The sequence below is a fragment of the Homo sapiens genome, chromosome 13 (genome assembly GCF_000001405.40).
Source record: "Homo sapiens chromosome 13, GRCh38.p14 Primary Assembly".
NCBI classification, from domain to species: Eukaryota; Metazoa; Chordata; class Mammalia; order Primates; family Hominidae; genus Homo; species Homo sapiens.
This window is the reverse complement of record NC_000013.11, coordinates 39,644,466-39,932,823: the sequence shown is the minus strand read 5'-3', so window position 1 is coordinate 39,932,823 and position 288,358 is coordinate 39,644,466. Positions and strand designations below refer to the sequence as shown.

At 37.2% G+C, this 288,358-nt stretch overlaps 1 protein-coding gene, 2 non-coding genes and 3 pseudogenes across 6 annotated transcripts, besides 5 other annotated features; 5 read left to right on the top strand and 1 right to left on the bottom strand.

Moving 5' to 3' along the window:
* Window positions 39,658-39,952: an enhancer, noted in NCBI's record as "tiled region #6237; HepG2 Activating non-DNase unmatched - State 24:Quies, and K562 Activating non-DNase unmatched - State 24:Quies". NCBI's record gives its function as "activates a minimal TATA promoter and a strong SV40 promoter by Sharpr-MPRA in HepG2 and K562 cells {active_cell/tissue: HepG2 | K562}" and the evidence as "EXISTENCE:reporter gene assay evidence [ECO:0000049][PMID:27701403]".
* Window positions 75,597-75,689, top strand: LOC124903255 (small nucleolar RNA SNORD116). Its single transcript, XR_007063950.1, has one exon. It is a non-coding gene; the product is annotated as a small nucleolar RNA SNORD116 (small nucleolar RNA).
* On the top strand, window positions 75,730-76,114 carry AZU1P1 (azurocidin 1 pseudogene 1; annotated as a pseudogene).
* Window positions 114,774-115,071, top strand: CDKN2AIPNLP3 (CDKN2A interacting protein N-terminal like pseudogene 3; annotated as a pseudogene).
* Window positions 128,541-129,157: an enhancer, noted in NCBI's record as "OCT4-NANOG hESC enhancer chr13:40377804-40378420 (GRCh37/hg19 assembly coordinates)". NCBI's record gives its function as "activates a minimal SCP1, AML or CMV promoter by ChIP-STARR-seq in primed H9 embryonic stem cells {active_cell/tissue: H9 hESC(primed)}" and the evidence as "EXISTENCE:reporter gene assay evidence [ECO:0000049][PMID:30033119]".
* On the bottom strand, window positions 141,158-277,197 carry COG6 (component of oligomeric golgi complex 6). 4 transcript variants are annotated; one of them, NR_026745.1, is made up of 20 exons: window positions 276,945-277,197; window positions 275,934-275,998; window positions 273,317-273,460; window positions 271,943-272,014; window positions 267,670-267,728; window positions 255,245-255,356; window positions 253,204-253,286; window positions 252,779-252,849; window positions 250,560-250,653; window positions 245,193-245,321; window positions 245,025-245,116; window positions 243,000-243,064; window positions 238,099-238,190; window positions 233,206-233,323; window positions 213,457-213,588; window positions 212,997-213,164; window positions 209,384-209,491; window positions 208,263-208,316; window positions 205,276-205,355; window positions 180,196-181,878 (listed from the first exon to the last, which is right to left on the bottom strand). NR_026745.1 is itself a non-coding variant. In XM_011535168.2 (20 exons), exons 1-20 carry the CDS (start codon window positions 277,095-277,097, stop codon window positions 181,731-181,733), a joined length of 2,109 nt encoding a protein of 702 aa, XP_011533470.1. In that variant the 5' UTR covers window positions 277,098-277,162; the 3' UTR covers window positions 180,196-181,730. The 4 variants fall into 4 exon arrangements, 3 of the variants coding, with proteins under 3 accessions (NP_001138551.1, XP_011533470.1, NP_065802.1); XM_011535168.2 differs by lacking the exon at window positions 275,934-275,998 and adding an exon at window positions 200,646-200,780 and having other exon boundaries at window positions 276,945-277,162; NM_001145079.2 differs by lacking the exons at window positions 180,196-181,878; window positions 275,934-275,998 and adding an exon at window positions 141,158-144,489 and having other exon boundaries at window positions 276,945-277,162.
* On the top strand, window positions 147,314-147,405 carry RNY4P14 (RNY4 pseudogene 14; annotated as a pseudogene).
* Window positions 163,996-164,496: an enhancer, noted in NCBI's record as "H3K4me1 hESC enhancer chr13:40342465-40342965 (GRCh37/hg19 assembly coordinates)". NCBI's record gives its function as "activates a minimal SCP1, AML or CMV promoter by ChIP-STARR-seq in naive H9 embryonic stem cells {active_cell/tissue: H9 hESC(naive)}" and the evidence as "EXISTENCE:reporter gene assay evidence [ECO:0000049][PMID:30033119]".
* Window positions 164,497-164,997: an enhancer, noted in NCBI's record as "H3K4me1 hESC enhancer chr13:40341964-40342464 (GRCh37/hg19 assembly coordinates)". NCBI's record gives its function as "activates a minimal SCP1, AML or CMV promoter by ChIP-STARR-seq in naive H9 embryonic stem cells {active_cell/tissue: H9 hESC(naive)}" and the evidence as "EXISTENCE:reporter gene assay evidence [ECO:0000049][PMID:30033119]".
* Window positions 268,689-268,790, top strand: MIR4305 (microRNA 4305). The gene has a single exon (NR_036190.1). It is a non-coding gene; the product is annotated as a microRNA 4305 (primary transcript).
* Window positions 276,849-276,898: a silencer, noted in NCBI's record as "silent region_5278". NCBI's record gives its function as "represses an Ori minimal core promoter by ATAC-STARR-seq in GM12878 lymphoblastoid cells {active_cell/tissue: GM12878}" and the evidence as "EXISTENCE:reporter gene assay evidence [ECO:0000049][PMID:35858748]".

Genomic DNA, 288,358 nt, shown 5'->3' with positions numbered 1-288,358 from the left:
CACCTATGAGTGAGAACATGTGGTGTTTGGTTTTCTGTTCCTATGTCAGTCTGCTTAGGATGATGGTTTCCAGCTTCATCCATGTCCCTGCAAAGGACATGAACTCATCTTTTTTATGGCTGCATAGTATTCCATGGTGTATATGTGCCACATTTTCTTAATCCAGTCTACTGTTAGTGGACATTTGGGTTGGTTCCAAGTCTTTGCTATTGTGAATAATGCTGCAATAAACATACGTGTGCATGTGTCTTTATAGTAGCATGATTTATAATCCTTTGGGTATATACCCAGTAATGGGATTACTGGATCAAATGGTAATTCTAATTCAAAATCCTTGAGGACTCGCCACACTGTCTTCCACAATGGTTGAACTAATTTACACTCCCACCAACAGTGTAAAAGCGTTCCTATTTCTCCACATCCTCTCCAGCATCTGTTGTTTCCTGACTTTTTAATGATCGCCATTCTAACTGGTGTGAGATCATATCTCACTGTGGTTTTGATTTGCATTTCTCTGATGACCAGTGATGACGAGCATTTTTTCATGTGTCTGTTGGCTGTATAAATGTCTTCTTTTGAGAAGTGTCTGTTCATATCCTTTGCCCCCTTTTTGATGGGGTTGTTTGTTTTTTTCTTGTAAATTTGTTGTTATAACAATGTATGTGCAACTTGAAATCATTATACCAACTTTACCAAAGTCTTGTATATCATCTTGAGATATTTCAAGAGACTCCGTCTCCATTTTATTATTCTATGACATTTTTTATACTCCATGTGTTGTTGCTATTTTTCCTATTTACTTATTTTCGAAAAATAATTTCAACTTTCATTTTAGATTCGGGGGTACATGTGCAAGCGTGTTACATGAGTATATAGTACGATGCTGAGGTTTGGGGTATTGATCTCATTAATCAATTACCCCAGGTTTGAGGATTTATCTCATTACCCAAGTAGTGAGCACAATACCACATGGATAGTTTTTCAACCCTTTCCCCTCTCCCTCCTTCCCTCCTTTTGGAGTCCCCAGTGCCTATTGTTGCCATCTGGAAAATCAACATGAAGAAACTATTTACTTAACTTTGAACAAAAAGAGATTGATCAAGACTTCCTGTTTGCTAGCAGACAAAGTCTGTGATTTGCCTTTGGCCTTGTCTCCTGTTCATTTAGATGTGGTTACAAAATCCCTTTTGACTGACAATTGAGGGGAAATTGAGGTGCATAATTTTCGGCCTAATTCCCAGCGGGTGGCCTATATCCATGTACTTAGACATTCTCTTACACTCAGTGCTGGTTCTTTGTCCTGAAAAATTAACCATGGCATGCCCTTCCTAAATCCACTCTCACCTCCGACCCTTTATTGCTGGGATTTAAGCTCCCAGAATGCAACATGCCGCTGCCAGGCCTCCCTTCCTTCTTCTCTTCTCACTTCCTTCCATACACGCTTCCTACTGTGTGTTTTCTTAGAGGTTCAAATATCCAAATAAATGAAAAAGGGAAATTACCGATGGGGGAATGGGTTATATGGAGAGATGTCTTGTGAACCACAAAGAAGTCTCTAAACAACCGCAGGGTGGCCACATTGGTTTTTGCTTGGAATAGACCTTGTATCTCTGAACTAAGGTACAGCATTGAGAAGGGTACCACAAATCTCTCTACCTCATCTAAAACAATCTGTTAAATTCTATTTCAGTGAGAAAAGGATGTGCAGGTCAACAATTATGATTTTATTTCCACCCTATATACTCTATAATTGATGGAATTTCTTCCAAGTTTCTGGCAATATGTTGGCTGTCAGTTTTCATTTTGTTCAAACATGCATTCTTTTTGCTGTCTTTATGGTTGTTTGAATAGGAAGATAATAGATGGTTGCATCAGAATCTGTTCACCAAATGACTTTAAACCAGAAATCTACCACTGATTTTATCTTTAAATACAATTTTGTCTGCAACTATTACCGACTAGTAAGATCCCATTTCACCATGTTGACAAGAAAAATTTTGATTATTTCTGTTACAGTAGACATTCTAAAACTATCCAATTATGCAAAGGCCACCTGTTGAAACTCCTTATTTGCTTGGCACTATGAAACTCTGTTTAGTTATTTTTGGAAATCAGTCTGGTCCAACTTAAACTGTGAGACTCAGAAACATCTTTGCAATCAGAAGTCTTAGTTCATATCCCTTGTTCAGAACTGCTATTTATGGCTTCTTCACGTATATTTAGAAAAAAGTTATCTTTTCATCAAGAAACTTTACTTCTCTCTGCTAAACAATTGCTATATTACCCCGATTTTTGTTGAACAAGCCACTTTACCATCATTTTCCAGAGTTTGTCAAAATATAGAAATGTATAATACTTATGATGGAAATGGTTTCTCTTAGAGTTGTGCGCTACACACCTACACAACCACAAATGACAACCCTGCTCTTGTGTTCTTGAGAAAACTACTTTTAGAGATCATAAGAAGACTTATGGTCAAAGAGAGTACATTAAACACAATTCACTCTCCTGAAACCTGATTGAAATGAAAGTAAAACTTTTAAGTCATTTGTCTACAAGGACAAAGAGCAGGAGAGGAAGATATGGCAATATAACAGTGGAACCTGGAAAGCAAAAGGATGAATGGTCAATGACATAGCATAAATCAAAAATTCCAATACTACACTGCCAGTGGAAAATGCTGAGGATAACATGATTTGCACTGTGGAACTCCCCTAAACTTTAGAGATTGGCAACGTTGGGTAACTATAAATTTGGAAATGACAGGGGAGCTGAAAACAGGATGGTTATTTGAGAGTCTGTGTAAGAAACATTTAGGCTCTCAGATTCCACACTGAGTTTCCACTCAGTGAAGTGTGACCTCAGCATCTCCCCACCTTGGTGGAAGGATGGAGGCTTATGCTTAGGACTGGGTGGAAAAGGGGGATCTCTGAGATAGGGGAAACCAGGCACAGTTAAGGATGGGAATGCCAATTGAAAACAGATGGTTGAAGTCAAAGTCTATCTACTATTGAATGTTGGGACCATAAATCACTATTATCACTCAGATCCCAGAACACAGACAGCCAGGCCAATACCCTACAGGGGACAAGAAGTTCTTCATTTGAAATCTGAGCATCCCAAGAAAAAAAATCCGTAGATATTGACATTGTGAATTCCCAGATCACCCTCTTGTGTGTCTCAAAGGTGAAAAGTTCCAGCCCTGTACAGAACTGCCTTTCAACTTTTGAGGGCCTCTTTCTTAAATACAAGCAGACAGCCGAGGATCATCTGGTCTCTGATGAAACATGAAAAATAGAGACCAACGCTCAGAAACAGCAAAATTCAATGTGGAGAAACAGAAGCTATGCAGTGAATTAAAGAAGAAAACTATCAATATCCTCTGAGAGATTAGAGAGATATTTGCTCCTTAAAACACACTAAAAGGATAATTTTCTTTAAAAATAAACATTCTAGGAAAAAATCCTATAGATTAAAAATATTGTAGGAGAAATTAAAAACTTGATAGAGACGTTGGACTGCAATGCTGAGAAAATCTGAAAAAGAGACAGATAAAAGAAAACCGAACTAGAAAAGAAATTTAGAGGATCAGTCTATGATGACCAATATTTAAAAGGCAGAAGTTCCAGAACAAAGAATAGAGAAACTAAGGAAAACATGGGGGTGAATAGTAATAAGGACACAGAAGACAAAGGAAATAAAAACCAAGGCAATTATTAATTCCAAGGAGAAAAAACATTGCACCAAAAAAGTTATATTTTTATGTGACTCAGTTTTAAACAGCATTTACATGGTAATGGTTATGTAATCACTGATTGTATAGGACACGCATAGGGGTTGGTAGCTAGCCAGGGTAGAAGGTAGTAAATTCTTACTTAATTGTGGGGGGGCGCAAAAAATGCCTAAATAGAAAAATCAAAAAGTATGTTATCTGGAGGGAAAATGGTAACCTCTCAGAAATGAGAACAGTGGAGGTTGTAGAGGATGCAGTTGTTTTTTGTTTGTTTGTTTTGTTTTGTCAACCAGCCTTGAAAAACTATTTGATGATTTGAATTATGTAAAAGCATCATCTTAATTTTTAACAAAAACATTTTTTTAAATCTATGTAAATAGAATCATGAAAGGGAAATCATGGATAGAAATCTAAGAGGCAGATAAATTAGAAGATATGAAGGAAAGAAAGATGATTGCATAAAGGAAAACATAAACAAACAACTCTTATCCTACACCCTAAAATTATGCTAAATTTGTAGAAGCAGTGTAAATGGAGCACATTGAAAACCGAAATGCAGGAAGATGCTGCCCAATGCCATCTGGATGTCTAGTCCTGTTAAGGGTGAAGCCTCCAATAATGCATGATGTGAACTATTTTTAATGAGCTGGGGAAGGAGGAAGGGCAGACATCATTTAGAGATAGGCTGCACTCGAAGATTAAAGAAAGTTCTCATGCCCCCAGCTGCATCTGCCTAAGTTAATTCTGGCTTTCCCACTTTCTTTTTTCCACCATCCCCACCACCAGTGTGATTCTACTGGCTCTCCTCCCATTCTGGAGCTGATGGTACCTGCTATCACCTATCATCTGACAATAAATTATATAACTATTCTGACAGAGTGTGGGAGAATCTTTTTTTCTCGTAGTTTCGATATGGTCAAGGTTAGTGTTTCAAGAGTCTATATTGAGAAAGCAAATTAAAAATAACAAAACAAACTTGCAAAAGTATAAAGACATCTTTTTTTTCCCCAAGACCCAAGACCCAGACACCTTTTTCAACTATGTGGTCACGGACTGACATTTATTATTTTTTATTTTTTTTAAATAATTTGTGTGTGTGTGTGTGTGTGACGGAGTCTCGCTCTGTCGCCCAGGCTGGATGAAGTGCAGTGGCGTGATCTCCACTCACTGCAAGCTCCGCCTCCCGGGTTCACGCCATTCTTCCGCCTTCATGCCATTCTCCCGCCTCAGCCTCCCAAATAGCTGGGACAACAGGCGCCCGCCACCACGCTGGGCTAATTTTATTTCTGTATTTTTAGTAGAGACAGGGTTTCACCAGTTAGCAAGGTTGGTGTCTATCTCCTGACCTCGTGATCCACCCGCCTCAGCCTCCCAAAGTGCTGGGATTACAGGCGTGAGCCACCGCACACGGCCCCTACAGATTGACATTTATAAAGCACAATCTTCAATTCTCTTCTCTAGCTTTGTCCCTATCTTGGAATATTTGCCCAGATCACACATTTACTGAGATGAAGAGAAAGACTATTGTGGAATTATACACTAGAAAGGGAGTTACTGGAAACCAAATTAAAATGAAAAAGAGAAGCACAATACAAAAATAAATAATTTTTAAAAATAGATTTGAATTGTTCAAGGCAAACTATATTAATTACTTTGAAAAGATCTGATATTTTTTATCTTAAAGGACAAGAAGGGTATTTATTCTATCCACTTTGTTCTTTAATTCCAGTAGAAGATTAGTTCATGTAAAAAAAATCAGACATTTAGTAAATCACCTCTTGTTGGCAAAAGAAGGTGGTCATAGTCAGGAAATGTATACCTTCTCACAGCAACATTATGGGCAGAAAGACCACCTTGTTAAATACCCTCTTTCCAATGATGCATTCTGGATTATTTTCCCGTAACAGAGTCTGTTGAGTCCCACAACAGTAGATGTGACTCAAATCTTCATTATACCAAGAAAAAGAATTGAGTAATTTTCACTTGACTATGTAAACACAATAAATTATGTGTGCTATTTATAAAGATACAAGGCCTGCTGTTTCAATTACCTGATAGAACACAGACTTTTAAAGATAAGTTCAAGATAAGATGGAATTGTGCTGAATGTAATAAGAAACAATGTGAGTTTATAACAGTAAACCTTATTAAATGTGAATTTCTGAAAAAATTCAGGAGAATATCAGCATTTTATTTACCTTTATTTGGATTATTTATACCTATTCTTTCTATCAGCATGGAAACATTTTATGTTAATTATATTTGTCTAAAAATCAGGGACATCATCAAGACAGCTGATTATAGGTGTCCAATGCTTGCCTCCTCCAAGAACAAAACAAAAAGTAAACAACTGCACTTTGAGTAGAGTTTCTAAGGCGAGAACACTGGAATTCAGTAGGAATTGACAAAACTCTCTGAAGAATGTCAACTTGGGGTGAGAAAAAAGCAAAGGGCCTGGAAGGGATTGGCCTGGAGTCAGAAGTGACTCTCCATTGTGGGGAAAAGATTCCCAGGATATCCCCAGCAGTGTCCATTACTACCATGGATGCCTGCAGTCCTAGCTACAGGAGAGTGTCATAACTCTCACAAGCTCTGAGCCTATAAAGAGCTGCCTGGAGTCACATGGCTGCATTAATCCAGAGAAGAAACTAATGCTATGTCATCCCCCAACTCCCTGGGACCCAAGCTGCTAGAGCATGGTATTACTTTGAGAACAAAGTCACTGCTACAGTGCATCCTTCCCTGGGACCCAAGAGCCTCTGCATCTCCACTTCTCTGGAGCACTTCCCTCTTCCCATCACACTCATACAATAGGCAGCAATGCCACATCCACAACTGGACCCAGTGGTACAGCTGTAACCCCAGCACCTGAGCCCACACAGTGCTCTATACCTCAAGGAACAAGCAGTACAGCACAGCAGGGAGGCCTCCCCAAGAGCAGGGAAGCCAGCAGGCACACTCCCAGGACCTGAGAACAAACTGCCCAGGTGCCTCAACAGGCAGAGCTGCTGCATGTCATGCATGCCTCCCAGGGTCAGAGAACTAGCCTACCCAGCACCTACCGCTGGCAGTGCCACTCTCACAACCAGCAGAACTGCCGTTCCTGGCATGCACCCCTCCAAGGACTGATAACTGCCCTACCTGGTGGCCTCTATCCCCACTAAAGCTGCACCACTGCCTCCACAAACACCCAAAGTCTAGACCACTAAGGGACTCACAGACATTGCTGAGATTAATTATGGCTGAAGAAACCACATAAAGATTATACAACTGCACCCACCCAGAACCAAAGCCAAAGCATCCTACCTCACTGATTTCATAGGACACATCAAGAGGAAGAAGTCTTTTCTGACAAATACTACTCCATAAAATTGGGAGGGGTGACTGTTCTACCAGATGTGCAGATATCAATGTAGGGACACACAAAAACCATGAAAATGTAAGGAAACATGAAACCTCCAAAAAAAACACACAATAATTCTCCAGTAACAGACCCCAAAGAGAAGGAAATCTACAAAATGCTTGAAAAGGAATTCAAAATAATGATCTTAAGAAAACTCAGCAAGATTCAAGAGAATACGGATAGATAATTTAATGAAATTAGATAAATCATTCATGACACATTAGAGTAAAAAGTCAGACAGAGATAATTCTCAAAACAGCAAAAGAGAAGCATCAAGTTACATATAAAAGAGAATCCCTGATAGACTAACAGCAGATTTCTGAGTAGAAACCTTACAGACAAGAAGAGAATGGGATAATATACTCAAAGTGCTGAAAGAGAAAACTGCCAGTCAAGAATTCTCTACCCAGCAAAATTATCCTTCAGAAATGAAGTAGAAATAGTCCTTCCCAGACAAGTAGAACCTAAGGAACTTTATCACCACTAGGCCAGCCTTAGAAGAAATGCTTAAGGGAGTCCTATATCTGGAAGCAAAAGGACAGTAACTACCATCATGAAAACATATGAAAGAGTAAAACTTCCTGGTAGAGCATATATACAAATGAGAAAGAGAAAGGAATCAAACATTATCACTTCAGAAAATCACTAAACTGCAAACATAAACAACAAGAGAGGAAGAACGGAACAAAGAATATACAAATATACAAGGGAAAACAATTAACAAAGTGATGGGCTTGAGTCTTCAGCTATCAGTAATAACCTTGAGTGTAAGTGGATTACATTATCCAATTAAAAGATACAGGCTGGCTGAATGAATAAAAATACAAGACTCAACTATATGTGTGCCTACAAGGAACTCACTTCACCTGTAAAGAAACACATAGACTCAAAGTGGATGAAAAAACATATTCCATGCAAACAGAAACTAAAAGCAAGTAACTATGTTTATATCAGATAAAACAGACTTTAAATCAAAAGCTGTTAAAAAAAAGATGCGTAAGGTCACAATATAATGTTTATCAACATAAGGTCACAATATAATTGTTTATCAACAATATAAGTTTATAAAGGGATCAACTTAGCAAGAGGATATAACAATTCTAAATATATATGTGCCCAACACTGGAGCACCCAGACATATACAGCAAGTATTATTAGATCTAAAAGGAGGGAGATAGACCCTAATACAGTAATAGCTGGGAATTTCAACACCCCGCCTTCGGTATTAGACAGATCATCTAGACAGGAAAAGTCAACAAAAAAATTGGATTTAAACTACACAGTAGACCAAATGGACCTAACAGATATTTATAGAACATTTTATCCAACAACCACAAAAAACACATTCTTCTCATCAGCACATGGAAAATTCTCCAAAATAGACCACATGTTAGCCACAAAACAAGTCTCAACAAATTTTTAAAAATCAACAGAATATCAAGTATCTTTCCTGATCACAATGGAATATAACTAGAGATCAATAATAAGATGAACTTTGGAAACTGTACAAATACATAAAAATTAAATAACATGCTGCTGAATGACCAATGGGTCAATGAAAAAATTAAGGAAACTTAAAAATGTCTTGAAACAAATGAAAATAGAAACACAACATCCAAAACCCATGTGATACAGCAAAAGCAATACTAAGAACAAAGTTTATAGCAGTTAGCATCTACATTGAAAAGTGGAAAGACTTCAAATAAAAACTTAATGATGCATCTCAAAAAACTAAAAAAATAAGAAACAAACCCAAAATTAGTAGAAGAAAAGAAATAGTAGGCCAGATACAATGGTTCATGCCTGTAATCCCAGTTATTTTGGTGGCTGGGACAGGAGAATTGCTTGAGGCCAGGAGTTCAAGACCAATCTGGGCAACACAGCAAGACCCCATATCTACAAAAAATAAAAAGAATTAGCCTGGCATGGTGGGGCACACCTGTACTCAGGAGGCTGAGGCAGGAGGATGACTTGAACTGAGGCATTCCAGGTTACAGTGAGTTATGATCACACCACTGCACTCCAGACTGGGTGATAGAATGAGAATAAGTAAATAAAAAAAGAAATAATAGTGATCAGAACAGAAATAAATAAAATAGAGACTTTAAAAGTATAAAAGATCAACAAAATCAAAAGCTAGTTTTTTGAAAGGATAACTAAAATCAACAAATTATTAGCTAGAATAATTATGAAAAAGAGAGAAGACTCAAATAAAATCAGAAACAACAAAAGAGACATTACAACTGAGAGCATAGAAATATAAAACACCACTAGTATGAACAACTATATACCAACAAATTGGAGAAACTGAAGAAAACTGATAAATTTCTGGACCCATAAAATCTACCAAGATTGAACCAAGAAAAAACAGAAAACCTGAACAGACCAATAAAAGGTACTGAAAATGAATCAGCAATAAAAATTCTCCCAAAAAAGAAAAACTCAGGACTGGAAGGTTTTACCGCTGAATTCTACCAAACTTTTGAGGAAGAACTAACACCAGTCCCCTCAAAATATTCCAAAAAAAAAAAAAAAAAATTGAAGGGAAGAGAATTCTTCCACATCAATCCTACTGATACTAAAACCAGATAAGGACACAATAACAACAGAAAAACATTAGGCCAATATTCCTGATGTAGAGTAATTCAAAAATCCTCAATAAAATACTAGCAAACCAAATCCAACAGCATAGCAAAAAGATTATACACCATGATCAAGTGGGATTTATCCCAGGGATTCAAATATGACTCAATATATGCAAATCAATAATTGTGATACATCACATCAACAGAATAGAGAACAAAAGTCATATGATTACCTCAATAGACACAAATAAAATTCAATATCCCTTTATGATAAAAATTCTCAACAAATTAGGTATAGAAAGAAAAATCCTCAACATAATAAAGCCCGTATATGACAAACCACAACTGGCATCTTACTGAACAGGGGAAAAAATAAAGCTTTTGGTTTTTCCTCTAAGAACTGAAACAAGACAAGGATTCCCACTTTTATTCAACATAGTGGTGGCAATCCTATTCGGAGCAATTAGGAAAGAGAAAGAAAGAAAGAGCATCCAAACTGGAAAGGAAGAAGTCAAGTTGTCCCTGTTTGCAGATGATGTGATCTCATATGTGGAAAAACTTAGAGACTCTACAAAAGACTCTTAGAACTGATAAATGAATTTAATAAAGTTGCAGAATACAAAATCAATGTACAAAAATCAGTAGTGTTTCTATATACCAATAATGAAGTAACTAAAAAAAATGCTAAGAAAGCAATGCTATTTACAATAGCTACCAAAGGAAAAAAATATCTAGGAATAAATTTATTCAAAGAAGTGAAAGATCTCTACAATGGAAACTATGAAACACTGATGAAAGAAATTGAAGGGGACACACAAAAATGGAAATATATCCCAAGCTGATGAATTGGAAGAATTAGTATTGTGAAAATGTCCATACTATTTAAAGTGATCTACAAATTAGATGTAATCGCTGTCAAAATACCAGTGACATTTTTTACAGAAATTGAAAAAAAAATCCTAAAATTCATATAGAACCACTAAAGATCTGGAATCACCAAGTAAATCCTGAGCAAAAAGAACAAAGCAAAAAGTCATCACACTACCTGACTTCAAATATACTACAGAGCTATAGTAACCAAAACAGCATGGCACTGGCATAAAAACAGACACATAGAAGAATGGAAAAGAATAGAAAATCCAGAAATAAATCTATGCATTTATAATGAACTGATTTTCTTTTACAAAGGCACCACGAATACATAATGTGGGAAGTATAGCTTCTTTAATAAATGATGCTGGGAAAATTGGATATCCATATGCAGAAGAATGAAATGAATACCTGTCTCTCATCATATACAAAAATCAACTCAAAATGGATTAAATGTTTGAATGTAAGACCTGAAACTATGAAACTACTAGAAGAAAATATAGGGAAAGTGTTTCAAGATATTGGTCTGGGTAAAGATTTTTTGGATAAGACCTCAAAAGCACAGACAGCAAAAGCAAAAAGAAACAACAGCAATTTTATCAAACTAAAAGTCTTCTGCACAACAAAGAAAGCAATCAACAGAGCGAAGGGACAACCTGCAGAATGGGGGAAAGCATTTGCGTACTATTCATCCAACAAGGAATTAATGTCCAAAATACACAAGCTCAAACAGCAGCAGCAGCAACAACAACAACAATTTCCATTTAAAAATGGGCAAGTGATCTGAATAGATATTTCTCAATAGAAGACACACAAATGAAATGGTCAAGGAGCATATGGGAAAAAATGCTCAGCACTACTAATCATCAGGAAAACGCAAATCAAAATCACAATGAGATATCATCTCACCCCAGTTAGAATGGGTATTATCAAAAAGACAGAAAATAACAAATGTTGGTGATGATTTAGAGAAAAGAGAACTTTTATACACTGTTAGTGGAAATGTATCTTATACACTGCTAGTGGAAATTACTACAGGTATTATGGAAAGCAGTCTCAAAAAACTAAAACTAGAACTACCATATGATCCAGGAATCCCACTATTGAAATATAGCCAAAGGGAAGGAAACCACTATGTTGAAGAGATATCTGCACTCTTATGTTTATTGCAGCACTAGTAACAATAGCTAAGATATGGAATCAACTCATGTGTCCATCAACAGATGAGTGGATAAAGAAAATGTGATATATACATGAGGGAATACTACTCAGCCATAATAGAGAATGAAATTCTGCCATTTGTGGCAACATGGATGAGCCTGGAGGACATTATGTTAAATGAAATAAACCATGCACATAATTATAAATACCACATGGTTTCACTCATATGGGGAAGCTAAAAATTTTGGTCTCGTAGAAGTAGAGAGTAGAATAGCGGTTACCAGAGGTGGTGACAGTTAGGAGGGTGGGGGAGATGGCCAGAGGATGATTAATTCATGTTAATATAAATGTGCAGCTAGACAGGAGGAATAAATTCTAATGTTTTATAGCACTTTAGGATGGCTATAATTAATTTATTGTATATTTTTAAATAGCTAGAAGAGATGATTTTGAATATTCTCAACACAAAAAATGATAAATGTTTGAAGTAATGGATATGATAATTATTCTGATTTGATTATTACACAATTGTATATGCATATCAAAATATCACACTGTATTCCATAAATGCATACAATTACTATGTGTCAATTAAAGATCATAATGAATAATAAAAATGATGAGATACAAACAAATGTAAATAATGGGCTGGCACTCACATTTTATTCCCCTTGTCTAATAATATATTGTGTATCAAATTTTGCTAAGGGAGGATCCAAGGTGCACAGTTAAGCAGGCATACTACAGTACAACAGATTTCCAGACATTTTTTTAGAATCAGTTTAAAGATAGGAACCTTCATCTCAGAAAAATGCAGAGGAGGTTATGCTTAAAGTTCAGGGGTTTATGTTTTCCCATGTGTCTATTTTTGCTTTTGTTACCTGTGCTTTCAGTGTCATAACCATAAAATCACTGCCAGGACCAATGTCATGGAGAATTTTCCCTATGCTTTCTTCTGGGAGTTTCATAGCTTTAGGTCTTACATTAAGTGTAATCCATTTTGAGTTGATTTTTGCTTATGGTGTAAGATAAGGGTCCACTATAATTCTTTTGTATGAGGATATCTGGCTTTTCTAATACCATTTGTTGAAGAGACTATCCTTTCTCCATTGTGTATTTTTGAAACCCTTGTCAAAGATCAGTTGTTCATACACATGTGGGTTGATTTCTGGGCTCTTTCCTCTGTTGCATTGGTGTGTATGTCTGCCTTTATGCCCATACCACACTATTTTCATTGCCATCATTTGGAATATATTTTGAAATTAGAAAGTGTGATGCTTCCAGCTTTGTTCTTCTTTCAAAGATTGATTTGGTTTTTTGGGGTCCTTTGTGACTCCATATAAAATTTGGGATTTTTTTTCTATTTCTGTGAAAAAAAAGTCATAGAGAGTTTGATAGGAATCCACTGAATCTGTAGATCACTTTGGGTAGTATAGACATCTTAACAATATTATATCTTCCAATCCATGGCCATGGATGTCTTTCCATTTATTTGTGTCTAATTTCTTTCATCAATGTTTTGTAGTCTTCAGTGTACAATCATGATTCTACTTACATGAAGTATCTAAAATAGTCAAACTCACAATCTGGGAGTAGAATGGGTGGTTGCCAGGGGGTAGAGGGGAAGAGAAATAGGAAGCTGCTAATCCATGGACATAAAATCTCAATTATGCAAGATGAATAAGTTCTCGAGATCTTCATTGTTCCTTTGGATAATAAGACATTATTGTACACTTAAAATTTAAGAGGGTGATCATATGTTAGGTGTTCTTACCACAATAAAATGAAAGTTTAAAAATTCTTCAGGGGTTTATGGACTCCCCAAAAGCCATTCATGGTCCTGTAATCATCAGATACACATTTTTTTAATTTTCAGAATAAAGAGTGGGCAACTTTGAATTGTTGCTAACGTAATTCTCAAGCTCATATATGACTTGAAGAAATTTTAGTGGCTAGCTACTATCTGCTCCTGGGTACGCTCTGGTTAAGGAGGAGCATGACATTTGCAATGGGGCCTCAAGGTTTCCTTGTAGCAGCCATTGCTCAATACCGAGACCTGACTCATTTACTCAGAAAATCCCTATGCCTCAAAGGGTTGCTTCAGAAGATTGTAAAATCAGGACAATGGGCAAAGAAAAGCTGTTCCAAAAAAATAGGGAGGAAGTCCATTAAATAGAAGAGTGTGGCTGTCACCTGATTTACAATTTACAGCAGTTTGTGACAACAAAAAGGATGTCAGGTTGTGTCCCCCTCAGAGGATGTATAAATCAAGGGAATTGTGCTATTGTTCCACTAAACAACACCAGAGAGGCCAGCTTCCAACACAATTCGCTGGACTAGATGGCTACTATCCATGAGGCCTAGAACTGGCAAGACGATGTTCACCAAGGCCCAGAGGATTTGAATTCTTTATCCAGTGACCAACATCAGGCAGTAACAGATGGTGGTCCTGGATGAGTTGCGACAGTTGACCATTTTTCCCAAACCTTCTCACTCTTTGATATATCCCTTGGCTTAGTTCTATGTGCAATATAATTTGACCTGAGCATTTCCCATGCTTTTAGAATTCAAATTAGTTGTCTCCTCTTAATGTTATCATTATCTGATTGGGATTCCTGCATCTCCATTCTCTGGTATGTGATGGTCTTGAATCCAATTTTATAAGCACTTTTAGTCTAGGAGGTAAGAAGACAGTCCCAGATAGCTGATGTTTATTAAGGAAGCCAGGATGCCTCAGTGTCACTGCTTTTGTGCTGATTTGGAATAGTGTATTTTAAAAGGCAAAAAGGCCTTTTCTAAACCAAGGACATCATCTGATAATAAGTTTAAGAAATGAGTAATTAGCATTAAATGTTTTGTGCATCATACCACAGGAGAATAATCCCAGAAAAGGGCAGGCATTATCAGCTTTACACTTGTGCAGAAATCTGGTCTTCTGTGCCTTAGAAGAAAATTGTTTCTAAAAATCATATCAGGCAAATTCAACCTTAATTATTAGTTAGCCAGAGGCAATACATTTGAAATATAAAGTCTCTGTCTTCTAATCACTGTCCGGCAAGTTGTTTGTGCTGTGACTTTAGGCAAGTCATTTGACCTCTTAATTGTTCACATTTTCTCATCTGCAAAATGTGCGCATTAGTGCTAGAAATCATGAAAAGAAGCACTTGCAAAGTATTGATGTAAAGTAATGCTGTCTTCATTTTCTAAGACATGATTACTGATCTGAAGTTTGGCACACACTAAGCAACTTCATAAATGCTTATTATATTTATGAGTGAATGAATGGGTGAACAGATTATTCAAATGTGCTTTGCCATATTTTTCATGCAGGCAGCCCTGGAATTTCATATTTTTATATATAAAAAAGTTTAATTTAAACAATTTATATATATACACACAATTTATACAATATAAACAATTTATGTGTGTATATATACGTATGTGTATATATACACACATATATATATGTGTGTGTGTGTGTGTATATATATGTGTTTAAACAATATATATGTTTATACACACACACACACCCAGGGGCTTAAACCTCAGGTCACACACACATACAGACACGTATATATATACACACACTCTTACAATATTATGCGATCATCCCAGCCCAATAGCCATTGGATTAATCTTCCCTCTTGACTCCTTCGAATTTCCTTCTGCTCTTCTCTTTCATTCCCATTTCTTTCTCCAAGACACCTATTTCTCATTCCATAAACTAGCCTTGCCTACCAGTCTTCACTAATTTCAGTACAGATCCAAACTACTTCAGGGATGGTCTAAAATGGCAAGACAGATAACAATGGATGCTCATGTATCCAAAGGGCACAAAGAGAGAATACCAGATTAAAGCGGTGATTTTCCAACTGTCTACCTGTCTTAATAATACCTCAGTTACCAACAACCGAGTCAGTGAAAAAGAGGGGATAACATACATGTTCAAAACATACAGCATTCATGACCTTGGGGATGCTTCTGGAGTAGATGATCACATGGACAATATAAAAAGTTCTCCTGGCTCCAGGGGACCAGTAATTTGCTACATCATAAAGCTTAGCAAATATCCTGTCCATTCACAGAGCAGATTAGTCTATGGCAGTGTGTGGGCTCAGCCTCTGATTTTACATAGGTTATGTAAGGTTTCCTTGAACCTCAAGTTTCCAAATCAAAATAATAGAATTATTGTTATCTTAAAATAATCAAAAATGTATTTTTTTTGGACTAACTGGTTAATTCGTAACTGCAAGTTCAAATATTCTCCGAGCCTCCTGGATGCAGTTACAGCTTCTAATCATTTTAGCTTAAATTTCAAACTTCTATAAACTTGGAAGAAAGGATAAAAATACTAGGACAACAAAGGCCAAACAGAGGTGGCTTTATTGACAATATAATGTAATTAAGATTTTAAAGCAACCATCAGACAGTTAAGTTTAAAAGCTACAGAGGCCCAAGCACTTTGCTCTATGACTCCAATTCAAAGTCATGACTCAAATATCTCACAGCTTCATAACCTTATCATTGCAAAAGTTTCAACAGGGTGACTAGATGATGGAGTCAGGAAGCTTGAAGAAAATCTCCTGTATGATGAAACCAAGGCCCTGAGAATTCAATTGACCAAGATCGAGTTGACTTTGTCAATGAGCAACAGCTCCCAGATCCGGCAAGTGAAGTTTTGATGCTTGGTATTCAGGTAATAGGTACATGGTTTGATAGGTCATTTAATTGTTAACACCATTAACCAGATTTGATTAGTTCTTTTAATTCTTTGAATTTAAGACCACGGGAGTCCTCTGAGTCCAGCCAACAAGAGGGCAAGGAAGGGTTGAGAAGGCACATTCATTCCTTCAGCTCTAAAGGGACTTCATTCCCACCATCATTTCATTTGCAAAAGCAAACCACATGTCTCCATATGGATGCCAGAGGCTGGGAAATCTAGTCTCTAATGAACAATCACTGCCACCCAGTGACAACTCTATACCATGGAAGGGGAACATTAATTTTTGAAGAGCATCTAGCCATCTCTGTGGCATTCCACTCTGTCTTTCACATTACCCTGATTCTTTCATAGTTTGTATCATGATCTAAGGATAGGGATAGCTCAAGATCAGGTTGAGGTACAGTCATTCCTTGATCCAGTGGATTAAACAACATCAGCAAGATTTTTTTTCTCTCTCCCCATTTCCTGGCTTGTTTTTTTCTTCGTTGGCTTTCTTCTCAGGCAGCTCTCCCCATATGCTGGCCATGATGGCCAAAAGCAGTTTAGATTGTGTCATCTTTAGAGCAAGTAATCTCAGAAGAAAAAGAAAATAATAAAAGCACCTCTCTGTCATGATACCCATAGGAATCTCTGAAAATAAATCTGATTGATCTTACTTGAAACATGTGCTCACCATTGAACTAATTATGTCCAGGAGCAAGAGTGCTCTGTTCAGCCTCCCCTGTGGCTGAAGAGGTAGAGTCATGGGATTGATTGCTCAACAGGTCTTTTGGGAGGAGAAGTTTCTGAAGGGAAAGATGCTGGACATAAAATAAAGGACCAAGTAATGATAGTGAGTAAGAATGGGATGTAAAAGGGCTGCAACTTGTGAATTTGCTTATTATTATTCCTATCATTGTTAGTTCTCCTCTAGTTTTGAACAGCACATATCTGCTCATATATTTCTGATTGTACGTCTATAAGAAAAGAAAAACTATTGTTCTCATTTTCTCTCATTATACTATAAACTTTTCTAGGTGAAAGACCATGTCACTCCTGTTTAACAACTTTAAACAATAAGGTGTTACATAAAAAATAAATGCCGACCAATGTTCTGATAAGAAGACCAGTTAGAATACATGCAAAACTAGATTACACTGTATTTCTTTCCACTTTGGAGGATGGTGTTGATTTGGTGGGGGGTCAGCTTTTCACGTATCTTCCTATATATGTTCATTCTGTCTACTATGAAGACTGCAAGTTTCTTAAAGACACTAGGAAGGTCAGAACTATGTACTCTTCACAGGTGCCAGACCTCTGATTCTTTTTTCATATCTGTACCATTTGGATAGTACCTAAACTGAAACATTGATTGAATAATTACTTAGTTATTTTAGTTATTCAAGAAAAATTATCATTACCATTGTCAGTATTAAATATTAGCACCTATGATATGCCATAGGCACTGGGTTAATCCTTGCGGATGCAGCCAGTAACAAGGCATGTCCTGCCTTCCCAGCACTCATAGCTGCTGGGTCAGACCAAATCCCAAACAACAGAGAGTGATGACTCTTAGGAAAGAGGACTCACAGGGGCCTATGGACACATACAACCAGAGACGACACCTGGTATAAGAACACAAGCTCTGCCAGTTTCCTAGGGCTGCCATAACAAATTACTACAAGTTTGGTGGCTTAACCAACAGAAATTTATTCTCTCATGGTTCTGGAGGCTTGAAATCAAGGAATTGGTAAGATTATACTGTCTCCAGAGGCTCTGGGGAGAATCTGGATTCCTTATGTCTTCTAGCCTCTGGCGGTTGCTGGTTTCTTTGTCTGTGGCCACATCACTCCAATCTCTTCCTCTGTCTTCATGTGGCCTTCTCCTCTGTAGGCCTTCTCCTTTATGTACCTCTTATGAGGACATTTGTCATTGGATTTAAGGTCCACTTGGATAATCCAGGAGAATTTCTTCATTCAAGATCCTTAGCTTAATTACATTTGCAGAGAACTTTTTTCCCAAATAAGGTAACATTTACAAGTTCCAGAGGTAAAGATGTGGATATATCTTTTTTGGGGGTACCAGTCAGCCCACTGTAGAGGGCTGGCCTTCCAGAAGCTAGTCAACATGAAAGTTGAGACCTAAAATATGAGTAAGCGTCTGGGGAATCAAGTTTGGAGGAGTGTTCCAGACTGAGAACAGCGTGTTCAAAGCCTAGAGGCAACAGCATGGTGTAATCAAGGAACTGAAAGAAGTTCCTGTTTGGACTTAGCTCAGAGCTCTAGAGAAATAAAATAGAGACAAGGCTGGAGAGGGAGGCAGGAGCCAAATTGTGTGTAAGCCACATAAAGGAGTTTTGTGTTTATCCTTAGGCAATGGGAAGTCATTGAATTTTGTAAGAAGAGGAGAGATATAATCAAATATGCACTTTTGGAAGATCTCTGGCTTGCATATGGAAAATGGATTAAGAGAAACCTAAAGTGGAGGCAGGGGACCAGTGAGGAAGTTACTACCTTAGTTCGGGAGAAAGAATGAAAATGGTCAGGGGAAGAATAGCGAGAAATACCAAGATCCAACGTGTATTTAAGGTAAAGTTGGCAGAATACGCTGATCGATTAGAAGTGGAGAGGAGAGAAAGATGGGGAAGTATCAGGAATGATACTCGACTTTCTGAGTGTCACGGGTTGACTTGTGTCCCCCCCACAAAATGCATATGTTGAAATCCTAACCCATGGTGCCTCAGAAGTGACCTTATTTAGAGACAGGGTTTTTACAGAGGTAATCAAGTTAAAATGAGGTCATTGTGGTGGGCTCTATTGCAATATGACTGTGTCCTTATAGAAAGGGAAAATCTGAAGACAGACGTGCACACAAGGAGAACACCATGTGAAGATGTGGGCAGACATCAGGGTGACGCTCAACATGCCAGGTAGCCCCAAAGATTCTAGCAAACCACCAGAAGCTATGGCAGAGGCATGAAACAGGCCCTCCCTTCCATTCCTCAGAAGGAATCAACCCCACTGAACCCTTCATCTCTGGCTTCTAGTCTCCGGGACTGTGAGACAATACATTTCTATCATTCAAGCCAGTTAGTTTGTGGTACTTAGTTATGGCAGCCCTAGCAAAGTAAGAACCTGGGGACACTGGGTGATACCATCTGTGGAGTTAGGGAGCACTGGAGAAAGTGCCACCTGGGGAAGACTGATGCCGTCACTTACCAACTGAGTAATTTTCCAGCTGCACATTTAAAAATTGTTTTTCTTCATCTGAAATTGAGGTAATATATAACTTAAAGCAAAATCAGTTCCCAAATGATCAAGCAGCTATATCATTTGAACTAAATCAAGGTTATGTTGTTACTTGAATACAAATTAGAGGGAAAGTTTTAAAGAGAAAAACCATAATGTTTTCATTACTTTTTACCTCAAAGCAAAGAAGACATTCTTGTCCCCCAGGTCATTATTTGGAGAAGTAGGCTGAAGGAATATTCTGATGTCTGCTCTTCAAGTAGGATACTAATTAGTCGGAATCACTTGAATTTATTTAATCTATGTAGTGTTTCAAATAAGTGAGATATGTGATTACAATAAAATATCTGTCAATACAAAGCAACATTTTTATTAAATCTGTTTATACCAAGTAAAAGAACATCAGTGCCTAGCCCAGTACTTGCCATAGAGTAGAAGAAACTCAATAACTCTTTGTTGAATGAATAAGTAAATTATATAGTCATCAAACATTAACATTGGAAATGTAAGTGCAAGATTATCTTCACTAGTAGTTTTCAGATAATTTTTAGCTTCAGAACTTCTTGTTCAAAGACTTCTTGCATGAAGCTCATTACACAAAACTGATGAAACAAAACTATGCTGGTTAAAGCATTGTTAGAGATTCATTGTACTGAAACTCCACAATCTCCCTCCTCATCAATCTTCTATTGAAGTAGAAATTTTAGGGCCCTAATAGAGAACATTTTTGAAAAGTACTGATTAGAGTTCCAGCTATACATGGCAAACTGTCTCTTATTTTCGAAATCCCTCCTGAACCCCACTAACAGAATAACAAAGAACTTTGATTTTTTAAAGTTATATTTCACAAGGACCAAGAGAAAGGTAGAGTGCATGAAAGATTTCAGCAATTTTTTGAAACACAGAAAGTCAGTGAAGGAGCAGAAGGGAGGAAACTACCAGCTAAGTACTGGCAAAAGATGTACTAATTTGACGGCAGAGCCCTGAAAGGCTCAGGACTGGAGGCCCCTGGTGCCACAGAAGGTGGGAGTGAAGTACAGGGCTGGAAATAGCATTAGTCAAAATCAGTGAACAGAGCCATAGAACTTCCAGAATGTGCTGTACACCTGCACCCAGGTGACCATAACTCTTCAGGATACCAGAGGAGTTTCCCCAGAAAATGTTAATAAGGCTCTGAGATGGAGACTTGAGGGCTCCAGGTACCGCTATAGAGAAAAAAAGAGAATGAGAAGGAGGTAAATGAAAATCTGTAATCTGAATGGTGAAGCCCTTAATCTTTTTCTTTCCCTTCTCTGGTCTCAGAATATCAGCAGCCAGCCTGAACACTGAAGCCTTCCAGGTAAGAGATTAAATAATTTGTCTCTTGAGAAACTGCGTGACCCAGAACAAAGACCTCCACTGCATGCTGACATTTAGGAGCCCCTCAAATAAAGAGCAAGGTCCATATCCACTCACCTTAAGGTGAATTTCATTAAAAGTTATGCAAGAAAGTAATTATACAAGAAAATTTCTCAAACTTAAAAATTCAAGTCTCCAGTTTGAAAAGCCTCTTCAAATGCTTAGCAAAAAAAAAAAAAAAAAAACTTTTTAATTTTTTTGAATAAAGACCCACATCAAGACTCACCAGTTAGAAATTTCAGAGCACTAACGATAAAGAAAAATATCTAAAAGCTTCTAGAAATGTTTTTTAAACATGCACAAATTTAAACAAATACAACAAAGGGATATAGAAGCCAATGGAAAATGCCTTCAAAATTGGGTGAAAAAAAAAAAGATTTTTAGTTTAAATTCTAATACCAAGCCAAATAATAAGACAAATGTAAAGGTGGAACACAAATGGTCTCAAAAGACTAAGGAGATCTTTTTAAATTTAATAATGAGATTAGCCTTTAAAACAATAGTGTAGGCATCCTGGCTTCCCCTCCAGCCCTGCTTTTCTCCTCAGCTCTGGGCTTGGCCACATCCCTTCTCCTTCCTGGGCTGTGCTGTTTCTTCCCTTCAACACCACAGGCCAAGTGGCTGCACAAAACTTGATTGCCCCAGAGAACCTCCACTGGAGGCCAAAAGCCAGCAGGATAATAAAAGTTGGCAAGAAGAAAAGAGGGAGATCTTGAAAAGATACTTTTAATTAGGTGATTCAAAACAGCTAGATCATTTATTGACTCAATTCCAGGGTGTTGTGGTTTCCAGTTTTGACTTTCAGATAGGCATGGTTTTACTGTATTTGGTTAGGAAACTTAAAATAATTCAACATCAAACTTCATGAGACAATGATGGCAATTTATAGATTTTAAAAAGAAGGAAAGTAAATGAAAAGCAATGCTTATACAATAGTAAGTCCAGATCTTCCAGAGCAGCTGATGAAAATACCAAGTACCTTGTCATTAGACTATGATTGATGCTTAGGTTGTTTTACACACACAGACACACACACACACACACACACAGAGTTTTTAGTAAGACCTTCAAAAAAAGGACATAACTCCTTGGACAAATGTCTGTTCACAACAAAAGCATAAATTAGGAATCCTATACAATAATCAGAAGCACTGAGTCTATTTCTCTTCAAATCAAAGTTACCCTGTCCTGGAATATGTAAACCTTGTGCAAAGACAAAACCATGGTGGAAATGTCAAAATTAAAAATTGTATTCCTTCAATGTGAGACTGTGATCCTTGGTAAAATGCAATTACACCAAGAAATAGGAGTGCATTAAACTGTGAGAGGAGCCATCAAAGGTTTGCTGTGACCAAGTTTGAGAACCTTTGAAAAAGCAGGTTTGTACATAGGGGGAAACATGGGCACAGACCAGGAAATGAGCACAGCAATGAAGCATATCAGAGACAAATGTCTCAAGGTCTCAGGTGTCACAGCTGGCCTCACAGTTATCTGCATGGTGTTTGCTTATTCACTTAAGAGATATTAATTCCACGCTTAAAATATGCCAGGTATTGTTTGAGGTTCTTAGGACATCAGTGAATCAAACAGATAAAGACCTCAGCCCTCATAGGGCTTACTTTTTAGCAGGAAGAGACAGAAAATGAACAATAAGCAAAACATAAAATTAAATTCTATGGTATTTTAGAAGGTGATAAATTGCTATAGGAAAAAAGGAAGAAGAAAAGCAGAGCACAGTCTGGAGATTAGGGATACCAGGGTAGTAGGAGCGGTTTCTAATTTTAAATAAGGTGGGTGGTTGGGATTTTCAAATAGGTAATTCAGTTAAGAGTCCGCTGAGTGTGTAATCAGATGCCAAGTTTAAAAACCATAAAGTGCATCTGTGACAACTGCCAGACACTGAAAATTCACATAACACATGGGCTAAGAGGTAGTGAAGGCATTTATTATCCTCTCTGGATATTTATAGATGTTCAAATAACATCACATTATCTCCTTTATTGTTTCGTGAATGCAAGGGACATGCTGAGTTTCATAATCAAAAGCAAAGGAAAATGTGTCTGTTTGAGCAATGACACACCTTCACCTCCTCTTCATCTGTAGACCTGCATGTGTACAAATCATGCTTAGTTTATTGGGTGTTTCCTTCATCAACATACAAGGATGTTTAAATATTTGAATTAAATATTCTTTTTAAAGATGACTATTATTATAAGTGTTGAGAGTGTTGTGATCTGCCTCACACTGAAAGAATAAAAGACCAGAGAAAGCATTGTTTCAGTATGTTCTTCCTTTCTAATAGAAGGTAGGCCCTTAATCACCAGGTTCTGTTCTCTGTCATTAGCATTCAGGGAGTTGAAACAGCATTACTTGGTAATTGAAGCTCATTGAAAATTACAAGGGAGAAATAGTCATGAAAATCACACATAAGAGCAAGAATTCAAGTCAAGATTATTTTATCCTGGATTAATCAAACTATATCTTGAGATTTGCTTTGTGTTGACTTTAACCTTCAAATCACACATTCATTAATCATGTCTGAACAAAACCTATGTGCTGGGACTGGAAAAGAAGAGAAAGAAGTCATCAAAACGTTAATTATCTGCCCAATGTAATTACTGAATAAGTTGAACAACTACTGCTAAAGTAAAACCTTGTTAAGCAAGATTATGTATCCTGAGTACACGCAGCAGATGTTATAGACACAAGTTTTCTGAGTAACAGATGGCATTTTGCTTTAAATGTCTTGAGTTTGAGGTAGCTTTGAGACACCTGCAGTAAACATTTCATATTGGGAGGGAGGATTTGCTATGCAACAGTCAATTCCCATCCCATCGGTGGAAATCCCTTTGTATGTTGGGGTCATCTAGATCCTCTCTCCGCTGGCTTGTAGGGCACAGGCACATGATCCAGGATCAGCCATTTGGATAGTCCAACTGGAGACTCTGAATCTTGCATGTGATGCTAGGATGGTGGCCAGGGGGAGTCCGTTCCTGACACCCAAGACACAATCGTAGTGCTGGAGGCAGCAGTGGTGGCAGCACAACCCGTGGTTGTGGCAGGAGTGACTGCAGGTGCAGTGTGTCCGCAGAGCCTAACTTTCCCTTTAGTGAGAGTTGTCTGTGATTCTAGCTTTGTAAACTCCTGGGGATGTTCTGTTCCCGTCCTTCAATCCGTCTCCCCTGTCTCACTCACAATCCTAAAACTGCCAGATATCTTATGACAGATTCACTTTCTGTTAAGCTACCCAGGGTTGTTTCCGTCTTCAACCAAAAACCTTAACTGATGACATTCATGTGAAATCTGAATGAGTATCTAACCCCTTCATCTCACTAAAGAGGAGAGGGGCTCTCAGAGTGGTTGTGATTTTCCCTGGGTTACTCAACAACAGGTGTTATCAACACCATGAACACCATGACTCAAATACCAAAGAGTTTATTGAAAATGTATACATAGAACTCGGGAATTAAGATAAAGATAAATTTGTTGCTTAAGCCTTGAGAATGAATAACATCACCATTTGAGACTGTGCAATGGGACCAAAAGGGAGAGCTGAGAACTGAACCTTAGGGATAATTCACTTTTCAGAACTGAATTTAACAAAAGAGCATGCAAACTAAGGCAAACTAGGAAGAGGTTGATAAAATATCAAGAAAAGGAATAGGAATGTAGGGCCATTGAAACCAAAGGATAAGGGAATGATTCAACGAGAATAATTGATTAGCAGGTGATGACATAGACAGTAAGCTAAGAATTGAGAAGAGAATTAATTATGTGATTATGAATTCATTTGTAAGTTAAGGTATATTTAAGATAGAAGTCCTTAGAGAGGCACTGAAGCCAAAGCCAGTTTGCAAAGTGTGCAGAGTGAGTTAGGATATGAGGACAGGGAACGTTAACTTTCGTTTTAGAAAGTTTAGTGTAAGAAGAAAAGAAGAAATGAGATTGTGTGTCAAGCAATGCAGGAGTGAGGGAGAGACTTTTGTGTAGGATGGCTGATTTAAACACGAAAAAGAAGGAACTAATGAAAAAGGACATGAGCAGTAAGGATAAGGACTGAGACACTTTCTGTTGAATATTTGGGTTCACACCTGCTTTCTCTTCAGTCAGTTGATGGCTGGCTGAATATTGTTCTTGCTTGGTTTCATGTAGTTCTGATCATAGCCCGTTGTGTGGTTAATCACATTTTCTATATTTGGTTCAATTGCTGTCTTTTTTTATTTTGTACTACTGCACAATAAGAACTAGATGTTATTCATCTAATAGGCACAGACATATTCATCAACAGTAGGCCTGCACTACCCTCAGAAGGCAATTATCTCAATAAGTCAAGGCAGGAACGGTTAGTTGCCTGGAATACCTAACTGTTCCATGACCACGTATGGAGTTAGAATGGATTTTGAGGGAGTAGCACTATTGGTTCCACATTGCATCTGTTATACAGGAGTTTCCCACGGTGAAAACCTAGCTGCCTCACCTGCCGTTCCCAGATAACATCACTGGAGGAACTGTGGTGTCACTGAGTGTCTGGAAGGAAAGATCGTTTTGAGAAACTCACAGATCTCAGAAAAGACATTCTTGCTGCTGCCATCTGCTTGAATGGAGATGAAGCCTCCAATTCCAAGTTACTCTATCATAACTGTTGTGGTAGAGGTATTGGGTGGTAGTGGGTACAGGTATTGATAAAACTCCTCTCCTATCTACACTCTAGCTGTATCTTGCATAAAACAGACTTTGGAGACTGATGAGGTTGAATTCTCAACCAGTCTCCAGATTATTAGCTCAAAGTATTTGTCTCAAAAAGATTCACCATCTGTTAGCTCTGGGATCTTGGACAAGTTACTTAACCTCTCAGAGGCCCAGTCTCCCCCTCTTCAAAATGATTGTGTAGACTTCTGGGGCGTCTGAGGTGATAAAATAAGACATGCGAAGCACTGAGCCAAAGGCCTCAATAAATGGTGGTGCTTTTGTTCACTCTCCTTGAACTTTGAGATGTATTTTTTTCATAATTAACAATTCCAGAACATTTGTGTGCATGATGGGTAACGGGAAATAGCAGCCAAGCTAGTGAACCTTGAGTTGATTCATAACCTTAGCTTTCTTATACTAGAACATGATGTGGGCCTGTTAGTATTAAAATGAAAGTTTTTAATATAAAATAAACATTTGGATATTAGCTCTAATATGTTGGTTAAAAAATAAATCAAACTAATGTGAGAGTCGTAGACATTCAAACCATGTTAGGTTATGATTGTTTAGGATGTGTTATATTTGCACATGACATTTATCTCTTGCTTCTCATAAGATCTCATAAAGCCTCAATGATCTCCACTATGTATATATGTGTGTATACACACACACACACACACAGACACGTATATGACCAAGCATAAACTTGTGGGAGCCATGTCGATGCAAAGACTGCCTTATATCTTCTAGTGAATCTGTCACGCAAATGCAGTATGTTACTGAAATATGCAGAAATATATAATATTTACGCATTTAGAAGCTTTAGAAACTTTTATGGGCCAATCTTCTTTTATTTCCCTGTGGCATGTAAAGAACACTTTTAGTATAATAGAAAAAGAATCTTGGACTCATCCTTGACTCCTCTCTTTCTTTCACTCTCAACAACCTATCTGGCAGCAAACATTGTGGGCTCCTCCTTCAAACTATATTCAGGATTCAATAATAATTATCTTCTTACTAGGTCACCTCCATTCACCCTTGTCTCTCTACAGCCTCTTCTCCTCACAGCAGCCAGAGTAATACAGTAAAAACTTAAGTCACCAGTCTGTTCAAAAGTCTCAAATGACTTCAACTCTGGGTATACACTCAAAAGACGTGAAAGCAGGGACTCAGGCAGATGTTTGTATACTAGTGATCATAGCATCATTATGAGCAATAGCCAGAAGATGGAAATAACCCGAGCATCCATGGATGGATGAATAAACAAACTCTATATATATAACATATATTCCATTGTGTGTGTGTATATATATATACATATATATAGTATGTATATATATACTATATATACTATATATATGTATATATATATACACACACACAATGGAATATTATGCAGCAATAAAAAGTAATCAAATTCTGATATACACTACGACATGGATGAATCTGGAGGACATTATGCTAACTGAAATAAGCCAATCACAAAAGTAAAAACATTGTTTGATTCCACTTATATCATGTACCTGAAATAGGCAGACAGATAGAGGCAGAAAGCAGAATAGTAGTTGCCAGAGTCTGGGGATAGTGGACAATGGGGAGTTATTGTTTAAAGAGTACAGAGTTTTAGTTGGAGAAGATAAAAAAGTTCTGGAGATGGATGGTGGTGATGGTTGCCCAACAATGTGAGTTTACTTAATGGCAATGAACTGTACATTTAAAAACAGTTAAAATGGTAAATTTTATGTCATGTCTATGTTACCACATTGTGATGGTTAACAATGAGTGTCAACTTGATTGGATTGAAGGATGCAAAGTGTTGTATCTGCATATGTCTTAAGGGTGTTGCCAAAGGGGATTAACATTTGAGTCAGTGGACTGGAAGAGGCAGCCCCACCCTCAATCTGGTGAGCACCACCTAATCAGCTGCCAGAGCATCTAGAGTAAAGCAGGCAGAAGAAGGTGGAAAGAGCACACTTTCTGAGTCCTCTGGCCTTCATCTTTCTTCCACGTTCCCCTCGAACATCAGACTCCAAGTTCTTCAGCTTTTGGACTCTTGGACTTACACCAGTGGTTTGCCAGGGGCTCTCGGGCCTTCGGCCCCAGACTGAAGGCTGCCTTGTCAGCTTCCCTACTTTTGAGGTTTTGGGACTTGGACTGGCTTCCTTGATCCTCAGCTTACAGATGTCCTATCGTGGGACTTTACCTTGTGATCATGTGAGTCAATTCTCCTTAATAAACTCCCCTTCATATATACAAATATCCTATTAGTTTTGTCCCTTTAGAGAACCCTGACTAACACACACACACACACACACACACAAACACACACACACACACACACAAATACCTACAAAACTGGAATGGCCACCCATTTCAGATTAAAAGCTCAAATTCTGATATTGACCTAAAGATCCCATGCAGTTGGATTCCATATTATCCTCTGCTCTAAGTTCTTTTGCCCTCATCCCTGTTCACTCCACTCCAGCCCATGGCAACTTCTTTGTAATCCTCAAACACCCAGAGCATGGAGCCTCTTCAGGTGCTGCCGTTCACTCTACCTGGAAGGCTGGGGTGCGAGACCCCCAGATACTCCGAGGGCTTACATTCCTCCCTGCCCCCACCCTTCATCTCCATGGAATGTGTTAATTCATTACTTGTAGTAGAATTTTAATAGAGTGAATATTAAATTTAGGCATCAAATTTCAAAGCAACAAAAAAGGAGAGAAAATAGAGTTGATTTGTGACTGCTCTGAAATAAATTAACAAAAAGACAAATGGCAAAGTCAAGACATTGTTCTGTTAATAACAGTTACTACTCAGATGTGTCTTCTCAGGGAGGCTTCCCTGACCACTGCTTCTAATGAAAACACATTCCCCCTTCCCTGTTTTACCTTTCTCTAATATAACTTATTAGCATTTGACAGTCTATATAACACATATATGTTTACTTGTTTCTACCACTCTAACATAAGTTCCATGAGGATAGAATTTTACTTCTGTTTTGTTCACTTCTGCTTCCTTGATGCTTAGAATAGTGCCTAACACCTAGTAGTCACTCGATAAATATTTGCTGATAAATATCTAATATGTATGAACTAATAACACAAGCTAAAAGGCAAGAAAATACATTCAAAACATCATTTTAAAATCCAAAATCTTAGCCTGGGCAACATAGCGAAATCTTGTTTCTACAAAAAATACAAAAATTAGCTGGGTATGACGGTGCATACCTGTAGTTCCAGCTACTCGGGAGGCTGAGGTGGGAGCATGGCTTGAGCCCAGGAGGTGGAGGTTGCAGTGAGCTGAGATTACACCACTGCACTCCAGCCTGGGCGACAAAGTCAGACTCTGTCTCAAATAAATAAATAAATAAAATCCAAAGTCTTTATATTAATTAATTAAATATTTCTCAGAAAATCTAATGAGATGAATCATTGATTAGGAATCTAATCATGTAAGATTTAGATTTTTAGTTTTTCCTGAATAATACTAGGTTCTTATATTTTGATATCTAATATTTCATGGTTTTTTATTTCCAAAATACCTTGCAATCATTCATATTCAGATTTAATTCAACAAACATTTACCAAGGGCCTTCTATGTACTGGATAATATTTGTCCAATTTGATTTGGCTTCATTATTGTCACAGCTCTGTAATCATCCAGTAAATGTTTTTGGTTTTTAAAAATATGTACCCTTTCAAATTTGAATAGAAGCAAATTTTTATCAGCTGGGATGATAAATTGGAGATTGAGATTGTTTTTTCCCCCATAACCATGATTCCTTCTCTTTATGCCCCTCAATGCCACTCAAAACTAGTGACATTACCAGATCCGGGGCAATCATAGACTTACAAAATCATAGAGATGCGTGCACCATGAGAATCCATCTCACCCACTGCCTGCTCCAGGCTGGAAGTGATTTTATCCCATTTTACTAAATAGGGATATATCTTCTTTGGAGGTTAGTCTTTCAGAAGCACTTACTTCTACCATAATTACATATAAAAATTAATCGTGTGTTATATGATGATCCTCATTTTATAGATGAAGAAATTAAGGTAGATAATTTAAGTTTCCTACCTTATCAAATCAAGTTTGTGATAGGATTAAAATTCACACAAACCTCAAATGATCAACTTCTGAGTGGCTTTCTGAAGCTTATTAATTTTTTTTTTTTTTTTTTTTTTGAGACGGAGTCTCACTCTGTCTCCCAGGCTGGAGTGCAGTGGCGCAATCTCGGCTCACTGCAACCTCCACCTCCCAGGTTCCAGTGATTCTCCCACCTCAGCCTCCTGAGTAGCTGGGATTACAGGCATGTGCCACCATGCCCAGCTAATTTTTTGTATTTTTAGTAGAGATGGGGTTTCACCATGTTTGCCAGTCTGGTCTCGAACTCCTGACCTCAAGTGATCCGCTTGCCTCGGCCTCCCAAAGTGCTGGGATTACAGGCATGCGCCACTGCACCCGGCCTTGAAGCTTATTGATTTTTATTAGCACACAATATCTTTTCTTCGACAAGTAACATCTTCCACAAACCAATGTCTTTGGAGTAAAAGCATACAATTTTTGACTCTATAAATGACTCAATTTTGAAACTCTCTCAAATCAGGTTTTTAACTTATAAATGGCAACATATAATTTTCAGGGATGCAGTTAAAATTCTATCACATCCACCTCCCTGGGATGTGTCAATTAATTACTTGTAGTAGAATTTTGGTAGAGTGAATATTAAATTCAGCCATTAAATTCCAAAGCAGCAAAAATGGGAGAGAAAATAGAGCTGATATGTGAGTGCTCTGAAATAAATCGACAGACAGACAAGTGACAAAGTCAAGATGTCGCTCTGTTAGTAACAGTTACCACTTACTGATGACAAAGATTCTCTCCTTGACCAAAGTTTAGTCAGGCCTCTCCGAGCCCTCTCTGGACTGGACTTCAGCCTCAGCTCCTGTTCTTGCCAAACCTGCAGAAGGCCAGTCTTAGCAAGAATCCTGCTAAGTCACTTTAGAGAAAATTTCTTACCCTTGATGTCTGATTACCCTTGATATCTGATCAAGTTCCTCTTCCCCTACTTCTGATATATAAGCCCTTGACCTGCCTTCAGCAAGAATCCTGTTAAGTCAGTTTAGCAAGAATCCCTCCTACCGTTGATGTCTCCCCTTAGTAGTGTTCCATCCACTGAAGCCCTCACTCTGCTCATTGGCTACAAAGCCCCAGCTGTCTCTGCTCTATCTGGAGTTGAGCTCAGTCTCTCTCCTCTGTTGCAATTGTCTTAACACCTATTGCAAGAGTCCTGAACAAAGTCTTCCAGTCTTTCTTACCATTTTAACAAGTGTCAGAATAACTTTTTCTTTACCACTGAGCATCTTTCCATTTATTTATTCTGTCTGTATTCTCTTTCAAGGTCTTGCAATTTATTTATTAACTGATGGGAAATTCACACTTTGGGGTGGTTTGGGTGAGTAATAAGGGAATTAAACTGTTTGGATTGATGCATTGTTTTGAAGTTAGTGATGAGAACAAAGAAGAGAAGGAAAAGATGGTAAGTTTCAGTTTATCACCTGGAAGATTGATTAAAAGGTCCTATTCTGCCATCTGGTTCCTAGATATCTCTAAACACATTTTTAATAGTTTTGGTAAATTGAGACACTGTCTTCAGAGGCTGCTGCTCACAATTTAACAAGATTATAAGTTGAGAGGGACAAATAGTCCTTACCTGGACATTTGAATATTGGAAGTGAGCCAGCTCACTCTCCAGGGAGTATTTTTCTGCAATTCTGTAGCTAGTATAGGAAAGGATCATGTAAAAAGGAGAATAACCTGGGCTAAGAACTAATCTCTCCAAACCTTACTGACGGAATCTTATTTTATTTTATAAGATGGAAATGCTTGTTAAGTTTTTGTGTAAGATTTTTGTGAAGCAATGCAATTCATTTCTGTTATGGTGCATTTTACTTCATACTTTCATATTTTTGTTACAATTTCCAATTGAACTGCAAGACCACTTGTACCTATTTTATGATAATTAACTTATGTGGCCTTGCAAACAAATTTTTAAAAACTCACTAACCCACAGGGACACTCATAATCTTATCCCATCAAAAGCAATTTTGTTGGCTTTTTAACCTACAAGGCTGCATTCATGATTCAAAGCCTTAATAGACTAGCATCACAACCAGAAAGAATAATCACACCAGTTGTGAATTAAATCTAAGACAATGATAAGGAGAAAATGGTCACAGTAATCATGTATTAAGAGATTAAAAATAACTCCCCCAAATAGGCTGCTGAAATTCACATCACAGAATATGATGTTGAGCATTTTAAAGCTCTCACTACCTAGTACTCAACAAACAAAGGCACGGAAACTCAGCTGAATGAGAGGAAAATTCTCTTATCTTGCATGGAATGATAATGAGAAACTTGATCTGTTATGTTATGCTGCCAACTCCAAGGTTGCTGTAAGTCAGTTATTTCATGAGGTCTTGCCAATAGTATGTTTATATTTAAGTGCAAATCAAGCTATGTCAAGGTTACAATGTTTAGTTGGAGAGAACATTTCAAACACCAAAGAACTAAATATTTTTAACCACAGGATCAAAAGGAGATGCCTTTTGCTCCTTATTGTGTACAAATCAGGACCTGAAACATTTGGGGCAGGAGAACCTGACAGGGAGAAAAATTCCTTTTAAAGGACAACACTGTTCTCCAGGCCAAGTGTAAAGTTAGAGAATTTCAGAATAGGAAAGAACCCCAGGAGTCATCAGATTCAGGCCTCTCGTGTTCCAAAAGAGGAAACAGCAGCGAGGGAGAAGAAGTTGGACTGGAATCCAGGTCTCCTGACTTACCAGTGTTTCTTTCTGCCAGAAAGATGCCTTCCCTTGTGTCGGAGGGGGCAGGATTCCCTTCTTCAGGTGGAACACAAGGCTAGCCCAATGCCATACCATGTACAAATTGTGTGCAAGTGGTGTAGACCACCTCTGTCTATGTGGGGTGTCATCCTTGTGTGGCGCTACAAATCCCACGGCCCACTAAGGAATAGCAGCTGAATAAAGCCTACTTCTTTATTTCCATCTCTTTATTCTGTCTGTATTCTCTTTCAATGGAATAAAGGCTTTGTAGGCTTTGTTTCCGCATCAATTCATTAATAACTCAAGTACTTACTGTTTCCATATTTAATTGTTTCTCTTTTTAGTGCCATTCCAACTAAAGATTTGAATTCAAAAATTAGTACATACAGGCCAGATATGGTGGCTCCTGCCTGTAATCCGAGAACTTTTGGAGGCTGAGGTGGGCAGATCACTAAGGCCCAGAAGTTCAAGATCAGCCTGGGCAACATGGTGAGACCCCGTCTCTATACAGGGAAAAAAAAAGTATATATAGAGCCCTTCATATTTAAGCAATAACCCTTTTCTTTTACTGTATTAGTTCTTTTCATTCTACTGAAGTTTCCAGAAGCATTGGAAAGTGTCTTCTTACACCAATATTTTCATAACTAGGCAATGTATGGGACTCTTCCCTAAGGCTCTGCCTATAGTTAGTCGAGTTTTATAAAGAAAGTCACAAAAACATGGAACCAGTTATTTAGATTTAAGATAGCTAAAATATGTATTTCAAATATTATTTGAAACTTTCTTCAACAACACTGCCATTTTCTGTCACCATTTCTCAATACCCAAAGCATTAATTTTTATCCTTCAATCTAGGCTCAGAAGTAAGCTTCTAGGCAGGTAAACACAACACTTTGTATAAGTGAATTTTAAAATCTTGTAGATATTGACTGATGAAATTCATCCCAGCTCCCCCATTCACTCAGTGTCAAAGGAGATATAAAAAAGAGCTTTCTTCTTCCCATCACTCTTTGTCCTTCTTTCCTTTCCTTCCTTGAAAAATAAGTCTCAGTCACCTACTATCAAGTAGGCAGTCAATTACTGTCTGTGGAACCAAAATAATTCATGGTTTCTGTCCTCAAGAGGGGGAAAACATGTTAATAGATAAACTCTTTTTTTTTTAAGTATTCTTTTAACATTTTTGTTGCTGCGGTGAGGAGGGGAACAAATCACATACCAAAAAAGACATTTGAGTCAAAGGATCCCCATGGAAATACCCTAAGATCCTTAAGTGTTGATATTTTAATCTACAATTTTCCAAATGTAGGAATTTTCTTAAGCCATGTGATCAATTTCTTTTTTTCCTGGAGTTTGAGTATCAGTCCCCATGCATTCTGGAGTCAGGCCATGAATACTGATAGACAAGAATTTCAGGAAACCTAACCAGTGAATGGGTTTTTGTAACAATCCAAGAAGCTGATAATACCAAAGGCTCCATCCTGGATTTAATTAAACTCCAAGTGTAGAGACTCTAAAGCCACAAATTAAGCAGAAAAAATTTAAGAAAAATTACCTAAGAAATCCTCTGAAAGAAGCCATTGCTTAGCTGTGAACTAACTACCTGTCACTCTGCCAAAGCATTGTACTAATTAAATACCCCGCATGAGAAATATCCTAGGGAAAACTAAGCCTAATTCAATTGATCATCTTACTCAATGTATTAGTTTCCTAATGCTGCTGTAACAAATTACCACAAACTTAGCAGCTTAAAACAACACAGAGGTATTCCCTCTCAGTTCAGAAGGTCAGAAGCCTAAAATCAGATTCACTGGGCTGAAGTCAAGTTGTTCTCAGAGCTGGTTCCTTCTGGAGGATCTAGGAGAGAGTCTATTCCTTTACCTTTTCTAGCTTCTGGAGGCAGTGTACTTTCCCTGGTCCCTGATCTGTTCCCCAGATCACTCTAAGTTCTGTGATTGCCACATCTCCTACTTCCTCCTTTGACCTTCTTGCCCCACTCTTACAAGGACCACTGTGATTACACTGGGCCCCCTGAACCTTTCCATCTCAAAAGCCTTAACTTAATTACATCTGCAAAGTCTCTTTTGCCTTATAGGATCGTATGCACAGGTTTTGAGGCCTACAATGTAGATATTTTTGTGGGGCCATTATTCAACCTAACACAGTCAGCCGGAAGTCAACTGGACTGAGGGAAAACCTCTAATTCACTCACCAATGTGGGTTAGAAACAAGGCTGAAATGTGGATGTTTAGATGACCTATTGCTCATCCTTCTGCACTATTTCTTTTCACGTTCAGTGTGGGAGGTTTTGTTACTGGCTAGACAGAGACACAGATTCTGGTTATTTTTTTTACCATTGCTTGCTAAGTCATGTTCCCATCTCTAACGTAATTTGCTTTACACTCTAACCCCAACATTGCTTTTGGCACTTGGTCCTGACCAATTCCCTCCCACTCATGGTGTTTGTAATTGACTCCCAGTGATACTGACGTTCAACTTGAGAGATTCCCCCTATTTCCTCCCCTCTCCCGTTTTTAAACTTTCTAGGGTTTTCACAAAATGTTGTGTTTTTGAGCCAAATGCAAATTTAATGGTTGTACATTACTTCTTTGAAAATTTAATGAATCTGTTTAAGAAGGTGACATCTAATTTTGATCTCCATCCAATGATTTCTATAAAATAGAGGACCCTTGGTTTATAATCTATACAAATTTCAGTCAATACAATAATTTTTCAACATTTCAAAATATGTTTAGGGGAAGAGAGAATCAAAATCATACTCTAAGACACCATAAGGTCATACTATTTCACTCCTACTGTCACTTATATAGACATAAAATTGAACAACGTAGTTTCGTGTGCTATTTATATTTGTTAGTCTTCCCTTCTCAGTTAGATTAGTTGTTCTTAATAGAAAAAAAAACCCTTTGCTTCTTTTATATGCTCAATGATAAATAGTATTGAATTGGCCACACAATTAGCAATCAAATTATTTTTGGCTGATTGAATAGTCTTTTCTTATAAGTCACATATGGCTATATTATTTTATTCCTTTCTACATATTTGGAAACATTTCAATTTAAACAAATTATATCTTTGAAAACTTGGGTTGTAAAAAAGAAAAATTATAATATGATGATTTACTTTCAATTAGGATATAAATTCCTATCCATGAGAAATATCCACTGGAAAAATATATATATATAATTTGTACAAGAATATATTAATTGACAAGGTAGGATATGGTTGTACCCTGATTTATTGCTTTGTTTTTGATCTTCAGCTTTCTAGCAATTTTTTTTAATCTAGCAATTTTTAAAATATCTTTGTGCTGCTTTATAATTCCATTATTCTATTCTTTTTAGAGAGAGAAAAACAGAGTGTTGCTCTGTCACCCAGGCTGGAGTGCAGTGGCACAATCATAGCTCACTGCAGCCTCAAACTTCTGGGCTCAAGTGATCCTCCCACCTCAGCCCCCCAGAGCACTGGGATTACATATGTGAGCCACTCACCATATTATTACTTATTCTTAATACCCCACGTTTGATTCTGGTTTATATATCATGATAGTTTCCATATTTACCATTTTTTAAACTTTCATTGTATTTTGTTTTGATTTTTACTTTTTACTAATGTGTAGCACATCTAAGAAAGCATATGGGTCACAGTATCCAGCCCAACGTATCTTCATCAAGTACCACCCCTCTCATAACCCCACAAGGGTGTGGAAACAACATTGCCAGTGTCCCAGAAGTCCCGGTCCTTCCTCCCCAAGCTAACCTTCCCTCAACTTCTAATACCATAGATAAATTTTGCTTGCTTTGGAACTCATTTTATTGTAAAATTTGCTTGTTTACTTGTGTCCAATTGTAAAAAGGTTCAGATTCTGCTCCCTCCAACCCCCCCAAAAAGAAAAGATTCCAGGGGATTCTGGGGATATATTTTCTTTCTTCTTTTTAATAGAGAAATTTATTGATGCGGTTAATTATCTCAATAATGTTATTTTCATCATTAAATCCATCTTTCTTCTTACTAATGGACCTCCTGTTTCTTTTCTCTCTATTCCTTTTACAAAAGCCTTGGAAGTCCCTCTAATCCTTACACCTTCACATTCCTTCCAGGGACTGCTGTCCTTTCTTGTCACTTGTAGTTCTCAGGATTCCTCTGGTCAGAGCCCACCTTCTTTCTCACTCTCAGAGGGACATGCATTTTATATCTTTCAAGGTGAACTCTCCTATTTTCCTTTGTGTGTTCTCAGTACAATTGTACTTTTCTTGTCTTAAAAGAAAAAAAATCCCATATGTATTAATTATAGAGTGTGGTTTAAATTTCTGAAGATTCCTGGGGGTACTTATAAGCATTTAATAATTATCATTTCACTTGTCTGGGTTATTTTATTCTTAAAATTTTAAACCTAGGAATCGTGCCTTATACTGCTTTGGGCTATATGTTCATCAGTTTTTATCATGCCAAATTCAAATGGCCACTGTGTCTTCTTTTCTGTGACTCTCATCCTCATTGACTTCCCTCTCCTGTGTTCAGAGGCAGATTGAAGTTTTGGCTGAGGCTCTATCCTCTGCTTCTAATATCAATGCTTCTCTCTCTGACTAATGAACCATTTGGATGATGGATATACTATGTGCTTGTTTTCCAGAAGATGCTTCGAATAATTCTTTCCAAGGAAATATTTTGAGCACTCTAAAGAATTTGAAGAATTGAAAACTCTTAAGTACATCTCACATTCTTGATACACTTGAACTGTAGGGACACAGAATATTATAGACGATAAAGCTCTTGACTGGAAGACAGGAAACATGTGTTCTTATCTTGGGCAGCCAGCTAACCAGCTATAGGATTTGAGGCAGGCCATCTGTAGGCATTTTTCTTCATCTGCTACAGGGATTGTGCTACAGAGATTTCCACGGATGTGGAGAAGAAAAGTACCTTGTACCTCTAGGGACACAGAAGAATCTATAAGGGTGCATATTTTTATGTCCCAAACTATAAGAAGTGAAATTACTGAAAATTATCTCGGGTTGTAGAGATGCATAGAAGCTTCATTGAAAAAGTGTTGTGTGAGAAAATCAGTTTTAAAATGTTGAAAATACTGGGCAAGAATATCTTTAGGATCTTTGATTTCTGATATTTATGAAGATCTTTAGGTTGCTTTCATTTCTGGAATTTTTGATCGCATCAGTCATTCTCTTTTCCTGTGCCCTGCCCCCCATGGAGTTTGTTATAAATTATACAATCCCCACCGATGCTTTCTAGGCCTTTTACTCCTCCAGATTTCCTAATGAAAATAAATAATTCTTTCTACTCAGTAAGAAATATAATCAAAAACCAAAGGACCAAGTCCTCCGAACAGGAAGCTCGCCCAGCCCAGCTCTCCCATTTGTGTTCCCTGCCGCTCGGTGCTGCCAGAACTGGGATGCTGGAAAGAACAGTGGGTTGAATTTCAGATCTGAGTCTTTTTGGTCCTGTGTTTCCCACTGTTGATGGGGTTCAGGACACACTACCCCAGAATATTTTAAGCTGAAAGAATTTTAGAAAACTGCAGAAGCAGGAAGGTCACTCTGATCTTCCCCCCACCTTTCTCACCTGCAGCAGGTCATAAAACCTAAAAAGCATTTTCTGACCTTCCCCGGATGCAGGGCATGAGACCCTCATTCATGAGGTGCCCTCCCTATACCCAGAGAAAAGGCATAGCCTTATCTCTGAAGATACAGGGTCACAGAGAAGAATCTAAACAAACGAGTCTTGCTAAGTTCCCCCCAGTTATTAGATCCAAGCATATTCTTCCACAACTGTCTACTCTTCATCAAACTTAGCATAAAAATACACAAGTTTACTATTTCTTTGTGTCTCTATTTCCTTATGAAGGCTTTCGTGCCACATAAAACTTATACTAAATACATTTGTATGCTTTTCTCTCGTTATCAGCCTTTTGTTATAGAGGCCTCAGCCACAAACCTAGCTTTGGTGAGAAAATGGTGCTTTTCTTCTCCTATACTAACTATGCAGATGACAGGAGCACTCTTTCACCTCCTGGGGCTCAATCCCTGAATGAAAAATTTCCATTTTTCTTCCTGTACTCTTAGAATTGGCCTAGAATCAGCTCTGGGGAGAGCTCCCTTATTGCAAGGAGACCAAAAGACTCTGAGGGCACTCAGTCTGCCAAAAGAGCCTTCCAACTAGAGCTCTGTTTTTCACAAGAGTCTATTTGGGTTGGGGTGAGGGACAAGAGCCCTCAGAGAAAATCCTTCAAGAAAAGCCCCAGCAGAATGGCAGCTCCAGGGACAGGGATTTTAAATCAGGGGAGCCAGCTGCTCCTTCTCCCCATTCCCATCTCAGACCCGCAGAGACACCAAGAGGAAGACGGGTGACAGAAATCCTTAGCAGTTGTTTGGTGACGGTGGCACCTAGGAAACAAACTATGAGATATAGAACCAGTAGAATAGGGATGACCAGTGTGAGAGGGATGCAGGAGAAGTAAGGACTCCTGCGAAAACATCTGGAGATGATCATAAACTAAACCTTTTTAAATACTATTTTAGAGTAAATTAAATGACACCATATTATTTATCTGTCTTTGCCACTTGGCCTCAGGAGAAGCTGGTTTCGGAATGAGACTCCAAAGAGTGGATCTCAATGGGCAGCCTCCCAATGATTTTTTCCTCTCCTAGGATGATGTATTGGAAAGAAACACTGTGAGTCTCTGCATCCCAGAATGCGAAGTAGAGCCCCTCTGAAGAGGGACTCTGGTAGCAGTGAAGAGGTGGGGTGAAAGTTGGTTCCGGTGGGTAGAAGACCTTTCCCTGCACCTGAAGACCTACATTGTCGTGGGACAAGGGAAGAGATCATTACAACTGTAAAGAATTAACTTGCATGAATAGTGAGGCACTGGAGTGCAGTGAGCCCAAAAAAGGTTAAGCTTTCTTATTCACACACACACACACACGCACACACACACAGAGTGGGAAAAGATACCTGAGAAATGGACACTATTTTCCTAATGACTGCCAAGAGTTGACTGTGGACTCCTTCCATCAAATGGCCAGATAAGCAATGGGGCCCTTCCTAGCTAGGACTTGGAAGCATTTTGGTCAAAGGAATGGAAGGGCTGAGCCTGTTTTGCTGACTCCCACAGGAAGTGGTGGGCCGAGAGCACAGCTACAGGCTTTCCTGTGCAGCGTAAATTGGCCCAATGTGTGCAAAACATTCTTATCTGATAAAGAATGGAAGTGCGAGCGTGTGCTAAAATGTTGGAAATAATATGGGGTCTCTGCTTCACTCTTCCCTCATTTTTCTTTCTCTGTTGTCTCTTCTTCATCTTTGGCAGTCATACTGGGCTCTGGGTTCTTTTCTAGCTTCTCATATGGTTTTGATTAGGAGAGACAAATATAACACAGAACAGAGCTGATCTGAGTTCTTCCCTCTTCTTCTGGATGAATATGCTTAATTGTTAATCTTCTTGTATGTTTACATCAGGAATACACACACATACGCACAGACACACAGACAAACACACACACACACGTATATTCAACATAAAAGCATCCCTTTTTAGCCTATCCCTTTTTAAAAGATGTCAAGGAAAAAAAAGTATTAATATAAAACCAACTACACTTTGCTAAAAACTATTTCTTTTCCAGGAGGAATAAACTAAACCTGTAATCAGACATTTGATTTCCAGTCCTGGCTCAGCGTCTAACTAGCTGTGTGCCTTTAGACAATTTTCTTGAAGCTTTTGGTGTTAATTTTCTTATCTCTAAAGATGAAAAATTTGGATTAGGTAAACTCCCAAGTACCTCCCAGGAGGTGTTATGATTATCTTTGTGAGGTATATTGGTACCACATTTATGATAAAAGCTAAAATGGGTCTCTACATGCACACGAAAATGAAGGCAAAAATAGCAAAACAAAACAGGCATTTGTATGTATTTCTCTAATGAAATTTTTTAAATGGCCAAAAAGTAAAGTGTTTTGCAGTTTATTAGCACCATTTTACTAAGCACATAGGAGCAGCAGGAACACAGATTTCAGAGCCATGTACAATATCTGACACTTAGAATGCACATAGTAAATGTCTGCTGGAGGGTGTACTGCTCTAGCTGCAGACAGGGTAGCATAGCCTAGTGACAAGAGCACAGAATTTCTAATAGTAAGACTCAAGTCTCAGCCCCACTACTTACAGCTCTGTAATTAAGAACTAGCCTTTCTGAGCCTCAGTTTCCTCAACTGCACAATGGGATGAATTCCTGCACTTCAAATCTTGGGGTAAAATCAAATGACAAAATACGTATGAAAATGTTTCACAAAATGTTGAGTACTTGCAAATGTTCAATTTGTTCTGTCACTGTCCTAAAGATACATGTCTGTTTCCTTAAACTCAGTATTCATTGGGCACCTTTGCACACTGTGATAAACCGATAATTTTACCCCAAATTATAGCTGACTCATTCAACTTTAAACTGCAGGAAGTATACCTGGCCACTAAGATGAATGAACAAGAGAAATGAACACACCCATATAATTTTTTTAAATTACCCAGTAAATCCATCTCACCAGATGAGCTGAGAAGTCTTTGCTTTCCAAATTCTACAGCCTCTAGTAGGGTGCTAGAAGTCTTTCCATCCTAAACACGGCCAACTCAAGGCAGAGGCCTGAGGAGTTTGCCTCTTTTATCATCCTAAAATAGCTTTTGTCTGTGTGGCAAATTTTAAAAACTGTTTATTTGGAAATAATTTGAAACTTACAGACAGCTTGCTTAAAAATAAAATGTATAAACACAATTGAAATCCTCTACCCAGATTTACCTGACATTTTACCCATCTGCTTTATCATTTGCTATTCCATCTATCTATCTATCTATCTATCTATCTATCTATCTATCTATCTATGATTTATCATCAAATTTCTTTTCTGAGCCATTTGAAGTAAGTTACATATGTCATGGTCTTTTACCCTTAAATATTTCAGGGTTTATTTCCTAAGAATAGGGGCATTTTTATACATTACCAGAATACAGTTATCAACTTCTATAAATTTAATATTGATACATCTTAAGATATCTTTTGCAGGAACTACGGCTTCCATGAAAGACAGTGGGATAGCTGGGTGTCAGAATTCTGTTTCCGTTCTTGTCCTTGCTCTCCCACTCCAGAGTACTAAACATTGAACATTCGAGCCTTAGAATGTACATCAAGGAAGTTGGCCTCTGCGACCTGTAAAGTGACTTCTGGCTTTGAGCATTATTTGCTCTAAGACCAGGCTGCAGTTCTGTCCCTAGGCAAGTTCCCAGTTCCAGGCAACTTGGAGCAATATTTATTCGGTCTGCAGGTTTGGAGAGAGTGGCTAGGAGATTCATATAACCTCACTGTTGGCCCTACATTGCATCATGTGGGCCCTTCTGCAAAGACATTTATGGGCATAGTGAACTCATCTTGTTCACCGTTATCTGCTAAGACATTCCACCCCAGGGCTCAGTGTGCTGTTATCATCAAAAACACTGTAGTCCTGGCCAGGCAAGGTGGCTCCCACCTGTAATCCCAGCACTTTGGGAGGCTGAGGCTGGTGGATCACCTGAGGTCGGGAGTTTGAGACCAGCCTGACCAACATGGAGAAACCCCGTCTCTACTAAATATACAAAAAATTAGCCGGGTGTGGTGGCGCATGCCTGTAATCCCAGCTACTCGGGAGGATGAGGCAGGAGAATCGCTTGAACCTGGGAGGCAGAGGTTGCAGTGAGCCAAGATCGTGCCATTGCACTCCAGCCTGGGCAACAAGAGTGAAACTCCATCTCAAACAAAACAAAACAGAGCAACAACAACAAAAAAACACTGTGGTCCCAAAATATAAGACTTTTTTTTTCTAATATCAGTGTGTATGCATGCAATCTAGTGGAGAAGGGGGACAAACATTTGGTAGTAAGTAGCAAAAGATTTCAAGTTATGCATCTCATGTTTCACTCCAGTTGAGTGTCCCTTACTTTTATTTTACCATTTATTGAAAATAAGCAAATTGCTGGTAAAGTATCCTAAATTTGCAATGGAAAAATGACTGTTTACAGAGTCACCTGCAAATCTACATTACACAACGTGAAAGTTGGTTTATTATTGGAAAGTGTAGGGGAAGTGTCTTTACCTAAAGGATGTAAGGTCACAAGTGTTCTATCTTCTGATGCCTCGAATGTACCAATGCACATCTTCCCCGGCCAGCCTGGCAGTCAGACCTCTCAAAGAGAATGCAGGGAGTGTGAGTGCCCCTGACATGGAGGAGGTGCCCTGTCCACACTCTGGTAAATAAAAGGTTGTGAATGAGGGCAACTGCTTTGGCTTATAAAAATAAAAAAATTAAAAGGGCAGAGGAATTGAGCAAGGAACAAAAACTCCAGCTTACAATGAAAATATCTTTTGAAATTTGTGATATTCATTTTTATAATTTAGGATCAGTTTTTACCCATTGTTCTCTATTGCTTACCCCCAAAATGACTGTCAATATGATTATTCATCTCCCATGAGTCTGTGTGTCACCAGTACGGTAAGGGGTGTCTCTTCTATTTTTAGACACAAAGATTATCCAAGCAAAAGGGCACATTCCACTTCCATTCTGCTGAGGGCAGGCTACACCCTGGCACAGTTTTACTCCTAACCACACAAAGGCTTGTTTTGAGAGGGGAGTGAGCAGTGGGTTGAGGAAGGTTTCAGCGAATAAGAAGAAAAATATTTCTAGATTTAAACTTGAACAAAGTTAACGCTGATAGCAGAGTTAAATGACCTGCAAAATTCAAAAGTGCAGACAGGGCATTGCAATCCACACCCAGTGTTCCCTGAAGGCAAAGACTATGTCTCCCATGACCCACAAGGGTGAGATTGATTAGGAAAAACCCCAGAGGGCAGAATTGATCTTTGAGGATTAGCCAGTCTTTTGTTTAAGGGTTTAGTCAATATTTTAGTAGGGAAGTGGATGGTATCACAGGCGCTGATTAGCCTGAGTGGCATGTTTCCTCCCTGAGTTGCTCCTGATCAGGGATACCTGACCTCCAGGTAGACCATACCTGCTAACTTGCTGTCCCCACTCCTGTCCCCACTCCCCAGGTTTTCTTAAAAACCAAAACTACCTCCACCTGGAAAGGCAGGGCCATAAAGAGGCCATCAATGCCTTTGCCTGAGACCTACCTGTACCCTCTACCTTCAGAGATGAAAGGCTGAAATGCCACCCACACCCAGTGGCATGAAATTCACAAGTCTGTCATTTTGGCTGCAAGGTAGGACATCTTCTGGCAAATTTAATAAGCAGATTCTCTCAGTGATAGGAAATTATTGCTTAATGCAACTCTATTTCGCGTGTTTAAAGCATTTTGATAGCAGTAGTCACCTGACCTGGTGTGAAGTACAAATAGAAGTTTTCTTTCCTTTTTTTCAATCTTTTCTCTTTTAAACTTCCATTTTTTTAAGGGGGATGGGGAGGTCAGGCTTTATCTTTAATAGGCCCGGTTCATATAAAACAACTTGGGTTTGAATTGTGAAGCTGGTATGATATTAAATCTGATTTACAGAGTGGCCAGCACTTGCTTAACGTTAAGTGCTCCTCTTGTCATTGGCAGGTCTATGATCCCTATGCATGTGGCTAGTGATGGAGAGAGGCTGTTGCAAAGCTATGAAAGAGCAGAGGGTGGCTGGGCATGGTGGCTCACGCCTGTAATCCCAGCACTTTGGGAGGCTGAGGTGGGTGGATCATGAGGTCAGGAGTTCAAGACCATCCTGGCCAACATGGCGAAACCCCGTCTCTACTAAAAACACAAAAAATTAGCCAGGCGTGGTGGCACGCGCCTGTAGTCCCAGCTACTCAGGAGGCCGAGGCAGGAGAATTGCTTGAACCTGGGAGGCAGAGGCTGCAGTAAGCCAAGATGGCGCCACTGCACTCCAGTCCAGCCTGGCAACTCTGTCTCAAACCAAAGAAGAAAGAAAGAAAGAGAGAAAGAGAGAGAGAGAGAGAGAGAGAGCAAGAGCGAGCAGAGGGCAATAAATGGAACCTAAACCAAAGTGTGGAGTTACTTATTGTAGATAATGCAGGTTAAAAGCCAGTTCACATGCCAGGTACTTCTCAGAAATCGCAAGTCTCTACAGCTGATAGAAACCCAGACTTTCAGACCGAATTAATGTCCCTTCACCTCGGGTTGCATCACAAAAATTGAATCCTCATCTGCTCTTCCACTTCCTAGCCTGAAAAGATCACCTGTAAAGTGGGAACACGTGGCCCAACAGGTAAACCACCTCCCCAGCTGCTGTGCTAAGGCACAGTAATAGATTTGAGAGTGGTTTTAAAAGTTTAACATGTACAAATTCAGAAGTCTGCAGAAGCACAATTTTGAGTTTCACTACAAAAAGGGTATAACCTCAAAAGATCTCTTTTATTCTAATAGTCCAAGTAAACAAATGCCACAGGCATTTATGTGACTTCGCAGGTCTGCATTTCATCAGTTTGTCAGGAAGCTAAACAATGTACCTATTAAAAACCCATAAAAAAATTGGACGCTGTAATTCTGATTTTTATTTATAACTTAATTCCAGTGAGCTGGCACCAACCTTTTAAAGAGATTTTTTTTTTTTTTTTCAAAACAGAGTATGACTCTGAGTCAAAACCAAATTGATTCCAGCTTTCTCAGTTTATTCATTTCCTTTTGATTTTCTGCATCTTTTAGTGGCCCTGCTGTTGCTGCTCAATTATTATGCTGCTGATTCCCTACACACCCTTTTTTCCCTGAAGAGACTGTAAAAAGTGAAGGGACAACATCCAGTAGTTCAAAGTCAGTACTGGAGTGAGATGGACAGGACCCACATTTCAGCAAAAGAAGTTAATATATAATCAAAATAATAGTACTCTATTACCAGTGGGGAGGGGAGGGGGATAAAGATACCAAAGACTGTTTTATGAAGCCAGTCAGCTTTTATAAAATTTGTCAAATTTATGAAAATTGACTTTCTCAATTAGGGACCTTCCTTTTGACTCTCCTTGGATGCCAGAGCAAAAGGCCCTACATAGGAGAAACAGCCTAGGCTTTGTAATCTCAAACCTGAAATATCTGACTGACTTTACTCCTTACTTATATGTATGATTTTGATAAATTACTTCAATACTCTGAATATCAGTTTCTTTATATGTAAGAGGAAGACATTAGTATAATATATGTTTTAGGGTATTGCCCTAAAACATGTAATAGAATTCAAAAGATTCTACATTAAACACCTATCGTAGTGCTTGGCACATAGGACATTCCAAATAAAGATAAGTCACAATTGTTACTTTGTCAAATGCTTTTTTTTTGCATCAATTGAGATGATTATGTTTTGGGTTTGTTTTCCTTGGTTCTGTTAATGTGGTATATTTCTCTGATTTTCATTTATCAAACCATCTCCGCATTCTGAGAGTAAGTCCCACTTGGTCATGGTATATAAACCTTTTAATAACCAAATTTGGGTGCCAGTACTTTGTGGATAATTTTTGTATCAATATGCATAAGGGATATTTATCTGCAGTGGTTTTTTGTTTGTTGTAGTATCTGCTGGTTTTGCTGTCAGGATAATGCTGGCTTCATAAAATGAGTTGGGAAATGTTCCCTCCTCTGCAATTTTTTGGAAACATTGAGGATTGTTGTTAATTCCTTAAATGTTTGTAATTTACCAGTGAAGCCATCTGGCTCAGGACTTTTCTTTATTGGAAGGTTTTTGATTACTCATTTAATCTACTTGCTAGCTATAGGTCTACTCATATTTTCTAGTTCTTCATAATTTAATTTTTGTAGTTGTGTATTTCTAGAAATTTGTGTATTTTATTAAGGTTAGACAATTTTTTGTCTTACTAATGTTCATAGCATTGTCTTAATTTTTTATTTCTACAACATCAATAGTAATATCTCACTTTGCTTTCTCATTTTTGAGTCACTTTTTTTTTATTAGTTTATTAGTCAGTCTGGTTACAGGTTTGTCAATTTTGTTAATCTGTTCAAAGAACCAACTTTTAGTTTCACTGGTTTTTCTCTACTGTTTTTCTATTCCCTATTTTGTTTATCTCTCCACTGATCTATTATTTCCTTCATTTTTCAAACTTTAGGTTTAGTTTGTTTCTCTTTTTCTAGTTCTGTAAGAGGAAATTTAGGTTTTTTTTTTTTTAGATCTTTCTTCTTTTTTTAATATAAGCATTTATAGTTAGAAATTTCCCTCTTAATACTGCTTTTGCTGCATCCCATTTCTCTAGTTAATTTCTAATTTCCCTTGTGATTTCTTCTTTGATCCATTGATTGTTTAAGAGTATGTTATTTAATTTCCAAATATTTGTGTATTTTTCAGGTATTCTGTTATTGAGTACTAGCTTTATTGTAATCAGAAAAGTACTTTATATAATTTCAATCTTTGAAATTTATGAAGATTTGTTTTGCGGCCTACTATATTGTCTATTCTGGGTAATGTTCCATGTGCAATTGAGAACAATGTATTCTGCTGTTGTTAGGTGGAGTGTTATCTACATGTCTGTCAGGTGTATTTAGTCTATAATGTTCTTCAAGTCCACCATTTCCTTATTCATCTTCTCTCTTGTTGTTCTATCCATTATTGAAATTGGAGCATTGAAGTCTCTTAGTGTTATCTTTGAGCTGTCTATTTAATCCCTCTAATTTTATCAATGTTTGCCTGAAATATTTTGGATCATTGATGTTTGGTGCATACACATTTATAATTTTTACAACTTATTCATAAATTGACCCTTTAATCAACACATAGTATCCTTCTTTGTCTTTATAACAGCTTTTTACCTAAAGTCTATTTTGTCTGATATTATTACCTCAGTTCTCTTTTGGTTGGTTACTTTTAGCTGGAATATCTTTTCATATCCTTTTACTTTTGATCTATCTTTATATCTGAAGTGAATCTCTTGTCAACAGCGTATAGTTCTAATATTTTAAAATTCATTCTGCCAATCTATGCCTTTTTATTGAAGAGTTTAATCCATTAATATCTAACATAATTACTGATAAGAATGGACTTGCTTTTGCATTTTATTGTGTTTTCTACATGTCTTGAAGCTTTTTTGTTACTTATTTCCTCTATTACTGTGTCTACTGTGTTGAGTTTTTGTAGTGACACCCTTCTCATTTATTTTTGTATATACTTACATATATTTTCCTTGTTGTTACTATTGAAATTACATATAACATCCTAAAGTTATAACCATATAATTTAAATGGATATCAACTTGACTTCAATCATATTTAAAAACTACTCACATAAAGCTCCACCCCACCTCATGTTATTAATGTTATAATATTAATCTTCATACATTGTATATCCACTAAAAGATTTATGATTACATATTATGCATTCATCTTATAAATCATGTAAAAACTAAAGAATGGAGTTAAAACCAAAATTACAACACTAGTGGTGTTTATATTTGCTCACATATTTACCTTTAACAGAGATCTTTATATCTTCATCTGACATTGAGTTACTGTCTAGCGTCATTTCCTTTTCATTTGAACAACTCCCTTTAGCATTTCTCATAAGACAAGTCTAGTGGTAGTGAGCTCCCTCAGTTTTTATTTGTCCAGGAATATCTTAATTTCTCCCTCATTTTTAAAGGACAGTTTGGCTGGGTTGAGAATTCTCAGGGACAGTTTTGTGTGTGTTTTGGGCTGGGGGTGTCATTCAGTACATTAAATGTATCATCTCACAGCCTTGTGATCTCCATGGCTTCTGTTGAGAAATTGGGAAATAATCTTATTAAGGGTCCCCTATATGTGATAAGTTGCTTCTCTCTTAATGCTTTTAAGATTGTCTCCAGCTTTGCCTTTCAACAGTTTGACTATAATGTGTCTTCTTATAAGTCTCTTTTGGTTTATCCTACTTGGAATTCATTGATCTTGGATTTTTAGGCTTGCATATTTGATAAAATTAGGGATGTTTTGGTCATTATTTTAACAAATAAAGTCTTTGCCATTTTCTTTCTCTTTCTGTGACGTCCATAATGCACATATTGGTCCTCTTGATGGCATCCCATAAGCCCTTTAGTCTCTGTTCACTTTTCGTCCTTTTTCTTTCTGCTCTTCAGAGTCAATAACTTCAAATAACCTATCTTCAAATTCTCTGATTATTTTTTGGGCTAGCTGAGATTTGCTTTTGAGCCCCACTAGTGAATTTTTCATTTCAGTTATTGTATTTTTTAGCTCCAGAATTTCTGTTTGGTTCTCTTTTATAATTCTAATCTCTTTGTTGATATTCTCATTTTTATATATCATTTTCAAGATTTTCTTTACTTCTTTTTTCATGTTTTCCCTTGGCATTTTGAGCATACAGAAGAGAGTTGTTTTAAAGTAAGTCCAATGTCCGAGCTTTCTCAGGGATAGTTTTTGTCATTTCATTTTATCCATTTAAATGAGTCATATTTTTCTGTATGGATTTTTTTTGTAAACTTAGTGATTTTATGTTGTTGAATATTGGGCATTTGATAATAATAATGTGGTCTTTCTGGAAATCAGATTATCCCCCTCCCCAGAGTTTGCTGTTTTGATTTTGATTGCTGAAGGCTATAGCAGTCCATTTGTTCTGAGATTTTTTTTTCAAACATTTTTTGCAAAGGCTATTTCTTGTCATGTGTGCTCAGTGAAGCATGTGTTCCTCTAGCTTATGTTCAGCTATGTTTTGATAGATTTCCTTGAGTCCCAGGAGCTAAAACAAAATTTTAAAAGTACCAGAGAGACGGGGTGGGGGTGGGGAGGACAAAGCACCTCTCAGGCTTTTCAGACCCAGCTGTATGCTTGGGGAATCCTTTAGCACTCAGGCTTGTTCTGAGCCTGGATATCAGTCTTGGGTGAACATCTAAGGTCTCCTTAGAATTTTTTTAAGCATGTATCTTACCTAGCCATGTACATGGCTTCCTAGATTCCCCCATATAAACAGCTGCTTTTGAATGTCCTAATTTCCCAAAAAGTCTCACCCCAGCTTCTCTTTCAAGCCTTAGTTGGACTATCATATGTCTTCAGCAAGACTCTCTTGACTCAGCCAATCAGTGGGTTTGTAGCCCCCTTGTACCTTTTCTGAACAGTACTCATTGCTTCTCTTGCATGTTTTCTGAGTTATGTAAGACAGAGAAGAGCAAGTCAGTTTTTCAGGTATCCCCAGGCAGGTTGGAACAGACACACATAATAATCTGCAAAGGAGGTCTACTCTCTCCTTCTGGTTCAAAGAAAGGAACTGGGAACTGGGTTGCTGCTGCTCAAGACCAAGACTGTTTCCACCAGGAGAAAGGAGTGGGGCAAAGGAGGGTAAAACACCACACAACTTCACTGACATTTAGAAGATGACCTTTTCTTGATTGGCTGTTTGCTTGGTTGCTGTAAACCTTTGATTGTTTTCTAAAACTTCCATAAATTTGGTTCACACAGCCTCTGGTTGATTTGGGGTTTGTTTGTTTTAAATACTTTTTTGAGAGAACACACGAGTTTGGAGCTTCCTAGTCCACAATTTTGCTAATGTCCCATCATTATTATTTTAAGTGGATTTACCACATACCAAAAACTGTACAGAGCTTAGTATTTCCCCTTTGCCCTGCAGACCCACTCTCACCCTCTATGTCCTACTGTGTCCCTTGTAGGCTGATCTGTACAGGCTGTACCAGTGGGCTCCCTGCTCCAGTGAAAGGAAAGGGCGTCTGTGCATTCCCTTCCTGCAGTGTGCACAGATTGGCTATGTTTTCCATCAAATGCCACAGCCTCTCTCCAGTAACATTCTACCTATGGTTACCCTCTCTGAGATCTGGAACTGGCACACTTCTCTTCAGATTCAAGAGCAATAAAGAGCTCATGCATCATTATCAGTTTCTGCCATTTTAGCCCAGGGTCTTTCAACATCCCTCTTACATGCCCTTACATCTTCCCATCCTGTTTTAAATCGCTCTTTTATTAACATTTATCCCTGAGTAACAGTTTGAGAATGCCATCTGTTTCCTGCTGGAACTCTGATGGACACACTGCACCATTGGCTGCTATTGCTCTTTCAGAGAAATGCATCTGATTCTGGAGAAATGTGCTTGGATACTAGCAGATTCTGGAGACTACTTTATGTCAAGAGATAGGAATTCATTTCCCTGAATGAATTTATAGCATTCATCAGGGTTGGTAGTCAGCTTGGGGCTCAGAAAATGTCTGTTAGTGAACACATAGCCTTGGTCATACCCTGTAATCTGAAACATGAACCAATTTATGGCTTAAATACTACAGGGCAAGATTGTTCTCCCTTCATGTGCGGGCAGTGCAGAGCAGCAATTTCTCATCACAGTGGCCTGTCCCAGCAGTGGCCTGTCCTGCCTTCCCCCAAATTGAGAAAGCTAGTGCGTCCTGTGTCCAGACGAGCTGTCCATAAGGTAAGATCAAACACTAATTGTTCTCTCTTGAATTCATCCTTCTCACTATTGACATCCTTTTTTAAGCACAAACGAAGCCACTCCTTTGCCAGAAAGCACCAGTGGCTGACTTTGACAAGACCAGGATGACAAATACTCAACATGTGAGCTGTCACTCCTGCTCTCACCTCCATGGCATGCTCACCCTCTAAAGCTGCTTTCAGTCTTGGACACCTTCACCTTCCAGCTCTCCAGATAGCCACTATTTATAGTGTTCTCCACTCAATATAAATGTCTTTTACCACCTTGCTCTTCAAAATATGATGTGCTTCAAATTCAAAAGCATAGCATTATACAATGTGGTCCCAAATCATCTAGGCAAGCATCTTAGCACTTCTCTCCTATTCTTTTGTGCCATATCTTTAACACTTTGCACTAGTCATAGCACATATTGGGTATTCTAAATATATGTTAGACCAACATTTATACAGTCCTATGAATTAAAGTTCTCTGTGTTACACCCATGAACATGCAACATTTAAATCTGGAGCTAACCATAGTTTGAGTCAAATATGTTTGATGTATTGCAATAACACCAGATAATATTTGTAAATTAGCTTAGAACATTTGTTCATACATTTATTTGTACAATTTAAAGAGTAGAAAAGTTCTATTAGATGAAAGTTCAGAAATATTTTCCTTACAGAGTAAAAGCTACGAATTCAGCTTGATGTGCCTTCAACTGGTCTTTTCAAGCAAAGGGCCTGATGACATTGGTTTTCTCACAAGTGAGGGGACATAACTTTCACATGTGAGATTGACTGTTGTTTTCACTGTAGCTCAACTATCTGGACTGTAGCTTATTGTGTCTGAGACAAGGCCCAAAGCAAATCACAAATTATTGTCATTCTCCCAATTTTACCTCTCCTTGGAAAAACCAATTACATCATTTATCTGCTGACTCTTTTTTGGTGTAAGCTTATTAACACTAATTTACTGAATTTGCATTAGAATTTCAAATTTAGTTGCTTTAACAGAAGAGTAAAACAAAACCACTATTTTTTAAAATAGCGCTAAAATTTTTAAGTGTGTTTCGAGAAAAGAAATTGAATTCCAAATATAGACAACTCCTACTTATTAATGCCAATAGGGAGCATGGCAAGTTGATAGTCAGATGAATTTCTGTCCAGCAATATTTACTGAGAGACTGCTGTGTCAGAAGAGGCTGAAGACTGGAGAAGGTTGAAGGTCAAGGGAGGCCACTGCCCATCCTCCCACAGCATGCAGGCTCCTGGGGATAGAAGATGTACACAAATTGTTGTAAATGTCGTAACTCAATTATTAATTTTAAACTGAACTCTTTAGATAATATTTTCACGCACTGTTTATGGAGCATTTGTTGTGTGATGAGCAATCATTATTTTTCATGTCTTATGTCATTTAGTTCTCATGATAATTTTACGAAGTAGATTTTATTACTTATTCCACTTTAAAGATGGGGAAACTGAAGTTCAGAAAGTATGGATAATGCAAAGTTTAATTCACTAGTAAGCCAATGCTCACAAAGAGCCAGAATTTTGGAGTTATATTTTTAGACGGACACACTTTGAAAACATTAAAACTTAAGAGTACAAATCATTCAAACACTTAACTATCAGTTCCTGGATAACTCAAGATATTCCAAATACATAGTAGTTGGTAGCTGACAACCTAAAAGCTAGTTTTGTTCTGAGTAATTTATTTACCAAAATCTTTTTTACACAAATAAACTCCCTGGAAAATATTTTCAAAATCATTTCTAAAGCCGCAAAAACAAATTTAGACCTAGAAAAAATAGATTGTAGATTTTGATCTCAGCACAGGATTTATCTTTATAAATAACCCAGGGTGGTATGTGGATGTGTGGCTGAAAGTGATAAGATTATAGAATATCAACTAGAAACACAGTCACAATAGTGGAGTCTGGGGGAATTTGGCACAATTGAAATAGCTTTATTATTGTTGTTGTTTTAACATATTTTGAAAGTGGAAACAGTGGGCTAAGACGGAAAAATACTTTTCTTATGAGAGACTTTGATTTCTCTGTAACTTCCAAAATAGGAAGCAAACTGTGGAATCCAATTACTTCCACTAAGAAATTACAATTGCTAAAATTTGAGGAAACATACCTCTCTTTCAGTGCAGTGTTTCTAGGTGCCATAGAATGTGACCCTGAAAGCAGCTTTCACAATTTGAGACTCTGGGTTTAGCTACAGAAGGGTTCCAGGACTTGAGTCTCATATCTACTCTTATTTGCAGAGAGTCCAGAAATGTGTCGACAGACACAGCTGAACAAAATCTGAATGTCCTTCCAAGAGCTCCCTGCACAAATGTCCTGCACAAATACAAAAAAGCAGAGGGAACTTCTCTAAGAAGATGGCTCAAGAATCCCACAACCACAATTTCCTTGGTCAGGGAAACTGCTCTTTTGTACGAAGCAGTGGGCCAGAAGGTATTTCAGAATCTTTGGAAAGAAAGAAAATCGAGGAACTTGAGTTGCGTATATAAAGTCTTGGGTTTTTAGTCCAGGGTTCTAGAACACCCCGGCAGTTTGTGCTTGTGCTTTGTGCATTAGGGGGAGAAATGAGAGAGTCAGAGATTGCTTTAGTTTGGCAGGTGACATAGCTTGGTGTTGAAGCAAACCCACTTGAGAACTAGGCAATGCAAGTTCAAGTAGTGAAAACTCTTAAACCTAGAAAAAAGGCAATTGTGAATTTTAATCTTGGAACAGGATTTATTTAATAGGATTTACTCAGTTTGTGTACGTGTGTGTGTGTGTCCCAAAGTACAAAGATAATAGAATACTAACCAGAAACACAAATTCAAAAGTTCAAGTTCTGCCATTTACCAGCTACATACCCTTGAAATTTTACTTCATTTTTGCCAGCCTTAGTTTCTTCATCTGTAAATCCAAGATGATGAAAGTACTTACTTCACAGGCTTCTTGTGAGGAGTAAGTGAAGTTAGTGTTTAACACTGTGCCTGGCACTTAGTAAGCATTTCATCTCATTAGATATTACTATTATCGGCTGGGCATGGTGGCTCACGCCTGTAATCCCAGCACTTTGAGAGGCCGAGGTGGGTGGATCACCTGAGGTCCAGAGTTCAAAACCAGCCTGGGCAACATGGTGAAACCCTGTCTCTAACTAAAATACAAAAATTAGCCAGGTATGATAGCTAGCGCATGCTTGTAATCCCAGCTGCTCGTGGCTAAGGCAGGAGAATCACTGGAACCCAGGAGGGTTGCAGTGAGCCAATATCACACCACTGCACTCCAGCCCGGGCAACAGAGCAAGACTCCATCTGAAAAAAAAAAAAAAGAAAGAAAGAAAAAAGAAAAAAAAATATATTGCCATTATCAGCACAGAGCTGCTTCGAATAGTCATACAAATCTAACCTTTAACCAGCCATGACTTGCTGAGTCTTTAAAAAATTAGTCCGTCTTTCCCTCCTTCTCCTCTCTAGCTATTTCCTTTTCTTCTTTTTGCTTTTTCTTTCTTTTTTTTTTTTTTTTGAGATAGAGTTTTGCTCTCGTCACCCAGGCTGGAATGCAATGGCACGATCTCGGCTCACTGCAACCTCTGCCTCCCGGGTTCAAGTGATTCCCCTGCCTCAGCCTCCCAAGTAGCTGGGATTACAAGCACGTGCCACCATGCCCAGCTAATTTTTGTATTTTTAGTAGAGACGGGGTTTCACCATGTTGGCCAGGCTGGTCTTGAACTCCTGGCCTCCAGCTATCCACCCGCCTTGGCATCCCAAAATGCTGGGATTACGGGCATGAGCCACCGCTCCCAGCCCCTAGCTATTTTCTAACATTGAAGAGCTCACCTGGGAGGTCAATAAAGTCTCATTTCAGAGAACAAAAATAAGCGTGTCCCCTCTACTAGGTTCCTTCTTGTGCATTCTCAAAAGACCCTCCCCTACAATCCCACTTGACTTCTCCAGGGATGACCCAAACCCAGCTTGTCAGTTGGTACTACAGGTTCCAATCAAAGAAAAATGTAAAACCTCCTGGGGCAGTTTCCAGAGGGCAGGCAAATCTCTTTGTGTGATTCCCAGCTTTTGTGGTGAGGGGCAGTGAAGACGGCCATCGGGCATGGCAAAGAGGGGAAGGTGGGGAGAAACTCCAAAAGCAGGGTCAGAGACTGGCTTGATGCTGGGCCTGGAACGATGTAATCTGTTCCCGATGTGAGAGAGGCAGGCTGGGTAAGCAAGAGAAAGTGTAAGGTACCATCTGTTCTAGACTTCTGAAGATTTTCATTACATTCAGATCAACTTGATAAGACACCCCAATCTACACCAGCATTTTTCAAATAGGGTTTTCAAGAGCTTTCTGAGGACTGCAGAAAGCAGAGCTGTGGAACTTGGCAGGAGATTTAGCACGACTTCCTGCTGGAGCCAGGTCAGCATCTTCAGCGCCGTTCCCCTGGCGCCTCAGCCCTATACACTATCTGACCTTTCTGCACTTTCTTTCCTCCACGCCCTTCTGTCATCTTATCTCCACTGCACCTCCTTATTGGAAAAGGATTCTTACCTAGGTTGTTACAGGGGCCTATCCTTTAATCAGGATGTTCACAAGGGGTTTCAAAATCACCCTGATGGAACTGAACTATACACCAGGGTGGTTCCTCCCCGACTTCTTTCTTCTCTACCTTTCTTTCTTCCTCCCTTCTTTCTTCCTTCTTTTCTTCCTTTTTCCTCCCTCCTCCCCTTCCTCTTTCCTTCTTTTCCTCCCTCCCTCCCTCCTTCCCTCCCTCCATCCCTTCCTTCCCTCCTTGTGTATTTACTGACTGTCTGCTATATCCCTGGCACTAAGCCTCTGTTAATTACATACACTTAGGCCAGGCTCTTGAATTTGCAGACAACAGCAAATCCCGTTAAGTTGCCAACACTTGAAAGAGAAGAACATTTATAGATGTGTTGAATAAATGCACTCCAACTAATGAGAAAGCTTATAAAATTATTTGGATTCATGTAAGTTTAGATTTAAGGTAGCACAAGAGCAAACAGCAAACCACTGGGAGAGGTGAAATGAGATTGATAGGGAAAAATAGATCAGCAAACCAAATCAGATATATTTGTTAAGCACCTTCCATTCATCCTGACCTGTGCCAGGGACTATGGGAGATGGGAGGAAAGTAGAAAAGATGCTTTGAGGAGGTGTCTTGAGACAGATGTCATTAGGAACCACTGACCAATAACACTATGCGTGGATTCCCCAGGGAATCCATAGGCCTGTGGCTATGAAATGGCCACAACCACAGCAGAAGTTTAGCAGTTGCTTAGGAAGACGTAAATTCCCAGCTGTGACTCACCGTGTGTCAAGGAGGATTTTTCTGACATCAGTTTCCAAGCAGCTCACCCAGACTTTCTTACCCAAGAGGGTACCAGACCATGATGCCACTGGAGTTGCATTTTTTTAATTTATTTATTTTATTTTCCAAAGGGCCATTTGAACCAAGAGTGACCTGTGGCCCCTGGAAACTCTAAGCAGTGGTTTGGCATCTTGAGAATCTGTCATGCTTTGTGGAAGGGTCTAGTCCTGTCTGGAAAACAAAACTGGTGATATTTAATGTGAAAGTGTAATCCTACTGTCTCTCTCCTGATAAATGCTCAAAACTCAAGTATAAAAGCAATGAATTCCCCTTGGATATCTAAATGTAGCACTTAAAATCAATTTGATTTTATCTGAATTCTGTTAACATTGGATTATAGATGCACGGTTGCAGGCTTTGAGTGTTTTCAAGTTCTCGATATTTTAATTTTTTCCATACCCACATTGTTTTAAATGTGAGGCCTAATGTCTTCCAGCCCTAGGCTTGCAAATCCATGTTCATCTCTGTGACTGACCCCATAATATTTACTTATAACGTTCATAAAAATACCCTGCATGCCAAAAGCTGTTAGCTGCAGGAAGATGATAAAATATAAAAATATTTAATCAGCCAGTGGGAATTCCCTTACATGTTAAATCAAAGGCTCTCTCAGAGGACCCACGGTGACCTCGGAAGGCCAGAGGGTTCAGCCGCACTGTGCGGCAGCAGGAGGGAATGCCTGCAGAAAACCCACCCTGTTCAGGGCCCCTTCATGTCCTCCAGAAAACACAGCCCTAAGGAGATGCTCGGCTTCACTGCCAAGGGACTCAGGGGCCGGCATGTGCAGGCTCTGTACGGCTTTTCCACTGAGGTTTGTGTAGCTTGTCCCATCTCTCTCAGGGCTATCTCACCATGTAACATGTGCTCTGTTCCTCTTCCTCCCAACCCCCAGGACTCAGTGTTTCTCAAAAAGGAGCACCACAGAGGCTTTCTAAGGAAGAAGTGCTAGAGAAATCATACAGGGAGTGATGGGGAGGGAAAAATATCCCAGGGAAAGGAGTGCTGGATCCAGCCCTGTCTTTGCTGCCACATGTGTTGAGCAAGTCATTGCACATCTCTGGAAGTTGGATGGATCTGTGGTTTTCAGCCCTAATGGTTCCAAGAGGTATCCCTAGGTTACAGAGAGGATGACAAGGGGCCGCTGGGTTTTTATACTCCTTCCCCCTTGCCCCACTCCTTATGTCAGTCAGCTCAGCAGTAATCAGTTTTTTGTTCTGGATTACACATAACATTTAACTCACAAAAAGTGTCTGCTGTTAAAAAGAAAAGTTTAAAAACCAGTGGAACAACGAAAAAGTCCTATTTAATATAAACATAATTTGAGGCTCAATAATATCCCGGACTCCAATTTCCTGCTCATTGGCAGTCCCTACTAAAAGCTAGTTGAAACTAGTTCTTTACATCCCAGTGCCCACTAAGGAGCCATCAGAGCATAAGCTAGGCCTAGCTGAGGGGTGGGGTTGAGTGGCATAGTTCAAGGATGCTACTCTGCTTTTGCAGAAGAGTATAAAATTACAAAGGCTGCAACTTGAGCCAACTGGCAGAATGCTATTCACCCCTTTTGCATTACTTTCTACTTGAATGGCACCAAAGCAGTGTGCTTGTGTTCCTACTTTCTGGTAACATTTTTAAAAACTAAATCCGGTCTTTGAATTTTGATATAACCATTTCCTTTCCCAGGACTCAGGAAATTCACCAGCATTGTATTGGGACCCATGTGAGTGACAAACACGATGATAACTCAGAACCACTGAGCCTCTCACTGTGGTGCTTTGCTCTTAGGCCAAGTTTGTCCTGAGATGATCCTTCCCAGATGGCTGCTCAGAACTTTATGCAAACTGACTCTTGAAATGTCCACCAAAGGAACTCATCCAAACCCCAGTACTGGATGCCACCAGCCCAGCTACATTAATCATACCTTCCTCTTTTGTGCCAAAGTCCTCATTTTAAGCCAGATGATTTAAAATCATTCCATCACCCCCAAATCATTTTGTCATTCAATTTCCATCTATCATGCTAGATGTCCTAAGTTTTGTCCTTGATTCAATTTTGTGTCAACTCAGTAATATTGAATCAAAATTCTATTACTAATTCAAACCAAAAGTGACAAAAACAGAAAGTTTTACAGGGTAAAGCATAAGAACTTTTCCATTCAGCTGCTTAATATTACCTGTACTCCTAACATCAAAAGACAGTTTTCACTAGCATTTTGTTGTATAGTCTTTCATATCTTCTTGATATATACACAATATTTTTAATAGCAATAAGATCACCAATATATGCAGTTTTGCGCTCTGCTCTTTTGACTTTAAACAAGAGCCTAAATTTATCCAATGTTAACTAATATTCTTCTACAATATAATTTTTAAAGAATAAAAATTAATTCTACAATATAATTCACTACAAAATTAAAACTTTCAATGACTATGTAAGATGCATAATTTATTTAACTCTGTTCTCTACTGTTGCAATGCTTGCTTTTTCAATTTTTTAATATTAAAAATCCCGAGATGAATATACTTATACCATCATTGTAATTTTTATAGTTGAAATTCCAGTATCAAAAGGAATGCTTTTAATAAACATTAAGGAACTTTAATAAATATTGACAAGTTTTCCTGTGGAAAGATGAATACTTCTGCCATCATTTTTGGCTTGTTACTTAGCCAACACTAGGTATTATCATTTTTAACCTTTATATAACTGACAGAGGAGAAATGGTATCTTATTATCGCTTTTAATTTGAACTTCTTTGCATTATATTAAGAATGAATATTGGCCAGGCATGGTGGCTTGTGCCTGTAATTCCAGCACTATGGGAGGCCGAGGTGGGTGGATCACATGAGGTCAGGAGTTTGAGACCAGCCTGGCCAACCTGGTGAAATGCTGTTTCTACTAAAAATACAAAAATTAGCTGGGCGTGGTGGTGGGCAGCTGTAATCCCAGCTACTCAGGAGGCTGAGGCAGGAGAATCACTTGAACCGGGGAGGCAGAGTTTGCAGTGAGCCGAGATCACGCCATTGTACTCCAGCCTGGACAACAGAGTGAGACTCTGTCTCAAAAAAAAAAAAAAAAAAAAAGGAATGAATATGATGTCAAATGTGTATTGGCCATCCATATTTCTTTTTTGAGCGAGCCTATTCATGTCCTTTGCCATTTTCCTTTTGGTATATTCAGCTATCGTTGATTTCCAAGAGCTCATTATATATTAAAGATCTTAACCTTTTATCTGATATGTATGTATACAACAAATATTTTTTTGAATGTTTTAAACCTAAAAATATTGTTTAGGCTATTTATGTTCAAAATGATAAAAACAATTGATTTTAGTGTCATGATTAGAAAATGCTTCCTTATTTCTAGAATCATGTAAATATTGCTTTTCCCCCCTTTGTTTCCATTCCACATTGAAATTATTAATTAATTTGGAATTGATATTGTAATAAGGTATGAGATAGGCTTCTTTCCTCTAATCCAAATATACAGTCTATTGGCAAATCTTTTCGGTTCCTCTTTCACAGCTCCTGCTGTATCTAGTTTTCTCTGCATAAAGTGACTTTAATACAGATATTGGTCTGCTCTCTAAAACTGGGCTCAATGGTAATCTGGCAAAACTTCAGAAACTCAGGGCAATTAGAAAAGTTGAGCCTTCTTATGCTCTTGCAATTAAAAAGTAAATAAATTTTTATTTATTTGACCCATTGTAACATAATAATAGTTCATAGTGTCTAAACTAAATTTTGATTCACTAAGTCCAAAATGTTGGTTCACAGTTGGTTATTAGGAGACAACAATCCTTTGTGAGCGCTCTCTTTTTAGGTCTACAAGTCATTTCTTCATAAACTCTGCAGAGCCTCCACTGTCCAGGCACCTCACTGCTACCTGTGAGCCTCCCTGTGGCTCACACCACGTGGCTACAACTTCCTCCCTAACCAACCATGTCAGTTCCATTGTTCAAACTGCTATAAAATCCTGCTTTTCACCAGAAAGTGTTAAAAGATTGCTTATCTGAAAGCCCAAGGGCATTTCTGACTTCTTCATGAAGTTCTGTATTATTCACCATTGCCACCTCCACCAAATTTCAATCACCTCCAACATATATGGAACCTAAAGGTTTTATCAAAAAAAAACTTAATTTTTATAAAAGTTTTGGGTTAACAGAAAAATTAAGAAGATAGTCCAGAGAACTTCCATTAAAACTTTGTTTTTTTAAGTGAGAATTTCCATAACCCTCTATGTGTTTTACTTTACCATTTTCCTAAAGTAGACATCAGTATGGTTTTCACTTGCGTAGACATTTCAGGGTGGCCTTCTTATACAATATTAGCTCCTAGAAAAGTATAAAATTCTCTTTTTACCGTGCCACATTTTTATTAACATACAAAGCTCTTAATGGTTTTGATGATGATGAGGTTGAGGATGAGGATGACAGCTACAATATTTGTGGTCCTGAAAATACTTTTTATGTAATGATATGAAATTGTATTTACTCCTTATTTTGATGTCTTTTTTTCTGTAATTCTATTCTTCCTTTAATATTAAGACACACTTGGCCCATTTATTTTTCTGTAAAATATCGATTTTTTAGATATTGTGTTTAAAAATGATTTCCTGGTGCTGGAACTGCACATATATTATCAATTTCCATAGTGGCATATTTTTCTAAGTAATGCTGTCCTCTTAACATAAGCTGGCATTTCATTTGAAAAACAAATGATTTATGAGTACCCTTTGCGTGGAAACATTCATTTACATGTCCACCACGATGCCTACATATGTTCCCAAGTTTGAAAGGAATTCAGAAACAATCAGCATGTTTGGGTAGCGTAAACTGTTTATTCAAAGAAGCGTAATTTGAAAATTCTGAGATGTATATTGAATTTAATTTTGCACCAGAATGTCTAACTTCCCTTATTTTGTTAGTTTTTTCCCTAGAATCTTTATTTTCTCTTCCAGGTTACATTTTATTATTCTTTTTAATTTTGTTTTTAGAGACAGGGCTTTACTTTGTCACCCAGGCTGGAGTGCAGTGGTGCTATCACAGCTCACCGCAGCCTTGAACTCCTGGGCTTAAGCAATTCTTCCACCTCATCCTCCGGGACTACAGGTGTATCCCATTTCACCTGGCTAATTTTTTATTTTTATTTTTGTAAAGATGGGGTCTTGCTATGATGCCCATGTTGGTCTCAAACTCCTAGTTTCAAGGGATCCTTCTGCCTCAGTCTGCCAAAGTGCTGGGATTACAGACGTGAACTATCATACCCAGACCCAGGTTACATGTTAAAGAAAAATACGTAGAAGCTGTTTCACCACTTCTCTAGCCTCATAGCTTTTTGGATTAGTTAGAAAACGAATGATTTTAATAGTGATGCCAAAATAGCAGAACATGATAAAGAAGTAGCTCTCTTTTACTTTGGTGAATTTTTGTTAGTTATTGTTATTGCAGAAGTATGATTAAAAAAAAAAAGAAAAACTCTACTAGCACTACAGCTGAAGCACTTGGGCAGCATACTTCCTTCCAGAATAAGATGTGACCAAAGGGATCACAGGTCATTCAAGAACCCAGGGAAGCAAGGAAGGAAATAACCTGGATTGAGGAGCATTTGATTTCTCATTGAGATCAAGAGCTTCTCATCGCCCTCATTCTGCAAGGATGTGAGAACTGGAGAGACACTTCTGACAGGAAATAGTAATTTTGTGCATCCCAAAATGTATTCACTTACTTGGAAATGTGAAGCTATGATGAATCTGTGGCTGGTCATTGGATGAATTGATGTAATGTGGCCAGGTTCCAAGGAACAACAGCACTTGTCATCAAAGCCATATGGCTAGACACTGACTATTATAAGTAAAAGAATCCAGCTTTGCCTGCCAGCCATAAGTCCCATTAAATTAAAGTTCCATGAGCTCAGGGATCAAGTGCATGTCCATGACTGCTTGTTCACTGCCATGTTATTCATTCATCCAGTCAATCAATATTCATTAAGTATCTGCTGTGTGCCAGGGACTGTTCTAGGCACTGGATTGTGATAGTGAACATAATAGAAAAAGCCCTTGCTTCATGAAGCATAGATTCTAGTGACACGATAGACAATATACCTGGCAGATAAGAGCTCAGTAAAATACAGAATGGTTTAACTGATTAGATAATGAGCCTTACTCAGACAGAAAATATTTACAAGAAAACTAAACAAGATGGAATAAAAGACCAGGAAAGAGCTTTGAGGCTCACAGAGTCACATGACGGGTAAAAGAATACATCTGTAAGGGTCATCCATAAAGACAATTATCTAAAGCTGGTTGCAGTGGCTCATGTCTGTTATCCCAGCACTTTGGGCAGCTGAGGCAGGAAGCTCACTTAAGCCTAGGAGTTCAAGACCAGCTTAGGCAAGATAGTAAGACCCCATGTCTACAAAAAATTAAAAATTAAAAAAACTAGCCAGGTGTGCTGGCACACCCCTGTAGATGCAGCTACTTGGAAGGCTGAGCTGGAAATATCGTGCTTGAGCCTGGGAGGTCAAAGCTGCAATGAGTTGTGATCACACCACTGCACTCCAGCTGGGTGACAGAGCAAGATTCTGATTCAAAAAAAAAAAAGAAAAAAAAGACAATTATCTGAGGTAAGTGGGAAGTATATTGTTACTCTAGGAAGCCAGGAACTCTCTCTCTCTCTCTCTCTCTTTCTCAGTATATACACATTTTGGTAGGCTGAATAATGCCTCCTCAAAAGATATTTACATCCTAATCCCTAGAACTTGTTAATGTAACCTGGTATGACAAAAGACAAGACTTTGCAGGTATGATTAAGGATTTTGAAATGGAGCAATTTGACTCGGTGGACCCTAAATGCAATCACAAGTTTCCTTATAGGAAGGAGGTGGAGGAAGATGATACCACAGAAGAGGAGAAGGCAATGTGACCACAACTGCAGAGATTGATGTGCTTTCCACAGAGTAGTCAGTGGGAACCTTAAAAATATATAAATCAGATTAAATAACTCCCTGCTTAAACCTTGCAATGGCTTCCCACAGCCCTGTTGTTAAATCATTATTTTCCCACAGTCACAGGCCATCATGATCTACCCCTGTATACCTTGTTGGTCCTTCCCTCACTATATCCAAGCCCTACTGGCTTTCTTTCTGCCACTCCAATAAGCCCAGCTCATTCTGACTTCAGAACCCCTGCACTGTGCTTTCTCTGCCTGCATCAGCCTTCCCTGGCTTTGCATAGCTGGCTCCTTCTCATCCTCTATATGTGAGCTCCAAAGTCCTCTTAGAAAACCCTGATGTGACCACTCTACCTAAAGTAGCCCCTCACTCCTTCCACATCATCTTTTGCCGTGCCACCTTGTTTATTTCCTTCAGAAATTACCTTGGTTGTTTGTTTCCTTTTATTGTTTGTAACCTTACCCCCACACCCTTCCTGCTAGAATGTACACTCCTTGAAAGCAGGGGCACCTTCTGTCATGTTCAACACTGTTTCCTTCTTAACTAGAGCAAAGGCTTGCTTGTAGGTGCTCAACAAATATTTATTGAATAAGTGAGCAAATAAATGACTCAAGAACACAAGGTTGCTTTAAAAGAAAAACTTATTCTGACGAAGGCTGAAAGAGATGAAAGATTGATTCACTATGTTGGAGTGTCACAGTCAAAAGCTGTCCTTGGTTGGAAGTTGTTTAGCATCTCTTTTCCATTCCACAGAGAGCGTTAGTAAGGAAAACACACTGAAATGAGTGCCCAAAATCTGTACCAGTCTCATGTGTGCTCTTAAATTAACAATGACGATGAAAGAAAAAGAATAAGGAGAAGTAGGAGAAAGAGAAGGACAGGAAGGAAGATAAGGAGGAGGAGGAAAAGGAGGAGGAGGAGGAAGAGGAAGAGTAGGAGGGGGGAAGGAAGAGGAAAATTCCTATTTTTTTTTAACATTCTTATTCTATAAAATTTCTTTGGAAAAATTCCAATCTTGCCTTTCAGCTGAATGGAGAAAGAGGATGTTCAATGCAATGGGCATTCAACTGGGGAAATCAGCAGGTAATCTAACAGTCAATTGTTCAGTGGCAGCTGAGATAAAAAGAACAGGTGAGCAGAACAAAAAATGAGTAGAGAATCTGTGACCTTGACTATTCCAGTTAAACCTGAATAAGTATATTCAGATTTACCTCCCTGAAAACTTCCACACTATTGTTAGTTTTAATGGTTAAGCTTCAAGTAACAAAAACATCCCAACTCAACTGGATTAAACAATAAGGGAAATTTGTATCCTCAGAACAGGAAGTTTAGCTGTAGAGCAGCTCCTGAGTTAGCTATTTCAAAGGCTCCTGATATCACCAGGCACTTGTTCTCCTCCTATCATTCCTCTTGGCTGTCCTCAGCATGGGGCTTGTCCTCAGGCTAGCACTCACTGCATTGCTGGCTGGCTGTAATAGCTCCAGGCGTCTCATCCAGAGCCCTCAACGTCCATCAAAAGAAAGTTGTCCATCTTTTTCTGTGCCTCTCTTTTTGTCAGTGAGGAAGCCTTTCTCAGAATCCTTCTATCAGATTTTTCTTCAATTCTTATTAGACAGAAATGACGTCTCCTATAACAAATGATTAGCATAAGTACCACTTCATTGCTTAAGATTATACAAGATTTACCCTTGAGGCAGGTGATATACTTTGGGTATTTGTCCCCTACAAATCTCATCTTGAAATTTGATCCCCAGTGTTGAATGTGGGGCCTGATGGTAGGTGCTTGGGTCATGGGGGTAGATCCCTCATGAATGGCTTTGTGGCATCCTCATGTTCCCTCTCTTGCCATGTGAAACGTCTACTCCCCTTTGCCTTCCACCATGATGGGAAGCTTCCTGAGTTACTTACCAAAAGTGGATGATGGCAACATGCTTCTTGTACAGCCTGCAGAACGATGAGCCAAATAAACCTCTTTTCATTATAAATTATGCAACCTCAGGTATTCCTTTATACAACACAAATGGACTAAGATAGTAGGTATGTGATTTCTCTCCTGAAATATGGATATGTGAACAAAATCAGAGTACTTCTTCCAAGAAACAGGTTGGGGAATGAATTTTGAGTTGGCAACTAACAGGGTCTGACACGGATCCTTCCTGTGCTCTTTTTCAATTCTTACCTTTCCTCATTTTTGCCTAACACAGATGAAGCTGATATTCCTGTTCCTTGAGTAGGTACTTGATATATGAGTCTAATTCAGAAGAGTAGTAGGGGTTGGACCCATAGATCTTGGAGCTATCTGTATGAAGATGGAATTTAAAGTGAAGAGACTGAATTAGATGACCTGTAGGTGTGAAAGAGAAGAGGTCCAAGGGTTGAGCCTTAAGATATTCCAATGTTTAGAGATCAGATGTTTAAATGAAACATCAAAGGAGACTGAGAAAGAGAAACCAAAGAGATAGGAAACTAAGAGTGTGGTATCTTAGAAGTCAAATGAAGAAATAGTTTCCAGAAGGCAAGAGCAGTCAATTATGTCAATTATAGTTTAAATAGTATGACTAAATTTTAACTACTGGATTTAGCAATATTGAGGTCATTAAGTGGAGAGGCAAAAACAAAAGCATGACAAGAGTGAGCTTGAGAGAGAATGGACAGAGAGAATTCGGGGACATCAAGTGTAACCAACTGTATTAAAGAGTTTTGCTGTAAACGGTAGGAGAGAAATGGCACAGTACATGGGACAAATAACACCTGATGGGAATCATTCAAAAGGTGGAGTTGGGGAGCTGACTCTTCAGGAAAGACAAGAGAGAATTTCTGGGCAATATCTTTAAGTAGAATCCAGGGAATGAAATTCCATTTTCATGTGCAAATACAGGGGTTGACGTTGTTGAGAAGACAGGATAGTACATCCACATTTAAAAGGAGAGAAAGTAGAATGTACAGTCTCATATGCAGTCAGTCACACATGATAGGTGCACTTATGGAACCCTCCTTCTGATTGCTTTAATTTTCTCAATTAAATAGTAAGCAAGTTATTAGGTGAGAGGAAGGATGGAAGGGATAATGAACATTTGAGGAAAGTAACAAAATACAAAATAATTTTCAAGAAATGTAGAAAGTAGAATGGGCTAAGGAAATATACAGTATGGTTAACTCGTTTACTTGGATGTTACTATATATAGAATTCCAAGCTACAGATAAAGAGTCTAAAATAAGCTCATCTGGGCTTATAATGTACAATGGTAATTAATCTGAGTTTATGAGTTTCCAGAAAAACAAGTTATACTATATCAGAAGTAGTTGGAAAACCCTCTATGTAAGAGAGAGAAACTGCTGCAACCTTCATCCAAAGTAGCTTTCCAGCCCCAACGTTTATTTCAGTCTTAGACAATTGAAGATTTATGCTAACCAGATAGGTCATGTTAGCATGATCTCTTCCAAACTCACTTCCCAGGGAGCTCTGGGCATTAGCATTGAAAGACACATGTTAGACCTCTCTAGTGAAGAGAGAGCTCTGACCACAGCTCTGTATGAATTGGTTACCTGGATACATATCAGAATGATTAAAACCATGGGCTCCAATGCCACCTACACTAGAATCCTGACTCCCCTTCTTTCACTGTGTGGCTTGAGTTAGCCACCTAACTTCACTGTGCCTCTTTCTTCATCTATAAGTAGGGATAAAAATAAGGTCGTTGTGAGTGTTGTTGAATGAAGTAATCAAGTAAAGCATTCAGAACAGTGCCAGCACACAATAAGCGCTCATAAATATTAACTGCTTTTATGATTGTCAGCATTGTTCAAAACTAAGAGGTACCTGGAATTGGGAACCTGGGAGAATAAATCAAGGACTGACCCTGCCTAGCTATGAAGATCGTGACTGGGGTGGAGGTCACATGGGCTCTGGTGCTTAAAGTCCGAAAGAAATTATTTTGCATGGGGTTTTCAACACAAAGCTGTTAATTTAAAAATAACAATAGCACTGGGTTAATTATACATAAGTATACATAATAGTTTTATGTAGCTATATTTACACATATTGATGTTATTTAATCTTCACGTGAGAGAATTTCCCCGGATAGGAATTGGCATAATCTTGCTACTCCAGATGAGAAGCAACATCTCATCCAGGGGAGCTCTGTGTGCCTTGTTCCTTGGTTTCTCCAAGGTGCTAGCTGGACTGGCTAACTTCCCTTACTTGTCACACTGTCCCCAGAAGCTTGCTGGCTGCGGGGACTGCTAAGACTTCCTCTCCACTTCCCATATTCAAGGCGTTTTGTCTTTATTGCTTCTAGTCTGCAACTATTTGTCTTTTATCTTTCATGTATCTCTCTCTCTTTTTGCATTTCTGTAGATGTCCAGTGCATTTTGTCTTTTTCTAAGTGGAAAACACCTCTCCTCTCTGTCTAGGTTCAGTCAGGAAAACACAATTCTCATTTAAACTCTTACTCCTAGTTCTGCAACTTCAAGAGTAAAAGGCAATGTGACTGGGGCACCTGGAGCCTCAGTATCTGCTTGCTCTGTATTTAACATACATCAATTTTATCAAAGGTATATGTTCTAAACTATTTTATCCTAAAATAAACAGATATATTATGCTAAATGCTCATAATGTTTTTGAATATGAAACCGAAGATACCAAGAAATTCCACTTCATAAAGTTAAATATGTCAAACAATGTTCCAGGTAACTGTTCACTAGCTTCTGCCATTAAGCATACCTAGGTGAAAATCTGGGGGAAGGACTTTGTTATATTTAGTACCTGGAGTACTTCCCTGTCCAAAATTATTAAATGGCTACCATTGCCTTAAGATAAGGCCCAAACATCTTGACACAGCTCAGAGAGCCCTCCATCATCCGTCCCCGTCTACTTCTCTAATCCCATTTCTTCCCACTTGCCAACCTCCTTTTCACACGCTACTCTCCAGCTCTATTGAATTCCTCCTTCCAAGTGCCCTGTAAATTTCCTGTGTCCTGGATCATGACTTCCTCACATTTCATGTGGTTAATTTCTTCTGGCCTTTAACTTACTCATCTCCTTCTCGGGAAGTGTGTCTAGTTTAGTTCCCCTGCCTAGATGTTCTCTGAGCAACTTGCCCCTTCCTCTGCCATACCACCTCCCATACTTTATTTGGTTTCATACACATTTATCTGTCTTCCACTTAACAGTCTTTTCTTCCGCTTGTTCAATACTGTATCTCTAGCTTACCACTGTATCCTTAGCTTCTTACACAATGCTTGATACAGAAAACTAAATACCTGTGTATGGGTGAGCTCCTTTTTGCTGGACTCATTTTCCTTCTTGTCACACTATCTGCTTGCTTTTCTTTCTTATGGAATTTCTCTCAGCATTCACTTCACAAGTCAAATGTTTTTTAGGATCACCTAACTCTAAGAACAATTCCATCCATTTCAGTTTTCTAAAGAACTCCTCCTTAATCACTGGATTGTATGGTCAGGTGATTACCATCTCTATTAATTCTTTGCATTCTGTCACGACTGTCTCTTGAATTCAACTCTCTCTGCAGTCCCTTAGGAGTCTACAGGTCAAAAGGAACCCTCAGGCCTCTTGTATCAACACACTGGGAGAGGTTATTCTCTCTGGAGTTGTTCAGATGGGAAGAGGCCACTTGAAAAGTTCTGCTCATGGGAAATAAGGAGCCCTTTTTTCATTTTAATTTTTACGAACTTAGCTGTAAGGAATCCTGAGCGAACTTTTCAAAATGTCCTGCCTTCACTCTTCCAAGCTCAGGTTCTGAAGCAAATACTTGCTGATTCAGACCTGGTTGGTTGTTCTCACTCTAATCAAATCCTTTAGGATCCTCATTTTTAAGAGTAGAGATGGTCTGAAGTTAGTTTTGATCTCCCTGAGCAGAGTGTTCCTGGGACACACATACTAACGTACGTTAATGGTGGGTCATGCGGAGTAGCAAAGTATGTATAACAAAGAGGAATTGACAATGGTAACACTGTAATGCAGGTGGTCCCTAGACAATTTAGAGTGGTGAAGGAGAGTAGTGAACTTGGATCCAGTCTGGACTGATAATGAATTCAATAAACAAAATCTGGTGAATGCAAACTTAGAAATAGAATATTCTGGGAAGCGATGAGCCTCAAAGTCAAATGGATAGCAAGCAGTTTTATTTTTCCAGAATGGAATGACATAGGTTGAAACAAGACCCCAACCAATTACTTAGGTGTAGGAAAATGGCCCATCTTTTCCAGATTGTGGGATAGCTAGAATTAGATAGACTATTAAAGAACTAGCAAGTCAGGCTGGGATTCAGGGAAGACCTCTCATTCCAGTAATATATTGTAATATGAGCCAGGATGTATTATTCAGAGCCTAGTCAGAACCTTCAGGAAATTGGTTCCACTGATATGAAAATGCTGAAAAAGCGAAAAGCAACCAGTAGGTACTGGGGGTGGGGGTGGGGGTTGATGGGGACAGTAAGAAGCAATTTCCATCCCTTGAGGAACGAAGGGGGAAGGAGAAGTAGCCAGAACTAGGATCTCCTAGAATGGACCGCCAGGAGCTATTCCCAGGGTTTCTGGTCACAAGATTGGACAGATATGGTAGAAAATGGTGTGAATGCATTCGGTAAGTATACCCTAGACATAATAGGAATGGTTAAGCACAGATTAAAAGTAAATCTAGGCTTCACTTGCTCCTGAAATGAGGATCTCAAGAGATTTTGTCAGTATTAGAACCAATGTACAGTCCTGAACCAGTGGAAGATGAAGCACCTTCAGAACCTCATCTTAGAAGAGTTGAGGCAGGGAATATCTTGAAAATTTGGCATTGGATGATGAAGAACATTATATGTTCATCTAAGATACATGAGATGACAAAAAGGCAGAACATAAAAAAGGGGCTAGGCAAGGTACCTGGAAAATGCTTTTATGCAGGCATTTAGAGCAATCAGAAAAAGAGAGAAAATATGGTCAGAAAGGTAACAATTGGTCCAAAAAACACAGGTTCTAGGAAGACAAAGGAGAAAAGAATTTAAGCAGTGGGGCAAGGTTAATAAGTTCCCTAGAAAAGTTAGAGGAGAATTGAGAAAATGCCATTGCATTTGGTATCCTTGTTTTGATTGTCAACCTTTGGAAAGAAAGTTTCCATGGAGTAATGAGGACAAAATCTATTTCCCTGGTTTGACAAAGGATTATGGTGTAGAAAATGTAAGCAGTTTATGTCGACTTCTCTTCTGAGGAACTAACTGTGATAGAAAGGAGAGAAGAGGGTGAGAATTTGAAAACAAGCAGTGTCAATGAAAGCCATGAGAAAGATTGATCACATGTGTAATCTGAGAAAAAGGATATATTTGAAATAAAGAATATAAGCATTCCAAAAAAAAAAAAAAAGAAAGGAATTAAGTATAGGATAGAAAGATGCCAAAAAATAACAATCCATCAATGGCTCAAACCTAAATTTATTCTCCCAAGAAACTGTGGAGCTATGCCTTTGGTGGAGGTAGTTAGGGATCCTTATTAAATATCCCAGCAAATCACTCTCTTTTTACCTGGAAAGAGCAGAAAGTTGACCTACCTTCAAGGGAGATCCCCAGGTGTTATCATGGAGGGAAACTCTTTCTCCCCACCTGGTCAAAAAATTAAAATACATGCAGACAGAATAAATATAATCATCTCATTCTTGAGCAACTTTTGTTAGCTGTTTTCTTCTCAAGTCATTCAAATCCAGCAACTGTCCTGACCAGCCCAGCGAAACTACTCTTGCAAAGTCATCAGTGATTTTCATGTTACGAAAGTCAATAGAGGGTTTTCTGTCTTCAGCTCATCAGAAGCATTGGCTTACCACTCTCTCCTAGCTTCTATGACAACACTCTTCTGGTTCTCCTTCTACCTAGAGCTTTCCCTCCCCTCCCTTCCCTTTCCCTCCTCTCCACTACCTGGTCTCATTCTTTGTCTTTTTAATAACTCATCACTTTCTACCCAAATCTTAAATGTTGAAATTCGTTGGTACGTTGTCCTAGGCTCTATTCTAAGACGTGGCTTTAAATACTGTTATAAACCAATAAAGATTATAAATACCTTTAGATGCCATTTATATATAACAACTCCAACCCAGGTCTTTCCTCTGAGTTCCAGCTATAAGACTTACTTAACATCTCCAGCTAGGTGTTCACATTAGCACCCTAACTTCCCATCCCCTCAAAACTGTTTCTTTCCAGCTTTTCCTATCTCAGTAAAGGGCATCATTATTCACCAGGTTGTTTAAGCCAGACACCTAGATGTCATGCTGGATTCTTCCTTAACAACTCCCAGATCCAATTCAATAGCAAATATTAATTTCTCCTCCAAAATGCAGTCAAATAAAAATGTCTGACTTCTATTCTTTTTCTTTCCACTGCCATCACCATCTCACACTGTGACTATTGCAATGATGATCTAACTAGTCTAACTGTGTCAGGTGGATTTTGGCTTCAACTTATAGGACACTCAATTCAAAAGGTTTAAATAATGAGGATATTTATTATCTTGCATTACAAAATATTCATAGATTGAGCATTCCCTAGGTTTTCAAATTAGTAGCTCAAATATGCCATTAAAGAGTGGATCTCCTTCTCTTTTACTGCTTTGTTCCCATGAGGCTTAGGGAATCAAGGGGAACCAATGCAAACCTGAAATTCATGCTGCTTGCTGTGTCATAAGAAAGTACTTTGTCTCTGACCCAGGATTCTTATGTCTTCTGCCAGCCTCCAAGAAACTGGCAGTCTGACTTGTGAGCTTGCAAGAAGGGCAAGATCTCAGATCCCTTCACAGGTTATGACCCCTAGAGTCCCTGTTACCATGCACTTGTAGTTATACTTCTGTTATTCCTTGTGGAATTATTCTCTGATGCTGGCAACTTGCTTGAACTACCTCTGCAACCATGCCCTGTCCACACCTGCTAAACAGGACTTTCTCCAGGTCCTGAATCTCATGACCAACTTCCAACACCTGCCCAAAATTTTCAGGCAGGCAAAATTCCGGACAAGTCCTGCCCCATCTGCTCCACAATATCATTTTATTAACCAAATTACATCATAACTAAGTTATTAACATATTACTAATGAGGATACCCTAGCATCCAAATATAATCATTAAGTGGTCCAATGTCCACATTTGAAACTTCATTGCTGTGGGTGGTCTTGTTAAAGAAAAACAGAAATCCAGTTACCTGCTCTGACCCACAGTCCTCTGGTTTTGTTAAACATTCATGAATTGTGATTGGACTACAAGATGGATGTAAAGCCTCTGAGGCCACACAGACAGCTTGGAAAACGCAACACAACCGTGTTAATTGAATTAAGGGGAGAGAATGTTGCCATCACCACTTTGTCATACATATTCCAGACACAGCGCAGAGCTTCCCAGATGTCCAGAACAGATGTCACACAAGCAATGGTGTCATAATCATGTGAAATCATTTGTGTGCAAACTGCTTAACAATTAACACTAGGGCAGTGATAGCTTGTGTAGTCATTAAGGTTACAGGTCTAAATGAAATTGTCATCTTCTTAGAGTTTGCTTCGTATCTAATAGCAATACTCATCAAAGAGATGAGAATATTAATTACAATTAGAAAAATGGCACCTCACATTTACCTTACTTTATAAGTTACAAATCTCTTTTCACATTGGCTGTTATACGTTAGCCTCACAACTCTTTGAGATGAGTGCTCTTAACTCCATTTTATAACAAAAAAAAGGAGGAGGCTCAACTCTGGAACTTAGCAATTTGACAAAGCTCAGCAAAAACACACTTAAGATCTATGCATTTTAAATATGCACATTTTCCATCAAAATAAAAAATGGTAAGCAAATATTCAACTCTAGTTAATGCTATATATGCTGAAGTATTTAGGGGAAGTATACTAATATCTGCAAATTTACTTTGAAATCCATCAAAAATGTAAGTGGATCAGTGGATGGATAGAGTGATAGATACATGAATAGATATGTGATAAAGAAAATGTTAATGATTAAGTTTAAATGGTGGGATTATGGGTGTTCACTGTAAAAGTCTTTAAGCTTTGCCGTTTGTTTGAATATTTTCATAAAATGTTTTGGAGAAAACTGGAGGCTTAAAGAAATTAAATGACTGTCTTCATGTTACAACCTGAGGCTGGACTGAGACCCAAATCCAGTTCATCTGATCCTAATTGCCATGCCTAACATGAGCATTTTAGAAAAGTTATTATTGTTCAGTGTTTAAGGGAAAGCAGTAGCGCAGATAAGCACTAAATTCTGGTTAACTAAGAGCTCTGCAAAACCAGGGTGATCTGCCATAAAAGGGATGATATGTAAGTAAGGAGAATTCATTTTTAAATCCCGTACTGATTCATCTCAGAGAGTTTTGTCCCCTTTATAGTAGTCCCTTTGGGGTGTTTGACATTTATGGTAATGATGCTGTCTTGCTCAGAGCATTGTTGCCCCTCTTAAGGGGGCACATTCATAACTTAAGATACCTCATGTATTCTCAGTGATGACAAACCTTTGTCCAAAGGTTTAAAAAGGTTAAAGGTTTAAAGATTAAAAGATCCAAATGTCAGCAGAAGCCCAGTCAGGTGAATGAAACTCAAGGTTTACAATGTCATTTCTGTGCAAAGCTAACAAGTAACTACAGGGCATTGGATACTTTTTTGGTTGGCTCGTTGGTTAATTTTGTATTTTAAAATGAGGTAGCCCTCTAAACTAACAAAACTATTTTTCTTGTATGACACAAAAATTATCTCTGAAACCTAGTCTGTGCCAGGACAGGTCAATGGCAGCATCCTTCCTGTGCCTCCCCCATCCTAGCACTTACCAGCCCTCATGTCAGCCACATGTTTAACAGCTGGCTCCTCCAATAGACTGGACATTTCAAAAGCATGGAGACCCTAGAAGCTGTCTCACCATACCCCCCAATGCAGTGCCTTTGTTTTTATTTATGAACAATCATTAAAGAGTGAGTCAATGAATGAGTAAGTCAACCAATGGACTGATCATGTCGACTGATTTGAAAACTGACCTGACCATATCTTGAGTATATCTGGCCTAGTATTTCCACTACAGTTTAATTTGTTTGGTATGATGGCCCATACATGGAATTCTGTGCAGTAACTGAAAAGTAGCAACACCATATGTAGAGGTAACAGGTTTTCTGTGGATTTTTTTTTTCTGCCTTTTAATTACCATTAATACTTCTTGGCTACCATTCTTGAGTTCTCTAAGTAGACAGTTTCATCTATCATAAAAAGAAATCTTACTTTTCTATATTTGCCTCTTTTATTTTTTCCTTTCTCTATACTTTCTCTATTTCTGCTACACATCCCACTAAGATAAGTAACAAGGTAGCCTGGACCCCTCAGTCTTGTCACTTTCAACTTTTCTACTAAATGTAATGGTAACTCTTGGGCTAAGTATATAGTGTTTATGGTGGCCATTAATAAATTTGTCTTTAATACACTTTTAGAGTTTTACTGATGAATGGATTCTGAGTGTTATTGGATTTCTTCTCATTATCTTTTAAGCTAGTGATATGCACTGTTTTATGTTACTGGCTACTGTGAGGAAGTAGCCAAGATCTACTATGTATTTTGCTGCAATGAAAATAATAGTATGTACTCTCCAGATTACTGTGAAGTTGGGAGAAAACTGACAAGCAGATCACCTGAAAGTGCTGGTTACGTGGTAGATGCCGGTGAAAGATTCCCATTGCCTTTCTTGGATTTCGCTTAGCTCTAGAGAACTGTGTCAGCTCCTCCCCATGCATCTGGGCACATTCTGTCCCCAGGTCCTGCCCCTGCTTAGGTATTGTCTTTGCATTTCCATTTCCTGGTTTGGCATATCTCTGGGTCCTGGGGTTCCTCATCTTCCTTCATCCCTGGCTCAGAGTTGGCTTCTTTTCAGACTGTGGCTCTGGCTCTGGCTCTGGCTCTGGCCGTGCTGGGACTTAGCTCCTCCTCTGCTTACATACAGGCCCTTCCCCCAACCCCACTCCCACACTACCTTCCTGCCCCCAGCCATGGATCTCCCTAGAACTCTCCACCGCCACACCTCTGTGCTGCTGCCACTTGACATCAGACACCAAGAGTGGCTTCTTGCCAGACATGCCTACTGGGTTTAAACCCTCGGGTTTGACAATAAAAAAGAGAGAGGAATTGTTTACAACAAGAAGTTAGGCCAAAAAATGAATTTTAGAAATTAATTTGAGATTGATGATGGCACCCCCATAAAACCATTCCTTAGGAAATCTGAACAAAATGAGTGAAAACTCACTAGTTGTTCTCATTGAGGCTGGGCCCCAGGATTCTGACCTTGATTCAGGATCAGGGGATCGTGATCTTGATTCAGGATCAGGAAATTCACTTCTGTGGGGGTGCCCTGGTCCGTCCTGACTTCCAGCTGACTGTGGGCCAGCTGCTTCCACAGCAGGAGAAATGTCCTCCGTGATGCTGGGGGCCCACGACCTGAGGTGGGGGGAGAGATTCCAGCAGATGTGTTCCATACGGACCATCCGTGAGAATGGCTGACCCCCACCTGGATGACTTGCTGCTGCAGCTGGACTGTGAAGCTGACCTCCCCAGCGGTGTGGTGCTGGGGTCGCTGCACCTGCAGAATGCCACAGTGGGAGCATGCACCAGCTGCCAGGTGGCTGCTAGGGGGACCCAACAGAGAGGGAGGCACCTCTCATGCTTCCCAGGGGTTGTCAATGTGAGGGTGACCCCCGAGGTGGAAAAATTCATTAAAAATGAATGATTTCTCAAAACCACTACAGGCAACTCCCAGGTACAAAGCCTAATTGAATGCCACTTTTTAAGAACCAATTTAGCCCTGAGTTAGAGGTGGTGGAAATCTTCATTCTACTTGCAAATCAGCTGCGGTGCTTTAGCCAACTTCTGCAGTGTTCTACGTTCTATTAAAGCTTACACTGAAAATGCTTAGTTAACAAACGCACTTTATCAATACAATAAAGTGTTCACCTACTATTTTTAGGCAACAGCTAGGCAACCCACTGTGTTTCCTTCATCATTTTAGCTACTGAGCTGTTAGAAGTCTGTATTATAGTAAAAAAACAAACAAAACAAAACAAAAAAACTTATTTTTTACTCAGGTTTCTGATATAACCATTTTATATCCCTCCTCTTTTACCTTCTTGGTCTTGTCATTTTATTCTTGCATTATTATGTAAAAACAAACAATCTTGTCATTTTATTCTTGCATTATTATGTAAAAACAAACAATGACTTGGGGTCTTCATTGTGTTGCTTTTGTAGATACTGTTTTTAAAAAGAAGGAAAAAAGTAATTTTCCCTTTTTCTTTCCTTATAGAAAGGCTAGCAAAGCCTTAGGATTTGAGTTCCAAAGTTTACTGTCTTTAGGGGAGTTTGCAATTATTTTTGTATTTCAAGGACTAAAGCTCTAAATAACCCACCCACCCCACTGCTGTGCTGCCCCAAAGCTGTGTTTGGAAATGCTCAGCACTTTTGAAAAAGGCAAAAAAGTAGATGAGCATCTGGACTGGAGACTTGTGCTTTGACCGATAAGGAGAAAAGACAGAGTAAGTGGTATTGCATTTCCAAGCCCTCAGAACTGGGAGACAAGAGAGGGGACTATGGGTAGTAGACACCGGTAAACACCTGTAGACTCCAGTAACCCCTCCTGCATAGCACCCCAAAGGTGGTAGGTCCTCAGATAAAGGTGACTGTATGCATACCAAGTGCCTTGGTCCTGTCAACTGAAGAATGACCAGGCTCATAGATTTGGAAAGGAGAGCTTTATTACTCATAAAGGGTTGCAGCCTGACAGGTGGCCATTCTAACAGGCTGGGAAAGCGTAGCTTCTGGCAGAAGCCAGAAACAGACAGACATCTGGAAGGCGGGGGCAAAGGGAACAGGAACAGAGTGGCTAAAACATGCACATGTGCAATTGAGCTTCACGCCCCTTCATGAGTCACATGTGCAAAAAATGGCAGCATTAGCATGATCTAAGGGTGGAGTTTCTGGCCATTTGACATTAAAAAGTGAAGCAGAGAACACGATAATCATCACTGTGCCTCCTCCATAGACTAGACAGAACTAATCTGGGGTTGGAGATCACTTATCAGGAAGGAATGCTGGCTGGTTGTTGTGTTGTCAAAACCACAAAGTGGAGGGGCAGCATTAGGCAGCTGGTGGGTATCAGCTTGAGTCTTCCCAAAGGGCTGGTTTCTGTTAAACCCTTAGGGAAGGAAGTCTAATAGTGGTTAGCCAACGAGGGAGTTTAAGGAGGCATGTTCAACCTCCCATCCCACCGTGGCTGGGAACTCAGCTTCCAAGGTTTCCCTGGGGTCTTCTTGGCCAAGAGGGGGTCTGTTCAGTCTGTAGGGGGACTGAGAATTTTTTTTGTTCTCATCCTGAAAAATAGCAGTGTCTACATGGTAAAGCCTGGCATGAAAGAACAAGCTGTTGTAGGGGTATCTCTGCAATCCTCATTAAACATCAGAGCCCACGAGACAGGTTGGATTATTTCTGAAGCTAATCATAGAGTAACACAGTCCATCAACTGGGAACCAGACTCTTTCCTGTGTTGCTGGAACAGAGTTCTATAAGCTAACAGAGGTAAGGAAAATACACAAATTAATATTTGATTTTGTATGTCTTACAAAATCTTGCTCAAAGACAGATTTTACTTGCTATTTGGAAAAAGAAAAACTAAGATTTCTTTCATTCAAGTGGTTCAGCAATTCACACTTATATAACTGGATTTATCTTTTATTTTATGCACACTATATGATATTGTAAATTACCATACAATCCTTTTAGGACATACATAAACTGTAAATAAGTAGAAGATAAGCAAGTTTGAATGCTTTACTTGTATCTCCCCAGAATTTCTAAGGCATTCAGTTTATCAGGCTTTGACTTGCAAATATAATGCATGGTTCAACTTCTTGATCTGAGGGACAAAACTTCACTCAGGCAGAGGGATAACAAAGCTTCAGCTTTCCATTTCTATCATTGCCTCTTTACTCAATATTTTCTCAAAAAGGGGAGGTCCCAAGATGGCCGAATAAGAACAGCTCCAGTCTACAGCTCCCAGCATGAGCAATGCAGAAGACAGGTGATTTATGCATTTCCAGCTGAGGTACTGGGTTCATCTCACTGGGGCTTCTCAGACAGTGGGTGCAGCCCACGGAGTGTGAGCCGAAGCAGAGCGGGGCATTGCCTCACCCGGGAAGCTCAAGGGGTCGGGGAATTCCCTTTCCTAGCCAAGGGAAGCCGTGACAGATGGTATCTGGAAAATTGGGACATTCCCAGCCTAATACTGCATTTTTCCAATGGTCTCAGCAAACACCACACCAGGAGATTATATCCCATGCCTGGCTCAGATGGTCCCATGCCCACAGAGCCTCACTCACTGCTAGCACAGCAGTCTGAGATTGAACTGCAAGGCAGCAGCGAGGCTTGGGGAGGCGGGTCCGCCATTGCTGAGTCTTGAGTAGGTAAACAAAGTGGCCAGGAAGCTTGAACAGGGTGGAGACCACCCCAGCTCAAGGAGGCCTGCTTGCCTCTGTAGACTCCACCTCTGTGGGCAGGGCATAGCTGAACAAAAGGCAGCAGAAACTTCTGCAGACTTAAACGTCCCTGTCTGACAGCTTTGAAGAGAGTAGTGGTGCTCCCAGCACAGAGTTTGAGTTCTAAGAATGGACAGACTGCCTCCTAAAGTGAGTCCCTGACCCCCGAGTAGCCTAACTGGGAGACACCTCCCTACTGGACACCTCATACATCCAGGTGCCCCTCAGAGACGAAGCTTCCAAAGGAAGGATCAGACAGCAACATTTGCCATTCTGCAATATTTGCTGCTCTGCAGACTCGGCTGGTGATACCCAGGCAAACAGGGTCTGGAGTGGACTCCAGCAAACTCCAACAGACCTGCAGCTGAGGGTCCTGACTGTTAGAAGAAAAACTAACAAACAGAAAGGACATCCACACCAAAACCCCATCTGTACATCAGCATCATCAAAGACCAAAGGTAGATAAAACCACAAAGATGGGGAGAAACCAGAGCAGAAAAGCTGAAAATTATAAAAATCAGAGTGCCTCTTCTCCTCCAAAGGAACGCAGCTCCTTGCCAGCAATGGAACAAAGCTGGACAGAGAATGACTTTGACGAGTTGAGAGAAGACGGCTTCACACAATCGGTAATAACAAACTTCTCCAAGCTAAAGGAGGATGTTCAAACCCATTGCAAGGAAGCTAAAAACCTTGGAAAAAGATTAGACCAATGGCTAACTAGAATAAACAGCATAGAGAGGACCTTAAATGACCTGATGGATCTGAAAACCATGGCACAAGAACTACGTGACGCATGCACAAGCTTCAGTAGCCGATTCCATCAAGTGGCAGAAAGGGTATCAGTGATTGAAGATCAAATGAATGAAATGAAGCCAGAAGAGAAGTTTAGAGAAAAAAGAGTAAAAAGAAATGAACAAAGCCTCCAAGAAATATGGGACTATGTGAAAAGACCAAATCTACATCTGATTAGTGTACCTGAAAGTGATGGGGAGAATGGAACCAAGTTGGAAAACATTCTTCAGGATAGTATCCAGGAGAATTTCCCCAACCTAGCAAGGCAGGCCAACATTCAAATTCAGGAAATACAGAGAACGCCCCAAAGATACTCCTCGAGAAGAGCAACTCCAAGACACATAATTGTCAGATTCACCAAAGTTGAAATGAAGGAAAAACTGTTAAGGGCAGCCAGAGAGAAAGGTCTGGTGACCCACAAAGGGAAGCCCATCAGACTAACAGTGGATCTCTCGGGAGAAACTCTACAAGCCAGAAGAGAGTGGGGGCCAATATTCGACATTCTTAAAGAAAAGAATTTTCAACCCAGAATTTCATACCCAGCCAAACTAAGCTTCATAAGTGAAGGAGAAATAAAATCCTTTACAGACAAACAAATGCTGAGAGATTTTGTCACCACCAGGCCTGCCTTACAAGAGCTCCTGAAGGAAGCACTAAACATGGAAAGGAACAACCAGTACCAGCCACTGCAAAAACATGCCAAATTGTAAAGAACATCAATGCTAGGAAGAAACTACATGAACTAACGAGCAAAATAAACAGCTAACATCATAATGACAGGATCAAATTCACACATAACAATATTAACCTTAAATGTAAATGGATTAAATGCTGCAATTAAAAGACACAGACTGGCAAATTGAATAAAGAGTCAAGACCCATCAGTGTGCTGTATTCAGGAAACCCATCTCACGTGCAGAGACACACAGAGGCTCAAAATAAAGGGATGGAGGAAGATCTACCAAGCAAATGGAAAACAAAAAAAGCAGGGGTTGCAATCCTAGTCTCTGATAAAACAGACTTTAAACCAACAAAGATCAAAAGAGACAAAGAAGGCCATTACCTAATGCTAAAGGGATCAATTCAACAAGAAGAGCTAACTATCCTAAATATATATGCAGCCAATACAGAAGCACACAGATTCATAAAGCAAGTCCTTAGAGACCTACAAAGAGACTTAGACTCCCACACAATAATAATGGGAGATTTTAACACCCCACTGTCAACATTAGACAGATCAACGAGACAGAAAGTTAACAAGGATATCCAGGAATTGAATTCAGCTCTGCAGCAAGCAGACTTAATAGACATCTACAGAACTCTCCACCCCAAATCAACAGAATATACATTCTTCTCAGGACCACATTGCATTTATTCCAAAATTGACCACATAGTTGGAAGTTGGAAGTAAAGCACTCCTCAGCAAATGTAAAAGAACAGAAATCACAACAAACGGTCTCTCAGACCACAGTGCAATCAAACTAGAATTCAGGATTAAGAAACTCACTCAAAACCACTCAACTACATGGAAACTAAACAACCTGCTCATGATTGACTACTGGGTACATAACAAAATGAAGGCAGAAATAAAGATGTTCTTTGAAACCAATGAGAACAAAGACACAAATATACTAGAATCTCTGGGACACATTTAAAGCAGTGTGTAGAGGGAAATTTATAGCACTAAATGCCCACAAGAGAAAGCAGGAAAGATCTAAAATTGACACCCTAACATCACAATTAAAAGAACTAGAGAAGCAAGAGCAAACAAATTGAAAAGCTAGCAGAAGGCAAGAAATAACTAAGATCAGAGCAGAACTGAAGGAGATAGAGACACAAAAAACCCTTCAAAAAATCAGTGAATCCAGGAGCTGGTTTTTTGAAAAGATCAACAAAATTGATAGACCGCTAGCAAGACTAATAAAGAAGAAAAGAGAGAAGAATCAAATAGACACAATAAAAAATGATAATGGGGATATCACCACCGATCCCACAGAAATACAAACTACCATCAGAGAATACCATAAAAACCTCTATGCAAATAAACTAGAAAATCTAGAAGAAATGGATAAATTCCTGGACACATACACCCTCCCAAGGCTAAACCAGGAAGAAGTTGAATCCCTGAATAGACCAATAACAGGCTCTAAAATTGAGGCAATAATTAATAGCCTACCAACCAAAAAAAGTCCAGGACCAGATGCATTCACAGCTGAATTCTACCAGAGGTACAAAGAGGAGCTGGTACCATTCCTTCTGAAATTATTCCAATCAATAGAAAAAGAGGGAATCCTCCCTAACTCATGTTATGAGGCCAGCATCATCCTGATACCAAAGCCTGGCAGAGATACAACAAAAAAAGAGAATTTTAGACCAATATCCCTGATGAACATCGATGCAAAATTCCTCAATAAAATACTGGCAAACCGAATCCAGCAGCACATCAAAAAGCTTATCCACCATGATCAAGTTGGCTTCATCCCTGGGATGCAAGGCTGGTTCAACATACACAAATAAATAAATGTAATCCATGATATAAACAGAACCAAAGACAAAAACTACATGATTATCTTAATAGATGCAGAAAAGGCCTTCGACAAAATTCAACAGCCCTTCATGCTAAGAACTCTCAATAAATTAGGTATTGATGGGACGTATCTCAAAATAATAAGAGCTATTTATGCCAAACCCATAGCCAATATCATACTGAATGGGCAAAAAACTGGAAGCATTCCCGTTGAAAACTGGCACAAGACAAGGATGCCCTCTGTCACCACTCCTATTTAACGTAGTGTTGGAAGTTCTGGCCAGGGCAATCAGGCAGGAGAAAGAAATAAAGGGTATTCAATTAGGAAAAGAGGAAGTCAAATTGTCCCTGTTTTTAGATGATGTGACTGTATATTTAGAAAACCCCATTGTCTCAGCCTAAAATCTCCTTAAGCTGATAGGCAACTTCAGCAAATTCTCAGGATACAAAATCAGTGTGCAAAAATCACAAGCATTCCTATACACCAATAATAGACTGAGAGCCAAATCATGAGTGAACTCCCATTCACAACTGCTTCAAAGAGAATAAAATACCTAGGAATCCAACTTACAAGGGATGTGAAGGACCTCTTCAAGGAGAACTACAAACCACTACTCAACGAAATAAAAGGACACAAACAAATGGAAGAACATTCCATGCTCATGGATAGGAAGAATCAATATTGTGAAAATGGCCACACTGCCCAAGGTAATTTATAGATTCAATGCCATCCCCATCAAGCTACCAATGACTCTCTTCACAGAATTGGAAAAAACTGCTTTAAAGTTCATATGGAACCAAAAAAGAGCCCACATTGCCAAGACAATCCTAAGCCAGAAGAACAAAGCTGGAGGCATCATACTACCTGACTTCAAACTTTACTACAAGGCTACTGTCACCAAAACAGCATGGTACCGGTACCAAAACAGAGATATAGACCAATGGAACAGAACAGAGCCCCCAGAAATAATACCACACATCTACAACCATCTGATCTTTGACAAACCTGACAAAAACGAGAAATGGGGAAAGGATCCCCTATTTAATAAATGGTACTGGGAAAACTGGCTAGCCATATGTAGAAAGCTGAAACTGGATTCCTTCCTTACACCTTATACAAAAATTAATTCAAGATGGATTAAAGATTTAAATGGTAGACCTAAAACCATAAAAACCCTAGAAGAAAACCTAGGCAATACTATTCAGGACATAGGCATGGGCAAGGACTTCATGACGAAAACACCAAAAGCAATGGCAACAAAAGCCAAAGTAGGAAAATGGGATCTAATTAAACTAAAGAGCTTCTGCACAGCAAAAGAAACTACCATCAGAGTGAACAGGCAACCTACAGAATGGGAAAAAATTTTTGCAATCTATCCATCTGACAAAGGGCTAATATCCAGAATCTAAAAAGAACTTAAAACACATTTACAAGAAAAAAAAAACCCATCAAAAATTGGGAAAGGATATGAACAGACACTTCTCAAAAGAAGACATTTATGCAGCCAACAGACACATGAAAAAATGCTCATCATCACTCACTGGCCATCAGAGAAATGCAAATCAAATCCACAATGAGATACCATCTCACACCAGTTAAAATGGCAATCATTAAAAAGTCAGGAAACAACAGGTGCTGGAGAGGATGTGGAGAAATAGGAACATTTTTACACTGTTGGTGGGACTGTAAACTAGTTCAACCATTGTGGAAGACAGTGCAGCAAGTCCTCAAGGATCTAGAACTAGAAATACCATTTAACCCAGCGATCCCATTACTGGGTATATACCCAAAGAATTATAAATCGTGCTGCTATAAAGACACATGCATATGTATGTTTATTGCGGCACTATTCACAATAGCAAAGACTTGGAACCAACCCAAATGTCCATCAACGATAGACTGGATTAAGCAAATGTGGCACATATACACCATGGAATACTATGCAGCCATAAAAAAGGATGAGTTCATGTCCTTTGTAGGGACATGGATGAAGATGGAAACCATCATTCTCAGCAAACTATCGCAAGGACAGAAAACCAAACACCGCATGTTCTCACTCATAGGTGGGAATTGAACAATGAGAATACTTGGACACGGGGTGGGGAACATCACACACCGGGGCCTGTTGTGGGGTGGGTGGAGTGGGAAGGGATAGCATTAGGAGATATACCTAATGTAAATGATGAGTTAATGGGTGCAGCACACCAACATGGCACATGTATACATATGTAACAAACCTGCACGTTGTGCACATGTACCCTAGAACTTAAAGTATAATTTTAAAAAAACTGGGAAAAATATATATATATATTTTCTCATTATCCTAGTGTTTTCCAGAATTCACTCTTCTACTTTTACTTTTGTATTTGGGTTAAGACATATGTAATTTCTTATAGTATCAACTTTGCCCAAAAAGAAAACAAAAGGGAAGACTTTATCCTTTTCAAATTTGGTCCTTGTTCTTTCAGTTAATTGATTTGTAAGACAGTTTTATGATGGGCAATATCTGAAACAGGACAGTTTCCAGAATTTATGGTGGATCAAGACACAGGTAAGTCAGTCAGTTTAATTGTACCAAGTATATCAATAATGTACCCAAAAGATTATTGTGTGTAAAAGTTAGTCTTATCAGACTTCCTGTTACGCTTTGAGAGAAAAACCAAACGTAGCAAAGAATACCAAGTGATGTCCCCTATGAACTCATCACTATTCGAGGTCTAGTCCAGAGCCCTGCAACCCAATCAATCAGAACATGAGGAGCAGACGCTTCTCTCCTTGGAGAACTCATGTTAATTGGACCCTCAATTATTGATGCATAATAACCAGGATGGCAATGTATTTGTTTACAATGAAAGATGTAGAAAACAGCAGACTGAATCCTCTTGTTTGTTCGTTTGCTACCCTGTAGACAAATCTACAAGGAAAGCCAAATTATTATCAGAAAGAAGTTTGAGGAGATGAAAGTCAAGCAAGGAGAGCAAGTTGGGCAATCTTAACAGCTGCTGCCATCAAGCCAGACTTGGGAACTCCAGTCGAGTCCCCAGGGCTGTGCTGGAAGCATTAGCCAGTGTTTATTTAAGTGGCATTCTTTGCTATGCACTCACAGATCCTAATGAGTACATCATACTTCCTAATGTATGACGTGAAAGTATTATTTCACTTATTTTATTTTACATTATTTTATTATTTTACATTACAATAAGTATTTCAATTATTTTATATTAGAAAGTAAAACAAATTTTACTTCTGAGATATAACTGAAAGCATTGTGAATACCTGACAATTTTTTTTTTAATATGCCACAACATATATTAGGGCATCCTGCTGCCACAGGATCCCAGTACCATGACAGGGCCAGAAGTCCTCTCACCTACTAGAGCCCACATGAGACAAAATTAGCATTACAACTTTGATAACTGGCTGGCCATCAGGTGTGTGGCATGTCCTTCTGACCCTGCTCTGGCTTCTGGGAATCTATGCCTTCCGATGTACTCATTGTCAGCTTGGACAAAATTTATTCTAATCTTTGTTTCCCATGGGCACAAAAAGACTTTTTCTTGTCCGGCTCCCCAGTGGCCCTGCTTCCTGTGGATATCCATTCGACTTCTGTTCCTTCTCCATTCATTTGACCAGCTGTGTCCTTGATGTATCTTTTACATTCAGGTTTCATCTCCATATCACCTGCCCTCTGAATGCCACCACCTTTTTTCTGCTTTGTCCATCTGAAGTTGTAGAATTTTACATAAACCTGATGACAGCAATATTTTTTGTTGAGCATCTTTATGTTTTCTGTTACTAAAGTAGTAAAATTTATAGTTGACCATACAATGAAATTTTTAATTAAATTACTAAAAGAATAGTTTTGGCTTGTTTTAACCTTAGCAATTTCTACTACAATGTTTCGCAGGCTTAACACTTACAGTAAATGATAAACACAATAACAGAATATTTATGAAATACGACCTTTCCTGAAAGTGTATGGTTTTACATTTCTTATTTGTTAAAACCTACAGGATATAGGTTTTAATTACTATATAATTATTATATGGTAATTAATAATTACTACATGGGATATAATTACTAGTGAAACATAAGATAAAAGAGGCTGATCATTACTGTCCAAAGGCATACACATGTAGAACAATATATCTTTAATTACTTTAACAATAATTTTACTACAGAGGCAAAATAAAGGCAGAATCTATATCATCCCCTCTGAAAAATATTAAATGTTAGCCATGTTCATTTATATGATATACTTAAAATGATTGTTATTAAGCAACCAAATATCCATTAGATTGTTTATATTCCTAATGAACTATATTTTTCAAAATGATATGTGACCATAATAATATTATCATAAAATGACTAAAAATCCCATAATTCTTAAGTGAAACTAAGTATACTCTAATCCACCAATGTTGGTATTTGGAATGGGTCATTTGTCTGATACTTGTTGTGATTCACAGCTAAGTAAGAATGGAGATTCAACGGGAATTTGGAAAGAAAATCATTAATTTAATTAGCATGTAGTAGCTTCAACAGCTTCTTTCTGACCCACATCCTTGTTCTTTGGGTATATGAACATCTTAAATAATGCTACCTTCAGAGTAACTTTCACCTGACAGGCATCTATCTCAGAAAAGTATGATGTTAAATGGGATCCCTGCTTACATAATTTAAACTCTTTAGGAGCAATCCTATTTCTCTATGCCAGTTTTATGGGATAAGAAGAAGGGGAGAGGGCCAGGCGCAGTGACTGACGCCTGTAATCCCAGCACTTTTGGGAGGCCAAGGCGGGCGGATCACTTGAGGTCAGGAGTTTGAGACCATCCTGGCCAACATGGTGAAACCCTGTCTCTACTAAAAATACACAAATTAGCTGGGCGTGGTGGTGCGCGCCTGTAGTCCCAGCTATTCGGCAGGCTGAGGCAGGAGAATCGCGTGAACCTGGGAGGCAGAGGTTGCAGTGAGCCAAGATCACGCCATTGCACTCCAGCCTGGGCGACAGAGCGAGACTCCGTCTCAAAAAAAAAAAGAAAGGGAGAAAAGGAACACTTTTATCATTAGTCACATGTTTACTGCCGGTAACCTGTACTAGTTTTTGTTTTTATTTTGTTCTCCCCCCACACTCCTCCCCCACCATTTTCCCTACAGATCCACACACCACGCTTTTTTATGTGCAATCAACACCGGAAAGTTGGATAGGAAGTGAAAGATACCAACAGGCCCCATGACCCCTGGCTTCTGGTTGGGTTCGGCCGGGGACAGTAAAGTTCTGGTGGTTATTCCCCCAGCTCCCTCCCTACAGGGTCACCACAGGCAGGCTGCCCTTCAGTGCTGTGAGGCAGCGCTCTCTGCAGTTACCCTCTCTGTCTCCAGGATCATAACCGCTGGCTCCCTTCAGGTGTGTGTGGTAAAAGCTCAGGATGGTGCTAGCTCCGGGGTACCATTGGTAGACTACTTCCTGGCACCTTCGTCTGTACTGTGGTCCCAGTATGTCTGCTCAAATTACCCAGTAGGAGTGTCCCATCCATTTCTTCCTGGGACCCTGCCACAAAGATTATCTTCACCATCAGACAAATTATCTTCATAGGACCCCTTCCAAAGCAATGAAATGAGGATTCCATTACAAGACTCTGCTGAACCTGTGTGTGCTACAATAGTGAGGTTAACACTTCAGTTTTTAAAGTGTAGGAATTTAGAAAGAAATTCCAATTCCAAAAGACAATCACTCAACTTCTTCATCCAAACTGTAATTAAACTTTGAAATAATTCTCCTCTTTGACATATATAATCATACCTTTCTAACAGAAAAGTCAGATTAAGTGTTTTAGACCTAATATCCTAACTAAAAGTGAAAAAGTTTCTAAATTAAGACATGAAGGCTTTAAAATAGACAAGAACACCCTGAATTGCCTTTCTCTTATCAATGTTTTGCATTATCACTCCTAATAATAATAATATTAAAAATAATAACAGGTAACAATTATTGAATGCTTAGTATGTGTGAGGACTGTTTCAGGTGCTTTTTGCATATTATGTCATTCAATGCCCTCAATAAATCTATGATGTAAGGACTGGTATTACCCTTGTTTTACAAATGAAGAAATAAAGTATGAAAGATTAAATAACTTGCCCAAAGTAGTTTTCTTTATGCTGCTGCCTTCATGGGTTTTAGAATATAATAAACAGTTATTTCTGTCCAGAAAAATCACATGTACAAATACTTATCTTTAATTAAAGACCATTTTTATTACCACCTCCACATTGCTAACAGATTTCATCCATAGACCTAGATGATATAATCATTGAGTTTTCTATTTTTTCAACTTGAAAATTTGTTCTGAATTATAAATTTGTAATTCTGAGAACTTCGGCAACGATGTTTATAATCCTGAACATTTCTTTCAAGAAATGTCCACATGTATTTGCATGTTGGAGCTATTGCTGGCAAAATAGGAAAATCATTGTGTTTAAGTATTATGTTCTTAAACATCATTTCAAAGTTAAACTAATGAAAAGATTAGTATTATCTTAACTGATGTAAAAAATCATCTTGCTTAAAACTAATTTGGGCAACCAATGTACAAAAAGGCTTGACAGTGGCATCTGGTCAAGTATGTTACAGGAGTACCAAAAAGGAATATACTGAGGGTATGAATCTTTAAAAAACTGAACTGTGAATACATGTCTCTTTAATACATTTCTGTATTTTAACCTAGTCTGTCATATTGCAGTCAGAGGTCCAAGGAGCATTTCTACTTCTATGTAACTGTAGAAACACAATAAACCTGCTTTTCTGGCCCATTTCAGGGAAGCTGTGAGCCACAGATTGCAACTTGGAAGCCAGATCATGACCAATAGCTCAGCTGCCTGGTGATGAGATTAAAGGTGTACAATCATATTTTATGTTTCTATGTTGTGTCTGTCACTGAAACGAAATCTTTCTGCCAAAAAGTTCTTGCTACGAAAAGAAAAAGAGTTAACTCTATATTCTAAGTTGCAATTAAGTCTCAAATAGCATAAATAATAGTTTTTAAATCTCTTCTATGTCATCAAAATATTAAATAAAGGCAACAAATTTGTTTTCAATCCAACATTTGGTCACAATGTAAGTCTGATGACACTGTTTTGAACAAATACATTTATCATGACCATAGATGCAAAGGAATAACTTGCTCAGAAAGAAGAAAGCTAGAGTACCAGAAAGGATCTTAAGGATTATCTACTTTAGAAAGGTGAGGTCAATAAAGATGAAACAATTTGAACATTCATTAATGGAGTGATGTTGTTTCTCATATTGATAACTACAATCACTTCTTGTTTTCATTCAGCCTTCAAAATCTTCTGGCTCTTAGGGCATTTCACTAAACTGAGACACTAAAACCCCAGTGCTTAAAAACCCAAACCTACATTAGCATGTATATGTGGCCTTTTCAGTCTCTCTCAATATTTTACCTAATATATATTGGTTACAATTAATATGTAAAGCCTCATTTAAACTAATGAATGATTATCCTCCCCAATTTTCAACACACAAGTTCCCCAATTAATAATATGTTCTTTGTTCATCTCTATTTAACAACAATAGTCTCTATTCCATCTTTAGCCTGGAATATAATGAGCTTTCATTCAGAGGTTTCAAGGACGTGAACTTATTTATACTAATAATGCCTCTGTGTGAAGAAAATGTTTTATTGCCTCCATATTTCACCAATGATAGCTGTAGAGCCAGTGCTGCTGACTTCTTCGAGGCCATGCCAAGGATCATCAGCCAAATCTAGGGAGCCAGAATTCTCAGTCCCAGCTCTCAATTAATCTATGATTTGGATAATAATATCAAAACTGTGTTAGTATTAGATGAATCAGAGTTGCTCAACCCATCACCCGTTCTTTACCACTCATTATTGAAAAACTGTGAACTAGCACTTTATGGGTATTTGGTAAATCTGTTGAATGTACAATTAATTAATCTCTTAGTCACTAATCTCGTTTCTGTGCTTTTGTTCTGTTCCTTAAATACCTTTCACATTTGTATCCAAAATAGATAGATGAACAGTAGGCGTTTAATCCGTTTTTGCAGTGAAAAAAAGTGAATGCTTGATACAACTTAATGAAATGCCACCATAGAAAAAAAGTCTATGAAGCCACAAAGTGAATTCAACAAGTTAGCAGCTACATCTAAAGTGGGAAGAAGAGAGAAAGGAAGCCTGCAGAGTGGCTTTAATTACATACGTAAGTTTTGTATTCCATTAAAAAATTGGAGATCAGAAACAATACAGTAAATCCTCCCAATTTGATTGATGGGCTCTCTTGATATCTGTTGCATTATTTTCTGAGATTTGAAATATTTCATATTTTAAGATTTTAGTAAAGCAATGTTTCTAAATGTGAGTAATTGGGGAACAACTTTTAAAGAAAAAAAATCACAAAGCTTCAAAATATATCTGCAGACCCAATTTGAGAAAAACTGAAATAAAGTGTTTACTGGAGGAAGAAAATTAAAACAGAATTTTTTCTTCTCTATGTTTTGCTAATTTTGCCATGTGCTTGGAGTTCAGAAGAACAGAAAGTACGTCCCCATTGAATATCTGTACTTTGAGGGCTTGACTAGTACCTTATTTTCACTTACTCTGTTCTTTCACTTACTCTTTTCAGGTCTTCCAGTCCTTTTGTGAGCTCATTACTAATCTGAATTTGTTCAATGTCTTTAAAAAATTATAAGTATAAACAAGAATAGGCCAGGCATGGTGACTCACGCCTGTAATCCCAGCACTTTGGGAGGCGGAGGCGGGCGGATCACGAGGTCAGGAGATCAAGACCATCCTGGCTAACATGGTGAAACCCTGTCTCCACTAAAAATAAAAAAAAAAAAAAAGTAGCTGGGCGTGGTGGCAGGTGCCTGTAGTCCCAGCTACTCGGGAGGCTGAGGCAGGAGAACGGCGTGAACCGGGAGGCGAGCTTGCAGTGAACCGAGACCGCGCCACTGCACTCCACCCTGGGTGACAGAGCAAGACTCCGTCTCAAAAAAAAAAAAAAAAAAACAACAAAAAAACAAGAATAGGACATGCAGGAACAATGAACCTAAGGTTTTATTGTGTTTAACATTTTAGTTGTGGTATTTTGGGATTTCTAATATATACCCAAAATGAAAAGAAAGAGAAAAACATACAGTGAGTGAGTTATGGTGAATTATATTGAAGGTTGAAAACTTTCATTTACTTGAATGCTGAAAATGGTTTTATAAACAAGTGAACTCAGTGTACTCACAATAACCCTCAAACAATACTCTCACTGGTTAGACCTTAGTTTTAGAATAATTCACATAGCTGTAGTTGGCATCATTCTCAAGATGAGGAAAATAAAGCCTAAGGAGGTTAAGTTCTGCACCTGGGAGGCCAGGAAATAGCATGAATACTACAATTCGTCTTTCTGATCCTGGGGCAGACATCAGTAATCAATCATCAGATTCTTTGACATATGAAATAAACCTAGTTAGTGGCCGGGTGCAGTGGCTCACACCTGTAATCCCAGCACATTGGGAGACTGAGGTGGGCAGATCACTCGAGGTCAGGAGTTCGAGACCAGCCTGGCCAACATGTTGAAACCCTGTCTCTACTAAAAATACGAAAACTAGCTAGGCGTGGTGGCCAGTGCCTGTAATCCCAGCTACTCATGAGCTGAGGCAGGGGAATCGCTTGAACCTGGGAGGTGGAGGGGGCAGTGAGCCGAGATCATGCCACTGCACTCCAGCCTGGGCAACAGAGCGAGACTCCAGCCTGGGTGACAGAGTGAGACTCCATCTCAAAAAAAAAAAATCAATTTAATTGAATTTAATTTAAAAAATAAATAAATAAACCTAGTTAGTAAGCCAATTCTAGACCAAGAACACATAATGGTCAGGAGATAACAAGGAAGCCAGATTACCAGCCCATCACCACTTGCACCCAGCCAGATCTATCACTACTGCTTCTTATTTTGACATCCTTTTCCACATGACTTCATTCTCATAAATGCTCTTCTTCAAGAAAAATAAGCCATTTATCCAGTGGATGACTAAAGCCACTCTCTTTTCCTAGTGACACTTTGCGGTTGATGATGACTGAGAATCCTGTCTTCATACTTGATTCTCCCCATGACCTCAAATGGTTGATGCAAACGTCTCTGCTTACTCTCCTGGGGCCTGGTGCTCCAGGCAGGCTCTTGCTTTCTCTGGCTTGCCCTACTGCCTAAAGCCATCTGTCTAAACATGGAATCCCTCAGCCCACATTCCCTCATTGCTCATGTTCTGCCCCTCTCATCTGTCTGCGGCTTTGGGCTTGGCAAACAACAGGGAAACTCCTTGTGTCTTTACCTGTATTCTGAATAGCATTTAACCATGGAAAACTAGAAGTTTCATAACAAATCGTGTTTTAATCTTCTTTGGGGAGGCTTCTCTTTCATCACCTGCTCTTAGAGCAACAGGCAAAAAAGACACAGAGAAAGAAATAGGTTATTTTGAAGGGGAGAACTAATGAAATAACAATGACTGATGTGTAAGTTTGTCTTTTAGCTTAAAAAATGCTTACGGAAAGCACTTGGTATTACAACATGGTGGATGGGGAGTGGAGATTCATCTTTCTCCAGCCTCCTTGAAGGTTTCTACAGCACAGAGCCAAGAGTTCGCCACCAGTGGGCTAGCTGGGGACACTTTCTGGAATGCTGTAAGCTTTTCTTTATACCTGTCAGCAATAATTTTGAGAAATACATTTTCCCCCATTTTAGTGGATTTAGGCTTAACATACAAAACAGTGGTTTCTAACTAACTCAGTTGACTAATTAACCAACTCAAAAGTAGGCACTGGATGGTCAAAAGCCACTGCCATTTCATTCCAGTCCACCTGCCCACATGCTAACACTATATAAGCACTGGAAAGTATTAGGAATTTGAGTGAGGAATGCTGGCTGGGGGAAAAAGAAGAAAATATCTTCCAGGCAAACTCCTTCAAAGCAAAACCTGATGACTCCTTCTTCACCCTCTATTCATCAGTTTATTCGTTCAACATACATTTATTACACTCCTTACTTAGGGCAGATAGAGACTGAAGCATAAAAGATAAATAACACTAAAAATTAGGTGTAAACATTCTCATTTCCAGAGCACCTAACATATAGCAGGTAAGTTCATGTCCATTCCATATTCAATCCTGTGATATAGGGAGGTATTATTAATCTATCTTTTTCTAAGCAAGTGATAAAATGGAGATTTGGGGAGGTTATATAGCTTAACCTCAATCTCAAAACTAAACCATAGCCTAGATTGGATTTAAACCCAACCCTGACATTCTACCATATTGCCCCCAACCCTCACAATTAAGTGAAAGAAACAAACATATAAGAATGCACTTCCCAGACCAAAGTCTTGGAGTGTTTCCCCACTGTTTTGTTCATATAGTTTCATGTCTTAGATTTAAGTCTTTAATCTATTTTGATTTGATTTATGAGTATGATGAGAGATAGGGGTTTAGTTTCATTCTTCTGCATATGGATATCCAGTTTTCCCAGCACCATTTATTGAAGACTATGTTTTCACCATTGTATGTTTGTGGCGACTTTGTTGAAGATGAGTTGGCTGTAAATACCTGTTTTCATATCTGGATTCTCTATTCTGTTCCATTGTTCCGATGCCTGTTTTTATGCCAGTACCATACTATTTTGGTTACTATGGCTTTATAATGAATTTTGAACTCAGGTAGTGTGATGCTTCCAACTTTGTTCTTTTTGCTCAGGATTGCTTTGGCTATTTATCAAATAAATTCCATATAAATTTTTGGATTTTTTTCTATTTCTTTGAGGAAAGTCAGTGGTATTTTGATAAGGATTGCAATGAATCTGTAAATTACTTTGGATAGTATTGTCTTAACAATATTAATTTTTCTAGTCCATGAGCATGAACTTTCTTTCCACTTATTGTGTCCTCTTCAATATTCCTCTCAGAAGGATTGTTTTATAGTTTTTCTTGTCTAGATCTTTCACTTCTTTGATTAGACTGATTCCTAGGTATTTTATATTTTTGTAGCTATAATAAGTGGAATTGCTTTATTGGTTTCTTTTTCAGATTGTTTGCTGTTGGTGTAAACTCCAGGCAATCAAAGCAAAAATAGACAATTAAGATTACATCAAGCCAAAAAACTTCTGCACAACAAAGGAAACAATCAACAAAGTAAAGAGACAACCCACCCAATGGGAGAAAATATTTACAAACCATCCGTTTGACAAGGGATTAATAATGAGAATATATAAGGAGCTCAAGCAACTGAATGGGAAAAAATCAAAAAATCTGATTTAAAAATGGGCAAAAGATTTGAACAGACATTTCTCAAAAGAATACATACAAATGGCCAACAGGTATATGAAAAAATGCTCAACATTACTAATCATCAGAGAAATGCAAACCAAAACCACAATGAGATATCATCTCACCCTGTTAAAATGGCTTATATCAAGAAGACAGACAATAACAGACGCTGACAAGGATATGGAGAAAGAGAACCCTCATTCACTACTGGTTGGAATGTAAATTTGTACAATCACTATGGAGAACAGTTTGGAGGTTCCTCAGAAAACTAAAAATAAAACTACTATATGATCCAGCAATCCCATTACTGGATATATATCCAAAAGAAAGGAAATCACTATATCAAAGAGGTATCTACACTCACATGTTTATTACAGTGCTATTCACAATAGCCAAGGTATGGAATCAACCTAAATACCCATCAACAGATGAATGGATTAAGAAATTGGAGTACATATATACAATGGAATATAATTCAGCCATAAAAATGAATGAAATCCTGTTATTTGCAGCAACTTGGATGGAACTGGAGGCCATTATGTTAAGTGGAATAAACCAGGCACAGAAAGACAAATATCATACGTTCACCCTCATATGTGGGAGCTACAAAAAGTGCATCTCATGAAGGTAGAGAGGAGAATGGTGGTTACCAAAGGCCAGGAAGGGAGGGGGGAGGGGAGAAGGCAAGTGGGGGAAAAAGAACATAAATATATTTATTGCTATTGAACTGTACATTTAAACATGGTAAAGAGTAAATTTTATATGCATATTTTACCTCACTAAAATCTATTTTGTAGAGAATGCATTTCCCTTGAAAGGGATTAATGCTGTCGTGAAGATGTGTCCATGATGCTATAGGAGCACGTGGTGGAGAGCAACATTCTTTTCAGGGACTTCCAACCCTCACTGTTATGAGGGCTAACATGTGAGAGACCCCAACATGGGAAGAGGGAGTGCAAGCATTACTTTTATTCATTTTAAACTTTCAATCAATTTTATAAATATATTTTTAGGAGAAATGCATGTGTGGCATAGTTTGTAAGTCCTTACATATATAAAATGTCTTGTTGCTAATAGAAGTTAACTGAAACATATGATTTAGGGAGAAAAGAAGCAAATTAATACAATTTCCATAGAGAACACTGCAGATTCCCTTTTGTTGTGGAGTATGAAACCACAATTTAGGAGGCTATGTTCCCTAAAAACGTATAGATGTTGCTTCATGATCTATTCCTGACCTGTAAAGAATGTATGCATGTAGGCCGGGCGCGGTGGCTCACGCCTACAATCCCAGCACGTTGGCAGGCCGAGGCGGGCAGGTCATAAGGTCAGGAGATCAAGACCATCCTGGCTAACACGGTGAAACCTCGTCTCTACTAAAAATACAAAAAATTAGCCGGGAGTGGTGGTGGGCGCCTGTAGTCCCAGCTACTCCAGGAGGCTGAGGCAGGAGAACGGCGTGAACCCGGGAGGCAGAGCTCGCAGTGAGCCGAGATCGCACCACTGCACTCCAGCCTGGGCGACAGACCGAGACTCCATCTCAAAAAAAAAAAAAAAAAGAAAGAAAGAAAAAGAATGTATGCATGTAGATAAAAGTCTTCACTATGTGGCAGGTACCATAAATAACGAATATAACTTGCCCTTGTGATGTTATCAAAACTATAGTTCAAAGAAACAACTGAGAGTAATCTAGACAGATAAAATCCAATATATCTAAAGAAAAAACATCAGATTGGCTTAACTTCCACCTCCACATTAAATACTCTAATATCATGGAATAGCATTTTAAAGCTATTAAAAAGAAGCATTGTTTTCTTATTTTATAAAGGCGCACAATTTCCAAAGCAGCCATACCTGCCCAGGCTATAAGTTTTCAGTCTTGCACTACTTCTGACCAAATACCACTTTGATTCCATGGCTTTTGTGAGAAATGTGAAAGGAATGTCAATTTGGGAAACCCACCTGGGCAGGAGAGTAACAGTTACTCAAACAGAAGCCCAGTCTGAGTCATCATCACACTCTCACCTTATGCAGAGGCCCTGGGGGAAGGCAAAAACATTTTCTTTTGAAACTGAAAATATATAGGTGATCAACATTTGGTTATTTTGTCAGGACAAACGTTATTTTTTAAAGCCTTTAAATTGAATAAAAAACTAATTATAGTGATACATTTTCTTGGTAGTGTTGGCTTTAAAAAAATTGCATCAACACTATAAGGAAAGGAACTCCACAAATAAATTGGTAAAAAAATTTTACTATTGTAATTGAGTGTTATTGTTATAAAACTCGTAACTCAGTAGGGTCTTCCTGAACACTTTGTTTTCTGTCCAAAATGGGAAGGGAAATAGCCGGTGTGCATGGCACTAGGGACGAGGTTGGACCTGTAGGCTGAGCACAGAACTGAATAAAGCGGTGTATTTCTGGGAGAAGGGGAGCAGGATTAACTAGTATCATTGAAAAATGAAAGCACCTACATCCAAAATTTTGTTTTTCCAGGCTGTCATCGCTAGGCAATGATTCCTTGTTTGTTCCCCATTCCACATTCTCAATTGATACCTTTCGCCGGGCAATATTTATTTTCACTTTAGTATTTGAAAAGTGAAGGAGAGTATGCCTGTCCTGTGGGTGACCTGAACAAGGGCAGCACAGCGCAGTCACTGTCAATGGTTAGGCATTCGCCACTGCTGGATGAGTGGCAGAGACGACACTATGTCTCAACTGTGTGGCTTACTCAAAGAGCTATGCCACAGCTAATTGGGTTCACAGAATTTTTTAGTCCGTTGATTCAGCTGCAGTGGTTTAGACACAGTCTTTCCTCACAGCAGGGGCCAGGCTGGAGCACTTTCTGAATGGCTGAAATGACCAGCAGTAAAACCTATCATTCAGATCGCTCCTTCGGTGCAGACACAACCTGTGAGCACAGGCTGAAATTATGGGTTGAATTGATGCAGTGTTTCTTTTTTTCCAACGTGGAAAAGCTGAGCAAACTGTGTTTGTTGTTTTGCTATTTTAGGTACAGCAGAATGTTTAACTACTAAGTTAATTTCACAACTTTTTGGACAATTGTATAATAGGAGCATTTATATAAAGACTGTCTTTTTCTTAATAAAAGATTTTCTCCCGAATGTTGATGAGTGGCTTTCTTACATCTCTCCGGCTAAGTGTCTCATCTCAACTCCATCACCATGTTAGATGTGGTTCTTCTGAACCTTTCTGCTCAAACATCTCCAGAGCCAGGACTCATCTGTGTGTTACTTAACTCAGAATACGCCCTAGCTGAGCCATTTACAAGTCCACCTATCATCTTTGGGCTCTCAGACCTCCATTATTGGTTAAGAAACCCATGAGTGTACATCTGACCTGAGATCTTCAGCTAAGTGATCTAAACCACAGATTTTTAGAGAACAGGCTTCCTCAGTTTCCTCCTTTAGCAGCTTACCTATCCCTTCCTTAACCTTCAACATTCAATAAGCAAGCTCAGATTCTTTTGTTTCTCTCACTGGCTGTGCAAATGAGCCTGACTGAAAACATTTGATCTGCTCAGGGTCCTCCTGCCAATTTGGCCATTCACTCTAGACATCCAACCCCAGCTTAGCCTCAGCATTTCCCACCAATGCAAATCTGTCATTTACCCTCATGTCCACAATCACGAGTAAGGGTCGTGACTGACGTCTGCCTTGAACCTTTGGAAATGCACCCAACATTAATATTACCCTAGACTATGAGCACATAACTAGTCAGGAATAGAATATTAGATGAAATTAAAATTGTAAAGAGGAATTCTAATTGGTGCTTTCTTTTTGCCATTATGATCTAACTATCACAGAAAGAAACTGTTGTCCTCAAAAAGCTATGTGGGCTGTTTCCTAGAATGGCAAATTGTATACTTTTAGTGTTTGTTGTTGATACATTCCAGTATCTTTAATTTGAAAAACAGTGGAAGATATGTCACATGATAGTATGTGAGTTACCGCCAAACAAGTGTTATATGGAATGCGCTGCTAAGTCTTCAAAGAAAACAGAAAGGGAACAGACATGTTTTGATCTCTTATTGGGTGCCTTGCATGAGGCTGGGAAGAGGCAAGTAGAGGCTTTCAATTGGTTGAGAAGGCTTCATCCCCAACTTTCAAGACTGAAACCTGGGAATGATCCATCTTTGGCCCCTCCTTGTCCCTCACCCTTTATGTCCAATCCAACATCATCACTTCCCTTGATTTTCACTGCCACCATTCTCATCCATCCATCAATTCCTTCTGGACTACTTCCATAGCCCCCTGGTGGTGTCCACACTTCAATTCCTGTCTTCCTCCCATATGCACTCATCACATGCAGCCAGACCAAGTTTTTAAAGCTTGCATCAAATCACATCACATGCTGTCCCTTCTGCCAGGTGCCCTGTCTCTATTCTCACTTGCAAAGAACACCTGACTTCTTATTTTTCAGGACTTAGCTTAAATCTCACCACCCTCTCTAAGTACATTCTCCCTATTATTCTCTCTTTGCTTATTCTTTCTTACTTACTTGTTTGCTCCCAGCTTATTTTCTGCCTCCCTCAATAGACTGTAAAGCTCCACAAAGTAGAGAGCATGGTTGCCTATTCACCGATGGGTACCCTGAACCTAGCACGTCAATTGGTAAGTACTAGGTACTCAATAAATGTTTGTTGGATGAATAAGGAAGAACAACTTGACTCTAGTGTTAATGTTGAAGAAGCTGGCATTCAGAGGCTAAACCATGGTAACTCACATTGCTAAATGGGCAAAGGGAAAGATGAAATAATATAAGAGAAAGAGAGAAGTGGGAAAGCGCTGGGTGTAGGAGGGTGTTGGGAGCAGAAGAGTCTGGGTGGACGTACAGAGATGTGGGCAAAGAGCACTGTAAGGTAGTCTGGGAAAAGTGGGCCAGGTTTGATGGGACCTCATGCTGCCGAGGTGCCCACCCTCTGGTCTGGTACTGCACGTCTAACATGGCTGACATCAACTTAGACCTCAGCATGCAAACTAGACTGAAAAGTCCCAGAGAAAATGCCATAATCAGTTTTCAAAAGCATGAGTCCCCAGGTGCATAATATTACACACGTTGAGACATTTCACCACCATAGGATGATATTCCATACATTCCAAGGGAGTGTTCCTTATACCCCTCACAGGACTGTTCCATATCAAATAAGTAATTTGAAAGAGGAGCTGAAAGAAACATTGGTAAAGCTCTTTTGAATGTAAGAGTGTACCTACGATCAGGAAACAACATGAAAAGAATAGTTCCTGGCAATGGTGGTGATACATAACCCAGCCATCTACTAGAAGTATGACATTGGAGATGAGAACTAGCTAAAGACTTGAGGTGTCACTGAGCACACATTTAATTCTCTACCTCCATTATTGACATGGAATTAAACATCAAAGCAACAGAATACCCAGTCTATTAAAAATTTCCATAATAAATATAGTGTTTATAGGAAATCTGATCTGAGTCACAGGGTCTTCGGTCTTTTCAACACATTAATCCTGTAGTGAAAAGGCCAGGTGGATGGGGCATGATTCTTGCATTGACTAGTATTTCAGGTCACAGCCAAGTTTCTACTGATTTGATTAAACTTTATCTCACACCCAAAGGACACGGTGCAGATGTTGTTCAGGAAAGTGAGACTGGGGTGATGGTATTGAGTTGAGCTTCTTATGCCCAAAGAAAGCTCTTGACCTAGGAAAAGAAAAGGTAACAATAAACTATGGAGGAGCAATCTTGGCCTTTATCCCTTTGATATGAAAGGGCAGGTATGGGAGAATAATGTTGGCTTAGTTCCTAAAATGTTTAGTAAGCTCCTGAGAAGAATGGTATTGGAATTTTAAGTACAGTATTGTATGGATTGCTCACCTGCAGGAAACTGTAGGCATATTCAGCAATATCTAAATTCTTTACCTTTTTCAGCTAGCTGATTAATGGTTCACCATTCCACTCTAGTATGTTCTGACATGGGTGTGCCAAGGTGCCATACACAATAAGGTTTATGCCCCCAAGATCTGGAGGATCTGATCGGAGAGTTATCTAAAGAGACACTAAAAAGCTGACATCCATTAAGGATTGAACTTCAGAGTTTGAGAAGCTGAGAGCTTGTAGTCTTTTAGGACCAGACTAGTGATTTGGTTTAAGTGAGGTTGTTAAGGGAAGGGCTTGGAATAGCACGAGGGCAGAGAATGAGATGTTCCTGGGCTGAATCAGCCCCATCTCTGTTCCTGCAGTTTGGATTCACTAACAGGGACTAGAACCAGGAGCTATTGGACTATTCTCCACACCGTTGCTCTCTACAATGTCCAGTTTCCAAGCCCAGTATCCTCTAAGAGAAGCCCATTTTCCTGTGGGGAAAGTGACTCCTCCCTGACCTCTGAGGGCCAGGAAACAGAACTGAGACACCTCTCAGTCATCTGTGACCATTAAGTGAAATAGGATCTCCTCATAGGCTCTTGGTTGCTCACCTCCATCTACAAAACTCCCATTCCCTTAGATACGCACAACGGGCTTAAGGTTAGCTTTCCAAAAGCATGCACTTCTACTGGCTCCCCCAGATATCTTCATAATTTTCCTCCCTGATAGCCCAAGAAACTAGCAACAGCTCCCTTCTCAAGAACTCTAGCTACAACATTTTAAAAGCAAATTTTATTAATATAAAGAACATTAATAAGTATTAGATACCCTGAGGATGCACATTATGGTAGATAAAGGACCCATTAATTTCCACAATAAGTATTATCTAGTATCACTTAATTGCCTGGGAGAACTCTTCATTCCTCTCTCTATATGGCCAGTGATTGCCCCTCTATTCCAGAGGCCACAGCTCTAAGAAAATGGTCCCGGTCCTGGGGGTGCCTTCACTACATGATGAGCATCGGACAGGCAGAGGAGAGCATCTTTTCTCTGCTCATGGAGGATTTGGGCAGGGATAGGTTGCTGTAGCAAGACTTATTCCTTCCACGCTGGGAAAACATTAGCAAATGCTACCCAAAATGAGTAACAGGATTATAACCTCACCACATAGATTTTTCTGATGAAGTTTCAAATATTGGCTGTCTTACCTTCAATGTTAAACCTTTCTGTTGCTAAGAGGAATGGGAAAACAAACAGCAACCAGGAAAGCAGCGATTGGTGTATGGGCTGGTTCTTAGTGAATACGCAGGCTTTTTGCATAGGAACCTGTTGCACTATTTCTTTCCATGACATATAATTTTAATTGCTTGTATATCTTAAATTATCCCAGTCAGGTTTTTTTCTTAATTAACTTTGTGGGATGGGACATAGGCTCTGCTTTTCGGGAACAGTTTCCAAATTAAAATTGTCCAATTAATTAAATTGAGCTAGTGTCGGCCCATAGATTGTGAGTTTCTTACCTTTATTCATCCAACACCTATTTATGTCCAAGATGCATAATAGACATATGTTATCTTTTAAGAGACATATGTTTCTACTGCCTCCCAAGTGTCTTCATATAAAACTCCACTCAGGAGAGTTTTTAAATTACCTTCGCCCTTTGCATCACCATTTAATCTATTCTCCAGTCTCTGTGTCTGGATATTTTGTTTTTCCCACCTATTTGGCAACTTAAAATGAAAGCTCTCATCACACCAACTCTCAAAGCTATAATCAAAGCCTTTAAACCATCATGTACCGTGGCAGAAGGGTTATCAATTTTTAAAGTAAATTTCACTTCCAAAGCAGCACATTGAGCATCTTCAATCTGTGTGGCCTCTCTTCATGTCCACATCTGTCAGCCTTCCCTGCTAGGATCTCCTCCAAACAACAGCCTCCTCTCCTATTAGGGGGAACCTCAAAACAACAATCTTCTCTGTAGGTTAATTCAGACATGAATTGTCAACCCAATGTATTGTTTTAACTCAGTGTCCCAAGTTTCTCCTATAATTACTCAAATTTTCTTAATCAGAATTCCACCTAAAGAGTATACATGGAGGAATTATCTATTCCTTTATGATCAGCTTGGTAAGATGGAGCCATGTGCTTCTTGACATTTTATGTAAACAGAAAGTACTATGTGCAAAGCTGTTTGCAGAAAAACGGTGCATAATAGAATATTGTGGTTTCCAAACCTAACTGATAATAAGTAACTTGGGAAGTTTTTAAAGATGGAGATCCCTGGTCTCTATCTCATACAATTTTAATCAAATAGGTCTAAGATGGAGTCAGGAGTCTGTATTCTTAGAATCATTCCCCCAAATAATTCTGACTACCAGCTGGAGTTGGGCTCCAACAATGCAATGTATTATTACATTTCTATAATAATAACTATGGCTTTTTGTTTTGTTTGATTTTTAAACATTCTGTTTTGAGATAACTGTAGATTAACTTGCAGTTTTGAGAAATAATACAAAGAGATCCCATGCATCCTTTACCTAGTTTTCCCTCTATAATAACATCTATGGCTATACTCCATCTTGCAAAACCATACAGTATCACAATCAGGATATTAACATGGACTCAATGCACCCATCTTATTCAAATTTCTCACATCATATTTATACCAATTTGTGTTTGTGCAAGTGTGTGTATTTAGTTCTATGCAATTTTATCTACTTGTAGGTTCATGTATGCACCACCACAATCAAGACACAGAACAGTTTCAACATCACGAGGATTCTTTCTGTCACCCTTCCATAACCACACCTACCCTCCTTCTCCCTGCACCCTGGCAACTTCTCATCTGTTCCCCATTTCTGGGATTTTTTCATTATAATAATGCTACATAAGTGGAATCCAGCAGCATCATGATAGCTGAATAATGGCCTGTCCATGTCTTAATCCCCAGAACCTGTGAATACATTATTCTATATGGTAAAAGATACTCTGTAGATGTGATTAAGTGAAGGACGTTAAGAGGTGGAGAGTATCCTGGGTTATCTTGGTGGGTCCAATATAATCACAAATATCCTGACAAAAAGGAGGCAGGAAGCTCAGAGATATAATAGTAGGAGATGTGGTGATGAAAGCAGAGGCTGGAGGGATACTAGGAAGGGGCCACAAGCCAAGGAATATAGGCATCCTCTAGAACCTCAGCAGGCAAGGAAATGGATTCTCCCCTAGAGCCTCCATAAAGAACCATCCCTACCAACATCTTGATTTTTCAAGACTTTAGAGACTGATTTTGGATTCCCGATTTTCAGAACTATAAGATAATAAATTTGCATTAGTTCAGCCATTAAGTTTGTGGTAATTTGGTACAGCAGCAACAAGAAACACATTTAGTATGTAATCTTTTGGAATACTGGGTTTTTTTCTCTCCATATAATTCTCTTGAGATTCATCCATGTCGTGTGAATCAATAGTTCATTTCTTTTTATTGTTGAATAGTATTCCAAGTCTTTGATGTACCACACTTTGTTTAAATATTCACCTATCAAAGAACACCTGGGTTGTTTCCATTTTGGGGCTATTATGAATAAAGATGCTATAAACATTCATATATGGGGTTTGGTGTGAGCATGAATTTCCATTTCTCTGGGATAAATGTCAAGGACTGAAATTGCTGGATCACATGATAATTGAATGCTTCATTTTATAAGAAACTGCCAAACTGTTTTCCAGGGTGACTGTACATTCCCACTAGCAATGTATAAGTGATCCAATCTCACCTCCTTCATTTTGTATTGTCTCTATTTTTTTAAACATTCTGGTAAGTGTGTAGTAATATCTCATTTGGGTTTTAGTTTTCACTTCCCTAGCTAATCATGCTGAGCATCTTTTTATATTTACCTGTAAGCCCTCTTTAGTGAAATGTCTGTTTATGTCTTTTGCCTATTCTATAGTTGGGATATCTGGATTTGTTGTTATTGTTGTTGTTGTTGTTGTTTGAGACAGAGTCTCACTCAGTCACCCCGGCTAGAGTGCAGTGTCATGATCATAGCTCACTGCGGTCTCCACCACCTGGGCTCAAGCAATCCTCCCACCTCAGACTCCCAGGTGGCTGGAACAACAGCCATGCGCCAGCACACCCAGCTAATTTTTGTACTTTTTGTAGAGACAGGGTTTCACTATGTTGCCCAGCCTGGTCTTGAGCTCCTGGGCTCAAGCTATCTGCCTGCCTTGGCCTCCAAAAGTGCTAGGATTACAGGTGTGAGCCACCGTACCCGGCCATGTTTTCTTCGCTTTAGAGTTTAGAGAGTATTCTATCTAGTCTAGATACAAGTCATTTGTCAAATATGCGGTTTGCAAATATTTTTTTCCTAGCCTGTAGCTTGTCTTTTTATCCTGTTAATAAGGTATTTTGCAGAGCAAAAGGTTTTTTTTATTTTCATGAAGTCTGATTTATCAGTTTTCCTTTTATGGATCATACTTTTGGCATCAAGTCTAAGAACTCTTTGCCTAATTTTAGATTCTGAAGATTTCTCTGAAGTTTTTTTTCTAAAAGTTTTGTAATTTTACATTCTATTTTTAAGTCAGTGTTTCACTTGAGTTAATTTTTGTATAAGGTGTTAGGTTTAGGTTGAGGTCCACTTTTATAACTATAGGTATTCAGTTGCTCCAGCATCATTTGTTGAAAAGCTATCTTTCATCAAATCGCTTTTGCAGGCTGGGCGCAGTGGCTCACTCCTATAATCCTAGCACTTTGGGAGGCCAAGGTGGGCAGTTCACTTGAAGTCAGGAGTTCGAGATCAGCCTGGTCAATATGGCAAAACCCCGTCTCCACCAACAATATAAAAATTAACCGGGCATGGTGGCAGGTGCCTGTAGTCCCGGATACTCAGGAGGCTGAGGTAGGAGAATCGCTTGAACCTGGGAGGTAGAGGTTGCAGTGAGCCAAGATTGGGCCACTGCCCTCCAGCCTGGGTGACAGAGTGAGAATTCGTCTCAAAAAGAAACAAACAAACAAAAAAGTTGCTTTTGCACTTTTCTCAAAAATCATAGGAGGATATTTGTGTGGATATATTTCTGGGTTCTCTATCTGTGCCACTGATACATATGTCCATCCCTATGCCAATATCACACTGTTTTAACCACTACAGCTCCATAGTTAGCCTTAATATTGGGTAGAGTGATTCTTCCTCTTTATTCTTCTTTGTCAGGATTATTTTAGTTATTTCAGGGTTTGTATCTTTAAATACAACTTTCAGAATAAGGTTGTGTATGCCTACAAAAAAACACTTTGCTAGAATTTTGATAGGAATTGCATTAAATGTAATGATCAATTTAGGGAGAATTAACATCTTTACTATATTAAATTTCCGATCTATGAACAGAATATGTCTCTCCATTTATTTAGATATTCTTTGATTTTATTTATCAGCATTTTATAACTTTCATCAAAAAGATCCTCTACATGTTTTGTTGATTTTTATCTGAACGTTTCATTTCTGGGGGGCTTTTCTATGTGATCATGTCATCTGTAAATAAGAGCTTCCCTGATTTTTTTTAACCAATGAGAAAATCCTAAAGTTTTCCTAAATAGAGGAGTCTGGACTACAGAGCACTGCCACATCATAGTTGCAGAAGACGGGGGATTGTTCTATAAAAGCAGAAGGAAAGAATTCAAAAGAAGGGTGCTAATCTCCATTCAAATACACAGAAAAAAAATGTCAGCCCCGCAATATTTTTCCTCTGCATTGCTTTCCTCCATGTTGAGTTTTCTGGTAACTTTTCTCTGTGTTGAGCTGGTAACCACATCACAAGATGAAAGGTAGGTTGATTTTTATTTTCATAATTGAAATTGGCCCCAAAAAGCATGACTTCTGCACTGTCCTCTGTTTTGCAGACAGGGAAGTATGGGCCAACTGTGAAATTCGCTTTGGCTCTGCATGGGATTATGAGTTTTCCATTTTAAGGACATCCAGTACTATCAGAGAGGTCCCAGGGTATCAAAAGTGATGCTCCTTTGAGTAAGAGACAGATCTAGTCTCTTGAGCTCTAGAAATGGCAGCAGAGAGCCACGGAGCAAGTGAGTCCCCAGAGTCAGCGACCATGTCAAAAACAGAAACAGAACTCCTGACATTGAGTCTGCCAATCTAACCACCAGACCGTATTTCCGCCTTTTAATTTTCACTCTGCCCTCCACATAATTACATCAATGCTTCACTGTGTTTATGACACACGGCATGGATTAAAGAGCTGAATGTAAAATTCTATGCCTGAGAAGGCAATTACTTTGAACAATTGTTTCAGTTGGATAGAAAGGTAACCGTAAGCACGTTGAACCTATGATCCTACATTAATTAGTAAGACTTCAAGCTGTGTCCTGGAACCCAAGGGCAAAGATACCCCAAGTCCCCAGGAGGGCACTGGAGCCAGGATTTGGAAATCTGTAGGATTCCTGCTGGCTCTTCTCCCAAAGCTCTACTTCAGAACTTCAGATCTCTTTCTCTCTCTCTCTCCCTCTGGTCACAGTCTTATTTCTATAGTTTCTGTGCTTTACAATCAGACTTTTTTTTTTTTTACCTACTTGCCTCAGGAAGTACAAATTGTGTGATCTGATATAACTAGCACCTAAGAGAAGTGAAAGACTATTGACGATTATCATAAATCACAGACTTTAAACCCCTCTCTCGGGATTGCACGACGTAAAATAAATCCTGTAACCATTTTTGGTCCTTCCTTTCATTATTTATGAAAAAAAAAAATCTACCTGGTTTATTTTCTAGAAATTTTGTAAATATTGTGTTAACATATGCAAAAAATGCTGTATAAACCCTAGGACACTACAAAAATAGAAAATACTGCAACCATGCTTGTCTTGGGATTCATGTTATTGGAAATAAAAATAATCCTATATAGGATCTTGTATTTATTTTCACACAAGATAAGACACTTGAGGTTATTTGGGGCAAAAAATATTTTTTATAAGACTCTTTTGAGGTTATAAGACTCCTTTGAGGTTATTTGGGGCAAAAAATATTGTCATCATTTTGTTGGAGGCAAAAATGAGGACCAAATAAAATAACTTACCAAATGTCACATAAACAGTCATGGAATAAGATCTTTTGGCTAGGATGTGATATTAAAGAAACAAGTTTCAAAACCTGAGCCCAGATCGTCATCCTATTTACACCGAAAAAGGAAGGTGTTTCTTAGTATATAAAATTCCCAGGAAATGACCGCCAAGCCAGCGCTTCTGGAAGACGGAAACATGAAGTTCAAGACTAGCTCCCTAAATTTCATTGATGACCATGTCCTGTTTTCTCCTCATAAATGGAAAACACCACTATACCTAAAATTTGAGCCCTCCCTTTACGGATTCCAAGACCACCTACTGCTCTCCAGCCCCCTGGGAACTATGCACAAGATTCTGCAGCTCCTGGGATGCAAGCGAGTACTCCGAAGTCAACAGATTCTCTTTGGTGCATTCTATGTTGCTCCCAATTGCCTCGGATATTCCTAAGAGACAGAAAACAACAATGCCTAAATTTTATGGAGTGAGGAATTTTATTTCTGAGAGGACAAGAAGCCATTAAGTAAGAACATGTTTTTGCCCTTATTCACTTTAAAAAGATAAGCAGAATCATACAACAATTTTACAAATATTCTCAAGGGGAATCAGAATTGTGCTATTCTAACACACCTAAAAAGTGAGAGTAGCTTCAACTCCATGCTCTGGAAGCACAGGTGAAACTGAAGGATTTTCTGAACGTTGGCTCCTTCATATTTGTCCTCAATCATAGTGAGCAGCCCTTGTTTTTTCTTCTCTTTATTAAGTGAAACAGCTCTGAGAAGGTCTGAAACTGGAAAAAGCAAGCCATGTGATGGCAATGTCATCATTAAAAGCATCTGTTGTTATTTGTTTATTAGGTCACATCCTACAGTGAAAATGCTCAAAGAATCAGCCTATGTCCATTTATTATCAACACAGATATCCCAGATTTATTCTGCTGTATTAGTTTAATTGGAACATTATTGAGAAATACAGGTTTCCAGTGAAAAAGGAATAAAAGTCTAGATAAATTACGCAAATAACATATGGCCTTTTCCTATGATGATCATAAGCAATTTGTATGCCATTTGTTTTCCAAGGGCAAGGTTTTTTGTGTGTTAAATTGAAATCTAAAGTAAGGTACATTGATTTACAGGAAATTGTACCTTTACCCAAAAATTCATCACTCACAAATACTATTTCGGGGGCTAGATTGAAAGAAGGCTTATTTTTTGAGCCAAGAATGTCATCAACTGTGTCCATATCTGTTTATAAGCAGTTTTTTCCTAATTCAAAGATTGAAGGCTCACAAAAATATTTTTTTAAATCATGTGAAATAAGCAGCACAAAATTTAGTCTTAGGATTCACTTCCAGGGAAAACTGTATTCACTCATATTTCATAGAAAAAGAGTAGGGCAGGTGTGGGAGGGGCACCTGGGGAATAAAGGGTGTAGCCAATTGAAAGGTTAGTGCCATTTTTCTAGGAAATGTCATTGGTTCTTTTTCAAACTAAAAAAGAATGGTTGTGTGGCCCCATCTCCTTTAATATGAGGATTTTTTTAAATCCCCCAGGGTTTTCCATTTGCCACTCTGAGCTTACAGGCAGTCTTTTTATTGCCCAGCATATTTATTTGCAGATCTTAAAATGTCCATATGTCATGGAAGATATGAGGCTTTGGTGACAGGTACCAAGACGTGTCCAAAAACCAGTTTTCCAGGGCCCAGTGTCTGAGTCCTTTATTTAAGGGTTTGCATCCCGTAAGGAGAATTAAACAGTGAGCACTACCGTAGGTTTAGACAGGGCTCTCTCCTCCTCCACCTACCCGGCTTCCTCCACTTTCTTTCAGTTTCAACTGCGATCACATTGCAATCAAGCCAGAATATTTTTCCATTTCTAATGCTTGTAATCCAAGGTCTTATTGCTAGGAAAATTTTCTTCTTTCTGGAAAAGGGCTCAAAGAAGAAAAATGTGTTGAGAATACAAAGATGTGGGCGTATTTACCCATCTGCACAGGATGTGCCTACCTGCTGTGCTCACATGGGAATGTAGAATTATCAGTGGTGAAATGGCAAAGTGGCAGGAAGTGGGGGTAAACCTATTTGACTCTCTGCTGTGTCTTACCTCTTGAGTTTCAAATAAAAATATTCAATAACCAATGTGTGTGTAGTTTAAACACATCTGATGCTTTCCTGGAGGCCATACACTATTCAAATGTGACCAAGAAGCACCACAGTTTTGAAATCCCATGGACAATGATTGTGGTGGGAAAGGCATTTTCTGATATATTACCTGGATGCTGGTGACTTAGGTATCATTTGCTTTTGCCTTGACTACATAATCATTTGCTAAAATGAAAAGAACGAAAGCATCAATCATTGGCCTCAATTCTGAAAGCTTATTTTTCATTCATATTGCCTTGAAAATAAGGTTTGATCTTGGTTGGTTTCCAAATCAGTAATTTATTATGTTTTGCTCCCCCGTGCCATCTCTTGGCATTGAGGAATTAAGGTACTATCACAGGCAAAGGAAGGCAGTACTGGTCCCTTTGTTTAGAATACAAAGAACACTGCCAACTCTACCACAGAGAGGCAAGAACGAGGAAGGCATCTGCCACCCACCCACTCTGCTTACTTTCCCAAATACAACCATCATGACTTTATACCAGTTGTTTCAAGCAACCGAGAGAAAATACCTGCTTTATCCTGCTTTCCACTGCAGACAAGTTGCATGGTTCTGACCTATGACTCATTTTGTTTTACTTGGTCCTCCCCAGAATCTCATCCTATGTATTCGAAGATCAAGTTAAAAACTGCTAATTAAGATTGTGTGTGCAAGAAGCAACCAGATAACCATTTTGGCTTAACTGTCTGTGTGATTTAAACAATCTATTTGCTTAGGAAAGAAAGGGGGAGTTCTTTTTTTTGTTTTAGGTTAACTTTCATTTTCTTACTCTAACTGGGTAGGGTTTTTTAAATGCATTTGCATATATTCCATAAATTCCACTTTTTTTATTCCTTATTTGCTTCCCCTTTCCTTTTCTGTTTGTGTTGCCTTCTGTTGCAAACCTACTGCCACCCCTTAATGTCTCAGTGTGTATCTGATATTGACCTACAGAGATACTTTCAGATGCCTCTCCTTGACCATACCATGCTCCTGAGGCATATCATGCCCCTTGGACTCTTCTTTCAGTTTCCAGTTTTCTTTCTTTCATTTTCATTTCTTCTTTTGGGGTGGGGTATATAGGTTTGGGATTTCGCATTCTTTCATTTCAAGCCTCATGTACTTTAATTCTCCACTGAACTGGCCTTAACTCTGGCCCAGAACATCCTCACTTTGCTCCATTTGCTCCTTCCAAGCCTGCTTTTATACATTATGCCCTGAAGACACCCTAGGAGGTAAATTAGTTTCTATCTCTTTCGTTTCACAGATGGGGAATCTGAAAGCAGAAAGGGACTGTAGAGCACCAAGCTAGAGGTGAGCTGTGATTCAAACTCCAAGTCCTCGCTTCTAGCTGTGTCCCAGTGCAGGCAGTCCACTGTTCAGCTGTTCCAAGATCTCCCTTCAGCCTCCACGAATAACAATTGAATAATGCTGCTAATGAGGTCTGACTTGTATTCCTGAAGGGAACATTCTCTTCATATATCAGATTCTTATAATTTCCTCACCTGAAGATTTCCATATTCCAAAGCCCTGGGCACCCACAGCCTCTCCTTCAATGCACACTGTTATTCGGGGACCCCATTTGGTTGAGATAAACCTGTTATTTAATTGGTCTTAGGTGGTTACTATTTCATAATCCCTAGCCTCCTTCTTTCCATCCCAGATCCCCAAGAGTCAAGAAAGAACACGATCACTTCTGTATGATATTTCTTTATTTAACCTTCCTGCCAATCAAACACATAGAATCCATTTCAGGTAATGACAGAGAATTTTAACTGTGGCGATTAGCCACAGCTCATCAACAGCACAAGAACCTGCTGAAATTTCTCTCAGAAATCATTGCACTCAACTGTGATGTGCTGATTGAGATAATGAGCTGTAAGATGAAAATTGAGAATGAATATCTTTTTTCTTTTCCTCTCACTAAGAAGAGGAAGAAAAGCAAAAGAAAAAAAGGGAGAGGAAGCTAGGAGCTAAAGTTTATTTTCTAACACATTCCTTACTTAATTTTTCCCACCTAAATCTGATTAAGTCTACCGCTTTCCAAGGCTTTTGTAGGTTTCCACCAGTTGTGGCTTTCGGGCTGAAGAATGTCTCTGCAAGAATGTAAGTTGGATTTGTCCTTGGTTATTTGAGTCTTAAAAGCCACAGTGCCAACAGCTTTTCTCTGAATCCCTTTTCCTTTTACCCCTCCTCTTCCAAAGGATGGATTTTAATATTGACTTTTGTTTAGCACCAGTGCCTTGTATTGGATGTCTGAGTTTTAGTTGTTAGCAGGCAGACGCAAACCACAGTGTGCCTTTGCCATTGTTCGCCCTGGAATTCCAGAGGCATCTAGGCCACTTGGCTCTGCTGCCCTCATCAGGGGCAGCCCCTCTCTCCATACAGGGCATCCAGTGGATAGAAGCAAATTCCCACAGCTCTGCATCCCAGCCCTGCCCTCCCCTCCTCCTCCCAGAGCAGGATGGAGATGGGATGGAGAGATAAAGACTGCCCTGGAGATTTCATCCTCTGAGGTAACAGCCCATTAGGGAGAGCAACATAAGTGCAAATCTTAATCTTTTTACTTTTCCGGTCACACAATGAACTTTAATTATGAGATTATAAGATTGAAAAGGAGGCTTAGGAAGGCGGTATGTGTGCATAGTGTGTGTGTTGTGCACCGTGTGTGTGTGTTGGTGAGGTGGATGAAATAATTTCTGGTATATATCCCAAAAAAAGTTCTTTTGCAATTCCATCTTGCAAACTTACCTACTCTAACAGTTACCAACACTTACCTACTCTTGATTGACCCTGTGGCTTATTCACTGACTTGCCTTTCATCTTCATAGGCAACTTTATGTATAAGTCTATGTTAAACTTTTATGGTGTTTATTGCACAGAAATAACTATATCACTCACCCCCAAAATATAAAATGCATGTATATATGCACACATAAATCTGCGGTAAATATATGAGATATATGTATTATCAACAGCTTGACACCAATGAGGTATAAATTGGTTAAATTTCATATGAAAGATATTGCTTCCCAAGTGTCATTTAAAATACACATACATGCTCTCAATGTACATATACTTAGATACATACACACATATATATCTGTGTGTATATATACATATACATTGAGTGAGAGACAAACAGTAAAAGAAAACATTAACATTTGTGTGTACATTTTCCTTTTTCTCATTGAATGTTCATTTTCTCTTTCTTTACAATGGATCTTCTCTTTCCCAGTGAAAGACCCTGCTAAAGGGACAAGCTGCTTTGTAAGAGAAAAGAACCAGGCTCAGCGCCAGGGGTCCTGAGTTCAAATCCCACCACTCTACTTCCAACAGGACATGAGATCTTAGCGCATTTCTTTAACCCTCTCTGCCTCATTTCTATTAACAGAATAGCCTCTATAAAATTGTGTGGGAAGGAGATCGTGGTAGTTAGCTCACAGTATTGTAAGACCTCTTGATTGAAATCCACAACAACATCAATTCTAAGATCTTTAACATTTTTCACATTTTAACGTCTCTGAATTTGCATTTCACCTTACGATGGATGATGCATTATATTTAATTGGCATATTTTCTTTCCTAATGGCACATGAAGCAATGATATTTCTTACAATTGATGATATGTACATTTAATAAAACACTATTTGAGTTAAAAATTGTCTTGCCAGTTTATGGTATTATTCAAAAGTCATGTTGTCTTGTTGCTAAATAATGAACCACGAAATCGATCTCCCTGGCCTGTTCTGAACAACCAAAGACATTCACTGAGTTACAAAGTACCCGGCTGAAGCAAAAGATGAATTAGGTAAGAAGGAAAAAATGTCTGTCTTGAAAAACATTACACATAAGAGCCGCTCACTTGGTTTAATGATCTGGTGTTATTGTCCTGAAATTCTTTATAATTTTTGCACAAGAGGCCTTGAATGTTTACTTTACACTGTTCTAGAAAAATGACGTAGCACATCCTGATGAGAAACTTACTTGGTTAAAAAATTAAAGTCTGTTGACTTTTCTTGCGTTCACCTTCTGGCCCCTGGCATGCAAGACTGTGAGTGTCTCAAAAAGAGTCATGAACTTTGTAGTACTCAAATCAGCCTTTTCAAGCACGCTTTGTTCTGTTTTCAGCCTTCGTATCCTCAGCCCACATAGGACAGCAGTTACAAACAGACCTTGGAATTCTGAAGGTTAGAAATAGATAACATATTTCAAAACCTTTAGCTTTTAAAATAAAGACCCTTAAGGAAAGCACATGTACTTTTTTTTTTTTTTTTTTTATAATTTGAGGGAGAAACCCCTGAAACTTCAAAGCATCGTTTCATACTTTTATACAACTCGCATTTTACATAACTCATGTTCTGTAAAGCAGATCATAAAGTTACTTTTTAAAAGAACGTTACTAAAATAAAGTTACAATAAGCATCTTTTCTGGTTATATTTTCTATCACCACCTTATATCTCCACTTTCTGTTTTGTTGGGGATGAATATGGTGCAAGCAATTTTCTCTGCTAAAACCAAAGTATGCAAGGAAATTAAAACCTCTCCTTTGAAATGTATCACCGAGAGTCAGATTCTATCCAGAAATAAATTGTGAACATGATTCTATAAAACACGTACTCTAGACTTAGAATTTCTGAGAGACTTAAGTGAAGAAAGTGAGGATGTTGATGGGATGAAATGAATAGGCTCACTTAAAATGACACATTGAGCTCGTGAAATTTTCTTAAGCAGATTTTGCCCAAGTAGAAGACTAAAAGTTGTCTCTTTTCAAACATGCTTCAAAATCTAACATTTCTAAAGGCTTCGCAGTTGTGATTGGCCTGTCTACAAGCTTTAGGAAGTCTTTGCTGCTACCTAAGCAACAAAGATTCAACAAGACAAAGGCAACAGTGTTGAAAGGAAAAATAATAGGTGAAATTTAAAAGGGATCACTGCAGAGGACCAAGAACACCCAAACCTAGACACTCGTTTTTCTCCTGGCCCTAGGGAAATATATGCATGGAGGATAACAGCCAAAGGACATTCACTGTTACTATTAACTTTGGGGCCCAAACCGCAATGTAAAACTGGAATGACCTGTCCTTGAAGGCGGCGAGCGCAGGCACCATGGTGGATGGCAAGGAGGCTGCTCCCGGGGAGGTGCTTGTTTCAGGAATACACAGGCAGCTGACTTCGCAGAGCAGCCTAGCCCCTGAGGTCTTCTTGGAGTTCATCCTTCACCATCTACCCATTGACCACAACCGGCTGCCTGAATGAGCTGCTGTCCCTCTCTGTGGTCTGTGCCCACCATCTCCTCCTGGGCTTCAGTTACAATAAAGGCCTTTCAGACAAAGTGATGGAACTGGCTGGTGGGGTTGAAGTGGAAGGCCTGCCACAGTTTACTACCAGAAGTGATTCAATGAATGAGTAGAGCTAAGGCAGAAGACCAATCACACTGTCTTCATCAGCTACAGGGGCTTAGAAAGGAGGCTGGGATGAATGGGATGCCAACCCCAGCAGCTCTCTTAAAAACTCCTGCTACCACCAACAAAGAAAGAGGCAGGTGGAATGAAAAGGAATCTGTCTAGATTGGCTTTTTTTTTTTTTAAGTTCTCATTCTTCCAGTAGCTATCACTGTAAAAGTCTGCATGAATATTTATGTATTCATAAATCATGCACTCTAAGATGAGTTCATCAACATTGTAAAAGCTCTTCTTTTTTTATTTTAGTTTTTAAATGTCAAACTTTGTGTTTAAAATGCGCTTTTTTGTTGATGTAATAATAGCAAGTAATGAAATTTGTTGTTTGGATTTTTTAGCAGTGGAGGGAAAAAAAGTGTGGGGGCAAAAACTGAAATGACTTAGGCTGGAGTACTCCTTTTGAAGATTTCTGAAAACAGATTCAATAACATCTATCTAATCCCCCAAAACCTGGGCACAATCTGTATTATATCAAGAGCTTAAATACAGTGTTTTCGATGAATCATATAAACAGCACAAAAGGTTAAGGATTATGTTGTCTGTTAAAGAGGAATTTAAAATCAGAGCTCTTGGGTTCCCATTCTTCGCAATTTCACGCTCATTCTTTGGATGCCTCCTCTCTTATTCCTCACTGGGAGTCATCTCACGATGATGTAGATGTACTTGAATACCTGGAGAGAGGGAACTCTCTCCAAACCCGCATTTCTTATGGGGGCCACGCTGTATAACTACATCTATCTCTAAAATTGTAGATGACTGCTTAAGTAGTCCAAAGTCCAGGGTATATATCTAAGTTATTGATATGGTTTGGCTGTGTCCCCACCCAAATCTTACCTTGAATTGTAATAATCCCCACATGTCAAAGGTGAGGCCAGGTGAAGATAATTGAATCATGGGGACAGTTTCCCCCACACTGTTCTCATGGTTGTGAATATGTCTCATGAGATCTGATGGTTTTATAAATGGGAGTTCCCCTGCACAAGCTCTCTTGCCTGCTACCATGTCAGACATGCCTTTGTTCCTCATCTGCCTTCCATCATGATTGCAAGGCCTCCCCAGCCATGTGGAACTGTTGAGTCAATTAAACCTCTTTCCTTTATAAATTACCTAATCTCAGGTATGTCTTTATTAGCAGCATGAGAACAGACTGTTCTATAATGCCTTCTTCTCCAAAACAAATATAAAGAGGACTTGGCCACCTTCTTCTAAAATGTCTAATATTACTATATCACCAGCCTCCTTTTTCTGAGTTAGAATTTAGTCTAGCATCATAAATTCTCATATTGCTTTCTCTACTTTCTTTTATATCTAGCAAACTCACCAAAATGCAGTATCACATTTTTGACCCTATAGAGGCAATAGGCACTTCCATTCTTTTTACTTTTTATGTAGGTTCTAGATAATTTGGGGGTCAAAGAGGAAGGAAGGTCAAGAGAAAAATAATGGCACAAGAATACTGCAATAATTTGCAAACAGTTCTTTTAAATGAATTATCTTTATAATGTGGGCACTATTGTTATATAAAAACAATTCAACAGTTTTAAAATGTGTGATAAATATTAGGGAACATATAATTGTAAAACTTTATCACTTCCCTTTTAAAGATAAGAGGAAAAACAGTGGTTGGAAGAAGTAATTTAGAAAAATTTGTCTTAGTGAATAAGCGTATCTAACATTTTCTTTCAGTGGTTCTCTGCCAAGAGTGATCTTGCCCTCCACCCCTACACCAGTGGATATTTGGCCATGTCTGGAGATATTTTTGATTTTCACAACTCCGGGGGGTGGGAGGGCATTTCTACTGACGTCAAGTGGGTAGAGGCCAGGGATGTGAAACACCCTCCAATGCACAGGGCAGGCCCTGCTGCAGAGAATGTTTTGGCCCCAAATATCTATAGTATCATAGCTGAGAAACCCTGCTCTATTTTATTAATGGAAGAACAACAAAAAGAGGGTAGACTGAGTTCTTTAGGAAATACTTTCACAATCCCTAAATGGGTCACCTCAACTCCAGGGCACTCATCTGCTCAGGTGTTAGTATTATGGAGACAGATACCAAGAGTCCAGTGTTCCCAATCAATCCTGTCTTCATCCATTCTTTATATTTTTAACTCCACCAGCTCCAAATCGTTCAGTCTCCTCTAGTAATTGGACCAACTCTGCCCCCTGCCTATGATTTAAACAGCTGGAAGCTTGACTTTCACATGCAGAAATCAGAAGTCTTGAAGCTCAAGGAAGCAAAAAATCTGTGCAGATGCTTAAAAATAGCCTGGCTCAAAGAGCGTCAAGAGGTAGACACTCTAATCATAAACATTAGGGTGCATGTTCTAAAAATGTTCTGAGTAGAATCTGAAAATCTAGCAGAAAGTCCTTTGTCAGTTTGATTTTACATGAAAATCAGGCTCTGAAGCATTCAAGGTTATACTCCTAATTTGTAGGAACTCTCAGAGAACACTATCTTACGCAGCTTAACTTTCAGCTGCCACCCTCATGGTGTTTTGCTTCTTATACCGATTTACTATTATCATACTTCTGTTTCTTTTTTTTTCTTCAGTATAATGTGGGAAAATGACTTTTGTGGACATTCCTACTGTGAATATTTGCATTTTTGAACATTATCTGAATGGCATCACGAATTCACACCATCTGAAATCACAGAGCCTTGCAGGTAGCAATCAGAATAATTTTACACAGATAGAAATTTTATGCTGAGCAGAAAACCATGGCAGTCACAGTCTGAAACACAAAAGAAAGCAGCCATAGAAGTGCAGTAAAAAGTAAACATTTGCCTAAAACAGTAAAAATAAAAAAGCTTCGGTTTAGAATCATATCATTCTATTGGAGTCATTTGTATTTTTTGCATGCAAATGTATGTTTTAAAATAAATGCATGAATATATGTATACACAGGTATAAATATACATCTACACACATGCATATGTATTTCTCCAGAAAATTTTTATTAGTCGATATTTATATTCTTATCATCAACAATAACTTTAAAATATATGTGTAATAGTGGGCATTATAGAAATGAGTGCCAAATGCCTAGTCTGAGGGGGTGTCAGAACGGAACAATCAACTCCAGATATGTGCTCACGTCAATCTGAAAAGGAACAAGCCCCTTTTCAGTGTATATTATATTTTCACACTAAAGCCTTGTTCTTTAAGGAATACATTTTTTTCTGTCATCCCAAAACCAAAAAAAGATAATATAAGTAATTGATTCTTAAATTACTGCTAAGTCTTCCATAATCAACATCAATACAAAATGAGGGAACTCTGCCCAAAAGAAAGAGAAAATATGTAAGGTGAAAAGAAAAGAAATAGCTGTTAAGGGAGTAATGTCCAATGGGACCTGATATTAAAGAGAAGGCCACAATGTCATAGAGGATAGTTTTTAATATAGAGTTTAAAATATCTGCATTCTACTTCAGCCCCATTTTTTTGAAGGGGGAAGAGTGCAGTTACTTCTTTAAGCCACAATTTCATCACCTGTAAAACAGGATAAGCAAATATATGCAAAAGTACAATGAAAACGTCAAAGAGCCGCACACATATAATTTAAGATTTAATAGTACAGTTGCTAAAAGGAAATTCTTCCAGCAGTGACAACCTCATGTTTAAAGGACGACAGAACATACCTGTGATGAAGAGTGGCCACTTGACTCCATTACTAAAACTATGGTCAGGTCCCCAAGACTTTGTGGCATGGAATCGTTTACCCTCCTCTTCCCTCATGATTCCGAATCAATCAATCATCAGCTAAGAAAAAAGAAAGCCACCCAAGCCAATGAGTTCTACCATCTGAGCAGCTGCTCCAGCTTGTATAAAGTACCATGCACACTGCCATGAACTGTGGAATGGGAACTATTGACATTATCTCATCTATGGACAAATAAAATGATGAGGATGGCAATTCACAATATTTCTAATACACTAACAATAGCTAATACTTATTGGCTGTTTGCCAAGTCAATAAATGTTATTTATCAAGAATGAGGCACTGGGTACGGTGGCTCACGCCTATAATCCAGCATTTTGGGAGGCCGAGGAGGGTGGATCACTTGAGGTCAGGAGTTTGAGACCAGCCTGACCAACATGGTGAAACCCCATCTCTACTAAAAACATGAAAATTAGCTGGGCATGGTGGCGGGCACCTGTAATCCCAGCTACTTGGAATGCTGAGGTGGGAGAATCACTTGAACCTGGGAGGCAGAGGTTGCAGTGAGCTGAGATCACTCCATTGCACTCCAGCCTGGGCAACAAGAGCAAAACTCCATCTCAAAAAAAAAAAAAAATTAAAAGAGGCTAAGTTCCTCACATTGATTTTCGAATTTATAAGAAAACATCCATTCCTTCCATCTTACATATGAAAAACTGACATGACAAAATTAAGTAACTTGCTAAAGGTCATACAGTGCATAAGCTCTAGATTATGCAGTGGCATGTTAATGTTAGATCTAGATTCAGGGTAAGAAAGCCAAGAGACAGAAGAACAAAAAAGGAGAGACTTTTGCAGTGACTACTACATTTAAGGTGTTAAAGACTTGTCAGTAAGAGATAGAAAGTATTGAGCATCGGTTTTTCTAACACTGTTGTTAGTTCTTTTTAACCCCCATGTTTTCTTAGATGAGCCAGATTGCAAAGTCTCTGACATTGGGGAACATGTCTGATACTTTGAATCTACTATGGGACCGGGCACACAAATAAATGTACCTGTCTGAATTAAGCAAGCTTTTTGCAAAGTTAAAATGGGATCTGGTGGTGAATGGGGTGTATTTACAGCTTGAGTCCCACTTACTTTGTGCAGTGGAGGAGTTTTACCCAAGAACAATCAGCGTGTTTTGGCAGCCCCAGGAGAGGCAGGCATGTCTCTTGAGAAAACAAAATTTAATTTTCTTTTTTTCAAGTGGTTCTACACAGATATTAGAGCCTGGGTGAAAAGTTAGCACAAACAACAACAACAAAGAAACCCTAAGAAAGGAGATGCATCACCCAGGATGCTGCAGGCCTTGATGAGCAGGTTTAAAGCAATGGTGACAATTGGAGCTAAAAATTGTCACAAGAATCTGTTGGAAAAGCCCAGGGTTCAAGAGTCACATGATATAAGCTGAGCCTCCCCACAAAGCAGCAGAGGAGAGACCCCTACGACAAACAGAGGTTCCACAAGATGCCCAGATGTGGGGCTGGAACAGGCAGTTGTGCAGCGTGGCTGCTCAGCAAAGTCCTAGGAGGCACAGAAAGCAAACAGCAAGGGGATGGGAAATGTGCAATTGTTGTATGATATTTTTGGTGACTTGAGCTAGTGTTTGCCAATGGGAAAGCATCAGGAAATCCAAAAGGATAAGTTTCACACGTGTCTGAATGGCTCAAACTCAAATACTCACTCAGATTGGAATCAGATCCCCAGGAGGTCACCTGGACCCTTTCTGCCACAAACACAGACTCATACAAGTAACAGGAATAATTTCTTATTTCTCCCAGTTAAATGATGGTGGAGATAAATTAGGTCAACATTTCTTTCTTACAGCTATAAACCATGTTTTTCAGAGATTCACAGTGGTGTCATATTAATATTAATATCATCTTGATTTTGCTGCTTTATGTTAACCCCTGTGTGGTTGTAGGAACCTCCCCATCTCCTTTAATTATAAATGGGAATCCCTGGGGTTCTCTCATTCTCACTGACATTCCTTTTGGCTCCCCTGTGTGACTCCCCGCAGTTATATTTCCTCTCCCATCTGAGCCTCCATTAGGACCATCTATGTCCAGGCGTCAGTTCCCTAAAACCGCATGAAGCTCTCCACCTCCACCTCTGGTACCCACTGGTGTGCAGTTTCCCACTGTGCCTCTAGGGCCACTGCTGTCACCAGTACCACTCATCACTGCCTCGGCCAGGCCCTGCAGGAGCCCTCCAATGCCACTCCACCTGCTGCGTACTGAACCTTTGTGCCCCCCCAAATTCATATATTGAAACCTTAATTCCCAATGTGATATTTTTATATGCAAATGTATATATTTGGAGGTGGGACCTTTGGGAATACATTACATTATGGGAGTGGAGCCCTCATGATGGGATTAGTGCCCTTATAAGAGACATAAGAGAGCTTGCTAGTTTGCTTCCTCTCTCTCTCTCTCTCATTCTCTCTCTCTCTTTCTCACTGCCTTGTGAGGACATACCAAAGAAGAGAGCCCTCACCAGGAACCAAATTGGCTGGCACCTTGATCTTGGGCTTCCCAGAGTCCAGAACGGTGAGAAACAAAATCTGCCATTTAAGCTACCCAGTCTATGGTATTTCTGTTATAACAGCTGCAGCTGACTGACACATCATCTTTCCTGCCTCTGTCCTGATGAGTTCAGCTGGCACACTGGGGCCACGTTCTCTGCAGTACTCAAAGGCTGAGGCCACCACACAGCCTTGTGGTGTCATTGCTGAAATGGGGAACTGCCTCTCTCCCAAGTGTGAACACAGAAGTCAGGATACAGGCACTTCCCTCTACCCCTGAATTGTTGTGACATAATTCTTTCCACTTTCACTCACTGCACTCAAGCAAATTCACTGCAGGGTGGTGGGCAGGAGGCTTCTCTGGCAGTCCACCAGACTCATCGGACTCAGACTGGTTTAGAGCGGCGCCTCACGATGGCATAATGAGTTCTGCCCTACAAACATTACCAGGTTATGTCCAGCACTTGAAGATTATTGGAAGGATATGAATACATGCCTCCTGAGGCTTCATAGCTATTGTGAAAACGTTCTTTGCCAGTCAAGCTTCATTTCACAAAATCAGCATTTCCATTTCAACAAAAATGGCATGTCCAATCCAATTTTGAGTGCTCTTACTCAATGACTTGACAAGCCCCAAAGTCATCTGCTACTGGGGTTTGGTGTTGGGGGGGGAGGTGGGAGGTGGGAGTAGCACGGGAGACACACACCTAAGTGTGGTGGAAGGAAAATGCTGTCCACTCTTCTCCTGGCACCAGCCAGGACTGGAGAGGCCATGGGTGCTCCCTAGAGGATGTTGTCTGCAACTTCTCTGGGAACAAGAGACATACATTCCCTTCCTCAGTGGTAGCCTTGGGGCAGCAGAGGCGTGCTGTGTAAGACAGGAAATCAAAGTGCAGGTGATAGAGGACTCAGAGGGCTTCCAGTTGGGAGCCAGAAACTGCTAACCTTAGAACTTTGTTAGGCTCTGTAACTTGGGCCAGAGGGATATGGTGTGGTAAGAAGAATGTGGGCATTAAAGTGACAGGGGGAGAATTCCCTAACGTCATCGGGAGATAGTAATGCCTCAGATAGTAAATGGACAGTCATTCATAAGGGCCAGAGGCATATGGTGTGGTAAGAAGGACGTGGGCATCGGGGTGACATGGGGAGAATTCTCTAACGTCACTGAGAGATGGAATTGCCTCAGATCGTAATGGATAGTCATTCAGAAGGGCCAGAGGCATATGGTGTGGTAAGAAGGATGTGAGCATTGCCCCAGATAGTAATGGACAGTCATTCAGACTGTGTGTGACAGTGAACAGCCCTGGTGTTGTGCTTACTGCATGGAAGGCACCCCACCACATGCTGTGATTCTTCACGTGCCTCTGCCCTTTATGCGCTCAGCCCATTTTAACAGGACCCGTCTTCAAGAACAGCAAATAACAGGGCAGCTGACATATTGGGTCCACTCTCCTTCCACTAAGGCTCGAAGAGGAAGAAGGAGGAGGGCGTGAATATCCTGGGATAGAGAGAGTGGTGGAGGCAGCAACAAACAGGTGAATCTGCTGAGGGGGCTGCAAGGAAGGGAGAAAAGGCTGAGAATGAGGAGTCGCCTGTTGCTGAGAAAGGCCCTGAGTTTGGAAGTGCATCCACCTGGAGAAAATCCAGCCTGCGTGGACACCATGCCTCTGACTCTGTTTATGTGCTATCTAGTACTTTGTGTCATTTCCTATTCTTCCTCTGCCTTACCATGTAGCCTTTCTGTATTTATCAAAGGATAAATTAGAAAAAAAATAAAGTGCTGTGAACTTCATATTAACCTATTGGTCTCACAGCTAGCTGCATTGCTGGAAAGGTTTATTCACTCAGGAAAGCTGAGTATTGGCCAGTTTTGAAAAGTTATTTATAGATTTCCTTTATCAGTGTTTTCTAAAAACTCCATATTTACATGAAAAAAAACCCACAACAGCTAGTTTTATTTCTTTTCAAACAAACCATCTGTAACCAAGCAGAAGTAGGATTTTATTTATTTATTTTTTGAGACAGAGTCTCGCTCTGTCGCCCAGACTGAGTGCAGTGGGGCGATTTTGGCTCACTGCAACCTCTGCCTCCCAGGTTCAAGCAATTCTCCTGCCTCAGCCTCCTGAGTAGCTGAGATTACAGGCGTGCGCCACCACACCTGGCTAATTTTTTTTTTTTTTTTTTTTTTTTGCATTTTTAGTAGAGATGGGGTTTCGTCATGTTTGCCAGGCTGGTCTCGAACTCCTGACGTCAAGTAATCCACCCACCTTGGCCTCCCAAAGTGCTGGGATTACAGGCATGAGCCACTGCACCCAGCTAGAAGTAGGATTTTAAATGATAGATTTACCCTGGGGATTTCTCCAGAATGCTTGGACAAAACCCACTGAAAGTGAAGCACATGAGTTAGATATATAAAAACTCTCAGCATCAAGAGAAAGGCTCGGGTTCATATTATCTTGCTTATTTGTGGTATTATATAATTTATTGTACATTTTATAAATATGCCAGCCTTGTGAATTGTCTTCATTTCACCACAGAAGCTGCACTGAGTCATTTGCTATCTTGATGCAGGATTTTCTTTTCTGTTTTCATATTTATGAATTTGTCCTCTTGGAAAATATCAAGGTCAGTTTCTGCCATTTGTTGCAAAATGCAGAAGGTTTAACTGAAGGTGATGTTGATTATGCATGCATCCAAATATAGATATGGGTCTTAAATATTCATTTAAAAACTGAAAACTCTTGGGAACACAAAGCCACAAAATAAAACAAAACAGAAAACAAAAGAAAAGCGAAATGAAATATGAAATATGTTTTCTTAACCCTCAGTGTTACACCTTAGGAGATGGCAGGATCTAGTCTGTGCAATGACTGGTTTTCAGGTGGTAAAAACAATCTAAAATGAAAATATGAAGGTGGGCCAGGCACAGTGGCTCACACCTGTATCCCAGCACTTTGGGAGGACAAGGTGGGAGGATCACTTGAGCCCAGGAGTTCGAAACCAGCCTGGGCAACGTGGTAAAACCCCATCACTACAAAACACACAAAAATTAGCTGAGCATGGTGGCATGTGCCTGTAGTCTCAGGTATGTGGGAGGCTGCGGCAGGATTACCTGAGCCCAGGTAATCCTGGGATCACACCACTGCACTTCCAGCCTAGTGATAAAGACTCTGGAAAGAGGGAAGGGAAGGGAAGGAAAGGGAAAAGGGGAAGGAAAGGAAAGGGGAAGGAAAGGAAAGAGGAAGGAAGGAAGGAAAGCAAGAAAGGAAAGAAAAGAAAAGATGAAGGTAACACATAATAGTTTACAAATTAAGTTTTTAAACAAATTGGAGTTTTTACTAAGTTGATGTTTTCTTCACCTGGGGATGCACTTTTTTTATTTTTAAAGAAAATAAGTAGCATTTCCAGCCCCAAAACTATTTTGGAATGAAACACAAAATCAAGGAAGATGTATGACTATGGACAATTTATGAAGTCCCTTTTTATACAGTCAGCTTACATAGCTCTGAAATTCTAACAACTTCCTGGGCACAGCAAGGAGCAAAATAGCAAACACAATAGGTAAACATGGAGAGAAAATATCAGTGACTGATACTCACCAATTGTTTTCCTAACTTTACAAACACATGTACAGAAAGACAGTCTTCAAATTAGAAATCAGAGTAAATAAATCTTAAAAGATAGGAATCATCTGTAGGGGTGGAAGTACACTAACAAAAGCGTGATAGGAAGGTGGAAAACATTCACTTGGGTGCTAGAAGTCAATGGAGAAATGCCTTAAGTGTTCTGAGGAAAACTGAACTGCAATTTGACTAAGGGCAAAATAAAGACATTGTGGACATGCAGGGACTCAGATTTAATACTCACAAGCCCTTTCTTTTTTTAAAATTTTTTATTTCCGCAGATTTTTGGGGAACAGGTGGTATTTGGTTACATGAGTAAGTTCTTTAGTGGTGATTTGTGAGATTTTGCTGCACCTGAGCAGTATACAGTGAACCCAATTAATATTCTTTTATCCCTCACCCTCTTCCAACCTTTTCCTCCTGAGTCCCCAAAGTCCATTGTGTCATTTTTATGCCTTTGCATCCTCATAGCTTAGCTCCCACTTACGAGTAAGAAAACACAATGTTTGGTTTTCCATTGCTGAGTTACTTAGAATAATAGTCTCCAGTCCCATCCAGGTTGCTGTGAATGCCATTAATTCATTCCTTTTTACGACTGAGTAGTATTCCATCATACACACACACACACACACACACACACACACACACACACACACACACACACACCACAGTTTCTTTATCCACTCGGTCATTGATGGGCATTTGGGGTAGTTCCATAAATGCACAAAAGTGCAGTGGCATATTTGCAATTGCAAATTGTGCTGCTATAAACATGTCACACACCCTTTTATAGAGAGTATTATCCACCAAAACCAGGGAATAAATCAAGCAATAAATTAAGGAAGCTGTGGCTCCAACAATGGAGCTGGGAAGGGAGGGTCCTGGATGGCCACTGGGTTGCTGGAGATGAGTGCATCCAGATTAGAGAGAGAGAAGGTGGGCCCCAGGGAGATTTCCAGGAAAAAAAGAAAATTAATGGGCCATCTGACTTTTTTATGTGATTTTTTCTGGTATTACTATCTTTTTATTGTGGTTAAGTGTATAGCATAAAATGTACCATTTTAACTATTTTTAAGTGTACAGTTTAGTGGCATTAAGTACTTTCATATTGTTAGGCAACCATTAATGCCATTGCCAGAACTTTTCCATCTCCTCCAACTGAAACTTTCTGTCTGTTAAAGACTAACTTTTCATTCCACCTCCTCCCAGCCCAGGGCAACCACTATTCTACTTTCTGTCTTGATAATTTTGAATACTTTAGGTACCAGATATCAGAGGTATAATCATATGATATTTGTCTTTTTATGACTGGCTTATTTCACTTAGCATAATGTTCTTGAAGTTCATCCATGTTTCTTTTTTTAGGCTAATATTTCATTGTATGTAGATACCACATTTTGCTTATCCATTCATCCATTGATGGACATTTGGGTTGTTTCCAGCTTTTAGCTATTGTGAATAATGCTGCAGTGAACATCGGTGTAGAAGTATCTGTTCCAGTCCCCAATTTCAATTCTTTTGGGTATACACTAGAAGTAGAATTGCTGGGTCATATGGTAATTCCATGTTTAATTTTTTGAGAAATCACCATGCTATTATCTACAACAGCTCCACCATTTTACATTCCCACCAGCAATATACAAGGGTTCCAATTTCTCCACATGCTTGCCAACACTTCTTATTTTCTGTTTTCTTGATAATAAGCAACCTAATGGGTGTGAAGTGGCATCTTATTGTACTTTTCATTTGCGTTTCCCTAATGATTCATGATATTGAGCATTTTTTCATATGCTTATTGGCCATTTGTATATCTTATTTGGAGAGATGTCTATCCAGGTCAGGTCCTATGCCCATTTTTCAATTGGGTTGTTTGTTTTGTTGTTGTTGAGTTGTATGAATTCCTTACATATTCTGGATAATAATCCCTTATCAGATACAAAATTTGCTAATATTTTCTCCCATTCTGTGGGTTACTTTTTCACTCTGTTGATAATGTCCTTTTCTCAGAGGCATGTGAACCAGAGCAACTCCATGTTGAATAGGAGCTGGGTAAAATGAGGCTGAGACATACTGCATTTCCAGATGGTTAAGGCATTCTAACTAACAGGATGAGATTAAAGGTCAGCACAAGATACAGGTCATAGAGACCTTGCTGATACAACAGTTTGCAGTAAAGGAGCTGGCCAAAGCCCACCAAAACAAAGATGGCAATGAGAGTGACCTGTGATTGTCCTCACTATTACACTCCCACCAGAGCCATGACGGTTTACAAATGCCATGGCAACATCAGGAAGTTACCCTCTGTGGTCTAGAAAGGGGAGGCATGAATAATCCACCCCCTTGTTTAGCATATAATCAAGAAATAACCATAAAAATGGGCTGCTCTGTCTATGGAGTAGCCGTTTTTTAAATTCCTTTACTTTCTTAATAACCTTGTTTTCACTTTACTCTATGGACTCACCCTGAATTCTTTCTTTTGTGAGATCCAAGAAGCCTCTCTTGGGCTCTGGATTAGGACCCTTTTCCTGCGACACCAGTCTTTCACCTCCGCGGTTAAGTTTATTCCAGCATTTTATTCTTTTGATGCTATAATAAATAGAATTGTTTTTAAATTTCCTATTTGGATTATTCATTGTTAGCGCATAAAAATGCAACTTATTTTTGTGTGTTGATTTTGTATCCTACAACTTTGCTGAATGTATCAGCTATAATCATTGCGTGTGTGTGTGTGTGTGTGACATGTGAGATCATATGTTCTGTGAACAGAGCTACTTTTACTTCTTCCTTCCAAAGTGAAAATGAATTTTTAATTTCCTTTTATTGCCTAATTGTTCTGGCTAGGACATTCAGGACTATATTGAAAGTGATGAAAGTGGTGAACGCAGGCATGCTTGCCTTGTTCCTGATCTTGGAGGAAAAGCTTTCAGTCTTTCACAATTGAGTATGATGTTAGCTGTGAGTTTTTCACATATAGCGTTTATTATATTGAGGTAGTTTTCTTCTATTCTTCACTTCCTGAGTGTTTTTATCATGAAAGAATATTGAATTTTGTCACATGCTTCTTATGCATCGAGAGGATCATATGCTGTTGTTTTTCATTCTATTAATATGGTGTGTTACATTGACTGATTTTCATATGCTGAATGAAAGGTCACAATTGATAGACCTTTAGCTAGAATGACTAAGAAAAAAGGAGAGAAGTCTCAAATAACTAAAATCAGAAATGAAAGAGGGGACATTATGACTGATTTTACAAAAATAAAAAAATTATAAGGAAGTAACAATTATATGTCAGCAAATTAGATAACCTAGTGAAATGAACAAATTCCTAGAAACACAGAACCTACCAAGACTGAATCATAAAGAAATGAAAAATCTGAATAGACCTAAACTAAAAGGTGATTGCATCAGTAATCAAAAACCTCTAAACAATGAAAACTCAGGAGCAGATGGCTTCACTGGCAAATTCTACCAAACATTTAGAGAATAGTTTATACCAATCCTTCTCAAACTCTTTCAAAAAATTAAAGAGGAGGGTACACTTCCTAATTCATTCTATGAGTCCAGCATTACCATGAAACCAAAACCAGACAAAGGCACTACCAGGAAGGAGAACTACAGACCAATATCCCTGATGAATATTCATGCAAAAATTCTCAATAAAATACTAGCAAACTGAATTCAACGGCATATAAAAAGGATTATACACCATGAACAAGTGGGATTTATTCCTGGAATGCAAGGCTGTGCCAACTAGACTGCACTGTTGAGTGCCCAGATTAAACCTTATTTCTGGGTGTGTCTGTGAGGGTGTTTCTGGGTGAGATTAGCATTTGAATCAGTGGACTCAGTAAAGTAGATGGCCTTCCCAGTGTGGGTGGGCCTCATCCAATCCACTGAAGATCTGAATAGAACAAAAGGTGAAGGAAGGATCAATTTGCTCCTTTTTCTTGTCTGCCTGCTTGAGCTGAGACATTGTTACCAGAAAGGGGTCCCAATCCAGACCCCAAGAGAGTGTTCTTGGATCTCGCACAATAAAGAATTCAGGGCAAGTTCATAAAGTGAAAGCAAGTTTATTAGGAAAGTAAAGGAATGAAAGAATGACTACTCCATAGACAGAGCAGCCCCAAGGGCTGCTAGTTGCCCATTTTTATGGTTATTTCTTGGTTATATGCGAAACAAGGAGTGGATTATTTATGCCTCCCCTTTTTAGACCATATAGGGTAACTTCCTGATGCTGCCATGGCATTTGTAAACTGTCATGGCGCTGGTGGGAGTGTAGTAGCCAGGACAACCAGAGGTTACTCCTGTCTCCATCTTGGTTTTGGTGGGTTTTGGCCAGCTTCTTTACTGCAATCTGTTTTATCAGCAAGGTCCGTCTGACCTGCATCTCATGCTGACCTTTTATCTCATCCTGTAACTAAGAATGCCTTAACTGTCTGGGAATGCGGTCCAGCAGGTCTCAGCCTCATTTTACACAGCCCTTGCTCAAGATACAGTCACTCTTGTTTGTACATCTTCTGACAATGTCAGTCTCCTGCCATTGGTTTAGGATTTACACCATCAGCTCCCCTGATTTTTAGGCCTTTGGACTTGGGCTGGAATTACACTACAAGGTTTCCTGAGTTTCCAACTTGCAGACAGCAGGTCTGCAGTTCTCAGCCTTCATAATCATGGGTGCCAACTTCTGATAATAAATCTCCTTTTATATTTACCCTCTGTCTCTCTCTCTCTCTCTCTTTCTGTCTCTATCTATCTGTCTTTAATTTCCCTTTGGTTCTGTTTCTCTGGAGATTCCCAACTAATGAAATTTTAATCAAATACAAAAACAGTACTCAGAGGCTATGCCCCCACTTCATGTGACTAATGTCACAAATCATATCTTTATAATACTATGTTATGCTCATTAACATAGATTTATAATTATTTATTACATACTTATCTCTTAAATTCTGTATAAAATAAAAAAATTAGTTATAAACAAAAATTACAATAATACTGTTGTTTTCTATTTATCCATGTATTTACTTTTACTGAAGAATGTCATATTTTTGTATGGCTTTAAGTTTCTGTCTAGTGTTTTTTCATTTCAACTTAAATAACCCATTTTTGGCATTTCTGGTTGGACAAGTCTATGGTAATGAATGCGTTCAGCTTTTGTTTGGGAATATATTAATTCTTCCTTCTTTTTTTTTTTTTCTGAGACAGATTCTCTCTGTGTCACCCAGGCTAGAGTGCAGTGGCATGATCTTGGCTCACTGCAACCTCCTCTCCCTGGGTTCAAGTGAGTCTCGTGCCTCAGCCTCCCAAGTAGCTGGGACTACGGGTGTGGCCGCCACACCTGGCTAATTTTTTTTGTAATTTTAGTAGAGACAGGGTTTCACCATGTATGCCAGGCTGGTCTCAAACTCCTGACCTCAAGTTATCCACCTGCCTGGGCCTCCCAAAGTGCTTGGATTACAGGTGTGAGCCACCTTGCCTGGCCTTCCTTCATTTTTGAAAGACAGTTTTGCCCTACACAAAATCCTTCGTTGATTTTTTTTCACTCCAGCAGTTTAAATATATAATGTTATTCCTTCTGGCCTTTAAGGTTTCTGCTAAGAAATCGACTGATAATCTTACTGAGGCTTCCTTGTACATGGTGAACATCACTTTTCTCTTGCTGCTTTCAAACTTCTCTGTCATTTGCTTTTGACAATTTGATTATAGTGTGTCTCATTGTGGGTCTCTTTGGGTTTATCCCACTTAGCGTTCATTGAGCTTCTTGGATAACATAGCCATGCCTTTCTCCTAATTTGGGACGCTTTCAGCCATTATTTCCTCAAATAATCTATCTCCCCCTTTCCCTCTCTTTCTTCTCCTTCCGCAATTTTTACAATCCTGTGTTGGTCTGTTTGATGGTGTCTCATAAGTCTCATAGGCCCTATTCACTTGTCTTCATTCTTTTTGCTCCTCAGACTTGATAATTTCAAAAGATTTGACTTCATGTTTGCTGATTCCTTCTGTTTGTTTGAGTCAGCTGTTGAACCTCTCTAGTGAGTTTTTCAATTCAGTTCTTACGTGTTTTACTTCCAGAATTTCCTTATTGTTGTTACTAATTTCTGTCTGTGGAAGTTTTTATTTTATTCCTACATTGTTTTTCTAATTTCCTTTAGCTCTTTGAGCATACTTAAGAGAGTTGTTTTAAAGTAAGTTTGAGATGTGTGTTACTGCAGGGATTGTTTCTGCAGTTGTATTGTGTCCTTTTGAATGGGTTACGTTTTTCTGTTTCCTTGCATCCCTTGTGATTTAAGTTGGGTATTTAAAAAAACAGCCACCTTCTCCAATCTTGCAAACTGGCATGGAAAACCTTCAGTAATTTACGAGCCCCTGAGCCTCAATATCAGACTGGGGTTATGGTTTAAAGTCTTCTCAGGTCTTTTCTGAACATGTGTCCTGACTTGGTCTATGTGTGTGTTTCCCCCACCACCCACCCTAATTATCTCTGGCTGCATTGAAAAGTCTTGATTCCCCAGAGTCTCATCCTAGCTTCCTATGGCCTTAGATGTCCTATTGTAATGCTCTGTGCATACTGTCTTGCCCCCAAGTGCCCATGGATCTGCATTCCCTTTGCAGTTTTCATGTACACACCCGCCACTGCCTTCTACAGCTTCTAGCCTGAGATCCAAAATATGCCAGTGTCCCCTATCTGAGCTCTGAGTCAGGCAAGGCAAGACCAGACCCTCAGGTGACCCACAGAAAGGTCAGAATGTTGCAAACAATTCTACCCTGCTCTTTCCATCCCAAAGGGAAAACCAGGAATTAGGCTACTTCCTCCAGATTTCACCATGCTGGGAAGGTGAGACAAGGTAAGTAAAAATGCTATGAAATGTCCCACCATGTTGAAGGTAGATTTCTCTTGGTTGAGCTTTTGTTTGGTTGCTGTAGATCTTTGACTTGTTTTCAGAGTTCCTATAAAGTTATTTTTGTCACCCTAGCGGTTTATTTGGTGTTTCTATGGGGGAACAAGGGCCTGAAGCTTCCTCATCCACTAACCTGCTGATGTCATTGTTAATAAAACATTTCGAAAGAAAATTGATGATGGGTGAATAGCACATGAGAAGGTACAGTTATATGTGTGGCTTCATTCCATTTAATTCCTCTGTCAAGAAAGAATCAACTAGAACCCGAAGACAGCCCAGTTAATTCAACTGGTTTTGTGAGGAAAAAAATACTGTATTAGTATGTGTATATCTATTTCATTCAATTCAATCTAACTTAACAAGTTTGTTTTAGCCCCTATAATTAGCAAAGAAAATAAAATATTTGGGTAGTTGTATAAAAAAGCAATGCATAGATAAAAGAAAAATAATAAAGAATAAATTTATGAAAAGAACCAAAAGGAACATTTGGGGAAAATTTATGAAATGTTAGCTAACCCTCATAACAATAGTTTATTTCATAAGTGTTGAAATGGAATATGAATAAGCAGAAAAAATGTGAGTACAATTTAGGAGCTATTGATGAACTCTAAAAGTGTGAAAAGCAGAGGTAATATAAAACATGTACTTCCGTTGGGCCCAGTGGCTCATGCCTGTAATCCTAGCACTTTGGGAGGCCAAGGCGGGGTGGGGGAATAACTTGACAGCAGTTCAAGACCATCCTGGGCAACATGGTGAAACCCTATCTCCACTGAAAAAATTAAAAAATTAGGGCCAGGCGTGGTGGCTCATGCCTGTAATCGCAGCAGTTTGGGAGGCCGAGGCGGGTGGATTGCTTGAGGCCAAGAGTTCAAGACCAGCCTGGCCAACATGATGAAACCCTCTCTCTACTAAAAATACAAAAAATTAGCCCTGCATGGTGGCAGGTGCCTGTAATCCCAGCTACTTGGGAGGCTGAGGCAGGAGAATCACTTGAACCTAGGAAGTGGAGGTTGCAGTGAGCCGAGATCACACCATTGCACTCCAGCCTGGGAAACAAGAGCAAAACTCCATCTCAAAAAAAAAAAAAAAAAAAATTTAAGAAGTTAGTTGGATGATTTATGTTCCAGATCCCTGAGGAATCGCCACACTGACTTCCACAATGGCTGAACTAGTTTACAGTCCCACCAACAGTGTAAAAGTGTTCCTATTTCTCCACATCCTCTCCAGCACCTGTTGTTTCCTGACTTTTTAATGATCGCCATTCTAACTGGTGTGAGATGGTATCTCACCGTGGTTTTGATTTGCATTTCTCTGAAGGCCAGTGATGATGAGCATTTTTTCATGTTTTTTGGCTGCATAAATGTCTTCTTTTGAGAAATGTCTGTTCATATCCTTCGCCCACTTTTTGATGAGTTTGTTTTTTTCTTGTAAATTTGTTTGAGTTCATTGTAGATTCTGGATATTAGCCCTTTGTCAGATGAGTAGGTTGCAAAAATTTTTTCCCATTCTGTAGGTTGCCTGTTCACTCTGATGGTAGTTTCTTTTGCTGTGCAGAAGCTCTTTAGTTTAATTATAAATCATGCTGCTATAAAGACACATGCACACGTATGTTTATTGTGGCACTGTTCACAATAGCAAAGACTTGGAACCAACCCAAATGTCCAGCAATGATAGACTGGATTAAGCAAATGTGGCAAATATACACCATGGAATACTATGCAGCCATAAAAAATGATGAGTTCATGTCCTTTGTAGGGACATGGATGAAGCTGGAAACCATCATTCTCAGCAAACTATCGCAAGGACAAAAAAACAAACACTGCATGTTCTCACTCATAGGTGGGAATTGAACAATGAGAGCACATGGACACAGGAAGGGGAACATCACACACCGGGGACTGTTGTGGGGTGGGGGGAGTGGGGAGGGATAGCATTAGGAGATATACCTAATGCTAAATGACAAGTTAATGGGTGCAGCACACCAACATGGCACATGTATACATATGTAACAAACCTGCACGTTGTGCACATGTACCCTAAAACTTAAACTATAATAATAATAAAATAAAATAAATTAGTTGGGCGTGGTGGCACATGCCTGTGTTTCCAGCCTCTAGGGAGGCTGAGGTGGGAGGATTACTTGAGCCTGGGAGGCGGAGGTTGCAGGAAGCCGAGATTACGCCACTGCACTCCAGTCTGGGTCACAGAGTGAGACTCTGTTTCAGGAAAAAAAACACAAAAATCCCACAAACAAACAAAAACCTTACATATTATTTCTTTCTTCTATACTCTTTTCATTACTACTTCTGCTGTTTTCCATGTACCTCCATTTCCAAAAAAAAGATTTCCTAAGTAAAAGTAAAAATACTTGGGATAAGTTATACCCCAAATAAAGCATGGCTGTTTACTAAATATAATAAACCACTTAGGAAAACCATTTTGGTAAACCATTGATTTTTGAAATTTAAATATTGGAATCAAGAAGGAAACAAACCTCCAAGAGGCTACATTCAGGTGAACCTCTCCAGCTTATTTGAGCTCAAACCAAAGTGATAGATTAGCTTAACAACAATCTTTCCAGAAAGTTGTATAGTTTCCCAATTACATTTTATTAGTTTGATTGAAATCTACTCTCTTTTTAACTACTTTTCTTCATTTGTTGAATATGTATTTGTTATGAACTGAATGTTTATATTCTCCTAAATTCATATGTTGAATTCCCAATGTGATGGTATTTGAAGATGGGACTTTTGGGAGACAATTAGGTTTAGATAATATCATGAGGGTGGGGCTTTCATGATGGAATTAATGCCCTTCTAAGAAGAAATATGAGAGCTTGCTCTCTCTCCAAGGCCACCACCTCACCTGCCATGTAAGGACATGGCAATAAGGTGGCCATCTACAAGCCAGCAACAGAGCCATGCTGGTACCTTGGGCTGAGATTTCTAGCCTCCAGGAATGTGAGAAAGTAAATTTCTGTTGTTTAAGCCGCCTAATCCATGGTATTTTGTTATGGCAGCCTGAGCAAATTAAGAAGTATTTACTGAGCACTTTCTATGTGCCCAGTATTGGGGTAAATGCTGAATGTGAAATAAAAGTAAGACACAGTCATTGATCTTAAGAATCAGAGTCTGTCTTGGGCAACTGACATATAAACCAGTAATTTAATACCAAATGATCGGTGCTGCAGTAGGCCAAAACACAGAGCCCTGTGTGAGTACAGAGGAGAAAGCCTTCATATCTGCTATCATCCAGTGGCTCTATTTCATGTTCGAAAATGTCCTTAAGCCTCTTATAATTCAAAAATTCTGAGGTCCTGCCTGCATGATGGTGAGTTTTCATGTTGTGTGTTTGGGACTCATCTCCTATCTTTTAATGCAAGATGCATCAGTGCATGAGTTAATGTCTCTGTATTTTCTTCCCAGTTTGGCATTTGACCAGACTTTGGGATAGTCACACCTCTCCAGCTTTTTGTCAGTTTTTCCATCTGTAAATTGAAATGTTAATATTTATCATAAACTTCTGTACATGGATAAATTAAACAATAGGATAGCGCTCAAAGTGGGAAGGGTAAAAACAAGCAAGAAGATTCGTATTCCATTAAGGTGATAAAAATGATGTAGGGCAATAAATAACAAATAAAATTGATAAGGCTAATTCTCTTAAGTCAGTGCTTGTTAGATTACGATGGGCACATAAAGCACATGCAGCTCTTGTTAAAATGCAGGTTTTGATTCAGAAAATCTGGGATCGTCTCAAGATTCTGTGTTTCTAACAGGCTCCCCAGGTAGGCCGATGCTTCTGCCAGGTAGACTACACTATGAGCAGCAAGATTTCAATGATTTCAGGCCCTACTGTAAGTGCAGGTATAATTTTCATAATTTCTAAATGTTTATTTACTTACCAGAGCCACTAAGGCATCACTTAAGATGGTGGTTCTCAAACTTTTTGGTTTCAGAACCCCTTTTACAATCTTAAAAACTACTGTGGAGCGCTTATATCTACCTGTACTTACCACATTTGAAATTAAAATTGAGAAAATTTTAGAACACAAGAGTATATCACCACATATCGTATTATTTTTCAGACTCATCATGTTATTCCATATCCTGTAGCCTCAAGAAAACACTACTCTACACTCATGAGAGACTGAGAATGAAAAAGCAAATGGTGTTTACTACTATTATGAAAATTCTTTTGACCTCCCTGATCCCTTGAAAGAAATGGCTGATTAAGACATTTTCCTTCCTTCCTCCCTTCCTCCCATCCTTCCCTCTCTCCCTTCCTCCCTTCCCTTCCTCTCTGCCCCCCTCCCTCCCTCCCTCTCTGCCCCCGTCTCTCTTTCTTTGTTTTTTGTTTCTTTCTACATAAGATCTCATTCTATCACCCAGGCTGCAGTGTAGAGGTGCAATCGCAGCTCACTGTAGCCTAGAACACCTAAACACAAGTGATTCTCCTGCCTGAACCTCCTGAGTAGCTGGGACTACAGGTGTGTGCCACCACGCCCGGCTAATTAAAAAAAAAAAATTTTTTTTTTTTTTTTTTTTTTTTTTTTTTTTTTTTTTTTTTTTATAGATAGTATCTCACTATATTGCTCAGGCTGGTCTCAAACTCCTGGCCTCAAGTGATTCACCTGCCTGGGCCTCCCAAAATGCTGGGTTTACAGGTGTGAGCCACTGCACCTGGCCAAGACATTGTTCTTTCAATATACATAGCTGTACCACAAACACTACTAAATTAATCAGAAAACAATCTATGGTCATTTAATTAACTTAAAGATGCCTTTCTTGAGAACCTAGTATATACAAATCAAGGTATCCAAGTTTTCCCATTAAAAATGTATGATTAAAGCTGTAGTTCTTATCTCTGGGAACTTTTAAAAAAATATCAATCTGATCTCCATTCAGATCAATTAAATTAATATCCCTGGAAATTAATACTGTTTAAAAAACTAAGAGGTGATTCTAATTTGCAGCCAGAATTAAAAACCACCACTAGGTTAAGGAAGCAGGATATAAAGTACAGAGGCCCAAAGTAGAAGAAAGTGTGCACATGGGGTCAACATTGCTTAGGGGTCAGATGGACCAGGTCAGAGTCTCGGTACTATTGTTATCTAGCTGTGTGATCTTACACAATAAGCTTATCATCTCTCACTTTCAATTTCTTTAACTATAACTTGGGATAGTAATGGTTCAAACTTATATAGGGTTGTTGTGAGGATTAAATGAGGAAAAGCATGGAAAGCACATGGTAAATATTCATCAAATATTAGCATTATTAATAGAGACATTAAGCACTGCAAAATCTAACCAGACAAACTATGAATTAAACACGTTATGTTGGGATGGAAGGTAGGTTGCAAACATTTGATATGGACCTGGAAGGAAGATAAAATTAATCTGAAGGCAATTGCCACTCTTACTATCACCCCTGGCACAAATTGGCTTAACACAGCTTGGGGTATGATTGAATAGCGTGTTTTTGTTTTTGCTTCTTTAATCCTTGATGGAGAAAAGGAGCCAAAGTAGTAGGTTTAGCAGCAAGGATTTTTGTCTACCGCTGATGGGTTCTGAAAGGGTTTGTTGATCTCCAACACTAGATCTTTCACATCCTGAGAAAGGAGCTCCCCTGAAACCATAATAAACCAGCCAGGCTATACTGCATAAACAGTCCCATTTACTGTTAGTATATAAACATTGCTTTGGCATTAATATAGAAAATATGAATCAGAGGGTCTTATTCATAAATACAATATTTGGATAAGAAGAAAAGCCACCGTAGAGTTAATTTGCCTGTAAAGTCAAAGGGAAAAAAGAGGTGGAAGTAGAAATTCTGCTGTCAGCTTCAAGTAATACTTTGGATACACGGCAATTATCTGGTTAATCTGGTCAGTGTGGAAAAATTCAAGAACTCTTTCAAATTGGCTAGCCACACCGACCAAAGTATTCAAATAAGTAACAAATCTCTACTTTGTATTGGGGAGAGGGGTAATGTTAAAAATATGTAATAAAATGGTACAATATGAAAAAATGGTACAGTATAGGAACTAACAATCACAGCAGATAATTGCCCAAGCAGACCCAATGTCAACTGTAAATATATGGTTCATCTGTACTTAGGTGTACCCACTAACTATCAGCTTTAGGGTGGGTGTCATCTCTTGTCTCTTTTTTCTTAGCACTCTTTCATGAAAATTAACTCTTCAAGATATGTTACCTAAATATTTAAGGATCCCAGCTGGTTTTATGTACTCATCATTTTAACCACTTAACAACAACAAACAGTCTTTATTTTTTATTGTAGAGACATCTGAAGCAAAATAAAGAATTTTAATGCTCTGTGTCTTTTCAAAATAGATCATTTAGAATACTGTTAAGATTGTTTTGCTGGGCATGGTGGCTCTCACCTGTAATCCTAGCACTTTGGGAGGCCAAGGTGGGTGGATCATGAGGTCAGGAGTTCAAGACCAGCCTGGCCAAGATGGTGAAACCCCGTCTCTACTAAAAATACAAAAAATTAGCTGGGCACGGTGGCAGGCACCTGTAATCTCAGCTAGTCGGGAGGCTGAGGCAGGAGAATTGCTTGAACTCGGAGGGTGGAGGTTGCAGTGAGCCGAGATTGCACCACTGCACTCCAGCCTGGGCAACAGAGACTCTGTCTCAAATTGTTTTTTAAAATGGCAGAGTAAAACAACAAGGAAAGGTAATAGAAATGCAAGCTCCACCCATGGCAACACTAGGAAGTATATATATAACAATATATAAGAAGAGCTGGCAAAATCAGTGGAGATCAAGATACCAAGAAAAAGTGCTCAAGCTGCCAATCTCAGAAAACAACAGAATACAGTTTTCCAAGGTTTGTCCCTTAAAGGGATAAAACCAACAATCTCTTGTTTGAAACAACATACATAAGTACTCTTGATAGCTTCAGGAAGCCTGGAAGGTATGGTTGAATGAGGAATCACAGAGAGAAGCCACCTTTGCAGGAAATGACCCATCAATTAGATTAGAAAGCGAAATACTGAGTTTAGTTAAAGAGATATAATGTTTCAGTAACTCATCACATACACACACAACCCTGAATGTTAAGAAGAATATTTGCTAGCTTGAAACATGGCACTGATCCCTTTTCCCCACAAACCTCTAACAAATCGCTGATCCAGAAATAATTTATGTACTTCAAAGATACTGCAAAGAGGAACAAGGGGTGAAACAGAAATTTTAAATACCACAGAAAGCACTTACGTCAGAAAAAAATAAGTTGCATTTAACAAATGAACATTTTGACCAAGTATATATCATTGTAAATTTTAAATCTTTAAGAAGCAACCACTTCTCTAAATCAAGAGCATAAAGCAGAAATGCAAGAGCTCAGAGAATTTATAGTAGGACAATAGAAAGAGATGAAACATGAATTGATAACATAGGAAAAAGTGAAATGTAAAACTATAATAATTCTACAAACAAAGGTCAAACTGAAGCAAGTGAGAAATACAGTAAGGATTATAGAGAAGAGAATTGAGAAAAGCAAGTAAAAGTATATGAAAATAGAAAATACTATACTATAGTTAACAATACTGTATTGTACACTTAAAAATTTGTTAACAGGGTAGATCTCATATTAAGTGTTCTTACAACAATAAAATAAAGTTTGAAAAGCAAGCAAAAATTAAGGCTTATAAGAGATATAAGAAAAATATAAATGGCAGAGAGAATAAAAAGGCATAATTTCTATCTGAAGAAGAGGACAATATAATGAAAGTGGCAAATATTTATTAATATAATTGTTTTTAACTTTCAAGAATTGAGTGAAGATTTGATTCTACAAATAAAGGTGACATGCAATGCTGCAGGAAAAATTGATACAGAAGAATCATTGTTAAGATGGTCTAGTAAAGTCACTGAACTTCAAAGATAAAATATCAAATCAATTAGAGTGGAGGAAAAATACTCATGCTGTTCTCAGACAACTTTAATGCTATATTCACTACTAAAAATGACAGTCTGTAAAACCTACAAAGTTCTCAATGAAAAAAAGTAACCTAAGAATTTTATTCTTAGATAGGGTGAACAACTTGTCCTGGTTTACTCAAGACTGTCTCAGTTTTAGCACTGAAAGTTCTACATCCTAGAAGCCCCCTTAATTCCTGGGCAAACCTTCATTTCAAGTGTCCATACAATGCTTATTACAATGTCATGTATTAGGCTACAGTGAAGAGCTCAGTGAATTTCTACCTGTATAAATAATACACATAACATTCTCTAGTTACTTGAAGTAAACCTAGAAATTAATGTAAAAGCTAAAAAGTAGAAAAATCTCTACCATTGCCTATTTTCTTCCACCTCTGCCACCTTTGAGACAGCAAGACCAATACCCCCCTTTCTCCTCCTCCTCAGCCTACTCAGTGTGAAGACAATGAAGATGAAAACCTTTATGATGATCCACTTCCACTTAATGAATAGTAAATATATTTTCTCTTCTTATGACTTTCTTAATAACATTTTCTTTTCTCTAGCTTACTTCATTGTAGGAGTACAGTATATAATACATATAACGTACAAAAATGTGTTAATGATGTTTATGTTATCATAAGGCTACCAGTCAACAGTAGGCTATTAGTAGTTAAGTCTTGGGGGATTCAAGAGTTATACACGTATGTTCAATTGCACGGGGGTTGACACCTCTAACCCCTGCGTTGTTCTGGAGTCTACTATATAATGAAATAGTTGGGGGAAGAAAACTGATTTCTTAAACTACTTTGAAATAAGTCAACGCAGTAAGATGGATTGCTGGATAAACAGAGATAAATGTTACAAATGATCATAAAGAAAATGTTATTTGTAGAATCTATGAAATCAATAAATCTATGTGTTCCCTGTATAATTTTTTTCAACTTTGTTGTATGTTTAGAATTTTTCATAGCAAAATATTGACAAAAAATTATCTCAAGAAATTAGAAAGCAAATGACAAAAGGAAATTTTGGTAAGTATGAAAACTGAAATTGATAATGTCAAAACAGAAAAATGATAGAGTTAATAATTCCAAAAACTACTTTAAAAAATAATGAAGTGGATAAACAATTACCTAATTTAATAAAATAAGTATTAAGCAGAAATATGCAACATTTACAAAGATAATAGGAAATGATCATAGACACACAGACTTTGAGTTATTCACAGAAGAGTACTTCAAGTCTGCAAATAAGTTTGGGAACCGAGAGATAATGTATAATTGTTTATGACAATAGAAAATTTCCAAAAAATGACACCACAACAGATATAAAACCTTATTAACCATATATTTAAAATGTTGGTTGCCTCGTTTTATTCAGCAGTTTTGTATATGTTCTGTAATGAGAAGGTTTTTTTTTCAGATATATAATCTACCATATTGTCATAAATAGAAGTTTGCAAAAATCTCTTGTAAACTACAAACACTCTGCAAACATAGCACACAAAAAAGCAAACCCATAGACCATGGTCATTTATTAATACTGATGCAAAATCTTAAATAAAATACCCATAGACATAATCTGCTAGAATCAATGCCTAGATCATTCGATATTAGGAAATCTGTTACTAAAATACTATGGATCACATATTAATTAGTCGAAAGAGAAGAATCATACTTTCATTTCCATAGATGCTTAAGAGCTTCAATACAATATAATAATACCCATTCTAGATTTTTAAAATCTTAAATACCAAAAATAGATTCATCTTAACAGGAATCACACATATATGTCTATCTAAATCTATCTAGATATACATATAGAAAGTGGGTGTCTGTCTGTTTGTATGTATGTATGTAAGTATACCAGCTTCTTGCTAGCGAGATTGTCATTGAAAGCCTTGTTTTTAAAATCTGGAACAAGAAAGCAAGGCTTTTGTAAGCAATCTTATACTGTTCCTGAGGCAACAGTCCATGCAATTAGACAATAGAAAAACATTTTCTTAATTTAAGGTGGCAACATTATTTTTATAGGTGATATAATTGTTTACCTGAAAAACTCAAGAGAATCAACTTAAAAATATAACACAAATGATGTGAGAATTCAGAAAAAAGACTGAGAAAAAATTCATAGTCATTATATATATGAAGAACAACCAGTTAGATGATATATTAACAAAAAGTATCTAGAAATAAGCCTAATATAAAAACGTTAAAATTATACTTAGGGTCATAAACAAAGACTTTAAAATATGGACATAAAGTCCAATCTCAAACAGGAAGATTCAATATTATAAAGATGTCAGTTCTCCTTAAGTCAATATATTTTAATTCACTCTACTCCCAACAAAAATACAAACAATATTTTTTAACTACAGGAGATGATTCTTAGTTTATGAGAATGCAAAATTTATGAAGCAGATGAAATAGAAATTTATAAAATAGAAAAGTAATGAGGAAGAACAGTATCTATGAGATATTAAAACATATTGAAAAGTTACATTAATTAGTTTATAAATCTACAGATACTAGACTCATGCTTTGTGAATAGTAGAAAGATCAACAATGGGAAAAAGACTACAAAAGCCAGAAATAATAATAAGTAGAAAAGCAATAATAGCTTATGTTATTTAGAGCCTCTTGTATACCAGGCTACACAATTTTAAGCCTTACACAATTTTTACCTTGCATTTTGTTATCAGCAATCTCATGGTGTTATTGCTATTTTTATCCTCACTTAGTGCATGAGGGAATTGAGAAAAACAAATTACATAATTTGTTCAAGTTTGTACCACTCGCAAATAAAGGAGATAAACTTCAAACCCAGATAGCTGGACTGCAGAGCCCACACTCTCAAATATTATGCCTTACTGCCTAAACACAAGGGAGAATTTAATAAATGAAAAGTGTATTTCAAATCACTTTCAAAGTGAAGGTTAGTCAATATAACCTACCTGGTTAAAAAATAGCAATGGAACCCTACCTCACATTTATTTAAACAAATTAATACCAGGTGGATAATATATTTAATATTTAAATAAACAAAAATTTAAAATAAAGATCAGGTATGTTATAAATAGTTTTGGTGCCACAAAATAAATAGCACTCAAATATAAAATTTTCTTTTTTTCTTCTCAGCAAGGCAATTTACTTCTATAGAAGGGTGCGCCCTCACAGATGGAGCAATGGTGAGTACACCCCTGGACAAGGAAGGGGAAGGTGTTCTTATCCCTGACGAACGTGGCTCCTGCTGCTGTGTCATTCATCTATTGGCTAGGTTAGACCACACAAGCTAAACTAATTCCGATTAGCTAATTTAAAGAGGGTGAGGGGGTGACTGGTTTGGTGGGAAAAATGGTTATGGAATGAGTCAGGGTGGAGAATGAGACAGGGTGGAGCAGGTAATTGGAATAAGTCAGGGTGGAGCAGGTGATGGGAATGAGTCTGGGCAGAGCAGGTGATCAGAATGAGTCAGGGTGGAGCAGGTGATTGGAATGAGTCAGGGTGGAGCAGATGATCGCAAAAGGTTGCTTTATGAGGAAGTGAAGTTTAAAAGTAGAAGGCAAAGAATTGAACGTAGTGACATATTGATTCTTCGAAGAGAAATTAATAACTCATGTCTAACAGGTACATCATTGCTGCATGATTCTTAACAACAAAATCAAAATATCCATTAACTAAGGATTGGATTATAAATTGGAGTAAATTCATACTGTGTATTACTGTTCAGTTATTTTAAAAATCGAGGCAGCATTATTTATACGGCAGTGAAATATGATGCAAAACATATCATTGAGCATAAAAAGGAACAGAACTTTGTGTGTAGTGTGCTATCATTTGTTTTAGACGTGTGAGTGGTCTGAGTGCAGATGCACAGATGATCTTTAAAGTATGCAGGGGAATTGGAAATTAGGCAACAGGGATTGCCTATGGGGAAGAGAACTTGATGGCTAAGGTCCAGGGTAAGAGGAACTTAATGTTTACTGTATATCCTTTTTTGCCTTTTGAGATTTTTACAGTGTACATGCTATTACCTATTCATAAATAATAAAATTTAAAACCAACAAGTACAAGTGAGTATATTTTAATCATCCCCTGCGTAATGCTATCTCTGCCAGGTGAAGTAAGCAACTTTTGTGAAAACACAAAGAATAGTGAAGTTTAGAAGAAAAGAGTGGTGGAGAAAAAAGTTAATAATGGATTTTTAGGGCTTACTTTTCTTCAGGTCATCTTGTCTTTTAACAATCTATGAACACTAAAGTTATTTAGAAAGTAACACATATTTGAGATAAGAACAACAATAGTGATAATAGCCAACACAATTGGTGTTTACACTTAGACAGACACCATTTTAGTGCTTTGCATACATTTACTTATTTAAGCCACACAGCAACTCTACATGCTGTGTGTGTGCGTATTATGATCCGCATTATTCTGAAGAGTAAATCTGAGTTTCCATTTGGTTCATCCCTCACAGCATTTCCACCAGATGAAGAGTCACAGAGTAGACAGGGGAAGATGACAAAGCCATCTGGCCACATTTCTATAGCCAGTCCCCAAGGCAGAGTTTTCCGAGACATCACCTCCCACAACTGGAATGGCTCCAGAAGCACAAGGTCCTGCACTGGTTACAAGATGATCATGGGCCGTTGGGTGGACGCCTGTGAGCAAATGCCAACAATCAAAGACAATGTTGCTGATGGTGCAGTTTCCTGCTTTGAATACCTCACATTCCTGCATATTCACAGGGAGGGCTGAAATAAATATTCATCCAGGACCATATACTGATTACCATGTGGTGGAGTACGTGTGAAGATGGAAAGGGCAATTAAGCACTCTGCTTACCGTTTATTATTTTATAGTGGTAACAGTTGTCACACAGGAAAAGCTCTAAGCATGGCATTTCGAGAAAATTCCATGCCAAAATGTAATTGCTCCACACCTCTATCCTAAGTGGCTGAAATTCCATAGCAAGGAAGCATAGTTGCCTTCTGTCTGCCAACTGCAACTTTTTAAAATGAAAATAAAATGAAATATATACAGTTTTCCCTCACTATCCATGGGGGATTGGTTCCAGGATCCCCACAGATACCAAAATCCACAGATGCCCAAGTCACTGATATAAAATGGTATAGTATTTCTATATAACCTACACACATCTTCCCGAATACTTTAAATAATCTCTAGATTACTTACAATACCTAATACAATGTGCTTAGTTGTTATGCTGTATTTTAAAAAATGTTTTAATGTCGTATTGTTGTTTTTTTCCCAAATATTTTCAACTAACTGTTGGTTGAATCTGTGAATGCAGAACCTGCACAAATAGAGAACTGATTGTGTGTGTGTGTTGTATGTGTATATATGTATATGTGTGTATGTGCATAAATATATATATAGTTAACACTTAACAAATAAGGTGAATCATATTAAAACAGCAAACACATAGGACTCAGTCAGTTATTTGTTCTGAGCCTCACTATGCCTCTTAGTAACTCTATGCAGCCAGGCAAGATTAGTTAATCTGTTTCTCATCTGTAAAATGGTGAAACTAATTCTCATTTCTTAGGGTTGTAGGGTGAGTTAATACACACACACACCACACACACCACACGCACACACACATCACTTGATACAGAATCCAGTTAAATGCTAAAGCATGCAGTTAAATGTTCCACTAACATCAGTTTCCTCCCACACTTTCCTACCAATTAACCCCATCTTCTTGGCAGGCAGTGCAAGAACACTTTGCTGAAACTAAATTTGACCATCTTGCCTGGAACTGGCTTTTTGTGCAGTGACCACCCACACTCTCTTTTTCACTCCACTCCCCTGACCCTTGACCCAGTCTGCTCATTATAGTTCACAGCATGATGAGCCAATCTCACAATGAAGAGGGACATTTCCTACCTTTGAGAAAAAAAATGGGCAGAGAACCAGCAGACTTGTGGTGCCTTCCATTTCCCATCTGTAAATTTCTCAAAATCCCTTCCAGTAAGCAATCTCTTGGGGCTCATAATGTGATTAATAGTATTAAGTGTCTCAGTTGTCTTGAGCATTTCAGATGCAAATCTTTCTTAATAATGTATAGTTATTGTATTATGGATGGGAGACAGTTTGATCAGGCTTCTTCCTCTTCTCATGCATGCTAGAATCTGAGGGGGCTTACACGAATCAATCAGTCAACCAACAAGTAAAAGTTTTGCTTCATTTCAGCAATGAGTTAATAGGGTTGCTGTGGGTCAAATCCAAGTGTCCCCTCTGGAATCCAGAGACCTCAAATCAGCAGGGCTAGATAGAATTCACATCACAGAGTGGCTCTTCCTGGGAGCCCTATAAAAAATGATTATCAATTTCATATTTGTCTGAAATGCCACCTTTGTAAAGTTGAATCTTAAAAGTGCAAATATAAGTGAGTACCATTTTCTCTCTGCAAACCTTGTTTCAATATCACTTACCCTACTGGGGTTGTCATTTTCTTGAAATGTGATTTCCAAACTGTCCAGTCCTAACAACTGTGCATCTCCTCTCCACTCCCTGCCCATTGACAACAAACTCTGCAGGATCCCACGATCACCTAGAACCACATGCCCTTGTCCGGGCATCCACTATTCTCCTTCCACTCACTGTCAGCTGGATTAAAAGGGGCCGAGCCAGTGTTCAGCTGCCCTCTTTATCTGCCTCCCCATTCCTTCCTCTGGCTATTCATGCTGCCGCAGAGGTCTGGACCAGCTTCCTGTAATCTCCTGGAGAGGGAAATTTCTCCCTTTAGCCTGGCCTCCCAAGCCTGGTTGTTTTGGGTCACTGATTTCCTCCTCTCTTCTCACTAGGGTTCATATAGCTTCCTTTGCTAGCCTGCTAACCCTTCTCCACCAGTGAGGAGTTTTAAGCCCTAGGATTTCAGAGTGCTCCTATGTTTCCTGCTGTTGGAGTGCAGGATTTCCTGAGCCAGGGATGTATACGGTTGAGGCACTGCTGGGCTCTATCCTGACTGTACCTTATAGAGATCATCCTACTCTCTGTACATCACATTTGTATCCCAGGGCATTGAGTTCTGTCCCTACTTTGATATATCATTTCCTTCACTCCCCAAAGCTGAGCAAAGTGGAAAATCCTCCATCCTCCAAGTACTCTTAACCCCTACTCTCTCCGTTTTGATTTGGGAGTGGTCCTTCTGCTTCAATTTCTCATCTGAAGGATTTAGTTTAAATACAAGATAAACTAGAAAAGCAAGATGTTGTATGAGGTGTAATCTTCCAGCTGAGGTCTCTTCTGAATGCCCTATCAAAAATATTAAATAATTCAAAAATAAAAGGATTAGCAGAAATACCTGTTAGGGTAAATTCTCTGATCCTTTTTGTTTCTGATGGAGGAGTGTAAGTAGACACTGTTAACAATTTAAAGGATGAATTGTGTGTACGAGAGAACTCCTGAATAGTAACTAGAAAATGACCATAGACATAAGTTAATTTTCAATCTGAGAAGGGCTGGTCTGATGGTAGTGGGTTATCAGAATTTATTAACATTAGTGTCACCAAAGTTGGTATAAAACCCCCAACTGCTAAATTTGACTGGCTAGAAAAACTAAATAAATATGAGAAGGTAGTATTTACCAGTGAAGACCCAAAGTAAAATACTTAATTTCTCACATGGCCAGATAACAAGAAATCCAACCCCTTTAATCCCTGCCTTACTACCTTCAGTTTTCCGACATCCTCACTATATACCCTGATATAGCCCAGAATGCCAAGGAGTTTACTAGAATTTCAACAAATTCTCAGTTTTCCAGTTTTATTTCTGGAGCAGGGACTCAGATGCACCTCTTTTGATGACCTTCATTGCTGTTGCAAAGCAAGTATCCTTCTTCCAAAGGTAGAGCTAGCTGAATTCCAGGCATTCAAAAAGGTTCTCTGTTGACTATGCCATAGCCACAAGGCTGAAGCATATTGCGGTTGGCCATGATCAAGGCCAAGGACCTGAGACTGGGCCTTCACTCCAATTCCTGCCTAGTCCCTGGCAGTTCATCAAGTTAGACTTGCTCTTCCCTAATACATTGCTCATTTAGGAGTTCCCACAACCAAATGACACTGAGTTGAACATGTTAGCCCTCAGACACATTTTTTTCAGGCTACCAGACTGTCCCCAGGATGCATGCTCATCTCAGCACCCATACTCTGGGAGCTCCTGAACCACCAGCCTTCAGAGTGGGAGCCCAGAGGTTCCTCTCTTTCTATTCTCTTGAAAACTTTATTTGAAGGACTTCACTGTTCTCCCCTGTTCCTGGGCCTTGGTTAAGGACATTATCTTCATCAAAACAGGTTTCCTTAACTTTGAATCTAAGAGAACAGGAGCTGGAAATCTCCTTGTAGACATCTGGACAATTGCCACATGAATTATTCACTCCTTTACAGTAAACTAAAAGCTCTGGTTATTTACAGTTTCTAACAAATTCCAACTCAGTGAACTGTCTACTGTGTTCTAAACTATGAACTCCTTGTGAACTTCAGGTCTTGTTGACTTCTATATCCAATGCTTACTGCCCCTGGTGCAGAACACTGTTCAGCAAATACTAGTTGGACGGATCTGAAGCCCAGAGCTCCTGCCTCTTCTAGGTAGTGGTGGTCTCCTCCAAGTCTCTGCTGGAGTTTACCAACTAATCTAGAATCCACCACTCATTGCTCACAGCTATTCTAGGCCATGCCATTACCCTCATAGGATGTTCTCCTGACGGGTTCTGCACCTGAGCTATTCTTTGCAGGTGATGTCAGGTGTGCTGTACTCTGACAAATAGGTATATTCTAAGTGTTCCATGAATAGAAGCTCTTGGCTCATCAATGAAGGTGATGACAGCTTTTCCAGGCACAGCCTTCTCCTTATCCCTTCTTAATGTATTAAATGGGCTGTGTGGAGTGGACCGTGTTATGTGACCAGATGGAGCCGGCCCTGCATCAAACTTTGCAGCAACCAGCTTGCTTCCCTTCTTACCACACTTTCTCCCCCCAGAATCCATGCTGTTTGGGGCCACTTCCAGCCTAGCTTCCACTTCCTGTAGGCTAGAATGAAAAATGATCTCACTTGCCTTCAGGTTATATGTTTATCAGAAGACCTTCAACAAAAGAGGAATGGAAAATGCCCTCGGTAAACTCAAGTTGGACTTCTACATGAAAATTGTGTTACAGTTGTATTTGGATGGCCACTTAGCTTGAGGAGCTGCCTATAGATAAATGATGTTCAGGTGTGCTGAGATTAAACTGAGACAGATTCTAGGTCATTTGTTGGTTTGGGGTCAGAGTCCAAATTAGTGACTGTATTTTATAATATTGAATATCTGGTCACTTAAGGTTAGTTTGGATTGGTGTGTAGTCTAACAGGCCTCTGGGAAGTATTGTCCTTTTCAATCTCACAAGCACATTAGTAATACTGCCAACTGTACCATCATTTTAAAATAAAAAAGATACAGTGCTTGACTCTAAGAATTTAACATCAAACAGAGAGAACAATTTTAAAATAAGGCATTGTGTTTATGACATTAGGAATGAAAAAAACAAAACAAAACAAAACAGAACAAAAATGAACAAACAAATATTAGTCATCTGGTAACTAAAAAATCCAGGCTTTTGTGTTGTTAAGCATCAACATTTTCTAAATAATACCATCCTACTTGCCCAATGGCTGCCACACTCTTGTCAAGGACAATATTTATTTCCATTTAAAAAGTAAATATTTCCTAACAAAGGGCATAGGATTGAATGATATAGCTTTGTCTCCACCTGCAGGAATAAAGAGAATGAATTATTATTTGTTATTTGAAAATATGTAAGACCTCTAGGATCATCATTAAAAATATGAGGTGAAATCAATACTCGAGCTTTACTAATACATTCTTCTATAATGAAGTAATTGTAAAAAAGACATAATTAATGTGAGCCACTATGCCTGTTTAACTTTTTGCTGAACTATAATATATGTATAGAAAAGTTCACAGTCATCAATATACAGCTTGATGAATGATCACAAAATAAACATACTTGTCTAACCATCATCCAGATCAAGGAACAGGACATTCGCAGCACCCTAGAAGCTCCCTCAAGAATCACACTTACTTTTCAAATCAGGATTCAAAGTCCTAGTTTTTAACCTATTCACCAGTCACATCCCATGGGAAGAAGGCATCTTATGGGCACGTGAGCCACAGACTCCAGACATGCTGTTCCCCCCTGAGCACCGTGGTCTAGGTGCTGCCCCTAAGAAGGCCATTGCTAGCCCCTGTTGTGATGGGGGGAGGCAGCCCCTGACTTCCTATGGCTCCTGTCTTCTACTGTGGCTCCAAACACAATCAGCTTGTGCTCATGTTCAAGGACAGGTGTAGCTCTCATTTTCATTTCATCCTCAGTCTGGATGAAAATGAGGAGAGATTGAGGTTTTCTACTCATCAAAACCCATTTCTGGTGCACTTCTTGAAGATCCATGGCACACAGTATTTAGGGAGGACTCCTGTCTGACCTGGACAAGAGGGGGGCCTCCCACAGGTTACTACAAGCAGCATGTCCAACATTCTACACCTCCACCAAGGAAGAAATTAAACTCTTTTGCTGATTGCCCAAACTACAACTTCTAACTAAAATAGATCTGCATCTGCTTTAGGTTATCTTAAGCTACCTGTTGTCCAGTGTCTTGAAATGATTATTTCATAGTTTTTTCAGATTTTCGGTTGTTTCAGATAGAAGGGTACCTCTAGTCCCTGTTACTCCATATTGGCTGGAAGCAGAAAGCTGAAGAGTTATCCTCTGATGGCCCTCTGGCCTCTTGAAAAGAGCGAGGTTTCTAGAAATACAAAGCATCTGATGATTCCTAGGCTTTTCTGCACAATGGGTAATGTTTTCCCCTTTACCCAATATGTGTGGTTGCTTGTTCTGTGACCACAAAGTCTGTAGATATTTTCAGATTTAGATTTAAAATCAATGAATGCTATCATCTCCCACTGATTCAGCTGGGAAAGAACAAGTTCACATTGTAAGTTAAGAACCCAAGGGAAAAGGGTTCGAGAAGAGAGGAAATTAGAAAGAAAATTATAAAACAACCAAATATAACAGGTTTAATTTTCTTCCCATAAAGTATTAATTAAAATCATTTGTTAGATTATTTCTAATATTTGTTAAAATTATTTGAAAAATATATTTGGATGTTTGTCACTCAAAGAGTTAAGCCAGGCACCATGGAGGGACTTGGGACTGGTGACCCTGCCAGGTGCTTTTGGTAAAAGGGAGGTAACAATGTGTCTAGTGCATACATATTGTGGGCACACTTCAGCTATTCAAACCCAGACAGAGGAAATGGGGGAATTGGGGTGGGAGAAGGATGGGGCTTAGAAAATGAATAAAAAGAGAAAGTGGCCCAAAACTCTTTGCTGTGGCTCTTCATGCAATGAAAGCCTGCATTGTGTCAAGCTGTGAGTCAAAATAAGAAGGTTATTCAGCGATCACAGCCTGCATCTAAAATATGAAATAGTTCCATTCCAGCCATTTAGTTTCTCATACTAAAAAAAAAAAAAAAACCCTCCGCATTTGCTCCTACTTTTTTCTGCAGCCCACAGTCATTTCATATTTTCAGGGGAAAAACAAATGTTAACTTTTAAAAACCTCTCTTCTCTAACCTGTCAACTGATTTTGCATGTTCCAGTGAATTGGGATGAATGCTTGGACCTAATTTGATGTTTGCCAAAAAAGAGTCCTCCAGCCCTCTAATAAGCGCCCATGTATTATGTGGGTAGCAGCTCTCACCTCCCCTTCTCTTCTCTAAAACAGCTCCCCTCTGCATCCTTGTCCCCACCCCCAGGCCCTTCACCTCCATTTATTTTCCTTGGATGAGAGTCTCACAGTGAATAGGAAACATCTTTAAGAAGGGGAGAGGAGTTGTGAAAGAGATTTAGAGGCCAAATGGGGCTCTTGGAGAAAAAAGAATTCAGAACCGTTGATATAACTCAATGGCATTCATGCAAAGAGTTGCAGAGAGTAATGAACTTTTTACTTAGTTAGCAACAGTTCATCCAATGTCCTAGACTAATTTGAGGCCATTTTCCAAGAAGAAAAGAAAGCTATGCAGTTCACAGCCACGCATCTGTGCACAGTAACGAGAGCCATCGCCTTTCCTCGTGCAGATTTTTGTGCAAGGAAAAGACTAGCTCTTATCTTTGTTTCTCTGCCCGGGTCCTTGTGTGGCATTTTTTCATATGACTAAACACAAGGGGAAATTAAATGGCTCATATTCCATTCTGAAGGGTAAGTTTTGCCTGAAAAATTATGTGCTATAACTTGAAAATAATATTCTATGTCCAGATGCCCTCAGACCTCCCTAAATAATAGGAGTGTTTATAAAACATACAAGCATTTATCCTAAAGCCAAGTCTTCTATTAAGTTGGCTGAAAGTGTAATACGTTGAGAACCCATGGGGTTTCTTTTGTCATTTCTTCCATATTATTATGGATATTAGGCCAAAAATAGTATTTTTTACTTCTTGTATTAATAAATTAATAAATTACTTCACCCCAGACATTGTCTTTGAATAGAAGGGACATTTCTTTCAGGGAAGGGTCAGCTGCCAGGGCATGCATGCCTGAGGGTAACATTTAGACTACTGGTGGTCTTGCCTTCCTTGGTGCCAGCCATCATGTTGCTTTATATATTCAAAAGCAAAGTTCTGAACATTTAAATTTAATTTGGTCAGATATCAGGAGTTGGGATATTCTGATCCTATCAAACATCTTCTTTTCCCTTTTTGAAAGCAAGCTTGTTGGTGTGACGGCTGTACTTGAGAAAAGTAGGCAAAAAAGTAGATTTTGGTTTCTAGTTCGAACTCAATGCATTTGTAAGTCAAAAATTCAAAACTCTTTTCTCAGTCAATTTCCTGACACATGTTCTTGGAATGTCACTGTGGACTTTGACTGGAGCAGATAGCAATTATTTTCTTTAAGTCCTGCATGGGTTAAAATTCTATTCATTCTTCATCCATCAGCAAGTTTCTTCCAATTTAAGAAATACTGTGACTTGCCTAGAGTAGGTGCCTAATAAATGTTTCTTAATTTTATTTAATCTAGGATAATATCTCTATGGACTATTTGGTAGCCAGATTCTTGAGCATTCTTGTAACGTTTGTTCATGATACCTCAATTCTCAGAGGTGAAATTGAGGTGAATGATGCTGAAGTGATTTCTGGCCCTGGGTCCCCTTCCTGTGATGTCAGAGACACAGCTTTCTGAGGTGACTTTAGGACAGAACCCTGGAGAGGTCTTCGTTCAATGAAGCCACGTTAAGAATCTGAAAGGATCTATTCAAGGGTTCCTGAATTGCTCCTCATGCCTGCAGCTGAGATTTATGCCTCTGATTTCAGCAGGACCCTGGGTGCCATTTGGTCTTTCTCATCTCCATGATGTTGAACCTGAGAAGTCACATAGCCTGGCTGGCACTTTTCCAGACCACTTCCTCTGATGAGAAAAGAAAAACAAGGCTTTGTGACACAGAAGAATGCATGCTGCCTGTCCTGGATCTGCAGCCTAGGCAAAACAGTATCCAGGTTCTGCAAAGCCCAATAGGATGATGTGGAGATAACACCGTTGCTTATAGGAATGATCGATTTAAGAGACACACGTGACTGATGCCAGCATCTTTTGTTCTTGTCTCTGGATTAGCTCTATCACAGGTCAAACAGACTTAGAATAGAATTAGTAATCAGCATCATTGCTAATCTTACTGAAAGCACTTACCATACACCCTGCACTGTTTTAAGCTCTTTACATTGATTTATTTTATCCTTACAACTCTATAAAGCAGATACTAATGTCATTTCTATTTTACTGGTGAAAAAATTGGAGCATAAAGCTTTTAAATAGATTGCTCAAGGTCACGCAGTGTGACAGTTTACAGTAGCATGCAAATTTTTTGACACTCCTCTCTTCAAAAAGTGGAGTATAATTTTCCTTCTCCCTTGATTTGAACCAGACTTAGAGACTCAATTCTAATAAAAAGCATATGGTGGAAGTGAGGGCATATGCTTCTTAGGCTAGGATGTAAGACACTACTCCTTCTACCTGGCATTCTCATGGATTTCTCACTTTCAAGGAAGCCAGGCATCATGTGGTGAAGACTCTCAGGCAGCCTGTGTGGAGGCCCACAAGGGGAGGACCAAAACCAGACCAACGTGTCAGCCATGTGGATAAGCCACCCTGGCAGTGGCTCCCCTCCTGCCCCAGTCAAGCCTTCAGATGACAACAACCATGATAGCCCCTGAGGCAAAACTGCCCAACTATGCCACTTCTGAATCTCTGACTTAGAGAAACTGTGAAATAATATTGTTTTAAATAACTAAGTTTGAATAATTTGTTCTGTTTTCACAGATAACTAATACAGCTTCTAAGTGGCAAAGTCAAGATACCAATCCAGGGGGGTCTGAAGGCAGAATCTACACGTTACTGCTATATCCTCTCCTGATACTAAGGAGATTATCAATAAGCTCACATTCTGGCAATACATGTTCAGTAAATGTTTTATCTAAGCTGCAGCAAATTCTGATGTGTTTTTAGACACTTAGAAATCAATAATGCACATGAGCTACATAGTCCCTTCTTTCATTGGTTGTTATGAATTAATGCTGGTCAAGGCCTTTTGCCCTATGCTGCCTTTTCTAGGCTCTAGGCAGACACTACCTTTCCATTACACATTACTTCAGAGAAGCCTGTTACAATTATAATTAGTCAGATTATAGCATCCTTTAGGGTCCTTCCTGTCCTGAGAATACACCATAGTCACTTTACCCAAATTGGATATGTATTAAATCTATCAACCTCAAGTATTAACTATTTTTTATAAACTATTCCTTTTAGGCTGGGAGGAAAATATAAGTAACTCATCTCTTAGACAGGATAACTTCTGCACATAGTTATTTCCTATAATGTGTTGATTAGGACTGCTTAACTCTCAGAAGATTGACTCTTTGCTGCCACCTTGCTGATACCATGAATGTTAATGCCCATGGCACTGGGCTTTGCACAGAGTGGATATTCAGTAAATGGGTAGTTCTTGTTTCTCTCCCACATATGCAGTTAGGAGCACATTAGTCTTCCCAGAAACTGTTAGACTGCTGTCAGTAAGTAACCATTATTTGACATAACCCCACTGGCCGCAGCAAACATACATTCCCTACTACCCTTTTTTCAGTATCAAGGAAATGGAAATAACTACTCAGAGAGTTAGAAGGCACATGATGAGTAATTTCCTAGTCATTTAGAGTCAGACCAGATGGCCTTAAAGATACTCCAACCAAGAAGAGCTAACCTGACTCTGCGATTGCAACACTGGTGATCCCTCACCAGGAAAGATGCCAGTCTCTCTGCTGCCCCTCCTGTGTGTTCTTCACATGGCAGCCTTATTTCTGTTCTTAAAATCCAAAGCAAAGTTCAAGTTTTCCACCAAGTAATACAAACCTGGCCGGTTTCTTCTCCTGGCCTACCTCATCTTCCAACAACTCTCACATTTTTCAACCTAATAACATTAAACTTTATGTAGTTTCCCAAGTAGCTATCCTCTCCAGCTCCACACCCCCTTCTAACCTAGTTAACTCTTATTCTTACAGGAATCAGGTTATGGGTCAACTCACCTGGGGTATCTCTCTCCCATGCCACCTGACCTCTGCCCTCGTTCCTTGCTCTTCACTGCTGGAGTGGACACCCCCCTCTGTGCTCCAGGATGACTCTGAAAATAGCCCCACACACTGAATATGCTGTGTTGACACTATCTATTTGAATGCTTATCTCCCCTACTACATTATAAGGCCCTGCCAACAGTGGCAGGGTCATATTTAACCTTGCCTTCTCAGTGTCTGGCAAAAAGAAGGTGCTTAATAAATTAGATAATGTATGCAAAGTAGTTAGCCTAACACTTGATGTAGCAAGTGTTGTTGTTAATTTGGTGATGGAACCAATTGTTACTTCTCACCTATCTACAAGCCAAAAAGCTGTTTTGGTTTCTTCCTGGTAACAACTAAAGAGAGAAAAGCTGAATGAACAAAAAAGAAAGCAATAGAAAAGACACGTAGAAATCAATTAAGAATCTAAAGACACTAAAAATAAGCAATTAAATAAACAAAATCAAATGAGACTAATGAGAAAACTAAACAAAAGCAAGGGGAATTTGACAAACTTTCCTAGCAGCTAGATAGTCCCCACTACAAAAGCAGCTTCGACAGAAGTGGTAAATTCCCTATAACCTGAGTCACTAAAGACCAGACCAGACAAACCGCTTGAAAGAATACAGCAGTAGACATCAGGGTACTGGCTGAATTAGTGGGCTTTTTTCATCTTCAATTTCTCTGATTCATTCATAAAATATTTATAACAGGGCTGCAGAACATTTGTTACATCTTTTCCCATTTGTTCTCCTTCATTTTCCAAAGGAAAAGTGTACAGTATTAATATTTACTTAGTTAACGTTACCAGGCAAGGGGACTGTGCAAGATCAGAAGGGCTAATATCTAACAATAACAATGGAGAAGACAGAGACAGCTATTTTACTGGAAACTTTTTTGACAAAACCTGATTATTCTGATTAGGTCTATATTGGAAATAAAAAACTTAGGGCAGATTGCTTCTGGGTGTTTGTTGATTTATTCTTTGGATAAAATTGGTCAGAATAAACTTCCTTAAAATAACAACCACACATAGCACACAAGTTGTATCCTCTTGCTCCCCTTCTGCCTACTCCTCCTCCCTCCTCTGCCTCTTTTTTTTCACCTCAGAGTTCCTAGAAACAAAGCCAAACACTGGAAGGAAAGTGCTGATACTACTATTCTTTTGTAGTTGTTTTCTTTATCTTTTAAAATATAGTTACGTTTTTCCAGCTTTTTGCTGATCAGAAGTTTGCCTAAAACAAAACTTTCGACCGGGTGCAGTGGCTCACAGCTGTAATCCCAGCACTTTGGGAGACCAAGGCGGGTGGATCACCTGAGGTGGGGAGTTCGAGACCAGACTGACCAACATGGAGAAACCCCATCTCTATTAAAAATATGAAATTAGCCAGGCGTGGTGGCACATGCCTGTAATCCCAGCTACTTGGGAGGCTGAGGTAGGAGAATCACTTGAACCTGGGAGGCAGAGGTCGCAGTGAGCCGAGATCGCACCATTGCACTCCAGCCTAGGCAACAAGAGCAAAACTCCGTCTCAAAAAAAAAAAAAAAATTTCAGATGTATCTCTGAAAGATTATTTTAGGATATTTCCAGCTTTTACTGTAGCTGGATTCCAGATGCTTTAATTTGTTTCGGTATTGTATTAAAATGTAAAACTACATGAAAAAGAACTACATTATTAGGGCTTTGTGAGCCACTCAAGCAAGGTCACAGGATGTGAGGGGTGAATGGGAGCAGGGAGCCTTCTGTACAACCCCCCTCAGTTTTAGTGATGAGGAAACCAAAACCCAGGATGTATAGTAAGGTCAAAGGCTAGTGAAAGTCAAAGTCAGGACTGGATCCCAGATGTCCTCGTTCTTCATCTAGAACTTTTCCCATTATACCAAGTGGGTAGAGTGTGTGGAGAAAACTGAGCTGTTGTATACTTTTTCTTTTTCTCAAATCTAATCCTAGAAACATAACTATAATGAAAATAAGAAGAGCTAACATCCAGTGAATGCTGATTTTGTGCCCTCCACTGTTCTACACTTTTTACCTGTCTTAACTTATTTGAGTCACAACATCATTAGCCTCATCTGACCAATGAGGAAACTGAGACAAACTAGGTTATGTTACTTTCCCAGAGTAACTTACCTTAGGTAACAGATGACAAACGAAATGGAACCTCCAGGCCAGGCCTGGCTCCCGAGCAGACACACCCACCCATGATGCCTGACGGCCTCCCAGCAAAAGCAGAACTTCCTCCAAGGCTGGGAGAGCAATGAGCAATGGAAATGCCCATTCCCCTGCCTGAGTGTTGATATTTCATTGTCATTTTTGTAGCTTTGCATTTTTATAGCCTCTTTTAATGTAACTATTAATAATAAATTTGCAATCTCTCGGAATTATCTGAATACAATCACACTGATTTTGCAATGGTGTGAAAATATAAACTTTGAAATTTTTTTCCAGCCAGGCGCGGTGGCTCACACCTGTAATCCCAGCACTTTGGAAGGATGAGGTGGGCAGATCATGAGGTCAGGATTTTGAGACCTGCCTGGCCAATATGGTGAAACCCTGTCTCTACTAAAAATACAAAAATTACCTGGGCATGGTGGCATGCACCTGTAATCCTAGCTACTCGGGAGGCTGAGGCAGAAGAATCGCTTGAACCCGGGAGGTGGAGGTTGCAGTGAGCTGAGATGGCACCACTGCACTCCAGCCTGCGTGACAGAGCGAGACTCTGTCTCAAAAAAAAAAAGAAAAAAGAAATTTTTTTCCAACTTTGTGAACTTCCTAGATGTAAAAATATTTAAAATTCTGCTCCAAACCACTGATAAAAGTAAATTATAAACAAAAAGACTTACAAAAGAACCAGCATAAAAGTCCACAGAAGTGAAAAGAAATTTTTAAATATCCAACACCACCAAAGAGTTTTTGAGCATCAGTTGTAACAAATACTAAATATAGTTCTCATATTTGTTTTTTAAAACAATGTTTAATAAATATCTTATATTCTTCTGTAAATACCAGAAACAACTGGCCTAACATTTAGGGGAAAAATGATTTTTCACTGGCAAAAAGAAGACTTCAAAATGTGTATTACCTTCATAAAGTTTTAAAATGATATGTGGTTTGGGAAAGAATAATGTGGAAGACTTTGAAAGTCAAGACTAAGGTTTCCTTCGGCAGCTATGAACTTGGAGCTTATTGATGAGCATCCTATAAATAGCATGCTCTCATTTGCCCTTTAAACATAGTCAGGGAAGCAGTCAGCCGGTCATTTCCTGCAATTTGACCATCCTGATCTGTGACTGTGGGGCAGTTTCGAAGCCTGTACAGTCAGCCCACACCACATACTCCTATGGATTTCTAACCAAACGTCTGCCAACCTTCACATTCCCTTGTATGATTAATTTCTAGGTTTATTTTGGTCAGTATTTAGACATGATTGGGTAAAAAAAAAAAAAAGCAAAAATGTCAATAGGTTTGTAATTTCCATTTCCATCTGGACCAATTAGAGTACACCATGATAGGTTTTACATGTGCTATCCAAAGCATTTCTTATTCTAAGGAATGCATTGACTTTTAAGCAATAAGTAGCTGATTGTGAGGTGGATAGAACTTAAGTAATAAAAAATAATTAACCTATTTCCTCAAAACTACTAGCTTTAAAAGAATCCTGATTGGAGTCAGGCTGGAACAGAGTTTCTACATTCCAGTGATTATTCTCTCTAAATAGAGTAACTCCTAAGTGATAGTGGCCCAGCTCTTTTATTAAATGGGTGCCGCCAATCTAAAATCATTCACTCTTCAGTTCAGGGCTTTTGTTTTCCTCTTGTTCTAATTGAAGCAGAGGTAAAACATACGCAGCTTCTAATAATTGAGAATTATGGTGTCCCTGCCTGTTTGGCTGTTAGTGGAAAAATGTAAAAATGGCATAAATTATCTTTCTCTTTGTCAGGAGTCTCAGAAATAGACAATCTCCAGTGCTTAAGATCATGTAAAGATCTTTCCCCTCACACTACCAAGGAAGTTGATTTGGAAAGTGCCTATTGTGGCTTCCATTTAGGCCTAAGCCTCTTCCTAAGAAATAAGTGTTTGTAAATATCCCAAATGACCTGCACCCTTGGAAGTCATCTCCTCCCTCTGGCTGCCTTGAAGACAGACAGGCTATTTTTCCCTTCCTGGCATTAGGATGGAGGGAAGGTGGAGAGGTAAGAGGAGTGGGGGTGGATAGAAATGGCTTTGATCTTGCTGTGCCACTGGGGCAAGTCCCTCCATCTCTAAAGCCCTTCCGATTCTCGACTAATAAACAGAGACCCAGGTCTACCTTGTCAGTTTGATGTTAGGAGGAGACATAAAATATACAAAGCTCCTGGCCCCAAATTGGTGATCCAAAATGGCAAATGTTCCGAAAGAAGATAGTCCCCAGAGACAGTGGCAGGAGGGCAGGTCTTCACCAGCTAGCAACTGCTTTGCAACTAGAGCCTCTGGCTGGAACATTTGGAGGCTCTGTAAAAGCCTTCAGTTCCTCAATGGGGGCAGGAGAGCCCAAGGTAATTGGAAGAAGGATGTCTGTTTCCTAAAAAGACCATAAGGAAAATCAAGTACTTGGCTACCTGGACCATCCTTAAGAGGTCAAGAACTGAGTTCTCAGGCCAGCACAGTGAGTCTGAGAAGAGCCCCTAGGCCAGGAAACAGATGATACGTGATGTGACTCCATGGTGCCAGGGAACTTTAGGAAAGCCTATGTCAGGTGTTTATTGACAGCTCCTCTAACTTTAAAAGACCAGTTCAACTGATGTTCAGAGGCTGGTGTCCTATAAAGAACACAAAGATGAGAAAGATCCAGCCCTCAACCCTCAAACAATGGAGAGCTGAAGAAATAAAGACTACAAGCTCCCTGAGGGCAGGAATCATGTCTGTTTGGCTTAAAATAGAATGCTTAGTGCTGAGCCAAATGCCTGACACACGATAGGACTCAAGAGATGTTTATTGAATAAAATATGCAAAGAATTATGATGTGAAGCAGGTACAATATATTCTGGAGGCTCAGAGGTAGGAGAGTCATCAGTGGGTCAGGAGAGGAAATCAGGAAAAGTTTGACAACTACTGTAAGAGGTTAAGCAAAACTGGAGCAAGGGAAGACATTTCAGGAAACAATGTGAGCAGAGATGAAACACAAGATGTGTTCAGAGAACACATATCTTCCGATACATGCTCTGGGTTCTAATCACACCAAGCTTGCTGTGAGGACCAGCACCAGAACTGGACCAGCAGGACAGGGCCTTGCTGGGGAAGACCTGGAAAGGAGGCTGAGGCCTTTGTACTTAATTTGGGAGGAAGTTTTTGAATGAGACAGCGGTAGTTTTATTTCTACTCTGTGCCAGGCTTCAGCCTTCTCACCCCTACCTTGCACCCTTGGAAGGTATGTATCTTGTTCAGTGCTTTTCCCCCCAGCACCAAGTATAGCGCCAGGAACCTGGCAAGCATTAGAAAAAGGTGTTGAATGGATAAATGAAAAAGTGAATCAGGCAGGGGGATGAGATGAGAAGGGCCCGTGGTCATTTTTAATAACCATAAGATCATATGTGCTTTTCAGTTACTTTATACAATTAAGCTTTCAAGTCATTACTTTCAGGGATGCTCAAAACAATTTGGTGAGGTGGGTAGACTATATATTTGTATTATCTTCCTCAGGCAAGTAAGAAAAGGCCAGTGGAGTTAAATGTACTTTGCCAAGGCAGCAGCCCAAATGAGAGATGGAACCAAGACTGTCCTCCTGCAGAGGACCATCCTTCTGTGCCAATGCACTTCCTTGACTCTGACTCCAGGGCCCAGTCACAAAGCTTACTGTGAAGACCAAGTGGCAGGACTGAGCAGCAGGGCCGGGTCTCCCTGGGGAGCGCTGGGCAGCGGGTGAGCCACCAGTTACCCCTCACTATAACTCCCTCCAGGTGTCTCTGGGACACACACCTGGCTATTCTTGTCCAGTGTGGAGACGATGGACGAAGAAGTGCTTGGAAATCTTACAGGATGACTTAAACACAGCAAATGCCTTTCAGTACCTGCGGGAAACAAGCCAGAAAGATGGTTGGATCTGTTACCTGCTGAGTGATACGCAGAGGACAGGCCTTAAGTTGTTGGGAATTGGTGGCCCTGCCCATCAACCTTGTATGGAATGACCCTAAGCAGTGGCAGGCTTTCTTCCTGCTGATGTGGGAGGGGGTGGCAGTGCTCAGCAGTGCCACACGTGTCTGCATGGACCTGATCTGCAGCTACTTACATGACATGAGGAGCAGCTAATGAGGAGCAGCTAATGCTTGAGCCCCAGAGAATGTAGGATTTTCTTTAATGAAAGTGAACTAAAAAGACAATTAATGTTATCAAGTGAGGTCTTGTAGAAACAAGAAGAGAAGGCAATGAGGCGGTGGAAGTCCTTTTGAAAAAACCTCTTGGCAATAAAGAGTGCGGTAACTACACGCTTCAGCTGTTACTAAACTTTTCAGTAATTAAAACTTGATTGGGAGAAATGAAAGCCCGTGATCTTAGGCCTTTTTCATTTCAAATAAGCCTTTCACAATTAATTCTTGCACCATTCCTCTTTAAGCAAATTTGACAGTGAACTTTGTTCAGTATTCTGACTAATGGCTATAGCCACCTCTGGAGACACAAATGGATTTCTTTCTCTTTTTAATCAAATGGATTAAATTAAATAGCACTGAAAGGAAAAATGAATAAACACGATAAACACGTACTATGGAGCATAATACAGGGGGCAGGGTGAGGCAGTGGAAAAAAATACTGGATCCAGTGACAGAAGACCTGGGCTTCAGTCAAGCTTCTGTCATATAAGACAAATCACTTAATTGTCTCTTACTGTTGCTGCTTTATCTGTAAAAATTGAATGAGAAATAACATGTAACTTTGAGGACCTCAGTGAGGAGGCTAATGAGAGGCCATACATGAATGCGCTTTGTGAAAGCCCTGTGGAAATGTTGGCTGCTCTTAGCATCCCTGTTAGCTGTCTCTAAGGACACCTCCGTCAATGTGAGGGAGTCTTTGTGTGGCATGTGTTGTCTTCTGGAGTGCTGAGGTCAGTGGCATTCCACTGCAGCCCAAAAAGAAAACCTAACTAATATGTGTAAGACAATAGCAGTAGTCGTGGGTGTTAATTAGATAAATTACCAAACTGCCTACCACTTGTGATATGAACTGGAGAATATTTTCACTTCCCGATATTGATTTCTAATTTTCTTTGCAGGACAGATTTAAATTGTGTGTGGTACTATAAGGTAAAGAGTTCAACAGCATGACTGCTAGATGTTAGCTACTTGTTTTAGTTAGTTCGGGCTGCTTAACAAAATACCTTCGACTGGGTAATTTATAAACAGAAATGTATTGCTCACAGTTCTAGGAGCTGGGAAGTCCAAGATCAAAGGCATCAGCAGATTCAGAGTCTGGTGAGGGCTTGTTCTCTGCTTCAAAGATGGGACCTTCCACGTGGTGGAAGAGGCAAACAAGCTCTCTCATGCCTATTTTATAAGGGCACAAAACCCTTTCATGAGGGATCCAGCCACATGACCTAATCACCAACCGAAGGCCCCGCTCTCTTAATACCATTACCTTGGGGGTTAGGTTTCAACATATGAATTTCAGGGGAGACAGAAACTTTCAGACTATAGCAGTACTGTATTCGACTATTTCCCTCTACTCTTCAGTTTTAACATAAAATAATAATTTCTAATAATTGTTGGACACTATTGTGTATCTAGCTCTGTACTAGATTACCTGGCTTTGCACAGATTATTTTAGTTCTCACAATAAACCTATACCTTAATGCAATTTATAATTCCTACTTTGCAGATGAGAAAACAGGCTTAGAGAGAGCAAGTAATCTTTCCCAGGTCCCACGGCCAACAGCTGGAATTCATTTCTAAATGTACTCTTAATATCACATGGGACACAGAACATGGTAATCTGGAATATTGCAACTGCCTGGCTGGAGAAAGTATAAGTTGGTTCAACCACTCTGAAAAACAATTTGGCACTCTCTTATAATCTTGAACATTCTCATATTCTGTAACCTAGGAATTTCACTCCAAGGTAGGGAAATTCTCATGCATAACACTAGTATGTGTACATAGGAGTGTTATGGAAGCATTGTTCACAATGCTAAAGAAACAAAAGACTTTAGAAAAGCTCCAGACATTCTGTTGACAGGAGGGTGACTAACTTGTCACAGTGGATTATACAGCAATGAAGATAAATGAACTACAACTCCACAGAGGTGCAGAGATGAATCTTAACATTATGTTAAGTGGGGAAAAAACATTACAGAAGGCTACCTACAGAATAATTTTACCTTAATATGCAAAACTAAAAAATAATGAATAGGGATACATACATATGTGATAAAACCTTAAAAAAATCAAGTGAAAGGTCAGGGCAAAATTCAAGCAAATGCTTCCCTCTGATGGTAGGCGGGGGGTGGGATACATATGCACAGGCAGATGCAAGAGTATTTGAAACATTCCAGTTATTGAGTTGAGTAGTGAAGTCTATAGGTGCCTGCATATTATATATATTATGATATATAATAGTATCATATATTATTTTAAATGAAGCAGATATCACGTAATTACAACTTTCTTATGAAAAGTTACCACTGAGCCTTGACTGCAAAGGTAGTATGAAGATGAGTGTATTAGGAGTCTCTGCTTCTGACTCCCACCCCCAGGAACCTAGAGCCTAGATGACTAAAAAGAAAAAACATCAGATTAAGGGCATGGCTATGATTATCCAGGTTTGTTTTTCTGGCCCCTCCAAGCTAGAGGACTACCTGGGGCTCTGAGCCCTGGATAAACAATCCTGCTGGTACAGCAAAGCAGATGAGAAAGATCTAGGCCACCCACACAGCAATCAAGAGCTCCACTGGGTGGGCCAGGAAATTGCAATTGTCCCGCCCTGTGGCAGTGCTAAGCCACCTGTGGAGTGGCAGTAGGGGCCAGGAGGAGTGGCAGTGTTCCGGGTTCAGCTGCCCAGCTGGTCCCCAGGGACCAGCAAGTAAGTGCCAGTGAGATACCAACACCAGGGCACTCCAGCTGAGGCAATTTAAAAGAGTGCATAATTGCACATAATAGAGTTAAAATATAATTGCCTCATTAAAATGGGTTACTAAATCTCATTGTGTGTGAGTGTGAAAGAGATAGACAGACATGTGTGTTAAACTGCAAGAAAGAGAAGTTACATAAATGAATGTGAGCAGGTAAGATCTGAGAGTGCCTGGCAGTGCCACCTAGATAGAAGAGACCCTGGTTCCTAATGGACAGCATGTGGAAACCCCCGGCTTGTGGCTGCTCTTGTGCAATGACAGCTCAGAGTTGGGACTGACTAAATGTAACCAAGTCTCATCTTTTGCCAGCAGGTCTCCATTTTTAAAATCAAAGCTCCAGTTTAGCAATGCTTTTCTATCCCTTTGCTGTCTCTAGCTCACCTTGGCATGGCTACCAGAGCAAGCTGTAAAATTGGGACTTTTCATGTCTAGTTGCCTTCGTGGCAGATTCAGAGCTGGAGTTGAGGCTGTTGGCCTGAGTGAAAGGAACATGACTGCAGGGGTGAAATACTTCCAAGCAGCCGCACAAGTCTTTATCACCCTGTAAGGGAGCCCATAAAAGTAACATCTTCTGCTCCTTCCCTGAAAGTCTGTACACAATCAGGCTTTGGTTAGATTTAGTAAATGCTCCCACCACTAACACACACAGAGAGAACGCCCTTCTTTGCTAACATGTGGTACATAAACTACAATGTTTCCTGCCATTGCCACCTCCACTTCCACTCCGAAAATCATCAATGCCCCCAGTAAGAACTCCTGAAGGGGGAAAAATGTCACCTACTCACCTCCTTTAAAATATTTTCAAGAAAAAAATCCGTAATTTCTGACAATAACCTAAAACTCTCATTATCCCAAGAGCCTCAAGTGGTCATGCTTCACTTTGTTCTCAATTTCCTAACATGAGTACAATCTGGCAATTAGCACAACTTAGTCCGGAAGGAGCCAAATTATTTTTTGTCTCAAAACCCTCACACATTAAAATGTCAAGACTAATGAGTTATTTTCTTTTCTGTTGTAGAAAGCAGATAAACGTTAACAATCTGGTGTCAGTAAGTGTCACTAAGAAGACCCAAAATATGCAGAGTGCTTATTGTAGGCACTTTTTAGGCAAGGAGATGAAGGAAACAAATAGAGAAGGAAGGGGGTAGAGTTCCATACCCCAGCCCTAACCTGTACACAAAACACTGATCATACCCTATCACCCTTTAAAACAAGACATGTCAAGTCAACATTAGAGAGCTTAACTTCACCCTAACCAGCTTACGTGACTCATCTCTCCTGGTAAGCACCTGCCTTTAAATGCAGATTTTCACTTATATGCACAGATTTGTTTCTATGCATGATTAAATACTCTGTTGATTCTTCAGATAAGTTCAGAAGCGCAAAAAAGTAGGAGGATAAGCTTTTTAATTACAAGCAATTCAGCCTGGCAAATAGAACTCTCAACCTGTCCAAGTCCTGGACTTCCAAACCTTGCCAAGATCCCCATCTGCTTCTTCTGTGGGAGCTTGGGGAGGGGGTGCTGATTCAAGTTCCCACAGAAAGAATTAGAAAATCTTGGACCAAATGCTTAGTTCTAACAAATAAAGAGCCTCAGTTCTGGATAAAAGTCAAATTGTTAAGATATTCCACTGCTCTGGTTTTGGGATGGGGTTAGGAGGGAGTATGGGATGGGGTTAGGAGGGAGTATGGGATGGGGTAGGATGGGGAAATGACAGAACCAGATTTCAGCTCATCTTGATGAAATTTGGAGTTACAAAGGCTACTCTTGTTCCCCCAGGTTTTTTTGGGAATGGGCCAGGGGTGACTGGATGCCCAGAATCCTCTGAGTGGCTCTCCCTACTCCACCTCCATGCCCAGTTTCCTTGAGTGCCAGGATACTCCAGAAGCCTCTGAATGGAAGCCCCTGAAATGTTATGAAACAGAAATTGGCAACCCTTTCCTTTCAAGTTGCCAAGTGGGAGAAGTATTGGTAGGTGGTGGAGGAACAGGGAAGGTGAATGCAATGTGTTAGCTGGGAGTCATGACTCAACATGTAAGGTGTCCCCAACTGTGTAGCCACTGCTCAACTGACAGGCAGATGGAGGGGCAGATGGGCGAGAAGGGTGGAGACAGAGGCAGTACTGGGGAGAGGGTCCAGAAGCCAGAAGTGGCTGGATGGCAGCTGCTGAGTCTCAGCCAGGCTGGCACAGTTATCAGGAAGCCTGGAGTGCCACCCTCTGGTAAGTGAGCCAAGGGTTGGGTTGCTAAATCCTGTAACAGAACCCTCCCTACAGGCACTTGGCATTTGAGCCTTAATGGTTTTGGCACTTGGCCTAATTGCTCAGAATATGTGCTCGGTTAGAGAGTAATTCCTTCATTACACTCAGTAAGTATCTGCACACAGCACAGAAGCTGTGATATTTTTATTCCAGTAATTCCTTTGCCGACCACCAAAATTCTATGAAACCTTAGGCTATTGGATATAAACCAAACTCAGAGTTTTACATTAAGTTTAGGCTCCAGATTATGAATAATTTTTAAAGCAGGATGTCTACCCAGTAAGAAAACTGCTTTATTTTGTTCAAGAAACCACCTAGAAGGAAAGTTGCAACATACAGTTAAAAAAAGGATTCACATTTTATCTTAAAACACCAAAAGCTGGAAATCAATCTGACATACTTGCTTAAACTTGTTAATGTGATTGAGTACCATAACACATTTTGGGATTAAGGTCATTTCAGTGAGTGAAATAAGATTATTTCTAGTATATGAGATATCTAGATCTTTCAGAGATTAAAGTCATATGCTAGTATTCAAAAATCAGCTAGAACCAACAGAATCCCACTCACCCAATCCAGGGTCTGGGAGAGAAGGATAAGTGAACAATATGAATAGGGCCTCAATATGCTGTGAGGATTTGCTTAATTTACCATGGGATCAAAGCAAATGGAACTGCCAGTAATTCATATATCCGTGATTGGCTTAATTGGTAAGTCTACAGTTAATTTTTATAAACTGTGGAATAGGAGACAGAAAGAGAGAGATATCAGAGGGCATGGCAGAAGGAAGTCTCTTAGCGACTCTTTTTTAAGGAACAAATTTGATTGCCTTATTTCCTTGCTAAAAACTTTAATAGCAAAAATGCAAATAACATACTTCTAAGTAACACATAGTTCAAAGAAGAAATCATAATAGATAGAATTTATATATCTAGAAATAGCGTAAAAACATATAAAGCAAAAACTGACAAAACTAAAAATACAGAAAAATCCACAATCATAGTTATTTAACAAGTATCTCTCAGTAGCTGATACACTATGCAGATTAAAAATCAGAAAGGCTATAGATGATTTAAACAAGATTAACAAAATTTATCCTTTTACCATATGCAGAGCACTGCACCCAATACTACAGAAAACATTTCTAAATCTAGAAAGAACAATTTACTAAAACAAATCATATGTTGGACCATAAAGTACGTATGAATAAATATCAAAAGGATGATACTAGGAATACATTTTCTGGTTATAGCGGAATTAAGCTTGAAATCAGTAATATAAAAATAACCAGAAAACATTCATATGTTTGAAAATATATTTCTAAGTAATCTATGAGTCAAACAATAAATCACAATGGAAATTAGCAAATACTTCTGAAGTAAAAGGTAATGAAAATATGACATATAAAAGCTTATGGATATAGCTAAACCTGTGCTTAGATGGAAACACAGATGAACACATTAAATATATTTAAATGAATACATTACAACAGAAAAAGGTCTGAAAATCAATAATATAAGCTTCCATTTCAAGAAAAGAAAAAGAGGAGAAAATAAAATACCAAGAAAGTAAAAGGAAGGAAAAATATAGAGCAAAAATAAATGAAATAGAAAACAAATATACAATAAAAAAAAAATCAACCAAGTAAAACATAGGTTCTTTGAAAGGATAAATAAAATTCATAATTCTTCCAAGACTAACCAAGGAAAAAAAGAAAGAAAGAAAACACAAATTACCAATATTAGGTCTACAGACCTTAAAAAACTAAAATGATAGAACATTATGACAAAAACGGTTAGATGAAATGGACATATACCTTGCAAAATAAAATTTACCAAAACTGACACAAGAAGAAATAGAACAACCAAACAGTTTTACGTCTATTTAGAAAATGGGATTTTTAATTAAAAACCTTCCCACAAAGGCATCTCCAGGTTTAGTTGGCTCTACTTGAAACTCTTCTAAACATTTAAGAAAGAAGTAATAACAATCTTACATTCTTCCAGATAACAGAGAGAATATGTACCAATTTGTTTTATGAGGCCAGTATTATCCTGTTATCAAAACCTGACAAAGACCTTTAAACAAAGGAAAATTACAGGGCAATCTTTCTCATGAACAAAGATGTAAAAATCCTAAATGAAGTGTTATCATATAAAATAAAAAGATATATAAAAAGGATAGTACATTATGACCACTGGGTTTATTTCAGAAATGCAAGGCTGATGTTTGAAATTCTCCATATTAAGTAAGTAAAAGGGGGGAGGCACAGATATCAATTCTCCCCAAATTGATACTTAGAGTCAAAGTAATCCCAACCACATTCCCAACAGTTGTTGAAGAAATATAGGTGGATTCTCTATTATTTTTCTGTATTGATCTCTAAATAGATACAGAAAAAAAATTGATAAAATTCAATACTTATTTGTTATTTAAAATAATCATGACACACCAGGAACAGAAAGGAACTTTCTTAATTTGATAAAGCTTATCTACAAAATACCTATCTAACAATTGAAAGCTTCCTCTCCTTCCCCACATTTTGGAAAAAGACAAGGGTGACCGCAATTACCATTTCTATTCAACTTTGTAACACTGTAAATGGTTAAACATTATGTAGTGCCACATAGCAAGAAACGATAAAAAGGTAGAAAGAAAACTGTCACTAATTATATAGATTGTGTGCTTGCCAATTTAGAAAATACAAAATAATACACAAATAACGCTTACAATTAATAAGTAAATTTAGCAAGGTTGCTACTAAATATACAAAAACATACAAAACTAAATCCAGTGATTTATACAGAAAGGGAAAATAATATGATCAACTTAGGCTTATTTTGGGAATGCAAGAGTGATTTAATGCCAGGAAAATTATAAATATAATTCATCACATTAACAAATAAAGGAGAAAAGCCAAGTGATCATCTCAATAGATTCTGAAAGTCACTTAAAATTCAACGTCCATTCATAATTAATAACAGCATGTGAGAATACAAAATAACTTCCTCTCTGATAAAGATTATCTGCTGAAAACTTAGAGCAAGTATAATTCTTTATGGTGAGATACTGAAATCTGAATTAAGAAAAGTAACCATTATCATTGCTATTAGTTAACATTCTGCTGGAGGTTCTAGCCAGCATAAAAGAAAAGAAAAAGAAATAAAGGGTACATAGGCTTCAAAGAAAAAAAAAAAAAAAACTCTTATTTTGTCTCAAATAGATCTATATAGAGAAAACTCAAAGAAAAATCACGGAAAATAATATTATGAAGGTGCCTCGATCTATTATAATCAACATATAAAATCAATTCCACTTATTTTTTAATTGTACTTATTTATGGGGTACAGTGTGATATTTTGATACATGTATCCATGTGTAATGATCTAACAGGGTAATCAGCATGTCCATCACCTCAAATGTTTATCATTTCTGTAAGACACATTCAAAATCTTCTAGCTACTTGAAAATATACAATAGATTGTTGTTAATTACAGTCACCCTACAGTGCTATAGAACACTAGAACTTATTTCTACTATTTAGCTGTACTTTTGTATCCATTAACCAACCTCTGACTATCCCCACTCCCATCTCCTTACATGTCCCTGCCTCTAGTATCAATTATTCTACTTTCTACTTCTATGAGATCAATGTTTTTATCTTTCACCTGAGTGAGAACATGCAGTATTTATATTTCTGTGCCTGGCTTATTTCACTAAATATACAATGTCCTCCAAGTTATCCATGTTGGCACAAATGAGATAATTTTGTTATTTTTTATGGCTAAATAGTATTCCACTGCGTATATATGCCACATTTTCTTTATCTACTCATCTGTTAAAGGACACAAGTTGATTCCATATCTTGGCTATTGTGAATAGTGCTGCAATAAACATTGGAGTAAAAATAAAATGTCTCTTCAACATATCCATAATTCCCTTTAGATATATACCCAGTAGTGAGATTGCTGGATCATATGGTAGTTCTATTTTTAGTTTTTAGAGGAATCTCTATACTGTTTTCCATAGTGGCTGGACTAATTTACAACAGCATATGCATTCCCATTTCTGTGCATTCTTGTCAACATTTGTTATTTTTTCTCTTTTTGATAATAGCCAAAATGAGATAATATCTCATTGTGGTATTGGTTTGCATTTCCCTGATGATTAGCGGTGTTCAGCATTTTTTTTTTTTTCATATACCTGTTGGCCACTTGCGTCTGGTTTTCAGAGATGTTTATTTGGCTCTTTCGCCCATTTTTAAAATTGGATATTTTTGTTGTTGTTGCTCAGTTGTTTGAGGTCCTTGTATGTTCTAAATATTAATCCCTTGTCAGATGAATAGTTTGCAAATATCTTCTGAAGGTTGTCTCTTCACTCTATTGATTATTTCTTTTACTGTGCTGAATCTTTTTAGTTTGATATAATCCTATTTGTCCATTTTTGCTTTTGTTGCCTATGCTTTTGAGGTTTTCTCCATAAAATCTTCACCCAGGCCAGGGTACTGAAGTGTTTCCCATATGTTTTCTTCTAGTAGTTTCATACTTTCAGGTCTTACATTTAAGTCTTTTATCCATTAGGGGTCTAGTTTCACTTTCTGCATATGAATATCAGTTTGCAACTGCTGTACATAGAAGTCAATTCCATTTCTATATACAGCAACAAATAAGTTTAAGTGTAACTTAAGAATAGATATCATTTACAAAACAAGAACTATAAATTTCTTAGGAATAAACACCAAAGTTTTCTTAGATCTATATGAAGAAAATTACAGTGTTTTTGAAGGACATTAAAACTACCCTAATAAGGAAATTTTGACATGCTGTGATTTGGATTAATCTTATAAAGATATCAATTCTCCTCAAATTGATACATAGAGTTGAAGTAATCCCAACCATATTCCCAATAGCTGTTGAAGAAATATAAGTGGATTCTCTATTATACTGACAAATTTACATTGCTATTTGTGGAACAGCAGAAAGCCAAGAATGGCTAAGGCACTCTAGATGAAAAAAAGAAAATGAAGCACTGTGCCATATATTGAGACTTTCTATAAAGTTATAATAATGGCATTCGTTGTTGGTGCAGGAATGAATAAACCTATAAAAAGAGTGCAGTAAAAATACATAAATTTATTCACATATGGGAATTTGATGTATGACAGAGATGGTACTAGCCTTCCCCCACCATTATCACACACAGAAAGAAGGAAGCAATACTAATTCTGCACCATTCCCCAAAGACCTGAGGTTACAAAGAGCAACACTAGAGCTAATGATTTACCACTTGCAGAGAGTCTTTTGGTAAATCATAGTAGTGTGTTTGCACATTTTTTGGTTAATGCAAATTCTATTATGGTTTGTTATTGTATGATTCATTATATTAACCTATTAATAGTTCAGTGGAGAAATTATTTTCTTTTTTGTAAGATTTAGAATAAAGGCAGGGTACATTGAGATGTTCTTTCTGTTTTTGTGGTTTATTTTCTTTTTTAGCAGCACCTTTTTGGCTTTTTAATGCTTGGCTTGCTTATATCTTTGTCTGTAAAAGAATCTAATAGTTTAAAGCAAGAAAAATTCCTAGTCTGCAATTAAATACGTATGGCAACTATGTGGAATACTAATCAAATCTTTGGTGTCCTTTCTAAGGTAAATTCATTTTTCTACCTCAGTTCAATCTTCATTATCATTTTACATTCCACTGGAGGCCCAGCTAGCACAACAATGGCCAGCTCTTGCCTGAATCCCGAAAATTAGACTTATATAAATGATACCCCCAGAAAGACTCGGGGCAATCTCAAAACAGGAGACCAATTTTTGATGCTGGCTTGCATTCTTGCTTCTTGTCATTTTGCTTTTAGTAGGCCAAAGCTAATACTTCTCCAGTGGAATTTCAGATGTTGACATTGATGGAAACAAAGAACATATTTAAGTAAATTAATTTCCTGGTAGTAAAGTTATAAACTTTGAAATCCTAGACTGGCTTAAACTTTCACTGTTAAATTCACAATAATGTAACACTTTGCCAAAAGATGCTATATACCCTCAAAGCAAGCAAGTATAACATGTTAATACTTGTGGCCTTATCAACAATTTCCCCAATTCAGCTAATTTTTGTAAGCTTAGTACCATTTATTTTTACTTATTAAATTGTCAGTGCTAAGAAAGTTTTACTTTTAACATTCACTGGCATTAAGGGTAGTTGGATTTGATAGACTAATATGCTGTTATTAATCTAATTATTACTATTACATTCATTTCTCAGCTAGTTTATAGAAATTTCATATTTGGACCTGCAAAAATACATAATTATATTATCTATCTTCCAAAGCACATTCTCTCAGAGGTGAAGTAAGTATGCAAATTCAAGATGATAGGTAATTGTGCTTAATATAATTATAGCCCCAAAGTAACCATATGTAGGCCTATTTATTATTCTAAACAGCATATTTAACTAAATTAGGAAAGATTAACTGACCTGCAAGTATTCAATATTATTATATGACTCTGCATTTTACTTACATATTTATTTTAAAGTCCATAGTGTATAAAAAAACTGGTAAATATTCCAAGACTGGACAATTATATATCAGTACTATCACCAGGTTCAAGGAAAATATTCCTCAATTTTTGGTTTTCAAAAGAGGCCATCAGATCACAAAAACACAAAAGATCACAATTAAGACATGAGAACAGGCCTGTTTTAATTCCATTATATTTGCAATTTACTTTAAGAAAAAATTCATATAACATAAAATTTACCATTTTAAAAAGAGCACAATCCAGTGGCTTTTAGTATATTCAATGCTGTGCAATCATCATCACTGTGTAGTTCCAGGACATTTCTATCACTCCAAAAAGTACCTGTTAGCTGTCTCTTCCCGATCAGTTCCTCTCCCTGTCCCCTGGAAACTGCTAATCTACTTATATGTCTCTGTGGATTTGCCTATTCTGGAGATTTCATTAAAATAGAATCAAATTATATATAGCCTTTTGTGCTTGGCTTCTAATTAGAATAATGTTTTCAAGATTCATCCATGTTGTAGCATGTTTCAGTAGTCCATTCCTTTTTATAAATGAATAATATTTCATTGTATGGATATACCACATTTTGTTTATCCATTCATTAGCTGATGGATATTTCAGTTATTTCTAATTTTCAGTTATTATAAGTGCTGCCATGAATATTCATGTAAAAGTCTTGGTAGACATAAATTTTCAATTATCTTGGGTAAAAGCCTAGGCATAGAATTGCTAGGTCATATCATAACTCTTTTGAGGAACTGTTTGTTAAACTGTTTTCCACATCAGCTGTACCACTTTATATCCCCACCAGCAACATATGGGAGTTCCAATTTCTCCACATCATACCAGCTTCTAAAATTACTAACATTATAGCCACCTTAGTATGTGCAAAGTAGAATCTCATTGTGATTCTGACTTGCATTTCCCTAATGACTAATGATGCTGATCATTTTTTCATGTTAGGGTTAGGGTTAGCTATCTGTGCATCTTCTTTACCTATTCAAATACTTGGCACACTTTAAAATTTAGTTGTCTTTTGTTTTGTTTTTCAAGGAAGAACTTGATGCCCCAAAATTATTATTTTGCAGAGATGGGGTCTTGCTATGTTTCTCAGGCTGCTCTTGAATTCCTGGCCTCCAGCAATCTTCTCACCTAGTGCTGGGATCACAGGCATGAGCCACCGCGTCCAGCTCGTCATTTTTTTTTTTTTTTTTTTTTTTTGAGAAGGCATCTCGCTCTGTCGCCAGGCCGAAGTGCAGTGGCACAATCTCGACTCACCGAAACCTTCACCTCCCAGGTTCAAGTGATTCTCCTGCCTCAGCCTCCCGAGTAGCTGGGACTACAGGCATCCGCCACCACGCCCAGCTAATTTTTGTATTTTTAGTAGAGACGGGGTTTCACCATGTTGGACAGGATGGTCTCGATCTCTTGACTTCATGATCTGCCTGCCTCGGCCTCCCAAAGTGCTGGGATTACAGGCATGAGCCACTGTGCCAGCCCTCGGTTGTCTTTTTATTGTTGAATTGCAAGAGTTTATTTTGGATACACAGCCGATCCTTGAGCAATACGGGTTTGAACTGCGTGGGTCCACTTATACATGGATGTGAAACCACCAGTGAATTCACCAGGGAAGCAATTCACTGGGCTTTGTTCTTGTTGGGAGTTTTTTGATTACTGACTCCATCTTGTTGCCATAGTTCTATTCAGATTTTATATTTCTTCTTGAGTTGATTTTGGTACTTTGTGTTTTTCATTTGTCCACTTCCACTGGTTTGCATATAATTATTAATAGAATTCTGTTATCCTTATTTCTGTAAGTTCAGTAATGTCCCGTTTCATACTTTAGTAATTTGAGTCTTTTTTTTTTTATTGTTCAGTCAGCTAAAGATTAGTCAATGTTTCTATCCTTTCAGAGAATTAACTTTTGGTTTTATTAATCTTCTATATCATTTTTCTAGTCTCCATTTTCTTTGTCTCTGTTATAATCTTTATTATTTCCTTTTTTCTTGCATTAGGTTTAGTTTGCTCTTCTTTTATGTTTCTTAAGGTTATTGATTAGGTTAATTTATTTCTTTCTCTTTAAGGTAGGCTATAAATTTCTCTCAGAACTATTTTTGCTGCATTTCATAAGATTTGGTATGGTGTTTCATTACAAACTTTCATCTCAGAGTATTTTCTAGTTTCCTTCGTGATTTCTTCCTTGTTCCACTGGGTTAAGAGCATCTTGTTTAATTTCCACATGTTAGTATATTTTAAAAATTTCCTTTTGTTATTAATTTACAATGTCATTGTGGTTGAAAACATACTTTGTATAATTTCAATCTTTTAAAATTTATTGAGACTTGTATTGTGGCCTAACATATGGTCTATCTTGGAGAGTGTTCCCTGTGTATTTGAGAGGAATGTGTATTCTGTTGTTGTTGGGTGGATTGTTCCACTGATGTCTATGGGATCTAGGTGATTTAGAATAGCTACTGAGTGTTCGATTTCCTTGTTATTCTTTAAGTCTTTTGGTGATTTTTTTGTCTAGCGTCCTTTCATTTCAGCTCCAAGTACTCCGTTGAGCAATCACTTAGGGCAGGTTGGCCAACAATGAATTCTCAGTTTTTGTTCATCTGGGAATGTCTTAATTTCTCCTATGTTTTCACAGTTTTGCCAGATACAGATATGTTCCCCCGCCACTGCCGCCCCCCGCCCCGCCCAGAGCTCTTTGAATATACCAGCTAATGCCTTTTGGTTTCTACAGTTTCTGATGAGAAATTAGGATATTCATCTTATGGAGGATCACTTGTACGTGATGAATTACCTCTCTCTTGGTGTTTTCAAGATTCCCTCTTAGCCTTTGGCTTATAACAGTTTGATTGTGATGTGTCCCAGTGTACATATTTTTAGTTCATCCGACTTGGAGCTCAGTGAACTTCTTGGATGTGTAATGTTTTACACCAAATTTCTAGTATCCTGACAATATTTCTTCAAATATTCTTTCAGACTCTTTCTCTTTTTCTCTGAGACTCCTATTGTTTGTGTATTGTTGACGGTGCTCCACAGGCCTCTGAGGCTATTTTCTTTCATTCATTTTTTTTTCTTCCTTTTCCTCAAACTGGAACATCTCAACTGACCCACCTTCAAGTTTTCTGAGTTTTTTCTCCTGCCTGCTCAAAATTGCTTTTATCCCCTATAGTGTATTATTTATTCTGTGTACTAATTCTCATGTCCAAATAAGTTTTTCATAATTTTTATAAAGTGTAACTTTAAACTTTTAAAATTATAAATGTATTAAAAACTTCCTTTTTATAATTGTATCTCTTTATTATATTCTGTATTTGGTGAGACACTCTTCTCATACTTTAGTTCTTCAGACTTGGTTTCCTTAAATCCTTGAACATATTTAAAATAGTTAAAATCTTTGTCTAATAAGTTCAATATCTGGGCTATCTGTTGGAAATCAGATTAGATTCTCTTGCCCCACCCCGTTTGTTGTTGCTGCCTTTTATAGCTGTGATTATATTTTAGTGACTTTCATGAACTCATTCTGTAAAATCTACATTCTTTGTCATGTGTAACCACTTATGTGTCCGATTCATTAGCTTAATTGTCAACTAATGATTAGATGAAGAGTTCCTTGAATGCCTAAACCAAAAAATTGCTCAGTCTTTGCTGAAGGACTCTGTGTGTCTGTTGGGACATGTCTTGGACACTCAGCTAGGCAGCTTCTAACTTTGCTTCTGCCTTCATTCCCTGCTTGCTCAGATCCTCAAGGTCAGGCAGAGGTGAGAGATTACGGTCTCTCTGTTCATTCATGAACATGCACACAGTCCTAAACATGCACAGAGCCTTCTAGATTCCCAGAAATACGTAAGAGCTTTTCAAAGTCCTTATGAACATCTCATTCCCAACCTTTCTTCCAAAGCTTTCTGGTTAGTTTATTGTTTGCTCCAACTTTTACCCATTGCTTCATGTAGCAATGACAGGTAAATGTTTTAAATAAATTCCCCACCCCCACCCCAGTAGAGGGTGAGTTCCATAACAGGCAAGATAAAGGCCGGTTTTTTAAATGGGTTTTCCTGGGAGCTATCAGACAGATCAAATAAGGATAATCTGCAAATAAGGTCCATTCTGCTCTTTCCCATACCATGAATGTGGCGTGTTCTTTTCAACACTACTGCTGAACTAGGGAGCAAGGTATGGAAACGGCATAAGTTAAACACCAAAATGCTTGCTGTTATTACTAACATTTGGCTTTTTTTTCTCTTTTTTTAAGTAACTCAGGTTACTGTGATCTTTTGATTAGTTTCTCGAGTCCTGAAAAAGTTGACTTTGATCATTTTTTGAAGGCCAGTTTTATTGCTACCTTTATGAAGGGACAAAATTTTTAAGTTCCTTAATCCACCATTTTTCCTCTCACCACACTATTACATAATTTTACATCTTAACCAAATAGTTAATAGAACCCAATCATTATGATAATCTCAGACTGAACAATGTACAGTTGTGGTTTGAAACTTTGTTTTCTGTGCTCTCAACCTCTTATACCAAGGACATCCGGCTGAATTATAAAGGATGATATTAGTTCATTTTTTCTTCTTGCCAACATGCACAAGCACTCTACCAAATTTCATGATGTTTATTTACAATACATGTAACTATCATTGTGCAAGACAGGGAATTCCTCAACGGGAAACACATAATTTGGTTATATTTTTAAATGCTTATCACAAAGCCTACTACCTAGTAGGTACTTAAGAAATGTGTTTAATGATAAGACTAATGAAAAAAAATAGCTCTCATATATTGAGTTCTAACTTTAGCCCAGGCCCTATGCCAAGCAAATTTCTAAACTATTTTTTAAAATTGTAAAATATATGAACAGAAGTTTATGTAACATATATGAAAAATTTTAAAGAATATTTAAGAGTACTAACAACCTAGCATAAGAATAAAACATTATCAGTAACTTCAACACATCCTGTGTTTCCCTCTCCATAATCTTAAATTGTATTAATCATTTCCTATATTTTCCTTACACCTTTACATGTATCCACATTCTATAAAATTAGTATTATATTATTCTGATTTCTTTCTCAACATTATGTACTTGAAAACCATTCATTTTCTCACTGCTGTACTCCATCATATGGATATATCTAAAGACATTTAAGCTAACATTATTCTGGATAGAAAAGGTTGAAGTAACAAATCCCTAAAGGAAGGATTAAAACAAAAAAGTATCCAGGATCAAGCCCTAGAGTATGCCAACTTTTAGAAATCATATAGAGGCAAAAGAGCCAGGGAAGAAGGTCAAAAGGGGGTTGGGTTAATGAAATGGGAGGAAAATTAGGAGAAAGTGGTGCCATGGAAGACTGGAAAGGATAGAATTTCAAACAGAAATGTGTAGAATGACACTGAGAGTTCAACAAATAGAGATACAGAAGAATCTGCTAGATCTGACAACATATAGCACTGATGAAAAGCTTATCAGGTTAGTTTCGGTGTAGTAGTGAGAGACTGAAACTATATTGGGATACTTTAAAGACAGAATGAGAAATAAGGAAGTAGACGACAGCATGTCTAAACCAGGAAAGGAAGCAGAGAAATGGAAGTGTTAGGATCTGAGTAGAGAGTTTTTAAAAATACTATGAACATTACAACATTATTTATGACATTGAGAATAATCCTACAGAGAGGCCAGTTGTTGCTGAAGCAAAATGAAGGGATAACCCAGAGACAGAAGGATCTAATAAGAAGATGAGAGATGCGAGCCAGAGCATAATGGAGGGAATATCCTGTCATAGAAAGAGAGATAACATCTCAAGTACAAAACAAGGAAGGAGAGGAGATGGGTGTGATGTTTGAGAATAGGAAAATGAGGAAGATTAATCTAATAGTTTCTATTCTTGGTGAATTATGAAGGATATTAACTGAGAATGTGGGTGTAAAAGTCCTCTGGAAACATGGCAAGTTAAGAGTAGAATTACAAAGCAATATTGAATGTCTGTCTTAGTTCATTTAGACTGCTGTACCAAAATACCATAAACTAGCTGGCTTATAAAAACAACAGACATTTATTTCTCCCAGTTCTGGAGGCTCGAAGCCCAAAATCAAGGCACCAAAAGATTTGGTGTCTAGTGAGGGCCCACTTCCTCACTGATGGCTGTCTTCTCACTGTAACGTCACATGGTAGAAGGGACAGGGATCTCTTGAGCCTCTTGAGTAAGGGTACTAATTCCATTAATGAGGACTTCATCCTGACAATCTAATCACCTCTCAAAGGACCCACCTCCTAATACCATCCCCTGAGGGGTGAGGATTTCAACATGAATTTGGGGAAACATAAACATTCCAACTACAGCAGTGCCCATTTGAACACTGTAATCATGAATTTCGAGTAAAGCCAATTAGTCCATTTGTGTCATCTTTTTCCTCAGGTAATATCCACCTGCTCAAATGAAGGCACAGAGAAAGAAATGGAAAAGTTCAACCACATAAGGGTTTTGCCATTCAAACACCTTTCCTCTCTGAAAGAAGGGCAGACATGCCTTTTCCAGGTTATACTTATGCCAAATGAAAATAGTTCAAAATGCAAACTATGGAGTAATAGCAAATTTAGGTGTTATATTAATAGATTATTACTTACAATGTTTTATTTTGCCTTAGCTCTCAAGATCATATATACCACATTTTTCCTGTGAGTCTTTCACTGATTACCTCAGTTTTGCCCTATGTTGTATTTCCTTTTCCATTAGTGCATTTTCTAAAAACACATCAATAGGATATATATCTACAGGACAGCTGCAATAATTGCTGCTCTAGAAATATTTTAATATTTTATTTGAAAAAACCAGGTAAAAAGCACAATAAATTTTCCCTATAAAACAAAGGAATTCACTCATAGCAAGGTATCAATCTTCTTTCTCTGTAGAAATAAATTATATACAATTTAAGCTCTTGATTTATACTTTATTTTCTGTCTTTATATGTAACACATACTAATCAAAGGGAAAAAACTAAAAATACAGATTTATACCCAAATGGATAACGATTATATAATCATTCTTACTCCAAAAAGAACTGTATTAGGTATAAACAATTATAAACTTCAGATAAATAGGTCATATTCTATAAATACTAATTTGTTATATACAACACATAATCTTCTACAAATACTAGTTTTATGTTATTACTTTTCAAAATATTTCAAACTAGTTATTTTTTTCCTTGTGCTTCAATTTTCTCATTTGTAATTTAGGGACTTACCCATTTTTATAGATTTACTAGAAATTAAGTTTTTTTTTGCTGACAAGAATGTCAAATCAGGCACACTGGGATTTATTCCTTTAAAAATACAGTCATTTTTAATCTTCCTAATAGGTAATGGTCTAAAGTCAGAGTCCAGTTACAACATGGAGATAAGACACACTGCCAATTGGCAACTCCTCCTCTGGCAGTTTTTTTCTCCAATGTTTGAGTAGATCATTGTTTCTTTGGTTTGAACACCAGATAAAATGTGTAGTTGGTTGGATTTAGGACCCATATTGTATGACAAATACCCATCTTTAAACACCAGGCTTAGACACAGCTCAGGCTATCTACATGCTTAGAGCTCATTGGAAAGGCTGAGCTCCACCTTGAGTTCCATCGAAGGCTCCCACAGAGTGGAATCCACCCTGTTTAAATCACTTTTCTCTCTCCTTTTTTTCTAATTATTGCTGAGTGTATACTTAAAATTGCATAAGAATGTACACAGTCAAATATATATAGTATGCTAAAGTAGAACAGAAAGGAGATTCACTGCCATATACACCAGGAGCACATTCACTGTTATTTTTCTCTCTGCTAACAACTCTTTAAGGGCAGCTATTTTGGGGACAGAGACATAGGCTAGGTTCAGAAAAGCTACTAAGTATGCCTACTCATATTAAAAGAAAGCAAATGAATCTTTAGGTAAGGAGACATTTATTAGGTCATATCCTTATACTAATTATTAAATTTAGACAAATTTTTTATAAGCTGTTAATTTAGAACTAGTCTTGTAAAAAAAAATTCTTCAAACCTTTCATACTACTTTATGCTTCCTGAATACAGTGAAAACTGCAGAGCTGGAGAGATGGCTAGCAAAAAAATAGATCATCTCATTTAGAGTAGATACACAGCAATACTAGCTCAGGTCAACATGTTACTTACTTCCCTGTTACTGAGACCAAAAAAAAAAAAATTATCGGGACTTACAATCTTATGATACAAAGAAAACTGTAACTATCAAATTATAGAGTAAAAATTCAAAGAATAAAAAATAACCTTCAGTGTTTTAGGGAGGTCATATTTTGCTAACACAATGAAATAAGATAATCAGGAAAGAAGCGTCTGCACTTGCTGCGGCGATCGGTGAAGAATGTTCTCTGGATCTTTGTATTCATTGATTGGATTCATCACGGCTGCATACACTTCACCATAGGCTCTGCAGACTAATTCTGTAGATTGTTTTACGATCTGCTCTCTATTGATAAGCAAACAAAATGTAAACACATCATTTGAAAAAAATATATTTACTAAGAATTGTAAGACAGCTTGACACTTCAATCAACACATTTCATTTTCATTATCATCACACATACACTATTTAATAATCACTATATGGCTACACAGTTAATCCTAATTTTGGGATAAAATATAATTTTGTATTCATTATTTATTAAATCTTTCTCCATTACTATATAGGTTGCAGAGGGCATGGACTGTGTTTTGTTCCTGATATATATTGGACTGCTATATATTTGTGCCTGATATACAGGACTGCTAAATAAGAAACAAAAACTGTGACCCAATGTCAATGTATTGATTTTGCAAAAGTGGTAACACATTAAAGAAAGATGCTTACAATTGTTTCAATTTATCAACACTTTTATCTCTCAGGAAAACTTAAAGTAAACTGCTCTTTCACCTTACAGCTTTTACACTAACAACCACATCTCCTAGCTTTCTCTTCATCTCTCTATATCACCCCAAGCTAAAATGTGACACTTGCCTGCAGCAAATCACAGCTTTCTCACAAATATACATTTCTACAAAAGCACATAAAGAATGAGTCCTGCAAATGTTTACAAAATTATCCAGCTAGAAAAAACAGTATTGGTTCATTAAATGTGCAACAACTCTCTGCATAGTTCCATGACATTAACTTCCTGTCATCCCTAGCTACTCATACTATTCATGTATCACCATGAGAAGATGGTACTAACGGTACTCATGGTTCTCATGGTACTCATGGTACTGGCCATGAGAACACTGGTACTAATTTTCTGATTTTTACAAAAACTAAAATAAAAATGTGTGTTTAAAGCTTTGCTTCCACACCTCCTTTTCTTGTAGTTTCCTACTTCTGTTAATGGCATAACAATGTTGTATCACTTCAGCTCAGGTTCTAAAATGACCTCTTGCCTGGAGTACACACAAACTCCTATCTATTCTTCCCTCTTTCAGTCTCTTCAATATTCAATCCATCCTAGGCACTGTTGTTAGATCAATCTTGCTGAGGCATACTTTCTATCACATCTCTCTCTTACCTGGGGCTTTCAAAGAGCTTCAGTAGCCTCTTTTGGTTTCAGAGAAGCCCAAATTCCTTCTACCATTCAAAAATTATCTAACACTTTCCCTATCACTATTCTAATTCCAGTGCAACCCTTGACTGTTCTCTGGGCTCTGGTTTGCTGATCTCAGTTCCTTTGCTCCTACTTCATTTTCCTAGAGTGCCTCTTTCACCACTTGTAAATGCTCTTAATGTTCAACAAAAATGTTCTCTCTTATCCATGAAGTCTTGTCTGATCTTTAGAGCTAGAAATAATTACTTCCTTTGTGGAATGTCCATGGCACTTTTTCTGTTCCTTTCATATAGCTTTTACCACTCCTAACTTACAATAAAGCTTCTACATTTTCTTGATGTTCAGATCCCAACAGCTTTGTATTAGGAAGGGGTTAGTTCTGCATCAAATGGATATGACTGCAATATAACCCAATTTCCAAAATGTACTTAAAAAATTGTTTAGAATTACAGAAATACATGTTGTTCATGTCTTACCTGTCCTACAAAATTTCAACTAACTTGACACTGTTTATGTTCACATGTCCCTTAAAACCCAGTATATTTTGAATATGATGGATGCTCAATAAATACATGTTCACTGAATGCTTGATGGAGAAAAAGAACTTTTTCCTTATTTACAGAGTCCTATTCTGGGCTCTTGAGCCACCACTGTTTTCCATAAATGCTGAATCAGTGGCTATTTCAGGAAAACTGTTTCTTCACATAGTCAAGAGTACATGACTGTGACTAGCTAGATTAACGTAATAGTTATAGCAGTAATAGTAATATTGTGTTAAGTTGTCACACAGGTCAATGTCATGAAGTCATCATCAACAGAACACATTCTTTGTTTTTCTAGGAATTATGTTCTTTTTTGATAATAATGGATAGAATAATACATTTTTAAGACTATCTGTGGAAATATATGCATCTGTGGTCTAGAAAAGAAAATAGTTGGATGGAATAAGGAAAGAAGTCCACTTAAGATCTTGGAACATCTGTACACTGTTCTAATGGGGTCCAAACTCTTGACGAGTTGGAGTAACTTGACATTTTCCAAAAATTGCTAAAGCTTCCAAAATGACAGTGAGTAGAAGAAAGACATGCTGAGTAAATTTTCTGAGCAGAGTAGACTGGTGCTACTGGTTGTACTACCTTTCTGCTGAAAGGGAAGGGATGATGGTAGAAACTGGTTTAGAAAACTGCTTAACTAAATGAGGCTTGGGGATTTTTTTTTTTTCTTTTTCGAGACAGTCTCACTTCTTTGTCACCCAGGCTGGAGTGCAGTGGCATGATCTTGGCTCACTGCAACCTCTGCCTTCCCGGTTCAAGTGATTCTCCTGCCTCAGCCTCCCGAGTAGCTGGGATTACAGGCATGCACCACCATGCCTGCCTAATTTTTGTATTTTTAGTAGAGACGGGGTTTCATCATGTTGGCAAGGCTGGTCTCAAAATCCTGACCTCAGGTGATCCGCCCACTGTGGCCTCCCAAAGTGCTGGGATTACAGGCATGAGCCACTGTGCCCAGCCTGGAGATATTTTTTGATCTATTGATTAGTGGTCTTTCCTGTAATTAAATTTGCTTGACAATGAATGTAACAAAATAATGCAAAAATTATTTTTCATTAAAAACTACTAGAAACTAGTATTTTAAAACTTTGTTAGATATAACATACATTTGATATCCACTTTTGCAACAAGTCAGATACTGGATTTTAGAAACAGTGTTCTTAGTTCTTTTCTAAGCGCAATAACATAGATTTCTGAGAAGTGTGTAAAGCATTCATTACTCATGCCTCATACTCAAGTCTATACTCAATCTCAATACAGCATATATTTGATCGTATATAAGGAGTACACAAAAATAAGGCTATTCCTTCTCATAAAAAGTATAAAATAAGAATAATGTACAATTATAAATATTGAATATGATTTTTAAAAGTTCAGAGTAACTTGTAAATGTAGTATTTAACTTGTAAATGTAGTATTGTTGAAACTTCTAAAGTAGTGAAATTTAAATTTCATTTTCAAGTAACAGTGATAAAAAATTTAAAATTTACTGAAATTTAGTTGTAACTTGACACATTTGTTTCTAAGCTATATAAATTAGCTCACGAATGTCTGTAACTAACAATACAGCTGAAAATCCACTGTAAGTCTGCAATAGATAAAATAAAGCAGTACCACATAAACACAGATAATTAAATAAAATCAAGCCAGTTAAAACTAAACGAGTGTTTAAAATTCATTTTAAATTTTGGTGTTAGATGGTATAGTATGTCTTCAATCTCCGCCTCAGCTTAAAAAGCCACTGAGATATGGAAGGGGTTAAAAAAAGAATATGCATATGGTGGAGAAGATGAAGAAAGCAAAGCCGCTGGATAAAAAGAAATCTTCATGTATTACATGAATGAAGGAGGAAGGAAAAAAAGCAAAGAATAAGGAACTGCTCCTCCTGGCCTGCTAACTGCCTGCTAAAGCCAACAGGATAGAAATAAAATGAAAAGGGAGATTCTCTGAAGCGAGTCTGAGTCAAACTTAAATTATAAAGACCAAGAACTCTGGCTGACAGTGTGATTCCACATTTCTGAACAAATATGAGTTCATTTATCACTACCAAAGCAACAGGTTCCTACACTCACTTTTATTAAGTATTTTCTAATCAGTTCTATATGGTACAGTACAGATAAAATGGTATAGACGAGTAAATTACTGTTAGAAGGCTTACATTCTAGTTGAAGCTCTGCCACTTATTGTTGCCTTGAACAAGTAATTTAACCTCTCCAAGACTGCTTTCTCCACTATAAACCAAATATTGAACTGGTTAATCTTTATAAGGTACTTTAAGCTTTTAAGCTATATTATTCCACTGAGAGTTAAGAGTATTTTAATGAGTTATTGTTTTAAAAAAACTACCTACATGAATAAATACATCACATATACATACACATACATTATTTTAGGGAACTAAGTTTCCCAAAATATGATTTATAAAAGCGTATCAGTTATTTGTATATAAATGAATGTTTCTATAGTGTTAAAACCATTTTATTCTCTTGCCAGTTTACTATATTTTTATTTACAGTAATAATTACTATGTAAATTCATCCTTTATCTTAAAAAGTATATTAAGTATCTGTCTATCAATCAACTGATCTATCTGTCTATATTGTCTGCCTGGTCTTAGCCCAAATTATTCACTAATTACTAATATCACATATGAAATACACAGTCTCAAACAATAATGAATCATTATAGTAACAAATAATCAATGTCCAAAATGTAAAAGTTTCAAGGATTCTATGACTAAATCCAAAATGACCAACAAATCATCTCAGTTCAGTCATATGCTTCTGAAAGTTGGGAATGTCCTTATCAACTAAACACCCTATGTACAGGCAGTGAAAACAGTGAATTTTTTTGTTGTTGTTGTTAGCAGTGCATGCTGAACACTGGTTCTAGCATGGGCATGCACTTGATTTTACTTACTTACTATTTTGATCAATCACAGCCTAGTCCATAGCTGACGGGAAGTACTTTCAGGACTGTTTCTGTCCTCTTGCTTTTCACAACACCAAAAGATATGCAAAAAGACCAGTTGAAAGGGGGAAGTAACTTTTTTTTTTTTTAATGATACTTTAAGTTCTAGGGTACATGTGCACAACATGCCAGTTCGTTACATAGGTATACACGTGCCATGTTGGTTTGCTGCACCCCATTTACTCATCATTTACATTAGGTATTTCTCCTAATGCTATCCCTCCCCTACTCCCCACCCCATGACAGGCCCCAGGGTGTGATGTTCCCCGCCCTGTGTTCAAGTGTTCTCATTGTTCAGTTCCCACCTATGAGTGAGAACACGTGGTGTTTGGTTTTCTGTCCTTGGGACAGTGTGCTTAGAATGATGGTTTCCAGCAGTATCCATGTCCCTACAAAGGACATGAACTCATCCTTTTTTATGGCTGCATAGTATTCTATGGTGTATATGTGCCACATTTTCTTAATCCAGTCTATCATTGATGGACATTTGGGTTGGTTCCAAGTCTTTGCTATTGTGAATAGTGCCTCAATAAACATACGTGTGCATGTGTCTTTATAGTAGCATGATTTATAATCCTTTGGGTATATACCCAGTAATGGATTCACCGGGTCAAAAAACTAGTTCTAGATCCTTGAGGATTTGCCACACTGTCTTCCACAATGGTTGAACTAGTTTACACTCCCACCAACAGTGAAAAAGCATTCCTATTTCTCCACATCCTCTCCAGCATCCGTTGTTTCCTGACTTTTTAATGATCACTATTCTAACTGGCGTGAGATGGTATCTCATTGTGGTTTTGATTTGCATTTCTCTGATGACCAGTGAGTGATGATGAGCATTTTTTCATGTGTCTGTTGGCTGCATAAATGTCTTCTTTTGAGAAGTATCTGTTCATATCCTTTGCCCACTTTTTGATGGTTTTTTTTCTTGTAAATTTGTTTAAGTTCTTTGTAGATTCTGGATATTAGCCCTTTGTCAGATGGGTAGATTGCAAACATTTTTTCCCATTCTGTAGGTTGCCTGTTCACTCTGATGGTAGTTTCTTTTGCTGTGCAGAAGCTCTTTAGTTTAATTAGATCCTATTTTCCTACTTTGGCTTTTGTTGCCATTGCTTTTGGTGTTTTCGTCATGAAGTCCTTGCCCATGCCTATGCCCTGAATGGTATTGGCTAAGTTTTCTTCTAGGGTTTTTATGGTTTTAGGTCTAACGTTTAAGTCTTTAATCCATCTTGAAATAATTTTTGTATAAGGTGTAAGGAAGGGATCCAGGTTCAGCTTTCTACATTTGGCTAGCCAGTTTTCCCAGTACCATTTATTAAATAGGGAATCCTTACCCCTTGTCAGGTTTGTCAAAGATCAGATGGTTGTAGATGTGTGGTGTTATTTCTGAGGCCTCTGTTCTGTTCCATTGGTCTATATCTCTGTTTTGATACCAGTACCATGATGTTTTGGTTACTGTAGCCTTGTAGTATAGTTTGAAGTCAGGTAGCGTGATGCCTCCAGCTTTGTTCTTTTGGCTTAGGATTGTCTTGGCAATGTGGGCTCTTTTTTGGTTCCATATGAACTTTAAAGTAGTTTTTTTTCCAATTCGAAAGTCATTGGTACCTTGATGGGGATGGCATTGAATCTCCAAATTATCTTGGGTAGTATGGCCATTTTCACAATACTGATTCTTCCCATCTATGAGCATGAAATGTTCTTCCATTTGTTTGTGTCCTCTTTTATTTTGTTGAGCAGTGGTTTGTAGTTCTCCTTGAAGAGGTCCTTCACATCCCTTGTAAGTTGGATTCCTAGGTTATTTTATTCTCTTTGTAGCAATTGTGAATGGGAGTTCACTCATGATTTGGCTCTCTGTTTGTCTGTTATTGGTGTATAGGAATGCTTGTGATTTTTGCACATTGATTTTGTATCCTGAGACTTTGCTGAAGTTGCTTGTCAGCGTAAGGAGATTTTGGGCTGGGAAAATGGGGTTTTCTAAATATGCAATCATGTCATCTGCAAACAGGGATGATTTGACTTCCTCTTTTCCTAATTAAATATCCTTTATTTCTCTCTCTTGCCTGATTGCCCTGGCCAGAACTTCCAACACTATGTTGAATAGGAGTGGTGAGAGAGGGCATCCCTGTCTTGTGCCAGTTTTCAAAGGGAATGCTTCCAGTTTTTGCCTGTTCAGTATGATATTGGCTGTGGGTTTGTCATAAATAGCTCTTATTATTTTAAGACACATTCCATCAATACCTAGTTTATTGAGAGTTTTTAGCATGAAGGGCTGTGGAATTTTGTCGAAGGCCCTTTCTGCGTTTATTGAGATAATCATGTGGTTTTTGTCACTGGTTCTGTTTATATGATAGGTTATGTTTATTGATTTGCATAGGTTAAACCAGCCTTGCATCCCAGGGATGAAGCCAATTTGATCTTGGTGGGTAAGTTTTTTGATGTGCTGCTGGATTCAGTTTGCCAGTATTTTATTGAGGATTTTTGCATCGATGTTCATCAGGGATATTGGTCTAAAATTCTCTTTTTTTGTTGTGTCTCTGCCAGGCTTTGGTATCAGGATGATGCTGGCCTCATAACATGAGTTAGGGAGGATTCCCTCTTTTTCTATTGATTGGAAGTTTCAGAATGGATGGTACCAGCTCCTCTTTGTACCTCTGGTAGAATTCACCTGTGAATCCATCTGGTCCTGGACTTTTTTTTGGTTGGTAGGCTATTAATTATTGCCTCAATTTCAGAGCCTGTTATTGGTCTATTCAGAGATTCAACTTCTTCTTGGTTTAGTCTTGGGAGGGTGTATGTGTCAAGGAATTTATCCATTTCTTCTAGGTTTTCTAGATTATTTGCATAGAGGTGTTTATAGTATTCTCTGATGGTAGTTTGTATGTCTGTGGTATCAGTGGTGATATTCCCTTTATCATTTTTTATTGCATCTATTTGATTCTTCTCTCTTTTCTTCTTTATTAGTCTTGCTAGCCGTCTATCAATTTTGTTGATCCTTTCAAAAAACCAGCTCCTGGATTCATTGATTTTTTTAAGGGTTTTTTGTGTCTCTATGTCCTTCAGTTCTGCTCTGATCTTAGTCATTTCTTGCCTTCTGCTAGCTTTTCAATTTGTTTGCTCTTGCTTCTCTAGTTCTTTTAATTGTGATGTTAGGGTGTCGATTTTAGATCTTTCCTGCTTTCTCTTTTGGGCATTTAGTGCTATAAATTTCCCTCACACACTGCTTTAAATGTGTCCCAGAGATTCTGGTATGTTGTGTCTTTGTTCTCATTAGTTTCAGAGAACATCTTTATTTCTGCCTTGATTTCGTTATGTACCCAGTAGTCATTCAGGAGCAGGTTGTTCAGTTTCCATGTAGTTGTGCAGTTTTGAGTGAGTTTCTTAATCCTGAGTTCTAGTTTGATTGCACTGTGGTCTGAGAGACAGTTTGTTGTGATTTCTGTTCTTTTATATTTGCTGAGGAGTGCTTTACTTCGAACTATGTGGTCAATTTTGGAATAAGTGCGATGTGGTGCTGAGAAGAATGTATATTCTGTTGATTTGGGGTGGAGAGTTCTGTAGATGTCTATTAGGTCTGCTTGCTGTAGAGGTGAGTTCAAGTCCTGGATATCCTTGTTAACTTTCTGTCTCGTTGATCTGTCTAATGTTGACAGTGGGGTGTTAAAATCTCCCATTATTATTGTGTGGGAGTCTAAGCCTCTTTGTAGGTCTCTAAGGACTTGCTTTATGAATCTGGGTGCTCCTGTATTGGGTGCATATATATTTAGGATAGTTAGCTCTTCTTGTTGAATTGATCCCTTTACCATTATGTAATGGCCTTCTTTGTCTCTTTTGATCTTTGTTGGTTTAAAGTCTGTTCTATCAGAGACTAGGATTGCAACCCCTGCCTTTTTTTGTTTTCCATTTGCTTGGTAGATCTTCCTCCATCCCTTTATTTTGAGCCTATGTGTGTCTCTGCATGTGAGATGGGTCTCCTGAATACAGCACACTGATGTGTCTTGACTCTTTATCCAATTTGCCAGTCTGTGTCTTTTAATTGGGGCATTTAGCCCATTTACATTTAAGGTTAATATTGTTATGTGTGAATCTGATCCTGTCATTATGATGTTAGCTGGTTATTTTGCCCGTTAGTTGATGCTGTTTCTTCCCAGCATCAATGGTCTTTACAGTTCGGCATGTTTTTGCAGTGGCTGGTACCGGCTGTTCCTTTCCATGTTTAGTGCTTCCTTCAGGAGCTCTTATAAGGCAGGCCTGGTAGTAACAAAATCTCTCAGCATTTGCTTGTCTGTAAAGGATTTTATTTCTCCTTCACTTATGAAGCTTAGTTTGTCTGGATATGAAATTCTAGGTTGAAAATTCTTTTATTTAAGAATGTTGAATATTGACCCCACTGTCTTCTGGCTTGTAGAGTTTCTGCTGACAGATATGCGGTTAGTCTGATGGGCTTCCCTTTGTGGGTAACCCGACCTTTCTCTCTGGCTGCTCTTAACATTTTTTCCTTCATTTCAATCTTGGTGAATCTGACAATTATATGTCTTGGGGTTGCTTTTCTCGAGGAGTATCTTGGTGGTGTTCTTTGCATTTCCTGAATTTGAATGTTGGCCTGCCTTGCTAGGTTGGGGAAGTTCTCCTGGATAACATCCTGAAGAGTGTTTTCCAACTTGGTTCCACTCTCCCTGTCACTTTCAGGTACACCAATCAAACGTAGATTTGGTCTTTTCACATAGTCCCATATTTCTTGGAGGCTTTGTTTGTTTCTTTTTACTCTTTTTTCTCTAAACTTCTCTTCTTGATTTCATTAATTTGATCTTCAATCACTGATACCCTTTCTTCCACTTGATCAAATCGACTATTGAAGCTTGTGCATGCGTCACATAGTTCTCGTGCCATGGTTTTCAGCTCCATCAGGTCATTTAAGGTCTTCTCTACACTGTTAATTCTAGTTAGACATTCATCTAATCTTTTTTCAAGGTTTTTAGCTTCCTTGCAATGGGTTCGAACATCCTCCTTTAGCTCAGAGAAGTTTGTTATTATCGACTTTCTGAAGCCTACTTCTGTCAGCTTGTCAAAGTCATTCTCTATCCAGCTTTGTTCCATTGCTGGCGAGGAGCTGTGATCCTTTGAAGAAGAGAATCTCTAGATATGTAACTAAATGGAGATATTATTCTCATTTTAAAATATGTTCAAAGAAATTTACTGTATTCTAAATAATTATTTAAAACTGAACTGAGATAAGAAATGAACTGCTTACTTCCAAAAATCAGTGAGCTTGTCATTAATCTGTACTTTAGGATTTTGGTTGCCATAACAACATGATACAACTTTCATCATTACCATAAACCCAGCATTTCCAGAAATAGACTATTTCAACATCAGATTCTGTGATCACTAAAATTGAGTTTTATTTTAGCACCGCAGTTAAGAGTGCAATCAAATGTGCCACAGGAGAAAAAAAGGCGTTAAGCCTAAAAGCCCAAGAAGAAAAGACGATAATATCCTTATGAAAAACAGATTAGTTAAAATTTTGATTTTTCTTCATTACCATATAAATATAAGAAATGTCACAATGGGTCAAGACAATTTTTCATCCTAGGTCAGCTATGTGTCTATAAATGAAATTAAAGCATATTTTTTATGAGGCCAAGCTACATATTTCAGATAAGTGTCATCTATCATCATATATGCCAGACGTCTACGAGCATTCTTTAAAAATAATAAAATAATCTCAACACAGAAAGAGCTAATAAAATACAGTATAGTCTAGTGTTGAAGAGAATAGGGTCTAGAATCAGAAATGTTGGATACAAATCATGGCTCTACTTCTTACAAATTTTTTGACCTTGATTCAATTACTTAGTCTTTCTAAACAATATCCTCTTTTAAATTCATCGAAAGAATTGAACTAAGTAATCTATTAAAGGATCACTCTGAGTGTTCAGTTTAGGCTGCAGGGCTTGGGTGGATGGTGGTGGAGAGGGCAAGTGTGAAAATGGAAAAGTTCAGAGGTTAATGTGATAAACCAGGCACAGATGATGCCACCTTGGGCCAGAGTGCTAATTATGGAGATGTTCAGAAGTATGAGTCCTCTCTCATATACTTCTTAGATACATATTTAATGAAATGATTCCATGAGAATTTTGATTAAAGTTGGAGTTATTTACAGATTAACCTGTTACACTAGTGAATTTTTCAGTCTATGAACAGAGTATGCCTATTTAGTCAGATCTTTTAGAATTTTCAATAAATTTTTATAAGTTTCATTATATAATTTTCCACGTATATTATCAAATTTATTTCTAGGAAACAATCCTGTGACTATTATAATAAAGTCTTTTACTTTTCATTGTTATAATTAGATATTTCTGGTATACAGAAGAGGTACTAATTTTAGTATGTTAATTTTGAATCTGGCCAAGTAACAACTCTATTTTAGTTCTATTAGTTTGTTAATTGCTTGCCTTTTTTGTTTTTGGTACAGACATTTAAAATTAATAAGTTTTATTAATTCTTTTCAATATTTATGACTCAATTCATTACAATGGCTAGAAGCTCCAAGGTAAACAGATGTGACAGTAACTATGCATATATTGTTTTGAACTGTAATGAAAAGGTTTCTAATGTTTCATCATTAAGTATTATGTTTGCTGTAGATTTTCAATATTCCAACATAGTGTCATGGTACTCTTCTCTAACTGGTTTATGTAGTAAATTCAAGTAAGATTTTTCTTTGTATGCTTTGGCTATAGTGTTTCCTCTCTTGATGCAATGGAATGTTTGATTTTTTTAAATGATTTTTTATATCTTTCAGGATTTTTACCTAAGACCTACTTAAGCATGACTTTTATCAATATAAAACATTTCCCTTTGACCTTTTATTGACTTACACCCTGAATTCAATTTTGCCTGTTAATATTGCAACTCTTTCTTTCTTTGTATGCCACTTTGTTGTAAATGGTCTCTTGTAAAGGGCATATAGGTGAACTGCGGTTTGCTTTTTTTTGAAATCTAAACTGACACTCTTGTATGTTAAAATAGGGTAGCTTAAGTTATCCACATTCATTGTAAAAACTGATTTAGCTTGGAATTTATAAAGAAAAACTTGCTATGACTTTTCTAGTTCTTGCTAGGAACTTTCTAGAACTAGAATCATCTAGTTTGAGTTCTTACGTTCATCTACTTAGGATTTCTTATTTCCTTTTTTGCTCATTCTTACATTAGTTTCATGAATGTTTTATCCGTACTTAAAAACAATGTGTATTTTCTATAGTTTGTGTGTAGTATTTTAAATATTTCTATTAGGTAAAGATTGGTAGTACTGTTCAACTATGAAGCATCATGTTAATTTCCTATTTTTTTGTATCAATTACTGAGAGGACTATGCAGAAATATCTAACTGTATTTCTTGATACAGCTACTCCTCATCAATCCTGTAAGCTTATATTTCATGTTATTTGCAGCTCTGCTATTAAATGCACAGATATACTACTATATTTACTTCATGTATTAATCCTATTATAAAATGTCACGTTTTATCTCTGGTATTATTATCTGTCTGTAGTCTAATTTTTCTTATAGTAATATAGCTACTCCAGCTTTAGGATTAGTGCTTGCATGGTATATCTTTTGTCATCCTTTTAAACTATCTCCACCTTTATATTTAAAATGGACTTTTTATAGATAGCAGATAGTTGTACCATGCTTTTTCATCCAGTCTAACAATTTTGTCTTTTAGTTCAAATCTGTAGTACTTTCACATTTAGTACAGTTACTTATTAGGCTGCAATTAAGTCTATCTTCCTGCTACTTGTTTCATACTTGTCTCATTTGTTCTTTTACCCTCCTTTTTCACCTTCTTTTGATACAATTACTTTTTAAAAATTCTATTTGTTCTTATCTATTGGTATGCTAAATAACTTTATTTGTTTCAATGGTTGTGGGAAGGTTTACAGTCTACCTCCAATCAATATTATATATTTCATGGATAACTTAATATCCTTACAATATTAAAACACCAAACTTCCACTTCCCTCCCACTGCATCTTTTGCACTTTTGTTGTCGTATGTTTTATGTGTTTAAAATTCCACAATTAGGAGAAAGATGAGCAAATAGAAGCCTCCAGAGATCGTCCCCCAAGCAGGAACGCCAAATCTATCCACACAAAAAATCACCTTCCTAAGAACCAAAAATTAGGTGAGCAATCATAGTACTTGGTTTTAACATCATATTAAGGAAAGAGGCACTAAAGAGGATAAGAAAGATAGTCTTGAATTGCCTACACCATCCTTCCCCTAATCCCTGGCACTGGCAGCATGGCGCGGAGAGAGAATTTATGTGCTTGTGGAAGGGAGAAAAAAGAGTGATTGTGGGACGTAGCACTGGAATTTAGTGCTGCCCTGTCACAGCAGAAAGCAACACCAGGCAGAACTCAGCCAGCATCCACAGAGGGAGCATTTAGACCAGCACTAGTCAGAAGGGAAGCCTCCATCCCAGCGGTCAGAACCAGAGTTCTGGCAAGCCCCACCACCATGGGATAAGGTGCTCTGGGATCTGAAATAAACTGAAGGGCAAGTTTTGGGCCATAAGGGCTCTAATTCCTGGGCAAGCTTCTGTGCTGTGCTGGGCTTAGAGCCAGTGGACTTGGGGTGCACGTGACCTAGTGAGACACCAGCTAGGGCAGCCACGGGAGTACTTGCATCACTCCTCCCGCAACCCCAGGTGATGCAGCTTGTAGCTCCGGGTAAGACTCCTTCCTTCTGCTTGAGACAGAAGCATGGGAAGGACTTTGTTCTGTATCTTGGATGCCAGCTCAGCCACCTCAGAACAGAACACCACATATAATAGATTCCTAAGGTTCCTGACTCCAGGCCCTGCATCCCAGACAGCTTCTCTGGACCCACTCGGAGACAAGGGAAACTCACTGCCCTGAAGGGAAGGACACAAGCCTCACTGATTCATCACTTGCGGACTGCAGAGCCCTTGGACCTTGAGGGAACATAGGCAGTAGTCATGCAGTGATCCCTGTGGGCCTTGGGCAAGACCCAATGCTATGCTTGCTTTGGATCTCACCCAGCGCAGTACCAGTGGTGGTGCCACGAAGAGGCATGTATCACCACTCCCCCAGCTCCGAGGCAGCTCAGTACAGAGAGGGAGACTCTATTTGCCTGGGGGAAAGTAAGGGAAGAGAACAAGAGTCTACACCTGGTAATCCAGGAAGTTCTCCTGGATCTCACCCAACACCACCAATGTAGTACCCTCATTGAGTCTGCAAGAGCCACAGGGCTTGAGGTGTTCCCTAATGTAGATATGGCTGCAGTGACCAAAGACTTAATTCACAAGTCCCCTTGAATACTTGGAAAGCCTTCATAAGAAGGACAGGTACAAGGCCCAGACTATGAAGACTATAACACCCACCTCTTCGATGCCCAGACACTGATGAACATCTACAAGCATCAAGACCATCCAGGAAAACATGACTTCCCCAAACAAATTAAACAAGGCACCAGTGACCAACCCTAGAGTGACAGACATATGTGACCTTTCAGACAGAGAAATCAAAATAGTTGTGCCGAGGAAGTGCAAAGAAATTCAAGATAACACAAAGAAGAAATTCAGAATCTTGTTTTTTGTTTTTTTGAAATGGAGTTTTGCTCTTCTTGCCCAAGCTGGAGTGCAATGGCACGATCTCGGCTCACCGTAACCTCCGCCTCCCAGGTTCAAGCGATTCTCCTGCCTCAGTCTCCTGAGTAGCTGGGATTACAGGCATGCACCACTATGCCTGGCTAATTTTGTATTTTTATAGAGACAGGGTTTCTCCATGTTGGTTAGGCTGGTCTTGAACTCCTGACCTCAGGTAATCCAAGTGTCTCGGCCTCCCAAAGTGTTGGGATTACAGGCGTGAGACACTGCGCCTGGCCAAAATTCAGAACCTTATCAGGTAACTTTAACAAAGAGCTTGAAATAGTCAAAAAGAATCAGGCAGAAAGTCCGAAGCTGAAAAATACAAGTGACATGCTAAAGAATGCATCAGAGTCTCTTAGCTGCAGAACTAATCAAACAGAAGAAAGAACTACTGAGCTTGAAGACAGGATATTTGAAAATACACAGTAAGAGGAGACAAAAGAAAAAGGAATAAAAAAAAAAATGAAGCACACATACAAGATCTAGAAAATAGCCTCCAAGGAGCAAATCCAAGAGTTGTTGGCCTTAAAGAGGAGGCAGAGAGAGATTAGTGTAGAAAGTTTATTTGACGGGATAACAGAGAACTTTCCGAACCTAGAGAAAGATATCAATATTCAAGTAGAAGAAGGTTACAGACCACTAAGCAGATGTAATCCAAATAAGGCTACCTCAAGACCTTTAATAATCAAACTCCCAAAGGCCAAAGAAAAAGAACGTAAAAGCAGCAAGAGAAAAGAAACAACCTACAAAGGAGCTCCAATAATTCTGGCAGCAGACTTTTCAGTGGAAACCTTACAGGACAGGAGAGAGTGGCATGACACATTTAAAGTGCTGAAGGAAAAAAAAACTTTTATCCTAGAATACCATATCCAGTGAAAAGATCTTATAAACATGAAGGACAAATAAAGGCTTTCCCAGACCAAAAAAAAAAAAAAAAAAAGGACTTCATCAACACCACATCTGTCCTACAAGAAATGCTAAAGAGAGTTCTTCAATCTGAAAGAAAAGGACATTAATGAGCAATAAGAAATCATCTGAAGGAACTAAACACACTGGTAATACTAGGTACACAGAAAAACACAGAATGTTGTAAACTGTAACCATGGTGTGTAAACTACTCATATCTTGAGTAGACAGAATAAAAAGATGAACCTAGCAAAAATAACTACAGTAACATTTCAAGTGACAGACAGTATAATAAGATATAAGTAGAAAAAACAAATATTAGCAGGGCAATGAAGTTAAAGGGTAAAGAGTTTTTATTAGTTTTCTCTTGGCTTGTTTGTTTACACAATCAATGTTAAGTTGTTGTCAGTTTAAAATAATGCAGTATAAGATATTATTTGGAAGCTTCATGGTAACCTCAAGTCAAAAAACATACAACAGATATACAAAAAATAAAAAGAAATTTAAAATATACCACCAGAGAAAATCACCTTCACTAAAAAAGAGACAAGAAGGAAGGAAAGAAGGAAGTGAAAATCACAGAACAACAAGAAAGCAAGTTTTTAAATGGCAGAGTAAGTCCTTATCAGTAATAACACAATGTAAATGGACTATGGTCTCCAACAAAAAGTCACAGAGTGGTTGAATGGATTAAAAAAACAAGACCCAAAAATCTGTTGCCTACAAAAAAAATACTTCATCTACAAAAGCAGACATAGACTGAAAAAAAGAGAGATAGAAAAAGATACTCCATGCCAGTGGAAACAAACAAAAAAATAGGAGTAGCTATACTTATTTATATCAGAAAAAATAGATTTGAAGGCAAACATAAAAAGAGACAAACAAGTTCAGTATATAATGATAAAGGGGTAAATTCAGCAAGAGGATATAACAATTGTAAATATACATGCACCCAACATTGGAGCACCCAGATATACAAAGCAAGCATTATTAGAGATAATGAGAGAGACAGACTCCAAAACAATAATAGCTGGAGGCTTCAACCCTCTACTTTGAGCACTGGACAGACTTCCCAGAGAGAAAATTAAAAAAGAAATATTGGACTTAATCTGCACTACAGACCAAATGCACCTAATCAATATTTGTAGAGTATTTCATCCAATGGCTGCAGAATAAACATTTTCTCTGCAGCACATAGATCATTCTCAAGGACAGACCATATGTTAGGACACAATAAAAGTCCATAAAATTTTTTTAAAAATGAAATTATATCAAGTATCTTCTCTGACCACAATGGAATAAAACTAAAAATCAATAACAATAATAATTTTGGAAAGTATACAAACACATGGAAATTTAACAATATGTTCCTGAATAACCAGTGGGCTAATGAAGAAATTAAGAAGGAAATTAAAAAATTTATTGAAACAACTGAAAATGGAAACAACATACCAAAACCAATGGGATACAGCAAAAGCAGTACTAAAAGGAAACTTTGTAGCTGTAAGTGCCTACAAAAAAAAGTAGAAAAGCTTCAAATAAACAACCTAATGATACATTTTAAAGAACTAGAAAAGCAAGAAGAAACCAAACCCAAAATTAGTAGAAGAAAATAAAGATCAGAGCAGAAATATATGAAATTGAAACAAAAGTACAAAAGAGTGATGAAACAAAAGGTGATTTTTTGAAAAGATAGACAAAATTGACAAACCTTTAGCTAGACTAAGAACCAGAAGATCCAAATAAATAAAATCAGAGATGAAAAAGGAGACATCACAGCCAATACCCCAGAAATTCAAAGGCTCATTATAGGCTACTATGAGCAACTATAAGCTTAGAAGAAATGAATAAATTCCTAGACACATGCAATCTGCCAAGACTGAACCATGAAGAAATTCAAAACCTGAAGAGTCCAATAACAAGTAATGAGATCAAAGCCATAATAAAAAGTGTCTCAGCAAAGAAAAAGCCAGGAACTGATGGCTTCACTTCTGAATTTTACCAAATAATTAAGGAAGAACTAATGCTAATTCTACTCAAACTATTCCAAGAAATAGATGAGAAGGGAATACTTCCACGTTCATTCTATGAGGCCAGTATTTAACCCTGATACCAAAACCAAAGACAGATTAAGAAAAAAAAAAACAGTACAACAAAAATACAGGCCAATATCCCTGATGAGCAATGATGTAAAAATTCTCAAAATAATAGAGAAAAGCATAGAAAATGATTTTAAAGAATTCTTCCTTTTTGGCCGGGCACAGTGGCTCACACCTGTAATCCCAGCACTTTGGGAGGACGAGGTGGGCAGATCACAAGGTCAGGAGTTTGAGATCAGCCGGGCCAACATGGTGAAACCCCGTCTCTACTAAAACTACAAAAATTAGCCGGGCACATTGGCAGGTGTCCATATTCCCACCTACTCAGGAGGCCGAGGCAGAAGAGTGGCTTGCACCCAGGACGCAGAGGTTGCAGTGAGCCAAGATCGCGCCGCTCCACTCCAGCCTGGGTGACACAGCAAGACTCCGTCTCCAAAAAAAAAAAAAAAAAAGAATTCTTTCTTTTTGTACCCATTTCTTACAGTGCATTATGCTGGGGATAAACCTTCTCTACTTTCGTTTATTTCAAAACATTTATTTCACTTTCAGTTTGAAAGACACTTTTTTTTTTGATCGATCATTTAAAGTTGACGTTTTTATACTTAGCTTTTCAAAGGTGATGATATTCTACTGTGTTCTGGTCTGCGCTGTTTCTAACAAGAAGTCAGTAATGCCACTGTTCCCTGCAAATGTCTTTAAAAATTTTTCTCTTTATCACTGGTTTTCAATAATTTGATTATGGTATACTTTGGTATTTAATTTCTTGGGTCTGAGGGTTCCTATTTGCCATAACATTTAGAAAAAATTCCCCTTTTATTCAAATTTTTCTGCTTCAATTACACTATGATATCTAATTATACAGGTTAGACTGCTTAGTATTATCTCACAATTCTCTAAGACTCCATCTATTTTCCAGCCTTTTAATTTTTTTTCTATCTGTGCTTCAGTTTCTATTGTCCTCTCTTCAAGTTAACTGATCTTTCCCTCTGGAGTGTTCAACTGGCCTATAAGACAATCCAGTGAATTTTTCATTTTATATACTGCATCTCTGAATTCTAGAATTCTAATTTTGTAAAATCCCCTATTCTCTAAGGGTCATGTTTTCCTTTAAATTCTTGAACATATTTTTAACAGCTTTTTAAAACACCTTATCTGTTAATTCTGTAAACTTTAGCATTTGTAAGTATGTTTTTACTGACTGATTTTTTTCTCTAGGTTTGGCTCATATTTTCCTGCTTCCTCACTGCAATAGCATTTTATCACATGCTTAGCATTATAGATGTTACACTGTTGATTGTCTGTAACTGTCATCTTTAAGTATGTATGTTTTGTTCCGGAAGGCAGTTAATTTAATTACAGATCAAGTTGATAATTTAGAGGCTTGATTTTAAGCTTAATTAGTATGAATCTAAATTAGCTCTGATAGTTAATCTTAAGGGTTAACTTGACTGGATAAGGGATACCTAGTTAGTTGATAAAGCATAATTTCCGGGTGTGTCTGTGAGGGTGTTTCCACAGGAGATTGGCATGTAAGTTGGAAGACTGAGTGAAGAAGATTCACCGTCAATGGGGCGGGCTCCATCCAATCAGCTGAAGGCCTGAATGGAACAAAAAGGCAGAAGAACAGCAAATTGCTCTTTTTCTCTCCTGCAGCTAAGATACTCTTTCTTTTCCTTCCTTTGACATAAGAATTCCAGGTTCTCCAGCCTTTGGAGATTAATCCTGCTTTTAAGGTTTGGACTTTCTGAGGTCTCTAAAGCATTCAGTTCACAGCTGTCCAGTAGTTCTCTTCCTGGTAGTATTTTTTTTTAATTTTACCCCAAACTTGCTTTATTTTTGTCTATATGGATATTCCTGATAGTACAAGTGAATAAAAGAAGGTAGTTAAAAGAAAAAAAAGTGTTCAATTTCTCTCAAAAAAATTACTCCATTATAGGTACATGCTTTATTTCTAGCATATTATTTCTATAATGGAGGAAAAACCTTGAATAAAAGAGTTATCAAAACTTACCCATTTTCCCATATGCTCACTTTAGGAAGCATCTGCATTCTCTTTATTTCTTAAGTTATTATGGAAGTAACTGTGACTCAATAAGCAAAGATTTATTGAGAACATTTTATATATGCACAACTGTGGTTTCTGTAGTCCAAACTCTATTTTTGTATTGCTATAAGGTGAATATTGGAGATTTTGCATTGAAAATAGAACAAGAAGCTTCAAATTCACTCCAAAGGGAAGAATTCTTTAAAACCATTTTCTTTCTCTATTCTTTTCCCTATTTCCTATACCACCTTGTTTCCTAGCTACTTAAATGTATTCAATAGCTTATTCCAAGGCTGAAGTGCTAAATCAAAATCTCCTTTGAAAGTCAGTCAAACTAAGACAAGACAAGAAAAAGGGAGACACAGGTTATAGGTGTCCCAAAGGTATTGCAACTATGAAGATAGATAAAGTTCAGGAGAAGAGAACAGGAAAAAACCAAAAACAGATAGTAGGAGCGCAATTTAAAAATTTGCTTTAGGCCGGGAGTGCTATCAAGCCTGTCACCCCAGCACTTTGGGAGGTCAAGGCAGGTGTATAATTTGAGGTCAGGAGTTCGAGACCAGCCTGGCCAACATGGTGAGGCCCCCATCTCTACTAAAAATACAAAAATCAGCCAGGAGTGGTGGCATGCACCTGTAGTCCCAACTACTCAGGAAGCTAAGGCAGGAGAATCACTTGAACCCAGGAGATGGAGGCTGTAGTGAGCTGAGATTATGCCACTGCACTCCAGCCTGGGTGACAATGCCAGACTCTGTCTCAAAAAAATAAAAATAAGAAAATCTCCTTTAATGTTAAATCTTTTTTTTTTTTTTTTTTTTTTTTTTGAGATGGAGTCTTGCTCTGTCGCCCAGGCTGGAGGGCAGTGGTGCGACTGCGGCTCACTGCAACCTCCACCTCCCGGGTTCAAGCGATTCTCCTGCCTCAGCCTCCTAAGTAGCTGGGAATACAGGCACACACCACCACACCAAGCTAATTTTTGTATTTTCAGTAGAGACAGGGTTTCACCATATTGGCAAGGCTGGTCTTGAACTCCTGACCTCATGATCTGCCTGCCTCGACCTCCCAAAGTGCTGGGATTACAGGCATTCAGTGAACCACCACGCCCGGCCTGACGTTAAATCTTAAATATGTAAAATGCCCTATATTTTCAAAGCAATCCTGATTTGAAAATAAGTAGCTAAATTTATACCATAATTTCTGTTCGTCTAAACAAATATTGAAAATTATGTTGCAGATCACATTTAATTTTCCAATACTTTGCATATAACATTTAAAAATATTTCTGAATGAAAACAGAGGTAAATAGGTACTAAGAAATTTCAAACTCTTGTTTGTAGTATTAATACTTATATAAATAATATGCATATCTCAATTTTAAATGTCATTATAAATAGTAAGAATTCATAATAGGATGTTAGGCACATATCATAAAATAATTTTAAAAACTAAATTAAAAATTCACATTTAAAAAAAAGTACCAAAACTTGTTCATTTGTCTGATAATAAAATAACAAAGTTTACATTGTTACCGTTAGACAACAGGACAATAAAAGTAAAGGAGAAACTAAAATATTGTCTTCAATAATGGAAGACAAACATTTAATTTCAAAAATGATTTAAGCTTAGGAAATCTGACAAGTTTCTGAGGCAAACGACTCGAATAGATCCATACACAATACTCAATCCCACTGCTGGTTCAACAGTTTTTTTAAACTATTACCAAGACTAAGAAAGAAAAATAAAATTTTAGAAGAGCCTAAGAATGTATAATTTTGAAATTTTGTGGAATGTTGCCAAACTGCTCTTTGAAAAGATTGTACTAATTTATACTCTCATTCAAAAAAGTGTGAAAATGCCCACTTTCTCAGACCTGTTCCATTAGTATGTAATAAATGTTTTATTGTCAGCAGTCTGATAGACAGAAGTTCTCGTTGTTTCAGTTTGCATTTTTTGATAATTACTATTTCCTCATATATTTACTTGCCATTTCCATTACTTCTGTGAGTTGTTCAAATATTCAGTGCCTGTTTTTCTACAATTTGTATGAATTTATAGGATCTTACTATATATTAAGGATAATATATTAAGAATAATTTATCTGTTACATATTTTGCAAACATTTTTCCATATTATTGTTTATATTTCAACTTAGTTTATATTATCTTTTTCTGTAAAAACCTTAAAATGTTACAGAGCCAAATCTGTCCATCTGTTTCCTTTACAGCAGCAGCTCCCAGTGGTTTTGGCAGCAGGGACTGGTTTTGTGGAAGACAATTTTTCCGTGGACAAGAAGTTGGGGGATGGTTTTGGGATGAAACTGTTCCATCTCATAAGGAGCACATAACCTAGATCCTTCCAGGCGCAGTTCACAGTAGGGTTTGTGCTCCCAACAGGCCACAGACCAGGGTCCCTGGCCCGGGGTTGGGGACCCCTGCTTCACAGCATCTGAGCTACATGTCATCTTTTAAAGTACATTAAAATCTCTCTTCAATCATTATATTATGAAAAGAATAACAGTATATTTCACATGTAGTGACATGGCTAACAACATTCTAATATTACGTACTGAGACACAGTTAAGTTAAAAAGAATTACAGGTATTCAGTTAAAAATTTAATAATTTAAGAAGCACATTGGCCGGGCGCAGTGGCTCACACCTGTAATCCCAGCACTTTGGGAGGCCGAGGCAGGTGGATCACGAGGTCAGGAGTTCAAGAACAGCCTGGCCAATATGGTGACACCCCATCTCTACTAAAAATACAAAAATTAGCCAGGTGTGGAGGTGGGCGCCTGTACTCCCAGTTACTCAGGAGGCTGAGGCAGGAGAATCGCTTGAACCTGGGAGGCAGAGATTGCACTGAGCCAAGATCACTGCACTCTAGCCTGGGAGAAAGAGCAAGACGCCGTCTCAAAAAAAAAAAAGAAGCACCTACAAACAACCTGAGTCACAGCATAACAGTTTCTTTGGTAATCTCTTAAGTCTTTAGAATTCTGGTTATGTAAATAGTATAATATCTTTTAGAATAATACAATATAAAGGTCACAAAAAAAAATTAAATTCATTTACTCTAGTCACTCACCTAAAATGGAACTTTCCTAACTCTGTGTCTGAGAAAAAAAAAAAAAGTGGTCCATAGATTTCCAGCCAATTCTAATTGATACCAAATTCTGCATGGTGAGTTAAAAAGCTGCTTCTTTGCTCTATTTTCTGCTGTAGTTCTATACTCAAGAACAGAAAATAAGTATATCACCTCTATAACATTACATTCTTTTAGATATCTGAAATGTTTTGTTCAATAGTTCTTTCCTTACTGTACATTTCAATGTAAATATTTGTTCGCATGTTTAACTGACCTATTAGGTTATAAGCTCCGTGAAAACAGTGCAAATGTCTTTTAAGCCTTAACTCCTAGTGCCTGTTATGTAGAAAACACTTACTGCACTGCTGTTTGAATAGAAAGAAAAAAAAATGTGTAGATAATGTTGCCTAATTTCTTACCTATAGACAATTTTGCCAATATTTTTCTTAAAATCAAGAAAGATCATATAATCTCTCCGCTTCTTCTAATTGTTATATTCTAATATTTTAATGTATGATTTGGTGTCCTGAATACATTCCTGATAAATGATATTGAGTAATTTTATATCTACAGAACACTACCTTAGATTCAAAATAGTCTATAAATCAGTTCATCTGCATTGCATAATGAATATATTATTGATTTTCCATAACATATTCAACATTATTCTGACATGTTTGTTAACGTAAGGGAATTTGGTATTACAGCTATATAGCTTCAATTATATTCAAAGTAATTTTAACAATCATGTACTAATTAGAGATTTTGGAGTGACATATAGACATGGAATAAGTACAGACATGTTCAGATCTCATCCTTTGGCATGCCAAGGCAGAAGAAAGGTTGAGAACTATAGATTTTCAATGGTAAATCATTTATTCTTGAAAATAAATTTTTTTCCAAAAAAATGTACTTGATATTTAAAAATATGTGAATCTTTACCAACTACTTGGGACCAAAAATACTTACTTCACTGTGGCACTTAGAAGAAAGTTCAGCTGTGGTATCAATAGGTTGTCTGGGGCTGACAGATAACGATCAAACTGAACCTAAATGAAACAGAGAAATACAAAATATAAAGTACATATATGTGCTAACAAACAACTCAAATATAAACATCTCTTTTAAGAATTAAATCCTTGAGAAAAATTCCATACTCTAAATAACTAGATTGTTGTGTTCAAATTGTGTATTTTCTAAACATTCTAACTAAAACTCCCTAAAACTGTCAAATCTGTAATATAGTCAATATTAGCAATACTTACTTTCAAAATCCTGAATCCAAACCATTCATTTTAGTCTTCCTCACAAAGCTTTTAAGTAATAATATTAACAAGAAGTAAAGTCATCAGGTTTCAGGTCTACCTGTTTCTTGATTTTACTATATTTGTTCATTTGTTCATTAATGCATTCATTAGTTCAACTAATACCTACCATTGAAAAGGTACTATATTAAGTAATGGAAGTATAAAAATGAGCAAAAAAAGGATAGTCCCTAGCTTCACAGAGCTTATGGCCTAGCAAGAGAGGTGTTAAACAGATAATAATATAAATAAATATATAATTACAAATTTTGTTAAATGCTATTAAGGAATAAAACAAGGTACTATAAAGCATAAATCAAGGACCTAGTCTGTGGATTCGGCAAAAGCATCTCTCAGGAAAGGACATTTGAAGTGAAATCTTAAAGATGAATATACATTAAGTAAGTGGATTGATGGGTGGGGAGGTTCAGGGAGAGGAGACAGCATGAAGACTTGAGGTGGGAAGGAAAACATATAAGTAGAGATCATGTAGGACTGGCATGCTTATTTAAGGATTTTAATTATTTCAAAAGCATTAGTAAACCATTGAATTTAAGTAAGGGAGAAATCTGATTTAAGTTTTAAGAAGCTAAATCTGGCCATAGGAAGACAGAATGGAAGATTGCAATAATAGATACAAAGACACCAATTAGGTACCTTAGGTACCTACTGCAGCATTTTTAGACTATAGGGGCAATCAAGGTGAAAGACGTAAAGATATTTGAGGACCATCAGGACTTGGTTACTGATAGAATGAAGGGATGGACTCCCAGATTTTGGATATGTATGAATTAATTCACCATATTATCATAACACATAACTGTACTCTTCATTCATTTATTTGTGTAGTAGCTGCATCCCTTACTAGATCATATCTGTTTTCATCCCAATTCTTAGCATGATGCCTAGAAAATAGCAGAAACTCGGTTAATAACTATTTAAATGATAAATGGATAGAAGGTCTTACAATTTTCTGAGTTAATAATGCCTGGAAGAGGACTTAGGTTTAGGGTGGAATGTGCAGAGTTAGTTTTGGACATGCTGAATTGAAGTGCCTTAGAAACCCCTAAATGGAGACAACAAATGGTTGTATATAATCACGTATTAAATACAAAACTCAAGCAAGATTTGTTTCTCCAGAGACATCGTATATTCATATTCACCTTAATTGTTCTGAAAATTAACACCAGGAACATGAAGAATTTTTAATGGCATTTCAAATATTTTATGAGTTGTATTACAGACTGGATATGTGTCAAGAGAGAAGGAGAAACAGAGGAAGGGAACATATATTTGGTACTAACTAATGTTACAGATCTAAGTGTGAGCATAGATCTTCATTTTTGGGGGGTAAATATCTTGAAGTGGAATTGTACTGGATAGTATGGTAAGTGTATATATAACTTTCTAAAAACATATCTTTTAATGAATCTAAAATTCATTTTCATCTATTTTTATTTAAACTTTTTAATATCGAATTTTCTTTGCATTTCTAATTTTTGCTACTATGTTTTTGTTTCATATATAGAAGTTATAACTGTTGCTTCTATATAGTGTCTTTTATCACGACATAATGTTTCTTATTTGTCTCATTTAGTCTTTTTAAATTCTACTTTATCTAATAATCATATAGATAGCTCCACCTTCTTCTTTGCATTTGTTAGGTATCTTATGAGCCTATCCTTTTGTTTTCAGTTAAACTGAGTTCTGGAAGATAATATATAGGAAAGCCTTGGCATCAAAAATTGTTGGAAAATTTAAAAACCTTCCTACAGGACTATCTATGAAAGTCAGGCCATTGTGGTAGTGAGTATACGTGAGTATTTTAAATACTTAGGATCACTAGTTTAGTACAGTAGTTAAACCCACAAGCTCTGTAGGCCAACTTCCTGGATTGAATGGGGTTGTCATGAGGATTAAAGAGTTAATACAGGGAAAACACTTGCTATGCTAATGTTAATGGCTGTTGTTCTTCCATATTATTATTACTATTACTAGTAGTACTATCATAAAACTTCCAAAAGGGATCATTCCTATGAGGGATAGAGCTATATGACTTAAATATCATACAATGAATGGCTATGCATATGAACACTATACATATGAGGAAAGTATATGTATTTAAGACACAGAAACACACTACAAAAAGTAGTGATCATGCAAAAAGGAAGGTACAAGATCTTCACCTGAAAAGAAGGAAGGTAATAAAGTGGAAATTCAGTGAGTCTCAAACTAAAGAGTAATAAACTGTTTTAAGAGTGGAATCTAATTTCGATTTTCACGTCAGGAACTTTAAACGAAGGATCAAGGTAGTAATAAGTTTATAATGATATACAGCCTAATTTCTTCATATCTGTCATTCCTGTTTCTCACTTAAATTAGGAACAAAACTCTAAAAATAGAGTAAACAGTAATCCTAAACAGTAATGATGAGACTATCAGAGCATAGTGGAACACTACTATGAATGTAAGACTTGGCCAGAACTGTTCAATTAAAGTAATACAGGCTCAGTCATTATTATTGGACCCAACGTTAATACAGCATGTCAAGAGATAAAAAGTGTCACCCAGAATGAAATTATCACACAGCAAAAAATGAAGACTATCGATCCATAAGGAAATCTAAATTAAAATGTTTTATTATACACTTACCATTGCAGCCTTCAGTGTCACAGAATCTAGGTTGGGCATATTAGCTAAAGAGCCCTATTTAAAAAAAAAAAAAAAAAAGCAGATCCAAGATGTAAAAAAGGAGATATACATTTCATTTCACTTACTGAATATAGTTCATTAGTGCACTGCCCAAATTTGGAAAATCATTTAGCTTATTTCCAAAGAACTCAAGTGTAATTTCTTCAACCTCAATAAGATCAGGGACTATGATTTGTTGGAGAGAGCAAGACGTGCTCAAGTTTATTAACAACAGAAATATCATGATACTTCAAGTTTACGCATACCCAAGAAAATGAAGGCAATGAAGCACTGGAAGATGCCAGTGACACATGGAGGCTTGAACAGTTTCACTTTGATACTTTTAGAAAGTACAGAAAGGCAGTAAAATTGGTTCCTACTGGTAGAAATTTGCTTACCACTTCAGCAAAGAAAGAATTGAAAAGTTGTGTTTTAAGAGCTTCATTTAAGAGTTTCTGGGCCATAACACAGTCTTCATGTTAATGCTGTTTGAATGAGTTCTTTGCTTTCTTAAGAAAGATGGCTTACATGGTTTTCTAAGGTTCCCACCACTCCTTTATTTCTACTAGGGTTCTATAATTTAATAAGATCATATGCTGGCCCCAGAAGTGACTACCTTCTCAAAGTAATGGGCAACAATTTGCTAAATTAAAAAGAAGATGACTGCTATTTATACAGTAATCTATGCATTCAATTAACTAATAGTGATATAGGAATCTGAAAAACTTACCAGTATGAATATTCTTTAGACATTTTATAATACTAATTTTTGTATATTTTCATTACTTTTAACAAAAACTATTTTTAATAAAAAGGATTGTTAATACTGTGGGGCACTCTACCATATTTTAGGAAGTCATCTAAGAACTATGCATGTATTATGTCTTAAGAACAATCCTATGACACAGATACTATTATTACCCCCAATCCACAGGTAAGGAAACAGATACAGAAAAATAAGTCACTTTCCCAGGAGAACACAGCTAATATGTGGTAGAGCCAAGAATCCAGAGTGCAGCTCTAGAAGACATACTCTAAACTGGCATGTTCTTAGAATTAGGAAGGAACATCTATGCACTTACCTGTTCAGGTTTATGTTGCTGTACAGTGTTATAGATGTAACTCAAGCCTACCCTAGTTAAAACATAAGAGGCTTGCTCATTTATAAGTGTGTCCAAATGTGCTTCGATCTAAAATAAAACACAAAGAAAACATTTTAAAAGAAGAATGACACTGATGAGAGTAGATGCAGTGCCTTGCATTGGCACTGATGATGAGGCACAGGGATCACCTCTGTAACAAAGCCTCTTTCTTCCCCCAAACAGTAAGTCTTTCTATGAAAGGGGGAAAAAGTCTTACTTTAAAAATTATAAACAAGGAGGATTCTAGGACTATCCTCCAGTCACAAAATTTGGGTTGCTTCTCAGCCCTTTTAAAAGCTGCTAATAAACAAAACACAAACAAAAAACACTAGTAAACAACAACAGTATAAAATAAAATATTTAGGAAGAATTCCGAGATAAGGGCCTGATGTTCCTGACCTCCTGTCCTCCTCACGCTCCCAACTTTCTAGACTGACTTAACAAATCAAATATACCATCTGGAGAAGCCTAGAGGAAATCCCACTACAGCTCAGGTAGTAAATTCTCCTGAGGATAAGGCAGGTCTGTGACAAGTAGGGAAGAGCTGAGGGCCCAGTAGAAACTTGACTAAAGATTTCAGGTTCAGGAACTGCCTAAGAAGATGCAGCTAACAGATGTGAGTAGTATGGGCTCCCCAGCTTTGTGCTATTTTGGGGGATTCCAACTAATGCTAATGGAGATAAAAACCACAGAAGAGAACTACCTTGATGGGTTGAAACATTCCCTGGTGAGAAAAAATCTTGTTCTTTTTTTTTTTTTTTTTGTGCCAGTACAATCCTGAGTCTAGAGGTCTTCCTTCTATTCCTCACCAGAATGTTCCCCCAGATTTTACCAGTTTGCTTGCTAATGACATAGTACACTGTCAACTATGGTATCTGTTACCATCTAAATGATTGCCATTTTCCAAGCAACTCCAATAGCTCTGCTCGTCCCCCTAAAAAACTTAGAACTGATTTAAAAGAGGTGAGGAAGCTAAAAGAAAGCCCTTGTGAATAATCAGAACAAGTATGGTTTCTTTCCTGAGGCAACACTACTGAAAGACATAAAGTACTTTCATTTTTTTTTTTTTTAAATAAATGCCCAAGGAAGTACAATTAGAGCCCTTACTTGCTGGATTTACTAGAAACCAAAGAAAAACAAAGTGCGCAAAGGTAAACACTCAATGAAGGTGAAAAAGAGTTACTGCAAAGCATCAAATCAGCGGTCTGAAAGAAAAATGGAAGGAAAGTAATACAGAGCAAATATCAAAGAAATAGATTAAAGTGAAGAGATTTAAAAAGAAATTAGATGGCAGATCCGTGAGATAAAACCAACCAAGGACAGGGGCTTCAAAATATAAAAAGTAACACATAGAAAAGTGATGATTAAAGAAATAGAACTCTTTACTAAGCAAAAGAAAGGTTTGAATCTTTACATTGAAATGGTTCTCCAAAGTCCAAGATGCAAATAATTTTTAAAAAGAGACATACCAAAAATATCCTGGGAAAACATATAAACTCAATGGAAAATCCCTGTAAGTTACCAGATGAAGGGACTAGATTACTAAAAACAAGAGAATCTGACTAGCCTGGACTTCTTGCTTGAAACACTGGAAGAAGCTATATAAGAGTGGGAAAAAAATAATAGGTTATTGGTAGTAAAGGTCCTAAAATCAAGACTCCTTTACCCAACAAGGTAAATTGTTACTTTGGAGAAACGTGATAAACCACACCTTCACATATCCACACCTTTGTATTGTCCTCTATCACACCGAATCCAGGCTGTTCTATGTGGCCAGTCTTGGCTGACAGCACTCTGACAAGCATAATGCAAGAATAGGCCAATAAGCACTTCCACACTGGGATTTGTCCACTTGGAATACCCACTCAAGGGACTGCCAGTGGGGTCTGAAAGGGCACTGGGAAAATTGCTACTGGAGTCTGGAGAAAGGGGAACCTGAATTATCTGCTGACAGAACAATTACTGAAAATGCTGCCAGGACTAATAAAGATCTGGCTCAAGAGATTTCTGGAGAATGTTAAAACACATGTAAAAGTCCAGTTGACACATCCAATGGTGGCAAAAATAAGCAAGGACATAGATAACTTGAATAAACTAATAAGCTTAATTTAGCACATAGACCAAGAAGAATTTTTACCATGCGTAAAATAGCTATGGAACACATAAGAAACATAGATAATTGGTAATAAAGCAAATTGATAAACACCTGACATATCTTAACATCTTAAGATTTAGATAAATGGCAGGGATTTGGGCTTGAATTAGTGACAAATACATAAAAAAGTGACATTTCTTAAATAAAAATGTTATTAATTCCACAGAAAATGAAGAAGTTATCCAAGAAAGGTAAATTAACCATTCTTCATTACATGGCTCAGTCACCAATAATGTTTACATAGTAATAATAATTTAACAAAACATTGATCTAACCAAAATTTATAATATAGCTACATTGGGAGGATGGGAAAACTCTTAAGTATGACCATATTCTTATCCAGGGGGGTTGGGGGAGTGGCAGTAGATAACTAAATTTTCATTGTTCATTTCATTTCACAATGTATTAGAATATATCTAATTTAATACATTAGACAAAAAACTAAAAAAAATCTATAAGTAGCAATACACGTAAGTGTTTAGAATTACAAATATAAATACCAAAAGAAGCAACTATAAAAACTGAAAGAAATTGTGCTTTTGAGGGAGAAATGAGAAAGAGATGTTGGGGGTGGAGAGGATGGTACACTGGTGGCTTTTCGTAACAAGTTCTGTAGAATTATTTGACTTTAAACCACAAATATGGAAAATTCTGATACATTTATTTTAAAAGAAAAAATTAAAAATTAGAAAATATGAATTTAGATATATCAAAACTCATTCCTATACCCACTGTCAAACTGTTGATATATGTGTGATAGCACAGAACATTCAGAGTTGTTTTTTTAAAAAACAGTATATTTACCAATAATCACTGCTTAAAACTGGAATCCAACTATCTACTAAATTTTACAACTGGCTTTGTTTTAGTCATCATATACTCTCTTAAGTGATAACCATTTGCTTTATAGGACTCAAGAACTCAAGTGGTTGGTATAGCAATTTGTAATGTTTTGCCTAACACTGGTTTACACATAGATAAAAATATATCTGTCCTCTGTAACACATTTTGCATTAACTATGCAGCTTGAAAAATATAGCATATTATTCACAGTTCAGAAACTAAAATCCACATACAGACTAACTGTTCAAATTAATCAGAAAGCTTCAATCTACTATCACATATTATGGTATGAATCAAGTATTTTAAACATTACACATTCTGGTTCCTCTAAAGCTGAAAACTGAAATACTGAATTTGTGTGTGTGTGTGTGTGTGTGTGTGTGTGTGTTGTGTATGTGCGTGTGTTGTGTATATGCATGTGTGTCCTTTCATCAGATGATATCAAGGGATCTATAGGAATTAGGTCATTAAAACTAGTTAAGCCAATAACTTAAAGCTATCACATAGAGAAAAAGATTCAATCATAGTCAATAGTCATTTTATAGAAAAATTTACCTGAAACTGTAGCATTTCCAGACGTCTGTCAGTGAATTCAAATAGAGCTAATGTTGTCTTCATCATATATAGTGAATTGACCATGAAAGTGGCCATGTCAGCTGTGCCTAAATTGCTGGCTGATACAGTACACATCTGTAGGAGAGGATCCAAGACACATGATAAAACCTACAAATGAAAAATAAAATGAACTCTTTATTTCTCAATCACTGATAGGGTCTTGGGTTAATGATATTTAATGCCAAACTAATTGGAAGGAAGCCAATTTATAGAAGCACGTAGGAAAAGATTAAACATAAATCAATGCTTTTTAAGTTATGATAACTGGTTTAATATTTGATGGAAAATTAACAGTAAGAAAGAGACTGTCAAAGTATATGAATTACAAAATTCCAGAATTGAAACACAGTGTACAATAGAAGAGCAAAAAACAATCATTAAAAATGAATTTATAACATACCTGCACAAAATCAGCTTGACGAGCATCTAATGGTACAACTGAAGAATCGTGAGATGCTAAAACTTCACGCAGCAACATGAGTGTCTGATTTAGTGCAGAACTTGGTCCAAGATCAGGTGGTGGGAGTTCAACCTAAAACAAGAGATGATTTACCCACTCCTTATATTTTTTCCACTAAATTTTAATGTATAAATGTAAGTTCATAGTAAAAAAAAATGTAAAAGTTATAAAGCACAGACTCACACATTAGAAACCTATAATTTATCAATAGCTTACTTTGAACTATATTAACAGCACACAAAGTGAGAGAAAAGTTCTTTGTCAGATTATCTCAGAATATGTCACCTTGTACTCTAAAATTCAAAAAATTAATTTGAAAAGTTAGTGTTCAATTGAATTGTAGAATTACATTTTAATATGGATTTAAAATGGCCTACTGTTTTATTTTTTAGCCCAAATCATAAGAAAAAAGCAGTCTATAGACCAGCACTATTCCAACTATAATATAATTGAGAAACGTCACCTACTCTCAGGCCCAAATTTCAGAGATTTTAGTTCAATATGTATAGGTTAGGGGTTCAGGAATTGACAGTTCAACAAGCACCCCAGGAGTCTCTCAAGAAGGTAACCCATGGGTCCCACATTTTGAAAATCACTTCACAGAAACAGTATAACATTACCATTAATATATTGGGCTCTAGAGTTAAACACATTAAGTTCAAATCTTGGATCTATCACTTACTAGTTGTGTAATCTTCAGCAAGTTACTTAAGTTTTCAGAGCTTCAGAGGGACTCTGTAAATATTAAATGAGATTGTTGCATGGCTGAGTAACATGCCTTGCACTTACTAAGTAGAAGGTATGCCAAGTTCACTATCCTTATTTGGTGGCACCATGATACATAAAAAGAAGTGCCTATGAATTTCTTTAAAAATATTTTCAGAATACTTACAATGTTAATAAAGTAACATTTTGTAAATTTTTTAAAAATAGCACTTAGAAGACAATGTAAGAGACTACATCTTAGTGGCAGGTAGGCAGAAAGGTGTAAGAATTTTCAAATATCGGCATTTATTATAAGATGGTTTCATGTAGAAAGTTAATACATAAGTGACATCACCAGGAATAGCAAAGTAAGCATGTCCAAAAATACTCTCTCCTTCATAAAAACAACAAGAACAAAAAAATCATAAAACATGCAAGCAAACAAGAAAATATAGTCCATGCACAGCATGCACAGAAAAACACCTCAACAGAAACATTCTCTGAAGTCCAGATGTTAGATTTACTAGACAAAGACTTTAAACAAGCTATTTTAGATACGTTCAAAGACTGAAGAAAATCATGTCTGAAGAACTAAAGTATGAAAACAATGTCTCACCAAATAAAGAATATCAATAAAGAGACAGGAATAATAAAATACAACCAAAGAGAAATTCTGGAGTCAAAAAGTACACAACTGAAATGAAAAATTAACTATAGGGTTTTGTTTTTGTTTTTGTTTTTTGTTTTTGACAGGGTCTTTCTCTGTCACTCAGGATAAAGTGCAGTGGTGCAATCACAGCTCACTGCATGCTCGAGTGATCATCCCACCTCAGTTTCCCAAGTATTAACAGCTAGGACTACAGGCACATGCCACCAAGCCTCGCTAATTTTCTTTTTTGTAGAGATGGTAGTCTTGCTATGTTGCCCAGGCTGGTCTCAAACTCCTGGGCTCAAGTGATCCTCCTGCCTTAGCCTCCCAAAATGCTATCATTACAGGTGTGAACTGCTGTGCTTGGCCTTACAGCAGATTTGAGCAGGTGGAATAAATAATCAGCGAACTTAAAGACAGGAACTTAAAGATTATTGAGTCTGAGAAATAGAAAGAAAAAGAATTGAAAAAATGAACAGAACATCAGAGATAAGACACCATTTAACAATATAAGTATAAAGGGGAAGCCCAGAAGGAAAGAACAAAGAAAAAAAGGCAGTGAAGAAACAATGACAGAAAGATTACCAATTTTGACTTTAAAAAACATTAATCAACATCCAAGAAGCTAACTGACCCCCAAGAAAGATAAACTCAAGAGACCTACAGTAACACACATCATAATCAAACTGTCAAAAGACAGATAATCCTGAAAGCAACTAAAAAGAAATAACTCACTATGAACAAGGATTTTTGACAAGATCAATAGCTGATTTCTTACCAGAAAACATGCAGGCCAGAAGTCTGCATATTGGATGACATAGTCACAGGCTGAAATAAACTGTCAACCAAGTATTTCAAATTCAGCAAAACTATTCTTCAAGAGTAAGGGGGAAATTAAGACACTCCAAATAAAGGCAAAAATTCTTCACTAGCATACCTGCCCTACAAGACATACTAAGGAAAACTGGACACTAGAAAGTAACTCGATCCACATAAAGAAATAGAGCACTGGTCAAGACTCCAACAAAGATAACTATAAAAGACAGTTTTAATGTATTTTTTGTTCATAACTCTAATTTAAAAGAAAACTGCATGAGGCAATAATTATAAGTCTATGTTGATGGGCATACAATGTAATAAGATTTAACTGTATTAATAACGGCATAAAGGAAGAGGAGAATGGAGCTATGTAGGAGCAAAGTTTTTGTATACTATTCAAAGTATGTTGTTATAAATTAAGATGCTAATTGTAATTCCCAGGGCACCACTCAGGAAATATAACTAACCCTATACCCACATACATATATGTTTAAATAAGGGAATTAAATTAGTAGACTAGAAAGTATCTACTCAGTGTAAAAGAAGTAACAGGGACACAGAGAAAAAAAAATCACTTAAGACATACAGAAAACAAAAGGGCAAATTGCAGACATAAATCCTACTCTACCCTCAATTAAATTAAGTGTAAATGGATTAAACATGACAATCAAAAAGCAGAGACTAGCAGATTAATTTGAAAAACCACACCATGTACCAACTATATGCCAACTTCAAGAGACACACTTTTAAGACAAAAATAAATTAGATGTACAAGGATATAAAAAGATATACGTTGCAAACAATAACTGAAAGAAAGCTAGATTAAATTAGCTACACTAATATACTAATATCAGACAAAACAGACTTTAAAACAAAATTACTAGAAATAAAAGATTCTGATAATGATAAAAGGGTCAATCCATCAAGAAAATAAAATAATTATAAACATATATGCACCCAACAAAAAAGCCCCAAAACACATAAAGCCAAAACTTACAAAATTGAAGGAAAATATTTCTTGGGTGAAGAGATACATATTTCAAGTTCCACAGTTTCTTCAGTTTTGTCTCCTTTTCTTTCATTAGATTCAAATAAATGTGAACTTAAAAAAAACCTCCAGAATATGATCTTTTCTTCACAAAAGTATTCTATTTATCATTCCTACTTCAAATGATATCCAGACTGTTGTTAAACTGATTATAATAAAGTTAACTAATGTTATTTCCAAGAAGAGGGTTTTTTAAAAATTTTCATCTTTGTGCTCTTCTCCATGGTTTAAATTATGTATAAATATATGCATATCAGTTTTACAAAATTAATAGAGTGATCTCTGCCCCCTAAAAGAAACAACCAACTACCAAGCAGTTAATAACAGTCAATTCAGGGTGACAGGATGTAGATGAGTGTTATTTTCTTGTGTTTCCATTTGTTTTTAAAAATAAATATACATTTAATAGAAATCAACATACTCATAATTCCAAAAATTTAAATATAAAGCTATTCCATATATGTGCATGCATATACATAAGAAATATAAACTGAAGATACTCAAATTTTTTTCAGTGGAATCTTTAGCTTAGAACAAATCAGAAAGATCTGCTAGCATTCTAATAGCTATAATATAGAAATAGACAGCTATAGAAACCAGAGCAAACACGTTATGTGTCAGTTCCCAATACCTTTCATAAACAGAAAAAAAAATCTAATAAATCCTCCAGGGAAGCTAGATGAGGAGTACAGCTCTAGTAGAACTACAAACCTTGTATGATTAAGAACCTAAATGTTTAATGTGTAATTTTCTCTTCTAGGTTATAAACTATAATATATAGTATGTGTGTGTTTGTGTGTGTGTGTGTGTGTATAGAGAGAGAGAGAGAGGAGTATATAGTGTCTTTTGGAAGCAATAAATCTTTAAAAATTTTTTTTTAAATTTTAACAGCTTTTGGTGTACAAGTGGTTTCTAGTTACATGGATGATTGTACTGTGGCGAAGTCTGAGATTTTAGTGCACCCATCATCCAAGTAGTGTATATCGTGCCCAATATGTAATTTTTCATCCCTCACTCCTCATCCTCTCCCCCTTCTGAGTCTCCATAGTACATTATATCACTCTGTGTGCCTTTGTGTACCCATAGCTTAGCTCCCACTTACAAGTAAGAACATACAGTTTTTGGCTTCCTATTCCTGAGTTGCTTCACTTAGAATAATGGCCTCCTGCTCCATTCAAGTTGTTGCAATTTCTTTATCGACTGATTAGTTGATGGGCACTTAGGCTGGTTCCATATCTTTACAACTGCAACCGTGCTGCAATAAACACATGTGTGCAAGTGTCTTTTTGATATAATGACTACTATTCCTTTGGGTAGATACCCAGTAGTGGGATTGCTGGATTGAATGGTAGATCTTTTAGTTCTTTAAGAAATCTTCCTACTGTTTTCCATAGAGGTTGTACTAATTTACATTCCCACCAGCAGTATATAAGCATTCCCTTTCACCATATCCACATCAATATGGTTTTTTTTTTCACTTTTTAATAATGGCCATTCTTACAAGAGTAAGGTGGTGTCTCACTGTGGTTTTAATTTGCATTTCCTTGATTAGTGATGTTGAGCATTTTTCATATGTTTGTTAGCCATCTGTATATCTTCTTTTGAGAAATGGCTGTTCATCTCATTTGCCCACTTTTTGATGGGATTATTTGTTTTTTTCTTGCTGATTTGTTTGTGTTCCTTCTATTCTGGATATCAGTCCTTTTTCAGATACGTAGTTTGCAAATATTTTCTCTGTGGGTTGTGTGTTTCCTCTGATGGTTATTTCTTTGGCTATACAGAAGCATTTTAGTTTAATTAGATCCCATTTATTTATTTTTATTTTTGTTGCACTTGGAAGCAATAAATCTTAAAAAAAAAAACTTTCAAAAATTAACACAAGAGATTTTTAATTGCCAAACAAAACAGAAGACCAATGATGTAAAACTTACACACTGATGGGAGAAAGTTGAAAGGAAATTTTTTTCCCCCTTGAAATAAGGTCTTTAAGGAGTTTAAATTTAAGGCTAAAGTCACACTTTGCCACAGTTAGAGTTGATGGTAAATCATTGCAAGTGAGTGCTACTTGAACTCAAGTCATTCAACAAACTGCCATTCTATGAGGTGTTTTTACACACATCCATTAGATCGGCAACAAGGTAAGAACCACACTTCTAAAGCTAAGTGAAAATTATGGCAGTTTTTCAGATAAACAAACTTTGTGACTATAAAATCCTGTAGCAGAATAACAGAAAGAAAATCTAAGGAGGAGAAATAGCTCACTTTTGTCACTTTAGTTTCATTTTGTAAAATTCATTTCTAATGGTTAAACTTTGTAAGAGACAAGTCTATATTTCTTTTTCTTTTTTTTTGAGATGGAGTCTCACTCTGTTGCCTAGGCTGGAGTGCAGTGGCATGATCTCGGCTCACTGCAAGCTCCACCTCCCAGGTTCATGCCATTCTCCTGCCTTGGCCTCCCGAGTAGCTGGGACTACAGGCGCCTGCCACCATGCCCGGCTAATTTTTTTGTATTTTTAGTAGAGACGGGGTTTCACCTTGTTAGCCAGGATGGTTTTGATCTCTTGACCTCGTGATCCACCCGCCTTGACCTCCCAAAGTCCTGGGATTACAGGCGTGAGCCACCGCACCTGGCCAAGTCTATATTTCTTTTGAAGTCCCTCCAATGCATTCTTGCACTTACTTTATACTAACCATAATCTCCCTTAGGGAAGAGACCCTCTTTACTATGTCTTTCATATCTCCATATAAGGCTGTGGAGGCCAAATACTAGAATTAAGTGGGCTTTGTTATTTAGAGAGCCTAAAACAGGTAGTAGCAACCATTAGAAACAAACAATTTATGAACTTCATGTAAAACAATAATCATAATACAGAAATTCCTATAAGCTTTAAGCTGTGTAGAAAATCCAAGTTTATTCACACTCCACTTCCTTGGAAACCAGTCAGCATCAGTAAGTGAGTGGCAGATGCATCCTCAGAATGATGTGACTGGGAGAAAGAGGTGTTAATATTATCACTGCTACTTATGCCAGGACTTGAGCTATTCATAGAAATCTTACATACTGACAGAAAGTTGAAGAAAATGTGAACTTTTGCCTTACAAATAAAGATTTCCCTCTTTCTTATTCTGTATGTTTGACTTTTCCCTCTATTTTTGTCATGATCTTAAACTCTCAAAAATCTTAACTAGAGTTGTAACCTGACGTTGGCCACATGACACTTCGCTGAGTATCTACAGCAGGCATGCAAGTACTTGCTCGGGCAGGTAAGCTTTGTTGCAAACATGGCCACATTACTTCCAAATACCTATACCATGGTTATGTTCCACTAACCTAAGTAGGTTCATGTGAATGAATGGATACAAAATAACTGGTTATATTCAAAGCATACTCCCTTAGGGACAATAAGCAAACATCTTTGCTTGTTTTTAAATCCAAAGTACAAGGCTACTAAAATGACATGTGAGAACGTCTACTTCAAACAGATTAGACTCCTTATTTCAGGCACATATCTTCTTAACTGCTCTATCTTTCACAATGTTTTAAGCATAATGGATATCAATAAAAACTGTTGACTATGGTCACTTACATTCAATTTATGTTCCTGCAGCATAGTTACAACATAAAACATATACATATACCACTACATATTTAATCAATTGTTTTGAAATACCAAGGGACTAAACAGTAAGTCATTTCTTAATAAGCCTCTGGACAACAGACATGTTCCAACAGTATTATGAGGGAATATTTTGGCATTATAAATGCTATTTAATAGGGAAAATGAACTAAAATAATTCATCTAAAACTGGCTTCTACGTGGAAGAATGGGATCCATAAGTACAGTATTAAAGATGTTTCCAAAAAAAAGAATTAAGATTTTATTAAGCCCCAATAATATGTTAAATGAAAAATGCAAGATACACATCAGGGCTGGGCATGGTGACTCACGCCTGTAGTCTCAGCACTGGGAGGCCGAGGCGGGCAGATCGCCTGAGGTCAGGAGTTCGAGACCAACCTGGCCAATATGGCGAAACCCCGTCTCTACTAAAAATACAAAAATTAGCTGGGCATGGTGGCGCATACCTGTAATCGTAGCCACTCGGGAGGCTGAAGCTGGAGAATCGCTTGAACCCAGGAGGTGGAGGTTGTAGTGAGGTGAGATTGCACCACTGTACTCCAGCCTGGGCCACAGAGCGAGACTCAATCTCAAAAACAAAAACAAAGACAAAACTGTATGCACATCATGTGTACAGGTGTGTGTACACTCATATTTTTAAAAGACTGAAATATTAAAAATGCTGAATGTTACCTATAGTCATGTTTAAACTTTCTTTATATTTCTATCTTCAAAATGAGTATTTTGTAATGTGAAAAAATAATCTAAAAACTGTACCATGTATTTTACATGTGATCTTCATTTAATCCTAATGAGCCTAAGGTATATATCATTCCCATTTTACAGAAGATGAGTAAGACTGATGAGAAGGAGGAGGAAGGAATAATATCAAATTTTATATATGAGGAAACTAAAGTAGGGACAGATTAAATAACCTTCCAAAGGTCCCACTGTTCTTAGAAGGGGCAGAGCTTAGACTCTCACCCAAGCATTGACTCCAAAGGTCACGCTTATAACCACTACACCGAAGTGTTAATTTTGATTTTCATAGGTGATATTTTTACTTGAATTCTATAAAGTTAATTTTTTCAGAGAGGATGCTGTAGCTCTTAGATTCTTCTGTAGGGAATCTATGATAAGGTGCTATTAACAGCTGTTTCTTAAGATCGTGACCACATTGAAGTCTATGAGCACTAATGGCCCCAGTATCTTACAACCTATTTGAGGCCTTCTTCAAGTTTACATAACGCATCCTTTCTTCCTAAATGTTTTGCTACATTGAAATTTTGCTAGCTAATTTTATATCCTTGTGACTCATATGCTTTAAACTTTTCAAACCGGTGATTCTTACATGTTACAGGTGGAGGAGGAAGGCAGACTTCTTTAAGAATATCATTGAGTTTACCATTTGTTTCTCAAAAAAAAAAGATAAACATGGAAAATTACAGAAACAATTATAGATTAATAGAAGCCCACTCATGGGCTCCAATGTAATCTTAAACAAAAGTAAAATTAGATATGCTGTTTTATAAGTTAATATTTTTTAAAAGACAGAAATTAGCATTATATGGTAAAGTTAAAATTTTTCTTTCGTCAAAAACAAAAGCTAATGTCAAAAAAAAAAAGAAAAGAACCAGCTAATGTCTTCACTGCCCTATTTAAAAAAGAAAAATCTTCTAAAGAACTTAGAGTTTGTATGAAATACAAAAGGGAGTAGGAACAATAGTTATCACTTTTTATTTTACAAACATTAAATGGGGGTATTTAAGCATTAATGATATCCAATTAATCAGATCAACAACCGAAAAGTATTTGTTGATTTTTTTCTTTTCTTCATTTCCCTCATTTAATTTACTGAATTATCTCTAAACCATTAAAATATATTCCAAATGCAAATGATCCAAATCATCCTATGCTACTACTCTATAGTAGGCCACTTTTGCCAGGTTTACTTACTCTAAGAGTCTCCTAAGTGGTCTCCTTTCTTCCAAATTTGCTCCTCCATACCCACTTTCCATTCTCCATACAGCAGTCCCAATGATATTTTTAAAATGCTTTCAAAAATGAAGATGTGAGACCAAATCTTCAATGGCTTACTCTTGCACTCAAAAACAAACTGCCTTAAAGGTATGTGGAAACAGAATCAACGATCAAAATCAACTCTATACTAGAAATACATATGTGTAAAATAAAATTTAAAGAGAAAAATAAGTTTCAAAAGCATCAAAAAAACCACTCAATATCTGGGAATAAATCTAACCAAAGATGTGCAAGGCCTGAACACTATGAAAGGTTAGTGAGAGAAACTAAAGACCTAAGTAAATGGAGAGATATATGATATTCATAAATTGGAAATCTTGGTATCATTAAGATATTAATTTCTCCTCAACTGATCTATAGATTTAATCAAAGCCTCAGAAAGCTTTTTTATTTTAAAAATGCACAAGTTGATTCTAAATAAAATGAAATCAATGGAATAAATAAATAATCTAAAATAAATCAATGGAATACACAATTACCAAACAAATCCACATACATGGTCATGTAATTTATGACCATTTCCACTTCACTGCAGTGGGAATGGATGGCCTTTACAATAAATGGTGCTGGATCAAGTGTATATCCACATGAAAATATGCACAATAGCGAAGATACGGAATCAACCTAAGTGCCCATCAACAGATGACTGGATAAAGAAAATGTGGTGTGTGTGTACATATAACACATATATATTTGTGGACACACACATATATGTGTTACATATCACATATACACACACACCACACATATACACACACACATATATATACACATACACTCACACCATGGAATACTATTCAGCCATGAAAAAGAATGAAATCATTTCTTTTGCAACAACATGAGTGGAACTTCAGGCCATAATCTTAGGTGAAATAAACAAAGTCAAATATTGCATGTTCTTATAAGTGGGAGCTAAATAATGTGTACACATGGACACAGAGTAGAATAATAGACAATGGAGACTCAGACAGGTTGGGAGGGTGGGAGGGGAATGGGGGATGAGAAATTACCTACTGGGTGCAATATACAGTACTCAGGTGATGATTACACTAAAAGCCCAGACTTCACCATTACATAATATATAAATGTAACATGACTGCATTAGTATCTCATAAATTTATAAAAATTAAAAATAAATAAAAGGAAAATGTTAAAAGGAACTATTATGTATGGAACATCCACCAGGAAGTAGGCACAGGCTTAGCAATTAGGCAGACCTGGATATATATTCACCCTTAGTGACTATGTGACCTAGGGCAGGTTAATCTACGTTGACTGTGCCGTAATTCTTTGTTTTACATTTAGTAAAAACTCAATTACATAGTGACAACTTACTGAAAGTCATAATGATTGGAAAAGTTAGAATTTGAGTACAGCTCTATCAGACTCCAAAGCCCAGGATTTCTCCTTGAGCCATATATTGCCTTTCTAATGCGGAGCCCCATCAATTGCTCACCCGAGATAAGTATCCCCAACAAACTCAGACTGAATCTTTAATTTAAGAAAGGCTATACCTGCATCGCAGCACAAAAACCACCTGCAACTACACTACTGGTACTAAGACAACCAATTATTAAATATCAACTTAACTGGAAAAAAACATAAAAGTCTCAGGTAACCTAAGAAATACATATGTAGCTAAGGACAAAGATGACTGAGAAGATTAGCTTCTAAGGCTCTTCTAGTTTTTCAATCTATCAAACATCTGTTGAAGACCTACTATGAGAACATGGTATTAGGTATTGTTATATTTTACCAGACATTACGACACGGATCAAGGCCAAAGGCAAGAAAAATTGAAAGCAAGGAAAATAAAGTAATTTAAACAACACACACACACACAAATTAAACTTGACCCCTACCTTCATACCATACTCAAAAATTTGAGATGGATTGAAGGCCTAAATGTGGAAGCTAAAATAATCAAGCTTCTTAGAGAAAAATACAGAAGAATGTCCTCATGACCTTGAGATAGCCAAAGATTTCTTAAACAGGACACAAAAGGAACTAATCATGAAATAAAAGCTTGTTATACAAGACTGAATTAAAAATTGAGAATTTCTGTTAATCTAATACATGACTAAGAGAGTGAAAAGACAGTTCAAAAAGTGATAGAAAATATCTGTGATGCTTATTATTCCATAAAGGACTTGTATCCAAACACATGTTTGAAAACTCTTATAAGTCAATAAGAAAAAGGTAACAACCCAGTAAGGACTCTCTGCAACAGTCTTTAAAAGACAACTTCAAAAGAAAGTACATCCAGCAGCCAATAAACATGAAAAATTGTTCATCACCATTAATCTTGAGAAAAATGCAAACTACAAGCAAATGAAATACCACCACACACTTTCTACAATGCCTAAAATTAAAAAGACTAACAACATCACGTACTGGAGAGAATGTGGAACAACTGAAACTCCCACATTTCTGGTGAAGTGATCTAGGACAATTACTTTGGAAAAATACTTAGCAATATCTAGTAAAGCTAATCAATCTTATAATCCAGATATTCCATTTCTGGGCATACATACAAGAGAAATAAAAACTTATGTCCACCAACACATGTATAAGACTATTAATAATAGCTTTATTTACAATATCCAAGAACTAGAAACATCCCAAATGTCCATCAGTAACAGAATGAGTAAATTGTGGTGAATATATATAATGAAATTACTACACAACAATTAAAAAATGAACTACTGAACATGCAAAATATATGAATCTTACAGATATGTTAAGTCAGGGCCAAAAAAGTATACACTGTATGAATCTATTTACATGAAGTTAATAGCAGGCAAAACAAGAGACAGTAGTCAGACAGCAGTTTACACCGGGGTTAGATATTGACTGGGAAGGGGAAAGAGGATGCCTTCTGAAGGGCTAGAAATGTTTTATATCTTATCTGGGTGATAGCTAATGAGCATATGCAAATACAAACATTCAACTAACTGTATACTTTAGACTTGGGTACTATATCTGCAGTTAAAAATAAAGCTTGGCTGGGTGCAGTGGCTCATGCCTGTAATCCCAGCACTTTGGAAGGCTGAGGCGGGCGGATCATGAGGTCAAGAGATAGAGACCATCCTGGCCAACATGGTGAAACCCCGTCTCTACTAAAAATACAAAAATTAGCTGGGTGTGGTGGTGCATGCCTGTAGTCCCAGCTACTCAGGAGGCTGAGGCAGGAGAATCACTTGAACCCGGGAGGCAGAAGCTGCAGTGAGCAGAGAGATTGTGCATTACACTCCAGCCTGGTGACAGAGCGAGACTCTGTCTCAAAAAAAAAAAAAAGTGAGCTCATTTGTTCTTCTTCTTCTTTATATTATTGTACATACTAAACATCAAGTCATTATTATTAAATACTTATTTCAAAATTTGAATATTTTCTAAGTGACAAAGTTGAAGTATACAGAAAAATTTCACATTTAAAAGCATTTAAAGGCCAGGCATGGTGGCTCATGCCTGTAATATCAGCACTTTGGGAGGCTGAGGTGGGTGGATTGCTTGAGACCAGGAAATCAAGGCCAGTCTGGCCAACATGGTGAAACCCTGTCTCTACTAAAAATACAAAAATTAGTTGGAGATGGTGGCGGATGCCTGTAACCCCAGCTACTCGGGAGGCTGAGGCAGGAGAATCGCTTGAACCCAGGAGGAGGAGGTTGCAGTGAGCCGAGATCACACCACTGAACTCCAGCCTGGACGACAGAGACAGACTCTGACCCAATCAATTAATCAATCAATAATTTTTTTAAAAAAAGCATTTAAGCTATTGAAAACTTCATATTCCATATATTAGAACCTCTCTTTTTTTAAATGTGTAGAGCTATACACAAAAGTCCTCATTGTTCTTGTGACTATTTACTTTTTATCCCTTCTGTAGTTTAGGTGCTCTGACTTTTACTAGAGAAAAATAAAAAGGTTGCACCATAAAAATTCCAAAAGCTGTTCCTACAACTTCATCCCACTACCAACTTTAGTTTTATTCTTTCAGCTATCTTCCATTTAAGGTCCTATAATTTTCTGTTGTGTAGCTTCTTAGAAGGCCCTTCGCCCATTTGCTTTCAAAAAATAAAGACTAGCCAACCAAACACAAAGTTCTCATATTTTTAAACTAATTTCCTCATTCTCTCTCTATATATATTTAAATATATATATATATATATATATAAAGGAGTATATATATATATAAAGGAGTATATATATATATAAAGGAGTATATATATAAAAGAAGTGTGTGTGTATATACATATATATAAATATATACATTCCTTTTGCTCTAAATACATACATTCTAGTAATTGACAATATGTGGAATTTAAGTTTTTAAGTCAATAAAATTGTCCAAGATAAATTTAGGACTGCAAACTAACATGTTTGAAATAATTTCAAATTACAACTTATTTTACACACTTTTATTTTTTTAAATATTAAAGCATTTCAGATAAAAAAAATTTGGTTTTCTGTTTGTTTTTCCTGGCAGAATCATCTGTAAGGAATAATGTAAAACTCAAACTATTCAACCAGAACAGCACCTCTCAAACTATAATGAGCACATGAACCTCCTGGGAATCTTATTAAAATGCATAATTCAATTCAGTAGGTCTGGAGCAGGACCTGAGATATCTGCATGTCTAGTAAGTTCCCATATGATGCCCAAGCTGCTAATCCACATACTATGCTATGAGTAGTAAAAAGAGATTCAAAGCAGTAACCATATCCTAGAATTTAAATGACAATTTATTTAAAGAATCATTTGGGGTTTGTTTTTTTTTCTCCAGAGGACTGGGCAAATCAATCCTGACTACTATTAACTTGATATGGGTTTCATTTAAGACAGGCTATATCCTTGCAATTAGAACTGCACTATTACTATAGTGAGAAATAATTTTAGAAAATGTCAGTCTAGCCTAAATTGACACAACATTGTGTCTTTTGCAGTATAGATGCATATTCTCTTTAAACTTCACTAGATTTGCAGTTATGAATATTTCAGGAGAGCTTGATAAGGAAGGGAGTATGCCTACTTGAATACTCAAGTGCTTCAAACTGCTTTGTTAGGGAAAAGGTACATCTTTCAATAAAATTATGTCCTTGAATTTCCTTTTTCTCACGCTAGATAAAGAATTAGCTCCCAAGTATGTCTTTTTAAAAGCACAAAAGCAATCATATTTTTAAAAATTCCTCTCTGGCTATACCTTTATTTTAAAAGCTATTCTTTCCAACAATTATACTATTCACTTAAAATTCTATTAACAAAAATTTCCACTTGGGTGCTTTGCTAATGAAGAACATGCTACAATAAATATTGTTTTCTTCATAAAGCTACAGTGTTTTTAGAGGAAGTGAAATCATTTACAAGAAGCAGAATAAGTAAAAGATATAACTAATATAAAATTATGGAACATTAAAATTTGATGAAAGGAAGATATTCTTGCAAAAAACCTGAAATGGTTGTAGATACAAGCAACATATGAGTTGTAAAGAGAATCATAACACGGTCGCAATCTAATGTAAAAATAACTCTAAATATGGCCCAGTTCATATCTGAGAAAAACATCCAGGGTTCAATTAGTAATAATGACAACAAAAACAACAACAATAATGATCAGAGCCCATTCACTGCTATAAACTCATATAAGCTGCAATATTGATTGGTAATTAATAAATTCAGATTACAATTACTTTCTTTCCTCATTTTCATCCTATTCTGTTCAAAGTTTTAATTGGAAGATGTCATCCTTCAGTTGCCTTTTACTATCCATTACAGATGACCCTTAAACAACACATGTTTAAACCACAAAGGTCCACATTTACATAGATTGTCTTCTCCCTCTGCTACTCTCTGAGACAGCAAGACCAGTCTCTCTTCTTCCTCCTCCTCAGCCTACTCAATGTGAAGACAATGAGGATAAAGACCTTTATGATGATTCACTTCCATTTAATGAATAGTAGATATATTTTCTCTCCCTTATGATTTTCTTAATAACATTTTCCTTTCACTAGCTTACTTTATTGTAAGAATACAGTGTATAATACATACAACAAAAAATGAGTTGACTGCTTATGTTATTAGCAAGGCATCCAGTCAATAGCTAATTAGCAGTTAGATTTTGAGAGTCGAAAGTCACACGCAGATTTTTTCAACTTCACAGGGGTCAGCATCATAACTCCCATGTTGTTCAGGAGTCAACTGTATGTTTTCCTGTTTTGTTGCAACTTTCATTTTAACTTTTACATGACTAATAAAATATATAGAAACTTACTATTAGGGGAATAAAATAAAATAAATGGATAACCACTTGGGAAAGAATAAGATACTAAGTTTTCAGTCTGAACAATAATAAACTTCAGTAGATTAAAAATTTGTTGCAAAAGTGAAACCAGGGCTAGGGCCAGGTGTGATGGCTCACACCTGTAATTCCTGCACTTTGGGAGGCTGAGGCAGGAGGATCACCTGAGGCCAGTAGTTTGAGACAAGCCTGGGCAACATAGTGAGACCATGTCTCTACAGAAAAAAAAAAAAATTTAAATTAGCTGGGCATGGTGGCATGCACCTATAGTCCCAGCTACTTGGAAGGCTGAGGCAGAAGGATGGCTTGAGCTTCAAGGCTGCAGTGAGCTACGATCCTGGGCAACAACAGTAAGACCCTGTTGCTTAAAAAAATAAATAAAGTGAAAACATAGAAACACCTAAGAAAATACATCTAAATAAATGTATTAAACAATCTATCATTTCCCCACTAATAGATGCTATCTTTATTATATATTAAATTCTAAATGTTTTTTCTTGTGGGAATACTTTCAAGCATGGAATGCTCCCAAGGGAAAAAAACTATAAAAAAAGTTCTATTGAACTATAAAAAAATTAAAAGTTGATGTGTCAGAAAATACTACAGGCAAATTTTAAAGGCAAATGATAACGTGGAGAAAATGTCTGTAATATATATGATGGAGTTAATATTCTTAATGCATAAAGAATATCAGAAATGAACAAGACAACCCAATAGGAAAATGGCAAAGGACTTGAACAAGCAATTCACAAACAGCCAAAAACATATCTTAAAATGTTCATTCTCACTAGAATCACAGAAATCCAAATGAGAAAAACAACAAAATGTCGCTTTTGCTCGTCATGTTGGTAAAGATTTTTTTTTAATGTCCATTATCCAGTTTTAGCAAGAGTTGGCACTTTTTCAGTAGGAGGTAGTATGGTAGATTTGAGGAAATGGGTGAAAATAAGTGAGGTAAATGTGAGTGGCTGCCAAAGGACAATCAGTATTTGCTGGACCTCCTGGGGGGCTTTCCTGATGTTGGAGACAATTTTTAGTGATTCCTGTCTGTATGATGTAATTTTCTTTAGCAGAGCTCAGGAAAAATTGAAAAATTGAATTAACTCAAGGTGGTTTTGCAAAGTGAATGTGGTAAAATGGCAAGGGTGCAAGAGATTTAAAGCTAATGGCAAGATAGTGATGGAATATAGGCCAGCAGAAAATGAACTGAACCATTCATGTTACCAGTATTTATTGAGCACCTCATGAGCTGGTATATAAGAAAATTAATTACATTTGTATATTGATCTTTTCACCAACGACTTCACTAGAATTCATTTTCTGGTTGTATAGCTTTTTAGTTGATTCTCCTAGGTCTTCAAAATAGACTATCATAACATCCATAAATAATCTAATGTCTCCTCCTTTAAAATATTTACAATTCATTTCTTTATCTCATCTTTCTACCGTGGTTATTATTTAAAAGTATTGGCAAGCATTCTTGTTCTTCACTTAAATAGAAGAACCACTAGTGTGTCAATATTAATTATGATGTTGGCTGTTAGTTTTATCTCTCTTTATATGGTTAAGGAAGTATTCATCAATGACTTGTTTTAATATTAAGATTTTCCCCAATGTGATCAAATATGAGAATATAAAATTTATTTTATATACTCATTTAGTATATTTCCTAACACTGAAACATTCTTATATTCATGTAATAAACCATTCTTGGTTTTAATATATAAATGCTGAATTTTGAAGTTTTAAAACTTAAAAAGTGACTAATCTATGGTTTCCACTACTGACTATCTTTAAAAGGTTTTATGTCGGTGTTATACTACCTAAAACAAACTGGGAAGCTTTCCATATTTTTTCATGTTCTGGAGAATTATCTGTTCCTCCTAAGGATGAATGAAGTTCTCTATATAATCTGAACTAGGCCTGGCAACACGTTCTTTAATAACTTTTCTTCCTTCCTTAGGTATATTCACACTTTCCACTTCCTTTTGACTCACATTTTACCAATTTATGTCACCTTAAAAAGCATTCATCTTATTCTGATTTTCAGATGATTAGCACAAAACTGCACATGGTACTCTCTAAGTTTTAATTCTCATCTGTGGATTGTCTCTAATTTCTAAAAACTTCTAATTTTCTTTTTTTCTTGATTAGACTTGCTAGAAGTTTGTCAATTTTGTTTATCTTTTCAACAAATAATTCTGCTTTTGTTTTCTAATTTGTCACGGAAATTTAATTCCATCCTTTCCATATATCTTCATTTTATTGCTCTGTTTCAAATTTTTTAATACAAACGCCTAATGCATCTATTTTCAGTCTTGAGGCCCATATGTTTTCTAATTGGTAAAGCTTTGGGTAATATGCTTACCCATGAACTTTTCTACGTACTACAACCTGGCTCCTATCTCCACCACAGGACTAAAATTGCCCATTTAGGTCACCTATCACATATATATTGCCAAAGATAACAAGCCTCCTACTTGAACTCTTTAAAAGCATCTGTCATTATTAACCATGCCCTCCTTCTAGAAACTGTCTTCTCTTGGCTTTTCTGATAAAACCTTATCCTAATTTTTGTCCTGCCTCTCTGGCCATCCTCTCTCAGCATCATACTGTTGACGTTTTTCCTTCTCTTAAACGTCAGTGTTTCCCAAGACTGTGTCCTGGTAGCTCTACTCATAAAAAAAATTATTCCTAGTGACTTCATCCAAACCCATGAATTCAACTATCTCTTATATGTAAAACTCTCTAAATCCAAATGTATCACTCCCTTTTAGATTAGACCAATTCCAGAGGGATCTCTCATAGGCACCTCAAACTCAACTTATCTAACTTAGATGATACCATCTTTATCTCCCAAATTGTACCCTCTTTCTGCATTCTAGATATTTGTGATTAGCCTAGGAATTATTCTAGATGACTCCCTCTCACTAACCCACATTCAGTCATCAAGTTTTGAAGATTTTACCTTTACCCTTCATGAATCTGTCCCCTCTTGCCTATTCCCAGAGTCTTTCCCTTAGATCATGTATGAATAAAAACAGTTTCAATACTCCTTTAATTTTCCTATTTCCAACCTAGCCTCCCCACTTATATATATAAAACACATCACTTTACAAGTGATATTTTTTAATAAATGAAAAATTCTTTTATAGGTAACTCATACTCATGTTCTAGCATATTCTATTTCTTTCTTCTATTTAAGATGACCTCTATGCACTCCTTTCCTCACCTATCTAAAGCCTACCTGTTCTTCAAAGTTCAACTCCATTACATCTCTCTATGGAAAGCTTCCTCTCTGTAAAGGAGTACAGATAAGTTTGCTAAATATACTCCTCCTTTGGTGCTAGCATATACCCTAGGCACATGTCTTTCATAAATCATAGAATTCTATAATAACCAGACTTATTTGGTCATTTTCCACTAAAGGAAAAGCAACCTTAATGAGGCCAACAGATGTTGAGTGTTCATCCTTGTACTCTCAACAGCTAGCACATATTTGTTCATGTTTAATGTTTGTGTATCATGTATAAATTATTTTAGAAGAGTTCTGTCTAAATAAGAACTCATAATAACAAATATAACCAGAAATGATTGTTAGTAAACTGTTGATGCAAACAGAAATACACAAGGCAAGAAAAATAAAGGTAGATATTCCAGCTCCACAAATTCATGTTGCTTTTCCAAATGAATCTGAGTCATGCATGTGGGTCAGGAAGTAGACTCCTATTAAGGCTTAGGAAAGTGAAGACTGAACTTAGGAAAGTGAAGATTGACCACGTATTCTGGACTAAATTGCTACTGACTATTTTATACCATATTACAAAATCTGGGCCTAATATAGCTAGCCTATTAGATAGAGTAGTACAATTAAAAAGCCAGCATGGTGATTGTGACACATCCTTGAAAAACTCATGTTCTCAATAATGAAACAAAAATAAAGAAGGATTTGATCATTGTAAGTCTATTCCTTAAGGTCCTGCCAAAATACCCTGCTCAATTTAAGATATTAGATCTTACAGGACTCTTTGAGGATTTTGTTGTTTGTTTTTTTGTGGGATGTTTTTCCTTGTTTGTTTTCATAAATAATTATATAACTCAGAGGAGCATACATTTCATAAGGACAAAACTGTAACAACAGGGGTAAAAATATAAGCTGTTTGGAAAAAATATTTTGTAAGAGTTCTGGTTTTCCAATCTGTATGTCATCTTAGCCCCCAGCTAAATACAGTAAGTTTGCTTTAATTATACAACTTCTGTGATAGAAAAAAATGGTAGTAAAATTGGAGCCTGAGATGCCATCTCCAATTATAACTCAATGTTATACTGTTTCAGGAACAAAGACTATCAACTTAGGTCCAGTAAGCCATCTCAAAATGAAAGTTGTTGGTGACAGGAAGAACTCAAAAGAACACAGAATGTAATGGGAAAAGTTATCAATCAATACAAAAATCACTAAAACATCTTTAATGTGAAACATTCACATAATTTAATAATTACATTTTTCAAACATACCTTGTCCATTAATTTACTTGCATGAAGACTCAAGCTATTGAAGAATATTTTTTTGCTTAGCAAATGCATTTCTTCAATGGTAGTCAATAATGCAGTTGCACTATTTCCAACAATACCACTAAAAGCAAAGAATATTTCAGGTTGCAAAACAGAAACTGAAACAAAACAGTTCCTTAACTGAGTAGAATGCTTTAAAAGGATCTAGATTTAAATAAAAGTTTTTATGTAAAATATAACCTGTGAATTAAAAATACTCTAGTTTCATATTTTAAAAATCAGGATTTTTGTTTTTCTTTTGAGTTAGGTGATGAAAAAATAAAAACAAACTACTATGTTTTCAATATTTCACAATCTCTTTTAGCAAAACCGTGGGTCAGAACAGATATTTGTGATATATAAAACCCTATCTCTATTTTTCCTCTATTAGAGTAAATATATATCTCAATTATCTAAGACAGTTAATTTTAATTTTAAGAAGAGCACTGAATCAACAGCTCTATTGATAAAATATTTAAATTGTATAAATACTGAGTTATTCTTTTAATTAAAACTGTTATACTATATCAATAACACACCTATAAATCAGTTTCTCAATTTTTATACAGCTGCCTACAGAGCAGTATATTTAGACTAATTGAAAAGTCTGATAGCATTTTGAAATGGCTAATTACATTAGTACATTCCATAATCCTCAATTTGCTATTGTATAAGGCTATTTCTTAGACCCATTCAAGGAGGTTTCCCATTTTTGCCAAGATCTAAGACAAGTATGTATATAAAACAATTCCCATTTTTTTCCTCCTAATTCACATACTAAAAGTGATTTTAACAACCTTCTAGGGGAAAAGTTTCATGTGGTTATGAAAATATGCTGTAATCCAGTAAGGAATTATAATTTCTAAAGGCATAACAACATCTTCCATGCCTAAAAAATTTTAGATTGTTAAAGATGAATATAATGGCATTAAATACTACTAAACAGTAAGCTAAAACACAGCAAGTTTACTGATAAATCATATACCACATGTATTATAAAAGCAAATACTAATATTTGCAAATGTAATATTTCAGTACAATTCCGAAACCAAAATAAATTAGGTAAATTCTTACATAGTTCATGAAAACAATGTAAATTATTAGTAAAGTGCATATATATATAGCAAACAGCAAAATACTAGCAAATTACTAAACCAGTAGCCATAATACTTATATTTTAAAGAAACAATAAGTATTTTAGTTAAAAATATTGTATGCCAAATACTAAAATAAACTGGATAGAATTCCCACACATGCCTGCACATGCAATGAAAACAAGTATTTCTCTGAATAAAAGTGTACATCAAGCAACAGAGGAAGCAAATTAAATGAAAACAAATGGAAACAATTTAATGAAAAATTTGGAGAGAACTCAACATACATTTACATTCATTTTTTTTTTTAATATGGAGTTATCAGCTGTACTTTGCAGTTATTCAGATCTAGAATTTACTAACGTTTATTGAACACTCATTATGTTCCAGTAACTGGTACAGATAATTGTAGATGTTTCTTCTGACATTTCATTCCATATTTCTATCCAACATGCCTATACTCCCATTACTTGATTTTTCAGTTTTAGGTATTATCTACAAATTCCCTGATGTAGAAGATGAGAGTTAAACTCTCTTATACAGTTCTCCTCCTCCACCACAACACACCCAAACTTCACCTTCCCCAGGCTTCCTAATATAGCCATGGGCACAGAGTTCTGGTAAATAACTATTCAATATTTACATCATTACACTCATGTAAATACTATTCAGAGCTGACCAAAGAATCAGGGATACCCAAAACAAGCCAGTGAACAGGCTAGTGAAGAAGATAAATCCCAGTGTGACAGCCAAGCAGCTTGCAGTAGGCCTAAAGGGCAACACATCTAGACTGGAGGGGAATGAGGGCTCCAAGAAGGGTATCAGATAGGGGCAGGAGAGAGGCGGATTACTTGTTGGACTACATGGTGAGACAATGCAATGTTGAGTTCTCTTAAATAGCTTGGATCCAAAATAGTGATAAGGGCATAGGAAAGTAAACAAGTACAAAAGCCAAGTGTTTATTAATTCCAGGGAGAAAAGTTTTGCAGGAAAGGATATATAATCCAAGCATGCTCGAGTCCCTGTTTCCTGGATTCTATATCTTCCTTTTGTTAGGAGTTTTAATGTATGAGAGGTAAATTTTTTGAGATCTTGCATGCGTCCTGCTTCTTCCCCAACTTCACCACTATTCCTTCCCAGTTTTGTCGTTTCTCCTCTTCTTGACTCAAAATATTGGAGTTTCCCAGGACTCAGTCCTTAGCAACCATTCTTTATCTATACTCATTTCTTAAGTGATCTTACCTACTCCCATGGCATTGTGTCATCTGTTTTCTGAAAACTAAGACATTTTTAGCTTCAGCCCTGATTTCTCTCTGTATTATTTGATCACTCAAAATCTCCTGTATATTCACAGATACATCAAATCTGACAAGGCCAAAACTGAACGGAACTCTTCATTACCCACCACTCCCATCAACCAGTTCCTTTCCAGCATTCCCTATCTCAGCAAACAATACCATTCACCCAGCTGTTCAAACCAAAAGCCAAAAATTCATCCTTGACTCCTCATACCTCACTCTATCTAGTATGTATACATGTCCTATTGGCTGTGACATAAATTATCTCCAAAATCAACTACTGTTTACCATTTCTAAGACCATCACCCTAGTCTAAACATCATCATCTCTTCTCAGGAGCACAAACTGCTTTCTAAATATCTTCCTTATTTTCCCTTTTGTCTCACTACACTACATGATTCACAGAATATCCAGAGTAACCTTATAACACAAATCTGCTCAGGTCACTCAAAACCCTCACATTTTCCCCAATCTTATCCACTCAGTATAAAATCGAAATATCCACTATCGCCTTCAAAATCCTGTGTGAGCTGGCCTCTCTCTACCTTTCTGATTTCATCTCCCCCTACTCCTTCCAATTCACTACACTCCAATTCCTGGTTTTCTTTCTAGTCCTCCAAAATGCAAGCTTTTCCTAGCTTCAGCACCAGAGTGTATTTTTGTCCTGGACACTCTTCTCCATGATCTTTTCATGCCCAACTCCTTCATATTATTCACATCCATATTCAAATATCACCTCTATCGAATGGCCTCAAAAACAGTCACACACACATATATCTTCTCATGTATGATCACTGCCTATACTTTCTACTTCCTTTTTCCTGCTTTTTCTTCAGTACCCTTACCACTACCTAAAATTATTATTTTGTACTTGCTTGTCTCCCCTACTACAATGTAAGTTTAAGCTCTGTTTTGTTAATTACTGTTTCCTTACCACCTAGAAGAATGACAAGTATACAGTCAACTGTTTAATTGACTAAATGAGGAAATGTGTGAACAAGTAGACAAAGTACATGCAATCAATAAAAAAAGATTTTAATTGTCATCTTCAATATCATCTTCAAAGATAGAAAAATTATAATTCTCAGAGCCTAAAAAAACCTATTATCATCTTCAGAATCTGAATTATTTTATTTCCAGCATTTTCTACATTAGAAACTAAGATATCAATATCTTTAAATAATAAATTTCATGTAGTCCCATCATGGACATTATTAAATAAACAATTTTAAAAATTATTTTACCAGCATCTTTTTATAACACAGCATTTGCTATGTCTAGCTTTCAGCTGCCCTTGTGTTTTCTAAGTATTTATCATTCTCTTATTACAGGATGCTATAATATTACAACTGAAACTAATTCATTGCTTTTGAATTATGGGAATGATGACAACAAGTTTATATCTAAAATATTAAGGGACTAATCCAAATCCTATCTCTGATCAGTTTTGTAGACTATGACTTGTTAGTTTTGTTTGAAAATCTACTAGTAAGATGTGAAATCCATTCCCTAGCTGTTAAGTTCTGGGTGGCTACTCTCTGTCACTAAGGGGTAGGTGATAACCTTACCACAGTTTTTTGGTACTCTGTAAACTAGTGCTCCCTGAACCTTTCCTGGTAATGTTAGTTACATCCTTCTTAGATTTTTAACAGTTGGCCTACTATTCCTGATACTGGCATACTGCATAACAAATAACTTTTAAATAATTATTTAATGGAAAAATACAAAAACTATCAAAAATATGGCTTGGAAAGACATTGTTTTAACATAACTACATATATAACAGTCTTACAGTGAGAGTTATAATAAAACTCACGGGTATACCACCAAAACACGTAAGTAAAGCAAAAATGAATGCATATTTTGGAGTCAAAGATCACATTTTATATAAGACAAGTGGTTCCTAATCAGATAAAGTTGCTGTTATGTAGAGAAGATAAAGCTATGACTCTATTTTATCACTTATAGTAAACTAAATGCTAAAGAATTTAGGTTATTTACATCCAGAATAGAACATTTCATTCACTATGCCCTATTGTGAGTACATGGTAGGTTATTTACATCCAGAATAGAACATTTCATTCACTATGCTCTATTGTGAGTATAAGGTATAGTTGCTTTAGTTGCCTTGGATGTCTTTTACCAATGCAGGAAGACTCAATAAAGACTTACATTATAGACTTATATTGCTATATAAGGGGTGTGTGTGTGTGTGTGTGTGTGTGTGTGTGTGTGCGTGTAGTTAAGCTTGGAGAAAAAAGGAGAAAGGAAATAATAGACCTTAAGGCATAGCATGTATAATATGCATATAATGATTTACATGGTGTGGAAGTCCTACTAGTTACGCTTAGTCTATACTTAGTGTATAATTACTATACACAATATAAAAAAAAATCTTATACTGTGCTCTAACTGAAAGAAATATCACATTGGATTTAGCAAGCACATTTTGCCATTCTACTTACCTGATTGTATGGTGATAAAATTTGAGGAGATTAGAAATTTTATATAATAAAACTGCCCCAGGTTCAGCAACTATTACTTGCTCAATTCGAACCTATTAAAATATGTGAGAGGAAAGTAAACATTTCTTAAAAGTATAACTTTTTTTCATTAATAACATATGGTATGAATAGCATAACAAAGATAAAATTTTATTACTGCAGAGATCACAAAATGCCTCCTAAATAATTTCTGAGTAGTAAGTCATAGAAGATGGTAAAGTAACAAACATTTTAACAGAGATATACTCTACAAAAATCTGACCCATTATTTGCAGAATTTGGTTCAAGGCAGTTGTTACCAGAAATGTCAATACATTGAGATCATTTGAGATTTATCACCAGTATATAATGGAATTTGGTTCAATATGAAATTGAAAAGGCAACTGTTACATCCCTAAAACAGATTATCAATGAAAACATAATGCTTTATTGCTAAATATTCAAGAAAAAAATAAAATAAATTCCAGTCTATAAATTATTATATCGTTTGTCTATTAATCAAAGAATAGAAAACTAGGCAAATCTTGAATTAGCACCAACATATTTGCCAAATTATAAGACTACCAGGGAAAAATCAGATCTAGTTCAAGATTAATTTGATTTGCCTCAAGATTTAGGAAATATGAATCTTTTCTAATTAAATTCCATCCCTCACTGATCCTTCTTTTATATTATCTCATTAATGAATACAATCTAAACTACACTGATAAATGCTTACTTAAATATTGTATCTGTCCTTAAGCTACTGCTTACATTCTATCTTCTTGCTTTCCTAACTAGTTTCTAATACAAATACAGTATAGACATTATGTCTTCTGCCTATTTTACATCTCTGTAGCATCTGGTAGAACAGTATACACACAACAGATGTTTAATATATGCTTTTAAAAACTGAACTTTCTCTGTATTTAGATTTTGGCATATGTCATAAAACAAATGTGATTTGCTAAAATGAGATTTTATATCTGCATATGAAAACCTCTTAGATTACAGAAATCAATTTACCTTTACATTAATATGTTTATGAAATTGATCTGTTGGTATAGGTGATAGACTATCTAATTAACACAATACCATGGATCATGAATGGCATTTGAACTTAAAAAATATATTTTTCCATGATTTATTTTTAAATCAAGGCCTTAACAGTGACTTAAATTATACATTACATCAATAAAAGTGATATTTTCTTAATTTTAATATAATTATTACAGCAAAATATAAAAAATGTTAGTTGTAGGCAAACAGCTCTTTACTAGCAGATTTTAAACAACATCTCAGCTATCCGGCCAGCTGCCTTCCAGAATTTTGAGGCATCAAGAAAATATTCTTAGTTCTGACTCCCTTAAGAAAGAGAGAAAAGAGGGGAGAGAAAGAAAGAAAGGAAAAGCAAAGAGGGAAAGGAGGGAGAAAGGAAGAAAAAACAAAAACAATTTCCAACTCTCTCCATGAATATAAAGGTTTTGAGGGAAAGTGGCAATAAAGAATACAACAGCTACAATACAAAATACAACAGAGAAAGGCTGGAAAATCAGGAGACTGACAAATAATACACCAAGAATGCTTTGTTTGCCACACAGAAATAAACACTCTGTCTTATGAGAGCTATATAAGAGGGTAACCATTTTCAGCAAAACCCAACAGTCACAGGAGAAACAACAAAGGACAAGAGAAACGAAAAGTAAAAAGTAAAAAAAGGTCAAAGAGACTTAAAGGAGTGGTGGTAGCAGCAACTGACTGGAAATTATCACTGTGATGACAGTGGAGGGAAAAATCATTAGCAGAGCTGGAAAGCAGCAACGGGAATAATGGCTCAGATATAAAGTATGTTGGAACAGACCCTGGCACATCATAAGCACTCAATAAATCCTAACTGCATTACGAGAAGCAGCATCAACCATAAAGGCAGAGATATTAAAAGTAGCAAAATGAGCTTCAGGCACCCTGACAGCAGAGAAGGTAGGGAAGAGCTAAAAGACAGAACAGTGGCTCTCCTCTCCAAGGCCAGAGAGAAAGCTAGAGCAAAAGCGAGAGCAAGAGAAAGAGAGTGGGTTTGTGTTCATGAAGGGGACACAGGAAGAAGGGAGGACTAAAAAAGATGATGACAAACCTATTTTACCTTAATATCACAGACAGCTGCTCAGGGTAGACATCTGTTCCTATGTATACCTCAATCTGAGGGTCCAATGACTATATTGTGTACAATATTCAGCTTTATTTTCCATGTCATTGATCTTTTACATATACCTGCTTTCATAGAACCCACCATAATCTAAGGTCTGTAGCATACACTACACTAAAGTTTTTATTAAAAGAGAAAATTCAAATGATAGCTGGTAATCTCTCAGCAATCTAAAACATTCACATAAAAGAAGGATTTTATACCCATGGGCTTAAAAAAAAAATTTAATATATTAGTTCTGGTCTTTCTAGCTACAGTTTTGGAATAAAGACATGTACAAAGTAATAGGGTTGATGCTGATGAGCCACGGTACCCCCTACACAACATATGCAATCTTAAACTTAGAGCACAGATTCTTTAAACTGGCAATAGGTTTACAGATCTTATCTTAATGCATACATTTACAAATATTTAATCTACTACCTATGATGTTTCACTTTACTAAGACAAAGAAAAGATTAAACAAGGTAGAATAAATCAAATATATAGTTTCTCAAGGATTATCTCCCATTACCACTATAACCTTTTATGTTTCTAAAAATCAAAATCTCTTATTCCAAAAAAAATTCATATCTACAAAGAATAATGATGGACAGAAAAGTAGCCATAACATCCAATATCATATGTCATTAGAAAAAGTTTAGTTGCTTATCAATTAGGAAGAAGAAATTTTGTATGAGTGGGATTACAAGAGCAGATTGATCACTAGAAAATTTCAGAATTATAATTGCAAAAAAAAATAATTAAAGTCGAAATTTTTTTCCTCAACTAACAACTATCTCACTGAAAACATAAGATACTCAAATAAGGTCATACAGAAAAAAAATTCTTAAAATACTGTAACACTGTCTATCAGTATATAAGGAAGGGAAGGTATGAGAGTTGCTGGATTACATATCACTATCAAGCTAATTTGATACGTAACTATTGTGAACACCTGCTAAATATTCTCTGGATGCAATACATATTATCATCATATGGAAAGATTTGAAGTTTCTGCCATTTCAGAAAAGGAATTTTTCTTCATTTTACAACAAAAAGATGCTTGTCTGCTTACTAGTGTCTTCTTTACCTTTGGCATCTTACATTTAAATTTGCCAGCAGATCACAATAATGTCCTACAATTGCCATAAAGATCTTTCTGGGTATGTACATTAAAGGAAGATGAAGTGAGAATTTCTAAGTACATTTTAAAACAAAGGCAGACTTCAGTATATAAAGTCTTTATACAAGTGGCTGGATTAGTTTAAACATTTTTAATATAATAATTCTTACTCAAACCAGGACAGGAAACTGAAAAGTCCATTATAACCCTTAGATTCTAAAATTATAGTATTTATAAAATTACTTTTTAAAAAGAAAAGGAAAAGCATACACCTACTATGTACCCACAAAAATTAGAAAAATTGTAAAAAGAAACATAATTACATAAGCAAGGAAGGGGGGAAGGTAAGGCAGATAAAGTAAAATTTACTTATCAAAGTGACTAGGAGTTTAATTTAACTATATGAAGTTATAAAAAGGTATAAAAGCATAGCAAAATAAATTTCATTTTATTCCTCCTCTTCTTCTACCTTTCCAGTAACTGCCAGTATACAAAATAAACAACATTTATATAAGTTATATATGTCTACATCAAACTATGACAAGTAAATATTTCATTTGGGAGAAATAAGTAAAATAATTTCAAGATACTTAGCCATTTATTTACTGAATATACAGTTAGGTCCTATGAGATCAAGTTAGAGTAACAGTTAAATTTGTCAATATAATCAATTGTCACCAAGTGTGTCATCTGAGATTTCCTTGCCTGAAGCATATACCAAAAAAACAAAAACCTTAGAAATAAAATAAAATTAATTTTAAAGTTCATTTCTTGAAAAATTAATTACTAAACTTCTGGATTTCAATTTCTATGTATGAAATTAAAGTCAATCAATGAAGTTGGTTTACAAGGAAAAGTAAACCAACAATTGCCAAGTATTCTCTAAATATTAATAAAGGAAAATAAAGGTATTTACCATCTGCTAAATACTTAGTGTCATAAACTATGTACTTCATCTACACAGTCATCCTCACAACAACCCTGGATGATAGGTGTTTTAATATACAGGTCCCACCAGAGCATAATTCAGGTGCAGAAGAGTTAAGCGGATGCAATAAGTAAACACAATTAAGTGGCAATATGGGAATTCTAACTCAAATTTGATTCCAAATTCTGTTCCTTGCACTATAAACAGTATTGATGATAATACCAATACACATTATTTTATCCTTGGATTAATCATTATTTATTGCTATGACAAGCAAAAACTCTTCTATGCTTGAAGCAATCAAGTAAACAAAATATTCTTAGTAAATCTCTCTGTTAAGAGTTCATAGATTCGCTGTTTAAATTTAATAGATTTTTTTCTCAATTGAATAAGAAAAATTACTACAGGAAATATAATCTGTAAAAAATAGGTCAATATATGCAAACTACAAATATTTCCAATTTTCTTTCTCAGAGAGAAAACTGGCAATTATTATTTTAAAATGTTTCTTATTAGTCTACATTAGTGTGCTAATTTGAAAAAATTATAGATTGTATTTGAGCTGGTATCAGTTTCTTAAGTTTCTATAAATAAGGTAATAATTTAAGCAGGTACCATATAGCATATGTAAAAACAAAATATTTTACCTTTAGAGGCCTGCACACACCTTCAGTGATATGCCCAACAACTTCTTGAATATTTTCTTCAACACCTAAAATTAATGACTACATAATTAATATTTGTTTCCATATTATACTTTGCTTCATATAAGTTCAAAAAACTAACAAATAATATATAATACATATAATTAATGGCACTAATGACTTTTAAAATAACCATAACAATATTTTAGTAAGTTTGATATCTCTTGGGACATTACTAATTGTGTTAACATATTAATTGTGATAATACCTAATGTGTCTAGAAAGCCTTGTTAATTCATCTGACTTTGAGTTAATAAAATAAATATTTCTTTGTGAAAAAGATTAAAGTTATAAGACAGAGGAAAAAAAGAGGGTGAAATGTATTAATTGAATGAAGTGATGCCAAGATGTATTAGCATTTGTTTTACAAACATCTTGTTCCAGGCAGTGCTGCTTAGCACATACACTGAGGGTATAAAGATGAAAAATATACCTTGAAATCTTTCAGAAAAACTGGTATTTTCAAAACACCAACTATTTATCAAACTCTGTACTGGGTATTTGACATTTACTGCTTGTAATCACCTTCATTTTCACAGATGGAAAAACTGAGGCCCAGAAGATTGAAGTCATTCATGTAGAATAACCTACTTCAACTAACTACAGTCTATTTACTTCCTTAATACTGCCTTATACTTTTCTAAAACATCTTTAAGGAAACACATTTATTTAAACTGGGTAAGGAGAATAATAACAGAAAGAGAACCTAACGATGCACACTTTGTGCCAATCTAACATATATGCTGAGTCTAATCTTGATACTGAAGAGTTAGAAGCTATAAAGTTAGTATTACCACCAATTTGTAACACTGACTCATCTTGCAGATAATGTGAACCACAGAGATGTGTGGCTGAGCTATGTAAAATAGTCAAGTGATACCAAGCCACAGTGTCTCTCTTAACTTCCTACCAAAAATAGAACACTTTAAAATCATACACTAAACCCTCAAACTCTAAAACAGGCCTCTTTAGGTAATCACAACTAAGAAGATTTGGAATTCTGTAAACAAGACATCAGCAACTCTCAACTACAGTTATTTTTCTTCCTTGACATCAAGACAAAAATTTTAAGTACATTTAGTACATATGGTGATGTAGTTTGGATGTTTGTCCCCTCTAAATTCAAGTTGAAATGTAATCCCCAATGTCGGAGGTGGGGGCCTGTGGGAGATGTTTGGGCTATGGGAGTGCATCTCTCATGAATGGCTTGGTGCTGTCCTCACAATAGTCAGCGTTGCTTAAAAGTGTGTGGCACCTCCCCATCTCTCCCATCTCTCTGTCTTGCTCCCTCAATCACCATGTGACATGCTGGCTCTTCCCCTTTTGCCTTCCACCATGACTCTATGCTTCCTGAGGCCTTCACCAGAAGCAGATGTTGGCATCATGCTTCCTCTACTGCCTGCAGAACCGTGAGTCAAATTAAACCTCTTTATAGGTTACCAATCTTCAGGTGTTCCTTTATAGCAATGCAGAAACATACTAACAGATATGATAATTGTCTTAAAATTTTAAAACAGTGCCATGAGAATGAAAAAAGAGGCTGGGTAGCAGAAATGAAAGAATTAGTAGCTTAAAGACCTAAAACAAGTCACTCAGCCTGTTTACACACAGATAAAATTAAGATAATATCACCCTGTACCTTTAAAGTGTCATGCAGAGGATTTGAGAAAATGTATGCTAAATATTCCAGAAATTTCTTAAAAGTGACACAGAGGAGTCTAGGTTTGATATGAAAGGTCACTAGGTTTCACTATAAAACTGAACAGTTGAGTGACAGGACAAAGGTGATGGAAGAGAAAGTCTATTAGCAGAATGAGGGAGAATCTAGAGAAGAGAAAGAGTAATCAGGATGCTTATTGTACCATCAAGGTGTTTATCTAAGTGAAGAAGATGGCAACAAGAACAGAAACAGAGATGCTTGTGTTATTTTCTATATTTAGGCATTAGCAATACAATTGGTGGACCCACCTTGTGTAGTTACATGCTTTAAGAGAGCTTCAAGGTGTTCCTTTTCAGAAGCAGTAGCTTGATGGAGCCAAGCCAACATATCTCCTACATACCTAATGAAAACTAAATGTTAATGAAGATTTCCTTTGGAAAAACATCAACTCCTCTTCTGCTGTCTGATTACTATACCTCAAAGGGTCATGAGAATGCATTTCAATTGGTCTAGGTGTACCTCCGGGGCCCCCTCTTGTGAGCGCATCAATAAATCCACGAACAACTGTACTTCTTCTGGCTGTTCCAAATTCATCTAAGGTATATCTAGAAGAAACAAGTTATATAAAAAATGGTTGGGGTTGTTTCTAGTGGCTATATCAGACTATTCACGCAATTTCTGAGACAACCAAGTACTTAAAAAGCACTTAAAGCTCCTTTAGATATTCGGTCAAGCAACATTGCTTTCAAACAAGAAAAAAATATTTAAGAGATAACTTCAGCTCATTGAAAATTCAATCAAAAAGTAAAAACTTTTACCCCTCCTAAGAAACAATGCTGGGATTTGGGACTAAAGCAGAGGCAGCAGTAATAAGGGATAAAGCAATGGACTTAGTAAAAGTAGGAAAATCAAGCCAAGGTGGGAAGACTTAACTTTTTAGGTTTCAGTATATTCACTATACTAGGTTTCGGTATATTTCAGTATACATATTTGCAGTCTAAAACATGATGCTCTACTGTTTTACGTAAAGCCATAACAGTTCTCAAAAACTGATTATAATTAGAACTCTGCAAATCCAAGGCTGGGTGCGGTGGTTCACACCTGCAATCCTAGCACTTTAGGAGGCCGAGGAAGGTGGTCACTGGAGCCCAGGAGTTTGAGACCAGCCTGGGCAAAATAATGAAACCCTTTCTCATTATTAAAAAAAAAAAATAGCCAGGCATGGTGGTGCATGCCTATAGTCCCAGCTACTCGGAAGGCTGAGGTAGGGGGATCACTTGAGCCCGTGAGGTTCAGGCTGCAGTTAGCAGTGACTGCTCCACTATACTCCAGCCTGAGCCACAGAGCAAGACCCTGTCTCAGAAAAAATAAAAGAATTCTGCAATCCCAAAATTGACATTTTTCTCTTCTACATTAAAAAAGTCTTCTTTACACATACTATCACAATCTATCACCAAAATTTGCTCCAAAAATTGCTATCCATCTTTAAAAGCTTATTTTGACTCCAATATTAGACATAACAGATGTTCCTTAAATTTACTGACCAAACACATATACAAGCAAATACCTTTTTAAAAAACATGTATTAAGAAGTCACCTATTATAATTGAAAAGGCATGGAAAGGCTTTCTAAGGTGAAGGAACTGGTAGGGAAGGAAAGCTTTTAACTGGGGAATAGGACAATTTGGGATTCAATTTATAAAAATGGCCTGGAGCTCTCTGGAGTGCCCATTTCTTTGACTTGACTCAGCCTTGTTTTCCATTATCACCACCATTCCTGACATCCATCCCTCAATTGAAAGTTCTTTCCATTTTAAAAGTATAAAGAAAAACAAAATATATTTTAGCAGTCTTGATGTCAGCAGATTCTAGACTAACTTTTAAATCTCTAAACAGTATTCTACCATACTAAATTTTAAGAATTATGTCAATAACCTATATATAAACAAAAATTACCAAAACTTCCCAAGATACCCAAAATAATTAATATCTTAGGCTACATAGCTTTCTTTCATATGCTGTTAATTGGATGAAAAATCCACATTTTGGTAAACATGTGAAAGACGGTTTATTTCCAAATCAAAGAGAAAGTCTGTAGAACTGGCAAATAGCTATAAATATTTAGGAATATGAACCTTTTTTGAGGACTGTTTACTATTAACCAGACTATGGTTCTTTGTGGGTTTGTCTTCCATTAAAAAGAAATGGTTTTGAGATTCCCTGTGGTGACATACTACAGAAAAGGGGAAGTGCAATATCCAGCTAAGTTTTGCTAAATTGCATAATTGCCTTGCATTTACTATTTTTTAAACAAATTAGAACCAAAATGCTCATTGCTATTTTTTCCCTCATGCTCTTAAATTATTAATCCATTTAGTGTGAAGAATGCCTTCTTTTAAATGATCACCTGATTCTCTGAAATAATGAACTTATGACTGCTTATCACAGCATAAAATTCACAAACGTTTAACTTTTTAAGTATATATAGCTAATCCTCATTCCCAAGACCCTACTAACTATATTAAAAATAAACAGCATAATTTGTTTCTAGGACTGTCCACTGGGACGACAGCTGTAACAGAATCCAGTGAATCTTAAAATCCAGTGTATTTTAAATAGGGGGTAAATTACCAAGCCTGGCAAACACTGGAATTTCATCTGTTCAATACTATAAAATATCAATAAACATTAATATTAATGTCAATCCTCCTATAGAACAAATATAATTTAAAGCAAAAACAGCATAAGCCACGTGAACCTTCAATATCTTTAGACATGAAACATCCTTCCCAGAGACAGAAGAAAAAGTCTTTGACCAAAATCAGACATTCTTCCAACAATAATCAAAAATCAAAATGGAGCTTTTTCAGAGTGAATGTTCAAATTATGTAAATATTCTCAAATACCTCAAGTTAAAATTAAAAGTCTCATTTTAAAAATTGTGTTTAGCTACAGTTAAAGAAATTCTGGTCAAAAAGCAAATTAAAAGAAGAAAAATTTTTATCAAAAAGCAAATTAAAAGATAATAGTAAAGAAGTGCCTCTTTGAAACACAACAAATACATAAAGAAGGAAGAAAAATCAGCATTGTATGTATTACTACATTTTAAAATAACTTATATTCTAAAGGCTTACCAAAGAAAATAAATTATCAAATTTTTTCACTTCATTTATAATTGTACATGATTTATTATTAAAAGTCAATAATGCATTAGCATTCCAGTTATACACCACATAAGAAACACTGAGTATGGCAACTTTCCCCACGGATTTCAATAATTGACATTTTTCTTGTATATAATACTTACATTATTTGAGACACAATAATGGACAGTGAAACTTTTATACATTACTTATTAAGTTCATATAGTGCCATCTGGTGGTTAACATGATACATTATTAAGTTTTCCCTAAATGTAAGGAAACTACCACTTTGAAAATAATTACTTAATGAAAGGCCAATTTTCTCTTTTTTAGCATTCATCTTGTTCTAATCATCTGGTCTTAAAAACTTACTTTCCTACTCAACTTCTAAATGTGTCTTAAAATCTTCCAAATTGGCCAGGCGCGGTGGCTCACGCCTGTAATCCCAGCACTTTGGGAGGCCGAGGCGGGTGGATCACGAGGTCAGGAGATCGAGACCATCCTGGCTAACACGGTGAAACCCCGTCTCTACTAAAAAATACAAAAAATTAGCCGGGCGAGGTGGCGGGCGCCTGTAGTCCCAGCTACTCGGGAGGCTGAGGCAGGAGAATGGCGTGAACCCCAGGGGGCGGAGCCTGCAGTGAGCCGAGATTGCGTCACTGCACTCCAGCCTGGGCGACAGCTAGACTCCGTCTCAAAAAAAAAAAAAAAAAAAAAAAAATCTTCCAAATTGCCATTACTGCCCCCTGCTTCTTAGCATATGCCCTTCACAGATAAACCTTCTTTGCCTATTATAGTTCCATTCTTTATCTTTCAAGCTTTTTCCCAGATTGCCATGTAGCCCTCAGATACATCCCTCCTTAGTTGAAAACTTTCTAGTCATCTCCTCTCAAAATAAAAATAATATCTAAAATTTAGTGATGTACCAAGCATTACACTAAGTGCCTTAAGTGAACAATCTAACTTAATCTTCACATCAACCCTGTAAAATAGGCACTATTATTATCCTCATTTTACAGCTAAGGAAACAAGCTTATAAAGGTACACGGACTTCTCAAAGAAATTTGACTCAAGAACCCACCTTATAGCCATTTAATATTGCTCCTTTCCAAGTTTTGATAAAGAACTATAACTCAGTGAAAATTTATTTGCATGGCAGAAGTCAGCTGTTGAAAACAAACAAAGGTGCCCAAAACACAGAAAGGCTTTTTTTTTTTAATACATAAAAGATTAACCTTGTGAATAAATATTAATCTGTAGACAATGCAACAGCTGTTAAAATCAAACGCCAAATGTTTTAAGTGCTAAAAGACTCATAATTAATGTCAATATGTTAAAGTGAAAAAGTTGGGAAAGAAATTTTAAAGCAGGAATAAACTGTTAAGCTGCTGATCAATGGTAAACATTAACTTATCTTATGTATATGCACAACATTCAGGGCTATTATGATCCAGCTGTTGCTCCTAATTCAATAGCCAGTGCAAGCTTTTACAATTAATTTCCCAAAGGTGCATTATCTCTCAATGTATATCTTTGCATTACTGTTCCCTCAACCTGCAAACTGTTCTTCCTTTACTTCTAGGAAAATGCCTATTCAGCCTTCAGAACTCACTTTATACCTAATTCCTTAGGAAACTTTCACTGATGCTCATCTCTTTCCCCTACACCAGAATACTTGAGCCACACAGCATCTGGCACATGACTTCTAGACTATCAATTAGTGTATTCAATTAAAATGCGTTTGTTTATCTCTGGTTCCATAAAATAAAGCAGTTTGAGGGCAGTGCTTTACTGACGTTGTGTTTCTAGAATTTAAAATGGTGCTTAACACATAGTACTCAGTAAGTAACACTGGGGTGTTATTATTTTACACAGCTGTTCAGCATTTGTGTTCTGTGACCTGATGATAGGATAAGTAGTGTTCCAATCAGAAAGTAATGGGGAGGTCCTCTAAAAATAGTATAAACAGATTCTGAAAGGGATGATTCAAAGCAGGATGCACTACCTTGGTAAGAGTCCCCTCGTTTCCTGTTTTCAGAATTATTAATATCATCAACCCCTACATCTACCTAAAGCTTATGCTAATACTACTCCAGGCATTAAAGAAAGTATTTACCTTTTATTTTATAAAAATTAAAAGAATAAAATTAAAATATAAAATAATAAAAAACATATCAACAAATACAAAATGCATTAAATTCTTATCCAAAACATTACCACATAGCTCTTGTTTGGCATCAATTACAGGATCAAAGACCTGGGCCCTCTCCTCCTAAATCCTATTAACAGATTACCTTGATATTAAATATTCTTTTTTCATCTCTGCATAACCATATTTCTCAGTACTGATATGACTTCAGTCTCTGTAGGGAAGTATTCATACAGGAGTTTTAGTTACTTACAATTCTAAGGGAGTTAATGAGACGACAGGGGAAAAGTCACTGAACCTCTATATAAGTAAGAGGTAGTCTAGATACAGAGACACTTTGGTTTCTCTTTCCATATTGTATTCTATAGTATGTAAAATTCAAATAAGCTGATACCCCATGAAACAAATTCAAGTTAAGGTGAACAGTATTGTTGTAAATTATTATAAATATTACTCAAACTATTATATACGCTTTTGATAATACTAAAATTTAAAGTAAGATATCAAAAGAAAAGTAGGCTTTCATTTTTAATTAAGAAAAAGTCACCAACTTATATAAGACAGGTCTGTCCTGCAGGGCTTCCATTGCCTGTGTCAATACTGGAGATACGTCACATGATTCTTGTGTCAATGTTCTGCATTCACCTGAAAAATAATTAACATTATAACTTTTGTTAAATTCAGCTTAGATGTTTATTATGTCTGTTGCATTCCAGGAGTCTAAATTCTATGGCAAACACCCCATAAAAAAAAATCCTCAGAAAAACCTAGAGAATACACCAATCAAAAATGAATTTATGCTGTCAACCAAACTAAAAAGTTAAGCTTAAGTAGTTATATAACTTTAAATGACCACATATGCTATCAGGTATGCCCCAAAGCTGTATTTTATTATTATAAAACACTATAGAGTCCTGAAGAAACCAACCAGTGAACAAGTATTTCCTAATAACTGCCATATACATGACAGTATTAGGGAGGCAGGGAGGAGTACTAAAAAGATATTATCAGTTCCTTCGCTGGGAAGCAATCTTTAAACAGTTTGCTAAAATTGTTAATGTGGTTAACTAATATATAGTGATATAATTTCAAAAGAGTTTGAATTTTAAACTCTTAAAAATTTCTACACCAACTTTTCTTTATTATTCTAATTTTATCTATAAAATGCTCACAAGTGCCTAGTATATTCAAAGAATTTAGAACTTCTCAGAAATTCCCAACCTTTGGTACACAAGGACTTCACACTAGCAGTATACTTTCTAGCATGCACTGACTGAAAACAAAATATGCATAGAGAATTGAAGACACCTTAAAATGACTTCATAGTCTCCACAAGACAGAGCCCACAGTTGGGAACCACTATGTAAGATGTTGCGGGAGCACAAAAAAATTTGAGTCAATGTCCATGCCTTTGAGGAAGTAGAAAACTAGTGAGATAAGACATACATGAAAAAAATACAATGAGATGCAATGAGAGAAAGGCAGACAACACTCCAGATGGAAGCAAACAATGTAAAGAAGGAGAGAGGTAGAAAAACAAACAGGTTTTAGAGATAAAGACTTAACCAACCAGATCAGAGAATTCCATTTGCGCAGCATAGTACAGGAGTAGCTGGTTAACCAAATTTAATTCCAACCCCTTCCAACAGTCAGTTGGTAACACCTATTAAAATATGTGCTCCTGTTCCATGCTTGCTTGTTTTAAATATCTTCTCTGGTTTTAACAGGCTATTCTGCAAAAAATCTATTGAAACATTTTCAAACAAAACTAAAGCAAATAAAGCATTCCTGGTAGGCAAAATAATGGCCCTCCAAAGATGTCTGCATCCTAATCCCTGGAAACTGTGAATATGTTACCTTACATGGCAAAAGGGACTTTGTAAATGAAATTAAGGCAGTAGACCTCAAAATGGAGAGATTTTCTCAGATTACCCAAGTGGGTCCAAGGTAATCACACAGGCCTCACAATGGAAGTGGCTGGCAGAAAAGTTAGAGATATGAGATAGAAGATGAGGCAGGGTAGAATCAACATGAGAAAATGACCTGACATTGCTGGCTTGGAAGATGGAGGAAGGGGCCGCAAGCCGAAGAATGCAGGCAGCCTCTAGAAACTGGGAAAAACCCTCAGTGACAGCCAGCAAGGAAACACAGACCTCAGTGCTGCAAACACAAGGAACTGAATTCTGCCAACTAACTGAATGAGCAAGGAAACATTATCCCTTAAAGCCTACAGAAACAAATGCAGGTCTACCAACATTTAGATTTTAGCATAGTGAGAACCACATCTGATTTCTGACCTACAGAAGTGTAAGGCAACAAATATGTGTTGTTTTAAGCCACTCAGTTTGTAATAATTTGTTACAGCAACAGCAGAAAATCAGTTTACCACTTACAACTTTACAGTTATGTAAACAACAAGAGATACCTAATCTGCTTTAAAATAATCTAGGGCAGAAACTGTCTTCATTGTTTTATTCTCACACTTAATCAAGCATACTGCTTGGCTGATAGCTGGTGCTCATGATACAAACACAAAAAACAGTGTGCTCAAATGTGAAGTTTGTTTTTCTTTTTTAAAATATTTTTGATTACTAAATCAAAATGCATCAAAGACCAAGTAAAAATTTAAAAACCAAATACAAATACTATTTTTATTTTTAAAAAATGTTTGATTACTAAAATCAAAATATATCAAATAAAGACCAAGTAAAATTTTAAAAAACAACTACAAATGTTCATGAATCTAGACAACATAAAAGAAATCACTTACTTTGAGCCCATCGGTAAAGTCTTTCATAAGCCGTTTCTTGAAGTAAGGCCATCTGTTCCATAATTTCTAAACTAAAAAAAAATTAATGATTATAATTTAAACTTTAGTCAACAGATACATCTAAGCACCTAATTATTTTGTTTGCATATTACATATTACAGCATATTAACTTTTTATCATTTTATGGGATGATTTTTCAATAATTTTCTACAATTAAATAAATGTCACATTTTAACCATCACTTATTTATCAACTGCTGTTTTAGCCTAAACCTGTCAGAGTATAACTTCACCATTCTCTAAAGATAAATAAAGATTAAACTTCTATTTCACAAAATGCTATATAGTTCACAAACAATCTAGAATATCTTTAAAATTTTGGAAACATAAGCAGCAATGCAATTAGTTCAGTGAGCAGTTACTCACCCTGCCGTTTGTTGATTTGTACGCAAGAGAACTTTGACATCATTATGAATCTGTTTTACTCTTCCCAGTGCCTTGAAAAAATCCTTTAAAATTAAGAATGTGACTTTATGTCCATGCTTCAGGCAAAATTGCATTATTTAAAACTGAAAGGTCACTACCAAGGGCAAACAAACTCTTTCACCTATTTTAGGGAAGCCTTCCTATACTGATCTCAACTTTCTCTAAGTTTTCATAGACGGTGTAACTGGTATTTATTCACATTTTAAGACATATTAATATATTAATTCAGTTTCTACTATGTGCCAAATAGTGTTGACAGTTGCCAGGAAAATAAAATTTATAAAGACAAAAATCCCTGTCCTCAAGAAGTGTACGTAGTCTAGTGAGAAATGCAAAACTAAAAATTACTACATGAAAAAAAGTATTGTGTATTACACACCTTATTACTTAAGCCTGGCATTCTTATTGCTGAAGATGATGTTTTATGTATCTGTTGTATACTCATTATTGCTCCCTCGTCCAAGAGTAGAATGCAAAGTTAAATATATAGGAGGTGACAGATGCCAAACTGTTGATTGATATTTAAATGTACTGGAGGCTTAGGTTTCAGAGTGCCACAAATAGTGTTCCACCCACGAAAAATAACGGATGTGTTATTTTTCTTTGATGAATAAAACTTAAAATAATAATAATAATAATAACCCTCATTTTCTAATTTCTACCAAGGGGAGAAAAAATGATATGTCAAATATTTCATATGTGCAAAGTTCCTCAAAACATGAGGGCAGTACATACTAATACATAATATCTCTATTAATTCTCTCACCTATTTACCTCTCTACACCCAAATGACTGGTTCCATTTTAGCCAAGCCAGTAAAAGTGATACCTACTCAGAGACACTCAGTGAGAACCCTTCCCCACCTCAAGAACCCTTCTTGCCCTCTGATCCCACAATGATGACGATAGGCTTAAGTTTACAGTTCTTCCCAGCGAGAAGACCAAAAGATTCCTTTCTGGAAAAATTGAATGTCTTCAAGGAAAAAAAAAGAAACGAAACTTTTTCTTGTTATTTAACATTTTGAGAGGTTATATAATTCTGTCAGCCAGTTTGGAAAAAATGGAATAGCTTAAAAAATTAATTAGATGAAAAAACAAGTGATTTCTAACCCAAGGAAAGACACAAAGTTATAAAAGAAAGAACATGCAATCACTGTAATGTCACTGTAATGAAAATGAAAAATGTGTGGGTAGGTACTATGGCTCAGACCTATAGTCCCAGCACTTTGGGAGGCCGAGGTAGGCACATCGCTTGAGCTCAGGAGTTTAAGACCAGCCTGGGCAACACAGTGAGATCCTATCTCTACTAAAAATTAAAATTAAAAAATCAGCCAGGAGTGGTGGTGCATGCCTGGATACCCTAGCTACCTGGGAGGCTGAGATGAGAGGATCACTTGAGCCTGGGAGGTTGAGGCTGCAGTGAGCTGTGTTCGTGCTACTGCACTCCAGCCAGGTTGACAGAGCGAGACCCTGTCTCAAAAAAAAAGGAAAAGAAAATAGAAAATGTGGTCTAACTGTACTATGATGTATGAAGGAGATAAAGAGAACATATGTGTGTACTATCTGTGTTGGGGGAGGAGACAGAGTGGGTAGAAGGCTAAATCCTCACATTTCACAATAGAGAATCAATAGAAAATAGTTAACATAGATAATCAAAGCATATTCTTTTTAACTATAGATCTAGAATATAGAATTTACAAAAGAAGCAATTAATAACATTGAAAATGGTTGACAAAAGACCTAGAGGTGAGGAAGAGTAAAATAGGTGACATAGATTTTCTTTTTATAACTTTGACTCTTTTTAAAAAGTACATGTATTACTTTGAAAAATATAATTAAAATACACATCTTAAATTTCCAAACATAAAAATATTCTCAGATGAAACTTTTTTTAATGGGAAAATAAAGCTTCAAAAAAGCAATTTCTCTCTAATATCTGTAACTACTAAACTTTAAATGATTATAACAGAAAGCCAGGATACCTCAGTAATGGGTCCTTCTCTTGTACCTCGGAGAAGACTCATTTCATCAGAAGTCAGTTGGAACTTGGATAAGAAGGCATCTGCAACTTGAGCTCTTATCTCTAATTTTTGGCTGTAATTTTCAAAACAAGCAATAAAAATCAAGCATCTTACACAGTTGCATAGCTTTAAAACAAATTCTATCTCAGACATAATAAATTTTTAAAACAAAGGTATGAAAAGTTCTCAATATTTTCAAAAGTCTTGTTTCTGCCTCAAATATTAGAATTTTATCAGACATGTAGGTGATAAAATTAGCTAATATTGTTCTATTTCAGATACTTGCACACAATAAATGGAGTTGATCATTACGCAAAAGAACAAATAAGTCCATGCATGGTCCCTGCATTACAAATTTGCAGCCACTTACAAGTACTTAAATAGTTCACCTTGCAGTTTGCTAGATGCTTTTATAAGAGAGAAATATGTTCCTGTTTTCAACCAATTTCTTTTCAGTCACTAAAACAATTCCTAAGCCTTTTAAGTTTTCACATGACGTACATATCAAAAATCAAATTTATTAGTTTATTTTATGTTATAGAAGAACTCCTTTATTAATTCTCCATAAATTGCTAGTCACTTATCCACTTTGGTCTTCCCCACTTTTTCTACAAAATATAGTAATAAAAACAACCTTTTAAATTATATGAGTGCAACCTATCTAAACTAGCTGACGGAAAAAGGCACACTCAAGGACCTATGGGACTGAGAAGAATCAATACCCACAGGCAAGTTAGGAACACAAACTACTTGAACAGAAACTCAACATTCCTGGTTTCTGTATCTCAGAACTGAAAATATATAAATAAAGTTATAAAAGTATTTCACTAGCAATATTCAGAGAATAGTAATATTCCACAATTAAACAAAATTCAAATAAGAATGAACAAAGATAAACATAAACACTATTTGTATAGATGGTACAATGCATCTGCCACCTCTGTTTTATTTGCACCTTTGGGATGGAGGTTTTAAATTCAAAGTTGAATGCTAATGCTCCTACTGAATAAAGAAATTTACAAGCAAAAATCCTCCAGGTGGCAGCAAAGATCTGTTTATTTCAAATGATAAATCACCTAATTGAATATACACAGATTTAAATGTCATGTTCTTAATCATCTTATTATTGATATCTAAAAGTTATCTTAATATTTATCTTATTTTTGCTTTGTTGCCTGTGCTTTTGAGGTCTTATTCAAAAAATTCTTGCCCAGTCCAATTTCATGAAACAATTCTCCTATTTTTTTTCTGGTAGTTATACAACTTGGGGTCGTATAGTTTACTCTTTAATCCATTTAGAGTTTATTTTTATGTATGGTGAGAGATCATGGTTATCAGAGGTTGGGGAAGATAGTGGGGAGAAGGGGACAGGAAGAGATTGGTCAACGAGTACAAAGTTACAGTTAGGAAGAGTAAGTTCTACTGTTCTATTACAAACTAGGGTGACTACAGCAAATAACAATGCAGTGGTATTTCAAGATAGCGAAGAGTTTGAATATTGTCACCACAAAGAAATGATAAATGTTTAAAGTGATAGATATGGTAATTACCTTGAAACATTACATTGTACCCCATAAATATATATAATCATTATATGTCAATTATAAATTAAAAATGAATTTTTAAAAGCTTAAAGAGTTACCTTAACAGGTTTTGTTTTATATTTTTAAAAGTTCCAGTCATTATCATTAAGAATTTAAAGTAATTATAAAATTTCATCAAATTCCTTGAGACTATGCAAATTAACCATGTGAAATAAAATGTTTTTGGGAGCTTTTTTGGATCTATCTTTAGAATCAATTTATTAGGCACAAAGGAAAATTTGTCTCTTTAGTTTATAGTTTCATTTTGTTGTAACCAAAACAAATGCTACCCACCTTGATCATACCCCTTAATCATTACAATTCATTCCAAATAATGTGGATCTAAAAATCAATCATGAGATAAAGACAGAAACACAGGCTCTATATATAGCTACAAAAGAGATGGTGCAAAAATATTTTTATAATGGGCACAGTACTAAAACAAGAGTTTAATATATCAAGATGGTAACTTTAAAAGTAGTGACAATAAATTCTAATATATTTTTTATTATCATATTACTCTAGTTTTACCACATGTATTCTTTCCAGGTAAATTTTCACAACCATTCTGACAGGAAGTTATTGTTAGATGGTCCAGTGATTTGGTTTGGGAATATTCACTCATTCAAATAACATTATTGGAGACTCACAATGTATAAGGCCTATGCCAGAGACGAGTGTGATAAAAGGCACTTATGACACAGACCTTGTCCTTACTTTACATCAACATATGGAACTTTTAGAGGGCTTTCAATGTCTAAGTAAAAAGTATAGGAGATAAATATTAACATAACATATAAATTATAACTTCTAGCGTATTTAAGATTATGTTTGTGCAATCACTGTATATTATATAAATAAATAATAATATGTGAAATATACACTATGGAAAAATACATAATAGATCAAACTGAGGTAGATCTATATGTACTAACAAAATGATCCATAAGGCATTTTATAGGTATAAAAAGTTGCGAGAAAGTATGTATAGGAATCCCCACTTATTTTTAAGAAGTAATTACAATGGTCCCCCCTTATCCTCGGGGGATATAGTCCAAGACCCTCCAGTGGATGCCTGAAACTGCTGACGGTACCAAATCCTACACGTACTGTTTTTCAATCTGATAACTGAGACGGCTACTAAGTGACTACTGAGTGGTGGTGTATATAGCATCACACATTAGAAAAAGGGATGACTGATGTCCCACCAAAGTGGGAGCCAACCACTTGAGATTTCATCATGCTACTCAAAATGGTACATAATTTAAAGCTTACAAATTGCTTATTTCTGAAATTCTCCATTTATTACTTTCAGACTGCAGTTGACCATAAGTAATGGAAACCACACAAAGCAAAACCATAGACAAGGTTGGGAATTACTGTATATAAACACATGTACATCAATTTTCAGTATGTCCAGTCGTATACTGCCTAAGTATTTAAAATAAACGGACTACTTAATTTTCATGATTCCTTCAAATCAGCCCAGAACATGATTTATGAATCCTGTGGTACTTTTCTTTTTCTTGAAAACTTATCTCTGTCGTATCTTAATTCTACCTCTAGGTTCACCTACACCAAATAATTTCGAAATAATTTTTTAAATGGACATAAGATATAAACCAAAACAAAAAAAGTAAAGAAATATAAATGGCAAAACAAAATGAGAAACATGTCGATTCATCACTATTCGATGATATGTAAATTAAATGGTGTGATACCGGGGCCTGTCGTGGGGTAGGGGGAGGGGGGAGGGATAGCATTTGGAGATATACCTAATGTAAATGACGAGTTAATGGGTGCAGCACACCAACATGGCACGTGTATACATATGTAACAAACCTGCACGTTGTACACATGTACCCTAGAACTTAAAGTATAATTTAAAAAAAATTAAAAATAAAAATAAAAAATAAAATGGTGTGATAATATTTTTCATCTACATTGGCAAAGTTTTTAAAGATGATATCTAATGCTGATAAGGGTTTAATAAAATAGACAGAATGGAAGTAGAAATTGTGATAATCTTTTTTGAGAAAAATTTAGGCATTATATTTCAGGACACTTCCAAAAATGATCCTCTTGATATAAAAAATCATAGGAAAATGAACATAAAATATTAAGGGAAAAAAGTAAAATATTAACAATACACACACATACTCACTCTGGAAGGAAATATACCAAAATATTAATTGTGGTTCTATCTGAGTGGTAGAGTTATATATGATTTTAGTTTTCCTTAAATTTTATACAATAGATTTATATTAACATTATGTCAAAAAAATTTAAGAAAGAAAAGGCAGTTTTTTACACTTAAAAGATTCCTTTTACCTAATTCATATGATGGAAAGATAAGTGAAATAACCTGTTTGACAGGATCTTAAAGAATCTGCTTATCATTTACAATCCTTAAGAAAAAGTATTTCTATAATTTTTTTTGGTTCTAAAATAGAAAAAAAGAAGAAACTTTTCATTTTAAGTTTTTATAAAGTATCAAACTGAAAGTTAAACGTTTTTGAAAGACTGGTTAAAACTCAATAGAGATAAAATCCTGTAATGAGGTTGTTTTCTTGTCAGCATTTCCAGTACCATGCCATGATTTCAAAACCTGATAAATTTCTAAATTTTTATCTTAGTATTTTAAAACAAATAGATAAAATAACTTCAATACAAAAATACATTGAAAAATAAAGCACATACAAATGACAAAAAAGATAAAACGAGCTACATCAAAATTTAAAATGTGCTATAAATGATATCACGAATGTGAAGATAACCCAAAAAATGGGAGAAAATGGCTGCAAATAATGTATCTGTTAACAAACCTATATCCAGAACATATAAAGAACTTTTACAACCAATAAATAAAAACACAAATAACCTAAATTAAAAAATGGGTAAAGGACGTAAATAGACATTTCTCCAAAGAAAATATGCAAATACCAATAAGCAAAAAAAAGATGCTTGACATCATTAGTCATTAGGAAAATGCAAATCTAAACCACAATGAGTAGTACTTCACACCCAGTAGCATGGCTATCATCAAAATGACAGATTAAAAACAAAGATGTACAGAAACTGGAATCCTCATATGCTGCTTTTGGAAATGTAAAACTGTGCAGCTTCTTCGGAAAACAGTGTGGCAGTTCCTCAAACACTTAAAGAGTTATCATATATGATTCAGCAATTCTACCCCTAAATATATACCTAAGAGGAATAAAACATGCCCACACAAAAACTTGTAAACAAATATTTACAGCCAGCATTATTTGCAATAGTCAAATAGTGGAAATAACCCAAATGTCTATCAACTAGTGAGCGGGTGAACAAAATGTGGTGTTGCTATACAATGGAATACTATTCAGCCATAAAAAAGGTTAAAGTAACATGGATGAATCTTAAAAGTGTTTATCTATGTGGAAAAAGCTAGTCAAAAAGGGCCACATACTGTATGATCTTATTTGCATGAAAGATTCAGAATAGGCAAATTTAGAGAGGCAGAAAGTAGGTTAATGGTTCACTAAGGCTGGATAACTACTAATGGTCAGGAGTTTTCTTTCTGGGATGGTGAAAATGTTGTAATTCAGATCATAATGATGATTGCACAACTCTGAATATACTAAAACCAATAAACTATATACTTTAATTTTATGATATGTGAATTATATCTCAACAAAGATGTTTTTATAATAAACAAAAAAGGATCTACCTTTTGAATTACAATTACATGTATTATTATAACTGTACAAAATACAGCTTAAAAGGCATCTAATACATTCTTCCAGCTTGATACTTTCCACTCCTTAATAACATTTAGTTAAGTATATATGCACACTTGCTATTACTCTTATAAAGTAAGAGTCTCAAATATTAACAGGCAATGTCAGCTGTAACTATTTAAAATGTTAAAGTAACCATGTAGACATATTCAGTTGAAAAGTTTTCTGTGTAGAAAGGAGTGGGTACAAAGAGCATTAATACACTGCCTTTGCTATCCAGTTAAAATAGTCAAAGACCATAACGTCCAGCACTGTTGAGAAATCATAGGGCAGAAAATAAGTGCTAGAAGAATAATGTGTTGTGGGAGTACAAAGAAGGAACTAATTATTTTTTTTTCTGGTGACTGAGTAAAGGTTCCTGGCTGAACATGGAAAATATATAATAAAACTGTAAAGTACAAAGGTGAAATAAATTTCCTATAAGCTGAAGTATTTTTTAAAGTAAGCAAGACTTTCTTTGAAACATATATAGGTACATACATATATACATTCTCAAGGAACATGTACATGCATGTGTGACACAAACATACACATACATGATAGCCTAAAATTCTTAAGTTTTGTAAAATATTTTGAAATATATGATGGGCATAAACAACAGGGAACCTAAAATGACAAATGAGTTTTCAACAAATTAATTTTGGGAAATGGAATTCCAGGTAGAATGAATAAGAATATAGAAAAAGTCTACCTGGTTGATAAATGTAGTTAAATCAGGAAATAAACAGCAATAGCCACTTTAAATGAAGCGTGCCCACAAAAAAAAAGGAAGAAAAAAAAAAGCTCTTTTGTATTGGTGGGGAAAAAATGTTACGCAAAAAAAAGCTCTTTTTCATTGGTGGGGAAAATTTGATCAGACAAAATTTTCATTTAAAAAAATCCATACCATCTCCAAACCCAACTTTTAAAATACTTAAACCAAAGATTATTTCTAAATTTTTCCTCATACTATTTCCCTTACAGCATGATCATAATCACAAGAAATGGATAAGCCATACTGTGCCTTACCCCCAAATTTTTATTTCCAGTCCAATATGTGTGACTGAAATAAAGTTGTTATAGCTTATCTCAGTCAGGCTCCTGCATGTCACTGGCAATATTTCCTTTTGGATAGCTGCTACTATGTACAAATGAGACAAGAAGAAAGAAGAAAGGAGATGTGATGCTCCCCTGTTTTCCCCTAACCTTTTATTAGGTAATGAAAGAAAATGTGCCACATACGCTTCTGTAATATACTTTTACATGCAATATAAAACCATTTATGCAAGATAAAGTTTTATATTTTTATGCTACCAATTTCAAAACCTGAGTTAAAGTAGTTTACAATGCAATAAAAATAAATTAAAACTATTAAAAACTAAAATAGTAAGAAATAAAGGGAAAGGCTGAGAAAGTAAATCATACATCTGAGGAAAGCTATTGCAATTAAGCACAAAATAGCTCTAAGCTTCCTAGATGACAGAGCAAAAATAGAAATAAGATGAGTGACATAGATTTCTTTGTCTAATAAAAGGGGAGGACTAGGGAGGGGCAACAGTCTTTAATGTATGCCATGCAGTGTCTTCAGCAACTTACGTAAATAATTTAGTTATCTCAAAAACCCCATGACATAGATATTTTCCCCTTCCTTCTTTCAGACATAGAAACTTAGGTTAAGGGAGGTTAAGAAATAACTGTACAAAATCAAAAATCTAATAATCTCTTACCCAAGGTTTCGATTAAGATTCAGATTTTTGTCTTAAGTCCTATATTCTTTCCATTTTAACATACTGAACTTAAAAAAATACACACACATAAACATTCTCCAGAGATTATTTTTCTGAGTCCAGAGAGAATTCTGGCTGGTGGGCCTTTATAAGAGATAATAAAAATATAATAGTGATTTTAGTAGTATTTTAAAAATACAAAGGTATGTTCATGTACATATAGTCTTTCCTGATTATCAGTGAAGCCCATCGTCTGACTACCAATGAACTATTAAGGGGAAATGCTAACCTGCAGTCCTGTGAATAAAATTCTACATTAAGCTTTATCTATTAGAGCATCTCAGCTGTCCTGACGACTGACTTCCTTCTCACTCAGTTGGAAAAATATTCATATCATTCATACATTTGTCTGAATAAAAGTATCGTATTATTCAAATAATCCCATATAGAAACAGATTTCTATTTCTAAAGCTAACTGCTTGTTTAACAAAGTTTCTTGTTAAAAAGATATTTTAAAATGAAAAAACAACTCCCTGCCAGCCCCCAGAGACCTGTTATCATAATTTCTGCCTTGCAATTTTCCTAAAATACATTCACACAAACGTTCACTTGGCACATCATATCTATAGCTCTTGGGATACCAGAATGTCATAAATTTTCACTTCCCAAAAGCATATCAGGCCAAAACACTTCCACAGGCTTACTAAAATAATAAACATAAACCTTGCTTAAATAGTTTTGAGAACACATGAACAGAAGCACAATGTTCTAATATTGTCTCCTATATACATTATTTAGAGCCCCATATTACAAGCTCCAATACAATGCTTATTTTTCAGTTTTATGTTCCTTTCCTAACATTATAGTTGCTTTCCATATTCATTTACTCAAAAATTATTTATTGAATCTGTAAAATAGCAGGCACTGCAAATACAAAAAGGAGAATAAGAAATTGTCATTTTTCTCAAGGAGCTCACAGTTTAGGAGAAACAGAGACAATCAAATCAACGATTAGTTGCAAACAACTGTAATACCTATTACACTAAAAATTAAAACAAAAAGATTTAACTGAGAACAGGAAAAGTTTAAAAAGGCTTTGCATACAGGATTATTGATCTGTTATCCTCTTAGTTTTAATCACAATTTTCAATTAAAGTAATGCTTGTTTTTGTGTTCAGCATTAACTTAGAGAAAAATTAATGTCAAGGTCTCTAACAGGGAATGTGTTTTTCTAGGAAACTTTTCTTTCAAAAGAACTGTTATAAAATGCAATCTAATTTTATGGTGAAGGCACAGGCTTAATTCTGATAAAGAAATTTAACACTGCCTTTCCTCACAGAGCTGGCTGCTTTGCAGAGTCAACCATCTCCCACATGGGCTTAGTCTGCAACTTTTCTCACACTGTCCACCCACCAACAGGACACTATTTGTGGTGATGGAACTGTGTACTATATCGTGACTATGGTGGCGCATTCAGGAATCTACAAATGATAAAATGTATAAAAATAAATACACCAACGAGTAAAACTGCAAAATCTGAATAAGACAGGTAGATAGTATCAAGGTCATTATCCTAGTTGTGGTACCATACTATAGTTCTGTAAAATGTTACCTTTGGCAGAAACAAGGTAAAGGCTACCTTGGATCTCTGTATTGTTTCTTTTCTTTTCTTTTTTTTTTTTTTTGAGACGGAGTCTCGCTCTGTCGCCCAGGCTGGAGTGCAGTGGCGCGTTCTCAGCTCACTGCAAGCTCTGCCTCCCTGGTTCATGCCATTCTCCTGCCTCAGCCTCCTGAGTAGCTGGGACTACAGGTGCCCGCCACCACGCCCGGCTAATTTTTTGTATTTTTAATAGAGATGGGGTTTCACCGCATTAGCCAGGATGGTCTCGATCTCCTGACCTCGTGATCCGCCCACCTCGGCCTCCCAAAGTGCTGGGATTACAGGTGTGAGCTACGGCGCCCGGCCTTGTTTCTTACAACTGCATGTGAATCTATAATTATCTCAAAATATAAAGTTTAACATTTAAAAAGTTAAAATGTTTTTTCAAAGTTTACCAGTTAGGAGATGAGAGAATTAAGGTAGGGGAGAGGGACATTCCACAAAAAATTAAAAATATAAGTAATATTTTGTCTAAGGCCAGGTGTTTCAAATTATAGTCTCTGGACCACTGCATAAAAATACCTGGGATATTGTTAAAAGGGCCGAATCCTGAGCCCAAATCAAGATTTACTGAGTCATTAATCAAAAAAACACAGTTGCTTACTTTTTTCAGTCAGATTCTCTGAGGATGGAGGCCAAAACTTGCCATTTTATCAAGCTCCTTGGTGGCTCTTATGTTTACTGTGATAAGGTGTGGATACATGAATCGTAATGTAAAAGACCAGAAAGGAAAACTGAAATAAAAGATGGCTCCAATGACACCTAACATAAGACTAAATATTTCCAGTGATTTTAAAAAAAAAGCTTTGAAGAATTGTTCAAATTGTAAGGGATAGAAAATTCTTGCTTATCGTTAAGTCAAAATTTGCCTAAATTTCTCCTTTAAAACTCAGTTCCAAACTCAGCAGCAATATATAATAAAATTTAGCCTTTTTTAAAACAGGAAAGATCATCAAATATTTGAAGACAGCCATCATGTCCTTCTTAGTCCTATACTTCTAAATAAACAATTCTGTTTTTTTCAACCCTACATCATTTTTTGAGACCCTTTATCATCCTATTCACCTCTTGCCCAGCCCCACTTTTTCTTAAAAGCTTGATTCTGTTGATACCTTACACTTAACATTCCATACTTTGTGTCATTCACAATTTTCCAAGTAAGTTGTCTATATATACACTAAAGTCTTTGATTAAATGTTAAACACAAAAGGATTGGATTGAAGATGCTCTGAAAAGTACTAGAAAACTGACTTATAGGTCAACATCAAGTAATTAACCACCAATGTGGGGGATATGATCATTTATCCAGCTATAAAATACAGAATGACAATATCAACAAGATAAAAGGGAATTTAAGGCCAGACTTCCTAAATTTAATTTCTATCCAGGCAATTTGCAATTCTATAAATCTGAGGACAACATCAACTTGCTCTCATTTTGGCTTGTAGAAAACACACAACGGGTAAAAGTGGATTTTTAGTGAAAGAGAAGGTAGTTAGTAAACAAAAAGGGGATTAAATGCATGAAATTATGATTAAGCTTTTATAAAGCTTTGATACTTAGTTGTTTTTAAAGATTTTTCTCTGGCATGAGGAATAAAATCAAAAGACTATTTTATTTGGTATTCTACCTTTCAACTAGTCTTAAAATTGTGCAATATTTTTATATTTTCCTGCTGTCAAACTCTTTTTTCAAACAAAATCTTACATGGAATCCTAATATATTAAACAAGTAAAAGTGAAACTGCTCTCACTAAAATTAGGGTGAGAGAATCTGACCTCCAAAACTCCATTATCCTTCTACGTCTTGCAAAGAAACCCTGAGGTTCAATGAACTATGGTTTGAAAGCCACAGGTCTAAGATAAGGTACATGTTCCAATATCCAATAATGTACTTCCTATACGTGTAAAGAAAATGTTTTCTTTGTTTTGTGCTATTAAAGATAGTATTTTTTAGATGATATTGGTACATATATTTTATTTTGCTAATTTTGTCACATTTTCTCAATGTTTTTATAAGACAGAAAAGTAAGTTACATTGGTTACCATTTTAACTGCAATGGATCATTCCAGTTGATCTCTGAGTCCTTTGTAGCCCTAAGACCCATGATATCCTTTTACACAAGTAACTTTACACCTCTGCACTCTTTATAATTTCCCATTCATCAATCTTAGTCTGAAGAGAATTGTGTTAAGAAGGATTAAGGGCTCAAAATAAAAGAATGTCAAGATCAGTGGATGTAAAACTAAGGAGTTGGGGGTCATGTACTTGCCATTTTTGGTCTAGGGCAGTGTTTTTCAAACTCTTGATTATGACCCATAATATTAAACCATTTAAAACCATTACTGAAACTGAAAGAAAGGCTTCACAAAATAATATTCACTCAAACTATTTTTACTTATTTATTTTTTAGAGACAGGATCTCCTTCTGTCACCCAGGCTGGAGTGCAGTGGCACTATCATAGCCCACTGCAACCTTGAACTCCTGGGCTCAAATGATCTTCCCACCTCAACCTCCAGAATAGCTGGGACTTCAGGTGTGCACCACCATGCCCAGCTACCCAAACTATTTTCTATTTTATTTCATTCTAATTTATTTTTTAAGGCTAGCTATGATCGATTTAAATAGTAGTAATGATTGATAAATCATAATTTACAACCCATTGATCTTGACCTGAACTACAAAAAAACACTAGTTGGATCAGAAGTCACAGACTTTTTCTGTAAAAATCTTGATAGTACATATTTTAGGCTTTGTAGGCCACATATGGTCTCTGTTGTAACCACACGACTCTACTGCAGTAGGGTAAAAGCAGCCATAGACAGTATGTAAACACAACCATAGCTGTGTTCCAATAAAGCTGCATTTACAAAAGCAGGTGTTGAGCTGGATTTGGCCTGTGGCCATAGTTTGATAACCTGTGGTCTATACTATAGTATACTGACCTACCCCAAAATCAGCAGTTAAAGTGGTAATATCTCCATATTACTGATGAAATACCTAGAATACTAAAAGGTTTAAGTGATGTACCCAACTACTGAGCAGGAGACAAGTATACTGCATCATAATATAATGCTTCTCCCCCCCTATACTACTCCACACATGAGAGATGCAGTTAATGAGTTTTAGCATAATTGCTATGAGTTTTAGCAATACTGAACACCACACATTACACAAATCCAGACTGTACTCACCTTTATTCACTCACTCACTCATTCATTCAATCAACCAATAGTATACCTATTGTATAAACTACAAGGAGAATTTATACAATTAACTCTTAATTATACCAGAGAGGATATATCATAGCTTAAAAATAAAAGACAATGATTGTGAAAAAAAAGTAATAAAACTATTAAAAATCTGAAAACATTTACATTTTAAAAAGCATCATTTCTGAACTCCACAGCAAACAATAACGATACATCATCACCTCTCTTCCAAAGAAGGAATAATCTCTCAACCTCAATGTCAAGTTTATTGCTCCTAAACTACTGTCTTTATGCTTAAGTTACTATTGGGTAATATAATAGTTTAGGACCTTATGAACCATGTTTTTTATTATTCTGCTTTAATTCTGATTTGGAGTTATATATAATTTTCTTTGACTCCAATCTCCAAATTATTGAAAAGGTGGTTGTATGAAGAAAAACTTACCTTTCAGATTGAAGCTTAGTGGTTTTTACTATTAAATCTTGAGTCTGTTCCTTTGCTGCCTAAAATTATAAACATATCTAATATAAGTAAATTCCAATTTTATTATATTTCAGAAAACAAATACTACCACTTACTGCAATTTAGACTTAAAACAAATGAGATCACTCTATGGAACTCAAAAGCACAATAAAATGAAATACGTAGATGTTTCAAGGCTCATCCACTGGAGGAACACACTCAGTTCTTAATATACACATAATGCTAAGGCTTACAAGAAAGAAAAAGGTATCCAGATACTGACAAAGGAACTTAATAGTTCATGATGCTTTTTAGTGCAACAGAAGCACTGGAAAAACAAGTTAAGAATGAAGAACATGACTTCAGGTATGGACGTGTTGAACTGAGATACCATGCAACCTTTACATGGGGTTGTTAACTAAGTCACTGAAATGCTAGTGTGGAGCTCAATAGAAATGTATAAGATGGAGGTAAAAGTTTGAAAGTTGTAATATACAAACTACCTGCCATATAAGTTTTTGGTGAGGATCAGAGCTAGCCCCATCTAAAGGACACAAGGCTGTTCCTAATCAACTTTCATTCTAAGCAATTCTCCCTTCCCTAAGCCAGAGTTGATCAAAAGTGGAAAGTCAATTAAAAAAGCATCTTATCCAAGATTAGAAAACATTCATGAAGTGGCTTTAAACAAAAGACAATGAGATTCTCTCTCAAATATCTGAACTAGGGAATATTTACAAAAATAAGGCAATAAACAATAAGAAGAGAAGTAGTCATGAGGCACGTAGAGAAACAAGGTCTGTGCCTTGAAGAAATATTAAATGAGCCAGAAAGATGCATAAATTAAGTCATTAGTAAAGTGGAGAAAAACACATAAAATAGAAGGTGAATCAGTCTGTTAAAGAGAAAATACCAGAGCAAACACCTGAAGACACTGGGTCATTTTCATGTTGGAATACCACAATAAAGAGTCAAGCTTCTGCTACTGCGGTTTCTTTCTAGAGCTGCCTTAGACCTAGACACCTCCAGTTCTGGGTTCTTAGAGGCCTAATCCTCTACAAACTCAGTTTTCAGACTGTGAGGGAAATTCTCTGTCTTATTGCTTTCTAGGTATGCTGTCAATAACAGAGCCTGATTGCCACCTCAAATGAAGCTATTTTGAGTGTATGTTCCCAGGAAATAGATTTTTTAAGAAAACAATTTGAACCTAGATAATTTTGCATATCCCTTATCTTTTTTTTTTTTTTTTAAAGAGGCAGGGTCTCACTCTGTCACCCAGCCTGGAGTATGGTGGTGCAATCTTGAGTCACTGCAGCCTTGACCTCCTGGGCCCAAGCAATCCTCCCACCTAAGCCTCTAGAATAGCTGGGACTATAGGCATGTGCCACCATGCCTGGCTAACTTATTAAAAGTTTTTGGTAGAGATGGGGTCTTGCTATGTTGCCCAGGCTGGTCACAAAGGATCATTCTGCCTCAGCCTCCCAAAATGCTGAGATTACAGGTGTGAGCCACCACGCCCAGCCATTTCACTGACTTTTAAGGAATGGAGCTCAACATGATAGCTCCCAAAATATTCTTTTAGAATTATTAGACTGCCAATAAGTTCTTCAAATGCTCATACTTCTTAAATGCTAAAGTTCCATTTCCACCCTTGTACAGTCTTGCCTTGTGCAATTTTTAAAATATAGTATCCCCTCAAGTCAAAGATATGTTTACATTTTAATATTTCTGAAAAAAAGAATGCTTCACAAAATCAACATCAAAAAACCTTTACTAGCTTTTTAGGCTAGTCGTTATTGAGGGTGCACCTTACAATCAACACCATTTATTAATCAATGAAATATGATAATTTAGCACAATGTTATATAATAAGAATTTGCTAATTTTTTTGCATATTTCCTGATTTTTTCATTTATAAACTATGGTAAGAATTCCAAAGTAATATTTAATAATATTAATGAAGATTAACCTCAATCTCCATTTATCTTAAATGTTAAAGATGATTATTTTTGAGTTAATAATAAACATATGCATCTAAATGCATGTTTATTATTTAAACATATGCAAGGAAAACCACAAAGGAATAAATATTAACATATATAAAATGACTGATTACATTTTTAAATGTTTTCTAATAATTTCTAAAAGGTACCATAGTCAAAGCATTTCAGAAAATATTAAATAATTAAATGAATCATTATAACAACATTCTATAAGAAAAAGGGAAAGTGAGGATACTCTAAGAAACACTTTTCTTTATGAATAACTTAAAAACATTAGAGTTGATATTATGAATGTATACTATTAGAATTCCAATAGTGCTATATCCAAATAAATTAGCTTTAAGCAAAATTTTAAGGAATAAACAAAACTTTCAAAATCATGGACCTCCTACTATTAAAAATGATATGTGGATCAAAAACAAATGTAAACAATAGGCAGTATTAAATATTTTTAAATATTCAATCAGAAAGCTATGAGGCAATCTTTTATATGTGATAAAAATGTTCTGTATCTTGATTATAGTTGTTGTTTCACAGGCATATAAAAATGCCAAGCCTATCAATTTGAACACTTTGAATGGATGCAGTTTATTACCATTCATAAATTATTCCTCAATAAAGTTGATCTGAATAAAGAAAGAAAATAGGCCCATGCCACTGCAGAAGAAAAAACAGGATGTGAGGTGGGTGCAAAGAAAATATAAAGGACTGGCCGGGCATGGTGGCTCATGTCTGTAATCCCAGCACTTTGGAAGGCCGAGGTAGGTGAATCACTTGAGGTCAGGAGTTCGAGACCACCCTGGACAACCTGGCGAAATCCTGTGTCTACTAAAAACACAAAAATCAGCCAGGCATGGTGTCAGGCGCCTGTAATCCTAGCTACTTGGGAGGCTGAGGCAGAATTGTTTGAACTCAGAAGGTGGAAGTTGCTATGAGCCGAGATCACGCCACTAAGGATACAGCGAGACTCTGTCTCAAAAAAAAAAAAAAAAAATACAAAGGACAAAACAGAAAGAGACACTTTGGTTGTAATTTAAAATATTTATAAACTGTTTGAAAAATAGCACAAATAAAAATACTATGATCTTTTTATATTTAAATCTCTCTATGATGAAAAGTATAAAAACATAATTAAGGATACAAATTAAAAAATAAGAGATACTATCACTAAAGATCAGAAACTGAGTAGTCTAATATAACAAAGCATAATGTTATTTAAAAAACACAAAAGTACAATATAGAAAACCTTATAAAGTATAATTTGAGAAAAGGCATTACGTCATGGAAGCTAAAAGAGGAGAAAAGGAAATAAAGTTAAAGAAAAAGAAGGGTCAAACAAAATCAACCACTGAGGAATAAAGTAAATATATGCCAAAAATGTGAAATGGCCATTAATAATTAGTATATATTATATAATTATTTAAATATTGTCAAATTAACAAATATCTAAATATTGGACTAAGAGACAATAAACATGCCAATAATATCTGATAGATTAGTAAGAATATCAAAATTTAGACAAGACCAGAAAAGATAAAATTTTAGAGAAACAAGAAATTAACTCATCCTGCAAACTGATGATGCAAGTAGCCTGTGATTAATCTGTAGAATATGCATTAATGATTCTTCCTAGAATCACTGTTGATGTCAATCGTTCCAAGAGACACTTAGAGATATAAATTCGCTGTTAAAATGTGAAGGCAGTAGACATAATCATGATTGGCCCTTAGGAGGAAACCGTTCTATGTACTATTCCAAAATTAGATGAATGAGGTTAATTAAGTCAAATGCTGATTCTGCTACCAAACTATAAGTTTAGGACTGCTTTCATTAAAAGACCTAAAAGTATACATATTTTCCCAGAATTTTTTAAGGTTATGCATAAATCAGAATTAAGCTAGGTCTTTATCAGGCACAGCTTTAGTGTGAAATTATTCCTAAGGCTTCTTACTAAAAAAAATCATTACTCCTAGATTTCTAGAATATTACGGAATTGAAAGGTTTATCAAAATTCTACGTAGTTAGCTCTGTACTGGCTAGACCAAAATATAAATGCTCTAAAGTTAATTGAACAATATTAATAAATCATTATCCAAAGAAACACAAAGATAGCTACAATTTTTAAAAATAAGGATTATATTTATACCCAAATTTCCTACAGGGCATTATGGATTAGATATCTACACATTTTGTCAATAATAATTTTTGTAAGTTTATATCAGGAACTATGCCAAAATCTAGCCATTATATAATACCTGTAGGCGACTTGTCATATCTTGACAACAGTTGCTCATTGCTTGAACATCTTCGCTTATGCTTTCAAGTTCCTGAAAAGAAGAAAAGTAACATCAAACATCATATATACAGCAAGAAGAAGATTCTCTTCTGTTAGCTAAATCCTTATTTTAGTTACATAATTTTTTATTTTTTTGGTCAAGGCATGACAAGAGATCCCATATTTAAAATTGGAAATGATTAAAAAGAATAACATCTAGTGTTAGAAAAAATGTAAAGAAAATAGTCCATTCCTTTTAGAGAATATGACCGCAGGAAAACAGCAAATGCTTTATAAAACTGAATATCCCTTTATTGCTAGTGTTATTCAATTGCAGTTACTCTTATTGATGTTCAAATAGTCTTATGTTTGGCCAGTAGAAGAATCCTCTTCACATTAGCTCCAAAGTCCTTTTGACATGTATCCAATAGTCTCAGATAGCATCTTTGCTTTCTGATACTGGTAAGATTGTTCCTTTTAGTAGGAAATGATGTTTAAAAGAGCCAGGCATGGTGGCAGGCACCTGTAGTCCCAGTTACTTGGGAAACTGAGGTGGGAGAATTGCGTGAGCCCAGGAGTTCGATGCTGTAGTGTACTATGATCATACCTGGGAACAGCCACTACACTCCAGCCCAGGCAACATAGCAAGAGTCCATCTCTAATGTAATTTTTTTTAAAAAAATCCTTTCCAAAGTATTAGTCTTCAGTCAATAAAAACCTACCAAGGTGTCAAAAACAACCTATTTTTATTGAACACTCATTGAAACCATGTGCAACACTTCCATAACTCACATAGAAATATATTAGTATTACAATGTATTAAAACAGCTAATAAAATATTACATAATAAAGATATAATAACATAAAATTTATTTTCACTCTGTGGTGAGTGGACTACACTCTCAAGTATGATGAATCATTATTAATACATTGAAGTTACTGATCTTAATCTGAAATTTTCATATTTTAGGATATAGTAAAAGTAACTCAATTCTAATTAATCTCCAGTAGAGAAGTTGTTATCCAAGAGAGGTTTATGCAATGAGGGGATATTTCTATTGGAAAGCCATTCAGGGAAATGTTAATTTTTTTGTTAAAAAAGCTAAAATTCCTAAGATAATCTTCTAGAACAATGTTAACTTTCTAAGAATTAATATTTGTGGAAGTCACAGATTCATAAATCACATTAATACAAATAAAGATCTAGATGCAGCAAGAGAAATTAGCTAAGCTTTCTATTTGGGCATAGTATACAAATAGCAAACATATCAACCTAATTCAAAAAAATACTTAGCACAGAGCCAGGCGTAATAGTAAGTTCTCAATATATGCTAAATGAAAAGAGTTTACATACCTCCTTCACTTCCTTGAAAATGCTTACAAATTCTTCATTGATGGCTAAACTTTTACGTTCAATATCTCCACGTAAATTTCTTCGAGTCCGCAGACTATTTTCAACAAAAAAGGTTGAAAGTGCCTTGAGAGCTTCTAACATCTCCTATACAATTGGTAACAGAAGACAGTTACTGGAACTAATTTTTAAATGGTTTCAAATCTCAAGACAAAATGTAATGAAATCATTTTCAAATGATTTATTTTCATTAACCAATCCGAAAAATATTGAATGACCTTCAAATTACTGAAGCATGCTTATTTCCAGAACACAAGAAGGGTATACTTACTTGTGTATAGTGTTATATATACAAGATTATTCACTGCAGAATTGTTGGGAATTGCAAAGACTAGAAATAATATAAATGTCCATCTAAAAGGGATTGGTTAAATAAATTATGATATACTCATTCACAAAAAAAAAATCTTTATGCACTTACGTAGTATAAGCTTTGAGATATGTTAAGTGAAACATCAAGGCATAGAAACAGTTGTAATACCAACAGTTAAAAACTTAAAAGGAATATATACATGCATACTTACTTGTGTATACCTAGTTGACACATATATAATGTGCACATTAACTATCTCTGGAATGATCTATTTAAGAATAAGTACTGGAATCCTCCAGGCTAGAAACTGAATAACTGGAAGTAGAACTTGGAGAAACTTAAAGGGGAAGGCCTCTCTGAGGTGACTTTGAACTGAGGCCTCAGTGTAGGCAACAGCCAGTCATGGGGACAAAGCCTTCCACAGACAGAGCAAACAATGAGTACAAAGACCCTAAAGTGGTAGAAGGAAGGCCACTATGACTGAAGTTATGAGAAATTATTACGATTTTAGGCAGGGGAGTAATGTAATACGATTTATATTTATAAAAGTTTATTCCAACTTTGTAAGGAAAATGAATGGTAAAGGGGTACAAGAAAGGAGGTAGGTAAGAGAAAAAACAAAAATAATCCCAGTATGGTTTGATAGTGGCTTAGACCAAGATGGCAGTAGTACAAATGAAAAAGAGATATTCCAAAATATGGCACGGTGGCTTACACCTGTAATCCCAGCAGTTTGGGAGGTCAAGTTGGGAGGATAGTTTGATGCCAGTTCAAGACCAGCCTGCATAACATAGTAAGACCCCTATCTCTATAAAAAAATCAAAAAATTAGCCAGGTATGGTGGCATGTGCCTGTAGACCCAGCTACCTGGGAGGCTGTGGCAGGAGGATCGCTTGAGCCAGCAAGATCAAGGCTACAGTAAGGCCATGTTCTCTCCATTGGACTCCAGCCTGGGCGACAGAGTGAGACTTGGTCTCAAAAAAAAAAAAAAGATATTCCAAAAATATTCTTCAAAGTAGAACCTATAAGATATGTTTGTGGATTTGCAGGAGATGTAAAAAAAAAAAAAAAAAAGTGACAAGAATCCAAAATTATTCATATGCTTCTTGCTTGACTGGGTAAATGGTGACGTTCTTTAGTGAGAGCGGAACCAGTTTAGGGAAAAATCAAGAGTTCCGCCCATGTTAAGTTCTATGACGTCAATCAGTATCCAATTGGAGGTATAGTATAGACAACTAATTCTACAAATCTGGAGCTCAGTAGATGTCAGAAACAGAGTTATAAATTTGAGAGTAATCATGCTTTTTGCTACTTAAAACCATGAAAGTACAAGATTTTTCTTACAGAGAAAACATGAATGGAAGAGAGAGCAGAGAACCAAGCCCAGGACATCCCCATTGTACACTAAATTCTGCAGATATACATTTCTACACCTCCACTACTGTATATTCTAGTAGGCTTACCCTTTCATGTTTCTATTTGTTATTTTGAAATATTGGCTGGATTGACAAAAACAGTAAAACTATTTATATAAATTCAATTTAATATTTCAGAGGAAGCAAAAATATGTTTACAACTATAAATACTTACTGTACAGAAAAAAAAAACCCATGAAGTGAAGCAGTTTCTTTAGACTATAGCCTTGAAATGTCCTAAGGTCTGGTTCAAAGAAGTAATCAGTAATGTTGAACGAATGAAATCACAGACTCAGATGCAAATTACAGTTCCACCAGTTACTAGTTATATGACAACCTAGCTGCACTCTCTCCATGCTTTATTTTCCTCATGGTAAAAAGAAGGTTATGTGGCCGGGCGCAGTGGTTCACGCCTTGTAATCCCAGCACTTTGGGAGGCTGAGGCGGGCAGATCACCTGAGGTCAGGAGTTCAAGACCAGCCTGACCAACATGGAGAAACCCCGTCTCTAATAAAAATACAAAATTAGCCAGGCGTGGTGGCACATGCCTGTAATCCCAGCTACTTGGGAGGCTGAGGCAGGAGAATCGCTTGAACCCGGGAGGCAGAGGTTGCAGTGAGCCGAGACTGCGCCCATTGCACTCCAGCTTGGGCAAAAAGAGCAAAACTCTGTCCAAAAAAGAAGGCCATGTTATCTATATCAGAGCAAGTAGCAGTCTTAAATGATATAATAAATATCAATATGAGACACATTAAACACTTCATAAATTTTATGATAAAATTAATATTTGTTAAGAAAGAGTAAGTGCCAGGCTCTTTGCAAAGGACTTTACCTGGAGTCTCTCACTGAGTCCTCAAATAACAACCATGAGAAACTTAACAGCAGGATTCCTAATTCCTAAACAGAAGCTGAGATTAGTGAAGGGACTTACTCAAATCATGATGCACACATTTAGTGGTTCTATCTAATAAGTGGTAGTCTCCAGAGCCCTAATTTCTTATTCATTACATTGCAATGTTATTTTTTTACATATCGGAATCAAATTGTTATCGACAGCTTATTTTCAGTTACCTACATATTCACCTATAAAACTCTCTAACTTTGACATATGTTCTTCTTTATGTTACACTGTCATGACCAATTTACCTAGCGACCCACAGAGACAGAAGAGATGGCTGGGTATGTGAGGAGCTGTAAAGTCCAACTTAAGTTTCAGGAGGTACTTGTGAGAGCATGCTGTCAGTTTATCTTCTAAAGAAATACAGCCTGAGCCCACAAATCATAGCGCTTGGCTCAACAAAAACTAGTAGATATGAGTTCATTTCAGCCACGGGCAAAGGTAGTTCTTTCGCGCTGCAAATTATTGCAATTGTTGTCACTTGTCCGTGGAAATGCACCCTTATCCCTACCACTGCTCTCTTGGTCTCCCGACCCCCATTTGCGCTACCTTATCTTGGAATCTGCTCTTTTGCATCTGTTTCATATCCAGTCTTGTGCTCTCCTCCACTCTCCCAGCTCACACAGCCAAACGCCTCCAGGGGTGTTTGGAGGACACTTCTCGAGGCACCACCGTTCACCAATCCCATCCAGAGAGCCTTGAAGGCACCTTTTCAGGTGGAGAGAACACCCAGGAAACCCCTTCGCTTTTCCGGAGGTTGCTGGGGCTCCCCCTTCTCACCGCCCCCGGCGCCCGCAGAGCAGCGGAGCCCGCAGGTCTGGGGTCACTCGCGGTCCCTCTGCTGCCGGGACGAGGGAGACCGCGGTGGGTCCCTGACAGACGCCGCCCCTGGCCCGGCTCAGCCCCGCAGGAACCTGTGACTCCGGCCCCGCCAGCCCCGGTTACCTTGTCGTTGTCCAGCCGCGTCTCCAGGATCTTATGCAGCTTGCGCGACAGCGGGTTGCAGGTCGTCGCCGAGGTCCCGCCTGCCCCATTGTTGAGGCCGTTGGCAGCCCCGGTCGCAGACACTGCGACCACTTCCCCGCTGCCCTCTGCCATAGCGCTGCGCGTCCCGCCCCCTGCTGCCACCTCAGCCAGGCAGGGACCACGGAGGCAGCGCGAGTATTGCGCATGTGCAAATCGGCCGCGCATGCGCATCGGCCCCGGAAGTCTTCGCCGGGTAACCCTGCTTGGGCTCTCAGAAGCGTGAGGGGCGGAGAAGATGTGGGGGGCGGGACAAGACCCTCAGGTAGAAGGAGAAAATTTATAGGATTAGAGAGGACTTTGGAATTATGGATCTGCGACCTTCAGAGCTAATTAGATGACAACCAAATGTAGTATGTAAAATACACCATGACTTGTGCCTGGCATATACATTCAATATAAGTTAACTGAAAGTTTAAATTACATTTGCCTTATCTGAATTCATTTTTTTGAAAATTATTTATTGAAGGCATAGTATGTGCCAGGTACTCTGGTAGGCATTGGAGAATCTACATTGTGTGTCTGAAACAGACAAAGCTGTTAATAGATGTTATTAGGTTGTGATGAGTGCTCAGGGGATGAAGTAGTACAGTGAAAGAAAATGGAGGGAAAGGCCCACTTCACTCAGGGAGGTTTGGAGAGGAGTTGACACTTAAACTGAGATTTGAAGGAGAATCAGAATGTGAGGAGAAATCATTCCCAGGCAGAAGAAAGTGTGTAAGTGTACAGGCCTCAAAACAAGATGAACTTGGCCCTGACACAAATGGACCAGAGCCCATGTAGCTGTAAAGTAATGGATAAAAATGTAACAAGTTGAAAAAACTTCCCGGGAAACTCTGGAAAACAAACATCATTGCTTTTTTTCTTTCTTTTCTCAGTTTTTAAAATTTGGATCAAAATAAAATCGCTGGGCTTCTGTGAATTATTTGTCAGAAACACTATTTGGCTCTTGTCATAAATTTTCCTTGTTTCATATATGTCTATGTACATAGTTATATTGTATATCAGACTTAAGGGAAAATTACCTATTACAGAGGTCACATAAAGAAAGCACTGACAAAACCACTCATCTCTACTCTAATGAAGAAGAGAAGGCCCAACTATCCAAAAGAAAAAAATATACAAAAAGCAGCAATATCTAGGTATGAATTCAACAAAAAATACAGAGAACCTAGATGAAGAAAACTTTAAAATGCTACTGGGAGAACATAAAACTTAAATCAATGAAAAAATATATTGTTCTCTTCAACAGGAAGACTCAATATTGTAAGATGTCTTTTCTCTTTCACAGATAAATTTAAGTTCAGTGTAACCAAAATTAAAATATCAAAGGTTTACCTAAGGTGTATATATCCAAATGAATTTGCATATATACAAAGCAATAATATAATGTAGAGCTTGCAAATATGTACAATTAAAAGGAATGACGATGATAACATGCCAAGTCAGGAGCGGTCATGAAATACCACATATTGTATGACCTCTTTATGTGAAATCTCCCAAATAGGTAAATCAATAGAGATAGAAAGTAGATGAGTGGTTCTGGGAAGAGGAGTGTTGGGAAGAGGGAATGGGGAGTGTCAGTTCATGGTACAGGTTAATTTTTGGGGAGATGAAAATACTCTAAAGCTAAATTGTGGTGATGGTTGCACAACTCTGTAAATATACTAAAAAACACTGAACTGTACACTTTAAATGAATGAATTGAATGGCATGCAAGTTTCATCTCAAATCTGTTTTTTAGGCCAGGTATGGTGGCTCACACCTGTATTCCCAGCACTTTGGGAGGCTTAGGCAGGGGGATCTCGAGTTCAGGAGTTAAAGACCAGCCTGGGCAACATAGCGAGACCCTGTCTCTACAAAAAAAAAAAAAAAAATACGAAAACTAGTCGAGTGTGGTGGCATGCCTGTGGTCCCAGCTACTTGGAAGGTTGAGGTGGGAGTATCACTTGAGCTCAAGCCTGCGGTAAGTCATAATCATGCCACTGCCCTCTACTCTAGCCTGGGTGATGGAGCAAGGCCCTATCTTAAAATTGAAAAAAAAAAAATAAAGCTGTTTATTTTAAAAAGTAAATTGGAGATAAATAGACAAAATGTTTAAGTAATAAAAAATACAAATTTATATTAATTTTTAAAATCTTTATTTAGATATAATTTACAGGCCATAAACTTCACCTATTAAAAGTATAAAATATGACAGCTTTTAGTTCATTTACAGAGTTGGCAAATATCACCATCATCTAATTTTAAGACATTTTCATTACTTTAAGAAGAAAACTGTACCCACTAGCACTCCCCATTTTCCCCTCTCTACCACCCTAGGAAACCACAAATCTGCTCTCTGTCTCTATAGATATGCCAGTTTGGACATTTCATATAAACAGAATTATACAATATGTAACATTTCATGCCTGACTTCTTTCACTTAGCATAATTTTTCAAGGTTCATCTATTTTGTAGCTTGTATCAGTGTTTCATTCCCTATTATTGCCAAATAATAATCCATTGTATGGATCTCCCATATTTTATTCATTCGTCAGATGGCTATTTAGGTAGTTTCAAATTTTTGGCTTTTATGAAAAATGTCTCTGTGAATTTTCATGTGAGAGTTTTTGTGTGGATGTATGTTTTCACTTTCCTTAGGAAGATACCTAGGAGTAGATTGTTCTTATGGTTAACTCTATGTTTAATGTTTTGAGAAACTGTCAAATAGTTTTCCGAAGTGACTGCCCCATTTTTCATTCCCACCAGCACTGTATGAGGGGCTCCAGTATTCTTCACATCCTGACTAACACTCATTATGGTCTGTCTTTTTTATCTTATCCATCCTACTCAGTGTGATATGATACCTCATTGAGATTTGGCTTTCCATTTCCTAGTGACTAGTGATATTGAGTTGTAAGAATTCTTTATATATTCTGGATACTAGTCCTAACAATTTATTGGAAAATATTTTTTCCTACTTTTGCTTGTCTTTTCACTTTCTCAATGGCATCCTTTGAAGCACAATTAATCTTAATTTGATGAGATACAACTTATCAATTTCCTTTTTTATTATTTGTGCTTTTGGTGCCTTATTCAAGAAATTATTACCCAACCTAGATCACAAAAATTTATTCCTGTGTTTTCTTCTATTACATTGGCACAAAAGTAATTGCAGGTTTTGCCATTGAAAGTAATGGCAAAAATCGCAATTACTTTTGCACAGGCCTAATAAAATTTTATAGTTTCAGCACTTATATTAAAGCCTATCTTGTACCTTGAGCTAATTTTTGTGTATGGATGTTAGGTAGGGATCCAGTTTTATTGTCTTAAATGTGGATATTCAGTTGTCTCCCACACCATTTGCTAAAAGGACTATTCTTTCTCCCATGTGAGCTTTTCTATAGATTGAGAAAAAGCCGATGATAAAATCCAATATCCATTCATGATTAAAGAAACAAGTAAACTCTTAGCAATTTGAATAAAAGGGGATTTCCTTAATTGGATTGAGAGTATATACAAAAAAAAACCCTATGACAAACATCACACCTAAGGAAATATTTAAAACTTTCTCCTTGACATCAAGAATAAGACAAAAACTATCCACTAACACTGCTATTCAATATTTCACTAGAAGCTCAAACCAGAATAATAAACTAAGAAAAAAGTCATAAAGATTAGAGAGAATTTTTAAAATTTACACTTTTTGATAGGTGATGCAATGTGTCCCTAGATAATCCAGAAGGATCTATAGAAAAAGTGTTAGAATTAAAATAATAACCTATTTCACATATTGTTTTCCAAAACTCCAAAAAGGACAGGATCTTGGAATTCAACTAGCTTGCAAAAGAAGTTGTGTGACTCTTTAGCACCTCATTGCAAAAATGTGTTTTTATGTTGGTCAGGACTTACTTCATCAATTACCGCTGCCTGTAAAGGTGATTAAAAATCCAAAATTAAAAAAGATATGGAGCCGGGTGTGGTGGCTCATGCCTGTAATCCCAGCTACTCAGGAGGCTGAGGCAGGAGAATCGCTTGAACCTGGGAGGCAGAGGTTGCAGTGAGCCAAGATTGCACCACTGCACTCCAGCCTGGATGGTAGAGCAAGACCCCTTCTTTAAAAAAAAAAAAAAAAAAAAAAAGAAGAAGAAAAGAAAAAGATACAGAGGCTGGGCACAGTGGTTTATACCTGTAATCCCAGCACTTTGGGAGATAGAGGCAGGAGGATCACTTGAGCCCAGGAATACGAGACTAGCCTGGGCAACATCAAGAGACCCCACTTCTATAGAAAATTTTAAAAATTAGCCAGTTGTGGTGGTGCATGTTTGTATCCCAGCTACTTGGGAGGCTGAAGTGGGAGGATCACTTGATCTCAGAAGGTTGAGGCTGCAGTGAGCCGTGATTGCACCACTGCACTCCAGCCTGGGTAACAGAGTGAGAATCTGTCACCAAAAAAAAAGAAAAAAGAAAGAGAGGGAGGGCTGGAGGCGGGTGTGGAGAAAAGAAAAGAAAGCAGGAGAGAAAAGAAGAAGGAAAGAAAAGGAGAAGGAAAGAAAGAAAATATTTGGGCTGGGCATGGTGGCTCACACCTCTAATCCTAGTACTTTTGGAGGCTGAGGCAGGCAGATAACTTGAGCCCAGGAGTTTGAGACCAGCCTAGGCAAGAGGGAGAAACCCTGTCACTTCAAAAATACAAAAATTTCGCCAAGCGTGGTATCGCACACACCTGTAGTCTCAGCTACTCAGGAGGTTGAGGTGGGAGGATTGCTTGAGCCTGGGAGGCGGAGGTTGCAGTGAGCCGAGATCATGCCACTGCACACCAGCCTGGTCGACAGAGTGAGACCTTATGTTTTAAAAAAAAAAAATTGATTCCAATGTTATTTAAGTTATTCTAGGATTCAGGATTTCTTAACTTTGGCACCATTGACATTTGGGGCTGCATATTTTGTTGTTGTTGGGAACTATTCTGTTCACTGTAGGATGTTTAGCAGCATTACTGGCCTCTACCTACTAAATGCCAGTAGCATCCTCCCCAGTTGGAACGATCAAAATGTCTCCAGACATTGCCAATGTCCCTGAGGGGCAAAATTGTCCGGGGTTGACAACCACTGTTCCAAGCCGTAAGTATTTTAGTTATCTGATATTGCTTAACATATTTCCCCAAAACTAGTATATTAAAAAAAATCATAACTTCTGTCAGTCAGGAAATCAAGAGTGACTTGGCTAGGCGGTTTAGGCTCAGGGTCTCTCATGAAGCTGCAATCAGATATTACCTAGGACTGCAGTCATCTGAAAGCTTAATTGGTGCTGGAGGATTCACTTCGAGGTGGCTCACTCACATGGCTGGCATATGCTACTTACTAAAATGAGGCTCAATTTCTCACCAAATGGTCCCTCCCACAGGGCTATCTGAGTGTCCTCATAACATGGCACTCTTCCTGTTAGGCATTTACTATGGATATAATGCAAAAACTTCCCACAGTATATGAACAAAGATATTTATCTACCATGGTTTGTAATAGAGAGAAAAATAGAGATAGAGAGAGAAAGAAAGAGAAAGGAAGGAAGGAAGGGAGAAAAGCAGAAAGAGAGAGAGAGAGAAAGAAAGGATGGAAGGAAGGAGAGACTAAGGGAGGGAGGAGGAAAGAGAGACAACCAGAGTGTCTATCAATACAGGACTGAACAAATAAACTATCATGCACTCATTCATTCAGCAGAATACTATGCAAGTGTTATCTGCTATGAAGGAGATTTAAATGCTAACATGGAAATAATTCCACAATATACTCTGTGAAAAAGCAAGCTATATTATGTATGTATGATGAGATCACTTACGTGCACGAAATGGAGAGATACATATAAATTTAGATTTTTTTTCAGGATGGCATTCCAGTGGAAGGAAGGCTTCCATTTTCCATTTTGTACCTTTCTAAACTGATTGAAATTGTCTAGTCTTATTCATGTATTACTAAATATATTAACAGAGGTTATTAAGGTAGAGTAACCATGACCCACTTTTCTTGTTTATTTCTAATTCTCTGAATTAACAATTGTAAAAAAGTAAATGAGATAATTCATGAATTAAAATAATATGTGGTAGCATGAAAACAGGGAAATTATTTTATGTTTTAAATGCTTACTTAAGTATGTTTTTATGAGGTTAATTATAAATTGTTAAGAGCTTAAAATCAATATTTGTCAAGAGTTAAAATAAATTTTCAGGTGTGCCTCATCAGATACGTGTGTGTGTATGTATCCATATATTTTTGAAAGTAACGTTTTTTAGTGAAAATGTGAAAGATAATTGTTTATAGTAAGCTCCATAAAGTAGTAGAACATTAAAATAATTAAAAGATATGCTTTGACCTAAACATTTCAATTTAATAGGAGAACAAATACACGCATGTAAAAGAGCAAAGGATTTAAAAGAAAATGACAGAAGAACCATGCAGTAGACTGAAATGTGGAGATTCTTACCTTCTAAGAAATGATTGAGGCCAGATGTGGTGGCTCACCCTTGTAACTCCAGCACTTTGGGAGGCCAAGGTGGGCAGATCACCTGAGGTCAAGAGTTCGAGGCCAACATGGTAAAACCCTGTCTCTACTAAAAATACAAAAATTAGCCAGACATGGTGGTGCGCACCTGTAATCTCAGTCACCAGGGAGGCTGAGGCAGGAGAATTGCTTGAACCTGGGAGGCGGAGGTTGCAGTGAGCCGAGATTACACCACTGCACTCCAGCCTGGGCGACAGAGCAAGACTCCATCTAAAAACAAACAAACAAAAAAAAAAAAACAAAGAAAAGAAAGAAAAAAAAGAAAAGGTTGAAAGGAGGGCCTCTCCAAGTTCCTATTCCTCTCCTTTAGATCAAGCTCGTCCAACCTGAGGCCCACAGACTGCATGGATATGGCCCAGGACAACTTTGAATTCTGCCCAACACAAATTTGTAAACTCACTGAAAACATTATGGATTTTTTGCAATTTTTTTAGAGCTTCAGCTATCATTAGTGTTAGTGTATTTTATGTGTGGTCCAGGGAAGCCAAAAGATTGGACACCATTGCTTTAGATGGTTAAGCTTTCTTGCCCTTTGGCTTCTGAAATAAGAGGAAGTCACTTTGTATTGGTTACTGTGGCTTCATCAAAATATAATATGGCATTTATTACGGCTATGTCTAGTGAGTCATAGAATTTTCAGCCTTCGACATCTTTCATTGTGTTGATAATAGTAGCTCCCGTTATTTAGCAACTATGTTTATTGAAAATCAGGCTCTGTGCTAGAATTTATTATACACTATTTTTATCTTCACAGCTACCCTGAAACATAAGGATCATTACATTATCATGTAATTAGTACTCCTCTTGATGAGTAATCCAAGACTAAAGAAACCTTTCCAAGGATATATGGCTAACTCAGATAACACAGCCAGCTACCACCTAAGTTGGCGTTTAGCTAAAGGGTTCAGCCAGGCGTGGTGGCTAATGCTTATTATTCCAACATCTTGGGAGGCCGAGGTGGGCAGATCGCTTGAGGTCAGGAGTTCGAGACCAGCCTGGCCAACTTAGCGAAACCCTGTCTCTACTAAAAATACAAAAATTAGCTAGGCATGGTGGTGTGCACCTGTATTCCCAGCTACTCCAGAGGCTAAGGCAGGACATTCTCTTGAACCGGAGAGGCAGAGGTCGCAGAGAGCCAATATCATGCCACTGCACTCCAGCCTGAGCAACAGAGCGAGACTCTCTTTTTAAAAAATAATAATAATAAATGAAAAATAAATAAAGGGTTGCATTACTGCTTTCTCGGTTTTGAGCTGTGTACACCTCTCCCTTGGAATGTAAGCAAAAATTTTTGCAGCTAAACGTTCAAATGTGTTTTATGTTGGTGTTGCCTTGACCAGGTTCTTACTGCCTTCACAGTGACACCAGCATTATTTTTCTAAAACACAGATTTGATCCTGTCATTTTTTTGCTTTAAAAATCGTGATGGTTTGTGAAACAGGTATCTAGTGGGGATCTTTAAAAAAAACAAAAATAAAGAAAAAAGAAAAGTAAAAAAGTAATAAAATGAAATAAAATAAAAACTGTGATGGTAGTTATCAAATAAATGAATGTTTTATTATGGTATACACAGGCATTCATAATCAGATCTCATCATCAGATTTCATGTTATCACTCTGGCCTTATTTCTAGGCACTTGCTTCATGATTGCAACATTCTGGCCATACTCTACTTGCTAGGCTACAAGTGCATCACAAACTTTCATCTCCTTTTGTTGGCTCCTACAACCCACTTGTGTTAGTCCATTTGGGCTACTATAACAAAATACGTAAACTGGAGAGCTTTTAAACAACAGAAATTTATTTTTCACAGTTGTGGAGGCTGGGAAGTCCAAGATCCAGGCACTGGCATATTCGGAGTCAAGTGAGGGCCCGCTTCCTTGTTCATAAATGGCTCCTTCTCACTGTAATTTCACAGGTAGGAGGAAGTGGCTAGTGAGTTCTTTGAGGCCTCTTTTGCAAGGACACGAATTCCTATCATGAGAGCTCCACCCTCATGGCCTAATCACCTCCCAAAGGCCAAGCCTCCTAATTCTAACTTGGGAATTAGAATTTCAACTTATGAGTTTTGCAGGGACACAAACATTCAGATTTTGGCACCACTCTTTCAGGAAAGCCTTCTCTTATAAAACTAGTGATATCCAATTTGTCCTTCAGGCCCCACTCAAACAATTCTTTGTACCTTCATGAAGCACCCTACCTCTCCTTGAGCAGAATTAATTGGTCCCTCATGCAAATTCCACATCATATCATTATTTTTAAAATTTCTTTTTATATTTGTTGTTCCCCCACTAGACTCGAAGTACCTGTATGATAAGGACTATGTCACTCATCTTTGTCTACCCAGTTTCCAGCACAGCATCAGGCACAATATATGTGCCTTAGTAGGCTAAAGGCTTACTCAATGAAAAGGATTGAAATGAAGTTTTATGGCTTTGTAAGTTAGGGTTCTTAATTGCAATTGTTAGGAGCAGACTGAAGACGATTTAAATAGAAATGTATTTATTGAAAGAATAGTGGGTAGGTCTTAGAATCAACAAGAAGGAGGAAGAACCAAGCTTGTAGGAGAGGCAAAAACATAAGGAAACTAGGCACACATAACCATCATCAAAATCACTGCACAAAACAACTCATCATGGACCCATTGTGAGATGGACAGATTGCTCCACCCACACTGCAATGTCTGCAAAATGCTATAACAATGCCTGGGTTATGAAATAAGATGTATAGAAGCTGAATTATCTAATTTGGAAAATAACACACAACTGCCACATATATCTGAGCTATGTCACACCACCATCAGTGAAACTATACAATCAACCTTTTCAGTCCAAGTCCCATACAACAATTCCTCGTTCTCCGACAAAGTACATATATTTACACACATTTCCTATTCTCTTTCAGTCTCAACGTTCATCTGGCACACACATGTCCATGCATATACATAAATACATCGTCTAGTATTAAGGTATAAATATTCATGTACTTTCTAAAGCTCTGGTTGTGTCCTCTTTCTTTATATATTCATTCATTCTCTAAAAGCAAAATTCTAATTGTGTTCACTTGTCTGTTCTTGTAGTCCCAACCTGTAGGGTTGCCTTATTTATTCAGTACATACCACATTTAACCCCTCAATAGCAGGGTCTCCAATTTAAATATCACAGTTAGTAATTTCATTATTCAACCTCTATGCTGGCAGCTTTAACACACAAACTATCTATTTTTCCTTCTTTCTAGTTGGCCTCCCAGTCATTATTCTGCATAGGCCTGGCAGCCTTCTGCTTTTAATTGATTGCTATTGATTTTATTTTCAGAATATACGAACCCAGGGCCTCTTAGTGGAATTAAGCACCCACCTGTCACAGAGAATCTGATTTCTGTTGAACTCTTTCTGCTTACGTTTCCCATGTACACTATGCTGTGCCTTGCCTATCCTACGCCTCTGCCTGGAATGCCCTTCCTTTCTTCTTCCCTTGATTAGACTTATTCATTTAGGTTGCTCAGGAGCCTCATCTCCTAAGTGCCTTCCTAGTTAGGCCAGGTGTCCCTTCCATGTGCTTTCAAATAATCCTAAAGATTGTTCTCTCACTGTACATTTCACAGTAAAAATAATTATCCATGTGTTTTTATTATTTCCACTAGTCTGTGAACTACTGAGGTTAGAAACTATGCCATTCATCTTTGAATACCGGGTCCTTTATGCAGTTCCTGAAATTTAGCAGGTGCTATAGTCTGAATGTTTGTGTTTCCTCAAAATGTGTACATTGAAATCCTGCCCCCAAGGTGATGGTATTGAAGTAGGACTTACCATTTGACCCAGCAATCTCATTACTAGGTATATACCCAAAAGATTATAAATGATTCTACTATAAAGACACATGCACACATATGTTTATTGCAGCACTATTCACAATAGCAAAGACTTGGAACCAACCCAAATGCCCATCAATGATAGAGTAGATAAAGAAAATGTGGCACATATACACCATGGAATACTATGCAGCCATAAAAAAGAATGAGTTCATGTCCTTTGCAGGGACATGGATGAAGCTGGAAACCATCATCCTCAGCAAACTGACACAGGAACAGAAAACCAGACACCATATGTTCTCACTCGTAATTGGGAGTTGAACAGTGAGAACACATGGACACAGGAAGGGGAACATCACACACCAGGGCCTGTCAGGGGATGGGGGGAAGGGGAGGGAGAGCATTAGGACAAATACCTAATGCATGTGGGGCTTAAAACCTAGATGATGGGTTGATAGGTGCAGCAAACCACCATGGCACATGTATACCTATGTAACAAACTTGCATGTTCAGCATATGTATCCCAGAACTTAAAGTAAAATTAAAGAAAAAAGAGGTAGGACTTCTGGGAGACGAGTAGATCATGAGGGTTTCACTCTTACAAAAGAGACCAAAGAGAGCTAGCACACCCTTTCTATTATGTGAGAACTCTCCAAGTAGTCACCATGTTTAGGAAAGAGGCCAGGCCCTCATCAGACACCAAATCTGCTGGCATCTTGGTTTTTGACTTCCAAGTCTCCAGAACTATGAGAGATAAATATTTGTTGTTTACATGCCACTTAGTCTGTGCTATTTTGTTATAGCAGCCAGACTTAATTAGCAAGGAAGAATTTAGTAAGTATTGTTGAATAACTTAAAAATTAATATAAATAAATAGATGGACCAACTTTATTTGAATAAATCATGATCCAAATGGAAGCAAATATATTCTATTTTGTTGTTGTTGTTGTTTGAGATGGAGTTTCACTCCAGTCTCCCAGGCTGGAGCAT

Bases quoted from the DNA above. Each gene is read 5' to 3' on its own strand.
- COG6 (XM_011535168.2), bottom strand. From the start codon at position 277,097: ATGGCAGAGGGCAGCGGGGAAGTGGTCGCAGTGTCTGCGACCGGGGCT. The intron at 267,729-271,942 runs GTATTATATAAT...TTATAATTTTAG, and splicing joins ATATGACAAGTCGCCTACAG to GCAGCAAAGGAACAGACTCA. The intron at 208,317-209,383 runs GTAAGTGCATAG...TTTTTTAAATAG, and splicing joins AGCAACATAAACCTGAACAG to GGCTCTTTAGCTAATATGCC.